Genomic DNA, 288,358 nt, shown 5'->3' with positions numbered 1-288,358 from the left:
TGCCGCAGCCCCAATGCTTTTGCTTCACCGTAACGGTAGGATTTCTACTAGTTGACACTTTTGGCAGGCATGGTGCCAGACAAGTGCAACCCCTTCAAGTGAACAGGACTTCTGTGGGGCCCAGCAAATATATGTACTTGTGTGCTAGTGTGGGGTTTGAGAGGTTAATGTAAGGCAGTACAATGCCTCCTCACTACCTGTTAAATGCAGATTGCTCTTAAGAGGCCAAAACAGGTGTGAATGAGCCCTAAAAACCCTATGAAAAAAATAAACATACATGCACCTTCCAAACAATGGTTTCTATTACTGACATCATATGTAGAACTGTCATTTTTGATAGCGACCAGATGCACCCTTTCATGGCACAGTATAATGAGCTCACTGGTGTACAGCCTGTTCTAGAATATATTTTCTCCTGCAGAGTCTGTGATGGAGAGAGATCGATATATGAGCCCTACAGAAGCTCAGGTGTTTGGCATCCTTGATAAAGTCTTGGTCCACCCCCCACAAGATGGAGAAGATGAACCAGAACTGGTGCAGAAATCCGAAGAGACATCACTGCCGTCTGAGCCTTAGGCAAAGAAAGCTGTGAAAATTAAAAAGACCCATAATGACCTCATAATCATAGAGAAAGCCCAGCCAGATTAAGATTTTTTTTTTTTCTCTCTCTATTAGTTTTATTCCCTGGTTCATAGACTGTATTTTGTTATTTTATGTTGTACTGCCCCCTCCAGGGAGAATATATAATCTTTGGCCAATGTTTATCAGTTCCTGTCTTCATCAGCTATTCTTGCGGCTGACATATGTGTGGCTGTGGGTTCATGCCTGGGGTCCGGTGCGCGTCCGGTCACCGGTTCAGGTCCGAATTTTTGCCTGAATTTGCACCTGACCTGGACCCAGACATGCACAGGACCCTTCTGCAATCTGCCTCCGCCCTGTATGAACTGGCACCATTCAGAGCCAGTCCCATGAATTGGATGCAGGAAACCTGCATCCAAATTGCATATATATATATATATATATATATATATATATATATATATATATATAAACCCAGCCTAAGTCATGTTTTCTAAATTCCCAGGCAAGAATAGCAGATGGGAATTTAAAGGGGCAATTCATCCAAAACTTATACATCCATGTTGGGTTGATGAACAGGATTCTTAAATCTTTTCAGCACTCTGCACAGTCGTATATCTGCACCTGAGTTCCCATCTCCACCCAGCTGCCATGACTGTTACAAGGGTTTACGGCAGTGGTGGTCAACTATAGAGGCCTCTGGTATGGTTCCCAAGGGCGACACATTGACATCTCTATACAAAGATAGCACCTTGGCGCACAGATAAATTAAGTGCCTTTAATAATATGTATCATTTAGAGTTCTGGAAGAACACACTCTCACACACACTCTCACACACACACTTAATCTCAGCGCCATATAAATGGCAAGCCACTGCAGTCTGCTTTTCTTTCCCTTTTGGTGCCCAACATGTCATGTAGCATTAAGCCAAGATGCAGGGTACTTGTGAGCTGTATACAGCTGGGGGTTACTAACTGGGCATTGAGGACCTGCTGGTGGATTCTTAAGTCACTTTCTAAAGAATAAAATAGAAAGAGTAAGATCTCTATACCTGGCTGTGATGGAGGAGGTTGAATGCAATATCCAGGAGAGGATCTTGCTATGGAAGCCTCTTTAGAAATATATAAAAACGGCTGGTCCCTTGGTTCAACGGGCTTTATCCATAACAGAAAAATATCAGAAGCATCTGTAAAGAATTGCCAGGCAGTTCTGGGCGTAGGGGGTGGTTCTTTAGGAAATTAAAGTGGAAGTAGGGAGTGGATGCTTCAAGGATGATGACAGATATTGGATCACATTGTAACAAGTATAACCTGCTCTGTGACCTTTGTATACCACAATTAATTTAAAATGTTTTATTTTTTTGTCATGCAAATCATGTCAGTGAAAGTGCCCAAAACCTATTTTTGACAGGTAGCTGTATATAGCATTCTGGCTGGAGAGATTATCTATAGCAGGGATTTGCAATTAGTAGACCTCTAGCTGTTGCAAAACTACAAGTGCCATCATGCCTCTGGGTGTCATGCTTGTGGCTGTCAGAGTCTTGCTATGCCTCATGGGACTTGTAATTCTGCAACAGCTGGCTGTCCGCTAATTGCATATCCCTGACCTATAGCATTCTGACCAGTGATATTTTTCAGCAAACATCTTCCATTTTTTATATATGCCTTATTATCGCCTCATTATCATGGCTGGGATAGAAAAATGACTAGAAATAAATTATTTTCACATAGAGTTGAGCAAGACATTTTTTTTTTTGGTTTTAAGCAGTAAATTTAAATTCTGTAACTTTAGACTATGAGAAAAGGAGGACTCTGTTCTTTTACTGGTCTAAAGAAAAAGTATAATCTGCAAGGAAATATTAGATCAACCTTTTCAACACAGAGGAACCCTTGAAATAGTTCTCCGGTCTCAGGGAACCCCTGCTAACAATTTGAAAATCTACGACTCATGATACATTAGTGTGATGGTCAGTGGGAAGAATGGTCCTTACACTTGTGGTCATTGGGAAGAATTCCCTCCTTACAGATAGCTAAAAAGATCAATGGTGTCAGTGGGAACTTATCTGAGAGGCAGAAATTGCCCAATGATGAAGGAACCCCTAGCAACCTTTGGAGGAACCCTGGTGGAGAATCACTGGAGTAGAGTTACAATTGCTGACTTTGAAGATGCAAGCTCCTGGGCTGCCATTACTTAAAAAAAAATAAGTTGTCAGGCCAAGGCCAAGTGACCGTGTCTCTGCAAAGGCACCCCCAGCCTACTTTTTTTTTTTTACTCTCCTTACCTATGCTCCTACTCAGTGAGAATAACCAGCACTTCTGGATATGGGGTAGCACATGACCTACTTCCCTGTGACTGCGCCCAAGCATAGTAGTCATTCACCAGTCACATGACCAGGGAAGTATCCAACAATTAATTTCAACGCCAACTGGAAGGAACAAGGAGCTGTAGGTAAGGAGAGTAATTAGGGGTTCCCCTTTGCAGAGAAACTGCCAATTTATCCTATATAGACGCTCCTCTGTTACTAGCCAAGAGGTGTAGTTGTCATCCTTATGTGACAGTGTACAGACATGGCAATTGGCAACTTGGGCTCAGAGATGGTAATTTTACGCTACCCACTCCCAAATACTACAGAGAACTACACAGGCGTTTGTCTTTTTTTTTCTTTTTTTTTTTTATCCGACAAAAGGGTATTTAATGTGCAGAATTGGTATACAATGTCATCATTGCAATACAGTACAGTACAATGCATCTCAACAACAATAAGCAACTTATCTTCTCCAGCAGATCACAATATTCCATACACAGCCATCTGTCTTGATGGCAGACAGGCCTTATATGCATGCACAGATCTCTGTGAATGAATGACGCAACTATGTATGGTATAAGTTTGGTCAGCGCAATTCCAGCTGGTTATCGTACGCTCCTCCTATAATCTTGGGGTAGTGGCACAGGGAATTTTTTTGGCTGGGCAGTGGGGTTGTGTGGCAGAGGGTAAGCGCACTTGCTGCCTGGCTTACCAGTGCCCATCAATGCTGACCGCTGAACTCACCTACTTAAACTCACCTACCTGACCAGGAGACAGACTTCATGTGTCCTGCAGAAGCAGCTCAGCCGCGGTGTATGAGGCAGCCAAAGGAGAGCCGCCCACCTGTGCACCAGTCAATGTGGCGCGGCAGCCACTTTGTAATTCCTGCCTTCTGGAGCCTGCAGCGCCTATGATGGACGTCACACGTTCCGCCATTGGACCAGTGGGGGCTGCAGGCAGGACCTGCTATATGACTCGGCAGAGCTTGGAATCAGATCGGTTCCCGCTCAGAGCTAATAAAACAGTGCCCACCCAAGACCCGGGGCTTTTGGGGACACACGCAGGGCTTCAGCCACTGTCAGCCCCCCACCGATGGTCCTGCATAGTCCACTCCTGAATCTCCCTTGCAGCACAAGCCTCTCAAGGCTGCAGTTATCCCTGTTGCTTGTGCACATTTTTCTACCACTTAACCTTCCATTAATATGCTTGGATATAGCACCCTGAACACCAGCTTCTTTAGCAATGACCATTTGTGACTTACCCTCCTTGTGGAGCGTGTCAATGTCTGTCATCTGGACAACTGTCAAGTCAGTAGTCTTCCCCATGATTGTGTAACCTGCTGAATGACCATTTAAAGGCTCCAGAAACCTTTACAGGCGTTTTGCGTTAATTAGCTGATTAGAGTGTGACACCCTGAGGCTCGGTTCACACAGGGGCAACTTGTCCAGGCGACTTCGCCGCCTGACAAGTCGCGCTCCGTTCTGTACTATGGAACCGTTCTAATAGGAGCGACTCAAGTTGCTCCGACTTAGAAAAAAAGGTTCCTGTACTACTTTGGGGTGACTTTCATTGACTTCTATACAGAAGTTGTTTTGCAAGTCGCCGCTGATCGTGTGCAGGTCGCGGCGCTGCAAGTCGTGCCGCCCCTGTGGGAACCGAGCCTTAGTCTACAATATTCTAATTATCTGAGATACTGCATTTTGGGTTTTTACTAACTGTAAGCTATAATCCTCACAATTAAAGGCATGAAATATATCACTCTGTGTGTAATGTATATATGTTTCACTTTTTGAATTGAATTACTGAAACTAACTTTTTGATGATATTCTAAATTGTTTGAGATGCACCTGTACAGTCCATAGGAAGTTCCTTCTGAGCAGCCCAAAAAAAAAAAAAAATGTATTATACAAAAACACTACTGCCATTGTTATATGCCAGTGTCAGCAGCTTAGCAGTTTCACATGGGGGCTTGCTTTATCCAGGGCCATCTTTAACACAGGGCAAATGAGGCACCTGCCCTGGGCCCAATCTTTGTTTGAGGGCCTAAAGCAGCTGCTATTTGAGCCCACACTTCCCACAAATTGGGGCCCCGCTGAGGGCTTTGCAGAGCACACAGGGGATATGGGAGGCTGTATTCCTGAGGCAGCAGAGAGGGAGCGGGGCCAGAAGCTCCACCGATGCTCTAACCATACACACCATGCAGCCTGTATGCTTGGGAGGGAGCAGCTGTAGTGAGAGCAGAGTGTGGACCTCTCAATGTACATAGTGAGCTCAGCTGGCCAGGTATTTCTTTTATACCCATACAATGCCTGACTGCTATCCTGAAACCTTGAGCTGTGTAATTCAACTGTAAACCTGTGCATTGCTAAAAGTTCTGACCATCTCCTGTAGTAGGGTTGCAGTCTCTGCCTCTCTCCTGTAGTACAGTATCTTGCAAAAATATTCAGGCCCTTGGCTTTTTTTTTTTTCACCTATTTTGTAATATTAAAGCCTCTAGTTAATTTTTTTTAATCTGAATTATATGTGATGGATCAGAACACAATAGTCTAGGTGAAGTAAAATATATACATAAAACTATTTCAGAAATAAAGTGATAATTGGTATGTGCGTATGTATTCACCCCCTTTGTTAGGAAGCCCATAAAAAGCTCTGGTGCAACCAATTACCTTCAGAAGTCACATAATTAGTGAAACGATGTCCACCTGTGTGCAATCTAAGTGTCACATGATCGGTCATTACATATACACCTTTTTGATAGGCCCCAGCGGCTGCAACACCTAACCAAATACTGCCATGAAGACCAAGGAACGCTCCAAAAGGGACAATGTTGTTGAGAAGTACAAGTCAGAGTTAGGTTATTTTATAACCTAATCTTTGATGATCCCTAAGAGCACCATCAAATCAATCATAACCAAATGGAAAGAACATGGCACAGCAGAAAACCTGCCAAGAGACAGCCGCACACCGGGCAAGGAGGGCATTAATCAGAGAGGCAGCACAAAGACCTAAGGTAACCCTGGAGGAGCTGCAGAGTTCCACAGCAGAGACTGGAGTATCTGTACATAGGACGACAATAAGCCGTACGCTCCATAGAGTTGGGCTTTATGGCAGAGTGGCCAGAAGAAAGCCATTACGTTCAGCAAATAAAATGGCCCAGTTTGCGTTTGGGAAAAGGCATGTGGGAGACTCCCAAAATGTATGGAGGAAGGTGCTCTGGTCTAATGAAACTAAAATTGAACTTTTTGGCCATCAAAGAAAATGCTATGTCTGGCGCAAACCCAACATCACCCAAAGAACACCATCCCATTCAGCAGTCGGGACTGGAAAACTGGTCAGCGTTGAGGGAAAGGTGGATGGTGCTAAATACAGGGATATTCTTGAGCAAAACCTGTACCACTCTGATTTGAGGCTAGGACGGACGTTCACCTTCCAGCAGGACAATGACCCCAAACTCGCTGCTAAAGCAACACTTGAGTGGTTTGAAGGGAAAACATGTAAAATGTGTTGGAATGGCCTAATCAAAGCCCAGACCCGAGGAATGGGCAAAAATCCCAGTGGTAATATGCAAGATGTGGCAAGCTCAGAGACTTATCCAAAGCGACTTGGAGCTGTGATAACCACAAAAGGTGGCTCTACAAAGTATTGACTGGTTATGGACATTGACTTTTTCTGTTATTTTATCCTATTTGATTTGTGGTTTGCTTCACAATTGAAAAAAAAAAAAAAAAAAAAAAAAACAATCTAAGTTGTGGGCATGTTTTGTAAATTAAATGATACAGATCCCTAAAACAATCCATGTTAATTCCAGGTTATGAGGCAATAAAATTCCAAGAGGGGTGAATAATTGTGCCGCTTTACTTGCTCAATTATTTGGGATTGTGCCACTGCTCAGCGAGTGGTAATGTGCTGTAATCTCTAGCAACCAGTGAGCAGTAATGTGCCATTAACCTCTAGCAACCAATTGGCAAGCAGAAATTCAGTGTTGTAACCTCTAGCAACCAGTCAGTGAGCGGTAATGATAGGCTGTAACCCCTGGCAACCAATTGTTGCAGTAAACGGTCTACCTGCTATTTTTTTGTAGGTCTCAGAATTGATGGGGGGGGGGGGGTAACCAAGCCCCACTCGGGATTGCATTGCAGAATCCTGGTGCAGTGTACTTGCTGTGTTCCCAGGATCCTGCGATGTCCCCCCGCTGTGTCTGAGGGCTCAATCCTCAGCCCAATGCCTCTGTGTGCCGGGGGCCGTTCCCTATAAGCGTTGAGACGCACGGGGGGGGGCGGAGCCTGGCAGCAAATTCAAAGAGTGCAAAATATAACAGTACTGTAATCTTACAGATTTCATGTAGTACTGTAATCATTTCACCACCCTTTTGTCCCCAGTGCTTTGTCCAGTGCCCTGCATGCCATTATATATACACTGTTCTTTCTGTGTAGAAACTTGATTGTCCATAGCAACCAAAAAGTGTCCCTTTACATCAAAAGTGGTTTGAGACCAGCTAGAAAACAGCGATAGTAAATTAGAACACTTGCAGGATTGAGTGATGCTGAATCATGGGAGAAATTCATTTTAGTCATATTTTATAATTTATAGTTATTATATTATAATTTATTCTTTTGTGTTTCAAACTTTATCATACCTGGGATATCTTCTAGACTCTGGTTTGGACAGATTTAAGTGTGTAATTGCTAAGAATTATAGGCCTACAATATAAAATCGCCAAATTCCTATGCAAAACAATTGTACGGCTTTGAGGCACAAAAATCGGACATAATCATACCGCCAGTCCTAAATGCTTTTTGAGCTTAATTTGTGGATTGCCTAGAACAAGTTTGGAATTTAAGACTCCCAATGTTTTTTTGACCGGAGAAGTACTAAAGCGGCACACAGTCATGCAAATAGTGTTTCCAATAATGGTAACCTGTGCCTCAAAATTACACGTTTAGTTCCGGTCACAAAAAAAAAAACCTAACCTGACAACGCTGAGCTTCCCCACATTCCTTTTGATGCAGCATGTGTATATTGATGTCCGAGGACCTTCAGCGTTCCAATGTATATTACAGCAACCTCATGGGCTAGCAAGTCATCCAAACCATTAGCAACCAAGTAATTTTATTCATACACATAATAATTTACATAATTGTGTGCTCTGACAATCATTCACACAGTGTTAAAGTCAAAAGTGCTCTCATTTAAATACAAAATATCAATCCTTTTCCAGACAGTTCTATTTTACACACTCTGCCAGAAATTACAGAAACTTGAGTCAAAATTCCTCACACCACAGCAAGTGCGTGCATTGTTTTAAGAGTAGGGGGTCAGTGAATTAAGTGAATATTACACAAAAGGCAGAACCAACTATGGAAAACGTAATTACTTTTTATTCTAACTGGTTTAAAATAAGTTAAAATTCAGGTATTAAAGTATATGCATAGCCAAAACATTAGTTAAAAAAAAAAAAAACATACAAGCTAAAACCCTTGTCAACTTATTCCCGTTTCTGTCCCTTTGAGGAGATAAACCTTCCTCTTGTGTCTCCAGACAGGAAGTGAAGATAATCCCTCCAAAAATGGTGGTCAATATATCTTAGACAGTTGGCACTGGGCAAAGTACGCACATTGGTTTACCCCACGCCTCTTGTTCTGGTCTTTGTAAAACCCCATCTTAGTAAATAGATGTCACCAGACCTAGAGATTATGAATCTCAGTGGCTAAGCCATAATAAAAACATGACAGGATCCCTAACCTTACCACATGCAAAAAAAAATAAAAAATGGCTATGCATTCACTTTAATACTTCTTCCTCTTTGTGCCTGGAAGAGGTCACTTAAAAAGAGCAGTCCAAGAACTGTGTCAGCAGGTCAGCACAAAGGTTGGAGGCAGCAACTTGTTCAGAAGCCCAAGGGTCGGTGTTACGGGCAGAGGGGCAAGATTGGCGCAAGTGCAAAGGGGAACGTCCAGGGCCAGAGGTATACAAAGAGTCCCTATGATGCTGAGATGACCTCCTGTGTGCTGATCGGCTGCTACAGGTTCCTGTAACGTACGGGGCACCTCTAGACTGGCCATGTTTGTGTTGGAGAGATTCCAGAGACTTCCTCCTCTTTGTGCTGCTATGATGAGGGACCCTGTTTTGACACTCATCCTCAAAATGAATTACTGGCCTTGGAACGTGGCAGAGGCTGTGTCGACGCTGAATATCTTCCTTTGACCGTATTGGACATTGTTCTCTAGGGTGAATTCTCTCCCTTGATCTGCTTCTGCACCCAGTGCTGGAATGACTACTTTCTGCAGATCTACTTCTACAGGCGTCTCTAGGGTGCAAGGTGTCCCGTGACTGACTTCTATACCGATCTTTGGGTTGAAGGCTCTCCTTGGGATTACCCTTTTGGATACTATTAGAATGAATCCCATTGCTGGATCTCTGTTCACCCAACTCTTCGCACGGCCACACACCTTTGCTGTGGAAATAGGCCAGTTGGCTGTAATAGTCAGGGTCCCTAAAGTGGGGTATTTCTCCTCCTAGGTGGAGGTGGGAGGTCTCCTGAAGGGGTGTCACTCTATATAAAGAATCATTATTGAAAAACTCTGATTCTTCTCTAGGTAGGGAATGCGTTTCACTGGTTGGAGTATCTCCCTGATCCATGGTACATCCCATGTCATCAGAATGCAGAGAGTCTGTCTCATAACCATCTCCAGTCACCTCATGAGGACACCTTGGCACACTCTCATACTTTACAGTCTCATGACAACATGGAGCTTCATTCACCTTGGAAAGGCTGGCTCTGCGGTGAGAGTGGTGTACAACTGACTTCCACAGTGTATCTCCACGCCTCTTCCTCCCTGAATGTGCACTGCAAAAGAAAAATAATATTTATCACATTAAAAACTTGTTAATAGAAGCAAAAGTTGCAGAGCAACCAATATGCGAAACTGCAGGCAATCAGTTCAAAAAGAAGAGCGTTTGCCCTTAGCGTACAGGTTTTATTTTCTTAGAGAATGGAAAAAGGGAACTACTGACTTTGTTGCTATAGGCAGCTAGCTTTTGCTCCACATTTCGTAGAACAGCACTTAAACTCAATAGAAGATCTAAATGCATCCACATAATCCAAGCCAGGAGTCTCCCAACCATGGGCCACATGTGGCCTGCAGCTACAGTCAGTGGCATATGCTCAATATGCACAAATTGAGGATTCAGTTCAGCAGAGGCTGCCTGTGGTCACCACTGCTTTCCTGACCCAGATTTAGAGGGGGAGCTCAATTTATAAAAGTTTTCTGATCCCCAAATCTTTGTGAAAATCTAGGATGTGGCCCTCATGCTGTGGGACCCTTGATCTAAGCCAGTAATATTTCATAAATGAATAAACCTTTTCTGTGTCCTCAGTTGCCAAATACACACTCTGGATTTTAGCGCTTGGATTTGCCACTCTTCAGTGAGGCTGGTTTCACACTTGTGAAAATTGGATGCGGGTTTCTCCACATCCAATTCAAGCGACAGGAGATTGTGACCGGCTCTCAATGGAGCCGGTTCACACATCTCTGGGGGTGGCTGTGAAGCAGATTGCCCAGGGGTCCTGTATGTCTTTGGCTCCATTTCAGGTCCGAATTCAGGCACAATTCATCTCTGAAAACAGAGAACATGGAATGCACTGGACCCTGCTGTCAGCTGCATTCATCTTAAGTGTGAACCTAACCTCAAGCAGATCTGAACAAGGAAAAAAAAAAAAGCCCATTGTGCCCTTAAAAGCAGATCTCGTCAAATGCAAACCCTTCCTAGCCACGAAAGTGATAAACCCAAGGAAAGCCCTAAAAATTACTACCAGTGTTGCAGAAAACCCATGCTCCACAATGCCACAGCAGTCAAGTGTCCAAATGCCTAGGCATTTGATCTTGGCTAAAGTGGGCAGATCGGATCCTTCCCTCCAGAGATCTCATGATCGAAAAATCCTAGACATCTGGTCACATAACCGACAGCCAGAGGACTGCACCACCCTTCCCATTCATGCCCGCTGCACCAGTTGCAGACAGCTCGGCCACAAGATAGTGTAGGAATCCCCATTCATATGGTTGGCCTTGAGAAATGCCAGTGCTTACATCTGCCACAGAATACATCGATTAGTGTGGTTCAATAATCTATAACAAGTCTGTTTCATCAATTGCCTTTTCATTAATTGTTGGTTGTCAGATTAGGGGGTCCTGACTTTTATACCTTTCAGTAGGAGTTAAACGAAGTACCCTGAACAGTTCTGCAGAGCTGGGGGTCCGTGGGTCAACATGGCTCCTGGGCACACTCACTGGAGTAGGTCTGTGACAAAGATATGGAGTCATGCTTTGCTTGAAGGGTGCAACAGAATGAGGAAAGGGATGCAGCTCTGGAGCTGGAAAAAAAAAAAAAAAAAAAGAAGAACAGAAAAATTACAATCACAGCAGTGTCTTTATCGGTCTTTAATTACTACAAGGCAATCCAGTCAGTGATTAAAGTCGAACTTTCATTCTCCTACAGTCATTTTTGCAATGCAATTTTGAACCTTTGCAGCAGACCAATTCAGACAACTCTTATTTGAACTGAATTGAAAAGATCAGTGAACATCAGAATTGTGCTCAAGCAGTACCTTGCAAGAGGTACCTTTTGTCTGAAAATCCTCCTAAAAAAAAAAAAAAAAAAAACTAGCAGCCTACTTTCTAGCATTGGACTGTACCTAGGCACTCCTGAGCATATAGGCCTCATACTTGTACCTATGCAGCATGAGACCCAAGGCACTGCAGCCTCCGACTGTTCATCTCATTTTTTTGGGGGTTAAGATATGGTGAGGTCACCATCGTTCAGCTTACGGCTCTCCTGGCCGGAACGATCTGACATAGGGAATAAAGCTTGCCTCTAGCAACATGGCCGTCTGCGCAGCTTCCAGAGCTCCTCTTTAAAATGTGCCCAGACTATGGACATTATACACAAGAGCTTAAAAAACAAGTCATCCCCGAGTTAAAGCCAATTTTAAAGCAAAGTTATAATTATTTATCAAAGATAACAAAGACTCTCAAGCCAGCTTTAAAGTGGATGTAAACCTTCCTGTCGTTTTCAGCCAAGTAAGTGGCCATCTTGGCCTCGGTTATACTTCAACTGCCATGCTGCTGCACATGTGATCAGTCATGACACCAGCTATTGGATGGTTTGTCAGTTTGAGAGCAAAACCGATGACAGTTAAGGCCCATACACACGATCAGACTTTTTGACAACAAACATGCAAATTAGCCGTTTTGGAGCAACATCCGACTGTGTGTATGCTCCATCGGACAAACTTTTTTTGGTTTTCATCGGACTTTTGTTGGCTGTGCGAACGGACAAACTTTCTGGCAACAAAAGTCCGATGGAGCAAAGTCTGATCGTGTGTACAGAAAACCATAGGACTTTTGTACAAAGTACAAACAGGCATGCTCAGAACCAATGCAAAAGATCAGACAACAATACAGAAGATGACCAAAGGTGGCGGTAAAGAGCAGAGAAACCACGTGATTTGGTGAAAGTTGGCTGAAAAAGTCCTGCTGTGTGTATGCAATACAAGTTCAGGGCCGACGCCCTTTGTACAAAAATCCAAGGGAAAGTTTGTACAAAGTCCTATCGTGTGTATGAGGCTTTACAGTAACTTTTTCGAAACTTAAATCTATGGGTTTACTTCAGCTTCCTGATGACGTCCCTTCTGATTGGCTGAAATGCGTTGAGGCTTGATCACGTCATCGCGACAATACTTCTGGGTAATGCACCAAGCCACGAATCACAGAATCTAATACCCACCAGCCAAAACACCCCAATTCACATTATGCTGCATATACCAGTTGGCATGATATAGGCGCCATAAAATGTGAGCAAATCTAGGTTTGTTTTTATTGCTGAATAAATCATACGGTTTCACACCATGAGGTATCCTGCTATCATTCTTCCCCCCCACTTACATCTGAGGATTAACCTACTGATAGGCTTGCCAGCAGAGACTCCACCTAAGGGAGGTCTCCCCAACAAGCACAAGTAACCACACTAAAGATCAGGTCAATATCCAGGCTGAATGTACATCTATATGGGGCACTTGGACTGAGAACAAGTGAAGCACTCGTCCTTTGAATCTTGGGAGCACGAGCACTTTATGAAATACAGCACTATGGGACTATATTTTTGAGTCATTATAAGGATTGATGTTGTAATGTTAAGCACTTTGCACGCTGAATATTTGTACATAATTAGATTAGAAGGCCGACACTATTCTGCTTCTATAGAAAAACACTGGGGTTGACTTCCCAAGGCTGGGTTCACATTGCCATGTGGAGCAACTCACAGCCAGGGTCTGATGCGTCCTTGTTCACCGTTTCAGGTCCGATTTCGGTCCTAATTTTTGTCTGAATTCAGACTTAGACCAGACATCGCACAGGACTCCTGTGCAATTTGCTCCACAGCCATCCTGGAGATGTGTGAACCGGCTCCTTTGAGAGCTGGTCACACTCTCCTGAAACGCAAATTGGATGCTGTGAATCTGCATCCAATTCGCAATAGTGTGAACCCAGCTTAAAAGAAGAGTGCGCAAAATCTGATGTAGTTCTGCAAGGAGAGCAATCAGCTTCCAGGTTTTTTTAATAAGTTTAATTGAATAAGCTGAAATTAGACCGAGATTGGCTGCCACGCAGAGCTGCACCAGGATTTTCCACTCGTTTTAGTAAATCTTCCCCACGATGCCTTGTGAATTTTGAAAACTGAATTTCTCTAATGCTTATAGATTTTTTTTAAAGTGCTTTACTACTTCTAGAGGATATTTAAATACGTTCATGTGGGATTCACTTTAAAGGGCCAAGTTCACCAAAAAAAAAAAAAAAAAAAAAAGTTTTTGCAGGTAAAAATGAAAATAGGATTCTTATAAACAGCTTACCTGTAAAATCATTTTCTTGGAGTAGATCATGGGACACAGAGCATTAATTACTTAAAGCAGAGTTCCACCAATCACTCTTATTCCCCCCCCCCCCTCCGGTTGCCATAATTGGCACCTTTCAGGAGGGAAGGGGGGTACAGATATACTTGTATTATACAGGTATCTGCACCCACTTCCGGGAATAGATAGTCATGCCCCTTCCCGCACTCCCCCACGCTGTCTCCTGGGAAACACACAGGTCCCAGGAGATAGCGGGGACCACTTACCGTGCGCAGTGTGACTCGCAGGTGCGTAGTAGGGAACCAGGAAGTGAAGACGCAATGCTTCACTTCCCGATTCACTCAATGAGAATGGTGGCGGCAGTAGCAGAGAACAGAGCAATTGCTCGGCTTCCAGCAACGCTGGATCCTGGACAGGTAAGTGTCCATTTATTAAAAAAAGTCAGCAGCTGCAGTATTTGTAGCTGCTGGCTGTTTTTTTTTTTTTTTGGTGGACTCCCTCTTTAGTGGGTTATGGGCCACCTTCAAGTGTTGACATACCAAATACAGGAAGTTGACTCCCCTATATAACCCCTCCTCCCAGGAATACCTCAGTTTTTGTAGCCAAGCAATATACTTAAACCCCATAAAAAAAATCCCATGATCTACTCCAAGAAAATGATTTTACAGGTAAGCCGTTGTAAAAATCCTATTTTCTTTATCGTACATTATGGGACACAGAGCCTTAAAAAGGGATTGTAAAGTTAAAACAAACAAACAAACAAACAAACAAACAAACAAACAAACAAACAAACAAACAAACAAACAAACAAACAAACAAACAAACAAACAAACAAACACGTTATACTTACCTCCACTGTGCCCCTTGTTTTGCACAGAGTGGCCCCGAACCTGCTTTTCTGGGGTCCCTCGGCGGCTGTCTCGGCTTCCTCCCGCAAGTACTTCTCATGTTCATGAGAGCTCCCTTGCATGGTGAGAAGCACTGGTGGGCACGCTCCCGTGATACAGTGAGCGGCTATAGCCACCAGCTATATCACACGGCCCCGGCACGCTGCATCATTGGATGCGATTGACAGCAGCGCGAGACAATGGCTGCGCTGCCTTCACTCCATCCACTCCAGCCAATCAGCGGCCAGGCTGAGTGTGAAGAGGACATCGGGGGAGAGCACGGGACTTTTGAGGGGTCAGGTAAGTGAAAACAGGCGGACTGGGGGGGCGGCACTGAAATTTATTTTTTTCTATGCATCAAGGTGAAAAAACAGTTACCTTTACAACCCCTTTAATTACTTAATGGGACATCCCATAGCCATGTTACTTGAGGGGAGGGAGACAACCCGTAGGGAACCCCCAGACCTGAGGACTTCTACTGCTGCCTGCAGCACACTGCGCCCGAAGGCGATATCCTCATTCCTCCTTAGATCCTATTGATAACATTTTGTGAATGAAGACCAAGTTGCGGCCTTGTGGATCTGAGACAAGAATCTGAGCAGTTCCTTTAAATAGATTTTCACTGCTCACCACATTCTGACAATGTAGTGACTTCTCTTCCCTGGAACATGGTTTTGGAGAGAAAAAAAAAAAAAAAAAAAAAAACACACCACTCTGTCCTCTTGAATAATCAAATACAGCTCCTTACAAGAAAGAGCAGCCAATTCTGAAACCCTCCTTGCTGAGGATATAGCAACCAAAACTACCAGCTTCCTAGTCAAAAGAACTAAGGGAATATGCTGTATCGGTTCAAATGGCTGTTTTTGTAACACTGACAAAACTAAAGTCAAGTCCCAAAGGCTTAAAGGCGATTTAACTGGCAGATTATTCTGCATCACCCCTTGCATAAAACTCCGGACTAAAGAATGCGTAGCAAGCGGTCTTTGAAATAAAATCGATAAGGCTGAGACTTGGCCCTTAATAGTACGCAGGGCCAATTTCATCTATGCCTAATTGCAGAGAGGCAAGAATTCTGCCTATGATACATCTCAGAGGGTGCCAACCCTTGAATTCACACCAGCAAACATAAGTCTTCCAAACTAATCTATAGTTCTGGAAGCCGATTTCCTTGCATTAATAAAAGTAGAGATAACTGACCCAGAAAACCCACATTTCCTCAGAATGTGGGTCTCAATAGCCAGGCTGTTAAATTTAGGATGGAATATCCTCCTGTTAGAGCAGGTCTTGCCTTAGTGGGAGGGACCATGGACCCTCCACTGCCATCTTTACTATTTCTGAGTACCATGACCTGGGCCATGCTGGTTCTACCAGAATTACCAGCTTTTACAGCTTGATCCTGCAAAGAAGTCTTGGCAGCAACTGAAGGGGGGAAATGCATAGATCGGTGAGTACTGATCCCATGGGGTTACCAGCGCATCTGTTCCGCATGCGAGTGGATCCCTTGTCCTGGACAAAGTTGACTAACTTCATGTTAAATCTGGACGCTAGAAGATCTACGTCCAGAGTCCCCCATCTTTGGCAAACAGCCCGAAAAACATTGGGGTGAAGAGATCATTCGGGAATAACTGCTGGCGACTTAAGTAGTCCACCTGCCAATTCTCTACTCCCGGAATGAAGACTGCCGATAGGCACAGAACATTCTTTTCTGCCCAAGTTAGAATATGGTTCACCTCTCTCTGAGCTGGGAGACTCTTGGTGCCTCCTTGGTGATAGATATAGGCCACAGATATGGCATTGTCAGATTGGATCCTGACAGGACAATTCTTTAACATGGAAGTCCAGGTTTTCAGAGCCAGACGCACTGCCTGAATCTCTAGGATGTTGATGGGCAAGGCTTTCGGTTCTTAACCACTGTCCCTGGACACAGTCTTCTCTAGTACTGCTCTCCAGCCTGAAAGGCTGACATCTCATTACTACTTTCCAGATCATTGGTCTGAAGGATTTCCCTTTCAGCAGATTCTGTGTTTGTAACCACCAACTGAGGCTTTGGGAAACTCTTGGGCACAGCCGCATTGGCAAGTCCAAAGCTTGGATTGTATTGTTACAAGCAGACAGGACACTGTTTTGTAACAGTCTCAAATGGAACTGGGCATAGGGAGCTGCTTAGAATAAAGCCACAAACTTTCCTAACAACCTCAAGCAAAGGCGAATTGAGGGATTTCTTTTTGACCTGACCATCCATACCAGCTCTTGTATGAAGGCAAGAACACTTTTCTGGGCTGTGTCTGATCCAGCCCAAATACTCCAGCTTTCTAAGTGGTTTTAAGGAAGACTTCTCTAGGTTGAGAATCCAACCTACATTTTCCAGGTAACTAGTTGTAATGTGAACACTTTGCTCCAAGCGAGCCACTGACTGGTCTATTAACACTAGATCGTCTAGGTACGCCCAGACTGTTATGCCCTGTGCTCTTACCCTGGCTAGAGGTACGGCCAGTACTTTTGTGAAAACCCGGGGTTCTGTAGCCAGGCCGAAGGGCAAGGCTACAAATTGAAAGTAGTGTTCTACTTTGAACCCGCAGAAACCTCTGGTGAGCAGGAAATAAAGACATGCAGATATGCCTCTCTGATGTCGATTGACATTGTAGGAAGGAAACTGACTTAATTGACTCCATGCGAAAGGAGCGGATCTTCAGGAATGGATTTAGATTCCTTAGATCTAGAATATGTTTGACATCCCCATTGGGTTTTATTCAAACCTGTTTACGGTACCAAAACCTCAAACCTTGCTCTTCTGTGGGGGGGATCTGTATAATCACCCTCTGAACCAATATTTGGTCTAATGCTTGAAACAGGGATGGCCTTTTCCCTGGATCTTTGGGAATGTTTTATCTCAGAAAACAAGACAGTGGAAACTACTGAAGTTCTAGTTTGTATCCTAGAGACACCATGGAGAGAACCCATCTGTGCTGAATTTCCCTTTGCCAGACTTCTGAGCATTTCAGAAGTCTTCCTCCCACTCTGGTGAGGGGGGGCACCTCTTCATGTTGAGGCTTTAGTATTCTGCTTTGCAGATTTTTGGCCCCAGGTCTTTGGTGCTTTTCCTCTAGAGTCTGATGGCGAAGACCGGCACCTCTGCCTAGAGACCGATGCCCCTGGTGCAGGAGAAATAAAAAAAAAAAAATATCAGTAATCAGTTTAAATGAAGGACGTTTAGGGCCCTCTTTCACATGGGACGGATTTGATGATCTGCCCCGTGGATATGCACTTGCTCAGGGGGGGATTGCTCCGTTGATCCCTGCTGAGCAGGAAGATGACAGGTCAGTCTCTGCACACTGTGCAGGGACGGACCTGTCAGAGCGCCGCTATCCCCTATGGGGGATCAGATGAGGACGGACCGCAGAGTCCGTCATCACACGATCCGATGACGGATGAAAAAGTAGGTTTTTCCGCCGTCACACTTTCGGTTTGGAGCAGGTCGGATGTCACTGCTGACATCCGACATGCTCATAGAGGTTTATGGAGCATCCGTTCAGGTCCACCTGAAAAACTGACAGGCGGACCTGAACGGATCGTTTGTCTGAAAGAGGCTTAATACTAGCAAAAGTACTCTTTCCACTAGAAATCGTCTGGATGCATTTATCCAAATCATCACCAAATAGTCGGTCCCCATGAAAAGGGAAACTAGTCAGAAGCTTTTTGTAAGGTGCTTCGGCTGACCAATTTTTTAACCAAAGGGTTCTACGCATGTGTATTAGCACAAGTGCAAGGCAGGACACCTGGTGAATAGAATCTTTCATAGCGCCCATAGCAAAACAAAATGCCTTTGGTAATTCAACCAACTCACGGGCCTGTTTTGCAGGGAGCTCATTAAGAGCCTCTGTGAGCTGGTCCTTTAAGGAATGACAGATGCCTATTGCTGCGACTGCAGGCTTAGCAACGGTCCCTGCCAGGGAAAAAGAGGATTTTAAACAGGAATTCCAACGTATCTGTTGGATCTTTAAGCATTTGCGCTTTGTCTACTGGACAAGTTAAACGTTTATTCACACTGGAAATTGCAGCGTCAACTGCTGGAACCTTCCATTTCTTGGTGAATTTTTCCTTCATGGTATAGAGAATGGAGAATCCCTCTTTGGAGGGAGAAAATTATCCGGGTGATCCCATTCAGCATAAATTAGCTTTTCTAGAAATGCATGGACAGTAAAATGCATGCAAAGGCTGTAAAGGTTTCAAAGAACCCAAGGCATAAACTGGACTTACAGCTAACTCTGTTAGGGGTAACATGAGAGTGGAGCAAACCATCTCCGTAAGGATTTGTACCTCAGATTGTGAAGCTGAAACATCAACAGTTTCCTCCACAGAGGAATAGTCTGCTTGTTTTTCCTCTCACTCATCTGAGGGTAAATACCTCATCCGGTGCCCACTGTCCCCTTGGAAAGGGGTTTGAGGTGGGGGGGGAGGGGCTCTAGCATGCTTCCTATACCCTTGGATGGAGAATGTAATTAAAGCTGCTATTCTTCCTTCTAAGCCATGCAGGGCAGAGGAAAATGCATCTTCAGTCACGTATACAGGGGCTGAAGTGTGAGCAGCAGTTACACCAATCAGTTCCAAAGACTCACCCTGGCTTGCCATGTCGGGTATCCCCAGAGAGGATGACAGTGTGGAGGCACGACTGGAGTTCACAGCGCTTAGGGGTGGAATTTTTGGTGCCTTAGTAATAACCTTGGAAGCCATAGTGCCAAGTACAAAAGCAGAGGCACTCTAAGAACCATTCTATTTGCTGAGCAATAGTAAAAAAAAAAAAAAAAAAAAAAAGTAGCATAGATTAAACTGATGCTAAATACGGTCTTCTCCTGTACTGAAAGTTCCTGTGTACACCCCTCACATGCTCCAGCACTCCTGTGTCAGCTCTTCATTCAACTGCTGTAGCAGACACATCTAGCGATAAGGGCGTCAGTCTTCATCTCTCCCTGCAGACCTCTCAGATGCAAGCCTGATTGCCTTGCACTGTGTGCTTCACAAAGATGCAGAGTCTGCACATGGTGGGGGGGTCTTAGTTTGAGGTTATTACAAGTGTGCCGTCATACTGAGAATGTTACACTGCCCACTACTTACAGGATGTAATTGTATCTTCACAGTACATGTACCCTCAGCCACTCAGTTTCCCCAATTGGGGGGGAGTGGACTAAAGAACCCCCTCCAGCTGCTAGGACATGCACGCCGTTGTAGCACAGATTAAAAGAGTACGTGTAGTCTTACTCCCTCTAGAGGAGACTTTAAGGCATTACAAGGTTACATATTGAAAGAAAAGGCATAGGTGGACTTTGCAGTTCATAATCTTTTCTCTTACCTTTTTCCTCGCTGCAGGATACTGTTGAAAACAGACAGATCCAAACTTAACCCATCACGGCGTGCAGTGTAGTTAAACCTTCAAAAAGACTGGGTCCCTTAATAGGGGTTCCACTCCTTTGGACTTGTATACCACCCCTCAGGACAACTTTAGGTAATGTAGAAAGACCAAAAAGAGTCCTGGTTCCTAGGGTCCAGCCCTCAAAGAGAAGAGTTACAGGCAAAACCTCATTCTTCTATGTGAGGCCTGGGTACCATCCTGTAGGCGCAGTGGCATGGATGGATCTGGTTGTGGAGGCTTTTTAAATCCAGCATGGATCCCTCCTGGAGCTCCTCAGAGCACTTCACTCGTGACAAACACCGGCGAAAAAAATGGGGAGGTACTCCTGGAAGGAGGAGGGGTTATATAGGGGAGTCAACATCCTGTATTGGGTATACCAGTGTCAACACCTGAAGGTGGCCCATAACCAATTACTTAAGGCTCTGTGTCCCATGATGTACAATAAAGAAATAAAAAAAAAAAAAAAAAAAAAAAAGGGGCATTTTATTTTTCTCAGGAGCCTGCAAAGCATTGCATCCATGATTGGTGGATTGTGGGTGCAATGTCAGGCTCCTGCACACCCTCTCCAGCTTTCTTACCCATACTTCTGTATGGGCTTGGAAGCTGGGAGGAAGTGTGAATAAACTACATGGGCACATATCACACCCACACAGGTCACTGAAACTACAAGCCATCTGCTGTGGTGGCAGATGAGACTTGTAGTTTCTTCATTCACAGATTCCTGTAAATGAATGACATGGCTGTGGGGAGTGGGGTCGAGTCCCACACAAATATTAAAAAATGTGACAGGGGAGAGGATCCCCACCTGTTGTCGAGGGGAGGATGCTGTATAGAACATGTTACACCCCAGATATGGGTGTAACGTTACGAACGGTAAACTTATCCTTTGTGAATATGACCCGGCCCAAAACAGTAACAATACTAAAGTGCGGAAACGTTGGGTTACTTGTGTTTAACATCACCATTCCATTCAACTGACAAATATCAGAACTTTTGTGGGTGGTGTATGCAAGTAAACTGTGCCAGCCTGGTGAGACAAATAATAATAAATAATAAGTGAAAAATACTAAAGAAAGCTTTCACATCAAAGGACTGAAACTGCTATATTTTAGAAAAAGAAAGAAAAAAAAGCTCACTAGTGCATATGAAATAAGAATCATCTGGGTCATCACCAGAGGCAATGTTGAGTCTAATGAAATGTTCACTTACAGGCACTCCTCGGTGACAGACTGTCACTCCATCCATCACTGCTGCCCTCCTCCGACTCCACGCTCTGCTGGCTACAGCTATGGGACATCACCGGCCTGGACAGCAAACAGCAATTATATTAGTCATAATCCTTCACATGAGTATTGTGGTATGAAAACTGCAAAGTAGTTATTGTTCCCTCTGGCAACTGTTTAAGTGCAGAGGTAGCGATTGTGTTGCTGATCCCAGCACAGATACCTTTGGGGAAAATAAGTGAAGGCTAGGTTAAAGTGGTTGTAAACCCTTACAAACCAAACCACTTTGGCCTACAGGTAAGCCTAGATTTTTTACCAAGATATTTACAAAAAAACAGGCACTGCTGTCTACGGCACGCAGGCGCACTGGGCATGCCGCTGCCAACATAGATATGCTGTTAGTGGCGGCTCCTGTGCACATGCGCGGGAGTGACGTCATCGCTGCGAGTGGCCGGAGCAGCTATACCCGGAAGATGGACGATCGTTGGCTCCTGTGTCAGGTAAGTGACACATAATAGGCTACTATGCGATGCATAGTAGCCTATTATGCTTTACCTTTGCAGGGAGGCAAAAAGGAAGTAAACCCATCAGGGTTGGAGTGAACGCAATCCTGTGCTTTGACGATGCAGGACAAACAAAGCAGTACATTACTCACATTTCCTTTGGCTAAAGTAACAAAAAAAGGGAAGCTCTGAGTCAGATTGCTCAGGACTCAGCTCTAGAACAATTACTAGCACTATAACAATACAGGAAGGGGGATAACTTGTCACTCCCAATGGCTAAACTGAGTGGCGGGAGGTGAGTAGGTGTTGCTAGGGAGGGGCGACATTAAAAGTGAACTTTTGCCTTGCTTGGGCAATGCATGAATTTGCTTTCATGTTGAATATTAGGTTAAGAGTTAGGCCCCTTTCACACAAGCGATCCGATCACGCCAAGTTTTTCAGGCAGATTGGATGGTCCATGTATCCCTATAGATCAGGGGGTGTTAACGGACTTGTGTCCATTTACACCTGCCTACCTTCAATCCAACCCAGGCTGCTACAAAAAAATTAAAAATCATGAAGGGGATCCTAATGCCACGTATACACGATCAGAATTTCGGCCAGCAAAAAACCAATGAGAGCTTTTCATAGGAAAATGCAACAGTGTGTGTGCGTATGCTCCATCAGAATTTAGCTGGCCGAATTCCCGCCAGCAAAAATTTGAGCTCAAATTTTCCGATGGAGAAAGTTTGTATGGGAAATTCTGATGGTCTGAAGCAATTGACACAATTCCTACGCATGCTCAGAAGAATTGAACTTGATATTTTTTCTCGGCTCGTCGTGTTGTACGTCACTGCGTTCTTGACGGAATTTGGTGTGACAGCGTGTAGGCAACACAGCTTGACAGCTTGAGTGAATTCCGTCGGGAAAACCATCAGAGTTGCCCATAGAGCAGAGCAAGCTCTGTCAGTGTCCGCTCTGCAGTAACTGAGCAGACACGGACTGGTCATCTGCCTGCTCTGCTCAGCAAAGGAAGGCACAGAGTGCAGGGTAATAAGTGCAACTTATTTCCACTACCATACAGTGCTCTAAATACTAATTGGTGTTACTATAGTATATAGGATTACATTTTTAAGTGTAATAACCAATTAAAGAGTTACTACCCAATATCTATCTCTTTATGTATAATTCATATAGGCATCTTGAGACTCTCCCCATGGCCTCCTCAGGCACTAGTTCAACAGTCCCTGGCAGCCCACAGTAAACAATGCCAGAGCAAGTGCCCCCTCAGCAATCACCCTGCGCAATAATCCATCCAGATTCCAAAATGGAGCCGCTTGTGCATTGTCTACTGTGGGATCCTGGAAAAACAATCTCTTTGAAAATGGGACAGTCTCCTGAAAATAGGGATATCTGTCATCCTTAGGATGGAAGAAAATTGCACTACCATTTTGCTGGACATAGCTTTTCTGAGGTTTTGTGACAACGTAAAACAGAATCCTATAGCCATAACATGCCTGTAGGTAAAGGACTGGTTCCAATATATGATATAATACATACAATATATTCTAATTATTACCTGTTGGGAGGAGCCAGTCTCAGAACCCTGTAAAGCTCAGCAGTGCTTGGGGTCATGGGGTCAGCAGATGTTAATCCCATCTTCTTACCACAAGACATTCTGGGGGTGAACTGCTTTTTGGAGTTACTGGCAGTCCTTGTTGGTGTGCCTGCACCTAAGAATCCAAAGCAGTTAATATAGTGGACCAGTACACATAACAGCACATTTCTGAATGCCAGAAAAAAAAAAAAAAACCCACACCAAAAACAACAACCCATCAATTGCCGCCACACTGCACCCATCACAGGCTGCCTGCCCGGCACTTACCCACTTTTAGTGGCGGGTCAGACAGCGGGTGACTGGTGAGCTGTGGGACGGCTCCTGTGTCGTCCTCCATGCTTCCCCCTTTGGTCTGCTAGGCGTCCAATCAGTTGACTGGTATTAGACCCCACGCTACCTGATTGGCGGAGAGATGGTTCAGTGTTTAGAAAAGCAAATATTCATTTGCTTTTCTAAACACATCTGGGCGGACTGCGAGTGCAATGCTTTGAGCCTTTTTTTTTAAGCCTATTAGAGCCTACAACTCTAATCAGGCGCTTAAAAAAAATAAAAAATAAACACCCCATTGCTGGAATTCAGGTGCCCAGAAAGGGACCGGATCCCTGAATAGGGGGTGACTACAGAAGCCATGGATAGATTCATGCCATGCATGAATCCATCCATTAGTCATAGAGGGGGTGGCGCCCCGTAATGGACAGGCCGCCCCCTGCTTAGGGGGGGGGGGTCCACAGCAGTGGCATAGGTCATTTGGAGTAGAAAATTTGTAGATGCATGGAGCACTTTTTGAAAGCCATTTATATGGTTAGAAATGGCTACACAGTCACCATTGGGACTTTCATACATGTCTGCTGGACTGATGTACGATGCACTTTAATTTTACCGAGAGCACTTTTTACATTTATATGTATTTTTTGCACATATAAAAGCTGCACTTACTCTTTTCTAACAAATTCCTATGTTGTATATGGAATTTTATACACCAAAGCAACCTAGTTTTTTTTTTTTTTTAAACCTTTGCACAAGTGAATTAACATTCATTTACTGAATTAATGAGAACCTTCATAGACATACACACATTTATAAGGCTACTAGCAGGAAAAGCAGGTTACAGGAGGTCCCCGAGTTACGAACCTCCGACTTACGAACAACTCCTACTTTCAAACGGCAGGTGGCACTGGCAGGCACATTGGAAAACGACATTGGAAAGCAGCGGAAAACACAGTTCTGCGCTTGCACGGCCAAATTACGAACAAATCTAACAGAACAGGCAGTCCCTAACCTGTTTGCAACTTGGGGACTGCCTGTACACTTTAGACTAAAATGTAGTTACAACAGTATTCTCAGAAAATTGAAATACTCACTAAGAGCAGACCAAGGTGGCGTCTTCTTCCAGGGGGGCGTTGCAACACCTGGAGTCATATTTAAAAACTGCTGCTTCATGAAAAGTGCTTGATCTGCCTTAAACTGGAGCCTCTGTATAACAGAGTATGTGATGTAAGCCATGCAAGTTATAAGACTTTATACAGCTACAATCATTGTTTAGTTTACTTATTGCTGAAAGAATATCATTGCAGGTTTGGAAAATGGACCCATTTTATTTGCCAAACATTTACAAAAGGACAGAGGTTTAGGGGTCTATACTTACACATTTCACATAGATATCCCATGCATTCTTATATAGTTTACAGTAGACGTGTGCAATTAGTTTAGTTACAAATTTGTTTTTTCGATGAAATGCGACAAATTTGTTAATTCTGAGATATGCAAATGAAAATCCGTTTAATATTTCCAAAAATGAAAATTAAAAAATTTTTTAAAAAAAAATAACAACTATTAGTTTATAGGTATTGGAATTTCCTTTCAAAATTTGTCTGTTAGTGAAGGTAATAAAATAAGAAATGTATCCATTTATCTGAAATAATGAATGTCGCATCTAAATGAATGGAACGTAAATTAATAAAATATCATTATTTTTGGTCTAAATAAGCATTGTTTGGGTCAGTGGTTGCTAGCTTATGAGCTAAAGGGGGGCCTCAAAATGCAACCCCAACACCAAAGGGCCACACAATGTTTAATATATGTAACGCCTAAGAGGACTGTCAAACTGCAGATCTAATAGAGTAAATGAGGGTCAGAGTGTGGACAGGATACATTTTTGGCTGGGGGTGGCTGCAGAAGACAATACCAAACCAGGAACCTGTTACATGAAGTTAGTAGAGATAAATGCAAATACCTAAAACAATGTTCCCACTACAAACGACTGAGATCCAAGGGCCGCATTTGGCCCTCGGGCCACAGGTTGGATGCCAGGGGTTTGGGTCATTTCAGACTAGCAATCTTGTTGCTGACAACATGCAGTCACTGGCCCTTCATGAGGCAACTTTTTATCCTAAGGAGGGACCCAATTGCTGGCCAGGCCAACATGGTGCTCCCTCGCGAGTAGAATTCTGGGCCCGAAAAGGAGTGACTCCATTAGGATAAGCAGCTTGTCACATCAGTAATCTGTCATTGGGGACATTTTGCCAGTCTGACTTGGCACCTAAACATACAAAAGGCTACCCAAAGCCAAAAAGGAGGTGTTCTTGCCAGCAACCACAAACAATACATTTGTTTCCAGGTGGTGTGCTTAGTCCGGTTTCTGAAAGATTTCTACACAGCTATAGACAGGTCATGTCCTGCACTGCTAAACCTATGGTTACAGTCATCAGTTTACTGGTCAACAGCTCGATCTGAGCAGCTGATTGCACTGTAGACTGGTTCCGATTCCTTGGAAGAGGCACCATGGCACAGAGATGCATCATGACATGTCAAGTATGTTTTTATGGAAGCTAGCCGGCAGTTGGAACACAAATTGTAATTACAGTATACATGGAAATGTCAAAGCATTCATTTTATGTAAAATCAGTTTCTAGGTTTCGGACTTCTATCTTATCCTCACAAAGGTAAGTCGTGTTGAAAGATAGAAATGAAAGTCACCTCTCGGCCCAGACGAATGGCCGCTTCTGTGAACTTCTCCCTCTCATCCTGGAAAGCCAGTCTCTGCTCCTCGAACACAGCCCGATCTTCCTGTAGCCTCAACTGCTCCTCTAAGAAGTAAGCATCCCACAGCGGAGACTGCTGCCCTGTCCCAGGAGGAGGTAACATTTGATCCTGCCACAAAGAGAACCATTTCATCCTTAAATAGGAACCATTTTTTCAATTAGCAAATACCTTGGAGTTTATTGTAACTTTAACATAAGGTGGTGCTCCATTCAAAACATTTTAATTTGGCGCAAGGAAGGTTAGACCTTTGTTAGATGTTGATTGATGGAATTTACGCTGGAGACAGAGCATCTCCTCAATTAGAGGAAATTCCACTCAACATTTGTGGTTGATCCAGTGCCCACATTGGGAGATTTCCTCTAACTTCTGTTACATTTAGCATTTCCTTTGTCCATGAGACAGGAAGCAAGCGCAAGTTTCCGTATAAGGGTCATAGGGAGCAATAAAAACCTGGCAGGGTTTTATGCCTTCACCCTATTCTTCCCGTATAAAAAAAAAAAAAAAAAAAAAAAAAAAAAAAAAAGCGCTAACCCATCCCCAAAATTATTTTTTATCATTTTATCCCGGAGATGGGCTTAAAATAAAATCAAGACTACATTTTACTTCAGCACAGCTTATGCTATACTTTTGGCGTGGAATACAAGTTGTTCAACTCATTCTTATCTATATTATGAGGAGTAGAGTTGAAGTGGTTCTAAAGCCAGAAGGTTTTTTTTACCTTAATGCATTGCCCGCATTAAAAAGTAAAAACCTTCCACTAGTTGTGCCCTCCCTTAGAGTCTCAGGGCGATCCAGCATTGTGCCCATCTGCAGCAGCGCTGATTTTCTGTCTCCCCTTTTAGGCTGGGGGAGCTTTAAAGCAACCTTGTAAGATTTAAAAGTTACTCTTGTATTTTTGTATGTGTGCGCTAGTCTGTGGTTCTAGAAAAACTAAAAATAAAGAATACACACACACACACAGCACCTCAGGGGTTAAATCTAAGGTGGGATCTAGATTTGCATCTACATTAGAAAGCCTCTCGCTTTTATTCCCCCCCCCCCCCACCCCCTCTTTTCTCTTGGGGCATTTTCAGACACCTGGATTGTCATTTTCATCTCTTGCTCTTTTTGTATTATATGGTGTTCTCTTATGTATGTGCAAAAATTTTGTGGCATACACATGGATCACCGAGCATGTATTGCAGCGGATTCTCTTTTTTGTTAATTGTCTGCAGTCAATGGATGGAGCCTATGATCTTTAGAGCTACCATTCCTTTCAAAGTTTTATGTTTAATGTGGTTTTGACCAAGGCCTTATAGGCTGAAACCCATCAAACTGTTTCCACATCTGTGTCACGTCAATAAAAAAGAAGATTTTTTTTTTTTAAAGAGCAACTAACCGGAGTGCAGATCATTTTTCTTATGTTCGATTTATATTTAGGTCTTTATGGCAGCACCAACTTTGTATATTCAAGCTTTGGGTGTGGTGTGGTGCCGACCCCCCCGTGTCCACACACACACACACACACACACTTTAAGCTGTCCAAACACTAGTAAATTTACAAAATGAACGGTCGTCCAAAAATCCCATTACAATACTCGATCACTTGAAAAAAGGGCATTTGAAATTACTCCAAAATTTCTATTAAACATACAATTTTAGAGAGAAAGTAACTTCCTGAACAAAAACCACATTTTACGGTTTGAAATTATTAGAGAAAAAAAATTAAAAAATCCACTCTGCCTTTGAATTTTCTTTTTGACTGGTCAAACACAAATGCCAATTTGACCTCAATAATTATTCAAAAGTTGAACAAATGTTCTTGAAATTAAGATTTTCTAATGCAATCCTTTCAGAGTATGGCCAGGTTAAGTGCAAAGTATGAACATGACAAGCAGTTGCATTTTCTATTGCTATAAACCAGCAGTGTTTTCTTCTTCTTTTATTGGGTATTATGTGTAGGTAGGGGGAGTGCTCTGCTGCCTGAGCACAATACAGTTTACAATGCATCTTTTTTATTTTGTTGGGTTTTTAATTGTGGGAGACTGACTTATTCAATCAGCAGCAACATCAAAGAGCTCATGGCTGCACATAAATCCTCCACGTAAATGATCCGCATGGCCACTTATTGCTCTTGAAATCTTCCATTTCTTAATGACTCCCCAGTGTACAAATATATTGTAGCAAGTTTATGTGTTTGAGCAAAAATTGTTTTAGTCATCCAGAATATAAAGACACCATAAATGCTGGCATGTATAAGCTCCACCTAACAATTATTCCATCAAAAAGCCAATAGAAAATATGTGGCTTACTAGATGCCCAGGAGGTTTAAACATTAAAAGCAGAGAATTAAAAAACAAAAAAAAAAATATGATAAAATACATACACACACTAAAATGGTATATATGATTAAATAATAGATTATCTGCATATTACAGGGGAGGCATATGCTAAAAATTTGAGAGGCATGGCAGGAGAGAGGTGGTGGAGATATAGGCAGGCCATAGATTGCACATTTTTTTCCTGCAACCTTGGACTGCAGGAAAGAAATTTGAACAATTCCTCCATCACAGAGAGAGTGTTGAAAGGGGGGGGGGGGGGTTGGGGGAAAATCGATCTTGCTGAGACATTGTGTTCTCCCGGCAGGGGGAAGCCACCCCCGCCAGAAGACAGTGATTATTGCTAGTGGCTATAGCAGCCATTAGCGATAATCACAAGTAAATCTGACATGCTGGTTGTACCCAAATTGATTGCACGATCAACTTTGTACATTCAGCTTACCCATACACGATTCGAGTCTTGGCCGGTTCCTGACGAACTTGGAGAATCAAACCATCCATGGCCTGGCCTAACAGATGCAAGTCAAGGTCCCATCTCAGGTTTAACCGTTGGGGGACCCTAGTTTCCACCAGGCTTTTCCTTCCCCAAAAGCAGTTCTGCCAAGAAAGTTCCCCACGGCGGATAATGACCCCCCTGTACTGCGCAGGCACAGCGCTTGCGCAGTAGGGACCACAACAGACCCGTGAAAATAGCCAAAGCTGAACACCTGTGAGTCAGCTGTACACTGCGCCTGCGTGCCAACACTATAGAAAAAAAAAAAAAAAAAACACACAAACACTTTGTAACAGGGCCCCTTGTGGACTCGCTTCACTCGCCACGCTTCGGGGCACAGTCTCGCTTCGTTCGGCAGATTAATATTCTGACTATGTCCACTTGGATGGTGGGGCTTGAACCTGGACTTAGGGCACAATGTAGTGCGCAGGCGCCGTGTAGAGCTGATGATCAGCTGTTCATCTTCGGAGACTTGGCGGCTCCGTAGTCATTCGTACCGCGCAAGCGCGGCACAGGGGGGTCCTTATGCACCAGGGGAACTTTCTCTGCAAAACACCATCTCCATCACCTCTCCTGGGCAATGGTGCCAAGCTTCCAATGCCCAAGAACCTGAAAAAGGAAACATTTGTGATGAAAATCCAATTAGAAATGTGTTTTGCATTTTGATAGTTCAAATCACGGTAAGGCGAATCGTGGCAAGGCTCCCAATTCTGGTTCTTAATGACCTGGACTTACATCTGCGTTAATCTCCCCCTTCTCTTCCCTACTGTGCCTTTCGGGTACATTTTCAGCATGTGCCTCCACTGTAATGTGCAGATAATCTATTAAGTCGTTTATACAATTTTAGTATTTTTGGATGTGGTTTTTGAAGTTTAAAGCCTGGTACACACTGATTTTTTTTTTCCCATTCAACCCAGCAGGTTGACCGAAAAAACAAAAAACAGTGTCAGCTCTGGTCGAAGCCATTGTACTAATGATCCAACGTTCATACAGAAATCTCCTTTGCTGAGCCACTGTGTTCTGACAGGTGGACACATTGATTCGAACTATCAAAATGCAAAACACATTTCTAATTAGATTTTCATCAAAGGTTTCCTTTCAGGTTCGTGGGCATTAAAAGCTTGCCGTGTTCTGGCGCCGCCCCCCCCAGGACACTCCAAGCTGTGCTCGCCGCCATTGGCTGAGAGCGCTGATCGGGAGTCAGTCGGCTGCTGTTTTTCAAGCAGGTTTGTCCGACACAAGCCAGTCAAAACAGCCAGCTTTTGTCAGACAGGGTGCCATACACACGGGCCGAATGTGACTTTATGTTTAACCAGCTGATGTCTGACATTCGGCCCGTGTGTACAGAGCTTTGCATGTTTTTTCAAATGATCTGCTTTTAGCTGCATTGTTTTCTATTGACAATTTGCTGGAATAATTGATAAGTGGAGCTTATCCACTTGACCTTCAGAAGATTTACCCCCCTATGGCGGGACTGTGATAGTATGGCGGCTATGTCTGACAGACACTTTGTGGGAACCAGTGACTGGTACAAAAAAAATTACACGGTCACTATAGTAATGACACTGGCTGGGAAGGGGTTAAACATTTAGACCCCTTTCACACTGGGGCGTTTTTCAGGCGTTTTTCAAGCGCTTTAGCGTTAAATAAAGCACCTGTAAAGCGCTTGAAAGAAGCCTCATCTGCAGTCCCAATATGAAATGTCAGCGCCCGAAAAACGCTCGTAAAGCGCCGCTTAAACTAGCAGCGCTTTACCAGCATTTTTTGAGCGTTCATGGGGCGCTTTTAACCCCTGCTAGTGGCCAAATAAGGGGTTAAAAGTGCCCACGAAACGCTGCTGCCAGTAGCGTTTTTCGGGCGTTTTACAAGCGCTTCCCATTGATTTCAATGGGAAGGGGCGTTTTAGGAGTGTTGTATTCACCGCTCCAAAAGCGCTGCAAAGAAGCTGCTTGCAGGACTTTTTTTGACGCTCTGCCAGCGCAGCGCCTCAGTGTGAAAGCACTCGGGCTTTTACATTGGGATTGCAGTTGCAGCTTCTTTCAGGCGCTTTTTTTAACGCTAAAGCGCCTGAAAAACGCCCCAGTGTGAAAGGGGTGTAAGGGCAGGGATCCTCAAACTATGGCCCTCCAGCTGTTACCGAACTCAGGGCCGGCCCTATCATGGGAGCACTCCATGCTTCAGTGGCAACGTCACCTCCTTGCCCCGCTCATATGATAGAGATGGGAGGAATTTTCTCATATGCCAGGTGAGTGTAGGGCATGGAAGGAGGGGTAGGGGAAGTCAGGGAAAAGTGTAGAGAGTCAGCATCACAGAGCTCCCAACCCAGCACCGAGATCCCTCAATCTTACACGGACACCCCATTACTGAGCAGAGTGATCCGGAGGGGTGACAAGGACACCACAGATTGGAGGAGCAGAGGGAGGGACCATACGCAGCACAAGGAAGCTCTGCAGTAGCCTGTCTGCATACTACACTAGCTAGTGGTGCGCCAAAATGTCAGCCACCTAAACCTACGCGGCCAAAAGAAAGGGTGCCAATAATGGCCCCGAAAAGGGGACAGGGTCTGCCCCGGGTGCCATCCATTCTTTCCCTCCTCCCCTTCTCCTCTTGCAGACAGCACACTAATCTAATGCCAGGACACTGAATCAGTGTGACATGTCAGGAGGTGGGGCATCGTTACTGCCGCCAGGAAATTCAAATCCAGCTTTGCGACGCAGCAAGAGATCACTGCTCTGATCCGGGAACTGGTGAGGCTGCATTGATCTCTTGTATCGTGTTTTCAGTCTCTGACCATCTCTTTTATCATGTCTACTAGAGGCACACCAAATGGAAATTTTGCCAATATTATTAAGGGATGTGACGGTTTTTATACCCTGCTCTGCAGAGAAGCAAAAACAGACATCCCCGCCGACAGGACAGAGCTCTGTCCAGTCTTCCTCCTCACCGATCAGTGGGTGCCGGAGGTCATTCATTAGCCAGCATCCGCTGATCGGCTTGTGTTGTAACCACAGTACACTCCCTACCTGGATTATAATATATACACACGTGATTCTGCACAGCCCGCCTGCACTGTAGCAGTAAAGCACAGTGTGTGGTCGGGAAATGGTTATACATACCATTGTGCGGTTTTATGTTCTGTTATTTGGTATGACTAAAGCCACTTAGGCTGAAACGCGTCAGTTTGCTAAATTTGATTTGTACACTGGAGTCCATTAACACATTGAAGATCAAGATAAAATGAGAATTCTATGCCTCCACAGGCAATACATAATTTTCTACAGGAGTTGCAAGAACTCCTACAATCACCTTCTGCATCTATACCTGTAGTAGTTGTTGCTGATGACTGATCAGTTCCTTGCTCTGCGCCAGCTCTTCCTTGAGCTCCTTCAACTCCTCCTTGAGCCGCGTCAGTTCCTTCTCATGGTCGGTCACGCTGATCACGTGACTCACCTCAGGCTGAGATGCTGCAGGATTAAAACCGTGTCATTATAAAATGTTGTAAAGTGATTTCATTGATAAGCATAGAGCCCCAAAACATTTCCAACACACGTTTGTACGCAGGGCAAAAACAGAGGCACCCCCCTTAGGTGCTGTGCTGGGGGTGCATCCGGGATGGTGGGAGCCTCTCCTGCATTCAAATTGCCCTGACCATCTTCAGCACTGTATTTAACTGACAGGTCATTCCTGCATAGTACAATTATAATGCAATTGTACAATTGCCTGGCTATCTATAGATAGGAAGGTAAATTTTATAATTACTTGAACTTAATTTTTTATTTTACCATTTCTTTAAAAATTGCCTTCTGGTGTCTGGCCTAGGCCAAAATGATTTCATGCATCCCAGGAGTCTTTATGGGCATTTCATTTCTCTGGAGGAAGAGGCTTTCCCAGCCAAGCGCTCCCTTCTGCTGGTGTTCTGTCAGATGAGCAAACCCATCAGATCAGCTAACGTAAGGGACGATCAATCAGCTGCGCATGTGTTCCGACACTACCAGGTTTGCTAATCTGACAGAACACCTGCAGTCAGAAGGCCGCAGCAGACATGTTACTACACCCAGCTACGTCTTACGCCTTAAAAGTACATTTTAGCAGTAACGTGAGCAGATATAAATATAGTATATTGACATCTGTGATGTGGTTTTGATGTCACATTTTCAAAGAAGCTGAATGCCAGGCGTCGGAAGGTGGCGGAGGCCATGTTGGTACATCCCGCACTGCTCAGCACTAAACCTTTAGGCCAGTGGTCATGAACCCTGTCCTTAGGGCCCACTAACAGGCCAGATTTGCAAGATAACAGAAATACATCACAGGTGATATAATTTGCTGCTCAGTGATTGCTGTATTCTAGTCTGCATCTCCCCAAGGTAATACATAAAACTTGGCCTGTCAGTGGGCCCTGAGGACAGGGTCGATGACCACTGCTTTAGGCTTTCAAAATTAAACACCACAGATGTCAATATAGTATATTTATATCCGCTCACTTTATTGCTAAAATTACTCAGAAATTTAAAAGATGTAGCTGGGTGTAGCAAGATGTCTGCTGCTACCTTCTGACTGCAGGTGTTCTGTCAGATTAGCAAACCAGGTAGCGATGGAACATATGCACAGCTGACATAATGTCTCTTCCATTAGCTGACCTGATGAGCTTGCTCATTTGACAGGACACCTGCATGTCTGAGCTAAGGGCAAATGGATTACAGAAAGTAAATGCTACACAAATCTTCTGCCCTTACTCAAGATGGCCATAGCTAGAAATATTAGGGGGGAGTTTCAACAAAATAAAGCATGGAGACATGGATGGATGAGTTTGCTTTGAATACTATAGATCAGCGGCCTCCAAACTGTGGCCCAGGGGCCAGATCAGGCCCTTTGCTTGCCTTCATCTGGCCCTTGGGGCACCATCCCTCCCACAGACACCAAAGTTGGGACATTTTCTACTCCCATTGGCAATGGTCTGGCCCCCCTAAAGCCTTAAAGCGGAGGGCCGGTTAAAAAAAAAAAAAAAAAAAAAAAAAAAGTCAGCAGCTGCAAACACTGCAGCTGCTGACTTAACACACTCACCTGTCCAGGGCGCCCGCGATGTCGGCCGCCCGAGGCCGACCCGTCCCTCGGCTCTCGGGTCCCGGCGCCGCCATCCCTTGTAAGGGAAACAGGCAGCGGAGCCTTATGGCTTCACTGCCCGTTTCCTACTGCGCATGCGCGAGTCCCGCAGCTACTGCGCATGCGCGAGTCCCGCAGCGCTTTCTGAATGGGACGCGCTGTGTTCTGGAACACACAGTTCCCAGAACACAGCGCGACTCATTACCCAGAAGACGCCGCGACGAAGAGAGAAGACAGAAGATCTCCGCGGAGGAGGAAGAGGAAGATTAGGAGAAAGTGCCTAGCAACAGGCATTTCTGGTAAGTAAAAAAAAAAATAAAATTCCCTTTTTTTTTTTAGATTTTTTGTAATTTAACATTTTTTTTGTTTTTCAGGGTGGCCCTCCCCTTTAAGGACAGCAAACTGGCCCTTTGTTCAGAAAGTTTGTAGATCTCTGCTATAGATGGATTAAATAGTGTTTTTGGTGCTCAGATAGTTAACTTCACTTTAATCAGGTGCTCTGAGCACTTCAGATAAACAGAGCCAGCCAAACAGAGCCAACCACTGGCACACTGACAGCTTACCTCCACTGGCCAAACATGAAGAGACATGCTCTCCCAGTATAGCGGTGGGAATTATAAGTGACAGCCCAGCACTGCTCTGCATGCACTTATACTGATGTAACCTCAACTTTGGCATCTTTGCTCAAGTACCAGAGGACCTTTAAAGGGGTTGTAAACCTTTGTGTTTTTTCACCTTAATACATCCTTACAGTCACCGGCCCCCCTGAGCCCCCGTTTTACTTACCCGAGTCCCAAATCAACGTGGGCGTGATCCTGCGTCGTTTTCCCCCAGCTCCTGTCGGCTCTTCATTGGATGATTGATGGCAGCGCAGCCATTGGCTCCTGCTGCTGTCAATCACATTCAATGACGTGGCCACCGGGGCCAGAGTCATACAATTGGCGGCTATGGATGCAGATTGTATGGCACGGGAGCGCGCCCGCAAGCTAACCGCCTTGGGATGAAATATGAGCAGAGCATATCCCTCTTTAGTGTGTACGTCTCAATTAAGATCACTAAGGCCCCATGTACACTGCTGCTGCTAAATGGACGTTCAGAGGCAGTTGGACACTTTTTCAACTGCCCCTGAACTCATTCAATGTTATCTTATGTGTACATGTACACATGTTCGTGTGTCTAAACATAGTAAGCCGTGTTTAGTTTATAGGAGTTTTTGGCCAAAAGTTTTTTGTTTTTTTTAGAAAACGCTTCTAAAAAGGCAAACACGGCATGTAAACGTGGGTTACTATCTGTCAAGTTAAATCGTCCAGGAGGGGGGGGTTGTAAAAACGTCCCGTGTACATGAAGCCTAAGTGTCACTTGTCTGCGGCTTTGTTCCTCTGTTATCAGCACAAGTCACTTCTGACAAGTGTTCCTGACACCAAAAGAAAAATGGTGTCAGGGTTTATATATTCTGGGTAGGCAGATACAATGAAAGGACTGGCTGCTCTAACAAGTCACGGTTTACGTTTCCTAAATACAGGCGATTGTGCATACAACTGAAGTTTATTCTGTTTGTACTTTGCCTTCCCTGCCCCCCCCCAAATCAACGTATTTATGAAATTTTAAAGCGGCGCTAAATGTACATTTCCTTCAATAGTCCCCGTCCCTCTTCGGCAACAGCATCTTTTGCTAGGCTTCAACCATCTTCATTAGCCCATGTGCGGTGTTGTCACTCTTGCACATGCGCCGGGGTCACTCATCCCAGCACACAGGGACAGTGCCAGTGATGCAAGTTGAGCTCAGGTTACAAACTGGAGAAGACAGCGAGCAGGTAGGTAGGTAGGTGTATTTTATTGAAAAGGCATTGCATGTTTCCACTGCACTCTTTTATGATAGCGTGGCTTTTAGATTTACCTTTTTTTGACCCAGTGATATCATTACTGAGCCACTATGCTTCTCTATGCAGTGCAGACGGGGTTCTGTACATGGCTTCCTGAAAACATAGCACCGTGCCTCAGTACTCCCCTACAACCCCTTAGCCCTGATGCAAGCAGTGATCTGGCTCTTAGGAGATATATAATATTATTAAAATGTCTTGAGGGGTGGATGTCCATCTGGAGGAGGGGGTGTTCCCAAGCGGATTAGATTTGCACGCAGACTGTCCTAGGCAACACCCACATGCGATACTGAGCCTGCATAATTGAAGGAAATGAAAGCTGATGAATGAAGGGGGTGGGCCAGGAATGGGGTGGCTGAGGAGGAAAGATCTAGATAATGCTGGACATCCTACAGCCAGGAAGTGAGGTGGGCCCTGACTTGCTGCAACCTCTAATGCAGCTCACAGTTTGGGTTTTCTTTAAAGAAAATTTGGAAAACCGAACACTTTAGCAGTGCAGTTTTTTTTTGTTTTTTTATTGTATAAACTATACATACATTTTGCAATTAAATAACATTTCTAATCCTATGAAATGAATCACAAGAGTCCCCCTTTACGTCAGAGTCCAGAGTATCCCTTTTTTCGCTGAGTTTCCTTACACTGTAAAGGGGGACTCTGCAGACTATGATGTAAGGGAGAACTCTGGGGCCTATAACATAAGGGATGCCCTGGTTTAAGGGGGGGGGACACTGAACTCTGATGTATGGAGAGGACTCTGATGTAAGGGAGAACACTGTGGCCTGAAGCTGAAGCGGTTAAACTCTAGCCATTTAAGTTTTGGTTAGTATGAGGAGGGATGTATGCCCTTGTCAGGTTTTCAAAGTAGTCTGTGCCCCTGTTTGTAAGACTTCTCTATTCCACCGTCTCCCAAGGTTGGGTAGAGATGGATAAAAATTTGAATGCTTCAGTAGGGACCAGATGAATTTTTATCTGTGTGTGGCCTTCCAAGTTGGACATGTGCCGAACAGATACGCTGGAAAACTTTCAAAGATCAGTGGACGCAGCCGCTCATCGTGTATTCCGACAGCAGAGTCCCGCTGTCTGAATACAATGCCCCAGCATGGGACATCTCATCACTTGTGTGGATGGAGAACCACACAAAAAAAGTCGTACCAGCCTTAGAAAAGGAAGTTAGAGGGAAAAATCAGCCTTACACAGGTACAGCAATAAATAAGATGACAAAGGATCAATCTCCTCACCATATCATAAAAAATTCAGTATACTGAACATACAATATTTTAGCAGCTACTCCATACACAAAGGAATGCACATTCTCTTGTGATCCACCCAGCTATGTTATGCTACATGGCCGCAGAGCATGAGTGACAATACACCTGTGTTATTAGGCTCTGACCAAAGCAGTAGTTCCCCCAATTCCGAAGCTGCACATCAAGTTTGGGGCAATGACAAAGTGGGGGAGAGTTACTAAAACTGGGGCAATCTGGTGGAGCTGTGTATGGTAGCCAATCAGCTTTTAACCTCAGCTTGTTCAATTAAGCTTTAATAAAACCTGATTGGTTTCCATTTGGAGCTGCAGCAGATTTTACACTCTTCACATTAGGTGTGCGCCCAGGGTGTGTCGGATATGCCTGGGCACACTCTAATCACCCTGTGCATTGCCAATTCCCCCTGCTTCCTGTCTCCATCCTGCAGTGCTGCTAGCTTCCCTCCTCAAGAGCAGGGAAGGGACTGGTAAAGATTTAATTAACCGGACCACAGCGAGTGATCTGTACTGATTGCTCCTGTCTTCATTCTTGACTGAAGAATAGTAAACTTGGCTGCAGAGAAAGGGACTGGGGAATCTGTCTTCAGTTTCTTTGTCTCAAAAGTGACACATCAGGGGTCTGTTTAGACCCTTAATATTTCACCAAATCCCCATAAACGGGGCTCCTAGGAAAAAAAAAAAAAAAAAAAACACCTGACAAATCTTTCATTGCTCTGCACACACACACACACACACACACACACACACACGTATGTTTGTGCTCTGCAGTGCACACCCTTGCGCAATAGGCTGAGCAAACCAATGACCAATCAGTTTTAGTAAGTATCCGTGTATCAGTTCAGCATCAATGCCCCAAAACTAGCACGTGGCACAGGAATTATGAGAATGCAGCTTCCTTCACAGCCCAATCACAAGAATATTTTGTTTTATTTTACAGGACAAAAACTACACCATGGCTCACCGCGGGCTTCTAAAACCTCTACAAGCTGCTTGAGGCTGTTCCATTGCTTCTTCAGGCTGCTTGTAAACCCAGCATCTGCCACCCGGGTAGGTCTTGCACGTCCACCACGCTTGTTCACCCCCGAGGAATCCTGGGTAAAAGCCTAGTTTCAAAAAAGGATGCACACAGGACACGAGAATGCATAGCATAAAAGTAAAGGTCACTTTTGGGATAGAATATATACATACACTAGATCAGTGATGGCGAACCTTGGCACCCCAGATGTTTTGGAACTACATTTCCCATGATGCTCTGGCACAGTGTAGTGGAGCATCATGGGAAATGTAGTTCCAAAACATCTGGGGTGCCGAGGTTCGCCATCACTGCACTAGATACAACTTGTACATTCACCTCCATCTAAGGACATTTTAGGCCTTTTCCCCAGGGGGGGGGGTACCACAGCGTGGGTCCGTGCGAGGGCTGTATTTACCCGCACAGGTGTTCCGTGCATCCCTGTGCAGGCAGTCCTATTAACGTTAACTGGAACACAGCAGCTGTGTCCAGGCGCTGCTCCCAATTTAATATCTATGTGGGGTTGCAGACAGTGAGTTTGGGGACCTGCACCCGTATAGATGTTAAAATTGGAAGCAGTGTGTGTCTTCAGCCGCTGCGTCCCAATTGACATGAATGGGACTGCCTGTACAGGGATGCACAGAATACCAGTGCATCTCTGTGCAGGTAAACACAACCTTCACACGGTGCATGCAACCCAAAAAATAAATCAAAAAAAAAAAAAAAATGGAATTACGTACCGGTAATGTCCTTTTCCAGGAGTCTTTCAGGACAGCCACCTTAGAGAGACACCGGCTCCTCCCCTCTTAGGAAACACCGCCTTCATTTTCAAGATTTAAGCCTCCTCCTCCCTTCATTCCTCAGTTCTTCCAGAGTACCTCCGGCCAACTGGGGAGACACAAGAACACGTCACACAAACTTTTAGTCTTACCTGACGGTCTCATGTGATGAGTTCCCGATGGTCTGCAAAAAACTTGGGTGGGAACCAGTGCTGTCCTGAAAGACTCCTGGAAAAGGACATTACCGGTACGTAATTCCATTTTTCCCCCAATCGTCTTTCAGGACAGCCACCTTAGAGAGGATAAGCGAGTACATTACCTTAGGGTGGGACCACTGCCTGCAGTACTTTACGGCCAAAGGCTTGGTCTTTGGCTGACAGAAGATCCAGTCTATAATGTTTCAAAAACGTAGAAACACTGGACCACGTTGCAGCACTACAGATCTGTTCAGGAGATGCCCCAGCCCACTCTGCCTGAGAAGTTACCACTGCCCCGGCTGAGTGTGCTCTAACCCCAACTGGGGGATCTAACCCCCCTGTCACGTAAGCCTGTCCAATGGCTAACCTTAACCATCTAGCTATCGTACGTTTAGAGGCTTTGGAACCCTTCCTAGCCCCAGAAAACACCACAAAAAGTGAATCAGATTTCCTGAACTGACTTTGTGCAATCCAAATAATGAAGAACACATCTTTTAACATCTAATCTGTGAAACATGTGTTCCTGTTTTCTTACTGGATTCGAACAGAAAGTAGGTAGCACAATCTCCTGTATTCTATGGAAACTAGAGGCTACCTTAGGTAAAAAAAGGCCGGATCCATCTTAAAAACCAAATGATCCGGAAAAAACCTGAAAAAAAAGGTGCCCTAATATAAAGGGCTTCGAGTTCACTTACTCTCCTTGCTGTAGTGATTGCCACCAAAAATACCGTTTTGAGAGTGATCAATTTTAACGAGCAAGGTTCTAACGGCTCAAAAGGTTCCCCTGTGAGAACCTGTAAAACTAAAGCAAGATCCCGACTGGGAAGGGGGCGACCAAAGGCTTGGTCTTCGCCTACTTAAGGCTCTGAAGAACCTTACTATCCCAAGGTCTGACATTAGATGTCTATCCAGAAATACGCTTGAAACGGATACCTGACTCTCCAATGTTTCAGGGCTAACCCCTTATCTGCCCCTGACTGCAGGACCTCTAGAACGGCCCCCGAGCTGCGCTCATTGAAGGAGTTCTCTGAGCCCCAGCTATTGAACCGCCTCTATACCTTCAGGAAAATGGTCTGAGCTTCCATTTACCTGCAATTCAAAAGAGTGGCTACTAAACAGTCTGAGACCCCTTTGTCCTTCGGTAATTCCTCAGTAGCCAAGCTGCAAGGTTCCACCTGGGGACAGCAGATTGGACCCTGGGAAAGGAGACACTCCTAGACCGGGAAAAAACCCAGGGGAGTTCCACCGACAGGCCCTTCAGAATGGAGAACCACGGCCTCCTGGGCCAATGAGGTGCGATTGGAAAGAGATGGTAATCTCCACCTGGAACTTCCTTAACCCTGCAGGAATCAGGACGGGAATCAGGACGGGAAGGGGGAAAGCATAGCACCTAGAGAAACCCTAAGTCTGTGCTTAGTGCGTCTGCTCCCGACATCCCATCTCCCCTGCTCATAGAACGGGAGATGGCTTCTTTCGCGTTTTCCCTTGGGGAAAAAGTCTATCGAAGGAATCCCCCTCCTTTCCACCGGATCACTGGAAGGACAGGAATTTAACATTTGGTCCATCTGAGGGTGGCTTTCGCTAAGGCCCCTAAGGCTCTGCTCCAGAAGCCCCCGTCTTATTGACGTAAGCCACTGCCAAGGGATTGCCTCCATGACTCCTACCTAATGTCCCCAGAGCACTCTGAGGGGTCCTGAGAACCAGATCTACTGCTCTCAACTCCCTCCAATTTTGAGGGTCTCTTTGACTCCTTCCTCCTTGGATATTGGCCAAATCCACTCTAGGCCTTGTGACAAACATGTTCCCCTTTCCCACCAAAGAGACTTTAAAATATGGGCTGTGTAGTATTATCTCAATGCTCTAAGTCGGCCATTCACTGCCACCTTGCCAGCACAGGACTGTCAGCTGTGACCTTTGCCATTCAGTGATCAGTCGTGAGCCACCGTGCTAAAGCTAGCAACGGACACCCTCGTGATTTGGCACAGGGTGGACTAGAACTCAGACATACGCAACCCAACAGCAACCTGCGCCTTTGGGAGACGGCGCGCATTGTCACACGCCACCGCTCCTGGTTTCTTTACCTGAGTTAGAACCGAAACCAAAGAGTCCTAAGACCCCCTACTGTGGTCCCAAACCTTCAAGATGAATAGTTTGCAGAGGACGGTAACGTAACCCCGTACACTGAACAGCTAGGAGCGTGGATGTCAGTAAGCTCAACCTGACCTTCCTCACTGAGTTCTGACAGTTGCTCTGGAGAAACCACAGTGCTTTGTTTACCTTCCGGATTTTCTCCAAGGAGGGAAGCCCCCTTTTTTTTTTTTGTTGAGCCCAGCACCTACCCCAGGAAGGTGACCCCTTGGGAAGGAGTTTAAGTTGAGTTTCCCTAGGTTCAGAGGCCAACCCAAGCTCACTAATAGGTCCTTTGTAAGCTGTGGATCCCCGTTTAACTGCGCCAGAGAAGGGACAAACAGGAGAAGATCATCAAGATACATGATCACAGAGACTACCCTGAGACGCAGGAAGGATAGAACCTCTACCATCGCTTTGGTGAAGATACGAGGGAGAAGGGGATAGCCCAAAGGGGAGTGCTTTGAACTGAAGGTGTAGCACCCCTACAGAGGTTATCACTGCCAGCCTGAGGAAACGCTGGTGGCTCTCTGCGATGGAAATATACAGGTATGCATCCTTACTATCGATGCCCTGAAACAGTTTTGGTGGAAGAGGTGCCCTCACCCCGTGACTAAAACCAACCAAAAACTTCTGTAGGTGACCAAGACACCCAGACGATTCAGGATCAGGATGAGCCTGAACTTTTCCGAAGGCTTGCAAACCACAAATGAGAGAATAGAAGCCTTGCCTGTTTAACCTGCTGGGACCTTTATTACCACTTCCTATTCCTCTAACTCCTGAAGAGGAAAGAAGGGCACATTTTGTCAGCTCAGTGACAAGGAGTCTCAAAGGGGGAAGCTCTGAAAACTCCACACGGTAACCTCTTCTGATGATCCCCAACACAAACTGGTTGGAGGTGATCATCTCCCACTGGGGGAGGAAGGACCCTTTAACTGCTCCCCCTATTTTTTCTTAAGGGGAAAGGCCTCTTTCTTATAAGCCGTGCGATAGCACTGCTTCAAGACCTGGCCCAAACAGCAGGTCTCCTCTAAAGAAGAATTCCACAGAGCTTTGATCTGGACGCCCTGTCCCTCTGCCATGTCTACAGCCTTAAGGCCCTCCAGGCTGAGTTGGTCAGAGCCGAGGACCTTGCATACAATCGAATGGATTGAGCCGAAGCATCCGCAGTGTATGCCAACTCCTTAAGCAGCACGGGAAAAGGAGGATAGAAAAGACTCCTCTGCCGTCATTGCTTCATCTGGATAAGCCAATACTTTGTACTACGAGCCACCACTGTGGCTGCTATGGCAGGCTTAGAGATTTCCTTATGGTAACACCCAGGCATTTTCAAACCATAGGGTCTGAAAGTACCCCCATGTCCCCAAGGACAGGTCAGTATGCCTGGACATCTGAGAAAAGGCCGCATCTAACCTGGGGGATTTTATTCCAGATGAGAGCCTCCTCTTCCGCCCAAGGAAACCTTTGCTTTAAATGCACCAGAAAAACTGGAGTTAGTACTTACCGGTAACTCCTTTTCCGGTGGTCTTCCAGGACAGCCCTTGAGAGATGGAGCTCCTCCCATCGACACAGGAAACACATTGCCACAGTTCAAAAGGCGGTCCCTCAGGTCCCTGGTCAGTCATTCACCAAGAACCGAAGGATGGAACTGAAAAACATATAAACCATAACAGGTAATAACATTAGTACATCACTATAATCAAATAAAGGGTGGGATCGTGCTGTCCTGGAAGACCACCGGAAAAGGAGTTACCGGTAAGTACTAACTCCAGTTTTCCCAAGTGTTCTTCCAGGACAGCCCTTGAGAGGATCCCCAAGTACTTACCAGATTAGGGGGGGGGACCACGGCCTGGAGGACTTTCCTCCCAAAGGCCTGATCCTGACTAGACATTAAGTCCAGTCGGTAATGCCTTGTAAAGGTGGAAAAGCTTGACCATGTGGCTGCTTTACATACCTGCTCCGGGGTGGCACCAGCTCTTTCTGCCCAGGATGCAGACAACGCTCTTGTGGAGTGAGCTTTAACACCCTCAGGAGGATCTCTATTCAAGGCCTTATACCCCTCTGCTATAGCTAGCCTAATCCATCTAGCTATGGTTACTTTTGAAGCTTTCTGTCCCCTACGCTGTCCGGAAAAAAAGGACAAAAAGGGAGTCTGAGATTCTGAATGGATTTGTTATTTTAAGATATTCTAGAATACACCTCCTCACATCCAATAAATGAAAACGTTCCTCTTTCTCATTTGCTGCATTTTGACAAAAAGAAGGGAGGACAATATCTTGGGACCTATGGAAGCTAGATGCTACCTTTGGTAAGAACCCAGGGTCTGTCTTTAGTATGACTCTGTCTTCTAGGATCTGTAGGAATGGTTCCCTGATGGATAGGGCTTGGATTTCACTGACCCTACGGGCTGAAGTGATTGCCACCAGGAGTACTGTCTTAAAATGTAATAAGCCTTAGGGAGGCCTCTGAGATAGGCTCAAAGGGTGACCCCAAGAAAGCTTTTAGTACAACTGCTAAATCCCAGGATGGGACTTTGGTGATTCTGACTGGCTTACGTCTAGCGACTGCCTTACAGAATCTAGCGACAAAAGGATTTTCCTGTAAGCGTTCATCTAGGTACACACTTAAGGCAACTATCTGTACCTTAATAGTACTTAGGGTTAAACCCTTGTTTACACCTTCCTGTAAAAACTGTAGAATATTAGCCGTATTTATGTCACGGCTATTCAGCCAGCTATTACATTTTTTCCAGACTTTTTTGTAAATAGCCCTCGTGACTGGTTTGCGACTCTGTAGTAAGGTCGCAATTACCTCATCTGACAGGCCCTTACTCCTTAAGATTTCCTCTTCAGTAACCACGCTGAAAGCTTCAGTGTGGCGACCTGCGGATGGTAAAGAGGTCCCTGCGACAGGAGGTCCTGTCTGTAGGGAAGTCTTAGAGGCGGACAATCTGTCAATTGTAGCAACGTTGTGAACCACGGTCTCCTGGGCCAAAAAGGTGCTACTAGAATCAAACAGGTTTTCTCCTTGAGGAATCTTGCTAGAACCCTCGGAATGAGATGGAGGGGGGAAATGCATACGCCAGACTGAAAGTCCATGGAGTTTGCAAGGCATCTACCGCCAGGGGCTGATCTCCTGGGTTTAGCGAGAAAAAATTTGGAACCTTTGCATTCTTTTTGCTCGCAAAAAGGTCTACCTCTGGTTCTCCCCAGTGAGTTATGAGATTGAATGCCTCTGGGTGTAAGGACCATTCTTGGTTCGAAATCTTTTGTCGACTCAAGAAGTCCGCCTTGTTGTTCAGCTCCCCTTTCAGGTGAACTGCAGAAATGGATTCCAGATTGGCTTCTGCCCACTGGAGAATGCGTCTGGCTACCAACATCAAACGAGGACTTCTGGTACCTCCTTGTTTGTTTATGTATGCTACAGCCGTCGTATTGTCTGAGCGGACTTGTAGATGGTTACCCTGTATTGTGGGGTGAAAAGCTAGAACAGCTCTCAGGATTGCTGTTAGCTCTTTCCAATTGGAAGAAAAACATTTCTCCTCCGGGGTCCACTTGTCCTGGACCCAGCTTGAGCCGAGGTGGGCTCCCCAGCCCCAACTGCTCGCATCCGTTGTTAGTGTTGAAGTGATAGGAAGGACCCAATGAACCCCTTTGTTTAGGTTCTCCCTGTCCTTCCACCACCAGAGGGAGCGTTTTATCTTTGAGGGGATCGATACCTCCTCCTCCAGATCTCTGCCTTTTAATTGTTCTAACAGAAAACCCTGAAGGTCTCTTTGGTGGAACCTGGCCCATTGTACGGCTGGAATGGCTGCAGTCATAAGACCTAAGACCGACATTACTTCCCTCACCGTACATTTGGGGCTGCATTGAAGAAAAGATATTCTCTGCCACAGATTCAAAATCTTTTCTTCCGGCAGTATAATTTTCTGATCTACAGACTTGATCCAGTAACCCAGATACAGGATCTCCTGTGTTGGAGTTGTCTTGGATTTCTCCTGACTGACAATCCACCCTAATCGACTCAGGCTGAGTTGAGTCAATTCCAGATCCTGAGAAAGACGACTCTGAGTGTGCTGTTAGGAGCAGATCGTCTAGATAGGGGATAATTGAGACTGATTGAAGCCTCAGTGGAACTAAAGCCTCTCCGAGAACCTTGGTAAAGATTCTTGGGGAGGATGATAGACCGAAGGGAAGTGCTCTGCACTGAAAGTGGTAAACCTTTGTGTCTATCTGCACTGCCATCCGAAGGAATTTCTGGCATTCCTCCCTTATTGGAATATGCAGATAAGCGTCCCTTAGATCCAGGGTTGCCATAAATATCTCTTTCTGCAGGAGATTCTTTATGGAATAAATGGACTCCATCCGAAATCTCTTGTAACGGATGGAGCGATTCAGTGGTCGGAGGTTCATAATTAGTCTGAATCTCCCTGACGGTTTTCTTACCACAAAAATGTGCGAGTAAAAACAGTCTCCTTGTTCCTGAATAGGGACTGGTGTCAATACCTCTTGATCCACCATTTCCCCTATCAGTAAAGGTAAGGCCCTGGCCTTTTGAGTGACTTGGAAGCTTTGTCACCAGAAACTTGGAAGGAGGGTTGCTGTGAAATTCCAGCGCATGACCCCTTTTTATTATATTTAAGACAAACTCATTCGAGGTTGTCTTTTCCCATTGTGGAAGAAATTTGCTTAATCTTCCTCCCACAGGAACCCTGACGTCACTGGGGTTTGGGATCCTGATTGGGGCGGCTAAACAGTATGCCCCCTTTTCCTTTCCCTTTATGTCCCGACCAATGTTTTTTGGGGGTTGAACTCTTCTCTGATTTAGAGGGTTCCTTAACCACTTGCCGACCGCCGCACGACGATATACGTCGGCAGAATGGCACGGGCAGGCATATGGGCGTATATATAAGTCATTGCCTGCCCGCGGGTGGGGGGCCCGATCGGGCCCCCCCCCGGTGCCTGCGGCGGTCGGCATTCCTTCGAGAGCGATCCGGGATGAGGGGGCGGCCATTCATTCATGGCCACCCCCTCGCGATCGCTCTCGACGAATGGAAATCCCCCGTGACATCACTTCCTCTCCTGTAATGTAAACACAGGAGAGGAAGTGATGTATTCTCTCCTCCGTGTCGGTATTTTTCGTTCCGACACGGAGGAGAGCGGATCGGTGAGTTGCACCAACACTCTACACACACAGTAGAACATGCCAGGCACACTCACACCCCCCCCTTTACCCCCCGATCACCCCCCCAATTACCCCTGCCCCCCAGTCACAGTGACACCAATGTCATTTTTTTCTTTTTTTTTGCATTGGTGTCATTTGTGACTAATAACTGTTAGGGCAGTTAGTTAGCCCCCTTTAGTTCTAATGTACCCCCCTAACCCCCCCAATAAAGGTTTAACCCCGTGATCACCCCCCGTCGCCAGTGTCACTAAGGCTGGGTTCACATTGCAGCGGTTTATGAGAACGAATGTGATTCGCACCGCACTGCAGTGCAAATCACATCCGATCTCTGTGCGATTCGAGTTCAGCCATTCGCCGCACCCGCCGCAAATTCGCACGGGACCCTTTTTTTGGCCCGCAGCAGAATCGGATCGCATGGGTGTTCACACCATGCGATCCGAGTTTGCAGATCGCACTGCGATATGCGAACTGATCTGGGGGTGTCAGTAACATTTCACTGACACTCCCAGCAGTTCGCATAGGGCAGTGTGAACTGCCGCCGGGAGGCATGCGATGCGGGAACCCGCCGCGCATTCGTGGCGTTCCCACATCGCTCCAGTGTGAACCCAGCCTAATAAGCGATTGTTTTTCTGATCGCTGTATTAGTGTCACAGGTGACGCTAGTTAGGCAGGTAGGTATTTAGGTTTGCCGCAGCTTTTTATAGCGCCAGGGACCCCCATATACTACCGCATAAAGCCCCCTGATTGCCCCCTAGTTAACCCTTTCACCAGTGATCACCATATAACTGTTACAGGTGACGCTGGTTGGTTAGTTATTTTTTTATAGTTTCAGGGCACCCGCCATTTATTACCTAGTCTCACTAGTGTACCCCTAAATTTAGGGGTGTCTACTTTCCAAAATGGGGTCATTTGGGGGGGGGGTTTGTGCCATCTTGGCATTTTATGGCCTTCAAAACTGTAACGCCCTTAGAAAGCCTGAAGGCGGTGCTTGGTTTTCGGGGCCCCGTACGCGGCTAGGCTCCCAAAAAGTCCCACATATGTGGTATCCCCGTACTCAGGAGAAGCAGCAGAATTTATTTTGGGGTGTCATTTCACATACGCCCATAGCATGTGTGAGCAATATATCATTTAGTGACAACTTTGTGTAAAAAAAAAATATATATTTTTTTTTTTGTCATTATTCAATCGCTTGAGGCAAAAAAATAAAATATTCAATGGGCTCAACATGCCTCTTATCAATTTCCTTAGGGGGTCTACTTTCCAAAATGGGGTCATTTGGGGGGGTTTTGTACTGCCCTGCCATTTTAGCACCTCAAGAAATTAGATAGGCAGTCGTAAACTAAAAGCTGCGTAAATTCCAGAAAACGTACCTTAGTTTGTAGATGTGACAACTTTTGCGCAAACCAATAAATATACAATTATTGACTTTTTTTTTACCAAAGACATGTGGCTGAATACATTTTGGCCTAAATGTATGACTAAAATTGAGTTTATTGGATTTTTCTAATAACAAAAAGTAGAAAATATCATTTTTTTTCAAAATTTGCGGTCTTTTTACGTTTATATCGCAAAAAATAAAAATCGCAGAGGCAATCAAATACCATCAAAAGAAAGCTCTATTTGTGGGAAGAAAAGGACGCAAATTTTGTTTGGGTACAACATTGCATGACCGCGCAATTACCAGTTAAAGCAGCGCAGTGCCAAAGTGTAAAAAGACCTCTGGTCATTTACCAGCAAAATGGTCCGGTCTGAAAGTGGTTAAAGGGACGAAAAATTTTTCTTTGAAAATTTTTTTTTGCGGGAAAGGTTTTCTTTTTATCCGCTGTCCTTTCTAAGGCGGAGTCTAATTCAGGCCCGAAGACTAAGTCTCCTGTAAAAGGGACGCTGCACAGGCGGGTTTTAGACGCCGTGTCTCCCCCCCAGGTTTTCATCCATACTGACCTCCTTGCTGCCACTGAAAGTGCTGCAGACTTAGCCGTAAATTTTACGGAGTCCGTGGAGGCGTCAGAGATGAAACTGGTGGCCTTAAAAAGCCTAGGGAAGGATTTCAGAAGCTCCCCCCTAGGAGTGCCTGCCTTTAAATGTTCTTGTAGTTGCGATAACCAGAACTCCAGGTTTCTAGCTACACAAGAAGTGGCTAGAGCTGGTTTTAAGCCTGCCATAGAGGCATCCCAGGCCCTCTTTAAGACAATGTCTGTTCTCCTGTCCATGGGATCTTTCAGGTGGCCCATATCCTCAAAGGCCAGATCAGCCTGCTTTGAGATTTTGGACAGAGGGGCGTCTAGTTTAGGATTTTTATTCCAGACCGCCTCTGGGCTCTCATCAAAAGGGAACCTTCTCTTAAGGGATTTAGGAAAGAAAACCTTTTTATCTGGTTCAGACCACTCCTTAAGGACAAGGTCAGAAAGCACCTTATGTATAGGAAAAATCCTTGCTTTCTTTTTCCCCAGAGCCTCATACATTTGATCATGTCTGGATAACTGAGTTTCTTCCTCCTCAATTTCCAGCGTATCATAGATAGCCCCCATTAGCTCATCTACTTCCTCGAGAGATAATCTATATTTTGAGGCTTTAGATGTTGCTTGATCCTCTTCCTGACCCAAGTCAGTGTCAGAGGATTCGGGGCTAATCAACGTGGGGCTAGGCTCCCTGACCATACGGGGCTCCCCTGAGCTGGGTGTTGTAAGGCATGGTGAGGAGGAGATTATAGTCGTTTTACTCGTGGAGGCAGCTGCAGCTGATCCCACGTCAGTGATTAACTCCCGGAGGGACTTAAAGGTCGACGCTATTTCCTCTTTAAAGGAGCCCAAAAATTTTGCTAAAGGGGAATCTGCCTCAGATTTAAGCAAGCTTGCAATGCATTGCTTGCATAGGGCTTTGTTAGAGCCAGAGGACAACCTATTCCCACAATTAGGGCACTTTTTGCGGCCTGTCTTGTCTTCCCTTGGTATCTCCTTAGCCTGAAAATAAGAAGACAAAGGATTTCTTAGCGTCAGCACCATGTCCCTCTTAGAATCACCACTAACAAACAATCTCACTGTGAGTAAACCGCCACCGTGGGGCACTACAGGGCCCAGCCTACAAACACCACCGCTCCAGAGTAATAGCATGCCCAGCAGCCTACCTGGGATTGGCTGGTGCCTGTCTCCGCCGGAGTATCCTGGGGAATAGCCTCCATGGTCCCCCTCTGACGCTCCGGATCCCGCCGCTAATCCGGTATAGCTGGACGCTGGTCGGGCTTCACAGGCACAGCGCTGGCTCTCCCTCTCCTCCTTGTACCCTTAGAGACCCGGAACCGGAAGTCTCGGCACGCAGTGATGACGCGGTTCCGCCGGAAGCGACGCTCGGCGTCTCCGACCCCACCGCAACAAGGAGCAGAGATGGAAGGTTCCACTCACCGCTCCTGGGGGAAACCGGCGCCATTCTGCCCCTGGCCACCTCGGCACTGGAAGGAGGAGGGTAACGGGTCTGCTCCGAATCAGCTGGACGGTACCCGAGCCACAAAAAAAAAAAATAAATAAATAAATAAAAAAAAAAAAAAAAAAAAAAAAAAAGGTATGGACCCAATACTGCAGCCAAAAAACAGGACCCGGTCCCTTATGGCTAACTGGTTCTCAGGCAGCCCCTGAGAGGGGCCTCCAGGTTCCTGGCAACATGTTCCTCCGACGGAGGAAACACAAATGACTGACCAGGGACCTGAGGGACCGCCTTTTGAACTGTGGCAATGTGTTTCCTGTGTCGATGGGAGGAGCTCCATCTCTCAAGGGCTGTCCTGGAAGAACACTTGGGAAAGAAAGGTTTTCTTTCGGGATCCTGCCATCCCTGATGGCATTGATCAAGACGTCATGACCCGGGAACACCCGCTTCCCCTAGGCCCTAGTACATCTGATCGTGGGGTGACAGTGCCTCCTAAGTGATTGAACAGCTCTCAAGAGCCTATCCACCTCATCCAGGGGAAGTTTATACCGTGAGGTTCTTTTGGGTTCCCCATCCAAGTCCTCACCTCAGTTTCCCCTTGGGAGTCTGAGACGGCTCTGTCAACTTCTTCCTCAACTTCCCTCTGGAACCCTCTGGATTCTCCCTAAACTGTGGGAGGAACAACCATTGGGTTAGGTGGAACACTCTGCTGTGCTGGTGAAAAGAGCGCTCTGGAGCTGAGGCCATTGGAACCTTCACAGAAGCCGCCAGATCTGCACCCTGTTCTGCTGCCTGCTCTCTAATGGCACCCAAACAGAGCTACGGACTGAGCTATCCAGGCCTTTAATACACTCCTTACAAAGTGCCTTGAACCAGGAATTCCCCAAAGAGGCTCTACATGAAGGACACTTCCTCCAAGAACCAAGGGGGACCTGCTTAAGTTTTTCTGAGATACCGAAGTAAAAGAGAGAGCAGCATAAACTTTAAAAGAAAAAGAAAAGAAACACCAGCACTACTTAAGAGGACCACCGGGAGTGCCCCCTCCTAGGATCAATCTCCACCTGGATCCCAGACGCACTGCCCTTCCCCCCCAACCACCTAGGGGGAAAACACACCAGTGGAGCTACTGGTTATAAGGTAAGGGAACCCCTCTCCAGGGCTATTACCTTTGGGTGGCTGGTGCCGTTAATTCCAGGAGCACTTGAAGCCACTGCTTCAGACATTCTCCTGTTGAGGAAGAGTGGTACGAACGTGCCTCCGACAGCTACCTGTGCAACTGTAGAAAGAGGCCGCACCAGCCGAACGCTAGGTTCCCCTCCACGTGCCGCGTCCGGAACCGGAAGACGCGGATCCAACGAAGAGGTCCGCCCCCACCGGAATTGACGTCGCCCGCCCACCGGTCCGGCCTCTAACTCCCAGCCGACTGAATACACAGGGGGACCTTGGACGTCCTCGTTGCAGCGCCCCACTGGGCGAAACGAAGGGATGAACCTCCCCAAAAACTTCCTGCTTTCCCCAAGCGAAGATTGGAGTGCGTATAGAGAAAAAGGTCAGTCAAAAGTTCAGCTTCCCCAGCCGACCGGACTGCCTGTTCCGTTAAAACACCCGCGGGTGAACGAACGGACGACCCTGTAAAACTTCCTGCTTTCCCCAAGCGAAGTTTAGGGTGTATAGACAGTACGAACACTTCAGCTCCCCGCTGATCCGACTGTCAAAGGGCGACCGATAGACGGTCGGATAGCCGAGTGGGGCCGGAGCTCCGCTCGGATAGCTTCAGTCTCACCAACCGAATTCAGCTAAGGTTCCTTAGCGGTGTCTCCCCACCGGAGGAAACACCATAACTGAGGAATGAAGGGAGGAGGAGGCTTAAATCTTGAAAATGAAGGCGGTGTTTCCTAAGAGGGGAGGAGCCAGTGTCTCTCTAAGGTGGCTGTCCTGAAAGACGATTGGGGAAAAAAAAGTTTTGGCAGGATTCTGTAAGGGATAATTTTCTTATGCCACATAAAACAAACACACTGCAGTTCACTTCCTGGGTTACAGTAACATGCAGTAAAAATGTGTTGTGCAGTAAATGTGACCAGTCTGTAAATAAAACACTTTTAGTGAAAATAAAAAAAGATAAAAAAACAGTCCAATAAAGATTTAATATGGCAGCACTATCAACCCAAGATTTATAAAAAATAAAATTTGCAAAGCAGCCTGTAAATGTATTCTGTGCAAATGGGGCAAAATCCATTGTCTTCAGGCTATAGTCTACAGATCGGGAATGTGGAAAGGGGAAAATTCTGCATTATGACCACTAGATGGCACTAAATACCATAAGAAAAGTGTATACCTCTCTGCTCCATCTAGTGGCCATATAGCATTTTCCTCATTCACGCATAACCTACAGAGAAGGTTTGATTTTGCCCCATTTGCACTGAATTTATGCACGGTTTCGTTGGACAGGTTTTTTTTTTCCCCCACATAGTAGCACAGGATACTACAGTGTTGCCATAGTGCAATGCATCTCAGATGATCCAGATACTGAACAATGCAGGCTACATGTACCAGTGCCTGAGGCTGGGGAAGGTTATACTGTGACTCAAATCTAGAATGTGTTTGAGATGCGCACATGTCCCTCCCAAACAGATGGAGGCGTTTATAGCAGCAGATTTATAGAGGCATGGTAAGTAGGTAGGAAAGAAGTGTGAAATATTACCTCCAGGACCCCTCTGCCCAGGGTCCCCTCATGTCTGCTGAGAATGCTCCGTACTTCCTTCTTCATCTGTTCGTGGAATTTCTTCAATTCCGTATTCTCAGACACAACAACATCACGTATATTTCTGTCCAATGTCCCTGATGAGCGAAACATATCGACCCCTAAGGGTAAGAAAAAACACGACATCACAGTGCATGTCTATTTCATCTCAGGACAGGAGCACACATCACAAAACATCCACACCATCTTATTACAGTCACCCGACTTCCGAGTGTTTTATTATCCCTGTAATATCTTATTACAGTCACCCGACTTCCGAGTGTTTTATTATCCCTGTAATATCTTATTACAGTAACCCAGCTCCCGAGTGTCTTATTACTACCCCTGTAATATCTTATTACAGTCATCCAGCTCCCGAGTGTCTTATTACCCCTGTAATCTCTTATTACAGTAACCCGGCTCCCGAGTGTCTTATTACCCCTTTAATATCTTATTACAGTCACCCGACTCCCGAGTGTCTTACTACCCCTGTAATATCTTATTACAGTCACCCGACTTCCGAGTGTCTTATTACTACCCCTGTAATATCTTATTACAGTAACCCAACTCCCGAGTGTCTTATTACCCCTGTAATATCTTATTACAGTAACCCGGCTCCCGAGTGTCTTATTACCCCTTTAATATCTTATTACAGTAACCCGGCTTCCGAGTGTCTTATTACCCCTGTAATATATTACAGTAACCCAGCTCCTGAGTGCCTCATTACCCCTTTAATATCTTATTACAGTCACCCAACTCCTGAGTGTCTTATTACTCCTGTAATATCCTATTACAGTAACCCGGCTCCTTAGTGTCTTATTACCCCTGTAATATATTACAGTAACCCAGCTCCTGAGTGCCTTATTACCCCTGTAATATCTTACTACAGTAAACCAGCTCCTGAGAGTCTTATTACCCCTGTAATATCTTATTACAGTAAACCAGCTCCTAGGCATCCTAGCATACTTGTAAGTGCTACAGTTCTGCGTTCTAATGCAGAAGACTATATAAATTACAGAGTACAATAAAGTATTCAAATAGATTGAGTATATAAGTAATATATAAACAAATAAGTGATCACCACAAGTGTACTTGTAATATAGTAAACACAGACAACGCTTATATTTCCATATGCACACAATTCATACATCCAAACACCAGCAAGGACTCTATCACCACCTAGTGGTCAGTTGGAGTATGTGGCATATACTATTGCATGGTGGATTGAAGGTGTGTTGCATTAGGGGGTATAACAGTGCTCCAGAAGCAAGGTTAGAGCTACATGGGTGATGTATAGTAGATCAACCAGGATACTTAAATCGTGGGAGACCAATCTGTTTGTATCACCTTACTTTGAATGTAAGCTAATACAAAAGACATTTGCAGGCCTGCAATTTTGATCGCCCTCCAAGCCACTATTTAATTGTGTAGCACAGTGGATGATCATCTCTTTATACCAGGGCCACACCTAAGGTCCCCCTGGCATAACCAAAGGGTTATTCAACATGATATTCAACGAGAAACAAAAAAAATAAAAAAATAAAAATAAAGTCACGGGGAGGAAGAAGGAACCTAAACACCATTTTTGCTTGCACGTGATTGGACGATGGAAGCTAGCAAAGCTTCATCCCATTCACTAAACTAAGGAAAATTCCCTTGTAAAGTGTGCACTCGATTTGCCTTTAAGAAATCAACCCCTGGGTTTCAAAAACTCCAGGTAAGCCACATTCCTTTCCATTTATTTACCACAAATATACTTTGCAGGGGTTTCCTGAGACATTAAACCTATTTCAAAGGGTTCCTTGAGGCTAGAAAGGCTGCAACCACCCATCACAGAGAAACTTTTTTTTTTTTTTTTGCCATCCACATCCCTTTGGGGAGATTTCCCTTCTCTTCCTGCCCATAGCCAAAAAAGGAAGCGAGGGGGGGGGGGGGGGGATTACCTCCAGTGGAAAGCCCTAGTTGTCACTGGAGCTAGTGTCCCCACTGGAAGATTTCCCCTCTATTCCTGTTCTGGTGACCCCCCCCACTTTCAACAGTGATGGTAAACAGGACAAGAAAGGAAGGTGAATCTCCTGAACGGGGGCACAGACAGCAATAAAAACCCAACAGCTTTGCTAATCCCTCTCCACTTCATCCAAAATAAAAAAAAGTTTTGCCTTTAGTTATACTTTATTGAGTAACTTTATATTAAAAATGACTTCAGGTTTACTTTAAACATCTCCAATACACATATACTTGCATACTATATAAAGATCATTCTGGGTTGGGCCTTACCGCTTTTGTTGATTGTAAGCTCTTGAGATCACAGTTCTACTGATCACTAGGCACCACTTTGGTGTACCACACATGTGCTATGCCAGCATTAAAACACAACAGACTGACTTGTCTGAAACCACACCCTCTGCAGGTCAGGTGGTATATAACATACACACCTGATTGTCTTGATAGGTCAGGTGATCCTTGTTAATCGATGACATTTCTCATTGGGTAGCCTTTGTAAGGCTGGATTCACACCTATACAGTTTTAGTGCTTTTTGCATTTTGCAGATTTGCACTGCGGTCCATTTAACATGGTTTCCTATGGAACACGTTCTGTAGTACAAATCTGCAAAATGCAAAAAAAGAACTAAAAATGCATAGGTGTGAATCCAGCCTAAGGGAATCCTTGCCATATTCACTAAGTGCAGGGGCAACTTTTCTTGCAAAGTGAACAGCCTATTTGCCTTTAGGCCTGGTTCACACTTTCGTAGGTTGCAGTTTGCATATTCCTGGTGCATTTTGCGTTTTTTAATACATGTTTTTGATCCATTGAAGTCTATGGAACCAAAAACCAGAAAAAAGTCCCTGTCCCTTTCTATAAAATACACAGATGTGAACGTGACTCCAGTGGCTGCTGGTTGTAATTTTTTTGGGGGGAGCAGCAAACAGTTACACCAGCCACCCCCCCCCCCCCACCCCGTCGGGCAGCTCTTCTCCAGACGGCTTCCCCTGCTTTCAGCGATCATCACGGTGGCTTCTTCTTCCCCTGCTCTCCGCAGGCATCATGGCGGCGTCAGCTTCCCCTCCTCTCGGCAGTCATCACAGTGGCTTCCTCTTCCCCTGTTCTCCGCGGTCATCACGGCTGTGGCTTCTTCTTCCCCTGCTCTCCGTGGGCATAATGGTGGCCTCCCCAGCTCTCCATGGTCATTACGGCAGCGGCTTCCCCTGCTCTCCACAGGCATGGCGGCGGCAGCAGCTTCCGCTTCCTCTCTCCTCCTCGGCAGCCAACCGGGACACTTCTCCATTCGACCAATCGGGAAATGGGTCTAAGACGCTTCCTGATTGGACGTGAGGAGGATAACTATTTCAATAATGAATTTTCATTCGCTACTGCAACACACCTGGGTGGGCTTGTAGTGCAAAGCTCTGCACCCCAAGCCCACCCTATTTTAAAGCCTCTGGCTCTAATCAGGTGCTTCAAAAAAACAAAACATGTGTGACCCATAGGAAACCATGTTAAATGGACTGTAGTGTGTTTCTACAAAACTGAACCCACACTAAAAAATTCATTCAGTATCTCACAAAAGTATGTACACCCCTCACATTTTTGTAAATATTTTATTGTTTCTTTTTATGTGACAACACTGAAGAAATTACACTTTGCTACAATGCAAAGTAGTGAGTGTACAGCTTGTATAAAGCCCCATACACACTATCAAATTATCTGCTGAGTTTTTCCTTCAGATTTACCAAAACAATGTAGTAGAAGGGCCTGCCTGATTGCATACACATTGAAACTCCTAAGGTTTGACCTCATATTATATGGTTTTGGTAAATCTGAAGGAAAAAGTCAGCAGATAATCTGATAGTGTGTATGGGGCTTAACAGTGTAAATTTGTTGTCCCCTCAAAATAACTCAACACACAGCCATTAATGTCTAAACCACTGGCAACAAAAGTGAGTACACCCCTAAGTGAAAATGTCCAAAGTATCAATATTTTGTGTGGGCACCATTATTTTCCAGCATGGCCTTAACCCCCTTGGGCATGGAGTTCACCAGAGCTTCACAGGTTGCCACTGGAGTCCTCTTCCACTCCTCCATGACGACATCACGGAGCTGGTGGATGTTAGAGATCTTGCGCTCCTCCACCTTCTGTTTGAGGATGTCCCACAGATGCTCAATAGGGTTTATGTCTAGAGACATGCTTGGCCAGTCCATCACCTATACACTTGGCTTCTTTAGCAAGGCAGTGGTCATCTTGGAGGTGTGTTTGGGGTTGTTATCATGTTGGAATACTGCCCTGTGGCCCGGTCTCCGAAGGGAGGGGATCATGCTCTGCTTCAGTATGTCACAGTACATGTTGGCATTCATGGTTCCCTCAATGAATTGTAGCTCCCCAGTGTCGGCAGCACTCATGCAGCCCCAGACCATGACACTCCACCACCATGCTTGACTGTAGGCAAGACACACTTGTCTTTGTACTCCTCCCCTGGTTACCGATGTTTCGTCACATATGGCGACCCATCACATTTGGCTACCTGCCGGATTGTGCATGCGTAACGCCGCCATATGCGTTCCAACAGAATTTTGTGGCCACACCCCTGGTCCAGGTTCAAGCCCCACCATCCTAAGTGGACATAGAGTTAGATTATAATTATGCAGAGCGATGCGAGGCCGTGCCCGAATGGCAGTGAGGGGCCCTGTGGCAAAGTGGTCTTACAACAGTGTTGTAACGTGTATGGCGGCATTGCGCATGTGCACTCCAGCGGGTAGCAAAATGTGACGGGTCGCCGAAAATGATGAAACACCGCCACACACTCTTTAACACCATCTGAACCAAATAAGTTTATCTTGGTCTCATCAGACCACAGGACATGGTTCCAGTAATCCATGTCCTTAGTCTGCTTGTCTTTAGCAAGGCTTTCTTGTGCATCATCTTTAGAAGAGGCTTCCTTGTGGGGCAACAGCCATTGCAGACCAAATTGATGCAGTGTGTGGCGTATGGTCTGAGCACTGGCAGGCTGACCACCCCCCCCTTCAACCTCTGCAGCAGTGCTGGCACCTCTTATATGTCTATTTTTCAAACACAACCTATGAGTATGACGCTGAGAACGTGCACTCAACTTCTTTAGTCAACCATGGTGAGGCCTGTTCAAAGTGGAACCTGTTCTCTATGGTCTTGGCCACTGTGCTGCAGCTCAGTTTCAGGGTCTTGGCCTAGGCCAGGTTCTTATAGCCTAGGCCATCTTTATGTAGAGCAACAATTCTTTTTTTAGATCCTCAGAGAGTTCTTTGCCATGAGGTGCCATGTTGAACTTCCAGTGACCAGTATGAGAGAGTGAGAGCGATAACACCAAATTTAACACACCTGCTCCCCATTCACACCTGAGACTTTGTAACACTAATGAGTCACATGACATCGGGTAGGGAAAATGGCTAATTGGGCCCAATTTGGACATTTTCACTTAGGGGTGTACTCAGTTTTGTTGCCAGCGGTTTAGACGTTAATAGCTGTGTGTTGTGTTATTTAGAGGGGACGGCAAATTTACACTGTTATACAAGCTGTACACTAACTACTTTACATTGTAGCAAAGCGTCATTCCTTCAGTGTTGTCACATAAAAAGATATAATAAAATATTTACAAAAATGTGAGGGGTGTACTCACTTTTGTGAGAAACTGTAGGTATGAACAAGGCCTTAGTAAATGAACCCCATTGTATCCAGCCTCACTCAGATGAGCGCTGGCACCTGTACTGTGTGCATAAGGTGTTTGACAGGTGTGCAAGAGTGTGTGCGCCCGCTTCCTTCACACCTAATTTTAACATGTGTCCGTGCAGCCCTCTGCGTCTGCATCCACATCTATTGGCTAGCTACATGTGGCTTGGGGCACACCTGTCTGAATGAGGCCTTAGCCGCTGCTGCCTTATGGGTCCTGTGCTGAGCCTTGTAACGACATATTTGACGACCCATCGCAGTTTGCTACGGAAGTGACGTTCTGTCGTCGCCATCTTGCTACACCCCACACTGGTCCACAGTAAGGATACACTAAGAAGGGGGAAAGCGGACATGTTGTTACACCCACCGGAGTTTTGCATTTTACATGTATTTATAACAGTAAAGTCAGTTTATATAGTGAAATACAGGACTTACAACTCCGTCTGACTACTTAGATCTTGAATTTTAAAATTCAAGATCTAAATAGTCAGACGGAGTTGTAAGTCCTGTATTTCACTATATAAACTGACTACTGTTATAAATACGTGTAAAATGCAAAACCTCCGGTGGGTGTAACAACATGTCCGCTTTCCCCCCTTCTTAGTGTATCCTTACTGTGGACCAATGTGGGGTGTAGCAAAATGAAAGCGACGGAACGTCACTTCCGTAGCAAATTTAGATTGGTCGCCGAATATGTTCGGCACTGCGCTACTTTAACTGGCAATCGGGCAGTCATGCAACATTATACACAAATACATTTATATTATTTTTTTATTTTCACACAACTAGAGCTTTATTTTGGTGGTATTTGATTATATTTTTATTTTATTTTTTATTATTATATAAATGAAAAAAAAAATTGTGAAATAAAAAAACAATATTTTCTACTTTCTGTTATAAAACATATTCAATAAAAATCTAATTTCTTTAGAAAATTAGACCAAAATGTTTTCTGCTACATGTAAAAAAAATCCCAATGAGTGTATATTAGTTGGTTTGTGCAAAAGTTATACAAACTATGGGATATATACTGGAATTTTTACGCAGCTATGACGCTATACTGGTAATCAGAAATTTAAAGTGGGACTATGATAGGGTGGTGGGCAATCTGGCACTAACAGATGTTATCTGGGAGGGTCACTGACATTACCAATGACACTGATACAGTAATCAGTGATAATACTATAAACTGTCACTTAGTGCAATTTACTTATTTATCACAGGTGCAGATACAGTAGCACCGACAATTTACACAGCGCTTTACATATATTGCACATTCAAATCAGTTCCTGCCCCCCCAGGAGCTAAAAATTGAAGGTCCCTAGCTCACATTCATACATACACATACAGTGCCTTGAAAAAGTATTCATACCCCTTGACATTTTCCATATTTTGTCATGTTACAACAAAAAACATAAATGTATTTTATTGGGATTTTATGTGATAGACCAACACAAAGTGGCACATAATTGTAAAGTAGAATGAAAATAAATAAATAGAATGAAAATAATAAATGGTTTTCATTTTTTATTTTACAAATAAATATGTAAAAAGTGTGAGAACATTTGTATTCAGCCCCCCTGAGTCAATACTTTGTAGAACCGCCTTTCACTGCAATTACAGCAATTAATCTGGCCCTAGTCCTTTAGTGCACGGTGTTCAGACGCCGGACACAGTCTGACGCCGGACACATTGCACCTATGGGAAGCGTCTATGCAATCACGAGATTGCAGACGTGGCTCTTCATTTGCGAGCGTTTAGCCTGCCTTGCGGCGCTTTGTGAAGCGCCGAGTAGCTTCTGCCCATTCGTAGTATATATTACTACGGCCGGGCGGTTTGAATGACATCTGTGATGATGTCACTTCCAGTTTTCTCTCTCCAATTGCACCCAGGAGAGAGGAACCAGGAAGTATGAGGAGAGACATCGCTGGAGAGGACAACACACTGCAAGGTAAGTAAGGGGGGGTTTGATGTGAGGCTGCTGCAACTTGGTGGGACACATGCTGCTGCAACTTGGTGACACATTCTGCTCTAACTTGGTGACACATGCTGTTGCAACTTGGTGACACATTCTGCTGCAACTTGGTGACACATTCTGCTGCAACTTGGTGACACATTCTGCTGCAACTTGGTGATAAATGCTGCTGCAACTTGGTGGGACACACGCTGCTGCAACTTGGTGACACATGATGCTGCAACTTGGTGACACATGCTGCTGCAACTTGGTGATACATTCTGCTCTAACTTGGTGACACATGCTGTTGCAACTTGGTGACACATGCTGTTGCAACTTGGTGACACATTCTGCTGCAACTTGGTGACACATTCTGCTGCAACTTGGTGATAAATGCTGCTGCAACTTGGTGGGACACATGCTGCTGCAACTTGGTGACACATGATGCTGCAACTTGGTGACACATGCTGCTGCAACTTGGTGGGACACATGCTGCTGCAACTTGGTGGGACACATGCTGCTGCAACTTGGTGACACATGCTGCTGCAACTTGGTGGGACACATGATGCTGCAACCTGGTGACACATTCTGCTGCAACTTGGTGGGACACATGCTGCTGCAACCTGGTGACACATGCTGCTGCAACTTGGTGGGACACATGATGCTGCAACCTGGTGACACATGCTGCTGCAACTTGGTGGGACACATGCTGCTGCAACCTGGTGACACATGCTGCTGCAACTTGGTGGGACACATGCTGCTGCAACTTGGTGGGACACATGCTGCTGTGACTTGGTGGGACACATGCTGCTGCAACTTGGTGACACATTTGATGGTGACACATGCTGCTGCAATTTGGTGGTGACACATGCTGCTGCAATTGATGGTGACACATGCTGCTGCAATTTGATGGTGACATACACTGCTGCAATTTTGTGGTGACACAAGCTGCTGCAATTTGGTGGTGACACATGCTGCTGCAATTTGGTGATGACACATACTGCTGCATTTGATGGTGACACAGGCTCCATTTGGTGGGACACAGGCTGCATGCAAGGAGGGACTCCACTGGGGACACCTGATGGCAAGCGATGTGGCTACTGACACGCTCAGGGCTCCCACTGATTCTGCATTATGGCGAGTTGAATGATTTCATTTTATATTACAATGTTATAATAGAAATAATGTGCTTCAATCATCCTGACACCACAACAACCATGGTGCCAGGATGATTGAAGAGCTAATACCAGGTATTTGAAATATCTTTATCTGCTGATTGTTAAACTTTCTAGAATACACATATTTCTATTGTTGTGTATGATCTGGGCCTGCTGTCCCTCCATCCCTCGTTCATCTCAGACATTAACCACAGCACCAGAGAGCCACGTCCACTATTCAGCTGAAACCACGCCCATTTTCACCAAGTGGGAGGGGTCAAAAAGGAAGGGCGGGGTCTGGCGCCCCTCCATCCTAAAACTTCACCAGCCGCCACTGATGAATATGCTTTGATCTAAACCATCCCATTGTAGCTCTAGCTGTATGTTTAGGGTCGTTGTCCTGCTGGTAGGTGAACCTTCACCCCAGTCTCAAGTATTTTGCAGAATCTAACAGGTTTTCTTCTAAGATTGTCCTGTATTTGGCTCCATCCATCTTCCCATCAACTCTGACCAGCTTCCCTGTCCCTGCTGAAGAAAAGCACCCGCCACAACATGATCCTGCCACCACCATGTTTCACAGTGTGGATGTTTTCAGAGTGATGTGCAGTTTATATAGGGGGGTTAACGTGCTGCTCTCCGCCTATGTTTGATGTATGGGACACATTTCGTGTTTGGTGGGTTTCTGGGGAGGGGGGGAGGAGGGGAGGGGGAGAGGGGAGGGAGTAATATATGAGAAAATGGGGTGGGATGTTTTTGTATGGGAAGGTCACATTAGAAGGCCCCAGAAGGTGCCCAGGGAGGTAATAGGAGAAGTGTGTGAGGTGGGTGATAGGTGTGATTGGAGAGAGGGGGAGGGAGGGGCTATAAGGAGTGATTGGTATATAGGCTGTAGAAAAAGAGGGGAGAAACACATTCTAAATAGAAGAGCACTGTATAAAAAATATTTTACCACAATGGAACGATGGAACGGCCTGTCAGTTTAGGTGGACGGTCATGTATAGGTAGGTTTGCAGTTGTGCCATACTCTTTCCATTTTTGGATGATGCTTGGGATATTTTTATAACATAGCCCTGCTTTAAACTTCTGCACAACTTTATCCCTGACCTGTCTGGTGTGTTCCTTGGCCTTCGTGATGCTGTTTGTTCACTAAGGTTCTCTAACACACCCCTGAGGGCTTCACAGAACAGCTGTATTTATACTGAGATTCAATTACACACAGGTGGGCTCTATTTACTAATTAGATGACTTCTGAAGGCAATTGCTTCCACTCGATTTTAGTTGGGGGTATCAGAGTAAAGGGGGGGGGCTGAATACAAATGTACACCACACTTTTTACATATTTATTTGTAAAAAAATGTGAAAACCATTTATCATTTTCCTTCCACTTTGTGTTGATCTATCACATAAAATCCCAATAAAAATACATTTACGGTTTTGGTTGTAACATGACAAAATGTGGAAAATTTCAAGGGGTATGAATACTTTTTCAAGGCGCTGTAGATTCTTGCCCACCAAGAAGTTGGCACTGCACAGTCCCCATCGCAGGCAGTGAGACTTTTCCTGATCTGCGGCTGCAGAGATCGAGAAATGTCTCACTGCCTGTGATTAGCGCTGTGCAGAGCCGACTTCCTGGCGGGCTCTGCACATGGGGGTTGTGAATCCATACTAATGACTTCATTACCACGCTATACCCAAAAGACGGCTACAGGGCATCTCTCTCGCTCTGGGATAACACACTTGCTGGTTATCGGCAATCATTTCCTCGCCCGCTGTCACAGCGTGAGGAGAGGAGAGCCAATGACCAGCAAGTGTGACAGGAGATGTGTACACAAATAATCAGGGCACTGATCCTCAATGCCATGATTATCAGTGCAGCCTCATCAGTGCCCGTCAATGCCGCATATTATGCTGCCTCATCAGAGCACATCAGTGCTGCCACATTAGTGCAGCCTCACCAGCACACATAATTACAGATTCATGAGTGCAACCTCAGCACACATCAGTGCAGCCTCATCAGGCGCACATCAGTGCAGCCTCAACAACCACACATCAGTGCAGCCTCATCAGCCGCACATCAGTGCAGCCTCATCAGGTGCACATAAATGCTGCCTCATGCCTGCAACCTCAGCGTACATCAGTGCAGCCTCATCAGAGCACATCAGTGCTGCCTCATCTGTGCACATCAGTGCTACCTCATCTGTGCACATCAGTGCAGCCTCAGCACAAATCAGTGCAACCTCAGCGCACATCAGTGCAACCTCAGCGCAGGCTCATCAGGCGCATATCAGCGCAGCCTCAGCACACATCAGTGCAGCCTCATCAGCGCACATCAATGTAGCCTCAAAGCACATCAGTGCAGTCTCATCAGGCGCATATCAGTGCAGCCTCATGAGTGCAGAGTGCACATCAGTGCAGCTTCATCAGCACAGCCTCATGAGTGCAACCTCAGCACACATCAGTGCAGCCTCATCAGTGAAGGGAACAAAAATGTTATTTGTAAAAAAAATTTGCAGAAACTAAGAAAAACTGATTTTTTTTTTAATTTTAGCAAAAAATGAAACCCCAGTGGTGATAAAATACCACCAAAAGAAGCTCTATTTGTGTAAAACCGTAATATGAGTGCAGTGCTGCGATTGTCAAAGTGTGACAGCGCTGAGAGCTGTTCTGAGTAGGACCCCAGAGCTGACACTCTACACCCCGGAAGCGGACGTATAGAATTGATAAGGAAAGGTGAAAAGCCCATTTCGATGCACTTTCCCGTTATGGGGTTTCTCATGACATATCTCTGTATGTATTGAAGTGTCAGTCTATAGGACTGCTGTGTCCAGGGAGGACCTCCATAGAGTATTATAGTAAAGCTCCCGCCCTGCGCAGTGAAGGTGACACACTTCTCTCGGTTGTCCTATTCTCCTCCCACAATGCACGGCGCGGGGACAAGATGGCGGCGCCCATCGGAGCTCTCGGTTGCCTTGGTAACATGCGGTTTTGGCTCCGCTGTGTGTCCAGGCCGCGGGGCCCCAGTTCTCCCCTCGCTCTGCTGATTGGACCGAGCCGCCTCTGCCATGTGGGGGCGATACCGGAGAGTCACGTGCTGCCCTCCTGCCAGGCCGCCCTGTCAAGGGTGAGCCCCGGCCTCCGCCTGCAGACTGACTTCATCACCGGGGAGGAGGAGGAGGAGCTGTGCGGGGAGCTGGAGCCAATTCTGAGGAAGAGGAGATATGAGAGCGGCCACTGGGACGATGTGAGGACATGGGTTGGGGGAGCACTGACTACTACAGGGAGGGGAGGGGCACTACTACTACAGAGAGGGGAGGGGCACCGACTACTACTACAGAGAGAGAGGGGCACTACTACTACAGAGAGAGTGGCACCGACTACTACTGAGAGAGGGAGGGGCACCGACTACTACTACTGAGAGAGGGAGGGGCACCGACAACTACTACAGAGAGGGAGGGGCACACCGACGACTACTACAGAGAGGGGAGGGGCACCGACGACTACTACAGAGAGGGGAGGGGCACCGACTACTACTACAGAGAGGGGAGGGGCATGACTACTACTACAGAGAGGGGAGGGGCACCGACTACTAGTACAGAGAGGGAGGGGCATGACTACTACTACAGAGAGGGGAGGGGCACTGACTACTACAGAGAGGGGGGGCACTGACTACTACAGAGAGGGGAGGGGCACCGACTACTACTACAGAGAGAGAGAGGGGCACGACTACTACTACTGAGAGAGGGAGGGGCACCGACTACTACTACTGAGAGAGGGAGGGGCACCGACTACTACTACAGAGAGGGAGGGGCACCGACTACCACTGCAGATAGAGGAGGGGCGCCGACTACTACTGCGGAGAGGGGAGGAGCACCGACTACTACTGCAGAGAGGGGAGGGGCACTGACTACTACTGCAGAGAGGGGAGGGGCACTGACTACTACTGCAGAGAGGGGAGGGGCACCGACTACTGCTGCAGAGAGAGAGTGGCACCGACTACTACTACAGAGAGAGGGAGAGGCACCGACTACTGCTACTGAGAGAGGAAGGGGCACCGACTACTACTACAGAGAGGGGAGGGGCACCGACTACTACTACAGAGAGGGGAGGGGCACCGACTACTGATGCTGCAGCTGGAAAGGACTCTGTATAGTGCTGCCAGCAGTGAGCACTGACTACTGTTACACTTGGGGAGGACATTGACAAGGGTTGCCAGCAGGGGGCAATAATTCCTAGAATTTCTGCAGAGCAGTAATGATTTCTTCTATGGCTGAAGCTTTGACTTTACTACTTCTAAAGATGGATTTCATAAGCTTCTACTTGGCTCCCTGAGATGAACCTGTGAACACCGCTTGCTGTCTAATGGGTGTACAAAATTAAAGCAGAACTTCACAGTTTATTTATATGTATTTTTTTGGATATAGTGTAGATGTGTTTGAACAAAAAAAACATTGAATTGCTGGTTGGAGAGATCCACGCCCCTGATTTGTCATGGTTGGAGAGATCCACTCCCCTGATTTGTCATGGTTGGAGAGATCCACGCCCCTGATTTGTCATGGTTGGAGAGATCCACGCCCCTGATTTGTCACGGTTGGAGAGATTCACACTCCTGATCTGTCATGGTTGGAGAGATCCACCCTCCTGACCTGTCACTGCTGGAGAGATCCACCCTCCTGATCTGTCATGGTTGGAGAGATCCACCCTCCTGACCTGTCACTGCTGGAGAGATCCACCCTCCTGATCTGTCACGGTTGGAGAGATCCACCCTCCTGACCTGTCACGGTTGGAGAGATCCACACCCCTGATCTGTCACGGTTGGAGAGATCCACCCTCCTGACCTGTCACGGTTGGAAAGATCCACCCTCCTGATCTGTCATGGTTGGAGAGATCCACCCTCCTGACCTGTCACTGCTGGAGAGATCCACCCTCCTGACCTGTCACTGCTGGAGAGATCCACCCTCCTGACCTGTCACTGCTGGAGAGATCCACCCTCCTGACCTGTCACTGCTGGAGAGATCCACCCTCCTGACCTGTCACTGCTGGAGAGATCCACCCTCCTGATCTGTCATGGTTGGAGAGATCCACCCTCCTGACCTGTCACTGCTGGAGAGATCCACCCTCCTGATCTGTCATGGTTGGAGAGATCCACCCTCCTGACCTGTCACTGCTGGAGAGATCCACCCTCCTGATCTGTCACGGTTGGAGAGATCCACCCTCCTGACCTGTCACGGTTGGAGAGATCCACACCCCTGATCTGTCACGGTTGGAGAGATCCACCCTCCTGACCTGTCACAGTTGGAGTGATCCACACCCCTGATCTGTCACGGTTGGAGAGATCCACCCTCCTGACCTGTCACGGTTGGAGAGATCCACACTCCTGATCTGTCATGGTTGGAGAGATCCACACTCCTGATCTGTCACGGTTGGAGAGATCCACACTCCTGATCTGTCACGGTTGGAGAGATCCACACTCCTGACCTGTCACGGTTGGAGAGATCCACACTCCTGACCTGTCACGGTTGGAGAGATCCACACTCCTGACCTGTCACGGTTGGAGAGATCCACACTCCTGACCTGTCATGGTTGGAGAGATCCACCCTCCTGACCTGTCATGGTTGGAGAGATCCACCCTCCTGATCTGTCACGGTTGGAGAGATCCACCCTCCTGACCTGTCACGGTTGGAGAGATCCACACCCCTGATCTGTCACGGTTGGAGAGATCCACCCTCCTGATCTGTCACGGTTGGAGAGATCCACCCTCCTGATCTGTCACGGTTGGAGAGATCCACACTCCTGATCTGTCACGGTTGGAGAGATCCACACTCCTGATCTGTCACGGTTGGAGAGATCCACGCCCCTGATCTGTCATGGTTGGAGAGATCCACGCCCCTGATCTGTCATGGTTGGAGAGATCCACGCCCCTGATCTGTCATGGTTGGAGAGATCCACGCCCCTGATTTGTCATGGTTGGAGAGATCCACGCCCCTGATTTGTCATGGTTGGAGAGATCCACGCCCCTGATCTGTCATGGTTGGAGAGATCCACGCCCCTGATTTGTCATGGTTGGAGAGATCCACGCCCCTGATTTGTCATGGTTGGAGAGATCCACGCCCCTGATTTGTCATGGTTGGAGAGATCCACGCCCCTGATCTGTCATGGTTGGAGAGATCCACGCCCCTGATTTGTCATGGTTGGAGAGATCCACGTCCCTGATTTGTCATGGTTGGAGAGATCCACGCCCCTGATTTGTCATGGTTGGAGAGATCCACGCCCCTGATCTGTCATGGTTGGAGAGATCCACGCCCCTGATTTGTCATGGTTGGAGAGATCCACGCCCCTGATTTGTCATGGTTGGAGAGATCCACGCCCCTGATTTGTCATGGTTGGAGAGATCCACGCCCCTGATTTGTCATGGTTGGAGAGATCCACGCCCCTGATTTGTCATGGTTGGAGAGATCCACACCCCTGATCTGTCATGGTTGGAGAGATCCACTCCCTGATTTGTCATGGTTGGAGAGATCCACGCCCCTGATTTGTCATGGTTGGAGAGATCCACACCCCTGATCTGTCATGGTTGGAGAGATCCACTCCCCGATCTGTCATGGTGGTTGTTGTCACCAGGACATGCAATAGAGGGATATCCAGAATGTTCCCCTTGTCACTGGAAGAGAGGTAGATGGCATATCTTGTGATGGGACATGTGACAATGGTGGTAATCCCTCACTCCTTGGGAAGGTTTCCAGTCGCTCTCTGTCATGTCTGTAGGACAGGAAATGAAGAGAGAAATCTCCCTATCTATAACACAGACAGCAATAAAAACACAGCAGGGGCTCTAACCTTTCCATACTTTATCTAAATAAAAAAAAAAAAAAAAAAAAACACAGCTCTTAGAGACAGAATAATAATTTGTGAAGCACCTAATTACATAACAGCTATTATAGACACAGTACAGGGTGGGTGTAATCAATGACTTTCTATGTAATATATAACCCCAGCCTTCTTAGTAGAGAGCTTTCTGGACTTCCTAACACCCCGAAGCAGCCATTCTCAACTGGAGTTCCTCCTTGAGCTGCGACTGATTGGCCTTCTACATGGCAGTGCCTGGACAGTTCTAGGGTCAGTACCATTTGCTGCAGCCAGCTACAGGAACCCAATGATCTTATTAGCTCTCTAAATGGGTGATATTGTGACCACCACTGGGGGCATTCTTCCTATTGACCTCCAATGTAAAGGGCTATTATACCTATTGTCCCCCGATGAATTGGTTTTAGCAAGGGTTTCCTGCTACCTGTATTTTTGTTTAAGAGTTCCTGTGGGGTGGGAAGGTTGGGAAAGGCTGCTGAAAAGCTGTATATGAGCCACCATTGGCATCGATGTACACTGGAATGTATGCCCCACCCAGTCTGGCCAGGATTTGACTCTATTCAGCACATAGTGTACACTGAGTTATGTCGACAGGCAGACCATGTTCACATTTTCCTCCACCATGGTTCCTGCCAAATGTGCATCAGTGAAAGCTAATAGGGAGTGCTTACCATAAGTTTCATGTGTCCTGGAGTGCCCATATACAGTGCTGCATAGAGACTTTTATTTGTTCTATACAGCGCCTTCAAAAAGTATTCATACCCCTTGAAATTTTTCACATTTTGTCATGTTACAACAAAAAACGTAAATGTATTTTATTAGGATTTTATGTGAAATGGAAGGAAAATGAAAAAAATGTTTTCACATTTTTTTACAAATAAATATGTGAAAAGTGTGGTGTACATTTGTATGGCGCCCCCCTGAGTCAATACTTTTTAGAACCGCCTTTCATTGCAATTACAGCTGCGAGTCTTTTTGGGGATGTCTCTACCAGCTTTGTACATCTAGAGAGTGGACTTTTTTGCCCATTCTTCTTTGCAAAGTAGCTCAAGCTCTGTCAGATTGGATTTAGGCCTGGACTTTGACTGGGCCGTTCCAACACATGAATATGCTTTGATCTAAACCATTCCATAGTCGCTCTGGCTGTATGTTTTGGGTTTTGTCCTGCTGGAAAATGAACTTCTGCCCCAAGTCTTTTACAGACTCTTAACAGGGTTTCTTCTAAGATTGCCCTGTATTTGGCTCCATCCATCTTCCCATCAACTCTGACCAGCTTCCCTGTCCCTGCTGAGGAAAAGCATCCCCACAACATGATGCTGCCACCATCATGTTTCACGGTGGAGATGGTGTGTTTAGAGTGATGTGCAGTGTTAGTTTTCTGCCACACTCACACGCAGTATTTTGGTTAAAATTTTAAAGGTTACATATTGGTCTTATTTGACCAGAGCACCTTCTTCCACATGTTTGCTGTGTCCCCCACATGGCTTCTCACAAACTACAAACAGAACTTTGTATGGCTTTCTTCTTGCCACTCTTCCATAAAGGCCAGATTTGTGGAGTGGACGACTAATAGTTGTCCTGTGGACAGATTCTCCCACCTGATCTGTGGATCTCTGCAGCTCCTCCAGAGTTACCATGGGCCTCTTGGCTGCTTCTCTGATGAATGCTCTCCTGTGCCCGGCCTGTCAGTTTAGGTGGACAGCCATGTCTTCGTAGGTTTGGAGTTGAGCTGTAATAGTGCTCTGCGAGATGTTCAAAGCTTGAGATTTTTTTTTTTAACCTAACCCTGACCTGTCTGGTATGTTCCTTGGCCTTCATGATGCTGTTTGTTCACTAAGGTTTTCTAACCCATCTCTGATGGCTTCACAGAACAGCTGTTTTTATACTGAGATTAAAGTGGTTGTAAACCCTTACAAACCACTTTGACCTACAGGTAAGCCTAGATTAAGGCTTACCTGTAGGTCCAAGAAATATCTCCCAAACCTATACGGTTTAGGAGATATTTGCCCGAAGATGGGCACCACTGTCTACGGCGCATGTGCCATGGACAGCGGCGCACAGGCGCACTGAGCATGGCATCGTCGATGACGAAGATGCTGCGCGTCTTGGCTCACGTGCGCATGAGCGGGAATGACGTCATCGCTGCTCCAGCGAATCACAGTGCCGGAGCAGCGAGACCCACCAAGAAGATGGACGCTCGGAACTACAGGGGACACCGGTGACTTCGCTGGCTCCTGTGTCAGGTAAGTGACACGATGCATAGTAGTCCATTATGCTTTGCCTTTGCAGGGAATGAAAGAGGAAGTAAACTCATCAGGGTTTACTTCCTCTTTAAATTACACACAGGTGGACTCAATTTACTAATTAGGTGATTTCTGAAGGTTCCACTAGATTTTTGTTAGGGGTATCAGAGTAAAGGGGGCTGAATACAAATGCACACCACACTTTTCAGATATTTATTTGTAAAAGCCATTTATCATTTTCCTTCCACTTCACAATTACGTGCCACTTTATGTTGCTCTATCACATAAAATCCCAATAAAATACATTTACGTTTGTGGTTGTAGCATGACAAAATATGGAAAAATTTCAAGGGGTGTGAATACTTTTTCAAGGCACTGTAGGTGTTCATCATTGGCAGCCCAACTTAACAGTCAAAGGTTGGCTTGTACTTTTCTGTTTGTGACACCATGACAGAGTTGTCATATTTTATTTGAAGTAGTAGTAGTGCTTTACTGACTTTCTTTTGTTTGTTTCTCTTTGCAGGCAATCCATGGGTTCCGTGAGATAGAGCGCCTACAGTGGTCCCCGGGCTCCTCAGCAGTGCTGCAGAGGGTAAGAGAGAAAGCTTTTCCCCCTGGAGAGGCACAACTGTCCCTCGTCCATGTCCTGGACCTCCAGAAAGAGGGATACATCAAACCTCATGTGGACAGTGTCAAGGTAATGATGGCTGACGACTTGCAAGATTTCAGGCCTTGCTTTTGCTTAAAGGATAATTTCACCTTTCCTAACATGTTGCGCCGTATCCAAGGTGTAACTTGTTACTCATACAGCAGCCACCCCCCTATAGTGACAGCAGGCTGGCAATCTTTTCCCCCACACCCCCTGACACAATTTAAAAGAATATAGCCATGTGGAGTTCCGCCCACCCGACCATGTCATTCATTTACGAGGGCTCCAGGTAGTTCCATGATGCTTCCTGTCGTTTAGTCACTTGCTGCCTGTACAAGGTATGGGCAGACAGCTACACTGACAGTCTGCAGGAGCCTGAGAATGCAACAAAATAGGGTTGCATCAGTATCAATGCAAAGACCAAGTATTTTCACGAGTACTCATAAAAATGCTCCAATATCTGAAGCTGATACCTTTTGTGATGCAATTTGATCCCTTACAAAATGAATGGGCTCAAATTGCACTGCAAAGAACTGCATGTGATTGGAACAGGAATGCAGTGTGATTCCTGTCCGAATCTCATGCGGATTTCCTGCACCACTTCTGTGTGAACTCAGGCTTGTCGTAGGGACTTTAGCCTGGGTTCACACCATAAGCGGTATCAGTACTCGGTATCGGCGAGTACTTGACCGAAAGTATCAGTAGGATAGGTGAACTTATCCTTTAAAATCTTTGTAATATACATTTGTTCAGTCCAGACTGCCCACTGAACTTTTTTTTTTAGAATTATAGACTGTGCCATGAATTCTTCTTTTTTTTTTTTTTTTTTTTTATTCTTTATTTAGTTCCTTTTTTTTTTCCTTTACAGAATAGAGTATAAAAAAGAAAACGATACATTTGGTCACAAACTCAATCTTTCCCTAATCGTCTTTCAGGACAGCCACTATGAGAGAGATAGACTCCTCCTCTTCCTCTGGAAACACTGCGCCAGCCCATAAATTCTTACTTCCCCTGCCGGACCTCAGTTATTAGTGTTTCCTCCGACGGGGAGACACTGTGCAAGGAACCAGGCCGATCAGTCGGGGAGACTGTGGCCGTTTTTTTCGTTAAAGAACCCGGTTGATAGAAGCAGGGGCTTTGTTTTAAAAAAGCCGGGTTCAAACCGTTCGAGACCAACGTCCGCGTGTCGGAACGGGTCGAACGGTTTACTTACCTCACCAGGTACTGCCACCCCTTCCGAGTTGAGCGCGGCTTCAGGTCGTGGGGGACTCCTATCGCGTCTACAGGGACGCAGCTGGCAAGCCGTTCGGAAGATTTCCCTGTACAGGGGTACAGTCCGCCTCCTTTTTTTCTTTGAACCGAGCGGGCCGAACGACGGGCGACGTCGTATCCGGCGGAAACGAAGGCTTGACCTCGAATACGATCGACTTCCGGTTCCGGGTCGTGGAGCTGATAGGAGGGCCGGGCACCAGCTGGAGATGAGTTCAGAACGCGCACAGGCAGCGTGGAACTCTGTTGTAAGCAGCCACCTGCAGTCATGTCGGAAGCTGAGGCTCAAACGACCGACTCTATCTCCAGCATTCCTAAGGTAAGAGCACCCTGGGGAGGGGTTCTCTCTATCTAAGGATCCCCCCATCCCAATGTATGGTTCTATCATGGGTGGGGGGGCAGACCCCCTGGGTGGCCAGGGGGGAAGGGAGGCTCAGATCCCTTCGTTTCAAAAGAGGGTCTAGTGCACTCCCAGGGTTGTATCCCGAGCTTTTGATTGACTCTGTCTTTTCTGTCTTTTTCTTTTTTTCCTTTCTTTTTAGAAAGCTACGGAAAAAACTAGGTCTACACATAGCTCTAAAAGGAAGTGTGCCTCCTGTAGGGACATTTTAGGGGAATCTTGGACCAAAGTATTGTGCAAGGGCTGTATTGACTCCCTCGTTAGGGAGAGGGATTCTGAACAGGAGTCAGGACTAGCAGCTTCGGTTAAAGAGCTCTCGTCCACCTTCTCTTCTTTTAGGTCCCTTTTTGAGAAATTTCAGCTTCCCACGGGTCCATCTCCCCAGGATACAACCCCACCTCTAGCACAGAGTTCTGCTCCAGTTCAACCTGCTAGTATAGGGGGGACAGAGGGCGCAGGCCCTTCAGGGACAGGTAGGGAACTTCCAGACAGTTCCTCTTCCGATTCCCAGGAGGGTTCCGAGGGGGAGGACCAGGAGGGGTCCAGGAAAGCCTCCAGATATAAGTTATCCCTTGATGAGGTAGAGGACCTCTTAAAGGCAATTTATGCAACCCTCGGTATCCAGACGGATAAAAAACCCCTAACCCTGCATGACCAAATGTATTCAGGTTTGGGAGAGCCAAAAAGAAGGGTGTTTCCAGTGCACGATGTGTTAATGGAAACAGTTAAAAGGGAGTGGCAGGATCCAGAGAGAAAGCCCTTTTTGTCTAGATCCCTCAAAAGAAGGTTCCCATTTTCAGAGGACCCGGCATGCCTTTGGAACAAAAGCCCCAAGTTGGATGCCGCGTTCTCCCAGGTCTCCAGACACACAGATTTAGCGTTTGAAGACATGGGGGCCTTGGCAGATGTCATGGATAAAAGGATTGACTCTCTGCTTAAAAAGACGTGGGACTCGGCTATCGGCAATCTTAAGCCTGAAATGGCAGTTACAGTTGTGGCTCGCAATTTAGAGCACTGGCTCTCACAGATCCAACAACATATTGAGGCAGGCACAGATAAGGAAACCATTCTGTCATCTTTCCCAACTATGCTGCGAGGGATCACTTACATAGCAGATGCCTCTGCTGAGTCCGTCCGCATGTCGGGCAGAACGGCGGCTCTAGCCAATTCGGCCAGAAGGGCCCTCTGGTTAAAAACATGGCCAGGGGATAATGCCTCAAAGATAAAGTTGTGTGGGATACCCCTCACAGGGGACCTCCTTTTTGGCCCTGGGCTAGAGACGGTTCTAGACCGGACAGCGGACAGGAAAAAGTCCTTTCCTCTCAAACGGAAAACCTCCGTACCAACAAAGAAGGGGTTTCGCCCGCAGGGGCGTAGGGAAACCTCCAAACCAGAGGGGAAAAAGAAGACCTGGCCCCAAAAAGGCAGGGGCAGAGGAGGGGCGATTTTTCGCCCTCCTATCCAGCCCCACAAAACCCAGTGACATTCCAACTACAGTGGGAGGAAGACTGGGGGCCTTTCTTCCACAGTGGGAGACAATATCCCCCAATCAATTTATTTTAGGGGTAATAAGAAGGGGGTACCTCTTGGAATTCCTAAGACCACCCCCTCAAAGGCTCATGGTCACGCATCTACCCAGGTGCATGGTAAAGGCCGAGGCCTTGCTAGAAGCTCTGAGGGAGTTGGAGAATCAAGATGTTATTCTCAGGGTCCCAGAAGCAGAGGAGGGGAAGGGGTTTTATTCTCACATCTTTGTAGTAAAAAAACCCTCAGGGAAGTTCAGGTTGATTCTGAACTTAAAACCCCTGAACGCTTCAGTGACATACAAAAGATTCCGCATGGAATCAATCTTTTCAGTAAAAGCGCTTCTCCCCCCCAACTGCTTCATGGTATCTCTGGACTTAAGGGACGCGTATTTGCACATCCCTATAGCGAAGGCCTCGCAGAAGTTTCTACGCCTTGCCATAGATCTGGGCGGAGAAACAGTACATTTTCAGTTTCAGGCCCTGCCATTCGGGCTATCCTCTGCACCCCGCATTTTTACCAAAGTCCTGGCAGAAGCCATGGCCTTTCTTCGGCTCCAGGGGTATGTATAATTGCCTACCTGGACGACCTGCTTCTGTTTGCAGCATCCCCAACACAGTTGGTCAAGGATCTGGATCTAACCAAAAGGGTCCTTACAGACCTGGGGTGGCTTCTGAACTTGGAAAAGTCCAGCCTGATCCCCTCACAACAGATCTCCTATCTAGGTTTCCTGTTGGACTCAACACTGTTGAGAGTTTTTCTGCCAAGAGAAAAGGTACAAAAACTGGACAGTGCGGTGGCCTCTCTTCAGAGCAACCAGCTGGTTTCCATCAGGGTTCTGATGTCAGTACTGGGTCTTCTTACATCCACCCTTCCAGCAGTGCAGTGGGCAGGGTTACACTTTCGTCCCCTACAGTCCTTCATCCTAGGGGTGTGGGACCACAGTCAGGAGGCCCTAGACACCTTAGTACATATTCCCCACCAGGTAAAGAGATCCCTCTGGTGGTGGAGGAAAGTGACAAATCTGTCGCAAGGTCGTCTGTGGCTCATCCCGGTTTCTCGGGTAGTAACCACAGATGCAAGTGGAAAGGGTTGGGGGGCACATTTGGGTTCCCTTCTAGCCCAGGGCACTTGGGAGGACGGCGAGTTGACTCGATCTTCCAATTGGAAAGAACTAAGGGCAGTGGGACTAGCCCTCAGATTCTTCAAAGAAGAGATCCGGGGTCACCACATTCAGGTGCGATCGGACAACTCTTCCGTAGTGGCCTATGTGAACAAACAGGGTGGCACCAGAAGCGGAGCCCTGTTGTCTTTAGCGACAGAGGTTCTGTCCTGGGCCGAAACCTACACCCTTTCGCTCTCAGCCGTTTTCCTGAGGGGAAAGGAAAACGTAGTAGCAGATTTTCTCAGCCGAAAGAGGCTGAGGGAGGGCGATTGGGTTCTCAACCAGGAGGTCTTCAATCTCATAGTAAAGAGATGGGGGTCTCCAGAGGTGGACCTGTTCGCGTCCAAAAACAACGCAAAAACCCCCTGTTTTTTCTCCCTAAAAAAGGGAGAGGGAGCTCTAGGGATGGACGCTTTGAGCCAGAATTGGCATTTCAGAACTTGCTATGCCTTCCCACCTCCAGTGTTGTTGCCAGCAGTTCTGAGGAAGTTTCAGATGGAAAGCACATCTCTAATTCTGGTGGCTCCACATTGGCCAAAGAGAGCATGGTTCTCAGTGCTAAAGCAGTTGGCGGTAGAACCTCCCCTGCTCTTGCCCCCTCGGGAGGATCTCCTCTCTCAGGGGCCAGTCCTATGCCCACAGGTACGCCAGTGGAAGTTAGCGGCCTGGCTACTGAGGAGGGTTTATTAAAATCTAAAGGATTCTCAGAGAGACTAGTCTCTACCCTCCTGGACAGTAGGAAGAAGGAAACTCGCCAGATCTATGAAAGGGTCTGGTTACGTTTCAACAAGTGGTGCGCAGAGAGCTCTTTCCCAGTACGAAGCTCCTCCGCAGTGTTGGAATTTTTACAATGCGGGGCAGATAAGGGCTTATCCATTAGTACCCTCAGGGGTCAAGTATCAGCCCTCAGTGTTTATCTGGAAGATCATTTGGCTACCAACCCATGGGTAGTCAGATTCTTTAGGGCCCTGTCCAGACAGAGACCGGTCCAGGGTCTGTCCTTTCCCAGATGGGATTTATCTTTAGTTTTGCAGAGCTTAACTGGACCCCCCTTTGAGCCTCTAAGGGAGTGTTCTCTGAGAGAGCTTACTCTGAAGACAGTGTTCCTGGTAGCAGTAACAACTGCCAGGAGGGTCAGTGAGATGGAGGCCTTATCAGTCAGGGCTCCCTTTTGTGTTATCTTTCCGGATCGGATAGTTTTAAAGACCGATCCAGCCTTTTTGCCGAAAGTGGCATCCAGCTTTCATAGAAGCCAGGAAATTGTTTTGCCCTCCTTTTGTCCCAATCCCTCCGGTGAGAGGGAACTAAAGTTTCATTATTTAGATGTTAGGAGATGTATCCTACACTATCTGGAACTGACCAAGGCATTCAGAAGGTCAGATTCCTTATTTGTTTTGTTTTCCGGGACCAGAAAAGGTTGTAAAGCGTCCCGGCGCACTATTGCTAGGTGGCTCAGAGTAGCCATCGAGCAGGCTTATTTAGTTGCAGGGAAAGAAATCCCAGTGGGTATTAAAGCACACTCCACTAGAGCTATGGCAGCCTCCCAGGCAGAAAGAGCGGGAGCAACGCCAGAGCAAATTTGCAGAGCAGCGACATGGTCCAGCTATTCCACTTTCGTAAAACACTACAGAATGGATTTGGTGTCGGCAGGTGAGCAAACCTTTGGGCGGAAGGTTTTGCAAGCTATAGTCCCACCCTAACTGGTAAGTGCTCGCTTATCCTCTCATAGTGGCTGTCCTGAAAGACGATTAGGGAAAATTAGAGTTACGCTTACCGGTAACGTCTTTTCCAGTAGTCTTTCAGGACAGCCCTAGTTCCCACCCGAAAATTGGGGGGAGTCTTACATAAGACCAGAGCGCAGCAAGATAATGGTATTTGATAAATATGTTATTAATGTGTTCTTGTGTCTCCCCAGCTGGCCGGAGGTATTCTCGATATAAACTGAGGTCCGGCAGGGGAAGTAAGAATTTATGGGCTGGCGCAGTGTTTCCAGAGGAAGAGGAGGAGTCTATCTCTCTCATAGTGGCTGTCCTGAAAGACTACTGGAAAAGACGTTACCGGTAAGCGTAACTCAAATTTTTCTTAATATCTTTTACAACCAAACATGCTTAACATTTCTTACCCCTCCCTTCCTTGCAGTAGGTTCAGAGTTGTATCCACCATCACCAACCCTGTGTATGTCTTTCCCGGCTTTATTTTATAATTTCCTCTACATACCTCCATGAATTTTTAAATTCTTTCCAAGATACCCATTTGCCCATATACCCCTCTCCATGAATTCTTCTAGTGGTGATGATTACATTTCTTTATCCTTAGTTTTGTGGCAGTACTATCGCTGGGATATGCTTACTCTCCAGCAGTGTCATGAGACTGGTGTGTGTCAACAATCCAGAGGAACGGGTGGACCTGTTACTGCCAAGGCGCTGCTTGTATATAATCAGGTATGTGGAGAATTGGACTTGCCTGCCTAGCTATATATATATATATATATATATATATATATATATATATATATATATATATATATATATATATATATATATATATATATATATATATATAATAATATATATATATATATATATATATATATATATATATATATAAAATAATAACTTAAAAGGATTGTAATCGATCACCTTGTAAAACAACCCATTCAGAAATGAAAGGCAAAACATTTGTGTATAGATATAAGAAACATTATAAATACTTTTTTCCCTTTTTTTATAAGTGATCACATTCCCTCTGTTCTCAGCTGCATGGGAGCTGGGGGAGGAGAAGCAGCAGGACACTGAGCTTCCCAGTGACAGGCTTTGCAGAGGAGTGGGACGGGGGGGAGGGTGTCAGGACAGGTCTAGTCATTGGAGGAGAGCACACGGAGTTCCCAGCATAGCTAGAGAACTGACCATGGTGTGTTCTCCTGCCTAGGTTGATCAGTTAATAATAGGAAAGCAAGGGGGCTTGAAGAAACACCAGGGATTTCACACAAAGGAGGCAATACAACGAGAACAGGATACTTTCTCACACAAGTACATTTTACAGCAGCCACATATCAGGAATATGAAATGTTGGGGGTAACAAACGCGTTAAGATTACACAGATACCATCTAATTTACATATGACAAAAAATGTGTCTATAAATCGGTATATGGAGCTGCATCTTAGGTAAGGGAGGCCTGCTTTAATCAGATTTGTGAAAAAAAGACTATGGGCCACTTTGTGCTTTTATACTTGTATGTGACCTTGAAGTATCCATTGTATCCCTTAAGAAAGTGCTAACTGTTTTCTCCTTCGCATAGCAGGAGAATATGACCGGCTCTCTATGGAGCTGGTTCACATGTCTCCAGGGCGGCTGCAGAGCGCACTGCACAGAAACACTGTGCGTCTTTTCCTCTGTTTCAGGGCTGAATTCAGACAAAGATTGCGCCCTGATTCGTCCCTGAAATGGAGAACAGGGACGGACAGCGTTGCTGTGTGATCCGCGGCCGGTTTAGGTGTGAACCGAGCCTAAAGAGATGGCCCACTCAAGTTCAATCCACCAACTCCAAACATTTTGCTTCTCACAAAAATTAAAGTGATGCTAAAATGTCTCAGTTTTTTTTCTTTAAAAATAACAAACATGTTACACTTGCCTGCGCTGTGCAGTGGCTTTGCTCAGAGCAGCCCAGATCCTCCACTTCTTGGGTCCCTCGCTGGCATTTCTGGCTCCTCCCCCCACAGAGTGCCCCCACAACAAGCAGCTTGCTATAGGTGCACCCGAGCCAAACCTCTGCTCTGTGTCCTTTCACTCTCGGAGCCACGGTTTGGCCCTGCCCCCTCTCTCTCACTGATTTTGAGTGACAGCAGTGGGATCAAATGGCGCCACACTGTTTTCTCAGCCAATGAGGAGGGAGAGTCTTGAGCAGCCGGATCGCTGGATCAAGATGGGCAGCCGGATCGCTGGATCAAGATGGGCAGCCGGATTGCTGCATCAAGATGGGCTCTGGTAAGTATGAGGGGGGCTGCTGCACACAGGTTATGCATTAAGATAAAAAAAAATTCTGCGTTAAAGGGTTAAAGTGAACCTGTAGCAGGAAGCAGAAAGAGTCTACACCAGTTGTAGACACCTCTGAGTGCATGCACGCTGCCATTGACCTCTTGTATAGAACCCCTAAAATCTGATGTGGCCTGCCCTGCACTTAACTGGCCAAGCCTTTCGGTTAGTGACGGTGGCTCCATCCCTTCCCACTGTCTGGGGAAGCAGTGGTGGATAGCAGCAGATTAAAGTGTAATGTGCATACTGCTTTTATTAGATGTATGAGATCACATGTTCAGCTAATGGCTTGACCCACTAAATGGCTTGTGCTTAGAATTTTGTTTTGGTTTTTCTTTAGACCCCTTTCACACTGAGGCATTTTTCAGGCGCTACAGCGATAAAAATAGCACCTGCATAGCTGCAAACCCAGTGTGACAGCCGGAGTGCTTTCACACTGGGGTGCTGCGCTTACAGGGCATCACAAAAAAGTCCTGCCAGCAGCTTCACCACTCCTTCTCACTGTATCTGTATGGTTATACTGTGTTGTGACTTAGACAAAGACTTCTCCAAGCTAAACACTACAGTTTGTGGCAAAATGAGAGGAGGTTTCTTGGGTGCCGCACTCCGCCATGCTGTAGGCAAGTAAAAACAGCCTCGGATCAATGAATCAAAGCCACACCCCCAACACATTTTGCTCCGCCACCAGGGCTTAATTGTCGAGGTCATAATGACCTCCATGATTAAGCCTCAGGGGCATGACGAAATGCATTGATGGTGTGGCTGCGATGGATTGAGAGGAGTCTGCTCAACATGGCCGGGGGAGGGGTGCTGCAGCCGGGAAACCTCCTCTCATTTTGACTGCATGTCTTGGGTCTGGACAAACCTATCCCCAGTCTGCAGCAGCATCCTTCTTACTAAGCACTAACCTTGGGTCACTACAGTATGTGCCCTTAATGCAAAAAAGGAAATACTGGCCAATTTTGCTGAATGTGAATGTTTTTTTAATTATTTTTTGTCTCCTTTACTGTCAGTGGTACTGCCCGCTTTGACTTTACTCATGAAATTCTACGCAATGAGGAATCTTTCTTTAATGGTGAACACGTGGAACGAGACCGGCGTATCTCTGTCATCTGTAGAAATCTGCCCACCAGTTGATGACTCCGCATGGTGAGAGAAGGACTTTATGCCAGACCATAACTGCCTTGTTTTACTTGATACCTCTGCAAGCACACAGCCCTACTGGATCCCATTCCCTGATCACTGTGTGGGAATTTGACAAACACATTTTTTACTTGTGAATTGTGAAAGATTCACTACCTTATGACAAGCAGAAACTATCATTGTGATTCTTCAATTTGCATCTATTGTTGTTCATATTTCATGTTTCCTTAATAAGGTATACGTGTCGTATCATAAACTGATAGAATTTTAAATAAGTTCACCTTTCTCATAAAATTACTAAATGCACTTTTTTTTGCATGTAAAAAAATTTGCATTTATTTTTTTCATTAAGAGCATGCAGAGTATTGCGCCCGAGATCAGCAGATCGCAGGTGCAATGCCAGGCTCCTGCATACTGTCAGCGTAGCTGTCTGCACATACCTTGTACAGGCAGGCAGTTACAGAATGACCAGAAGCATCAATAAACTACTAGAATGCTCACCAGTGCCCTGGTAGTGCATTGAGAACAACAGGCTATCAGCTGCAAGTAAATGAATAACGTGGACGTGTGTGCGGAGCCCTGCAGGACTACGTTCTTTTCAAATTGTGACAGCCGCTGCGGGGAGAAGATCCCTGGTCCACTGTCACAGTTAGAAGAGGGATCGGGAGAGGCTGCAGGAGTGGGAACATGTTACGTGTTACAACCTAAAAACAGGTAGAACATGGAACATGTTCCCAAAGGTGAACTTATCCTTTAAAGCCCAGTTGTCCCTCTCAAGTCTCTCACCTTTTTTTTTTCTCGTTATAGTCCTGTGCTGCCATATATTAAGATTTTTAACAGATTTTTGCTTGGGGATGCATTATGGTGGACCTCATACAACATGCATAGTCTGCTGTTTACCCCCTCTCTATGGTGAAATAAAGGTAAAAACAAGACCTGTAATGAAAGAAAAAAATATACTCACTTTTCCTCTGGCTTCCCTGGAGCAGGGGGTTATGTCATCATCCTTCGGTGAGGTCCAGGAGAATGCAGAGTATTCCAAATCGCCTAACTGTGTAGGATTATCTTCCCACAAGATTTGGAGTACTTTACATTTCCCAGATCTCACCAGTAGAACACGTAGAATGATGGCATCACCCTTGCCTAGGCACGGTTGGCGGAAAGGTGGGGATACTACCTCATTTTTGTTTCCTCTTCCAGTTTTATTTTTATATGTTTTTCAGCATTTATGCAAGAGCGGAGGGATGTACATGGCGGACCTTGGTTTTTTTAGGTGGCTTTAAAAAATGTTTGCACTGTGCTGTGTAATCTACTTTAAGAAACCAGGATATCTATCTTTTTTTTGGGGGGGGGGGGGTTTAACAAACACTTTATTAGATTCCCGCCATGGCATTTCAGGGAGCCAGAGTTGTGGGGTTCTGAGACTCCGGATTGCCCAGGATAAGCAGTACTATGTACATCCACCTTGTGTTGTGTTCCAGCACCTAATAAATAGTAGCTCCCCCAAAGCAAGTAGTTGAAACCTATACAATACATATGCATTTAAAAAAGAAAAACAATCAGCGCACACATGTATAATACGGTAAACAAGTTTGCAAGCTGAACACCAAAAGGAGCAATACAAAAAACACCTTTAATCACAAGTCAATTAATATAAATAGTGCAGCGCAAAAATACAAAAGTCCACGTGTATTGATCTTATATGAAACCACAAAGAACATGTGGAGTGAGAACACCACGTGGAACAGCCGCTGATTACTTGTATGTGACACTCCTTCCCCCAGTGGTAGTGAACGCTTACCAGCTCAGTTGGACCTCTGAGTGTTCAGATGGTCAAATGCGCATGTTCACACTCCCCGTGTGCAGGGTTCGTTATTTCCACATACAGATACAGCAGTACTCCAAATCTTTAGGTTACTTGCAGCCAACTCCGAGGAAGAAAAGTGGATTCACTCCAGATGTCGGTGGGTGCGTTTGCATAAACAAAAATCCAGGAGCAAGAAAAAAAGGAAAAAACATACAAAGAGGCGATCTAAGTGTAGCAATAAATAAATATAGATCGCTTTATTAAAAAATTCATTAAAAATACATTAAAAATAAAATTAAAATATTCATTAAAAAATTAAAAAATCCTTTTTATTTTTAATGAATTTTTTATTAAAGCGATCTATTTATTGCTACACTTAGATCGCCTCTTTGTATGTTTTTTCCTTTTTTTCTTGCTCCTGGATTTTTGTTTATGCAAACGCACCCACCGACATCTGGAGTGAATCCACTTTTCTTCCTCGGAGTTGGCTGCAAGTAACCTAAAGATTTGGAGTACTGCTGTATCTGTATGTGGAAATAACGAACCCTGCACACGGGGAGTGTGAACATGCGCATTTGACCATCTGAACACTCAGAGGTCCAACTGAGCTGGTTAGCGTTCACTACCACTGGGGGAAGGAGTGTCACATACAAGTAATCAGCGGCTGTTCCACGTGGTGTTCTCACTCCACATGTTCTTTGTGGTGTCATATAAGATCAATACATGTGGACTTTTGTATTTTTGCGCTGCACTATTTATATTAATACATATGCATTGTTTGACTTGCCAGAGATGTGTAATATAATGTACATATTTTTGTAATGCATTCTTTTTTGCTATACTGTACAGTTGTGTAGAGCACCAAAAATAACACTTTTTAAAGCCTGCACTTATGCAAGCCCTGTGTCACGGCTTTAAAGAACATCATTACACTGGTGTCACCAACTCTGAGCTTACGTTTACCTCTAAGCCCACCTATACTGTTAGTTAATCTTTATGGGGAAAAAAAAGGAGAACTTACGCTGTACTTCCCTCCGTGGGTGAGGAGCTGTCGGTGCCCATGTAGCTGGTGCTGGAGAACTAACCTGCATCAGCTAGGTGTATAACCTGCACCAGGTCTGTGTCCAGTTATTTGAAATCCTTGCTCTTTTTTTCTCTTCCCTGTGCAGCACTTTGAGATGGACAAGAACGATTCTGATTGGTCAAAGCCACTACAGAAACACTTTGATCCTTTGATCTGTCCCAGAATTGCTGCACAGAGAAGAGCGGGGATTTGAAATACCCGGAACGCTGCACCAGCTACGTGGGCACTGACAACTTAGTACAGTGGGGATCGGGGGGGGGGGGGGTGTTATTTGGTGTAAGGTGTTCACTTTTTTAGTTTTTCTGAAAGGGTGTCTCCCCATTCCAACCAGCAACCTACAGATAAAGGCTTCCATTTACAAGCCAGTTTTCAACTTTCAGCTGCAAAGGAACAGGTTCTGTTAAATATTAATATTAATATTATTGGAGCAATTAGTCACCAGTGTGGTGTATTGGGATTAAATCAAATGAAAAACAGAGAAATCATCTTATTCAAAATCCTCTTTATTAGTCCGATTTTGCAACTTAATTAGAATTATAAACGTATAAATACATGATGATTGTTGTAATTTGTTTTTTCTGCAATAGAATAAATAAAATAAGTTATCTATTTATAAATAAGGTTTTCTTTTTTTTTTTTTTTTTTTTTATTCCTGATTGCTAAACGCGCTAATAGGTAATGAAAAGCCATTCTTCCTGCAGGTTACTGCTCTGTACTGGTAACCAGGCTGCATCAGATGTATGGCATATGTGTGCTACATGAGCAGTTTCCTGCAGGAACTCATTAGCCCCCCAGACTTAGACAGCCTGCTTCTCAGAAGCCTGCGTGGGAGGGAGTACAAGTCATAGGAATGCAGCTGGCAGGGTCACAGAGGCTCGAGAGGCACAGGTTGTGTAAACCCGTATTGTGATTATTATTTAATTGTCCAGTATGTATACAGTTCCAGCTATTTACATAGTGCTGTACAAGTAAAGTCATCCCTGGGGATGGGTAAGCTCACACTCTGCAGCTTAGCACAGACTTGATTGGGTAGTACCCTCCTTCTTGCACAGTTGGGGTAGTCTGGTCAGGAAGGTAGAGTACTGTTACATGGTTTCACACATTACGTTTCTATGCTAAGCTGTTGAAAGATACGCTGGGGTTTTAAGACTTACCCAAAGCTTTGTACCCGCATTTTGTACAGGGGAGAATAGAAGTGGTCATACAAGAACCACATATACAGTGCGCAAGATCTTTACATGTCCTGGGACAAGAGGGATTATTTTAAGACAGTCACTGGATCTCTGCTCTACCCCTTGAAGGGCTCACTGGAGCGCCGGGCTGTAGAGGGGACAGTAGTGACTAGCTCAGTCTTCCAGCAGCTCGCCCAGAGGCTGAGCCAGCTGCCTCTCAGACTTCTAGGTGGATCCCAAAATTATTGTTGGGATCACTACAGAGCCTGGGCCAGCTCTGTGACGTCAGCCAACAGTGGACTTTAGCCCACTTTCAGCTAAATCTGGGTCACGGGAGAGCAGAACTAAGCACACTTCTATGATCCATACAAGTAGGTCCAAAAAAGCTTTGGCCCTACTTCTCCTTTAAAGTGGAAATTGTGTCAAGTGCTGACAGGTAGGCTTTTTAATGACAAAAGAGGCTGTGTGTGTGTGTGTCTCTTCTCTCATAGATGCTTCATCCTACCTGTGAGCACTTTTTTTGTAAGTGTACACTGAGCCGTGCATGCACAGTGCTCAATGTACAATCTTGGCATGATTCTGAGCCAAAGGTACTCCCCAGCCCAACCAATTGAGATGGCTAAAAACGCCAAACCAAAAAGACCGGCTGAAGATGTAACCACTGGCCAGGAATGGGAATGCTACATTGCAGCAATGGAAGGTATCACTTTGCCAGGTAAGTGTGCCATGATGTGCGAATGTGCTATGCATTATATTTATTTCAGGGACTTACACAGCGCTTTATATATATACTGTCCATTCACATCAGTCCCTGCCCTCAAGGTGCTTACAATCTAAGGTCGCTAACTCCCATTCATACATACACATACTAGAGCCAATATAGACAGGATCCAATTGACCCACCCACCAGTATGTCTTTTAAGTGTGGGAGGAAACCTGAGTGCCTGCAGAAAACCCATACAGGCACAGGGAGAACATGCAAACTGCAGGCAGGAAGTGTCATAGTTGGGATTCAAACCAACGACCCTAGTGCTGCCAGGTGGTAGTGCTAACCACTTAGCTACCATGCTGCAGTGACACGTTTTGGCAGGGAGTTCCTGGGGTTTTAGAACTTTGTATTTTCTCTGATGTTTACCTGCATTTTAAAGCTAAACTATACAAGTTCTCTTTATTGTCCCCCTCTCCAACAGCACATTATTGCCTTTTATTTACCCCCCCTGCCGCATTATTCAGAAGCAGGGTATGAAGAAACATGTGACCTATTTCCTTTCCTCTCAGCGCTGGCACTTGGTGGTTGAGGGAAGGGAGACAGTCCAAAGCCCTGTGTAAGCACCAGCTAGCATGGGTGCTCTGTGCCCCTCCAGCTGTTGCAGAACTAAAAGTCCCATCATAACTCTGCTTTTGGGTGTCATGCTTGCAACTGTCAGCAGCTTGCAATGCCTCATGGGACATGTAGTTCTGGACAGCTGGAGGGCCACAGGTTGAGCACCCATGAGCTAGAGCAACTTATACAGGACTTTATTTCTAACAGCTGGTGACTGAATAGTGCTATGGGGAAGGGAAATAACAATATGTACTACTACTGTTCATTTTCCCTGTGTAGTCAAAGCAAAGGTTTACTTTAAATTATGGTTACATTTGGCTGCATAAATGTCTGGATGTATGATTGCCCATTGTAGTGTGGGAGAACGAACATTTTTTTTTTTCCTCAGACAGAAGTCCTCAGCCTTGCCACTGTTGAACTCCTGAAAAACATAGTTGTCTTGCTGCCTCTAAAATCAATGCTTTCTAAGTTCCTGGCCCATAACCAGTATGCATGTCAGAAAGTCAGAACTTCTGATCTTCCTGCTTGCTTCAGATCAGTCACTTAGAATGTGCTGATGTTATTGGATAAGCATGACAGATAACATTTTCAGAAGGTAAGGCTGGCAACGGCAGATTCCATATTTCCTTAGCAAAGGTTTTCTTTTTAAGATATAGGAAAACTTGTCAAGGGTTGAGCCTTTGTCTGATGCATTTGTAAGAGCTCCTGTGTGCTTAGGGCTGAGCAAATGCCAGTATCTAGGGTGCCTTAAAAATATCAAACATGGGGTCCAAATATATATATTTTTTTGGTTTACTACTGTTGGCAGAGGGAGAACGTATGACTTGTGGCTCTTAAGCCCCATACACACTATCAGTTTTTCTTCTGAGTTTTTCCTTCAGGTTTACCAAAACCATGTAGTGCAAGGGCCTGCCTGATTGCATACAGATTAAAACTCCTAAGGTTTGACCTCATATTACATGGTTTTGGTAAACCTGAAGGAAAAACTCCGCAGAAAAACTGATAGTGTGTATGGGGCTTTAGATTTATTAGAATGGCTATTCTATTGGGTTATTCAGTTATGTTCAGGCCTGACTAACCCATATACTGCCTACATACAGTAGGTCTGTTAATGCCTTTAGTCTCACTCCAGCAAAGGTGTTTGACCTTCAAACACGTGGTTGCCCACAGGGCCAGACTACCACTCTTTTTTTTTTTTTTTCCTTCACACCGGTTCTGCCATGTATATTCTGAGAGGCAGCTATATGTTTTACTTTCATTAATATAGTTTCTTTACTGCTGTGCTCTACAGTATCCCTATTATGGTCCGGCACAGTCAACCAACACAGCCACATGCTGCGGCAGAGAGCTTCTCCACGGTATGCCACCGGTGGTTATCGTCCAGGAAGGCCACGTCCTCATAGTGCGTGGGTCGACAGCAGGGTCCCCCAAATATCTTCTCTTCCAGGAGGGAAGGGAGGTCGCTTTTCTGTAACAAGCGGGACAGGATCAGGTCGTGGTTGGTACGAGATCTAGGACACCCTCCACTGCAGTACTTGAATAGGACGGTCTCTTCTGAATCGTACCCAAGTCCCAGGTCCCCCACTCGAAGGAGCAGTGTCTTCTGGCGGCATTCTCGATCCTCTAAACGTAACCGACCTCCAGCTTGAGCCAGCCTCCTCCTGAAACGTAGACGTGGACCACTGCCAGTCAACGGCGAGAAACCACCAGCATCTGTGAGGAGACACAAGTAGTACAGAACTGCCAGAATTACAACTTCTGCAAGTTATCATTCAAAAAGAACTAAACTTTATTCAACAAACTGATTTCAAACTCTGTTTACATAGTAGTGTAGTTTTATTATATTGAACATCATAAAAAGCAATACAGTAACATACAATAATGGACATTGCATCTCTGCTGAAAATGTTCCGTTTACGAAATTGAGAAAATATCATGTCTGTCTTCAACCCGGCCATGCATCTCCCTTCTGGCTGCATCTCAGTGTCTGTTGCAAATTTCAGACATTTCAATGTGCCAAGGCACTTCTACTCTTTGAAGATTGTCAACTTTAAGGCCTTGTTGACCAAGATTCGTAGCTCCCAACTGTGCCTGATTTTGAGGGACTGTCCCTGATTTGGAGCAATATCCCTCTGTCCCTCTTTCCCTCTCATTTGTGCCTCATTTTGGTCTAATCTATATAGTTGTATATAAAATGCACTACTTATCTATGAAAAAGTGTTTCCCAGTGCTAAACCTTTCATCCCATTTCTAAATTGCTGCATTTGTAAATTTCAAAAGCCAGTATAAAGGAATAGTAGTAAAAAAAAAAAAAAAAAAAAAAAGCATTTGTGAGTTTAATCATTTTTTTTAGTTATAAGTCTCCTTTAAGGGGCCGTGACAGGGCATGTGCCCTATGCCTACATACTTTTGCTAATAGGTGTCTCCTTATTCCAGTCTCAACAGTTGGGTGGTATGCAGATTTTATGTTGTAAACACTACATCTTCAAGCAGCTTTCTTAAATTGTAAAGCTTTTTTTTTGTTTTTTTTTGCTTTTTTTAAATAATAATAATAATGTCATACATAACTTCACTGTGCAGGCTCGACTTCTGGGGTCCCTGGCAGCGCTGGTAGCTCCTCCCTGCATCGTATAAATCCCCTAGGAGAAGCGTTTTCCTGGGGGGGGGGGGGGGGGTTACCTTGCGGGCGAGCTCCCGATTCCAGCATTTTCCTTCATAGACGCAGAGTGCCGGACTCCGCCCTGCCCGTGTCATTGTATTTGATTGACAGCAGCAGGAGGCAATGGCTGCGCTATCCATGCAATCGAGAGCCGAGACAACGGGCAGAGGGTACGAGTGCATCTCCAGAGTGAGAATTATGGGGCTCAGCTGAGTAAAACGGGGGGCGGGGGGCTGGGGGACCTGGACAAGTAAGTGTCCCTATATTAAAAGTCAGCAGCTACAATAATTTTTTCTGAGAAGACTTGAGCTCCTCTTTAAGCCTAGTACACACTACTAGTGTTTTTTTGTTTTTTTTGTTCAACCTAGTGGGCTGAACAAGAAAAAAAATCCCGACAGCTCAGAAGGAGCCACTGTACTAGATATGTAATGTTGATAAATAGTGTTGGGTGAACGGTTTGGATCAAGCAAAGGTTTGGCCTGAACATCAGGTGTTCACCCATTTTAGCATGGTAATCGGTGTGATGTTCCCCCGCCGACTGCCCCACAGTGCACTGCGCGATGCATAGTGCATTCCAAGCCCTGACTGGGCAAAGCTTTGCCCAATCATGGCACAGTAAATAGCTGGTTGTTAATTAACAGGGCCAGGGATGCCGGCCGCTGCATCCTTAACACAATTGATGAGTCATCCGGTCTCAATGGGCTTCCCCGCTGACCACTGAATAAAAAAAAAAAACATTGCTGGCAATATAAAAAAGTGAAAAAATAAATGGCATGGGGGTCCCCCCACCAATACATACCAGGCCCTTTGGGTTTTAAGGGGAACCCCATGCAATTTTTTTTTTAAATGCAGCCTGGCGGGCAAGGAAAGGGGGGAGGGCAAGCGAGCAGCCCCCCCCTCCTGAGTCTTCAACATGGGGGGGTGCTTTGGGGCAGGGGGGGCTCTGCATGTTGATGGGGACAAGGGCCTCTTCCCCACAACCCTGGCCGGTGGTTGTGAGAGTCTGCGGGCAGGAAGGCTGGAAGGCCTCCAGATTCCACCCCCCCCCCCCCATGTAACTATGGGGTACCTTGTACACCTACTCATTCACCGTAAAAAGTGTCAATAAGAAAAAAAACACAAAAAGAGTTTTTGAGAATTCCTTTAGTAAAAAAATAAAAAAAACAATGTCCCCTAATGTAGATCCATCGTCAATCACGACACCCACTGCCACCACCGGATCTGAAAAAAAAGAAAAAAAATGCTCTGCCCGTGAGGAAGGCTGACCGCCAAATACCTGCTCTGCCGTTTGACATTTCTTAACCACTTCAATACAGGGCACTTTCACCCCCTTCCTTCCCAGCCCAATTTTCAGCTTTCAGCGCTCTAGCGCTTTCAGTGACAATTGCGCGGTCATGCTACACTGTACCCAAATGAAATTGTTATCATTTTGTTCGCACAAATAGAACTTTATTTTGGTGTTATTTATTCACGACTCCGTTTTTTTTTTTTTTTGCGATATAAGCGCAAAAAAAGCGGAAATTTGGGAAAAAAACAATATTTTCTTTTTTCTATTTGAAAAGAAATCCAATAAAATCAAATTTTGTCATAAATTTAAGCCAAAATGTATTCTGCTACATGTTTTTGGTAAAAAAAATTCCGTTAAGTGTATAATAATTGGTTTGTGTGATGACGGACATATGTACGCAAATGATCATGTACATATGTGTGCAGGTGATCACGTACATATGTGTGCAGATAATCATTGGGACATGTGATTTTAGTGGGACATATGTGGGGGACAAGTTTTTATTATTAGGGACATGTGTTTTTATTATTTGGGGACATGTATGTTTTGGGGACATGTGTGTTTTGGGGACATATGTGGGGACTGTGTTTTCACTGTGTGGTGTGTTGTGTGTTTACACTACACTGATGATCAGTGAGTAAAAAGCTGTGAAAAGCAGCCCATACTCACTGATCATCAGCCGGCTGCAGCGATCTGCTCTCCTCTCCTCAGCGGTGACTTCCGTGTGAGGAGAGGAGAGCCGATTGCCTAGCAACCGGCTGTTTGTTTACATCACATGACGGCCGTGATTGGACACGGCCGTCATGTGATCAGGAGGGCCAATCACAGAGCCCTCCTGCCGATCTGAGATGTGCCGTGTCCGGGTGACACGAGCACATCGGGATCGCGCCGCTGCGCGGGCGCGCGCGCGATCCCGCTACTCCTGAAGGACGTTCCTGAACGTCCTATCAGGAGCAGGCGGCTCCCACCCGGCCGTATATATACATTGGCCGGGTGGGAAGTGGTTAAACAGGTAAGGGGTGGGGCCCCTGGTGACATCACTTATTGGCCATGCCCCCTTGTGACGTTATTGACTGGTGCATCATTCGGTGGTCAGTCTTCATCTCAGGCAAATCTTTTTTTCTTTTTTTGGGTCCAGCGGTGGCGGCGAGTGTCATGATTGTAGATAGATCTACATCGGAGAACATTGTTTTATTTTTATTTTATTATTGACACTTTTTTTGTTGAATGAGTACAATGTACCCCTACTCATTCACATGGGAGGGGGGACCCCATCCTGTATTTTTTTTTTTTTTTATATAAAAATGTTTTCATTTTTCATACGATCAATGCAAAAAAAAAATCTCGTTTTGAGATTTGGTGTTTACAGATTTTTTTGCTAGAAAATTACTTAGAACCTCCAAACATTATATATATTTTTTCTAACACCCTAGAGAATAAAATGGCGGTTGTTGCAATACTTTCTGTCACACCATATTTGCGCAGCAGTCTTACAACACACTTTTTTTGGAAGAAATACAGTTTTTTGAATTAAAACAAAAAGACAACAGTAAAGTTAGCCCAATTTCTTTTATATTGTGAAAGATGATGTTACACCAAGTAAATTGATACCCAACATGTCACGCTTCAAAAGTGTGCCTGCTTGTGGAATGGCGACAAACTTTTAACCTTAAAAATCTCCAAAGGCGATATTTAAAAAAATTCTACAGGTTGCATGTTTTGAGTTACAGAGGAGGTCTGGTACTAGAATTTTTGCTCTCGCTCTAATGATACCTCACTTGTGTTTTTTTTTATTCTTTATTTTTACACTATTCTTTTAAAAAATGCATCTCTTGTAATAGAAAAAAAGCATGACAGGACCACTTAAATGTGAGATCTGGGGTCAAAAAGACCTCAGATCTCAAATTTACACTAAAATGCAATAAAAAAAAAATGTTGTTTGAAAAAATAATAAAAAAAGTCCCTTTTAAGATGTCGCTTCTGTCCTGCAATGATATGGAGCCACAGAGAGGAGAGGATACGATTGCCTCTGCCGGCGGCATCAGAGCGCGGGGGGGGGGGGGCCTCTCCTGCCACCGATAAGTGATCTCGTGGCAAATCCGCCCCAGAGACCACTTTTATCTGAAAGCCGACTGCCCACTGAAGAAGTGGATACCGGATTTATGGCAGCTAGCTGCTGCTGCAATAACAACGATATTCCACTTCAAACAGCCGATGTATAATGGCGACGGGCGGTCGGGAAGTGGTTAAAATATAGTTTTTTTTCAAAAGCAGTGATTTTAATGATGCTTAAAGTGAAATAATAAAAATCCCTTAGTCTCCCTATAAAATGGCGCATCTCTGCCATGTATAGAACCTGCTGCTGCAAAACTGAAATTTCTAAACAAAAAAAATACATTTAAATTTCCAGCAATACAATACCATTGCAGACAATACAAATTTTTTTTTAAAAAAACAGTGTGGGGGACTCCCCCCAATATTAAAAGTCAGCAGCTGCAGTATTTGTAGCTGCTGACTTTAAATTTTTTGGTGGGGGGGGCTGGACCTCCTCTTTAAATATACCACTGAAAGAATTTTGTTACATGTGTTTGAGCAAAGAAAACATTTTTTGAATCTTTTAAGACATTCTGAGCTGTCATGTGTTCTGCATACTTGCTGTGTTAGCTCAATGAGTCTATTTGGGTCTGGTATGGATTTTAAGGGGAACCCACGCCAAAATCCATACTAGTGTAGCCCTACTAATTCAACAAAAAATGCATCAATAAGAAGAAAACACAAACCGTTTTTGACAATTCCATTTATAAAAAAACAATGTCCTCCAATGTAGATCCATCCTTAACCACTACAATACAGGGCACTTTCACCCCCTTCCTTCCCAGCCCAATTTTCAGCTTTCAGCGCTCTAGCGCTTTCAGTGACAATTGCGCGGTCATGCTACACTGTACCCAAATGAAATTGTTATCATTTTGTTCGCACAAATAGAGCTTTATTTTGGTGTTATTTATTCACGACTCCGTTTTTTTTTTTTTGCGATATAAGCGCAAAAATAGCGGAAATTTGGAAAAAAAACAATATTTTCTTTTTTCTATTTGAAAAGAAATCCAATAAAATCAAATTTTGTCATAAATTTAAGCCAAAATGTATTCTGCTACATGTTTTTGGTAAAAAAAATTCCGTTAAGTGTATAATAATTGGTTTGTGTGATCACGGACATATGTACGCAAATGATCATGTACATATGTGTGCAGGTGATCACGTACATATGTGTGCAGATAATCATTGGGACATGTGATTTTAGTGGGACATATGTGGGGGACATGTTTTTATTATTAGGGACATGTGTTTTTATTATTTGGGGACATGTATGTTTTGGGGACATGTGTGTTATGGGGACATATGTGGGGACTGTGTTTGTACTGTGTGGTGTGTTGTGTGCTTACACTACACTGATGATCAGTGAGTAAAAAGCTGTAAAAAGCAGCCCATACTCACTGATCATCAGCCGGCTGCAGCGTTCTGCTCTCCTCAGCGGTGACTTCCGAGTGAGGAGAGGAGAGCCGATTGCCTAGCAACCGGCTGTTTGTTTACATCACATGACGGCCGTGATTGGACACGGCCGTCATGTGATCAGGAGGGCCAATCACAGAGCCCTCCTGCCGATCTGAGATGTGCCGTGTCCGGGGGACACGAGCACATCGGGATCGCGCCGCTGCGCGGGCGCGCGCGCGCGCGATCCCGCTACTCCTGAAGGACGTTCCTGAACGTCCTATCAGGAGTAGATGGCTCGGGTGGGAAGTGGTTAATCATGACCCACCATCGCCACCTGACCCCTAAAAAAAGAAAGAAAAAAACGCTCTGCCCACGAGGAAGGCTGACTACCAAATGCCTGCTATGCTGGATGACATTTCTTAAACAGGTAAAGGGTGGGGGCCACCTGGTGATGTCACCTGGTGGTTGTGCCCCCTTGTGACTTTACCGACCCAGCTCGCTCGACCACCCCCCCCCTTTTCCTGGCCTGCCGGGCTGCATACTCAGATAAGGGTCTGGTATGAATTTTGGGGGGGACCCCACGGCATGTTTTTAAAAGGTTTTGACGTGGGGTTCACCTTAAAACCATACCAGACCATTACATTTTTGTATTGCCAGCCATGGTATTGTATTGCCGGAAATTTAAGACCCCTTTCAAACTGTAGCGCCGTGCTGTTGGCACTAAAGTGCTGCTCAGCAGTGATTAAATGCCACCAAAAGAAAGCTCTATTTGTGTGAAAAAAAATGATAAACATTTCATATGGGTACACCATGATCGCGCAACTGTCATTCGAAGTTTGAGAGTGCTGAAAGCTGAAATTTGGCCTGCTCCGGTAAAAAATATCTTTAAAAAAAAAATTTTGCATTGATACATGTCCCCAGGACAGTATCCGGGCCCCCATACCCTTTTTTAGCCAATACCTTGCATATAAGCTTTCATAATGGGGACTTTGATTTTTAAAGTTTGGGTCCTATATGTCAGGAACCATGAATCAGACTGAGACAGAAGTGCAGTAAAAAAAATCACACTTTTTAATAAAATGGTATAAACAGAGCAAACGTAGTCAAAACGTAGCCAGGGTTCGGTAAACAAAGCGGATAGTCGAAACAAGCCAGTGAAACCGGAATCCAGAGATCAGCGTAGTAGAGACAGTAAACAGGATCAGGAAGGCAAAAGTCTTTAAAAGGAAAACACAGCAGAGAGTATCCGGATATGTTGAACAGATGCAGGCACAGGAGATCTGATCCAGGCAGTTTTATATTGCCAGCAGGGCTAGCTGACGAGCAGGAAATGAAGACCAGGTAATTCACTATGGAATGAAGAGTACTGGCAATTAACCGACAGCTGAGAGCAGCTCTGAGAAGGAAGGGCTGAGCCCAGCCCTGACAGTACCCCCTCCCCCTCGGAGGACCACCAGGTTTGAGGGCAAAACGTCTATGGAAAGTACGGAGGAGGACAGGCGCATGTACCTCCCGAGGATGAGACCCAAGAGCGTTCCTCCGGACGTACCCTTTCCAATGACCCAGGTACTGTATGCGCCCATGGAACCTACGGGAATCAGTGATAGATTGTATTTCATACTCCTTATGGTTCTCAATCTGAACTGGGCAAGGACGTGGTACCTAGGTGGTGAAGCGGTTGCACACCAAAGGTTTTAATAAGGAAACATGAATTGCATTTGAAATACGTATATTAGAAAGAAGGTCTAAAGCGTAAGCCACTGGGTTGATCCTACGAAGAATATGGAAAGGCCCAATAAACCATGGTGCCAGTTTCAGTGAGAAAACACGGAGTCGGAAGTTGCAAGATGACAACCAGACCCTGTCCCCAAATTGGTGGGAAGGCGCAGGTAGGCGCCCGTGGTCAGTATGGAGTCTGTACCGATTATTGGCAAGTCACAAGGACTCTTGGACCTGTATCCAAGTGGAACGAAGACCACCGAGATGCTCCTCCAATGCAAGAATGCTCTGAGGAACAAATTAATCAGGCAACATGGATGGTTGGAAACCATAATTCGCCATGAATGGAGACAATTGGGAAGCAGTATTGACGGCACTATTGTGAGCAAACTCCGCCCAAGGTAAGAGATCTGACCAGTTATGGTGGTCAGAAATGTGGCAGGGTAAAAACTGCTCCAAGGACTGGTTTGCTCGTTATGCAGCCCCATTGTACTGCGGGTGATACGCAGGGCAGAAGGAAAGCTGAATTCCCAACTATGCACAAAAGGCACACCAAAATCTGGACACAAACTGGCTATCCCTATCTGAGATGATAACCTTGGGTAGCCCATGTAAGCGAAAGATCTCCCAAGCAAAAGTGGAAGCCAGTTCTTTGGATGTGGGAAACTTAAGTGGAATACAATGAGGCATTTTTGAGAACCGGTCAACCACCACAAGGATAACTGTTGCCCTGAGAGTTGGGTAACTCCACAATAAAATCTATTGACAGGTGGGTCCAAGGCCTCTCTCCATCAGGTATGGGTTGTAGGAGGCCCACTGGAAGGTGTCGTTACTCTGTGCACACACAGAACAAGCAGCTACAAAGGTGGCTACATTGGCGTGTAGACTAGGCCACCAGAATTGTTGTGAAATAGCCCAAATGAGTTGATTCTTCCCTGGGTGGCCAGCAGTCTTTGGAGAATGGTAAGTCTGGAGCACGGCAGTGCAGAGACTCTTGGGACAAAGCAGCCGTTACAAGGTTTCTCAGGAGGAGAATGGATCTGAGCAGCAAGAATTCTGTCACCAAAGGTGAAGTGAGACTGGTACAAACCGTAGCCAGAATACAATCGGGAGGTATCACAGGAGCCGACTCCATCTTGGAAGTGAAGGAAAACTGTTGAGACAATGCATCAGCCCTTACATTCTTAGTACCGGGTAAGAATGAGACTATGTAATTGAAGCTTGACAAGAAAAGAGCCCATTGCGCCCTTCTGGGAGAGGGGCGTTTAACCTCAGATAAGAATTTGAGATTCTTATGGTCAGTCAGAATAAGAACCGGCACAGTGGTCGCTTTGAGGAGATGCCGCCATTCTTTAAGGGCTAAAATGATTGCTAACAACTCGCTGTCCCCAATCTCATATCTCATAATTGTATTCTGCAGGAGACAATTTCTTGGAAAAGTAGCCACAAGGATGCATAGCGCTCTCAGAGGTAGGACGATGAGATAGTAGGGCACTAACTCCAGTCTCAGATGCATCAACCTCAAGGATGAAAGGTACCGTAGGATCAGAATGTACCAACATAGGAGCAGAAACAAAGGCTGCCTTGAGACTCTCAAAGGCATTAATGGAATCCCGAGACCAATTCTGTGGGCTACCGTCCATTCTGGTTATATCAATCAGGGGATTCAATTCATAATGGGGACTTTGATTTTTAAAGTTTGGGTCCTATATGTCAGGAACCATGAATCAGACTGAGACAGAAGTGCAGTAAAAAAAATCACACTTTTTAATAAAATGGTATAAACAGAGCAAACGTAGTCAAAACGTAGCCAGGGTTCGGTAAACAAAGCGGATAGTCGAAACAAGCCAGTGAAACCGGAATCCAGAGATCAGCGTAGTAGAGACAGTAAACAGGATCAGGAAGGCAAAAGTCTTTAAAAGGAAAACACAGCAGAGAGTATCCGGATATGTTGAACAGATGCAGGCACAGGAGATCTGATCCAGGCAGTTTTATATTGCCAGCAGGGCTAGCTGACGAGCAGGAAATGAAGACCAGGTAATTCACTATGGAATGAAGAGTACTGGCAATTAACCGACAGCTGAGAGCAGCTCTGAGAAGGAAGGGCTGAGCCCAGCCCTGACAGTACCCCCTCCCCCTCGGAGGACCACCAGGTTTGAGGGCAAAACGTCTATGGAAAGTACGGAGGAGGACAGGCGCATGTACCTCCCGAGGATGAGACCCAAGAGCGTTCCTCCGGACGTACCCTTTCCAATGACCCAGGTACTGTATGCGCCCATGGAACCTACGGGAATCAGTGATAGATTGTATTTCATACTCCTTATGGTTCTCAATCTGAACTGGGCAAGGACGTGGTACCTAGGTGGTGAAGCGGTTGCACACCAAAGGTTTTAATAAGGAAACATGAATTGCATTTGAAATACGTATATTAGAAAGAAGGTCTAAAGCGTAAGCCACTGGGTTGATCCTACGAAGAATATGGAAAGGCCCAATAAACCATGGTGCCAGTTTCAGTGAGAAAACACGGAGTCGGAAGTTGCAAGATGACAACCAGACCCTGTCCCCAAATTGGTGGGAAGGCGCAGGTAGGCGCCCGTGGTCAGTATGGAGTCTGTACCGATTATTGGCAAGTCACAAGGACTCTTGGACCTGTATCCAAGTGGAACGAAGACCACCGAGATGCTCCTCCAATGCAAGAATGCTCTGAGGAACAAATTAATCAGGCAACATGGATGGTTGGAAACCATAATTCGCCATGAATGGAGACAATTGGGAAGCAGTATTGACGGCACTATTGTGAGCAAACTCCGCCCAAGGTAAGAGATCTGACCAGTTATGGTGGTCAGAAATGTGGCAGGGTAAAAACTGCTCCAAGGACTGGTTTGCTCGTTATGCAGCCCCATTGTACTGCGGGTGATACGCAGGGCAGAAGGAAAGCTGAATTCCCAACTATGCACAAAAGGCACACCAAAATCTGGACACAAACTGGCTATCCCTATCTGAGATGATAACCTTGGGTAGCCCATGTAAGCGAAAGATCTCCCAAGCAAAAGTGGAAGCCAGTTCTTTGGATGTGGGAAACTTAAGTGGAATACAATGAGGCATTTTTGAGAACCGGTCAACCACCACAAGGATAACTGTTGCCCTGAGAGTTGGGTAACTCCACAATAAAATCTATTGACAGGTGGGTCCAAGGCCTCTCTCCATCAGGTATGGGTTGTAGGAGGCCCACTGGAAGGTGTCGTTACTCTGTGCACACACAGAACAAGCAGCTACAAAGGTGGCTACATTGGCGTGTAGACTAGGCCACCAGAATTGTTGTGAAATAGCCCAAATGAGTTGATTCTTCCCTGGGTGGCCAGCAGTCTTTGGAGAATGGTAAGTCTGGAGCACGGCAGTGCAGAGACTCTTGGGACAAAGCAGCCGTTACAAGGTTTCTCAGGAGGAGAATGGATCTGAGCAGCAAGAATTCTGTCACCAAAGGTGAAGTGAGACTGGTACAAACCGTAGCCAGAATACAATCGGGAGGTATCACAGGAGCCGACTCCATCTTGGAAGTGAAGGAAAACTGTTGAGACAATGCATCAGCCCTTACATTCTTAGTACCGGGTAAGAATGAGACTATGTAATTGAAGCTTGACAAGAAAAGAGCCCATTGCGCCCTTCTGGGAGAGGGGCGTTTAACCTCAGATAAGAATTTGAGATTCTTATGGTCAGTCAGAATAAGAACCGGCACAGTGGTCGCTTTGAGGAGATGCCGCCATTCTTTAAGGGCTAAAATGATTGCTAACAACTCGCTGTCCCCAATCTCATATCTCATAATTGTATTCTGCAGGAGACAATTTCTTGGAAAAGTAGCCACAAGGATGCATAGCGCTCTCAGAGGTAGGACGATGAGATAGTAGGGCACTAACTCCAGTCTCAGATGCATCAACCTCAAGGATGAAAGGTACCGTAGGATCAGAATGTACCAACATAGGAGCAGAAACAAAGGCTGCCTTGAGACTCTCAAAGGCATTAATGGAATCCCGAGACCAATTCTGTGGGCTACCGTCCATTCTGGTTATATCAATCAGGGGTTTGACCAGAGATGAGAAGTTACGAATAAACTTCAGATAATAATTGGCAAAGCCAAGAAACCGTGGAAATGGATGTAAACCCACTCGTCTGGGCCACTGTAGAACTGCCAAAAGTTTCTCTGGGTCCATCAAAAAATCAGCAGTGGAAATGTCATAGCCCAGGAATTTAACCTGTTCATGATGAAACTCACACTTCTCCAATCTACAATACAGGTTATTATCTCTCAGCCTCTGAAGTACACGTAAACATCTGTGTGGTGGCTCTCTAGGGACTTAGAAAATATGAGGATATCGTTGAGATAATCCACCACACATAGCTGCATCAAATCTCAGAGGACATCGTTAATAAATTCCTGGAAAACTGCCGGGGAGTTGCAGAGACCAAAAGGCATTACAAGGTATTCGTAATGGTCTGTTCTGGTATTAAACGCAGTTTTCCATTCGTTTCCCTCCTTGATCCTCATGAAATTGTAATCCCCTTTTAAATCAAGTTTTGTGAAAACCTTTGCTCCCATGAGGCACTCAAATAACTCCATAATCAATGGAATCGGATAAGCATTCTTAATCGTGAAGCATTTGAGACCCCTATAATCAATACAAGGTCTCAGTTCACCGCTATTCTTTTTCACAAAGAAGAAGCCTGCACCACCAGGAGATGAGGATTTACGGGTGAATCCTCAAAAAAGTGCATCGGCAGCATACTCCTTCATGGCTTTGTCCTTCGCGACAAAGGGTAAATCCAGCCATGAGGTGGTATGGCACCAGGTTGAAGGTCAATTGCGCAATCATACGACCAGTGTGCAGGCAAACTATCAGCTTGACCTTTGTCATAGATATCACTAAATTTGCGGTACTCCTCTGGCAGGGAGGATAGTGAAGAGGTGCACAAGACCTTAGCCACTTTCTGAAAACATGTCTTCCTGCATTGTGACGACCAGGAAAGAACGTCAGCACAAAGCCAATAAAAAGAGGTAACCAAGGATAACCAATAACCACCAGGAAATGAGGTGAGAAAATGATTTGGAATTGGATTATCTCTTGGTGAAGAGCCCCTATGGACATTGTCAAAGGAGCAGTCTCATGAGTCACATGGGCAGACTGTAGAGGTCTCCCATCAATAGCCTCATTGGCAAGTGGAGTGGTCACGAATCTGCAGTGGAATCAAGTGCTTAGACACAAAGGCACCATCTATGAACAGGCCTGCAGCCTGAGAGTCAATTAGAGCCTGTATCTCGATGGACGACTCAGACCAAGAAAGGATAACGGGAACCAGGGGCTTATCCTTCTGGATAACTGGGGACATAACAACGCTACCTAAGGTCTGTCCCCTACAGGACCTTAGGTGCAAGTGTTTCCCAGATAGGTAGGACAAGACTTCAGGAAGTGACTTGCCTGGCCACAATAAAGGCACAATCTCTCCTTCCTCCTAAAGGCCCTCTCCTCCGCAGAGAGAAGTGTGAAGCCCAACTGCATGGGTTCTACTTCACTGGCAGACTCGGTACCAGGCGGCATGGGAGGTGAGTGGGACTGCAAAGCTCGGAGCCAAATGTACAGGAGGCTTCCGCAAGCCCTCCTTAAAGGAAGGTCTCTCTCGGAGTCTAGAGTCAATGAGAATGGCAAACGTGATCAACTTCTCCAGCTCAATGGGTATCACATGTTTGATGGTATCCAAGAGACCATGAGAAAAAGCAGCCATGGGGGCCTCATTGTTCCAAGCAACCTCTGCTGCCAGAGTATGGAATTCAATGGCGTAATCGGCAACAGTTCTCAAACTCTATTTGGACATAAGGTTCTTGGCAGGAGAAGTGGAGCGTGCGGGAACGTCAAATACCCTCTTTAGGGAAGCCACAAACTCTGAATAGCACAGGACAACAGGGTTTTGCGTCTCCTATAGAAGGTTTGCCCAGGCCAAGGCTCTCTCAGAAAGCAAAGAAATGACAAAGCCTACTTTGCTTCTACCTGTGGGAAAGACCTGGGGCAGCAGTTTAACGTATATCCCAATCTGGTTGAGAAACCCTCTGAATTGAACAGGATTGCCCCCAAATCGCTGGGGAAGCGGAGCCGAACCAGACATTCCTCTTACAGAGAGAATATTTGAGTGAGTGAGTGACTTGTATAGCGCTACCTATGCAAAATGAATCGCCTCAGTGCTCTTTCTTGCCACCAGAGTACATCTGCGGCTTTGTGTGGTCCTTTACCCTGTAAGGTCCTGACACGCTTACAAACACATACAACATTGACATACACATATTAAGGCCAATTTTTTATAGACAAGGTCTAATTAACCTACCAGCATGTCTTTGGAGTGTGGGAGGAAACCAGAGTACCCAGAGGAAACCCACGCAGGCACAGGGAGAACATGTAAACTCCAGGCAGATGGTGTTGTGGTCAGGATTTGAACCAGCGACCCTATTGCTGCTAGATGAAAGTGCTAACCACTACACCACTGTGCTGCCCTTAAGAATATTCGAATATTCGAGGCGGGTGCCTGCACAGAGACTGGAGCAGCAGCAGGGACGGCCAAGCAACACAGGTTGTACCGGAACAGCCTCAGTGGGAGGATCCAGGTGAGAAGTGCGAATCGGGAGCATCCGTAACGCTATGGCAAACTGATCCATGTGGTGATGCTGCTCATTCAATCTGAAAAAAATATTACCAGTAAGTGGATTGCCTGCATCTTCTGAAATCATGGCCTTCACCTACTGTCATGAACCATAAATCATACTGAGACAGAAGTGCAGGAAAAATCACACTTTTTAATAAAATGGTATAAACAGAGCAAACATAGTCAAAACCTAGCCAGGGTTCTGTAAACAGAACGGGTAGTTGAAACAAGCCAGTGAAACAGGAATCCAGAGATCAGCTTAGTAGAGTCAGTAAACAGGATCAGGAACCAGAAGGGAAGTCAGCCAGGCAAAAGTTTTCAACAGGAAACCTCAGCAGAGAGTATCCGTGTATGTTGACCAGGCGAAGGCACAGGAGATCTGATTCAGGCAGTATAAATAGCCAGCAGGACTAGCTGGTGAGCAGGAAATAGCTGAGCACAGAGCTCTGAGAAGGAAGGGCTGAGCCCAGCCCTGACACTATAGTCTTCAATGGGGTTTGAGGCCAAACTTTTGTGATGTTCAAGGGTTCTGGTGCAAACCGGGGGGGTGTTGATGCCAGCTTCTGTTGGGAGCAGGGGTGTTGAATATATTTGCAGCATCGCAATTCGGATGTTCGTGATGCTGCGAGCCGATTGTTGATGACATCATCTGTTGCTCCGCTCCGTGCAGTGCTCTGCCTCTTGGAGAAACACAGTAGCAGAGCCTACATTATGGTTAAAGCCCCCTCCCCTTCACTGAAGAAGAAAGTCAGCTGATGAGCTGACAGCCAGTACAGTGCGGGGGGGAGGGGCTTGAGAAGACCCGACATGAAGCTTCACTGGAGGCTGCACCAGAAGGGGGAAAACACATTGAGCATCATGGAGGAGGGGGAATCGACTGACACTGAGAGCAGGTAAGTGCCAGTGTCACTGATCCCATCCTTCTACTACCATCACCCCTCTTCCTGATCCCACCATCCGTCTGCCTGATCCCATCTATCCCTCTGCCACTGATTCCAGCCATCCCCCTGCCTCTGATCCCAGCCATCCCCCTGCCTCTGATCCCAGCCATCCCCCTGCCTCTGATCCCAGCCAACCCCCTGCCTCTGATCCCAGCCAACCCCCTGCCTCTGATCCCAGCCAACCCCCTGCCTCTGATCCCAGCCATCCCTCTGCCTCTGATCCCATCCATCCCTCTGCCTCTGATCCTACCCATGCCTTCGATACCAGCCGTCCCTCTGCCACTGGAGAAAATTTAGTTTTTCTGACTGCTTGAATTTTTGGATAAAACGTTTTTACCCATACGCACTTGCGCAGTAATTGTGCTGCATCGTCAAATCGAATCATGGACAGGATAATTGTAATCTAATTGAATCTTGAGACCAGTGAAGATGCGCACCCTTAGTCGAGAGTGGCTGCAGTACACATAGGACAAATGTCAGCCTATTTCTTTTAAACCGACTGATTCCTCCTGACATTCGGCCCTTGTGTACTAGGCTTTAGTCAGATATATTGCTCTGCAATAAACAAAGCTTATTCTGCCCACTGATTGGAGAGCTCTAGCTCTGACTCAACAGGGTAGTGTTGCCACCTGTCCGGTTTTGACCCAGACAGTCTGGGTTTTGAATGATTTGCCTGAGTTTCCCTCTGCCTTAGACCCGGACACCAGTGCCACTGACAGGGGGTACCATGAGGCCTCCTGTAGGGGCTTCAGCACACAGGGGGACCCGGAGAGCAGATGAATCAGAACGGCAGGTGGGGGGTGGGGCAATTACAGAGGAGACAAATGAGAAGGGAGAAAGAGGCGCCAGGTAACTGCTGGTGCAGTAGTTTTTAATAAAGTAAATGTTGAAAAACAATCCACTTACACATGTCAGAGAGGTAGGCATGTCAGTCTGTGAAGTCCTTTGTCAGCATTCTCCCGATCCACACTGCTGTAATCAATGAATCACTGCAGGAAGCCGGTATAAGGCTTCCTCCAGCCACGGGGAAACTCCAGTGACCTGTCAGATAACCTGGGACGCTGTGACCAATCAGAGCATTTTGAGGGCCTAACCATGCCTCCATCTTCATAGGCTAACAGTTCACTGGAGTTTCCTCATGGCGCTCTGTATCCTTATATCGGCTTCCTCCAGCGACTCAGTGATTACAGCAGTGTCTATCAGGAGAATGCTGACAGTGGGCTTCACATGTTTTTTGCAGGAGAGGGAGTGGGGTTTTTGATGAAAGGGTAATGGACATGGGGCAAAGTATTGCTCACGGGGGGGAATTTTGCACTCTTCTTATCCCTGCACTGCATTACACACCCCTGACTCCTGCGCTCTTTTTGTTTTGTACTTATGACTCCTAATATGCATTACACACTCCTGTCCCCTGCATTCTGTGCATAAGACAGGCTCTATTCACATGTACGCATTCCGGATTGCAGACGGAAAAGCTGCGATTATGCCCATGAGACCCGAATCGGCACAAATCGCAAGACATGCTCACGATCCCTTTACTTTCAATGGCACCCCAATCACAAAGCGAAACTTCTTTTGGGTGACAGGCATCCCACGATTCTGTTTGTGTGATTTTGCAACATTTGCAGCAAAATCGTGCCACTAAAGTGTTCGGGATTGGCTTGAAGAAAAGGTGGCAACCCTGTAACAGGGGAACATGTTAGACCTCTGCAAAGGGATCACTACTTATGCACCCTTTAAAGGAGAAGTATGGGTTTGGGGTTTTTCCCTTAATCATACTTACTTAGGTGGATGCAGCGACCGATACTGCATCTGTACCATGGCGTCTCTGCACTGAGAATGGAGCCATCGAACACCGCCGATGGCTTGGTTCTCTTGACTCCCCGAGAGGAGAGCTGTTGACTGTCATTCAACAGTTCTCCTGCTCTGCTCCTCCACGCTCACTGGAGCACTGGGCTGTGGAGGGGCAGGGAGTGACCGTCACAATGGCTCTCTGCGAGGCTGAGACTGCCATCAGACCAGGAACCTGGCAGATTCAGACTTCCAAAGTCGGGATAACGCGGTGCCTGGACTGAACTTGGTGATGAGTTCAGTCCAGAAACAAGTTGCACTCCCATAACCCTTAAGAGAAGCCCAGCCAAATGAGCCCAGGCTGGACTTCTCCTTTAAGTCCTAGCAGGGAGCATGAAATGCAGATCTTAAAGGCATTGTAAAGGTTTTTTTTTTAAATAACAAACATGTTATACTTACCTCCTTTGTGCAAGAGTTTTGATCCTCCTTTTCTGCCCCCCCCCCCCCCCGCAGCGCTCCTGGCTCTTCCTCTTCTCGAGTCCTGCTGCTGTGACCATTGACACAGACAGCAGGACTTGGCCCCGCTCTTGACTCCAGTGTCACTGGATTTGATTGACAGCCGTGGGAGCCAATGGCTGCGCTGCTATCAATCTATCCAGTGAGGACCCGAGACAGCGATTGTCTCCGTCACTGGAATGATCGGGCTCATGTAAGAAAAAAGGGGGGGGGGGGTCTGGGGGGGAGCTGCAGCACAAAAGCTTTTTGACCTTAATGCATAGAATGTTGGCTGTAATTTTTATCAGACTTTCAACTAGCTTAAAGTAGAACTATGGGCAAAACTTTTTTTTCATTTTGGATAGAGTAAGAGAGGGTTATAACCCCTACCAGTTTTTTTTTTCACCATCTGTGTTCCAGTGGGGAGATTTCCTTTTACTGCCTGTCCCATAGCCAAACCGGAACCCTGAAAATTAAGGGAATTCCCTGGTCCCCCAGTGTCCCCATTGGAAGATTTCCCCTCTATTATTTTAAAGCCCCTGTACACACGGTAGGAAATTCCAACGGAAAATGTCCGATCGGAACCGTGTTGTCGGATAATCCGACCGCGTGTGGGCTCCATCTGACTTTTTCAGTTGGAATGTCCGACCAACAATGTTTGAGAGCTGGATATAAAATTTTCCGACAACATGATCCGATCGGACCTTGTCCGATCGTTTGTAGAGAATTCCGATCAGACAAAGTGCCACGCATGCTCAGATCAAATTACGAGACCAAAGCTATTGGCTACTAGCCGCAACGTAGTGCCGTCGTAACGAAGGAACGTTGTCACGTTCTGAACGATCAGATTTTCCGATAACTTTGTCCTACCGTGTGTATGCAACACAAGTTTCGGACAAAATCCGTCAGAAAAAATCCGACAGATTTTGTTGTCGGATTGTCCGACCGTGTGTACAAGGGCAAAGGGGATAACCCAAAATTTGAGATTTTCTTTTACTTTCACTTTCAATGATAATGGCAAACAGGACAAATAGAGAGGGTGAACCTTCCTAAAAGGGGCACAGACAGCAATAAAAACTGAAAGGGGTTCTCAGGGGGTTGGCTGGAAGCCATAGGCCTGAGGGGCAAGTCCAGCCACTGGCCCATTGAACCAACCATTGAAGCAACTAGAAAGGGCTACAAGTCCCAGCATGAACTCCTGAGATCTAAGGATCTGACCCCTTTAGATCATTAGATCTCACGCGTTCATGCTGTGACCTGTAGTTCTTCACTAGTTGGGTGGGGGTCCAGGGTGTGTGACACATCCTGAGTTGTGAGGGGTTCATGCTGGGACCTTTAGTCTTTCACTTTTGGGGGGTCACATTCACTACAAGTCCCAGCATGAACCCCTGAGATCTAAGGATGGGACCCCCTTAGATCTCATGGGTTAATGCTGTGACCTGTATGGGGGGAGGGGGGGAGGGGGGTTTGATGCATCCTAAGCTCTGAGGGGTTCATGCTGGGACCTGTAGTCACCTGTAGTCCTTCACTTTTGGAGGGTCACATCCCCTCCAAAAGTAGTATATGGATACAGACAGACTAGGGTAGTATACGGACAGGTTAGTGTATTATATAGACAGACTATTGTAGTATACAGACAGATGTGCGCTTTCTAGGCCGGTGCCAACCTTGCATATAGGTACCGCCGGCCCTGACTGTGATAGCGTAGCTGCTGCTGTGTTGGCCTTTTTTGGGGAAAATCAGATCGGTCTGGGGGGAACTGCCACCCTGGCCCAGTCCGCCCCTGGGGGTTCTAATCTCTCTGTACTCTATCCAAAAAAAGATTTTTCCTTTTAGTAAAGAAAAAAGAAAATCGCTCTATTCCTCCATCAACACATTCAGTGTTAATGGGGGAATCCCTCCTACTGTGCTAATGTAGCCGGGGGGGACAGTAATTGCAAGAAAAAAAAATCAATAGATCGACTTCAGTACCAGCAGGGTATTCTTTACAAAATGAAGCTTCACCACATTCACTAAGCTCTGGGCAAAATGAGTGCAACTGCATTTGCAAAGTGCACAGTCTATTTACCTTTAGGTAAATCAACCCCATTGTCTGCCACAAGCATGCCATGCAATCTACTACTGCTTGCAGAACAAAAATATTACAACGTACACATGCAAAGCTGACATTTACCTCCAGCAAGGCTTTTTTAAAACACTTAGACATTTTCAAAAAACATTATCAAAAAATATGGGGATTTGGTCACACCTTATTGCTATATGGTGCTTATCGATTTTGTGCCCATTAACTGGCCGGAAAACGAACAAACTGTCTAAATGACTGAATTTCATCCGATTTTTTTTTTTGTTTTTTGTTTAGTGTATGGCCAGCATTACACTCATGTACATAAAGTTTCAAATATTTCTGGCATTTATTCATTAGTCCCACTTAGCTAACTACATAACACAATTAAACAGAACACGGACAAACTCTGTGATGAACAAGTTTAATTTTAAAAGTCAACTCCACCTTAAACTGGTATTGCAGCTTTGTGTTGTTGCTAGCTATTAGATTAAATTGCTGGCTTTCTACATATTCTGGGTACACCCGTTATGAGATCCCCCCCCCCACCAGAATTTTCCAAATTGCAGCAGATCATCCAAAGCTTTGTACAGCACAATATAATTAACTGAAGATTCTAGGAAAAATAATCTTGGCCTTTAGAAACAACACATTTGAAATCTGCTAGAAAATATAATAGTAATATAAAATAATGTAAAAATTATATAATATACTGACTAAAATTGGCCCAATATGCATAAAAGTATAAAATAAATGTAGCATTTCTATCATTTTTAAGCACTGCAATATAATTTAGCGTCACTTGTTAGAGTGTCTACATACCTTGCTGTGACTCCGGTCCTGTTCCTTCCACCCCGCTTGTGCCAATTCTGCCCACAGCCACAGGGGTCACACCTCCCAGTAGGGTCAAAGTAAAGGTGACCCAGAGTGACTCGCACCTCATCCTAGGAAACGTGTCTCACCCAATCTGTGTGGATAATCTGCAGACCCCAAATTTATACCCATTGCCTGGGATGTATTAACCTGTCACATACCGGACCTTTCCACATCCAGAACGTGGTGCATAGACGGGGGGGAGTGTTTGGAAAAATCAAAGTAGGATTTCCTTAATTCCTTACCCCTGCATCACCCACCCCCAAGAATGTGCCATGTGTATCATCACATATACTCTATATATTTACAGCTATTCCTATTGTTATACTATCTATCTATCTATCCCGTGTCTCGCCTTCTTTATCATGATCATATTTCACACAGGAATCTTAGGTAGCTAGCAAAAGGAAAGTAACAGCAAGCTTTGCAAACAAATGACATAGAACACTACTAACAGATCCTTCATCATATACTTACGTATCGTTGTTACATACTTTTGGCTCGATTTAAAAAGCTAATATTCCAGGTTAGGGCTGAATTCCAGGTATGGTTTCATACACAGTTACATTGGTCCAGCTGGGACTAATGTAAGTATTCATATTCCATACTGATCAACCCCTGTAGAAGCAGAAAATCGCTGTAGTAGCCACCACTACTATCAGGGCTGTCTTTAATATTGATTGGACCCTGGGCAAACATTTTCTTGGGCCCCCTCCCCCCTTCATTGCAATCTTGTGCTCCACCTGCTCTGAGACATACAACAAATAGCAGCTAGACTCAAAATCAGTTTCCTGAATCAGATCAGGCAGTGATTGTGATTGGTTGCCAGAGGTTGCAGTGTATCATCACAGCTCACTGATTGGCTGCTAGAGGTTACAGCACACATTATGGCTCACTGATTATTTGCTAGCGGTTACAGCACATGACTTATGCTTGTTGATTGGTTGCTAGAGATTTTTTTACATCAATATTGCTCACTGATTGGTTGCTAGAGTTTACTGGACATCCATACCACTCACTAATTGGTTGCTGTACATTATTACTGCTCACTGATTGGTTGCTTGAGGCTACTGCATTTCCTTACTGCTCAATGATTGGTTGCAAGAGGTTAGTGCACATCATTACTGCTCACTGATTGGTTGCTAAAGGTTACAACACATCAGCTCCTCACTGCCAGCACACCATGGACTGGGGAGGTGAGGGGACCCATCAATAAACAGAAAACTCCTAGGGATCCTAGGTCTTCTAGGATCAGTGGCAATTGCTGGGGGGGGGATAGATCAGTGGGAATTCTGGGTTCTAGGCGGTTGATTGGTTCATTGTCCATGTTGGGGGGATGAGTTTAGTTAACTAAAGTTCCCATCAGTATGTGCTCATCAGTACCACCCTATCAGTGGATCCTCATCAGCGCCCATCAGTGCCATAAACAATGCGTAGAAAAATGGGTTTTCATTTTCTTTGATCATATTCCAAAAACTTGTGGGAAAAAATTACATGTTCAAAATACTCCTAATGCCTCATTGAATATACCTTGGGGTGTTTACTTTGCAAAATTGGATTATTTTGTAGGCGTTCCCATTGTCCTGGTGCTCCAAGGACTTCAAAAGTGTGATAGGTCGTGTAATTAATGCCCCTAGAACACCTGACGGTGCTCCCTGCATGTTGCACCTCTGTATGTGGCTAGTCTGTGTAAAAGTCTCACACGTGTGGTATTGCCATACTTAGAAGGAGTAGCAGAATGTGTTTTGGGGTGTAATTGTAAGTATGCATATGCCATGTGAGAGAGATAACCTGCTAATATGACAATTTTGTGAAAAAATTTAAAATAAAATCTTAATTTTGCAAAGAAAAAATGTCAACTTCAAAAAACACACTATGTCTCTTACTAAATACCTTGGAATGTCTACTTTCCAAACAGGGGTCATTTGGGGGGTATTTGTACTTTCCTGGCTTGTTAGTGTCTCAAGTAATTAGATAGGCCATCAGTACATCAGGTGTGATCAATTTTCAATGATTGGCACCATAGCTTGGAGACTCTATAACTTTCACAAAAACCAAATAATATACACTGATTTGGGTTATTTATATCAAAGATATGTAGCAGTATAAATTTTGGCAAAAATTTATGGAAAAAAATCATTTTTTTTTTTTTTTTGGATTATAGCACAAAAAAAAAAAACCCCAGTGGTGATTAAATACCAACAAAAGAAAGCTCTATTGGTGTGAAAAAAAGGACAACAATTTCATATGGGTACAGTGTTGCATGAATGACTTATTTTCATTCAAATTGTGAGGGCATGGAAAGCTGAAAATTGGCCTTGTTAGGAAGGGGGTTTAAGTGCCCAGTGGGCAAGTGGTTAAAGTGGATATAAAGCTTTGTTTTTTGTATAAAAATGACAAACATGCCTAATCTTAACTGCTCTGTGCAATGGTTTTGCACGTTGCAAACTGTATTTTTATTTCACCCCTTATTAATCCCTAAATAACCCTAATAAACTTCTTCATCTTAGCTAATTTTTTTTCAGCTGATGTTTTTTTTTCTTCTATTTTTTATTAATATGCCCATGACCCTCCTGTTAATAATTTTAATCCTCAAAAAATATCTTTGTGGGATATAAATGTAGAACCATTTAAACTTCTATAGATACATTCAGCATCTTACCCACTGTGTACTAAAAGTAAACGTTTATTTGAATTGTTTTTAACATAAATACACTCTCTCAATGCATCAGTTATTGGTCTCTCTGTGTGTATTTTATTTTCATGTATTTTTTTTTTTTTTGCACATCTTTCCATGCAATGGAGATTTACTAAAACTGGAACACTCAGGATGTGGTACAGCTGTGCATGATAGCTAATCGGCTTCAAACTTCAGCTTTTCCATTTAAAGTGGTTTAAAAGTCTCAAGGTTTTTTAAAAAAAATAATCTGGGTGCAGCGACACCCCTGCCCCCCCCCTAATATTACCTGAGCTCCCTCTCAATCTAGTGATGTGCACAAGAGCTGAGCTTTTCCCTGGTCTCTTATTCCTCTTTGGCTAAGACAGTAGCAGGAGCCATTGGCTCCTGCTAATCTCAATCACAGCCAGTGAGCCAATGAGCAGAGAGCGGGCAGCAGGGCCGAGTCGTAGCTCTGTCTTATTGACGTGTAGAGCGGGGCTCAGAAGTAAGCACGCAAAGAGGAGGATCGGGGCTGCTCTGTGCAAAACCATTAGCCCTTGTACACACGGTCGGACATTCCGGCAACAAAATCCGTCGTATTTTGTCCAACGGATTTTGTCCAAAACTGATGTTGCATACACACGGTCGGACAAAGTTGTTGGAAAATCTGATCTTTCAGAACGTGATGACGTAATTTAGTTACGATGGGACTACGTTCAGGCTAATAGCCAATAGCTTTGGTCTCGTAATTTGATCTGAGCATGCGTGGCACTTTGTCCGATCGGAATTCTCTACAAATGATCGGATCATGTTGTCGGAAAATTTTATAGCCCAGCTCTAAAACATTGTCGGTCGGATATTCCGACGGAAACAGTCCGATGGAGCCCACACACATTCGGATAATCCGACAACGCGGTCCGATCGGACATTTTTAGTCGGAATGTCTGACCGTGTGTACAAGGGCTTACACACAGCAAGTACGTATAACACTTGTTTTTAATGAACCTTTAATGTCACGTTAAGCTCTGACAATAAATCCCCCCATGTGTTACTCATAATGGGAACTAATGTAGTCTAAATGGTTCTGCTGTGCCAGCAATGCCACAATAATATCCCATCCTTAAAATTATAGTTTTCATTCCTTTCCTCTTAATATATTTTTATGTCTTGTTCCTAGTTTTTCATTTCCTCTCCAGATTTTTCCCTCCTCAGTTCCTTTTCTCTGCTTTTTATCTCTCTCTCTCTCGTTACATTACAGCCTTTAGTTGAATGTTTTTTTGATCTGAATTATATGTGATGGATCAGAACACAATAGTCTAAGCTGGTGAAGTAAAATGATAAAAATATATACATAAAACTATTTTTCAGAAATAAAAAAATGATAATCGACATGTATTCATCCCCTTTGTTTTGAAGTCCATAAAAAGCTCTGGTGCAACCAATTACATCAGAAGTCACATAATTAGTGAAATGATGTCCACCTGTGTGCAATCTAAGTGTCACATGATCTGTCATTACATATACACTACTTTGTGAAAGGCCCCAGAGGCTGCAACACCTAAGCAAGAGGCACCACTAACCAAACACTGCCATGAAGACCAAGGAACTCTCCAAACAAGTAAGGGACAATGTTGTTGAGAAGTACAAATCAGGGTTAGGTTATAAAAATATATTCAAATCTTTGTTGATCCCTAGGAGCTCCATCAAATTTATTATAACCAAATGGAAAGAACATGGCACAACAGCAAACCTGTCAAGAGACGGCCGCACTTCAAAACTCACGCCCCGGGCAAGGAGGGCATTAATCAGAGAGGGAGCACAGAGACCTAAGGTAACCCTGGAGGAGCTGCAGAGCTCCACAGCAGAGACTGGAGTATCTGTACATAGGACGACAATAAGCCGTACGCTCCCTAGAGTTGGGCTTTATGGTAGAGTGGTCAGAAGAAAGACATTACTTCTAGCAAAAAACAAACATTTTGAGTTTGTGAGAAGGCATGTGGGAGACTCCCAAAATGTATGGAGGAAGGTGCTCTGGTCTGATGAGACAAAAATTTAACTTTTTGGCCATCAAAGAAAACGCTATGTCTGGCGACAACCCAACACATCACATCACCCAAAGAACACCATCCCCACAGTGAAAGGGGGTGTTTTTCAGCAGTCGGGACTGGGAAACTGGTCAGAGTTGAGAGAAAGATGGATTGTGCTACATACAGGGATATTCCTGAGTAAAACCTGTACCACTCTGTGTGTGATTTGAGGCTAGGACGGAGGTTCACCTTCCAGCAGGACAATGACCCCAAACACACTGCTAAAGCAACACTTGAGTGGTTTAAGGGGAAACATGTGAATGTGTTGGAATGGCCTAGTCAAAGCCCAGACCTCAATCCAATAGAAAATCTGTGGTCAAACTTAAAGATTGCTGTTGGCAAGCGCAAACCATCCAACTTGAAGGAGCTGGAACAGTTTTGCAAGGAGGATTGGGCAAAAATCCCAGTGGTAAGATATGGCAAGCTCATAGAGACTTATCCAAAGCTACTTTGGGCTGTGATAGCCGCAAAAGGCGATGCTACAAAGTATTGACTTTAGGGGGGCGAATAGTTATGCGAATTGACCTTTTCTGTTATTTTGTCCTATTTGTTGTTTGCTTCACAATAAAAAATAAAAAAAAACATCTTCAAAGTAGCATGTTCTGTAAATTAAAATTAATTCACATTCAGAATTTTTGGTACTGAGCTTCCCAATGTCACCACACTGTGTGAGCAAACGTGGTCCCACTTCCAGTCAGATGTACACTCACCATTTAATATTAAAAAAGCAGTCAGCACACCCAGTGTCAGCGTTTTTCCAATAGATGAAGGTCCAAAGGTTATCGTGATATGTGGAGGAAATAAGCTCCAAATAGTGTGATACCGTTTTAAAAAGTTTATTAACCACTTCACGTAAATTGCTGTACCCATACGTCGGTACGGTGGCTCTTAAAGGAGAATTTTTTTTTTTTATAAAATCTTTTTGACCCCAGATCTCATATTTAAGAAGTCCTGTCATTTTTTCTATCACAAGGATGTTTACATTCCTTGTAATACGAATAAAAGTGACCAATTTTTTTTTTTTAAAACTGTGTCAAAAAAAAAATTAAAAGTAAAATAAATAATAAAAAAAATGTAAAGCGCCCCTGTCTGACCGCTGGGCAAATGGGGTGTAGGGTGTGACAGAAAGTATTGCAACAACCGCCATCTCTAGGGTGTTAGGAAAAATATATATATAATGTTTGGGGGTTCTAAGTAATTTTCTAGCAAAAAAAAAAAATGACATTAACTTGTAAAAAACAAGTGTAAAAAAGAGGCTTGGCCCCTAAGTGGTTAAACAATCCTTACATCACCAACCTAATGTTCGTGCACTTACCAGAAGGCAATGCAATAATCACATTGGTATCGTGTATGTTGCCAGAGATATAAAATAGCGGTGAGCATAAGAAATTTCGCTCGTTCTCCTCATCCAAACACTCGGAGCGTCACTTGCGGTGGTACATGATCGTCACTTTTGGTTGCCATACAGTGACTGACGCGTTTCGTCATACCGACTTCATCCTGGGATGAGCGAAAGTTGAAACTGCTTATGCTCGCTGCTATTTGATATCTCTGACATCATACATGGTACTAATGTGATTATTGCATCGCCTTCTGGTAAGTGCACGACCATTAGGCTGGTGATGTAAGGATTGTTTAATAAACTTTTTAAAATGGTATCACACTATTTGGAGCTTATTTTCTTCCACATATCACGATAACCTTTGGACCTTTATATATTGGGATATCGCTGCAATTGGGTGTGCTGACTGTTTTTTTTTTTTTTTTGACAAAACACGAGAGTGTGAGGCATTATTAAATGGTGAGTGTACATCTCACTGCGGAAGTGGGACCACGTTTTCTCATACGGTGTGGTGACATTGGGAAACTCAGTACCAAAAAGTCTGAATGTGAAACTGCTTATGGACTATTAATGGACTAGCAACTTTTCTATGTATTTCTTTGCACCATTTCACTGAGGGGACTGAGTTTGAGTGATTTCATCATTTTCAAGCGCTACTTTTTACCCCTATCATATATGTATTTATAGGTAATATTGTTTTATATTTTTCACTTTTTATAGTTGCTGCTCTGCAATATTGTTTTTTGGACATGTGATAGATTGTCTTACAAGCGCTGCTTTGTTTTGCAGTCAACATGGCCAATCTTGTTTTTTAGGGATATATAGTACTTTGTAATACCATACTTTAAATAATATACTCTTAGAAATGAGGGGGGAAAAAATTGTGAAAATTATAAAAAAAAATTAAATTTTCTGTTGATTACAACCACATACAAATGCAAAAGATGAGGCACAGTTTTTTGGGGGTTTTTTCTGAACGTATTTTTAATTTGTCTGAAAATCAAACAATACCAAATTTGCAGAAGCAATGGTGTGTATATTTTAGATGTTGTTTATGAATATTTTTTCCCACACTTCTGACTTGACAACAAAGACCTTATCTTTAAAAATATACTGTATTGAAAGACCCCAAAAGTTGCACCATTTTGAGTAGAACATAACAAAAGATTGAGAGCAGGTTCTCAATTTTTGAGACGGAAAGAGTTTCTATCGGAAATTCCGATCGTGTGTATGCAATTCCAACGTGCAAAAACTCACGCATGCTCAGATTCAACTACGAGACGGCAGCTGTTGGCTACTGGGTATTGAACTTCTTCCTTTTTCTAGCCCCGTCGTACGTGTTGTTCGTCACCGTGTTCTTGATGGTCGGAATTTGGTGTGACCGTGTGCATGCAAGACAGCTTGAGCGAAATCCCATTGGAATTCCGTCGGGAAAACCTGAGCTTTTTCCAACCAAAATTCTGATCGTGTGTATGTGGCATTAGACTGTGAATGTTTTGAACATTTGCAATGAATAGTTTTTTTTTATGTTTACTTGATATTAAAGCAAAAAAAAATGAAAATAAATTAAAAATTGTTTCTTTTTTTTTAGTTTTTTATGATAATGTTAAAAAATACATTAACCTACTACTCTTATACATGAGAACAGCACATAACTATGTCTTAGGCACTTGGTGGGAATATGGCAGGGCCCGGAAATAAGAGAGGCATTCCAGCTGACATTACAGTTTTGTGGCACCAAAATTTATTAACAGTGGCTCAGTGGTGCCAGGACCCCAGAAACTACCCCAAAAATGACTAGCAAGGTTTTTGGCAAGGGGTATATCTTGGACCTTGAAAATGTCTTGTTCAAAAGGCACTTGCCAGCAAAGTTAGGAATAAAATATAAATACAAAGTTGCAACAAAAGTGTCAATTCAATGTCAGGTTTTGAAAACACAGTGATGGCATGCTAAAAACGGCATCTAACTGCCCTGTTTCCCCGATAATAAGACCTAGCGTGATTGTCGATGATGGCTGCAATATAAGCCCTACCCCCCAAATAAGCCATAGTTAAAGTCTTTGTAAAGCCGCGTACACACGGGCGGACTGTCTGGCCAACTTAGTCCGTCGAAACACATTTCAGCGGACAGTCCGCTCGTGTGTGGGCTTCAGCGGACTTTTTCAGCGTGCAGTCTGGCGGACTAAGTATTTCGGAATTTCCGTAATATTGTCCGTCGGTACTTTGGTTTCAGCGGACAATCCGCTCGTGAGTAGGCTAGTTCGACGGACTAAGTATGGCGCATGCTCAGAAAGGATTTACACAGCGAAAGGTTGCATTGCTGTGTATTGGACTTCCTATTTCTAGTCCCGTTGTACGTGCTGTACACGTCATCGCGCAAGCTTTCGACAGACTGTTTGTGCATCCGTGTGTGGTCAAGTCCGTTCATTCGAAAGTAGGACGGACTGTCCGTCGGATTGTCTGACGGACTAAGTTGGCCATACAGTCCGCCTGTGTGTACGCGGCTTAAGTCTTATTTTCAGGGTAGAGCTAATTTTTGGGGAAACAGGGTAGGGCTCATTTGGAGGGTAGGGCTTATATTGCAGGCATCAATGACAATCACACTAGGTCTTCTTTTCGGGGGAAACAGGGTATGTGTTCAGCTATCTCTCCTGTACGCAAGGATACCATATATAAGTGTGGCCTTAGTCACTCAATGGGAACAAGGAAGGGCCTGGAAACAAGGAGGCACATATTGCCTATCAATAGCTGAAAACAACTGGGTCAGTTTTTTTCCATGTATTGCATTTAGTGGTAGGAATGAAAATTCTGAATGAACCATTTGCACACTGCAATACACCCTTTCCCAACTAGTTTGCTAAGAAGAGTGTATAGCAGTGTGCAAAGGGTTAATTTAGAATGTTTTGTGTTAACATGCAGTCATAACCCTTTAGCACCTGATGGATTATATATATATATATATATATATATATATATATATATATATATATATATATATATATATACACAATATCTTATTTCATATATATCCTGGAGAGTGCTGGGTGGCTGAGCAGCTGCGGGTGAGCCATCCCTGGAGTCACAGTGGAGGCTGGTGGGTCAGTCGTTCCGGCTTCCCGTGTGCCCCCTCTGGCCGTGCATCTCCTCCCTCCTCCTCCTAGGCCAATAGGATCACTTCTTTCGGCCATTTAGGAAACGGGTCTCATGACTCGCTAACCTAATTGGCAGGGAGGAGAATCAGTGTGACAATAGCGAATGTTCATTCGCTATTATCACACAACTGGCTGGGCTCAGGGCGCAGTGCTCAGCGCCCCGAGCAGACCCTTTTTTGAAGCCTATTAGGTTGCTTTCACACTGGGGCGGGAGCAGCGTCGGCGGTAAAGCGCCGCTATTTTTAGCGGCGCTTTACCGTCGTTTTAGGGGCGGTGTGCGGGCGCTAGCTGGGTGGTTTTAACCCCCGCTAGCGGCCGAAAAGGGGTTAAACCCGCCCGCAAAGCGCCGCTGCAGCGGCGCTTTGCCGGCGGTATTGCCGCGGTGTCCCATTGATTTCAATGGGTAGGAGCGGTTTAGGAGCGGTGAATACACTGCTCCTTCACCGCTGCAAAGATGCGGCTGGCAGGACTTTTTTCACCGTCCTGCCAGCGCATCGCTCCAGTGTGAAAGCCCTCCGGCTTTCACACTGGAGTTAAAGGGGCCGGTTTTTTTCAGGCGTTACACAGGCGCTATTTTTAGCGCTGTAACGCCTGAATACCGCCCCAGTGTGAAAGCAGCCTTAGAGTCTCCAACTCTAATCGTGCACTTCAAAAAAAAAATCCCCCACTGGAATCCGTGCATGTAGATCAGGGCACCAGACGCATGGATTGGGGGGGGGGGTTGTTGCGCCCGTGCACCCCTAATGGACGGGCCTCCACTGGCCATTAGTGTGACTTTTATCATGTAATGTAGCAGAATGGTAAATCTCAAAGTGAATGTACGTGTTTTAGGAGACCTTTATTCCCCTTGCTACATTGCAATGCAGTTGGGGGGGGGGGATGGGGGCAGTATGCATAAATTGTTAGTGTAAGATAACATTAAGTTGGGTTGATGAGGGAACAGATTTACGATAGTGACCTTTTGTTCACATACATGAGCATTCAGTACTTGCACTGTTAACACAAATGTCATCCAGGTCTCATCCGACGTCATTGTTACAACTTAGGAATTATGCTGGGGAGGGAATATTTTTTTGGCCTTATGCGTATGGTCGCTTATGTTCTTACAAAGTAAAATTTTGGTGTTTTTTTGCACCCAAAAAGCACAGGTGCTACAGCAGCACACATAAATGAATGGCTGTGCGCAGTTGTATGCTGGTATATACTGATACTAGAGTAAATGTGCGGGTGTATTCCTCTTCTCTCCCCCTCTCTCTCCCTGCCTGACTGAGTTAAAATGATTGTAAAATCCTATAATCCACTCTATGACAGTAGAATATAATGTACAATGTGTGTGTTTCTGTAATATAATTGTGCCAAATACCTTCATTATAGCGCCGCTCTGCACTTCTGTGACCCGCTGGAGCTCTCTTCCCCACAATTATATTACAGAAACACACATTGTACATTATATTCTACTGTAATAGAGCGGATTGTAGGATTGTACAAGCATTTTAAACTAGGGTTTATTTTTGGGGTAGGGCTTATATTCCAGCCCTGCTGAAAAATAACGCTAGGTCTTATTTTCGGGGTCAAAAAAGTTAAAGGAACACTTTGAAAAAACAACAATCAGATCTCATTGGGCAGTGGTCATCAACCCTGTCCTCAGGGCCCACTAACAGGCCAGGTTTTATGTATTGCCTTGGGGAGAAATCAGACTAGAACACTGCAATCACTAAGCAGCAAATGATATCACCTGTGATGTATTTCAGTTATCTTGCAAACCTGGCCTGTTAGTGGGCCCTGAGGACAGGGTTGATGACCACTGTTATTGAGTAAAAATATCATGCTGGATATCCATACTCATATGGACTGGTGTTGGGAACAAAAGGATGCCACATCGTTTCATGGAAATGAAAATTATCAACCTACAAGGGGGCTGAATTTAAACACCCCCAAAAATCCAACCCAAAGTGAAAAAATCATGCAGCAGGCTAGTCCTGAAATTTCATGGCAGCCACTCAAAATGGTACTCAGTAGTATGTATGGCCCCCACCTGCTTGTATTCATGCCTGACAACGTCGGGGCATGCTCCTAATGAGATGACGGATGGTGTCCTGGGGTATTTCCTCCCAGATCTGGACCAGGGCACCACTGAGCTCCTGAACAGACTGAGGTGCAACCTGACGGTGTCGGATGGACCGAAACGTAATGTCCCAAAGGTGTTCTATTGGATTTAGTTCAGGCAAGCTTGGGGGCCATTCAATGGTATCAATTCCTTCATCCTCCAGGAACTGGCTGCATACTCTCTCCACATGAGGCGGGGCATTGTCGTGCACCAGGAGTAACCCAGGACCCACTGCACCAGCGTAGGGTCTGGCAATGGGTCCAAGGATTTCATTCCGATACCTAATGGCAGTCAGGGTGCCATTGTCTAGCCTGTAAAGGTCTGTGCGTCCCTCCATGGATTTGCCTCCCCAGACAATTACTAACCCACCACCAAAACGGTCATGCTGAACGATGTAACAGGCAGCATAACGTTCTCCACAGCTTCTCTAGACCCTTTCACGTCTGTCACATGTGCTCAGGGTGAACCTGCTCTCATTTGTGAAAAGCACAGGGCGCCAGTGGCGGACCTGCCAATTCTGGTGTTCATTGGCAAATGCCAATCGAGCTCCATGGTGCTGCGCAGTGAGCACAGGGCCCACTAGAGGACGTCGGCCCTCAGGTCACCCTCATAAAGTCTGTTTCTGATTGTTTGGTCAGAGACATTCACACCAGTGGCCTGCTGGAGGTCATTGTGTAGGGCTCTGGCAGTGTTCATCCTGTTCCTCCTTGCACAAAGGAACAAATACCTGCTGATGGGTTAAGGACCTTCTACAGCCCTGTCCAGCTCTCCTAGAGTAACTGCCTCCTGGAATCTCCTCCATGCTCTCGAGATTGTGCTGGGAGACACAGCAAACCTTCTAGCAATGGCACATGTGCCATCCTGGAGGAGTTGGACTGCCAGTAGGGACACTGACCCTAGCCAAATGCAAAACTAGTGAAAAACAGTCAGAAACGATGAGTAGGGGAAAAATATGTCAGTGGCCTCCACCTGTAAAACCATTCCTGTTTTGGAGGTTGTCTCATTGTTGACCATCTAGTGCACCTGTTGTTAATTTCATTAACACCAAAGCAGCTAAAACTGATTAACAATCCCCCTTTGCTACTTAACTGACCAGATCAATATCCCAGAAGTGTAACTGACTCAATGCAATAAATGATTAAAAAGTATTCCTTTCGTTTTTTGAGCAGTGTATATATATATATATATATTTATTTAGTTATGCATTATTTATATTTTTATACTTATTTATTATATATTTTTTTACTTTATTCTTTGTTTTGATTGTTTTTTAATTAAATTAACTTTTCTTCTCGGGTGTCTGCATCTGAACTGTATGCAGCTTTGCAGCAGTACGGATCACTGCTATTAGCCATCCATTGCTAGCTGCAATCAGCCAGCAACAGATCACTATAGTAATGATCTGCTGCAGTGTGGAGAGCTATCACAGGTCTGCCTGACCTTTGTAGTGTAAGGCGGTGCGATGACGTTGGCTTTCACATACAAACGCTTACTGCACCCACAGAAACAATTAATCGTCACTGCCATTTTAAAACTGCACTGGAACTAACACCCACTATCCCAGTGATGTTTTAAAAAGGCACTGGGGACTCAAATAGCTTTTATATGCGTGCAGAAAAAAATGTCAGCAAAGGGTAAAAGTGGATATAAACCTGATTCATGAAATTTGAGCTGGGCACATATATCTGCAGTGTTTTCTTATCTTTCTTCAAAGCACTATGTCCCATAGCTTTCTCCTGCTCCGTTCTTTTGTGATCTGCCTGATAACTTCTGACAAATTCTCTGTCAACTGAGATAAAAGCAGCCAGAGTTTTCTGTTGGGGAGGGTGCTATAAATAGATTAGCAGAGAGCTGACACCAACAGATCTGAAAGTCTACCTATGAGGAGAGGGGGTGTGTGCCTTTCCTCCAATCAGCTGTCTTGGCTGTATGCCCAGGCTTCACTGCACTGCTGGAACAGGAAGAGGAAATCTACTAACATGATCTGAACTTTCTAAAGAATATATAAAGTAGAAGACAGCAGATATGCATGTAAAACTTATGTAGGGAGATTTGTTTCATCTCTGTGTATCATCTGAGGCTGTTCACTTCACTGGGTATATGTGTAGGTTTACATCCATTTTAAGAGCAAATATCTTACCAGTGGAGTGCTTGAGACTCAGACCCCTTTCACACTGGGGCGGTGCGGGCGTCGGCGGTAAAGCGGGGCTATTTTTAGTGGCGCTTTACCTTAGTTTTAGCGGCGGTATGCGGCCGTTGCAGGGCAGTATTAACCCCCGCTAGCGGCCCGAAAAAGGGTTAAAACCACCCACAAAGCGCTGCTGCAGCGGCGCTTTGCCGGCGGTATAGCCGCGCTGCTCCACTGATATTCACCGCTCCAAAGATGCGGCTAGCAGGAATTTTTTCACCATCCTGCTAGCGCACCGGCTTTCAAACTGGAGTTAAAGGGGCCGTTTTTTTCAGGCGCTACACAAACGCTATTTTTAGCGCTGTGGCGCCTGAAAACCACCCCAGTGTGAAAGGGGCCTTAAAGAGAACCATCTACTAATCTGGTGCCCAACCTGCGGCCTCTGGGCCACATGCAGCTTTTTAATACTTGTGCAGCCCTCAGACCCCAGCAATCTGTAGGGAAAATAAACATGTTGACTTTTAAAGTGGTAACAGCTAAGGGTTCTACTAACGCCATATAATATGTTCTGCAGCACGTCCCTAGTCTCCAACTAGACCTATAGCTTGTTCCCAGTCTCTCACTCACTTCTGCAGCATGTCCCCAGTCTCCAACCAAACTTGTTGCTCATCCATTGTCTTTGACCATCATGTCTGCAATTTCTGTTTCAATAATTTTTTATTAGATTTTTCTTTCAAAGATATAAAAGAAATACAAAATATAGCAACAACAGTAATTTGCTAATGTAAGATACATAGCAGCATTGTTACACATAAGGCAACAAGAAACACGGTTGTACATAAAAACAGAATGATGATTGTGGGACTTTGAATGAGGTGGGTCAAAAAATAAAATAAATGAAAAATAATTTACTGTATGGTTACTAAAATATATTACAACAATACATATAGCCATCTTCAAAATGAAATGATCATAAACAAGTCCATATATGGTAAAACATTGCATGTATAATAATATTCGTAAAGGGGGCGTGGCCTGGACATGGCAGAGTGAAGCAGGTTTTTTGTAGAGCTCCTGGTCCCGGCCTCCCTCACCCGGCATCTCCGTGACTGTAAACCGGTATGCTACCTGCTAAGAAGCACGGGACGAGAGCAGCAACCCGGGGGACCACTGTCGCTAGAAAATCGGGCGATATCCACCGCTTTTTCCAGCAATTACAGAGCCCCTCTGCAGGCGCTTCGCCTGCGGCGTCCAGAGGCCCTGCACGTGTCGCTCGTCTGACGCCAGGATCACAGAGTAGCAGCGCGGCCCCTCCTGACTCTCCAACCCTCAGCGATCTCCCTCTGAGTACCCAGGGAAGCACACAGGGGGAAACGATGGCCGTCAGCCCTCCACCCGACCTCCGTTCTGCGGACCATGACATTAGAACTCTCCTTCAGGCCCTCCCTACCAGGTCTGATATTGATATCTGATATTCTTACAAGAAACCCACTTTAAGGATGATAAACTTCCCCGTCTCCAGACCAGACTCTACCCCCAGGCTTATCATTCCACCAACCCCTCCTCTAAGACGAAGGGAGTGTCCATTCTGATCTCTAGCAGATTGCCGTGGCGCTTCCAAGACGTACTGGCTGACTCTGAGGGTCGATACATCTTCCTTAAGGGTCAGATTGGAGATGTCCAGTTTACGCTGGCGACGCTGTATGCCCCCAATACCCACCAGGACAAATTTCTTAGGGTGACCCTGGACTCCCTGATGGGATTTAAGGAAGGTCAACTAATACTGGGGGGAGACTTTAACGTGCCTTTGACCCCCTCCACTGACTCCTCCACGGGTAGCTCTTCGGTCCCTGTGGCGACCAGGAAACGCATAACACAATCTTTATTTAGGGCTCAATTACTTGACATTTGGCGTTTACAACATACTGGGGAACGGGATTACACATGTTATTCACCCCCACACAAGCTGTATTCCAGAATAGATCTTTTTATGATACCGCATGACCAACTCCACTTAGTGACCTCTTCCTCCATTGGACTGATTACGTGGTCTGACCACGCACCCATCTCTCTTGTCTACACTCTATCCGCTAGCCCTTCACCCAGGTCTCTGTTTTGGCGGTTAAATGAAAGCCTCCTCCAAACGTCTGATGTTCTGACAGAGGTGACTAGAGAGCTTGACAATTATTTCCGAGAAAACGACGTGCAAGGTGTTGACCCTGGGATGTTATGGGAGGCTCACAAGTGTGTTATCCGGGGAATTTTTGTTAAACATGGTGCGCGGATTAAAAAGGCAAGAAATGCACAACTCACGCCCCTACTTTCGCACCTAGCGGCTCTTGAAGCTCGACACAAACACGCCCCTTCACGCTCCCTAGACACGGAAATACAGACTCTGCGCACACAGATTACGGATCTGCTACATTACAAAGCGAAAGCGGCCCTGCAATTTTCCCGTAGATTAATTTATGAGTCGGGGGATAAATGCGGGAGGAACCTAGCCAACTCAGTTAAAGACGTAAAATCTAGATCATATATACCTCAGATTGTGGACCGGAATGGGCTCAGGGCCTCGACCCCTACTCAGATAGCGGAGGGTTTCGGGGCATTTTATTCCAACCTCTACAACCTCCCTAACACAGAGGCCAGACAGGGAGACATAGATACCTATATCACAAACTCCCACATGCCATCTTTGCCCCCAGAGGTTAAAGAACTTCTTGATGAGCCGATTGCCCTGGAGGAAGTGCAGAGGGCGATAGGTTCTTTGAAACTGGGAAAGGCTCCGGGCCCTGATGGCTTTACGGCCCAATATTACAAGGTCCTCCTTCCTATTCTTGGACCACGCCTGGTGACGTTGTTTAATGCATTGGGCTCGGAGAGCAGGTTTCCCAGAGACACCCTTAGGGCCCATATTTCTTTGATCCATAAGGAGGGGAAAGACCCAGCCCTATGTGGGAGCTACAGACCCATATCCCTTCTCAATTTAGATCTGAAACTATTCTCTAAGATTTTGGCGACGAGACTTGCACGGCACCTTCAATCTCTAATCCATCTTGATCAAGTAGGCTTTATACCCACAAGGGAAGCGAGAGACAACACTGTTAAAGTGCTTAATCTCTTGCATGTAGCGCAGTCCACCCGAACTCCCTGTGTTTTTGTGAGCACGGACGCGGAAAAGGCCTTTGACCGGGTTAACTGGAACTTTATGTTCTCGGTTCTTCGCCACGTTGGCCTAGGCGACAGGATGATGGGATGGGTGAGTAGTATCTACTCGCATCCATCGGCTCAAGTGAAAGCTAATGGGGTGCTTTCATCCCCCTTTGTTATTGGGAATGGAACCAGGCAGGGCTGCCCCTTATCCCCCCTGCTTTTTGCCCTCTCACTGGAACCGTTTCTTTCTACGGTAAGACGGAACCCTGATATCATAGGCCTCCAAGTGGGTGACATCTCCTGCAAAATTTCGGCTTATGCGGATGACATGATGTTCACTTTGTCGAATCCTAGACTCTCCCTCCCGAACCTTCTGGCGGAGTTTAAGACCTATGGCATTCTCTCCAACTTAAAGATAAATTTTGCCAAATCTGAGGCCATGGGGGTGGCATTGCCCCCTCAAACATTGTTGGATATGAAATCTAATTTCCACCTTAAATGGACGACTTCGGCCCTGAAATACCTCGGCACGTACATCCCTGCGGACATCTCGCGCACATTTGAGCTGAACTTCCCCCCTTTACTGATCACTATACGCAGTTTACTGGAGAAGTGGCATAATCATCTCCACTCTTGGTTTGGGAAGTGTAATCTCGTTAAGATGAGCATTCTCCCTAAATTCACTTATCTCATTCAGGCCCTCCCAGTGCATATCCCATCTTCCTTCTTTAAGCGAGTGCAGGCCCTGATTACCCGCTTTATCTGGGCCCATAAAAAACCCAGAATTAGACGTTCACAGTTGACCCTTTCCAAGCAGCACGGAGGACTCGCGTTGCCAGATTTTCGACGCTATTTCTTGGCCTCCCACTTGGGTCGCATTCTCGATTGGAACCGCAATATACCTTCGAAGCTTTGGGTTCGGATTGAACAATCTCAGACTCGCATACCGCTGCATAGCGCCTTGTGGTGCTTTAAAGACTTACCCCGGACCATGAAATCTCACCCGATCATTGGGGTTACTTTGCGGCATGGTCACCGGGCGGCTATTCAAGCAGCCCTCACTTCCTCCTCCTCCCCTTTACTCCCCGTGCTCGGCCACCCGAAATTTGAACCGGGCTTACTACGCTCGGAATATGCCTTTCTCAGGAGTTCCGGGCCTATCTACGCGGCGCGTTTTGTCACCGAAGGGAAGTGGCCATCCATCTCAGCCTTGTCTGACTTATCGGGCACCTTCAGGGTGCCTTTCTGGAGGGCGGTACAATTGCACCATTTTCTACACTCCATCCCCGATCCCCATGCCTTCACACGACCACTGACGACGTTCGAGGACCTTTGCACGGTCACGGACCCGTTGCCACATACCCTCTCTCAAACCTATTACCTACTGAACACACCATCGGACCAGACGCCACTACCTTGCTTATCCAAGTGGGAGAAAGACCTGAATTGCACATTTCCCCTACTCAACGCCAGCGTATCATTACACTGGCACTTAAATCCTCACTATGCACTAAAATCCAAGAAACAAACTTCAAGCTCCTCTCCCGCTGGTATCTGACACCTACTAGACTGCATAGGTGCTTCCCCTCTGCCTCTGACCGGTGCTGGCGCTGTGGGGAGGGGGAGGGCACTTTGTTACATATTTTCTTGTCTTGTCCAAGGGTGAGAGACTTCTGGAGAGAAGTCCGCTGCATCACGCAAAGATTTACGGAGCTCTCTATACATGACGAGCCCGAGTTCTTTCTCCTGCACCTCTCCGAGATACCCATTAAAACATATAAAAAATCGATCCTGAGACACCTTTTGAATGCAGCTAAGTCTTGTATACCTCTTCTATGGAAACAATGCTCTCCCCCATCTATCGCATTATGGATTAGAAAAGTTGAGGAGATGAAGAAGATGGAGGATTTGATCCTCACATCACAAAATAAGCAAGAAGTGTTTAAACGAACTTGGGACAATTGGAACCTCTTCATCTTCTCACACGAGGGTAGACGTCTCTTACAGACTTAGTGTTTTTTACCAGCCCATTTCAGCCTCTGCGTTCTGGCTGCCATCGCGTCTCCTACCCACCCCCCCTTTTTTCTCCTTTTTTTTTTTTTTCTTTCTCTTTCTCTTTTCCTCCCTCTCGCTATCCCCTTCTCCTCGCTTTCTAACTGTCCTTTCCCCCTTGACCCCCCTGTAAAACGGAAAAGGATGGGAGTGAGGGCCCTTGCTCCCCCCAGCGGAGGTGTATTGATACCGCCCGGGGGGTCTCTTGGCTTTTTGGGCCTCTCGTTGTTGTCATGATGTATACTGATGGGGTTACCTTGCTGTTTATTGTGTTCTCATGAAAGTTGTGATCCCATACCGGAATGTGCTGTAACCCTGACGTGTAATGTGGGGACCCTTCCTCCCTTCTGTTGGTACTGAATAAAAACTATATTTGAAAAAAAAAAATAATATTCGTAAAAGGTCATAACAGAGTATATGATGATATATAATGAAACCCATTGTGTAGTATCCATGGAACTCGACGCATTTCGTGGCTCGTATTAATGTCCACTCATCAAGAGTTTGATGCGATAAAATATTTATGCATAATAGAAATATAATTCTTTTTTTTTTCAGAAATTTTTTATTGAATTCTTGCAAAAATACCGACATCAAATGAAATAACAGTGTTGATAAAAAGACATCGTCAACTAACATATAGTTGGTTACAGAACAGAACTATAGGAGTTCGAATTCAAGATGGTTAGCATATAAAGGTAACTTGTATATAACATGGCCATAAATCTTATCAGAGTGCCAACAGCTACTGTTTCTAAGAAGACGCATAGAATTAGGGGGGGGGGGGACTGTCTATTAGACACCATTCCTTTTATATCTCGTCCCTGAGAAATGGTGAATGATGTAAAGGGTTGCTAGAGAGGCCAGAGGGTTTCCCAGTGCTGGATGGCCCCCTGTCCACTCATCCCAAAACGGGACCTTAACTGTGAGTGGGTGAGGGCCAGCAAATTATTACTGCTGGATTGCCATAGATATGGCTTTCGCTGCAGCACTGATAAACCCCTGTAGGAAGTTGACGCTTTCAGCGGTCTAGGGAAAGGTTAGGTGAAGTTACCGGTCCTGCCGGCCTATTTCATTAGGTATAGGACTTATTGGGATGAGTCCTGTGTGAGTCAGTTTTAGTCTGACCTGAAACAGGGTGGTGACCAAGCAGGTCATGAAGGGAGGGTATAGGAAAGGTAGGGTGGACGCGACTGCCATCTAATACATCTTGGCGGACAATAACTTTTTTGCCCCTTTCCTAGGGGGCAGTTAAATATAATTCTTATGTAGGTCTGTGCAAATAAAATAAAAAATAAAAATAAATGAAAATGAAAGAATATTAAAATATGTAATTCTCTACAAATGAATGGGAATGTATCATGATGATTGACTATACTACTCACATGCCACCTCAAAGAAAGGACTCAGCATTAGGAAGGAGAAGTGGAGGCGCCAAGACAGACTCCTGTCACAGGAATGAGGTGGGGAAGAACCGCCCCAAATGACAAGCCGTGGGGGAATAACAAGGACCTCAGGTGTGGTACATGAAGTGGATGGACAAAATGTGAACCAATCAATTCTGAAATAAATGTATATAGTAAATGGCATGGCAAAATATTATATTGCTAAAATGATGTGTTCAGTGATTCAAAAAAAAAAAGGAAACAAGGTTGGACTGCTCATTATTGATTCTAGATAGTTATTGTGGGCCAATTCACATTAAAATAGGGGGGTTGCTGTGAATAGATCTGGCGCTATACCTATATGTTATCAAGGAGTATATCACCAGGGGCTCTTTAGTGAGTGGTATTAGGAATGGGGTTAGTGGTGTTGGTGTGCTAATAAATAAATTGAGAATATTAAACCTGCCCAATTATTTAAAAAGTGACAGAGTATAATGTGCTGCCCTAGTGAAAAAAATGAAAGAATAAAAGTATTTTCCACAACAATAAATATTTGCCAGCGTGCTGGCTGTAAGGGCCGGTTCACACTGCGGCGCGAGGCGAGGCGACACGGCTCGCCTCGCCTCGCTCCCGCAAGTCGTCCCCATTGAGTACAATGGAACCGTTCTGAGAGGAGCGACTCGAGTCGCTCCGACTCAGAAAAAAGGTTCCTGTACTACTTCGGGGCGACTTCGGGGGCGACTTGCATTGACTTCTATGCAGAAGTCCTCTGCAAGTCGCCCCTGACCCCCCCTGCAAGTCGCGGCGAGGAAGTCGGAGACGCCTCGCCGCGGCTCGCAGTGTGAACCGGCCCTTAAGTGTGAATCAAAAATGTATGTAAACAAAGACTTGTAATACTCAAAAATTGTGACCGGTTACTAGTGCATTAAATACATAAAGTGCTAGTGCTTATTATATAGCTAATATATTAATGACAATAAAGTATAAAACCAGAACTGACTGTGCTGTTTTTTTGAAAAGTGCACTAATGTGACGGTGAAATAAATACATGCAACAAGTAAAAAATACAATAAATGAGTGATAAATATCAATGCATCAAGTGAGACATGCCAAAAATTAAAAATGGAAAAATAGAAAAAAAGGAAAAAAAGAAAAAGAAAAATTTAAAAAATGAATATAAAAATCAAAATAAAACAAAAGTCTCTGGTGAAATGCAATTGATGGGGTTATCCCGTGAAATGGGGAGAAGGGATGTGATAAATTCAAATCTTATTCTTCATGCATTGTGGACACTTCTAGGTTGTACTCTCACCGGAAAAAAGACCCCATCCGGGGTGGATCAGCCTTCACAATATAAGCTATTGTGTCGCTCTCTGGCTTGCTTCTGGTAAATTGTTGAGGATCCCTCGTTATTTCCAGGTGGAGTGTGCCACAGTATATATGTTAAAAAAGAGGACCATCCATAGTGTGATACCGTATGAGAAACAGTTTATTTGACAAAGATTAAAACTACTTACAATTTGTGAGTAGGAATGATAGTGGTATGGTTTGTTTGTCTTTAATGTGGAAAAGCTGCTACGAGCGTTCCGTTCGGCTTCCCCGCCGTCTATAATATGGAAAAGCTGCTACGAGCGTTCCGTTCGGCTTCCCGGTGTATGTCGATAGGCCACGCCCTACGCGTTTCGTCACTAGGACGTCATCTGGATCTTTTAAATTTTTATTTTTATTTTTATTTTTTTCCTTTTTTTATTTTTTTCCATTTTTAATTTTTGGCATGTCTCACTTGATGCATTGATATTTATCACTCATTTATTGTATTTTTTACTTGTTGCATGTATTTATTTCACCGTCACATTAGTGCACTTTTCAAAAAAACAGCACAGTCAGTTCTGGTTTTATACTTTATTGTCATTAATATATTAGCTATATAATAAGCACTAGCACTTTATGTATTTAATGCACTAGTAACCGGTCACAATTTTTGAGTATTACAAGTCTTTGTTTACATACATTTTTGATTCACACTTTTACAGCCAGCACGCTGGCAAATATTTATTGTTGTGGAAAATACTTTTATTCTTTCATTTTTTTCACTAGGGCAGCACATTATACACTGTCACTTTTTAAATAATTGGGCAGGTTTAATATTCTCAATTTATTTATTAGCACACCAACACCACTAACCCCATTCCTAATACCACTCACTAAAGAGCCCCTGGTGATATACTCCTTGATAACATATAGGTATAGCGCCAGATCTATTCACAGCAACCCCCCTATTTTAATGTTTTCCACCCCACCAGGTGGATACTAATAGAGGCTGCTCTTACCTATTCACTTGCATATAAGTTCCATAGCGCAACCTACCACCCCTTTTCAATTCACATTAGTTCTATGATGTGGAGGACCCTGATTGGAAGGAAAAGAGTGCCTTTCCAAGTAGGAAACATAAAAGCCCCTAAAACCTAGGGCATCAGAAACACTGAACATCAATGAAAACTCTATATAACAATACTTCCATCTTATAACCAACACCCTCCCAGGGCCAGGTCCAAACATCTGTTTGACCATGTATTTGGGTCCCCTCTACCAATGCCAGGAGAGACATACACATATAAAAAGAAATTGAGAAATCAAAGAGAGGCAAGGTACTGGGGGAAGATAGAGAAGAGAATAGTAGGTCTAAAAAAAGAAGAGAAAGAAAAGGAAGAAAGTGGTTCCGCCCTTGGTCAGACTCTCTCGAGCCTGGGGGTCAATTCTGCATGTGAGTTTGTGTTTCATTAAGGCAAGATCAATAATCAAACTTTTCCATGCCGATGTGATAGAGCTTTTAGCTGCTAAAAACATAAGATAAATGAATGTCTTTGTGCGTCTAGGGAGATTCTCAACCGGCTTATTTAACAGGGCTATGCTCACATCCTTGGTAATATTTACCACAGTTACCGAGTAATAAAAGTGTAGCCTCATCCAAAAGCAGCAAACGTTAGGACAAGTCCACCATGTGTAAAGTAGTGCCCATCTGGCCACAGCCCCTGAAGCAGGAAGCTGACAAACCTGGGTACATCTTTAAAAGGCACTCTGGCACCAGATACCACCTGACCTGAACTTTGTATCTTGCTTCTATCAGAGCAATGTTCAGTACACCTTTGTGAATACAGGTACTCCAGGAACGCCAGTCCTCTGCCTCAAAGGTCATACCAAAATCTCTCTCCCATGCCACCTGGTAAGAACATTTATTAGATGGAGTGATAAAGAGCTTCCATAGGTATGAAACACATCCCTGCAATAGGGTCTCCTGCAGACATTTATTTACGAACATAGTTCGTACTGTTAAGTCAAGGCTGTGATTCTGCAATGCGTTAAAAAAATTATAAATTTGCTGCAAACGAAAAAAAAATTCAGAGGGGGGCATCTCCAAGCTTTGCTTAAAGTACGATGGGGGGAGTTTCCCTTTGGGGTCTAAGAAGTTCCCTATGTGGTAAAGGCCCTTGCTCATTCATCAGTGAAATCTATCAGACTGCATGCCCATTAGGAAGAGGGGGCTTTAAAACAGGGGGGCTGCAGGTATGTGGGGGGGGGGAGTGCCATCTCCTACAGGTCGTGTCCCATAAGTTTATAGAATTGGAGAGCAAAGGGCACAAGTAAGCTTTGCGATTGTTTTGGGGGTATCCAAAGCATTGAATCTATTACAGTTGGAGAACAACGTCTGCAGTTTCTGGCAGTGTTTAGTAGTAATACATATGTGACTTGGTGACTTGTAGGTTGACTACCACTGGTCTACTAGGAACTAAAATATTAGCTTTGGGTGGAATGATACTTTAAGCTATATATATTAAAATCGAGTTAGCTGGTTAGAACTAGATCATGGCTAGACGTACCTGTCTTTCTATGCCAGTTTTTGGCTGTTCTTTCTAGAAGATAAGTGCAAGAAATATCAGTAATTAATTAGTGATGGTGGTGTGCCAGCAGGGGTTAAATATGGAAGGGTATTCAGGGAAGGAATTCCTGCACTGATTACAGACAGATTTGGACCAGAATAGCTTTTACGTAGAAGATATAGGATTAAGTGTTCATCACGAAGGGAAGATTCTGCACACTCCTCCTAACCCTGTATGTCTGGTAAAAAGATCAGACGCAGACTTCCCTTCTTTATACTTATCATATATCTGTAAGATGGGATCACCGTGGCTCTGAATATGTCTTCCCCATTGCACCTTTTATATTTAGAGACAGCTGATAAAATGAAAAGGGTATTCGTTATTTTTATTCTGTAATTTTCTACAACACCTAGGTCACTACATAATTATGCAAGTATGCCACTATTATTATTACTAGTATTATTGACAAGTGTCAGTGTATCTTTGTCCTTGAACCACAAGTTGTCAATGTGCCATTGTTCTGGGACCACAAGTGTCAGTGTGCCATTGTTCTTGAACCACAAGTGTCAGTGTTCCATTGTTCTGGGACCACAAGTGTCAGCGTTCCATTGTTCGGGCGTTATAAGTGTCACAGTGCCATTGTTCTGGGACCACAAGTGTCAGTATGCCACTGCTCTGGGAGCAAAAGTGATAGTGTGTCAAGATTCGGAGACCACAAGTGTCAGCGTGTCAAAGTTCTGAGACCACAAGTGTCAGAGTGTCATTGTTCTAAGACCACGAGTGTCAGTGTGTCATTGTTCTGACACCACAAGTGCCAGTGTGTCACTGTTCCGGGAGTACAAGTGTTAGTGTGTCACTGTTCCGGGAGCACAAGTGTTAGTGTGTCACTGTTCTGAGGCCACAAGTGTCAGTGTGTCACTGTTCTGGGAACACAAGTATTAGTGTGTCATTGTTCTGGGACCACAAGTGTCACTGTTTTATTGTTTTGGAACTGCAAGTATCAGTGTTCCAATGTTTGAGTTCCATTGTGCTTGGATTCCATGTAGAAGCGTGTTGCATGAAGTTTCAGTACATCATTATTATGAAACCCGAAAGTGTCAGTGTGCAATTGTTCTTAGACCTCAAGTGTTGGTGTGTCATTATTCTGGGATCCCATATGTCACTTTAGCATATTGTAATACTGCACTCATGCAAGAAGATATTTTGTCAGACGAAAATCTACTAGTATGCTGTTGGATGAAACCCAAAAAACATGGAGAGAATACAAAACCTTTATGCAAATAATGTCCCTAAAAAAGAATTTTAGTCAATACACTGCCCACTTAGCCATTGCCTATAGTAAACACTAGCAAGAGTAGAGCTAAGTCTTTACTAAAACCAGTTTTGTGGCAAGAGTCCACTGACATTGTTAGCTGTAGAAGAGAATAGAATGTACTGTAGATTACCTATGAAGGAGTTTTTGGTAGGGTGGTTGGTCAACAAGCATGCAGAACAACATGTTTATAGCAAAAATACTGCCTAAACTTATAAACTTATATGATATTTTAGTGATTGAGTTTACATCTACTTTGGTATTTCATTTAGTTGTTAAAGGTCTGTTGACATAAAAGCCAAATAGAAAAATGTAGCCCCCATCCAATATGTATCTTCTTGGATCCATTTGAACCTACGCCTCCTCAGATAGGTCCTTTCATATCAAGTCCTTGAAGCAATGGAGCACATTATACTTGATCTTACTTAATTCTTTATTACTAACCAGCCACATTTAAAGGCTTACTATGAGTCATGAGCATACACGCAATATTGAAGAATGGCGGACCGCTGTGAAGACAGATGTTGTAATAGGTTGGTCTTCAAAGACCGCTAGGTAGTTTATGATGTGGCTGTTGCTACGCCAGTGCGTCAGTCGGCATCCGGCCGGGGTGACACCCTCTCCATTCTGCCTTTATTTTTAGCAGCATCTGGATAGTTGGATGGAAGCATCCATCTCTCCCAACGCATTCCAGTCTAACCAGCGAAACCTGCTGATAACTTGCCAGTCACGCGCGGAATGTGAGAGGAATTCCCGTAAATCAGGAAGCAGATTCCCCTGCATGTCTGAGTCTGAGAGGATGAAGGCAAGAGGTAGACATAAAGCCTAAAGCCATCATGGAGGCTGATTCTCCATCACTGTAATTGCCGAAGCAGGCATATCCGGTTTGCCAACTGTCAGAAAAGTAACGCTCTGTAAAAAATGCACAGTAGTGGGTTGCTATTTGAAGAGGAACTCCAGGTACAAAAACATTAAAATATACACCTCAATAGCCACAAAGAATTAAAAATCCACCTTGTAAACACATATTGCCTTTGCAAGTCCAGTTATTACCTTGAAAAATTAGCAGTGACATCATCACTGTGCTGTCATCATTGCGTTTGCGCAGAGCTGTGGGCGGGACCAAGAAGTTCCTGCCACTAAAGACTGCCTGCAGAAAATTCCCAAACACACCTCTGTAGGCTGCTTGCCACATACAGAAAGCCTATTGCTCTCCATACATGCTGCTATCTGACCAGGACCCTCCTACAGAAGTCTGCTGTGCTTTTTAAAAACAAGAAGGAAAAAATTCAGTTACCAATAGTGTATCTTACTTGTGTACCCTGAAGATGTGTGTTGGCACGAAACACTTTGGGGCCCGAGCTATACCTTAACATCACACCGCCACTTCTGGTTCCTGAGCTGGTAAGTAAGTGCACTGCTGTATATGGTTTTATTATTTGGCATCTGGATGTTTTTATTATTTAGTTTTTATGTGATTCTTCCATTTTAGTAATAAATGACTGCACTATATCTGGCCCAATTTGGTATTTGGCTCCTTGCACAAGCATCTTTTTTTCATCTAGTGGCGCTGTGGCTTTTTCTAAATCTCCCCCAGTGGTGAGCTGCTGCTGCTACAGTCAGAGGACCTTTGGTGGATTGATGGAGCTGGATAGAGTGGAAGCTGAGAAAAATAGTTCCCAATTCGTGACTTGGTGCATTGGCAGCTGGTGAGGTGCAGGCTTACCCTCATTTGCATGTGGTATCCCCCTTTTTTGGATGGTGGAAGCAATACATGGACATTTCTGCATTTTCTTGTGTGTGATTTTCACATTTTTATGCATATGATTTATAGTGGATGTTTCAATTCATTATTTACTTAATTATTTGAGTTGCTGTTTCTATATAAGGGCACTGCAACTTTATTATTCTAAAAACATTAAGAAAAAATCAGTTACCAATAGGCAAGTGCGTCCTCGCCTGGTGCGTGTCAGGATCATATAACTGACAATAAAAGGGTAATTTGTCCTCGGTGTCTTTCAGTAGTCTCCTGGTGGATGGGATAATGAAAAGGCCATTTTTGTAATGAAGAAACAGTACATAGTTTTTTTTTTGTGTTCAGGTAAGTATACTTACGGTAGGTTTGCACCTATACCTCACACAATCAAAATAGTGGGATTTTTGTACTTACTGTAAATTTAATTTCTTGGAGTCCATTGAGGGAAACTAAAATTAAAAGACTGCTGGGATGTATGGCCACCTACAGGAGAATTGGACACTAGCAAATAAAAAATTGTGGTCCAGCCCAGGATAACCCCCTCCTACTCCAAGCATGCCTCTAGTTATGTGGTTAAGCAGTACCAAGGGCATGATCATAAACTCGGAGGGGTCTTAAGAGTCCCATCAGTGATCAGGTGATGTAGATAATATATGCCCCTTGAAGCCCATAGCTCTGAATTCTGTATACAGTAAAATTCCTGTAGGCTATTGTTATGCCAGATTGGCATGTAGTCATTGTGTGGTGGTATTCCTAGTTTGGCAGATGCGAGGTCCCATATGCGTCTATAATGATAGAGTAAGGACTGTCTGTGTTCCCTTGACTCCATGTTCCCTGTGCCCACTGATATGGCACTTATAGGGTCTCCAGTGTGTTGTGCCCAACGAGGGCATGAGAGGGCAAGGAAGCGCTCTTTGTCTTGTCATGTGAAAAAGTTGGGACAGTTGTGATGCGATATAGAAGTGGTTAAATTCCGGGAGGGCTGTTCCACCCATGTCAGTCAGACTTTTAAGTGTTTGCCATGAAAGCTTATGTCTGTTATTCCCCCACACGAATGGTTTGAGGAGAGCTTCCAAGGATTTAAAATACTTTAGGGGTAAATAGACTGGAGTGTGCCAGAGAACATAAAGTACTTTGGGGAGTAATACCATCTTTATTAAGTTAATATGGCCCCATACCCCAAGGGGCAAACGGGTCCATGTGTTTATTTTAGACTTAATTAGAGAGAATAGCAGATATTCATGGCAATGTAATCTACCGGGGTTCTGGATATATGTATACCAAGGTATTTAATTATATTGACCCTCTGGAGTGGCAAATTGGTCTGGGATTCTGAGGGTGGGAAACTATCAACTGGTAATATCTGAGATTTTCCCCAGTTAATCTTCAGGCCAGAGAAAGTCCCAAATTATTTGATCGATTGGAGAGCGTTGTGCAAGGAAGGGCCAGAGGGGTTCCGCAGCCAGTGCATATAGGAGTGGGGAAAGTGGGCAGCCCTGTCTCGTGCCTCTGCTGAGGTCAAACACTTGAGATGGCCATCCATTCACCACTACCTTAGCTGTTGGGTACTGATACAGTAGTTGAACCCATCTAATGTACTTGGGCCCAAAGCCATATCCCTCCAGGCACCTCCACTCTAACGCTTTGGCTGTGTCTAGTGTTACCACTACCCTTTTTCCAACTTTGTCATGCACGGCCTGTAGATTAATAAATAGTTTCCTAAGATTGAACCCCGCCTGGTCTGTGTGTATTAGGGAAAGTATTACTTGATTTAAATGTATGGATAGTATTTTGGCCAATATTTTAACATATACTTGGCACTGGAAATGGGGCGGTATGACTCTGGGTATCCTGGGTCTTTGCCTGGTTTGGGTATAAGGACTATTGTGGCCTCTCTCATAGAAGGTGGTAGTGTTAGGGTTTCAAACAGATCATTGTAAAGGGCAAGTAGTTTAGGTGTAAATAGCTCAGTGAAGTGGGAATAAAATTCTATGGGTAAGCCATCCAAGCCTGGGGATTTGGATTTGGCAAATTTTGCAATGGCAGTGGCTATTTCCTCAATAGTAAGGGGGGCCTCGAGGAGTTCTATCTGATCCTCCGAAAGTTGGGGAAATTAAACATTTTCAAGGAATTGATCCATGGGTGCTGTATCCTCCGAGACTGTTGATGTAAATAACTCTTTAAAAAAGTCTCGGAACCTGGAGGTTACAGTAGGTGGGTCAGTGACTTGTTGTCCTCCTTGGCTATGTAGGGTAATAACAATTGGAGGCCTGTCTTCACTGTGAACTAGGTATGCAAGGAGTTTACTAGCCTTTTCCCTGCTTCTGTTTTGTAAAAAATAATTTCTGTCTGACTTTTTCATATTGCAGTTGGGATACTACTCTTGTCTGCATTTTAAGCATATTGGCGTTAGAAAGGGAGGGGTCAATCGCATATGCTCGTTCTGAGGAGGAGAGTTCCTCTACCGCCTTGGTATAATTTATTCTTAGTATAATACAGCTTTTCTGTAAAGCCCTCAGAGGTTTGTTAGAGAACCTTGGTGAATAAACAGCATCAAAGGCCAAGGAACACACCAGACAGGTCAGGGATAAAGTTGTGGAGAAGTTTAAAGCAGGGTTAGGCATAAAGTACCACTCCATGGCGCGTACAGCTTATTGTCGTCCTATGTACAGTTACTTCAGTCTCTGCTGTGAAACTCTGCAGCTCCTCCAGGGTTACCTTAGGTCTCTGTGCTGCCTCTCTGATTAATGTCCTCCTTGCCCGGTCTGTGAGTTTTGGTGTGTCTCCTGGTTGGTTTGCTGTTGTGCCATATGCTTTCCATTTGGTTATGATAGATTTGATGGTGCTCCTAGAGGTCATCAAAGATTTGGATATTTTTTTATAACCCAACCCTGACTTGTACTTCTCAACAACATTGTCCCTTACTTGTTTGGAGAGTTCCTTGGTCTTCATGGCAGTGTTTGGTTAGTGGTGCCTCTTGCTTGGGTGTTGCAGCTTCTGGGGCCTTTCAAAAAGGTGTGTATATGTAATGACAGATCATGTGACACTTACATTGCACACAGGTGGACATCATTTCACTAATTATGTGACTTCTGATGTAATTGGTTGCACCAGAGCTTTTTATGGGCTTCATAACAAAAGGGTTGAATACATACACACATGCCCAGTATCAGTTTTTTATTTCTGAAAAATAGTCTTATGTATATATTTTTCTAATTTTACTTCACCAACTTAGACTATTGTGTTCTGATCCATCACATATAATTCAGATTAAAAAAACATTGAACTAAAGGCTGTAATGTAACAAAATAGGCAAAAAGCCAAGGGGGAGTGAATACTTTTGCAAGGCACTGTATGTGCATGGATGATTTTCACTATCACTGCTCATGATGATGCTCATAACACAATGGGGGTTATTTACTAAAGGCAAATCCACTTTGCACTGCAAGTGCACGTTAAAGTGCACTTGGAAGTAAAGTCGCTGTAGATCCAAGGGGGACATGCAAAAAAAAATAAAAAACTGAATTTTAGCTTGCACATGATTGGATGATAAAATCAGCAGATCTTCCCCTCAGATGTACAGCGATTGCACTTCCAAGTGCGCTTGTGGTGCAAAGTGGATTTCCCTTTCGTAAATAACCCCCAATGACTGTACCATTAATCTAGTGTAGCGGGAATCATTTGTCAATGGGTGAATAAGAATGCGTTGCAGACCCTGACTCCACCATAGTCAGCACCATCTGGAGAACACTAGACATTTCTGCTGGATGAATTCCCCTTTTATGGAAACATGAATGAGCGGTGGAACCACGAGCAGAAAACAGTTAAAATATGGGAAGTTTTGGCAGAAGACAATGATGGAGATGTTTACAGTAAGGCCAGCCATAAAAAAGAAAATATCAGAGATGCCACGATCTTGCAATTCCTCCTGTCAAAATAAATCAGAGGAGAGGGAGACAAAAGGAATTATATCTGCCGGGCCAGAGGCGCACCTGGGACAGGAAGATGAATTGATGGAGGAAAGACGAGAACAATACTATGCAATGAAATACAGCAAAAGGGAGACGTGACCTGAGCAACATGGGAAAACAGCCTAAGACTGGAAAGAGTAGTAGTAGACCAGTGCACAGCAGAGCAGGAGGCCACATACAGCCCATAGACAGCATAAGGACCTGTGCCAATGGGCTTTTGAAGGGAGAGGTCATTTTACAACAGGACCAACATATCAAGAATAAAAAAAAGAGATGGTCAAGTTCAAGATTTACTGGCTGGAAGGGGGTGTAATAATAGGAGAAAACAATATCGTCAATCAAAAATATAATTTGAACAATGAATTTTCAATACGAAATTATCATAAATGACCACGAAAAAACCCAAAATGTATAAAGGGAAAGTTGGAAAAATGAGAGAGCAAAAGTATAGGTAAAGACGAAAAAGACAAAGCAAACAAGGTAATGTGTCTTACTGGGCATGCTACTTACAAAAGGTGATCAAGATGGGGATTACTACCAACTATTGCTATCAGGGCCAATTATAGACAAGAAAGGAAAAAGATGTGACTGCACACCACCATAGATCCAATATTGTTTAATTTATGTCAACACAATTGAAAAAACATATACCTCTTTAGGGAGAGGACTTTATGTCAACATGACTACCACCAAGACAAGGGACACAGAAGAGGTGAGGTGTTTCTTTTTACCTCTTCTGTGTCCCTTGTCTTGGTGGCAGTCATGTTGACATAAATAAATCAATATTGGATCTATAGTGGTGTGCAGCCACATTTTTTTTCCTTTCCTATACTGCGGTGGCGAGCCGGGGCTAGCACCCAGTCCATGTGATCCATTGGATTACAATCACCTGGAGCAGCTTTACCTTTCTTTGGATTTATTCCCAATTATAGCTAGGGTTTGAATTGATCAAATATATAGAAACCAGGGACCCCAGGTGAGAAAGTGAGTCTCGTGTCTATCATGCATGTGTGGCGGTCCAATTTTCTGTTTGCATGGTATGGCACAGTTCCCTATTCCATACAACAATTGATGGGCACAGAGTGCCATAAATTTCCAGTGATACAGGACCTCTGTATTAGTAAACAGAAAATAAAATAATGTGGTTGCATATGTGTGCACACCCTCTTATAACTGTGGACGTAGCTGTGTTCAGAATTAAGCAATCACATTCAAACTCATGTTAAATAGGAGTCAGTACACACCTACCATCATTTAAAGTGCCTCTGATTAACCCCAAATAAAGTTCAGCTGTTCTAGTAGGTCTTTCCTGACATTTTCTTAGGCGCATCCTACAGCAAAAGCTATGGTCCGTAGAGAGCTTCCAAAGCATCAGAGGGATCTCATTGTTAAAAGGTATCAGTCAGGAGAAGGGTACAAAGGAATGTCCAAGGCATTAGATATACCCATGGAACACAGTGATCATCAAATGGAAAATATGGCACAACAGTGACATTACCAAGAACTGGACGCCCCCCCCCCCCCCCCCCAAAACTGATGAAAAGACGAGAAGAAAACTGGTCAGGGAGGCTTCCAAGAGGCCTACAGCAACATTAAAGGAGCTGCAGGAATATATGGCAAGTAGTGGCTGTGTGTTTCATGTGACGACAATCTCCCATATTCTTCATGTGTCTAGGCCAGTGATGGCGAACCTTGGCACCCCAGATGTTTTGGAACTACATTTCCCATGATGCTCAGCTACACTGCAGAGTGCATGAGCATCATGGGAAATGTAGTTCCAAAACATCTGGGGTGCCAAGGTTCGCCATCACTGGTCTAGGCTATGGGGTAGAGTGGCAAGATGGAAGCCTTTTCTTACTAATAAAAATATCCAAGCCTGGCTAAATTTTGCAAAAATACATCTGAAGTCTCTCAAAAGCATGTGGGAAAATGTGTTCTGGTCTGATGAAACCAAGGTTGAACTTTTTGGCCATAATTCCAAAAGATATGTTTGGTGCAAAAAAAAACACTGCACATCACCAAAAAAACACCATACCCACTGTGAAGCATGGTGATGGCAGCATCATGCTTCTTCAGCTGGAACAGGGGCCTTAGTCAATGTGGAGAGAATTATGAACAGTTCCAAATACTAGTCAATATTGGCACAAAACCGTCAGGCTTCTGCCAAAAAGCTGAACATGAAGAGGAACTTCATCTTTCAGCCTGACAACGACCCAAAGCATACATTCAAATCAACAAAGGAATGGCTTCACCAGAAGAAGATTAAAGTTTTGGAGTGACCCAGCCAGAGCCCAGACCTGAATCCGATTGAAAATCTGTGGGGCGATCTGAAGAGGGCTGTGCACAGGAGATGTCCTCGCAATCTGACAGATTTGAAATGTTTTTGAAAAGAAGAGCAGGCAAATATTGCCAAGTCAAGATGTGCCATGCTGATATACTAATACTTTGTTGAAGAACCTTTTAATTTTATTACAGCAGTCTTTTTGGGTATGAGTCTAAGGGTGTGCGCACTTATGCAACCATATTATTTTATTTTTTATTTTTACTTCCCTCCACCTAAAAGATTTCAGTTTGTTGTTCAACTGAGTTATACAGTTTATGGGTCACATTAAAGGTGGAAAACGTTCTGAAATGATTTATTTTTGACTTTTTTTACATCACAGAAACCTGACCTTTCAACAGGGGTATGTAGACTTTTTATATCCACTGTATTTTTTAATCAGCACCAGGGACAGTACTTCCGTTGAATGAAAAATGTCCCTTGTGTTAATACGAGCCCTGTTGACCTGTCACAAGCACTCATGAAAAGTGCCAACTATTCGTAGGATCCCTGTACCTGGAAAGAAACTTGTCCAGGTTGTTGTTGTTCCTGGAAGTCAGGATGCACAAATCTAGCATTACCCGCCTGTGACAAAGATCCTGGAACACGTCTGGGAGTAGTGACCACCTCCTGGGTCCAGATGATGTCAGCTGAGGAAGTCTGCCTGGAAATTGTCCACACCTGGGATGAAAATAGCAAACACGGCTGAAATGTAGAGTTCTCCTTGGGAAAGGATCCACTTTCTTGCAGCGACGTTTGGTCCAACCAGATGAGTCAGCCTTGCAGGGACAACCAAAGCGCCCAATGTTCCAGAATGTTGATTATTTCCAAGTCTCCGCACCACCAGGATACTCAGGACTCCTCCCAAACCTGATGACAGAAATGAATCCCTCCCTGGACAGATCAGAGGAGGTGGGGGACTTCAGTTTGTTCAATTAAAGCGGAGCTCCACCCTAAAGTGGAACTTCCACTCATTGGAACCCTCCCCCCCTCCAGCGCCACAATCGCCACCTTTCAGGGGGGAGGGGGGGTGCAGATACCTGTACAGTACAGGTATCTACACCCACTTCCGGCATAGATATCCGCAGAATTTGCGGATATTTACGCCACTTCCTGCGGGTCCCCCGCTGTCTGCTGGGAAACACACGTATCCCAGAGACAGCGGGGACCATCCTTATTGCGCAGCGCGACTCGTGCATGCGCAGTAGGGAACCGGGAAATGAAGCCGCAAGGCTCAACTTCCTGATTCCCATAGCCAAGAGAGACGATTGAGAGATCGGCTTCGAGTGCCGACATCGCGGGCGCGCTGGGCGGGTAAGTGTCCTTATTTTAAAAGTCAGCAGCTGCAGTATTTGTAGCTGCTGACTTTTAAAAAAAAAATAAAAAACGGCGGAACTCACGCTTTAAGCTTTGGCAATAAAACCTAGAAGCTAATTAACTACCATGCACAGCTGCACCAGATTTTACACTCTCCAGTTTTAGGAAATCTACCACTAAGCATTCGTCCCATCTGTGGTTGAGCTACAAGCAGCACAAGAGCTGAATTATGGGAAGAAAGCATCTGATACAATGGGACTGGTCCCCATCTATCTAGAATCAGACATATTGCACCACAAGGCAGACAGGCAAGGTAGCTCAATATACGAGCCAAAGCCTTCGATACACCTATTCCCAAGCAGCTGGTTTTGTGAGTAACGTCAGGTAGCCAAAGATGACCATGTCACTGCAGACAGGCAGTAGGAATGTACAGAGGATCAGAGTTCCTAATTGCTCTTGCAAGCAGGAAAGTGCTTCCTCAACCCATAATAGCGATAAATAGAGCACAGAATGGGGGAGATTTACTAAAAACTGGATCACTCAGAATCTGGTGCAGCTGTGCATGGTAGCTAATCAGCTTCTAACTTTAGTTTGTTCAATTCAACTTTGACAATAAAAACTGGAAACTGATTGGTTACCATGCACAGCTGCTCCAGGTTTTGCACTCTCCAGTTTTAGGCCTCATGCACACGGACGTTTTTACAGCCGCTTTTTTGAGCGTTTTTTGCAGCTTAAAAACGCCTGTCCATGTTAGTCTATGGCTTCATGCCCACCTAGGCGTTTTTGAGCTGCAAATGGCATAGGCGTTTTTAAGCTGTAAAAAAAACCCAGGACCAGTGCGTTCCGTGGCGCGGAGCTAGAGCTGTAAAAACGCGAATCGCGGGAAAACGCGCAAAAACGCGCAAAAACGCGCACAAACGCGCAACATATTTTCTTTGTTTTCTGAGTGCTATAGCCAAGAGATGTGTTTCTTTAAAAATGCTACTTAACGCTAACGCTAAGAAACGCGCAAAAACGCGCAAAAACGCCAATGCAAAACGCGGTAAAAATCGCGTTTTTAACGCCGATTTTTCCAGGCGTCGGAGCTAGCTTTGCAGCCAGTTTTTTAAAACGTCCGTGTGCATGAGCACTTAGTGCTCATGCACACGGACGTTTTAAAAAACTGGCTGCAAAGCTAGCTCCGACGCCTGGAAAAATCGTCGTTAAAAACGTGATTTTTACCGCGTTTTGCATTGGCGTTTTTGCGCGTTTTTTAGCGTTAGCGTTAAGTAGCTTTTTTTAAGAAACACATCTCTTGGCTATAGGACTCAGAAAACAAAGAAAATATGTTGCGCGTTTATGCGCGTTTATGCGCGTTTTTGCGCGTTTTCCCGCGATTCGCGTTTTTACAGCTCTAGCTCCATGCCACGGAACGCACTGGTCCTGGGTTTTTTTTACAGCTTAAAAACGCCTATGCCATTTGCAGCTCAAAAACGTCTAGGTGGGCATGAAGCCATAGACTAACATGGACAGCCGTTTTTAAGCTGCAAAAAAAGCTCAAAAAAGCGGCTGTAAAAACGTCTGTGTGCATGAGGCCTTAGTAAATAAACGCAAAATGTGTGAACAACACTCCCAGGAGATGCTCAATCCCTCAGTGTTAACCCCTTCAACAGAGAAAGTGACAGAACAGGACATTTAAAGGGACTCAGTGGTTCACATAATGAGGTAGCCTTCGGTGCTCAGCCTGAACACCCTAGTCAATTTGTAAATCTTCAGAAACAGGCAATTGCCAAGGCAATGATATGGCTCTGGACCTAGAAAGTGATCTGTGGCTATCTTTTTACCAGTACGCAATGTCTGTACAGGAGCCATCTTTTTTTTTTGTGCATTAACAATCTTAACTTAGGAAAAGCAAATACCTGACTGATATATTTTATGTATATTCACTTGGCGGTAAACTGGGGTATAATTTCACTGAACAATTACTGTGACAGCAACCTTCACATTTTTACTTTTAATTACGGTACTTTTCTGCATATTTCAGCATACATAGTCTTCTTATATTGGTTAGCTGGAGGTCGGATGGGTTAGTAAGCACCTCTTGCTGAACTGTTGCTGCAGTAAAATCCCAATTCTTTAGCTTGTGAGTGTACAGCCCTGGTGCTCCTCAACCTGCAACCCTTTGGTACTTGCTGTGTGACCATTGAACCCCAGCACTTGGTAGTGGAAGCACGGATTTGTAAAGGGGTAATGGCAGTAATCTCTACTAGCCTCATGTAACATGTCCAGAGTCTGTCTTTTGCGGTATGTCTCTAGTCTTCAACCAAACCTGCAGCAACTCCACCTACCATCATTTCCTCTAGTACAGCCTTTGTTAAAGAGGAAGTAAACCCTGATGGGTTTACTTCTTCTTTGTCTCCCTGCAAAGGTAAAGCATAATGGACTACTATGCATTGCATAGTAGCCCATTATGTGTCACTTACCTGACACAGGAGTCAGCGATGTCACCGCTGTGCCCTGTAGTCCGGAGCATCCATCTTCCTTCTGGGTATCACTGCTCTGGCCACTCACAGCGCCGGAGCAGCGATGATGTCACTCCCGCGCATGCGCACGGGAGCCGCCACTAACGGCATATCGCCATTAGCAGCGGCATGTCGCTAACGCCGATAGTGCGCCTGCACCGTAGACAGCTGTGACTGTCTTTTAGTAAATATCTCCTAAACCGTGTAGGTTTAGGAGATATTTCTTGGACCTACAGGTAAGCCTTAATCTAGGCTTACCTGTAGGTCAAAGTGGTTTGTAAGGGTTTACAACCCCTTTAACCAGGGTTCCATGGAACACCAGCGTTCTTCCATAGGTTGTTAGGAATTCCTTGAGAAATTAGCAATTTCTGCCTCTCAGATAAGTAATCACAGACAACAATGATCTTTTTAGCTATTTTTAAGCCCACGTTCACATTGGACAGATTTGGCATGCAATTTGACACTTCAAATCGCATGCCAATTCGGTGACTGTTGCTGGCAATAGCACTGTCCGAATCGGTGCAGCGCCGCACCGATTCCCAAAAGCAGTTCCTGTACTACTTTTCGGGGGGCGATTTGTATAGACATATGTGCAGGAACCCGCACAGATGTCTGTCAAATCGCCCCCGAAGTCGGACTGCATTGACGGTTTCAAACCCACCCTCAGTGTGAACCTGGGTTAATGGCGGGATTGTCCCCAGTGGCCACAGATGTTAGAAGTGCTCTTGCCAGTGACCATTACTCTGTGTGTGTGTATATATATATATATATATATATATATATATAGTATAATATCTAGGGTTCCCTGGGACCAGAAAATTATTTCAAGGGTTCCTCCGTGTTAAAAAGGTTAAGAAAGGCTGCTCTAGTATGTCTGCAGTCTGACAATCCTCTGTACATATACTCAACATTATGTGCAGCACTTTGATGATGTCTGGGGCCACAGTTGAGCCCTCCTATACCTTATAACTCCTCTCTCTCAAACTTTTCAACACAGAGAAACCCTTGAAATAACTTTCCAGTCTCAGGGAACCCCTGCTAAAAATGACTATATCTACAATTCATTATACATTAGTGTGATGGTCAGGGGAAAAATACTCCTTACACTTGTGGTCATTGGGAAGAATTACCCCTCAACAGATGAAGATTCATAGTCAAAAAAAAAAATGGAACACAATTTTTTTCATGTTCAAGTCAATGGCTGCAGCTTTTTTTTTTTGTCAGCAAGGATGAAACCATTGAAGCCTTTAAAAACATGATGTCATTGCTGGCATCTCCTATACAGTTTTTCCATTCTAGCTAGCTTTTCTTTACAGATGAGGAATCCTAAGGTTCAACAAAGAGTGCGTACTGGACAGCTGCAGTATCTGAAATCCTTTCCCTGCCCCATTAAAAGGGCCAATTTACTACAAGACATAAAGTTACTTTAGTTCTACATCAGTGGTCTCATCCGCTGCAAAGAGTCACCACCCAAGTTCTGAGCTCTGCTCCTCCTTCAGTATTTGAAATACCATAATGTGAACTATTGCTACGGTGGTATGAAGTTCTCAATACAAATCACACACAAACACCAAAATACTCAGGTTATGGGCACAACAGACTACCTAAAAGTGGTACTTAACGCACAATGTTTCATTTACATTGTCCCTTCTATTTCTCTATATGGATGATGGCACTGTAAATATGTATATATAAAAAAATAAAAAAAATAAAAGGTACTTTTTCCTAATTAATGTGTGTCATATGAATGCTCAATGGAATAAATGACAAATGGCATAACTGCAAGATTGTAACAAAGAAAATTGTGCTGGACAAAAAAATAACAACTTATATAGCAGCAACACCACTTGAGATACACACCAATAACAATAGAAATCCAAAAAAGGTTGCACTAAAAAAATAATAATAAATTAAATAACCTAAAAATAAATAAATCAATTCATGATGTGAACAATGAATAAATAAATAATAAATCCTGTGAACAAAAATGACCAATTTCGATGAAAATTGATTCAAATACCAATAAAAATAAAAATGAATTCAAATATTAATGAACAGTGAATAAATACTATGAATCAAAAATAGCGAAAATTAATTCATAAATGTGTTCATAGGAAAAAATTCCATATAAATATGTGTCCACATAAAAATTGAAAAATAAAAAATAAACATAAAAAATATGTATAAATCAGTCCACAGTCCATGAAGAAATCAAGTGACAGCAGAAAAGTTTTCCACAATAAAGTGACTTGCGCTGAAAGGATCCCACCACCAAGTGAAGTGCGCGCTTACCAGCTGTGAAAGCTTCAAACACATATGGCCATAACCTGGCTGGGGCCTTTTTCCTCAGAAGGTTCTCACCACACGATCCAATCGCCAAAACTATCCAATTGACAAATCCTCTGTAAAGGTCTCCCAGCCCTATTTATTCGGCTCTCCACTGGTACCAAATGATATGGCGCAGGGTAGATAATTGTATGCTCAAAAGAAGGAAAAATTGAGTAATTATAGGTAAAACCCATAGGGTATTTTTATTTAAAAGTAAAAAAACACTGCAGCGTATAAACAACAGCACTTAAAATTTGCATAAAATTGTGGCCGGCCAGCTACAGAACACACGCCCATGCTAAAAAACAGACGGGCGTAGCGCATGGCGACATCAGCACGTCGCTCCTCCCGGCGCATTTCGTCGCAGATTTGACATCGTCATGGGGCACAGGGGGAACTTTGTTTGATGCCCGCGTTTGTTAGGTGATATTTATATGATTGGAATTTTGCGAGCTTTCCACACTGCTATAAGTTGGTCGTGTATTGCTCGCAGTGCGTTCACTCGCGATAGAGGCTGCAAAGTGAATATCTAGCTTTTTAAATAGCAGTAGGTTAGGCTCTCTCTGAGGAGTTTTGTGGGATTTTTTTATAAGGGTATATACTTTTTGATGTAGAGATACCTTATTTATATAATACCATGAGGGAGGATGTGCCTTTGAGTAAGGGCATCTTGTTTCCCAGATTTAAAATGGCACTTCAAGGTCTGTAGCCATTTGCCACTCAGATTGAGGCTTGGTTTCTGTATATAAAGCAGTGCGTCAGCACGCCGCCTGTGCCCCATGACGATGTCAAATCTGTGACAAAACGCGTAGGGCGGAGTGACGTACTGACATCACTGCACGCTACGTCCGTCTGTTTGTTTGTTAGCACAGGCGTGTGTTCAGTAGCCGGACGGCCATAATTTTATGCAAATTTTAAGTTCTTTTGTTTATACGCTGCAGCGTTTTTTTACTTTTAAATAAAATTACCCTACGGGTTTTACCTATGATTGCTCCATTTTCCTTCTACAATTCTTTACCATTCGTCATATCATTTGGTACCAGTGGAGAGCCCATTAAATAGGGCTGGGAGACCTTTACAGAGGATTTGGTGATTGGATCGTGTGGTGAGAACCTTCTGAGGAAAAATGCCCCGGCCGGGTTATGGCCATATGTGTTTGAAGCTTTCACAGCTGGTAAGCGCGCACTTCACTTGGTGGTGGGATCCTTTCAGCACAAGTCACTTTATTGTGGAAAACTTTTCAGCTGTCACTTGATTTCTTCAGGGACTGTGGACTGATTTATACATATTTTTTATGTTTATTTATTTTTCCATTTTTATGTGGACACATATTTATATGGAATTTTTTCCTATGAACACATTTATGAATTAATTTTCACTATTTTTGATTCATAGTATTTATTCACTGTTCATTAATATTTGAATTATTTTTATTGGTATTTGAATAAATTTTCATCGGAATTGGTAATTTTTGTTCACGGGATTTATTATTTATTTATTGTTCACATCATGAATTGATTTATTTATTTTTAGGTTATTTCATTTATTATTTTTTTGAGCGCAACCTTTTTTGGATTTTTAGAACTACAAGATTAAATACACCAGCTCCTGGACTTCCTTAAGGCATACAGAGCATCCAGAAAGTATTCACAGTGCTTCACGCTTTCCACACTTTGTTATGTTACAGCCTTATTATAAAATGGATTAAATTCATTATTTTACTCAAAATTCTACAAAACAATACCCCATAATGACAACGTGAAAGAAGTTTGTTTGAAGTCTTCACAAATCTATTAAAAATAAAAAAAAATCCCATGTACATAAGTATTCACAGCCTTTGCTCCATACTTTTGCGAAGCACCTTTGGCACCAATTACAGCCTCAAGTCTTTTTGAGTAGGATGTTCCAAGCTTGGCACACCTATTTTTGGGCAGTTTCTCCCATTCTTCTTTGCAGGACCTTGCAAGCTCTATCAGGTTGGATGGCTGTGCACAGCCATTTTCAGATCTCTCCAGAGATTTTCAATCAGGTTCAAGTCTGGGCTCTGGCTGAGCCAATCAGGGACATTTACAGAGTTGTCCCATAGCCACTGCTTTGTCATCTTGGCTGTGTACTTAGGGTTGTTGTCCTGTTGGAAGATTCGCCCCAGTCTGAGGTCCAGAGCGCTCTGGAGCAGGTTTTCATCAAGGATGTCTCTGTACATTGCTGCGTTCATTTTTCCCTCCATCCCGACTAGTCTCCCAGTTCCTGCTGCTGAAAAACATCCCCACAGCATGATGCTGCCACCACCATGCTTCACTGTAGGGATGGTACTGGCCAGGTGATGAGCGGTGCCTGGTTTCCTCCAAACATGGAGCTTGCCCATTCAGGCAAAAGAGTTTAATCTTTGTTTCCTCAGACTAGAGAATTTGGTTTCTCATGGTCTGAGAGTCCTTCAGGTGCCTTTAGGCAAACTCCAGACGGGTGGTCATGTGCCTTTTACTGAGGAATGGCTTCCGTCTGGCCACTCTACCATACAGGCCTGATTGGTGGAGTGCTGCAGAGATGGATGTTCATCTGGAAGGTTTTCCTTTCTCCACAGAGAAACCATTGGGTTCCTGGTCACCTCCCTGACTAAGGTCCTTCTCCTCCGATCTCTCAGTTTAGCCAGGCTGCCCACTCTACGAAGAGTTCTGGTGGTTCCAAACTTTTTCCATTTACAGATGATGGAGGCCACTGTGCTCAGTGGGACCTTCAATGCTGCAGAAATATTTCTGTACCCTTCCCCAGATCTGTGCCTTGATACAATCCTGTCTTGAAGGTCTACAGACAATTCCTTGGACTTCATGGCTTGGTTTATGCTCTGACACGCACTGTTAACTGTGGGATCTTATATAGATAGGTGTGCGCCTTTCCAAATAATGTCCAATCAAATGAATTTACCACAGGTGGACTCCAATCAAGTTATAGAAACATCTCAAGGATAATCAGTGAACACAGGAGGCACCTGAGCTAAATTTTGGCATATTGTTATTTTTTTCGTTTTAAATAAATTTACAATTATTTTTAACTTCTTTCATGTTGTCATTATGGGGTACTGTTTGTAGAATTTTGAGGAAAATAATGAACTGAATCCATTTTGGAATAAGGCTGTAACATAAAATGTGGAATAAGTGAAGCATGAATACTTTACTGATGCACTGTATGTATGTCAAAAATCACTCGGAACCACACAAATTTGTGTGAGTATTAGAAAGATTAGTAATCTCCTCAATGCTTGCGTTAAGGACAGCCTGAAATCACATAGCATCCTATGTATAGGTTTATATATATGTTGGGATCAGAGTTAAAGCGGGAGTCCGCCGGGAGTTCCGCCGTTTTTTTTTTTTTTAAAAGCCAGCAGCTACAAATACTGCAGCTGCTGACTTTTAAAATAGTGACACTTACCCGCGATGTCGGCACCCGAAGCCGATCTCTTGATCGTCTCTCGGGTGCTGCCGCCGCCATCATGCGCGAGTCGCGCTGCGCAATGAGGATGGTCCCCGCTGTCTCTGGGATCCGTCTGTTTCCCAGCAGGCAGCGGGGGACTTTCGGAAAGAGGCGTAGATTCTGCGGAAAGGGGCGTACCTTCTGCAGAATCTACGCCGGAAGTGGGTGCAAATACCTGTATTGTACAGGTACCTGCACCCCCTCCCCCCTGAAAGGTGCCAATTGTGGCGCCGGAGGGGGAGAGGATTCCAATGAGCGGAAGGTCCACTTTAGGGTGGACCTCCACTTTAATAATAATATCCAGTCTCTGTCCGCATACAAATCCTTGCATTCTCAAGGTAACACATACTTTTGGTAATATAGTGTATAGTACAGCCAGAACTACAACAGAATGGTTTAGATTCATGTGTTAGAAAGGTCCAGACCAAAGTCCAATTGAGAATCTGTGGCAAGACATGAAAATTGCTGTTCACAAATGCTCTCCATCCAATCTGACAGAGCTTGAGCTATTTTGCAGAGAAGAATGGGCAAAAATGTCTCTCTCTAGATGTGCAAAGCTGGTAGAGACATCCCCAAAAAGACTTTCAGCTGTAAAAAGTATTGACTCAGGGGGGCTGACTACAAATGCACACCACAATTTTCACTTATTTATTGGTAAAAGATTTTGAAAACCATTTATCATTTTCCTTCCACTTCACAATTATGTGCCACTTTGTGTTGGTCTATCACATAAAATCCCAAGAAAATACATTTAGGTTTTTGGTTGTAACATGACAAAATGTGGAACGTTTCAAGGGGTGTGAATACTTTTTCAAAGCACTGTAAAAGACTTAAAAAGTGTCTCCGATAAATGTTAAACACCATGGCGGTGACCCAGAGTCAAAAATGTCTGTTGTCACAAACACGCATGGGTTATATACTATGCATGTCTCCCACAGTGAGGCCAGTGAATACTTAAATCGGATTTGAGGTTCTTCGTTTTTGTTTATAACATTTTGTAAATAAGTAAATAAATATGGTTTTCAGCTGCACTGATGAGGCTGCACTGACATGCAGCACTGATGGGCACCGATTGGCATCTGTGATAAGCAGCAATGACAGGCATTACTGATGGGCACTGATTGGCATGTGTGATGGGCACCTCTGATGGGGGTTGCACTGATCATCAGTGTAGCCCCCCCACCCCCGTCAGGAGAGTACGGCTGAACGTCTCTCCCCTACTCGTGACTTATCAGCACAAGCTGAGGAAAGCCAATTGATTACCTGCATGTCTTGGTTACCGCTATTATCAGCTGTGATTGGTCACAGCTGATCACATGGTAAAGAGCCTACATCAGTATAACTGATCCCCCGCTAGGCTGTCATTCTACTATAGGCCGGGCGGGATGTGGTTAATGTGACATGAGCAGTAAAAATGCTACCTGCTTGTGTTTTTTCCCCAGGTTGTAAAACCCGAGGATAAAGAAGGTGTAGATCAGGGATATGCAATTAGCGGACCTCCAGCTGTTGCAGAACTACAAATCCCATGAGGCATAGCAAGACTCTGACAGCCACAAGCATGACACCCAGAGGCAGAGGCATGATGGGACTTGTAGTTTTGCAACAGCTGGAGGTCCGCTAATTGCAGATCCCTGGTGTAGATTATAGGCAAGGAGCAAGATTAGCCAGGCTGATTAAACACTTGGGGGTTAATTAACTAAAACTGGAGTGCGCAAAATCGGATGCAGCTGTGCATAGAAACCAATCAGCTTAATTGAACAAGCTAAAGTTAGAAGCCGATTGGCTACCATGCACAGCTACACCAAATTTTGCACTCTCCAGTTTTAGTAAAACCCCGCAGGTTGTTAAAGGTCATCACATTTCACACTTGAGTCTGATCACAAGTCCGGCCACTCTCCCTACATAGGAAAGAGAATGGCTCTGGGCTATTGTTCAGATATGTGAAATATTCAGACAGGACTGCAGCCAATCACAGCAGGCCCTGCCCCCGCTACATACATCTGTCAGGAATGAATCTCCAGTGCCAGACAACTGGATCAGACCGAAAGACAAACACCACAAGAGGAAGTATAAAAATTCATTCCTTTTTAATTATTATCACTCCTCAAAGAACAACATAGTCCAGGTACTGAACATTCATCGCTCACGCATCGCTGTCACACACAATAAATCAAAACATTTTCTCCAAACACGTCATCCCCGACTCTCTTCACACCTGAAGTTTGGTCTACGGAGATGAAGAGGCTTTCTAAACCAATCCAATGCTTGCGTTCAACTCTAACTGAAAAATAACGTTTGGAATCTAAATGGCTACTGGCTACTTGAAGCATTTTAAATAAACTCAAATATGGAGGGTGTCGCTGCTGGCTGGCTTCTGAAAATGCACGTTTGCTTGGCCGTTTTTAGCTGCAATACTTACAGCAAACATGCAGAACTCCATTTAACCTATTTAGGAACCTATGTAGGTCAGTCTTGGAAAATAAAGGTCAACTTGCACATACTCATTATCTTTTTGCTCCTTCATTGATCCGCTTAGTTGCTGAGACCAAAGACAGCAAGCCTTGTGTAAGCTCCAAGTCGTGACCCGGAACTTACACAGAGCTCAAGACTTTCTACCCAAGCTAGATAAAACTGGCCACCTGAGCAACCAGCCCTAATGCTTTTGATTGAAAATTACAAATGCCACATGCCATATACAGTACAGTGTCACCCTCAAGTCACCAGATTCCAACGAGTATAAAAAGGAAGTACGAGCTCTTGCTGGAAGGACGGGATCATTCCTTCAGGTAAAAGTGCATTTTCTCATGTATGGTTTTACGGTCGGGGTTCAGTCTCTTCAGAATCTGGGCCAACACGTTCACGGTCTGCTCGCTGCTCAGTCCTGTCTTCTTGGTCTGGAACTTTTTCAGCAAGTCTTTCGTGGTCATTGGCTTGCGGGTCAGGTACCTCCGAACGGCCTCTTCCGTAAGCTGGATGTCCCTGGAAATAGAAACATTTTTTAAAGCAGGACTCCAACCTTCGCTGTTTCTGTCCAATCTTTTTCTTGGTGGAAAATGGCTTCTCTAACGTTCTCCCACCTCCTCTCCCAACCAACTGTGTGCTTCAGATTTTTATTGAAGAGAATTGCAACAGGGACGCTTCCCTGTCAGTCTGACAACAAGCCTCCCACAAGACCCACTGCTCATCATAGACAGGCCCACCTATGCTTTATGGAGTATCAACCACAGCTGCCGTGTTCTATGTGGTGCACACAACTTCCAAAGAGCCAGTTTTATCTGCATAAGAAAAGGGTTAGCTGCAGAGCCTCTCTGTGCCCAATGAATCATGGGACCATGGGAGTTCATCCTTGGCAGCTAGTATGTTGGCAAGTATCTTATGGTGTGCAAAGTGATCTGGATCACAAACCCTGCAACACACAGCATCTGGTCTAGTGTCTTATATGGTTCCATTGATGTCTGCCAATTGTTAATTACTATGCACACCATCAGATTTTCTGATGATTTTTTCCTTCAGATTTACCAAAACCATATAATATCAGGTCAAACCTTAGGAGTTTCAATTTGTATGCAATCAGGCAGGCCCTTGCACTACATGGTTTTGGTAAATCTGAAGCCAAAAATCAGCAGAAAATCGGATAGTGTGTATGGGGCTTTACAGTGATGTGCTGGCTCCACTTGACTCTTCCCACTAGCACATGCACTGTAGGATGGAAAGGCAGATTGATGGTCATATAGGCCCCCTTTCTCTACAATCTGGAGGCAGAAAACCTCAGATAAGTGGTAAAATAATGGCATAAAGCAGCAGGGTAAGGAGAGGAGGTAGATAACATACCTCTGTATCCATGACCCTGCGCACTCTGCGGTTTCCCGTATCCTCCATGATGTCATTTACACGCATGCTATATTTTACTTCCCAATATGCATTTTCCCAATGGGTGGGTAATTCAATGTCTTTTAGGAAGGCTTTCTGGTTGCATGCTGGTATTTGACATGCTTTACAAGGTCGACCAAACATGTAAGTACAACATCCTTTAGTTCTACCAACCATAAAGTACAAGGTCCTGCCTGATTAACGACAAACTTAATAGATTGTTTAGGGAGTCTTTTACATGAGATCTAAAAAGGAGACTGTACAGAACTTGCACAAACATGTATGCCAGCTCAAGATCATAGCTTATGCAGAGACATGAAGGTACTTCTTCTAGTGGCTAATGGTCACAATTAGCATCACCGCCATAAGAAAATCCTATAAGAAAATCCTATTATATTCCAGATTGTGAAACCTAAATGAACAGAGCTTTCTCAATGAATGTCTACTGTCTGCTCTCAACAATGACTGATGAAGTGGGAATTTATTGCTCTTATGTCAGTATATACAATTTCACATGGTCTGTACATTTTATTTTTTTAAATTCACCGTTATGGAGAACAATGATTCTTAATGCCTGTTGAGAAAAAGTCTTCTGACAAAAGTAGCTTTGCACTGAAATAAGAACAGCAAAGCAGAACTGCTGTGCTGCACTAGTAAACAGGAAGCACAACATGGAACAAACAAGTATGGGTTGCCTACATGTACAATTAGTATTACAAACTATCCATGAGGACAAGGTGCTTAAAGCGGTTGTAACCAAAAAAATAAATAAAAGGAGGCTCCTGTACCTTTAAGGCATGAGCTATAACATTGCTTTTGCCATGCCAATTGTCCCTTTCTATGTTGTACAATACCTGGTTTATCCTGCCTGCTCCTGTCTCCCCCTCTGTAAACTGACCACGCTTATGGCTGCCGATCCCCGAGAGCGTGGTCAGTTTACATCCCTCTGTCATCCTGCTATGTATTTAGCATCTCTGCATCTCCCCCACTCCCCTCCCTCTCTCTGTATTTCTATACTCTGTGTGGGAGCCAATCTCCTCCCCTCTCCTCCTGCCTTGATTAAGTATTCTGCTGCAGCTGCTCCTCCCATTTGGTAAAGTAACATCTATTTAATACTTTTACCTTATGTTTCAGGAACATAGCAAGTACAGTGTGTGTGTGTGTGTGCGCGCAAGTTTTTTTTTTTTTTAATTATAAAGCTAAATACCTTCTTTACACAGGGCTGCTGTGTGGTCACATGTCCTCCCTCTGCCGGCTTACATACGTCAGGGGGTAATCTCAGCCCCTCCTACTGTACTCCTTTAGATCAGGAAGGAGAGCAGAGGAAGGACATGTGACCACACAGCAGAGCTGGGCAAAAATGGATTTAGCGTTATAATTTTTTTTTAAACAAAACACACACACACTGTATTTAAAGCGGTTGTATAGTCAAATTTTTGACTTTAACCTACAGGTAAGCCTATAATAAGGCTTACCTGTAGGTAAAAAGAATATCTCCTAAACCTGTATGGTTTAGGAGATATTCCCCTCGCAATGAGCCACCGACTTCCTTAGTTTTGAGTGGGACTTCCTGTCCCACTTCCTGCCTCCGACTACTGGCCACCATGGCGACTTCTCCTCTTCCCCTAGGTGGCCCCTCCCGCTCAGCAATCTTCTGGGACACATCACAGATACCAGAAGATTGCCTGTCCACTGGGAGATGTGTACATGCATAGTGCGCGACCAGCCGTGAAGCCGCAAGTTGTCACGGCTGGGTGCCCACAGTTTCAATGGAGGCGCGGCGGAGAGGAGCGAGGCTCCGTGCGGCCACATCGCTGGATCGTGGGACGGGTGAGTGTCTGTTTATCAAAGTCAGCAGCTACACTTTTTGTAGCTGCTGAATTTTAATTAACAAAATAAAAGCCTGGAACTCCGCTTTAACTGCTTCCATGCCGGGCCAATTCGGGCATCCCTCTCCTACATGTAAACAACATATTTTTTTGCTCAGAACCCCCAAACATTATATATATATTTTAGCAGAGACTCTGGGGAATATAATGGCGGTCATTGCAGTTTTTTTATGTCAAATGGTATTTGCACAGCAATTTTTCAAACGTGATCTTTTTTGGAAAAAAATTTAATAAAAAAACACTTTCATGAATAAAAAAAAAGCCCAATTTTTTTTGTGTAATGTGAAAGATGATGTTACACCGAGTAAATAAATACCCAACATGTCACGCTTTGAAATTGCGCACACTCGTGGAATGGTGCCAAACTTCAGTACTTAAAAATTTCCATAGGCTACACTTTAAAATTTTGTTCAGGTTACCAGTTTAGAGATACAGAAGAGGTTATACCTAAAAATCAAAAGGCTAATGACCCCCTAATTAAAAGGAATAGAATGGGGCCCTTGAAGATATGTCAAAACCTCACACAAAACATATGAGTGTTTTTCGTGCGACAGCGGAGATATGTATGGCGTTATCACTCACCCACTGCATGGCGTGGACTTTCCTGACTGTGGCTGTGGGGTCGATTTTCCAGATGTGCTCTGAGGCCCAGACTCCATTTTTAGGCGCTTTGCGGCTGGCGTATGAGGGAGTGCACCACGTTTACCTGGTGGGCAGAAATAAGAAAAGGTGTTAGAAATGGGCAGTGGGCACAACTCAAGACTCGGATTGAGGATCACAGCTTGCTGGACACACCTTGTTCCAGTTTGCTGGCTGCAGCCTTGAGAGTGTTGGAAGTGTTGGCGGAATCAGGAGACGGTGTACCAGGCCGACTGTTACCACGGGAGCTGTTGTTGGAGCCTCCCTTTTTATCTTTTTTCGGGGGAGTTTTCTTTTTCTAGGAAAGACGAGAAAACATGTCACAGCTTGAAGACGCGAATCAGAAGAGCATCTATTAATACAGCTTTTCCTAAAGAGGAGCCATCACAAACAGAATTACAGAAACCAAGTAGGACAGGTAAGTGAGCCATCACCGATGACTTGTCTTTACCCCAACCATGCAATTTCAGGTTGTTTCAGCCACTTTCAAAAACAAAACTATCTAGGTGACCCAGTGAAGTAGGATGCGATGCACTAGGTATTTACCTGCTTGCCAACCTCCCCATAGCAGATTTACTGATACAGGGCGTCCGCACTGTGCAGAATCACACACATACATGAGCATTTCTATATTTCACACACAATTCTGAAACTTCCAGGTTTTGGGTTCTCCCTGCCAGCGGCTCACTCCTGCTGTGATTTTACACAACAGGAGCTGATGTAAACAAAGCAGATTGTCATTCTGTCAGTACAGAAGGCATGGATCCTGTGTTTCTGTACAGCAGAAACACCAATTCATGTCTTCCACTAGTAAGTATCCCACTAGTGGGATATTTTTTTATTTTATTTTTTTAACAAAAACTTGATGAAGATAAAAGGCAGAGTGGTATCTTCGTGATAGACAATTCAGTTGATAGACTGATCCTAGGATGAAGTTGCTATTGTTGTATGACGAAGCGCGCCGGGATGTGGCTGTACAGCATCCGGAAGTGATGTTTACCGGAAATAACGCTCTGTCTGTTTTGAAACACTGGTCGGGTGAGATTCAGTGATCAACCTATGTCCGCCGTGACAAGGTATCTCTGGCATCTGCACACCATACCAATGTGATGTTTATTTTGCCGCCTTTTAAGTGCATTATTACCATTAGGCCGTGTGATTTTAATAAATCTAATGTTTGACATTATTATACTATTTTATATCTCATTTTCTTCCACATATTGCAGATACCTTTGGGTCTCTGGATACTAGGAACGTTTCTGATGGGACATATTTGACCCTGAGGGGTTTACTGCTCTATATGCCAAAAACAAGAGTGTGAGGACATTAATGCTGGTGAGTTTACATCCAACTCGGGAGTGGTGACACGGTACTGATCACGTGGTGTGGTGTCGGATCAGTCCAACTGAATTGTCTATCACGAAGATACCACTCTGCCTTTTATTATCATAGTATTTAGACTATTTCTTCCTAAGTTTCCACAGTACCACTCGTTGGGTGTGTAATACTTATGTATGTGTTGTTAGATGAATTAGCTCCATTATCTACCTTTTTACCTTATGTTTGGTAGATCTGTTTTATTATACTGTTCTCTTTGAAGTGGCTGCTCCATTCATATTGGTTTTCTTTGTGGCGCAGTGTTAAGATCTTAGGTAGCGGCTCATTGAGAGATCTGATTGTGTATTCAATTAATGATGAAATTAGATTTTTTACATTTTTTTCACTGGATGTATTTTAGAGCAGAAAGTAAAAAATATATATATTTTTTTGTTTTTCAAAATGGTCGGTCATTCTTTCTTTCTAGCGCAAAAAATAAAAAATGCAGAGGTGATCGCACACCAAAAGAAAGCTCTATTGGGAAAAAAAAAAAGGACATAAATTTTATTTGGGTACAACGTCACACGACCGCCCAATTGTCAGGTAAAGTAACGCAGTGCCGTATTGCAAAAAATGGCCTGGTCATGAAGGTGGGTAAATCTTCAGGAGGTCAAGTGATTAAGCACAAGGATGACAGTGTAGCTTAATCACTTGTTTACCGGGCACTTTCACCCCCTTCCTGCTCGGGCCAAATCTTTAGCTTTCAGCACTGTCACGCTTTGAATGGACAATTGCGTGGTCATGCAACACTGTACCCATATGAAATTTTTATCTTTTTTTTCACACAAATAAAACTTTCATTTGGTGGTATTTAATCACCACTGGGTTTATTTTTTGCTAAAAAAAAAAAAAAAAAATGACTGAAAATTTGGGAAAAAAATAAATAAATATTTTTTTAATTGTTTATTATAACATTTTGCAAACAGGTAATCTTTCTCCATTGATGTGCGCTGATGAGGCTGCACTTATAGGTGGCACAGATAGGCTGCACTGGTAGGCAGAAATCATGAGGCACCAATTGGCTGCACTAATAGCTGGCACTGGTGGGCACTGCATGGTCTGGAATGTGCGGAACCGATGTCCCATTTACTCCAGACAGTAAATCAGCTTTTTTGTTTTAAAAAGCTGATTACCGGCTCCGTTTACATCATGTGATCAGCTGTTAGTGGCTAAAAGCTGATCACATGGTAAGGGGCCGGAATCAGCCCCTTACTCCGATCAGCCGAGTCTCCTTCACTTGGGAAACACAGAGCGAGCGCCCCACAGGGCAGGCAGCTCATGCACGGGAGGACGTACAAGGATGCCCTCTCGGCAATTTGTAGCAGTCTTTCGAGTATAGCGTGGAAGAGGAGACAGATATATATTATTATATATATTCTCAATAAAAACTACCTTCAACGTCTGCCTCTAATTTAATAAGTGCTACCTGCATGAAAAGAGCGGAGGAAGCCTCTTTGTCAATATCACTGTCATCCGATGTGTCCGATTCCTCACTGCTATCTGTGGTAGAAAAACACAGTGTCATTAGAGAGAGACTTACCCACCCACCCACCCCCAAAGTGTTCCGGGGAGACTTATCCCCAGCCTCACCTCTCTTCCTCTTCCGCTCCTGAGGCGTGGAGGCTTTCTTCTCTTCATCCTCTTCCTCCTCCACCTTCTCTTCTTCGCTCTCCTCGCTACTCTCGCTTGCCTCATCAATCCCTATCGACATTTAAGCAGAATTCCAGCCAAACAGCACAAACAAAATATATAAGCTTGTCTTACTATTACATTTATACCTAATTCAAGAGGGGGACACTGCTTTTGATTAGTGAAGCTTTCTGTGTCACTTCTCTAGGAGTAAACTCACTGCATAGGAAATGGTCATTGTCACTCTGGTAGCTGCTCCCTGAATCCTCTCCCCATCCTATGAGAAAACCTCCCTCAGACACAAGTAATCTGTTAGGTGCTGGGTTCACAGCACTTTACCATACAGGACGCCACCTGCTCCCTGTACAGTCCAATTGGTTCACAGCTCATACAACGGAGCCTTTGTAGCTCACAGGGGAGATTTCTAATTTCTTTACCTGTTTTTTTTTTATTTTATTTTTGTCTAAACCCCCCTCGTAAAATGACAGACCACCCATTCAGGACAGAATCTTTTTAACCAATTCAAATCCAGTGACGTACCTGTATGGCGCTGGAGTTTGCGTAGTTATACCAGGATGATGCCTGCAACTACAATGCCAGACATCGCATTGCTGTGCAGATCACATGCAAAGTCTGTGCAATGCGGATTCGGCTATACAAACTTTATGGCTGAATTTGCATTGCATTTGGACCAAACGCATGCAGGACCCTTTTTTTGTCAACACTGGAATCGTATCGCATGGGTGTTCACATCCATGCCGTCCAATTCTCTAAATCGTGTTGCATTTTGCAAACTGATTGTGGGGTGTCGTTAACATACACTCCGCATGAACAGGTTGCAATTTTGATGTGGTGCAGCTTTGCAGCAAATTTGCACCGCATCTAGTGTGACGGTCGGCTCTCGTGTAAAAACAATCCTTGCGGCTAATTGATACTGGATTGCTTTTACAAGCAGCGTCCCTCCCCAGTGGCTTTACCAGGATCTCCCATCACACCCGAAGTCCTGAACGACCAGCCAACACTTCCGCCCGCTGATCATTGAGCCCGGCTTTGTTGGGCTCTATGATATAGTAAAATGGAAGCTATGACATCACATCATCAATGGAAAGAATTTGGATCACACTGATCTTGGTGAGATCAAATGCTTACAGAGGAAGAGGGAGGGATCTGGTAGTCTTATAGACCCCAGATCTCTCCTTAAAGAAAACCTGTCACATGCCTAGTGCTGTCACAAGGAAGGTTTACCTTCCTTGTGACAGCAAAAAAAAAAAAAAAAAAACAGGAGTTACAGATCGGTAACGTGTTTTTCCAGGAGTCTTTCAGGACAGCCACCTTTGAGAGACCTCGGCTCCTCCCTTCACAGGAAACACTGCCTTAGCTTCAAGATGTAAGCCCCTTCTGCCCCACCAGACCCTCAGTCTTCTAAGAGTACCTCCGGCCAGCTGGGGAGACACAAGAACATGTCATACACATAACTTTAAATCCTCCTGACTGTTCCCCTGTCAGGTTAGCATGTTGGGCAATTGAACCAGAAACCCCAGTGCTGCTAGACAGAATTGCTACCCACTTAGCCAGTGGGCAGCCTCCTTATTGCAAACACATTTTTCGGGTGGGTATCGGTGCTGTGCTGAAAGACTCCTGGAAAAAGATGTTACCGGTACGTAACTCTGATTTTCCCTAAACGTCTTTCAGGAAAGCCACCTTTGAGAGGATAAATGAGCACCTAACCCTAGGGTGGGAACACTGCTTGTAGGACCCCTTTTTCCCTGAAGGTTCAATCCTTAGCGATCCACAGGTCTACCCTGTAGTGTTTGGCAAAGGTGCTACAACCTTTTAACATCCAACTTATGTTCACCCACAGGATTCTAACAGAAAGTTGGCAAAATAATTTCTTGGCCTCTGTGAAACTTCAAGGCCACCCACTTAAAAAAAAAACATCTGGTATGGCTATATTTGTAGAAAAGGGGGCCCCGATTGGAAATCCCCTCTGCGTTCCAGCTGTTGAAAATGTCTCCGGAAGATGGATCGGGTTTCCCTTTTCTTGCTACTTAGCAGGGCCACCACCCCCATCCGAGAAGCTCTTTCTTTTTTCAATTCTTCCTCCGAAGCCATGCAGGGAGAATCCACCGCTCCACCTGGGGACAGCAGAATGGACCCAGAGATGAAGGTCCTCCCAGATTGGCAGCATCCAGGAGAGTTCCACGCAGGGCTTGAGTCCTGCAGGAATGCATGGGAACGGCATCCCTGCACTTTTTTCACAGCAGGAACGCTGTTCCCTTTGCAGGGCTAGAGCTGCCCGAGCCGATCCTTCACTAAGCGGCAATGCCAGCAAATTCAAGCCGGTGACCCCACCTTACAATCCCCAAAAGAAATAATTGGAGGCGACCACTACCCGATATGGGAGGAAGGTCCCCAATCTTCCTTCGGATCGTTAGGGAGGACGAACCTCCTATTTTGCCCCACCTTTCTGACCCCAAGATCTTATTGGAACATCGGCCTTTAGGACCCAAAATTCTCTCTGAGGGCGAGACTTATTGCTTGCTTCCCTGTACTACACCAGACGGGAAAAGAACCTCACTCATCACCCGTCCCCGTCCCATCTGAATGGTTTCCAAACCAGGACCTAACCAAAATAAGTCTTCCGTGAGAATCCCGCAGATCTTAGCCTTGGACACACTGTCCTACTGCCAAGCTTTAACTGAGATCACTAGGGCTGAGGATCTGGCAGACATATGCAGTGAATTAGTCAAGGCACCCGCACTATATGCCACCCCCCACAAGAGCATGAGAAAGGACGACAAGATTGTCTCTGTCCCTGCCCTTATGTGCGCCCCAAGGTAGAGTCCCAGGTGTCCTTCAAGAGCAGATCCGTCCTCTTGTCCATGGGCTCTCTCCCGGGTAAGGTCTGTATGTCTGGAAACCTGATAGAAGGCTGAGTCCAGTCTTGGTACCCTACCAACTGATGGACCGTCCTCCATGAAAAAGGGCCCTTGAAAGGAAGGGTTTCCTCCCAAGATCTTGCCAATCTTTTATGGCTTCCACCAGACCTTCCTGGGCCAGGAACAACTTCTGTTCCCCCAGGCCCTGATACATCTGGTCATGGAGCGATAGCGGCTTCTTCTTCTGGATTCCCAGGGTGGTACGGATGTCTCCCAAGAGATTCTCCAAACCTTTGAGGGAAAGCTTGTAGCGAAAGGGTTCTAGAGGGCTTACCACCCAACCCCTCTCCCTATGACTCCACCCGGGAGCCTGAAGAAGCGCCAACTGGCTCTTCCTCAGCTTGTCAATAGTGCCCCCCCCCCCATGCCCCTCCATTAGCGGAGTATAAAACTGGCAGGCAGGCGCAATACTCTGATGAGCTGGCGGGGCAGCCTGGGGCTGTACCCGACTGAAAAAGGGACATGCTGGGGATTGCAGTTCCTCAGGCTCACTGCACAGAGGTCATGCTGGGCATTGCAGTTCCTCAGGCTTGCCACACAAAGGACATGCTGGGCATAGCAGTTCCTCAGGCTTACTGCACAAAGGGCATGATGGGCATTGCAGTTCCTCATGCTTACTGCACAAAGGGCATGCTGGGCATTGCAGCTCCTCAGGCTTACTGCACAAAGGGCATGTTGGGCATTGCAGCTCCTCAGGCTTACTGCATAAAGTCCTGCAGCTCACTTTTAAAACTAAAGGCCATACCTCCTAAGCAGAGTGTCACCCGGAGTGTACCTAGGACCAAACACCACCAAGGTCCCAGTACCACCTCTCAACCCCTCGACCAACGGAGGGGCCTACACTCGTGGAGCTATGCGGTAAAGGGGAAAGGGAATACCCACCCCAGTGTTCCTCTCACCTTACTGGCCAGTGCTGGCATAACAGGAGTAGTCTGGGCTGCCTCTGCCTTGGACATCTCCCGCTGAGGATCGCGGCAGCCCCACCTTCCTGAGCTGCTCACTGACATCTAAAGTGTTTACAGGCTCGCACTGGCCAGAGCCTGGCCCTCTCTCATAAATCAAGGCTGGAACCAAACGCCGCGGCCCCGGGAGAAGTGCACGACCCCACCGGACGTGATATCACTACACCCTCCGGTCCAGCCTCGTGCTTCCTAACTGGTCACACAGAACGTGGAGAGGAACTGCCCCTCCGACGACAGAATGAGAGCGGGGGCCCCTGAAGCTTCTTCCCCACCCTCAGGATAAGCTGGTGTGGCTAAGCTGGGGACTCAACGGTACCTTCCCCAAGGCTCCGCAAACCCCAAAAAAATAGATAGGGAGAGCTTCTCCCCACAGTAAAACCCGGCTTCAACCTCCCCAGTTAATCAGCCCTGGTTTCCAGCGATATCTCCCCGCCAGAGGAAACACTGAAACTGAGGGTCCAGTGGGGCAGAAAGGGCCTAAATCTTGAAGCTAAGGAGGTGTTTCCTGTTAAGGGAGGAGCTAAGGTCTCTCAAAAGGTGGCTGTCCTGAAAGATATTTAGGGAAAAGTGACAGTGTAAAAATACTTATCCTTACATGACACTTTTGGATCCCTCAGGCACGCAAACAGCGATCATCCCTACACACGCGAGGTATTACTGTGAACGTCAGATCATGAGCAGTAATTCTAGCATCAAACTTCCTCTGTAAATCGAATGCGGTAACCTATAAAGGCTTTTAAAGCATCGCCTATGGATAGTAAAATTTACGTCATTTGTCGCCGTTGCATGGGTGTGTGCAATTTTAAAAGTGTGACATGTTTTGTATCCATTTACTTGGCATAACACCATCTTTTATATATTTTACCAAAAAAAACTGGGTTACGTATAGTGTGTTTTTTTTTTTTTTTTTTGCATTAAGATAAAAAATAAAAGAGAGTTTATTTCTTCCTCTAAAAAATTGTGTTTGGAAAACTGCTGCGCAAATACTGTGCGACGTAAAAAAACAAAAAATAGCAAAACCCACCAGTTTATTCTCTAGGGCCCTCTAGTGTTTGGTAGTTCCAAGAAATTTTCTAGCAAAAAATACTGATTGATACAGGTAAAAATTTGCCAGAAAAGGCCTTTTGGTCTTCAAGTGGTTAAAGTCCCACCCCCCTGACCCTAAAATACCTTACCAGCACTTTCCTGGCACTCCTTCCTATGTCGCAAGCCACTGCAAAATACCTGGTTATGTGATTATGTCCCTAGATGCAGTGCTGGGGGTTCAGCAGCTAATCCCTAGATCCAAACACGGTCATATTATAGGAGTTGATATCATGAACCCTATGTAATCTCTGTCATTGAACGTACATAGAGATAAGAGTGCACAGCAAAGATGCCAAGTACAAGTAGGATGGGGAAGGGCTGTATAGATCCGCTCAATGGGCAGAGTGACAGTCTCCTTAAAAAGAGGGTTCCCAGGTTAGAATACACCTAGTACATTTCAGTTTTACCTTTAGGAACATTCTGATCCTCCTTGGCGACTTTGGGTTTGCCAGGAAGTTCCTCATCCGAGCTACTGCAGAAAGATAAAGTGAAGTTCAGTTGTCTGTACTCGCCGTATGCTCTGCTGAGGATGTAAATCAGTGGAAACGCGAGTCTCTATTACCTGCTCCCATCAGACATGTAGTCTACTTCATGCCCTTCAAAGTCGCCATCATCACTGTCCTCTATGGCTTCATCGTCAACCTTCTTCTTCTTTTTCTTCGTTTTTGCATTTTTCTTCTGTGCCTTTGGCTTATGCTCACCTTAAATGAAGGAAAAATGACTGAATGATGGGTACGGCACATCTATAAACCCTTGTACCCATCAAAGGATCTATTAGTAATGTAATGCAATAGTTGCAACATCCCAGACCCACAGCACTGCTCCAGACCCTTTCATTTCACCTATCCACAGATAAACAGGGTGCCGGTTTAAAGAAACCGATCCTGGCTCACTGTTATAATTAATAGATGAATGGGAGCTGCACTCCGCTCTTCACTCTTCCAATTACCTTTATTCAAACATCAACAGTATGGCTGCAAAAATAGTGTCTCTACCCAAAGAAACCATTGTCTCCTTCACGCGTTTCACTACAAATTGCTTGATCACAAGGCTATACTGTTGATGCTTTAATAAAAGTGGAGGAGTGGAGAGCGGAGTGCAGAGTTCATTTGTCTGTTAAAATGTAATGCATCTATTCTCTGTATTCATTTATCTTACCCTTCAGGTTTATTTTTTTTAAAGGAGTAGTAAACCGCTGGGTGTTTTTTTTTTTTCTAAGCTGCAAGGTAATGCCAGAATGTGCTAGTATGAATCAAATATTAGCACATTATGTTAACCACTTGCCGACCAGCCGCCACCGTTTTACTGAAGCAGAATGGCACGGCTGGGCCAATCGACGTTATGTTACGTCGCTTCGCCCTGTGGCCACTAGCCCAATGCGAGTACCCGGCGGTCACTGCCGAGACACAGAGAACTGGGATCTGTGTGTGTAAACACAGTTTCCCGTTCTCTGAGGGGAGAAGTGACAGATCGTCTGTTCATACAGAGTATGAACAGCGATCTATCTCTTCCCCTGCACACAGTCCCCTCCCCCCCTTCAGTTAGAAACACAAACAAGGAACACAATAACCCCTTGATCGCAATCCTAGTGTTAACCCCTTCACTGCCAGTGATATTTGTACAGTAAATCAATGCATTTTTATAGCACTGATCGCTGTATAAATGACAATGGTCCCAAAAATGTGTCAAAATTGTCCGATGCGTCTGCCATAATGTCGCAGTCCCAATAAAAATAGCAGATCGCCAAAATTACTAGAAAAAAATAAAAATAATAAGATAATAGATGTATTTTTATCTATCCTGCTTTAACTTTTGCATAAACCAATCAATACACACTTATTGTGATTTTTTTTTAACCAAAGATATGTAGAAGAAAATACATATTTGCCTAAACTGAGGCAAAAATTATTATTTATTTTTTTTATATATTTTTGGGGGATATTATAGCTAAAAGTAAAAAATAGGTTTGTTTTTTTTCCAAAACGTTCGCTCTTTTTTTGTTTATAGCGCAAAAAATAAAACCACAGAGGTGATCAAATACCACCAAAAGAAAGCTCTGTTTTTGGGAAAAAAAAAACGTAAATTTTGCTTGGGTGCAACGTCGCTCAACCACGCAATTGTTAAAGTGCCGAATCGCAAAAACTGGTCTGGTCAGGAAGGGGGTAACATCTTCTGGGGCTGAAGTGGTAAAAAAATTTACCTGAAAACGAAGCATTCCAGCACCGCGCTGTCACCACTGCAGGCGCGCTCATCTTCACCCAGTCTTCCTTCTGAGTTTGCATCCTCTGGCTGTGTGACTGGCCGGAGTTGTGATGATGTCACAACCACGCATGCGCACAGGAGCTGCAGTTTACGGCACAGAGCTCTGAAGGAACGACACGGTTGGCTGTTCCTTCAGAGTGCATGCATCAGTGATGTCACTGGCTGCATGTACAGTAAATATCTCCTAAACAGTGCATGCTCAGGAGATATTTAGAGTACCTATAGGTAAGCCATATTATAAGCTTACTTATAAAGTCAGAGATGGGCGTTTACTGCCACTTCAAGTACCACCTTCATCACACAAGCCAAGAGGAAAACTCGTAGCTGCTTTAGCTCTTTCACTGGTCTACGTGATCAGTGAAGGTAGGAGAGCTCCAAGCCAGTGCAATAGCTAGGGCCCATTCACACGTGTATGGATTATGAAGAATAAAGCAACCCACACCTATAGCATTTTTTATGCGATGAAATAGCCCCAAGAAAGTCTGTCGAACGCCCATGAAAATAATAAAAAAAAATATATAGTTTTTCTAGGGGGAAGTGCTTAAAGGGGAAGTTATGTAGAAGAAGTGATCTGTCTCTCCACAGCACCCAGCTAACAGTTTATAAATGCTTCACTGACATGCCATAAACAATATAGGCACGGTTAAGGTGCACTACCTTTGAAATTATTGGAGGCGGCTGACAAGCAGCAATGCCTCCTGAAAGGGACATGCTGCTTAATTTTTAACACCTTTTCATACCTATGCGAACTGTACTGTGTGGCGCCCATTGTAATTCTCATGGCACGCATTGAAGGGCGGTTAAAGTGGTTTTAAACTCTGGTTACACCACTTGTACCTACAGGCAAGCCTATAATAAGACTTACCGGCAGGTACTATGAATATCTCCTAAACTTGCACAGTTTAGGAGATATTCAAAGTGCATAGAGCCAATGACATCATAGGCACATGCACTCTGAAGGTTCGGTGTATCGTGCCGGAACTTCAGAGCTGTGTGTGTGAGTGACATCATTGCGGCTCTGGGTACACTCAGTGCCGGAGCCCGCGAACCTGGGAGAAACACCAGGAAGAGATGTCAGCAATCTCAGTGGTGAACGGGCACTGCTGGAAGGGTTTTGTTCTAAGGCAAGCATTTCGTAATGTGCTAGTATGTGCTTTATTTATGAAGGCCAGAAGAAGATTAAAGCTGCTGGGTACTGCAGCCCACCAGAGGGCACCCACGTCTTAAGTATCTCCTTTGGATAACTGGATCCTTTAAAGAGGTAGAAAAAAAACAAAAAAGACAACACACACACACACACACACACACATGCATACTAGCACATTATGAAATAGTTACCTTAGAACAAAGCCTTTCCAGCGGCGCCTGGTCACCACTGAGAGGGATGACATCTTCCCTTGGCCTTTTCTCCGGGTTCGTGGGCTCCGGCCCTGTGAGTGGCCAGAGCCAGGATGATGTCACTGTTGCACACACTTTAGGGAGCCCTCGGTTCTGGCAAGAAGCTCCAGCAGGGTATGCCAGGCCTTCAGACGCATGCGCCAGGGATATTATCGGCTGCATACAGGGTGAATATCTCTTAAATGGTGCATGTTTAGGAGATGTTCATTTTACCTACAGTTAAGCCTTAAAGCGGACTTTACTACCGCTTTAACTTTTACTGAGGACAGCAGGTTGACACTAGACTCCACCCCCCAATTCCTTCTTACAGACGACCCCATAGCTGGATCTCCTCTGGTCCCTCACCATCATCTCCGCTGCCATCGCTCTCGCTGGAGCTCATCTCTAGTTCATCTTCCAGATCGTGGATTTTTAGGTCGCTCTTCTTCTTTTTCTTACTCTTCCCACCCTTGTCTTGTTTTCCGCCACCTTCCTCATCCTCATCATTCTCTCCGCCCTGGTCCTTCAAGCGGCGCTGCTGCATGATGGTGAAGTGGTTCAGGATTTTGTTTCGCCTAAACAAAAACATTGAAGGGAGATTTAAGGCGTTTTGTATTGCCACCATGTTTTTTTTTTTTTTTTCAGATGTTGCCATTATTCTGCTTTGGAGGAAAGAAGCAGCCAGGTGCTTCTTGGAAAATGATAAATAATGCTCAATAACGCAAAAAAAAAAAAAAGAAAAATAGCACCACTTTGTGGTCACTTTAGTTCCTGCATCTCTCAGTCAAGGCCAATTTGTAGGCATGCATTTCAAGTGCTGCACGTTTTCCTTACTTAGGGAAAATGTAAACACTCACCAATTGCTTGTCAGGTCATAGGACCAATTTACTTTTTTGCATTGCATGACTGAGAGGTAACACACATCACACAACTCTGACCTTCCATTTGACTGGTACCCCAACATGCATGTACCCCAGTGCATTGCAGAAAGAATTCTGTGATGCATACAACATCTGTGGCAGCCCATTATCTTCACCAGGCCACCTTACTACTACAACATGTATTAACACAAATACCCCCTTGTAAAGAGTGTGTGTGTATAATTATATATATATATATATATATATATATATATATATATATATATATATATCACACACACAGTTTTTTTTTTTGGGGGGGGGGGGGGGACACCTTAAACCTGAATATCTAAAGTTGGTGCATACACAAATGCAAAAAGGAGTAACTTTTAAATCTTACAACGCTTCTTAAAAAGCACCTAATTGTAATGAGCAAATATGGGAATTTAGTAACAATGGTTAAACCATGCTTAAGCCCACCACTGCACCAAAGTACCCCATTTTCAGTGGGTTCTACACTTCATCAAAAAGCAACCCCCATATTTACTCATTAAGATTAGGTGCTTTTACCAATGGCCTACCGGGCCAATTCTGACATTTTTCTCCTACATGTAAAAATCATCATCTTTTTTTGTTGTTGAAAATTTATATTATATAACATTATGGGGTTTTTTCTAGCAGAGACTCTAGGGAATAAAATGGTGGTCATTTCAACTTTTTATATCACACGGTATTTGCACAGCAATTTTTTCAAATGCGTTTATTTTGGGAAAAAAGCAAGTTTCATGAATTTAAAAAACACAGTCAAGTTAGCCCAATTTTTACATAATGTGAAAGATGATGTTACGCCGAATAAATAGATACCCAACGTCATGCTTTAAAATTGTGCACGCTCATGGAATGGTGCCAAACTTTGGTATTTCAAAATCCCCAGAGGCAACGCTTTAATTTTTTTTTACAGGTTACCCGTTTAGAGTGACAGAGGAGGTCTTGCACTAGAATTATTGCTCTCGCTTTAATGTTCGTAGCAAAGATATTCAGATATCTCCACTCAAAGTCTGCGACGTTATAGGACATTGGGTGGGCGGGAAGTGGTTAAGCAGCCTTGTAAGATTTAAAAGGTACTCCTTTTGCATGTGTGCACTATTCTCTGAGATTATATTATATATATATATATATATATATATATATATACACACACACACACACACACACACAACTAGACTTTCGCTTTATCTTTTAATGGCCTATTTAAATTGTTTATTGAATATTTTATCAATAAACAAGGCCCTTACCTTTCCCATTCCTGTTCAGCCTCTTCTGCGGTCAGCGTCCGATGCTTGGCCACTGGAGTAAAATTGTACCAGTTGGAGACCGGGAACGCTTCAAACGCTCCATCTGGACATTGGGTGAAGATGAAGTAGGAGGCATTCTCTGTCACTCCACCTTTTTTTATTCCTTTAAACCTGGGGAGACAAGACACACACTGACTGCTGTTCTTAAACAAAAGGCCATGGGTTCACCCTGTCAGACACAGAACATCTCCCAGCATTCGACTTACTTGCGTCCAGCCTTGCCGTTAACTCTCAGCATCCAGGGCTGGTCCTCCACCTTGAACTCTTTGAGAATGATGCCGTATTTCTTGCGTCTGGCCTCCTCCCTCAGCTTGCGATTAAACTCGCTCCCAGCCCCAGAGTCAGGCATTTCCTCATCCTGGTACATTTTCTTAGCACTCAGGTCACGCTCCATGCGAGCCTGGATTGTAGAGAAAAACATCCTCCTTTAGGTGGAAGTGTATGTCATAGAACAGTCCTAATAATATCTACAACATCCCATGAAACAGTACCCAACAGCTTTCCTTCCTTCCATTTCCACCTTAATTACTTAACAGGAGAATGTGGGCGTTTTCTGAAGACATTTATGACAATGTTTCTCAACTCCAGTCCTCAAGGCACCCCAGGAGGTCATGTTTTCAGCCTTTTACCATTATCTTGCACAGGTGATTTGATCAGTTTCACTGCCTTAGTAATAACCACAGCCGTTTCATCGGAGGGAAATCCTGAAAACATGAACCGTTGGGGCGCCTTGAGGACTGGAGTTGAGAAACACTGATCTATGCTACATGGAGGACTTTTTAAGTGACCCTGTTGCCTCTTTAAAAAAAGAAAGCCCTTGCAAAAGGAGACCTGTTATATCTACTTGTTCCATTGCCCTTGCCTGAAATCTTTGTTGAAGATGTGGCTGTTCAAGAGCTACAAACACATTAGAGATGCAGGGACTGGTGGATGGAACTCCAATGTACAAGGGGTGTGCAGGCATTCAAAACAATTTGGAAGCTTGGATGAGAAGATTTTTCAGGGAACTGTAGCGCTTATACAGAATCCTAAAAAGGGATGGCAGTACTGATAAGTATTAGAGATCTTTAAAATGCCTTGACCGTTGGGCGTCAGTCTGGAGGAGTCGGTGCATGCAGACTACCCCCCTACACATGTGATCAAGGCTCGATGTTTAAAAGATCTGAAATCCAATGAATGAAAAGGGTGGTCGATCTCCAATCTACGGCCCTCCAGGTGTTGCAGAATTACACATCATTGTGTAGCAGCATTGTAAAACTGCCATTCACGGACATGACTAGGCATGATGGGAATTGTAGCTCCTGAACAACTGTAGGGCCATAGTTTGGAATGCCCTAAGCTAGAGGATACTCGACATATTCTAGCCAGAAAATAAACTTGCTCCGACTTACTGCCGCTTCTAATGCACATTGCGAGAAGCTCACAAACATTTCCTGTCCCCGGGTGACAACACTCTCAATGTACGGTATCTGTGGAGGCTACATAACATCCAATCCTCCTTTTCTCCATAGTATAGGGAGTGAGGAAGGGAGGTCGGGAGTGAGTGAGGGAGGGGTTAGTCAACAGTGATAGCTGAGAACAATGTAACTGATCTATCCATAGAGATAGAAAGCACAGAAGTTTATCAGCTCACAAGATTTCTGGCAGGAGTAACATTTTTGTGTTTTAATTGAATATCTGTAACAAAATGCTTTAAAAAAAAAAAAAAAAAAAAAAATTGTATATTTAACAGACCTAAATGAAGGAAATAAGAACAGTTCATAGTTTACATAAACCTCAAAAAGGTCCATGTGCTACATTAACAAAGCACTAAAAGAAGCAGAGATGACTGTGGTCACACACCGGGAAGACATCAGAGTCTGGTGTATACAGCAAATGTGTACCTGGTTCCATGTAGAGAAGTCCACTTTATCTGCAGCATTGAAGGCCATGACATTGTACCTCTTACTGGGGTTCCTGTATAAGAGAGGGACATAGGAAATTACACCCGTATACATTATGAAATGATCCTTACAAGGTGAACCTGTTAGCTAATTGCTTAAAGAGGAAGTAAACTCCCATCTCTGTTTGTACCTATAGGTAAGCCTAAAATAAGGCTTACCTATAGGTAGTGTAAATATCTCCTAAACTTTCCTTCTGACCCCTGTGCCATAAACAGTGGCTTCCATGTACATGCGCTGGAGAGGCGTCATTGCGGCTCCCACCAGTCACTAGCACATTATAACTTTACTTTGCAGGGGGGGAAAAAAAATGCCAGTGGTATACAACTGCTTTAAAGTGATTGTAAAGGTTTACATTTAAAAAGTATTCATACCCCTTGAAATTTCCCACATTTTGTCATGTTACAACCAAAAACGTAAATGTATTTTATTGGGATTTTGTGTGATAGACCAACACAAAGTGGCGCATAATTGTGAAGTAGAAGGAAAATTATAAATGGTTTTCAAATTTATTTTTTACAAATAAATATGTGAAAAGTGTGGTGTGTATTTGTATTCAGCCCCCTTTACTCCGATGCCCCTAACTAAAATCTAGTGCAACCAATTGCCTTCAGAAGTCACCTAATTAGTAAATAGAGTCCACCTGTGTGTAATTGAATCTTAGTATAAATACAGCTGTTCTGCCACCTGGTTAAAAAAGGTGGCTGATATAAGTGTGATGGAAGACCTGGTAGCTACTGAAAAAGGCCTGTACGAGAAACATACTAAGAAATGGTTCTACTGGCACAAATTAATGTACTCTGGGGAGTATGCAGGACTAGCTCCAAATCCCCCATGAAGAGTGAACACATCAGCTGAACTCGTTTGCATGGGTGGTGAGTTAGATGGCCAGTTTGCAGTTTGTGAGAAGCCATGTGGGGGACACAGCAAACATGTGGAAGAAGGTGCTCTGGTCAGATGAGACCAAAATTTTACTTTTTGGCCTAAAAGCAAAACGTTATGTGTGGTGGGAAACACTGCACATCACCCTGAACGCACCATCCCCACCATTAAACATGGTGGTGGCAGCATCATGTTGTGGGGATGCTTTTCTTCAGCAGGGACAGGGAAGCTGGTCAGAGTTGATGGGAAGATGGATGGAGCCAAATACAGGACAATCTTAGACGAAAACCTGTTAGCCCCTGTACACACGGTCGGAGATTTCGACATACCAAATCCGTCGGATTTTGTCCGTCGGATCTTGTCTGAAACTGTTGCATACACACGGTTGGACTAAGTTGTTGAAAAATCCGATCTTTCAAAACGTGATGACATAATTTCGTTACGATGGGACTACATTCAGGCTAGTAGCCAATAGCTTTGATGTAGGAATTTGATCTGAGCATGCGTGGCACTTGGTCCGATCAAAATGCTCTACACATGATCGGAGTATGTCCGATCGAACCAGTTGGTCGGGAAATATTTCCAACAAGTTGGAAAATTGGGTCCGACGGAATCAGTCCGATGCATACCACACACAGTCGGATTATCCGACAACACGGTATGATAGGACACATTCCGACGGATTCTCCGACCGTGTGTACAAGGCTTTAGAGTCTTCAAAAGACTTGAGATTGGGGCGGAGGTTCATCTTCTAGCAGGACAACAACCCTAAACATAAGGCCAGAGCTACAATGGAATGGTTTAGATCAAAGCATATTTATGTGTTAGAATGGCCCAGTCCAGTCCAGTCAAAGTCCAGACCTAAATCCAATCTGCAGCAAGACTTTAACCACTTCCCGACCAGCGCACGACGATGTACGTCGACAGAATGGCACGGGCAGGCATATTGGCGTACAGGTACGTCCAATATTCAATGCCGCCCTGTCATCGGGAGCGCGCTGGTCGGGACCCCCGTGAGTCCGGTCGCGGGACCCGCGGACTCGATCGCCGCGGGCATCTCCGCGATCGTCTCACGGAGCGGCCGAATGGAGGAAATGCAGAGTAAACAGCATTTCTCCATTCTGCCTAGCAACTAGTGACGCTGATCTCTGCTCCATGTGATTGGAGCAGAGATCAGTGTTCACTAAATGAAAGCTCAACCCCCCCACAGTTAGGAACACACCTCTAGGAACACTTAACCCCTACACTGCCACCCACTGGTTAACCCCTTCACTGCCAGTGTCATTTACACAGGAATTACTGCATTTATATAGCAGTGACTACTGTATAAATGACAATGGTCCCAAAAATGTGTCAAAAATGTCCGATGGGTCCCCCACAATGTCGCAGTCACAATAAAAATCGCTGATCGCCGCCATTACTAGTAAAAAATAAAATAATAAAAAATTATTAATAAAAATGCTATAAAACTATCCCTATTTTGTAAACGCTATAACTTTTGCGCAAACCAATCAATAATCGCTTATTGCGATTTTTTTTTTACCAAAAATATGTAGAATACGTATCGGCCTAAACTGAGGGAAAAAAATGTTTTTTTTATAGATTTTTGGGGGATATTTATTATAACAAAAAGTAAAAAATAATGCGTTTTTTTCAAAATTGTCGCTCTATTTTTGTTTATAGCGCAAAAAATAAAAACCGCAGGGGTGATTAAATACCACCAAAAGAAAGCTCTATTTGTGGGAAAAAAAGGACGTCAATTTTGTTTGGGAGCCACGTCGCACGACCGCGCAATTATCAGTTAAAGCGACGCAGTGCCGAATCGCAAAAAGTGGTCTGGTCTTTGACCAGCAAATTGGTCCGGTCTGAAAGTGGTTAAAATCGCTGTTCACAGATGCTCTCCATCCAATCTGATAGAGACTCACTCTCTAGATGGACAAAGCTGGCAGAGACATCCCCAAAAAGACTTGCAGCTGTAATTGCAGTGAAAGACGGTTCTGCAAAGTATTGACTCCGGGGGGCTGAATACAAATGCACATCACACTTTTCACATTTGCAAAAAAAAAAAAAAAAAAACAATGTAAAACCATTTATTATTTTCCATCCACTTCACAATTATGTGGCACTTTGTGTTGGTCTATCAGATAAATATATTTATGTTTTTGGTTGTAACATGGCAAAATTTGGAAAATTTCAAGGGGTGTGAATACTTTTTCAAGGCACTGTATATGTCTGGGCAAAAAAACAAAACAAAAAAAAACCCAATTTAGTAAATCTCTGCAGTACATCCCATTTGTGGTCTCTTTAAAATTCTCTCCTACTGGACCACATATCACCATCATAAACTACTCATGTGTGAAATGTCTGACTTCAGCAGCTGCTTCTTGGCTTTGGACTAGTTATGAGAAAACACCATGGTCGTTTCCTGGGGATTGTAAAAAAATAAAGCCAGACCTCCATGTATATAGTCCATGGATCACTGTATTGGTTCTCACCTGGGAACGCGAACGACATACTCCGTCACAGACTGACCGCTTCCCCCCTGCAAGACAAAGACCAAGTGAGAACAGGAACAAACATGGCAATGTGTCATGGGTGTATATCATCACATTATTATTTATAAAATCATGTACAATAAAATTTAGGACAATTTGGTTGCTTTTAAAGTCTAATAGGAGGTTTTCAGTAGGAATGCATAAATTTAAAAACTTTGCAGATTTTGTTGAGCAGATATTCGGTCAACCATGTCAAAGATCTCACCACACATCACCAATTTACTAACAGACATTTCAGTCTGGAGGTCACACCACTTCCTCAAACTCAATCTATTGAAAAAAACCGAGCTCATATTGCCACCCCCACGTGCCCAGTCCCGATAAGATCGATGGCACAAATATCAATCCGTCCCCGCATGCCAGGATGTTAAGTGTAATCTTGGACTCTGAATTCTCCTTTCGGCGCCACATCCAATCACTATCCGAAGCTTCTGCCTCAAACTCTGCAATATCTCCAAAACCACGCCTCTTCCTAACCAGTGACACTGCAAAGCTTCTATTCCACTCCCTGGTTATCTCTCGCTTTGACTACTGCAACTGCCTCCTCATTGGATTACCTTTACATAGGCTTTACCCCCTTCAGTTCCATAATGAATGCTGCTGCCAGACTTATCTACATTACCAACTGTTCAGTGCCAGCTACTCCACTCTGTGTAGTGGGGTAGATGTCCGTGTAGCCACATATCGAAGCAGACCCACTAGTTACGGTGTATGGCAACCTCAGCCTGAGCTCCAACCTTGATCATGAAAGACATCCCCACGATTAAGCTCCGACAGAGCGAAACGTATTGGGGGTGTGGCCTAGTTGGAGCCCATGCTGATGTTGCCCACCACCATAACTAGTGGGTCTGCTTTGATGTGCGGCTTCCCCACTACACATTGACGTCTGGGGCTGGGGCAAGCTCCTTCCCCAATCGGCACTCACAGCAGTGGACTAAGGACTAGTACCCCTTCAAAGCCTGAGCGGCTCACATACTATTTACCTATTCACCCCACTCTGCCAATCCCTTCATTGGATGGCACTCATTCAATGAATTCAATTCAAAATACTAACAGCTTACAAAGACCTCCTGTTCTACAGCTCCTTCGTCGCCTCCTCCCAAGGCCTCCTGTTCTCCGGCTCCCCCGTCTCCTCCTCCTCCCAGGGCCTCCTGTTCTCCGGCTCCCCCGTCTCCTCCTCCTCCCAGGGCCTCCTGTTCTTCCGGCTCCCCCTCCTCCCAGGGCCTCCTGTTCTTCCGGCTCCCCCGTCGCCTCCTCCTCCCAGGGCCTCCTGTTCTTCCGGCTCCCCCGTCGCCTCCTCCTCCCAGGGCCTCCTGTTCTTCCGGCTCCCCCGTCGCCTCCTCCTCCCAGGGCCTCCTGTTCTCCGGCTCCCCCGTCGCCTCCTCCTCCCAGGGCCTCCTGTTCTCCGGCTCCCCCGTCGCCTCCTCCTCCCAGGGCCTCCTGTTCTCCGGCTCCCCCGTCGCCTCCTCCTCCCAGGGCCTCCTGTTCTCCGGCTCCCCCATCGCCTCCTCCTCCCAGGGCCTCCTGTTCTCCGGCTCCCCCGTCGCCTCCTCCCAGGGCCTCCTGTTCTCCGGCTCCCCCGTCGCCTCCTCCCAGAGCCTCCTGTTCTTTGGCTCCAGCGTCACCTCCTCCCAAGACCACCTGTTCTCCGGCTCCCTCGTCACCCCCTCCCAAGACCTTTTGTTCTCCAGCTAATGCGTCACCCCCCTCCCAAGACCTCCTGTTCTCCGGCTCCCTCATCACCTCCTTCCAGGGCCTCCTGTTCTTTGGCTCCCTCGTCACCTCCTCCCAAGACATCCTGTTCTTTGGCTCCAGCATCACCTCCTCCCAACACCACCTATTCTCTGGCTTCCTCATCACTTCCTCCCAAGACCTCCTGTTCTCTGGCTCCCCTATCACCTCCTCCCAAAACCTCCTGTTCTCCAGCTCCCTCATCCCCTCCTTCCAAGACCTCCTGTTCTCCAGCTCCCTCATCACCTCCTTCCAAGACCTCCTGTTCTCCAGCTCCCTCATCACCTTCTTCCAAGACCTCCTGTTCTCCATCTCCCGTGTTACCTCCTCCCAAGACCTCCTGTTCTGCAGCTCCCTCGTCACTTCCTCCCAAGACCTCCTGTTCTCCGGCTCCCGCGTCATCTCCTCCCAAGACCTCCTTTTTTCCAGCTCCCTCGTCACCTCCTCCCAAGGCCTCCTGTTCTTTGGCTCCCTCATCACCTCCTCCCAAGGCCTCCTGTTCTTTGGCTCCCTCATCACCTCCTCCCAAGACCTATTGTTCCCTTTTCACCCCCTCCCATGCTCTCCTCCAGGACTTCTCCTGAGCCTCTCCCATCCTGTGGAACTCTCTACCCCAATCTGTCTATCTCCTACTCTGTCCACTTTTAGGCAATCCCTGAAAACCCTTCTCTGCAGAGAAGCCTATCCTGCCCCTATCAAACAACTGTACTTTTATTTTCTCCATCAGCTCATCCCTCACAGTCATACAGCCTTTTGTATCACTTGACCTTCCCTTTTAGATTGTAAGCTCTAACAAGCAGGGCCCTCTGATTCCTCCTGTATTGCATTATAAAAGTGTACTGTCTGCCCTCACGTTGTAAAGCATTGCGTAAACTGTTGGCACTATATAAATCCTGTATAATAATAATAATAGCCATCTAAAACACAAGTCATGGGACTGAACCCACTTATGAAGTTCCTCTGTACGGTCTGTTTGATAGTAACAATGACAGGACACTTACCAGGGACGTCATAGTTGGAAACCAATTATCACCTGTGCTCCACACCTGGAATACAGAGGATACAATTCATGGAATTAAAACTGACGAATAGGAGAAGGATACAGGCAAGAGAAGCAGAGCAAAGATGATACAGGAGGTGAGGATTATACAAGGATGGAGGTCAGGGGGGGGATACAAGAGGGTGTCAGAACCTAGGGAGAAGTAGAACTTTGCAGGCGTGGCATACTTTGCAGGCTGCAGACGCAGCAACAGTATAAGCCAGCCTTATATGTAAAGAGAGCTCCAAACATTTTCCCATCAAGGCTAAACAGACAGATCAATCTCCATTAGCAGCTATTGTAATCCAACAGCCGGAACCTGGGGCTGCAGTCGCTGCAGGGCTAGGGCAGGGGCTGCAGTCGACCCCCATTCAAAGGTTGCAGTCGCTCCCCGATCAAAGGCTGCAGGGCTGGAGCAAGGGCTGCAGCCAACCCCCATTCAAAGGTTGCAGTCGCCCCCCGATCAAAGGCTGCAGGGCTGGAGCGAGGGCTGTAGTCCTCCAACCCCCCCCCCCTCCCCCGGGAAAGGGCTGCAGTCGCCCCCCCCCCCCCCCCAGTCATTGGATGTAATCTGCATCTGGCTGACTTTCTTCCATATGGCTCCTTTGGTCCCTCACTTCCACACTAATTTGTGTAGCTTGGTGATATCTCTACGGCTTAACACCGAACAAAGAAAATAGGAGCTGTGAAGAGTCTTCTGACTCCTCTCTACATCTCCAGATCAACGATGGGGGGCTGCACAACATAGAAAGCAGGTAATTTCCTCACTTCACAAGAATTACTAGAGACACGGATACTGGTCTATGGAATGACCTGAGCTGATAGGATGGGGAGAATGAAGAACAACGGCTGCATACAGATGATCAGTGAGGACAGGCAGTGATGAAGATGTCAGTGAAGGGTAAGGATGGACATTACCAGTAAATTCGGGGCTCTTGTCTCCCCCTCACTCGGTACAGTCACAGAATTATCCGGTTACAACACAGAAAATCTTCTTCCCCGCACGTTTCCGGCTTTGCACACACGACTTCCGGTACTACCAGGAAGCCCCACGATCGGCCATGTTCATTGTTGGCATATACAGAGCGCCGGCCGCCATATTTGTTGTTGGCACGAAGACATACCATTGAATAGTGAAGGTGTAATGCTGATCAGTGGATATGGAGATGTGTGCTCTCCTCACACCCTGGCTGGGTTTTCAGCAAACTACATTAAAAAAATAATAATCACTTGTCTTCAGCTCTTCTTATGATCTGAGCATAATGATTGAGAGAAATATGGAGACCATATCTCCCTGATTTGGAGCAATGTCCCTCTGTCCCTCATCCCTCCTCATCTGTCCCTCATTTTGGTCTGATCTGTATAATTGTATATAAAATGCACTTTTTATCTATGAAAATGTGTTTTCCAGTGCTAAACCTTTCATCTGATTTCTAAATTGCTGCATTTGTAAATTCCAATAATAAAGGAATAGTAGTGGTAAAACTAGTGGGTTTAACCAATCTTGTTTTTTGTGTACAATTCTCCTTTAAGGGGGTGTGGCAAGGGGTGTGTCCTATGCCTCCATACTTTTGCTGATAGGTGTCCCTCATTCCCATCTCAAAAAGTTGGGAGACTCCTCTGACAACCTATTATAGATTTAGGTTGGGTTCACACCATCACCGCATCCTGCTCACAGCCGGGGTCCGGTGCGTTCTGGTCCACCATTTCAGGTCCGATTTCAGCCCAAATTTTGCACTGAATTCGCACCTGAAATGGACCAAAAGACGCACATGCGTTTTTGTGCAACATGCATGGGAGCCGCAAAGGAGATATGTGAACCAGCTCCATATAGAGGTGGTCAAAATCTCCCACTATTGCAAACTGAATGCGGGGAAACTGACACCAATTCGCAATGGTGTGAGCTCAGCCTGGGTTCACACTATTGGATGAGGGTTTCCCCGCATCCAATTTGCATGACAGGAGATTGTAGCCAGTTCTCTATGGAGCCAGTTCACATATCCCTGGGCCGGCAGCGGAGTGAATTCTGGTCCAAATTCAGCCCAAAAGATCGGACCTGAAATGGAGAACAGGGACGCACCGGATCGTGGCTGTGAGCCGCTCCGTGCGGTGGTGTGAACCCAGCCTCAGATCCCGCTGAGGTACTGACACCAATATATGGCAATCAGGGGGTCTGGACTTCAATTGCTGCCTGCTGATTATGGATCCTGGGAAAGCACAGAATAGGGCCAGGTGATCAGCATTTCTAGGAGGTTGGCAGTGGCTGGCAGCCTATTAAATTCTTCGTGCCAGGTTCACTGTCAGTACTACCCCATCATGTCCTGGGTTGTTTTATTTGCCTCTCTGCATGACCAAATCCTCCACCTCCATTGAGAACAGGATTGCTTAGTCAGGGGCACGCCCCCACCCTGCTGATTGGACAATAAATGAACAGTAACGCACTGGTGAGATCTTTACTTTGATCTCTCCTTCTGCAGGACAGTAAAGCCTGATTAACAACTGTGCTGGTTTTATAGAAAAATACAATTAAAGTGGAACATTACCCATAACAACTTGATAAAAAAATAAAATAATGTTCTTTAGCAAGGAACATACATTCCACATTATTAATTATTCCGCCAAAATGAGTGTGTGCTGTAAATTGCTTCCAGCGTTGCTTCTGTCTCTTCTTGCTGGAAGCTGCTGTTTTGCTGAAGTCCAGAGCCCCTGAACAGCAGTAAATCATAAAGCAGAACTGAATTCATCGATTATATGGTTTCAAAAAACAGTTACTTTGCTGGAATGCTGGAAATACAAACTGTCACATCTGATTGTGTCCTCTGCCAAACTGTCAAATCATCATATGCAGGGGCAGCCTCCACCATCACAGGAGTGAGCTCTTCCTCTAATTCAAACCCCCCCTCACATGCACTATCTCTCCCCTGATGCAGTAGATCTGAGCTCAGCCTTTGAGAGCTCACTCCTGTGAATGGTGGAGGTGAGCAGTGATGACTAGGCCTCACTTCGCAACGTCCTGGGAGTATTCCAGTCAGGCTTCTTGGGGTACGTAAATGGCATAGGGCATCATTCAACTTTAGCCAGAGCTGTACAGTTTATTTTTTTATCTACAGACGACCCCCTACCTGATATGCCATTTATTGGTAAAGGTGAACTAACCCTTTAAAAAAGTATGGACCCCATGAGTGTAATCATACATGCCCTCGCCCCATTCTCTAATATAAGGCTTCTAAAGTCCTATACACACTATCAGATTTTCTGCTGCTTTTTCCTTCAGATTTACCAAAACCATATACTATGAGCCAAACCTTAGTAGTTGCAATTTGAAGACAAAATCAGCAGAAAATCTGATAGTGTGTATGTGGCTTATGGGTTTACTTCCTCTTTGTTTCCATGCAAAGGCAAAGCATAATGGGCTACTATTACCTGACACAGAAGCCTGCAATGTCCCTGATTTCCTCGCTGGCTGTAAGCGTCCATCTTCCTTCCGGGGTTGCAGACTCTAGCTCTGTGACTGACAATAGTCGCGTGATGTCACTCCAGCGCATGCGCCGCCAGTCACGGCATGTCCTTTAATGAAAACGGCATGCCGTGACCCTTCTAAAGTGCACATGCGCCGAATACGTCGGCACATGCGCAGAAGGAATCCTCGTACAGGGAATTGTAAATATCTCCTAAACCATGTAGGTTTAGGAGATATTTACAGCACCTACAGGTAAGCCTTAATCTAGACTTACCTGTAGGTGAAAGTGTGTTGTAAGGCCGCGTACACACGCGGGGACTGTTCGCCCAACTTTGTCCGCTGAACAGTGTTTCGGCAAACAGTCCGCTCGTGTGTGGGCTTTCAGCGGACAGTTTCAGCGAACAGTCCGCTGAACAAGGTTTTTCGGAAATTCCGAAAAACTGTCCGCTGAAACCTTGTTTCAGCGAACAGTCCCCTCGTGTGTAGGCTTGTTCGTCAAACTAAGTTCCGCGCATGCTCAGAAAGGATTTACACGCCGAAAGTTATAATGCAGTGTATAGGACGTCGTATTTTTCGTCCCGTCGTACGTGCCGTTCACGTCATCGCGCACGGTTTCAGCAAACTGTTCGTCCGTCGTGTGTGGCCATGTCCGTCCATGCTAATTTTGAGCGGACTGTTTGCCGAAACTGTTTGACGGACAAAGTTGGGCGAACAGTCCCCGCGTGTGTACGCGGCCTAAGGGTTTACATCCACTTTAAGTCAGCCCCAGTACCATTCATATGCAGGTAGATCCTTCCTGACCAGGATAATTGCATACCCTCCAACTTTGTGAGATGGGAACGAGGGACACATATTAGCAAAAGTATGTAGGCATAGGACACACCCCCTGTCACGCTCCCTTTAAAGAATTGTACAAAAAAAAATGATTGGTTAAAGTGGTTGTAAACCCTTACAAACTACTTTGACCTACAGGTAAGCCTAGATTAAGGCTTACCTGTAGGTCCAAGAAATATCTCCTAAACCTATACGGTTTAGGAGATATTTACAAAAAGACAGCCACCGCTATCTATGGCGCATGCGCCGTAGACAGCGGCGCGCAGGCGCACTGGGCAGGCCGCAGATCGCGGCAATATGCAGCTCGTGACGGCTCCCGCGCGCATGAGCGGGAGTGACATCATCGCGGCCCCGGCGAATCACAGCGCTGGAGCAGCGAGACCCGGAAGTCCCTCAGATACATGGCAGCGGCGAACATGAAGACGGAGGACCGCTTCGGGGGCTTCGTTCTCAGGTAAGTTATTCATAATGAGCTAGTATGCTATGCATACTAGCTCATTATGCCTTTGCCTTGCAGGTTGCATTTTTTTTTTTTTTGAACTGCCTTTACTTCCTCTTTAAACCCACAATTTCTTTTTACCACTACTATTTCTTTATATTGGCTTTTGGAATTTACAAATGCAGCAATTTAGAAACTGGATGAAAGGTTTAGCACTAGGAAACACTTTTTGATAGATAAGTAGTCCATTTTATATACAACTATATAGATCAGACCAAAATGAGGGACAGATGAGGAGGAAGGAGGGACAGAGGGACTTTGTTCCAAATCAGGGACAGTTGGGAGCTATGTGATTGCCCTATGTTTGGGAACAACAAGACCAAATTACCCACCATGGACACTTTCAAATGCCCCCTCCCCTTACCCCGCTACCTCCTTCCTTTTCTTCCCCTTTTCACTCACCTTATTTTTTCATCTTCTTACCTACTAATCCCCTTCAGGAACCCAAACACCTTCCTCCTCTACTGCTCCTACCATGTACTCACCATGACAAGGAAAGAATACAGACCCTTGTTGTTACTGATGTGAATGTTTGGGCATGCTTGCATCCTGACTTTTCACTCCTTTGACCACTGGGCACTTAAACACCCTTAATAACCAGACCAATTTTCAGCTTTCGGTGCTCTCACATTTTGAATTACAATTACTCAGTCATGCAACACTGGACCTATATGACATTTTTGTCCTTTTTTTTCACACAAATGGAGCTTTCTTTTGGTGGTATTTAATCACCGCTGGGTTTTTTATTTTTTGTGCTATAAAAGAAAAAATACACAAAATTCTGTAAAAAAATGAATTTTTCTTTGTTTCTGTTATAAAATTTAGCAGATTAGTAATTTTTTCTTCATAAATTTTGGCCAAAATTTATACTACTACATATCTTTGGTAAAAATAAGTACAAATTGGTGGATATTATTTGGTCTTTGTGAAAGTTATAGAGTCCACAAGCTATGGTGCCAATATCTGAAAATTGATCACACCTGAAGTACTGACGGCCTATTTCAATTCTTGAGACCCTAACATGCCAGAAAAGTACAAATATCCCCCAAATGACCCCTTTTTGGAAAGAAGACATTCCAATGTATTTAGTAAGAGGCATGATGAGTTTTTTAAAGTTGTCATTTTTTCCCACAATTCTTTGCAAAATCAAGATTTTTTTTACTTTTTTTTTTTTCACAAAATTGTCATATTATCAGGTTATTTCTCACACAGCACATGCATACCACAAATTACACCCCAAAACACATTCTGCTATTACTCCCGAGTACGGCGATACCACATGTGTGAGACTTTTACACAGTGTGGCCACATACAGAGGCCCAACATGCAGGGAGCGCCATCAGGCGTTCTGGAGCACCCAGGACAATTCTGACATTTCTCTGCTACATGTAAAAATCATCATTTATTTGCTAGAAAATTACATAGAATCCCAAAACATTATATATGTTTTTTTAGCAAACACCCTGGAGAATACAATGGTGGTCGTTGCAACTTTTTATCTCGCGCGGTATTTGCGCAGCAATTTTTCGAATGCTTTTTTTTGGAAAAAAAACAGTTTTGTGCTTAAAAAAAACACAGTAAATTTAGCCCAATTTTTGCATAATGTGAAAGATGAAGTTACACCGAGTAAATAGATAACTAACATGTCACTCTTCAAAATTGCACACGCTCGTGGAATGGCGCCAAACGTCGCTACTTAAAAATCCCCAAAGGCGACGATTTAAATTTTTTTTACTGGTTATATGTTTTGGGTTACAGAGGAGGTCTAGGGCTAGAATTATTGCTCTCGCTCTAACGTTCGCAGCGATACCTCACATGTGTGGTTTGAACACCGTTTTCATATGTGGGCGGGACTTACGTATGCGTTCGCTTCTGCATGCGAGCACATGGGGAAAGGGGTGCTTTAAAAAAAAAAAAAAATTTATTGTTCATTTTACTTTATTTATTTTAGTTTGACATTTTTTCCCCAAAAATAAATTTTTTGATCACTTTTATTCCTATTACAAGGAATGTAAACATCCCTTGTAATAGGAATATGGCATGACAGGTCCTCTTTACAGTGAGATATGGGGTCAATAAGACCCCACATCTCACCTCTAAGCTGAGAAGCCTGAAAAAAAAAAAAAAAGATTCTGGCTTTGATCGTATTGGCGAGTCGGTAAAAGCACTGGAGGGTGGCGGGAGGGGGGGGGGGGGGTTGTCTATGGCTGGGTATTGCAGGGTATCATCGACTATGGCTGGGTATCTCAGAGTATGGCGTTGCAGAGTATTGTGTTGCAGAGCATTGCAGGGTATTGGCGGGTGTTGCAGAGCATTGCAGAGTGTTGCAGGGTATTGGCGGATGTGGCAGAGCATTGCAGAGTGTTGCAGGGTATTGGCGGGTGTTGCAGAGTGTTGCAGGGTATTGGCGGGTGTTGCAGAGCATTGCAGAGTGTTGCAGGGTATTGGCGGGTGTTGCAGAGTGTTGCAGGGTATTGGCGGGTGTTGCAGGGCATTGCAGAGTGTTGCAGGGCATTGCAGAGTGTTGCAGGGTATTGGCGGGTGTTGCAGAGCATTGCAGTGTTGCAGGGTATTGGCGGGTGTTGCAGAGTGTTGCAGGGTATTGCAGAGTGTTGCAGGATATTGCAGAGTGTTGCAGAGTATTGCAGAGTAATAGCAGGGTATTGCAGAGTATTGCAGAGTAATGGCAGGGTATTGCAGGGTATTGCAGAGTATTGCAGAGTAATAGCAGGGTATTGCAGAGTATTGCAGAGTAATGGCAGGGTATTGCAGAGTAATGGCAGGGTATTGCAGAGTGTTGCAGGGTATTGCAGAGTGTTGCAGGGTATTGCAGAGTATTGGCAGGGAATTGAGGGGTTAATTTTCGGTTAGCAGCGACGTGGGCACTGCAGATGCAGCTCACAGCGCTGCTGACACCGATCTTTCCCCCCTCCGCTGTACCGATCGGTACAGAGAGGGGGAGGGAGGAACCGGCGTCATAACATGACGTCGGTTTGTTTACAAGTGATCACTCCGTCATTTGACTAAGCGATCACGTGGTAAACGGCCGCGATGAGCGGCCGTTTACCGTGATCCGTGATGCGCCGGGTCCTGTGGACCCAGCGGTCACGGATGCTCTCGAGTGCACGCCCCAGGGGGTGCGCGAGAGCGGAATTCTGGGAGGACGTCATGTGACGTCCTCCTAGAGTTAAACAACCGCCCTGTAGCCGTCATTCGGCTATGGGCCGGTTGTTAAGTGGTTAAGTTACCAAATTCACTTACTGCAGCTCAGGGATTCTCAACCCTATTGAGACCAGGGCTCTATCAATTCTTTCAAAACATTCCATGCCTCAATATAAAAAAAAAAAAAAAAAAAGTTTATACTCATACAATAAAAGTATGGGTATGCAAAATATGTACTGGATGGGGCTGGGTGTCAATTTGGGAGGATGGGAAGTTCTGGAGAGGGTTAGGGAGCAAATCTGGTGGCCCTGTAAGGGATCTAGTTTCTGGAGGAGATGGTCTCTGGAGGGGACTGAAGGATGCTGTTGGAGGTTGGTGGCACTGTGGTGGGCTTTAGGTTCTCCAGGAAGCTAGGGGGCCAGAGGCAGCTGTATGAGGTCGAGGGGTAGTGTGGGCCACTATGCGAGGTTAGGGAATCTGTAGCTGGTTGGAGGCCCAGAAGGAAGGAGGCCCATGGCCCAGCAACGGCCACAGCCCAGGTGTTGAGAGCCACTGTTGTAGCTGATGTTTGCATGTACAGCCTCGCTCTCACACGCTGTACCAGATAATGTATCCGTATGGTCATGTATATGCAATGTACCCTGTTCTGCTTAGAAAACCAAGAAGACCTCTTGCACACTAGATGTTTAGCCTGTGTGCATCCAATCCCTGTGTTTTAGTGCACCTGGGAGGCACAGGGACAGCGTCCAGCCCCACTGTCTGAAACCTGGCAAAGTCTTTGGTAGGCTGAAATATGCTGGACAGGGCTGAGCACTTTACAGAGGGTCACTTGCACTCAGGGAATATGCCCAGAATACTGGTATTCTTTGGCTCCTGAGCATAATAGGCTAGATATTGTGAGGATGAACTCCAGTCTAAGGTAAAAATTCACCCCCACAACACTTAAAAAAAAATAATTGAATTTTTCCAAGGGTCTTCTGGCCTATCTGATGGAATCATGGTTCACTCTTCTCCTCCCGTGGCATTGGGTGGCAGAGTTGCGAACCACCTGTAAATTTAAAGTTTGATTACGGGCAGTGGCTGCCCATAAAAAAATTTGGCTGTGGGCCAGCTCCAGAACTGTGCATGAGTGGGCCAGGTTTAGACTGGCGCATAGTGATGTCATGGAACTGCTTGGCACCATGTATGAATTACAGGACTGGAGGGGGAGCAGGGACTTGGGAGTGCCACCAGGCCTGCCACTGAAGGACTGGTGGTCTGGAGGAAAAGAGCTGGTGATGAGGATCAAACCAGAAGAGCCTCTCGGAAGACCGGGTCTGACTGCCCTGCACCCGAGCGACAAATAGAAGAGGTCAGTGACAGCTTCAGCCAGGACACACAAAGTCTGTTGGGGGAGTCACTGATCTAAAAATCTGGCTCCGTCAGTAAATTATTTGTGTCTTGTCAGAAAAAAAAATGTCTCTCAGTAAATTTCACTTTGGAAGGTTGCTGGTGGGCGATTCTTATTATTTGGCCGAATGGTGCCCACAGAATGACATGGGAGCATTGCTTACACTACAGCGGTTCCACTCAAACAACTTCCTCTGAGTGCAGGCTGTTCTAATCAAATCGAAGCCTATTGCCGGCAATAGGAGCGTCCCAATCGGTGCAATGCCGACTTTGCGGTGCCACACAGATTTCCAAAAGTAGTTCCTGCACTACTTATGGTGACTCTTGGGGTGATTTCAATAGACATCTGTGCATGAACCCACACAGATGTCTTTCAAGTCACCCCCGAAGTCAGACCGAAATGCGGCTTTGAAATCGTGCAGGTTCAGATGAACTGTTTTGAAATAGCGCCTGCAATCCGCCCTCAAACTGCTGCACCATTCATTCCAGTGTGAAAACCCCAAGGGCTTTCACACCGGAGCGGTGCGCTGGCAGGACGTCAGGAAAAGTCCTGCCAGCAGCTTCTTTGGAGCGGTGAAGGAGCGGTGTGTTTACCGCTCCTCCACCGCTGCTCCCCATTGAAATCAATGGGGCAGTGCTGCAATACCGCCGGCAAAACGCCGCTATTGCGGGCGGTTTTAACCCTTTCTCGGCCGCTTGCAGGGGGTAAAAACGTCCCGCTAGCGGCTGAAATGTGCTGCAAATCCGACGGTAGAACGCCGCTAGAAAATAGCGGCGTTTTACCGCTAACGCTATGGGCTTGGCCGTGTGAAAGGGGTCTGAATGAGGGCTAAGCCTGGGGTCACACTAGATGCGGGGCAAATTCACAGCGAATTTGCTGCAGATTCGGCACTGCATCTAAAACTGCAACCTACCCATGCAAACCAATTGCAGAGTGTAGGTCAAGTTAACAACACCCCACAATCGGTTTGCAAAACGCAGCGCAATTTTCAGAATTGGATCGCATGGGTGTAAACAACCACATGATCCATTTCCGGTGTGGACAAAAAAAAAAGGGTCCTGGATCAGTTTGGTGCGAATGCAGTGCGATTTGAGCCATAAAATCATGGCTCAAATCAAACCCCAGAGACACCGCATGTAATTCGCACAGGAATGCCGTGATTCCTGTGCGAAATAAATGCAGTGTCTCGTACAGCAGCAGTGTGAGTCCGGGCTGTAAGACAATTTCCATTGTTCAACTCAGAAGACTGAGGACATCCAGTGATGGAAAAGAAGTACTGCATGATGGAAGGAGCAATGCAAGAATTGCAGCAAAAGATAAAATATTTTTTGTCTTGAAATTTCATACACTATTCATTTTTTTTAAAACATTAATGTGGAATTCTGCCTTAAAGTGGTTGTAAACCCTTACAAACCACTTTGACCTACAGGTAAGCCTAGATTAAGGCTTACCTGTAGATCCAAGAAATATCTCCTAAACCTAAGACAAGTATTTGGCGCAAATCAAAGATATTAGGTTCCCACTTGAAAAAAAGGAGTCTATAAGGTTACATATGGTGAGTGCAGGGAATGCACTACTTTGTCCAGACCAAAAAAAGGAGGGAATAAATGTTCTTTAGTTCATGGAGAGGGGGAGGGGAAAAGGGATGTGGAGGGGGGGATGGATCCGCATGCAGGGCTGCCACCTTAAAAGAGCTGAAACTTGAGCTCCTGGATTGCTGTAGATAAAGGAGAAAAAGGAGAGAAAGGGGCGCCTCTGGGTGCAGATTTTTTTAAAAGGTTTTATTTTTCAGTGTAAAAAACATAAAATTTTGCACTCACATTTAGTAGGCAAAAAGTAAGCATTAAACACCAGGGGTCATCTGGTATATCTGATTTTTGGGACGTCAGCCAGTGGTCCGGTCCACATCTGTCATCTCATCGCGTTGTTCCTGTTCCTCTCACATGCTGTCCACTGCAGGTGTTTTGTATGAAGCAGCCGGCTTGTGGTGGACACGAGATGTGCGGTCTTCAAAACGAGGCTTGGGAGGCAGAGACGACCAGGGCGCGGGGCTGTGACGTCAGCGGGTATGCGACGCGTTTCTTGAGCGTGCGGGTCGAGATTGTCAGACGACCGCGCTCTTTCATCAGGCAGAATCAGAAAAAAATGCAGGGGACTCAGGATATAAATAGGGGCAGGCTAAGGGCAGTGGGCGGGGCTACAATCGAGTATGAGAAGGAAAACAATGAGTAATGAGGGGAGAGGGAAGTGGGATGAGTAATGAGGGGAGAGGGAAGTGGGAGAGAGAGGGAGCTGGAGCGGCTTAGTATAAGGAGGAAGTCAACGTCTATGGTGAAATCTTATGTACATATCGGTAAAGATATCTATGGGATAAAATCCTATTTGGAAAAAATCAAAGAATGGATGGAAGAATGAGTAAACAAAAGGGGGATGGAAGGAAGATAAAAAAAATTTTATATTAAAAATGGGTAAAAAGGCTTAAAAAACTTAGAAAGGAAGGTAAAAAGAGAGGAGCATACATGGAGTGTGTAGATATAATTATATTGGAGATTGGACGTGCAGGACATATGTGTTATAAGGGAATAAAAATAAAAAATAGTGTATGTGTATAGACACATACACACATACACGTGTAGATCCGTACGCTTATCAGTGTTTTAATGTAATTAATAATGTTATTCTAAGAGTATTGTATACAATAAAATGAGAATTAAAAAACAGAAGTATAATCAGGAAAGCACACATATATGCCTACATGGACACATGTGTGTATGTGTGTGAGCACATACATGAGTGTGGGGCGCGGAGATAGGAAAAAAAGGGGTACGAGGGAGTGGATTACGGGGGGGGGGGGAGGGGAGGAAATAAAAATGGGGGGGAGGGGGAAAGGGAAAAAAGGGGGGGGGGGGAAAGGGGGGAAAAAAGGGGGGGAAAAAAAGGGAAAGGGAGAGGGAGGGGGGGCCTGGGGAGAGGGGGGGGGCAGCAAAAAGAGGGGGGGTGGACGGGGGGGGGGGAGTATTACACAAATACAAAATCATAACAATAATTTTCTAAAAGAAATGCATGGGTACATATACAAGCCAATATCAGTGCATGATTCTTTGCAAGGAGAAGACAGAGTATAATCGCTTGAGAGATGCAGTAACGTTGGAAACAATATGTATACTAATATATTTTCCATAAATATCGGTAGCTAGAGCAAGCGGATAGATTGAGAGGATATCTATATAGATAGAAGGATATTTTTTTGTGGAATCATGTTGTATGATAGAGACCGCACTATGGACAAGGGGTGTCTGGTATGGGGCAGTTTGAGCTCTACAACAGATGATAACGGGTTGGTTATATCAGAGGATGGTGGCAATTTCGATACACTCGTTGATTCCCCCTGGGGAGAGTGCGTCGAGAGTGTAGATCCAGAAGGTTTCGCGGGAGCATAATTTTTTAAACCTTTCCGCTGGAGGGAGATGGTTGGGGATCTGCTCGATAACCCAGACCTTGAGACCTGATGTGGGTATAGGAGATATTTACTAAAAGACAGTCACAGCTATCTACAGCGCATGCGCCGTAGACAGCGGCGCGCAGGCGCACTATCGCCGTTAGCGGCGATATGCTGTTAGTGGCGGCTCCCGTGCTGTTAGTGGCAGCTCCCGGAAGGAAGATAGATGCTCCGGACTACAGGGGACAGCTGTGACATCGCTGGCTCCTGTGTCAGGGAAGTGACACATAATGGACTACTATGCGATGCATAGTAGCCCATTATGCTTTACCTTTGCAGGGAGACAAAGACCCATCAGGGTTTACATCCTCTTTAAACTAAGCAACTATTCCATCTCTGTCTGGTATAAAGGGAATGTATCCAGTTGCAGCTGGTGGGTTTTTGTTTGGGGGGGGGGCGGAAAACAACCGAACCCCCCCTCGGCACCTTAAATCCCCCCATGCCACTGTCTGTCGGTTGGTCTGCTGGCACTTACTCCAACTAGATGTCCAAGGAGCGGCAGGGATCGGGCATCCGAGGCACAGTGGCGGGGACTGGGCATCCATGCATCGGTTCTTCTCCTCCTCACTTCCGCCATCTCCTTCCCTCCTCCTAGGCATCCAATAGGAGCGCCTGTCCTTTCATCCAGTCGGATGATGAGTATCAGACCCGCTACCCAATTGGTTGGGAGGAGGATCAGTGTTGCAACAGCAAATATTAATTTGCTGTTGTAACACACATGTGATCGGTGACCTGAAAGGGGCCAAGAGGCATGAATAGGGGAGTGGTCGCTGCGGCAATGGATAGATTAATGCTATGCATGAATCTATCCATTGCATATAGGGGGTGGAGTGAAGAGAGGGGGCGGCGCCCAAGCGCCCCTAATGGACGGGCCATCACTGAATATATCATAACAGCTGTTAGAGTGCAGAGGCTACAGTTCAGCACAGGAGGGTGCAACTGCATTTCTAGAAGTAGTGCCACTTCTGCAGTAAAGTCCCACCCTAAAGTGGGGTACACACTCTAAGAAAATTGGGGCGAACATTTGTCCAATTTTTCTCGATGTTTCACAGCAAATCGGAACCGATAAAAGAAAATTTGTACAAAAATTCTTATGAATATTCTCGTATGTCAAAGGCTTTTTTTGTTGTTTATTGTTGCTGATCATGCACAGTCTCTTTTCTGATTTTTCTTGGACGAAAACGGTACACATTAAACGAAAATCGTTCGTTCCGTTCCCGTACGGGAAACATTTTGGAGTTTGTCCCTTCGGGAATTTTCGTACGAAAATTTGGAATCGGCTGTCGAAAGTTGTGTACACAATATACAAAAATCATATGAAAATTCTTTGGACAAAAATGTTCGCCCAATTTTCTTATAGTGTGTATGAGCCTTAAGCCCACGTTCAGGGTGGGTTTGAAATCTGTACTCGCACGATTTAAACTGGCATTTCACTCTGACATGGGGGGGGGGCGATTTGACAGACATCTGTGCGGGTTCATGCACAGATTTCTATTGAAATTGCCTCCAAAGTCGCAGAAACTACTTTTGGGAATCGCTGTGGTGCCGCAAAGGTTGGCATTGCACCGATTCAGACAGTGCCATTACCGGCAATAGGATCTGATTTGGCATGCCATTTGACATGTCAAATCAGCCTAATGTGAACGGGGGCTTATACACACAGTCATGTGCCTGTCCTGGAACTACCGTTGTATCTATGAATCAGGCAAGAACACTAGATAGCAGCTTTACTTGTGCCAAGTAACAACCGCTGTGACAGGTCCGCTTTGTAGCAGGACGTACAGTGCCTTGCAAAAGTATTCACCCCCCTTGGCTTTTTACCTATTTTGTTACATTACAGCCTTTAGTTCAATATTTTTTTAATCTGAATTATATGTGATGGATCAGAACACAATAGTCTAATGCTGGCCATACACTATACAAAAAAATCGGCTGAACCCATTTTCGATAAACGAACATTCGGCTGTGAGTGCAAACGATAGTGCCATCATGTACTAACCGATAAATCGTTTAGCGGGCATAATGATTGCATTTTATTTTTTTATTTTTTAGATATACTCACAGTTTGGACAGGAAACACATTAACCTTTCAATTTATCATTCCTTCAGCAGAAACTTTCCAAACTTGTCCTTTGTTTTTTCGGCTCAAAAACATCCCAACGATTATCGATTTTGTGCTCATTAACTGGCCGAAAAATGAACAAACTGTCTAAATGACTGAATTTCGGAAAATTTTTCATATAGTGTATGGCCAGCATTAGTTGGTGAAGTAAAATTAGAAAAATATATACATAAAACAATTTTTCAGAAATAAAAAAAATTATAATTGACATGTGTGTATTTATTCACCCCCTTTTTGGTATGAAGTCCATAAAAAGCTCTGGTGTAACCAATTACCTTCAGAAGTCACATAATTAGTGAAATGATGTCCACCTGTGTGCAATCTAAGTGTCACATGATCTGTCATTACATATACACACCTTTTTGAAAGGCCCCAGAGGCTGCAACACCTAAGCAAGAAGCACCACTAACCAAACACTGCCATGAAGACCAAGGAACTCTCCAAACAAGTAAGAGACAATGTTGTTAAGAAATATGAGAAGTACAAGTCAGGGTTGGGTTCTAAAAAAAAATATCCAAATCTTTGTTGATCCCTAGGAGCACCATCAAATCTATCATAAGCAAATGGAAAGAACATGGCATAACAACAAACCTGCCAAAAGACGGCCGCACACTCACAGACCGGGCAAGGAGGACATTGATCAGAGAGGCAGCACAGAGACCTAAGGTGACCCTGGAGGAGCTGCAGAGTTCCACAGCAGAGACTGGAGTATCTGTACATAGGACTACAATAAGCCGTACGCTCCATAGAGTTGGGCAGAGTGGCCAGAAGAAAGTCATTACTTTCAGCAAAAAACAAAATGTCAGGTTTTGAGTTTGCGAAAAGGCATGTGGGAGACTCCAAAAATGTATGGAGGAAGGTGCTCTGGTCTGATGAGACTAAAATTTTACTTTTTGACCATAGAAAACGCTATGTCTGGCGCAAACCCAACACATCACCCAAAGAACACCATCCATGTTTTTCAGCAGCCGGGAAACTGGTCAGAGTCGAGGGAAAGATGGATGGTGCCAATTACAGGGATCTTCTTGAGAAAAACCTGTACCACTCTGTGTGTGATTTGAGGCTAGGATGGAGGTTCACCTTCCAGCAGAGCAATGACCCCAAACACACTGCTAAAGCAACACTTGAGTGGTTTAAGGGGAAACATGTAAATGTGTTGGAATGGCCTAGTCAAAGCCCAGACCTCAAGCCAATAGAAAATCTGTGGTCGGACTTGAAGATGGCTGTTTACAAGTGCAACCCATCCAACTTGAAGGAGCTGGAGCAGTTTTGTAAGGAGGAATGGCCAAAAATCCCAGTGGTAAGATGTGGCAAGCTCATAGAGACTTATCCAAACCGAGCTGTGATAGCCGCAAAAGGTGGCTCTACGAAGTATTGACTTTTGGGGGTGAATAGTTATGTACATTGACCTTTTTCTGTTATTTTGTCCTATTTGTTGTTTACTTCACAATAAAAAAAAAAAACATCAAAGTTGTGAGCATGTTCTGTAAATTAAATGATGCAAATCCTCAAACAATCCATGTTAATTCCAAGTTGTGAGGCAACAAAACATGCCAAGGGGGGTGAATACTTTTGCAAGGCATTGTAGATGCCCAGTGTTGTAGAGAATTATCATATACCTACCAGCTAGTACATAACTGTCTGCAAAGTATACAATTCCTGGCGGACTCATAGGCTGCATATCGGAATCTAAATGGAACTTGTCACAAAATAACAGGCGTGTGAGAAGCCTCAGATGGAAGCTCCCACAATCCTATGTTTTTTGTGGTGATGTGACTTGTAGGTAGACTGAAAGGTTTTCAATGCTCCGAAACCGCTGCCACAGAACCACTATACAAATCAAGCAGTCAGATTCCATCTGAAACTGGTGTTTTGCCTCATTGTAATTGTACTGTCTGCTCTCATGTTGTAAAGCGCTGCGTAAACTGTTGGCGCTATATAAATCCTGTATAATAATAATTACAGATTCTTACAATGGTGCTCTAAGGGTGTAGGTGTGGACATTTGTAAACATTTAAATACACATGCGTTGTTTTCTGAGTTACATTTTTTACATTTATGAACCTATATACAGTATCTCACAAAAGTGAGTACACCCCTCACGTTTTTGTAAATATTTTATTATATCTTTTCATGTGATAACACTGAAGAAATAAAATAGATTACAGCGCACACACACAAAAATGACATTTAAATCCTGTAAGGCTCTTTAAAAACACCTAAACATATTCAAAAATATGGGGATTTGGTCACACTATATGGTCATATAGTGCTAAGCCCACTTACTGCGTCAAAGTACCCCATTATCAGTGGGTCCTACCCTATTCATAGAATGAACCATAGGAGACAAACTCCTCTTTATAGGAGAACTGAAAGGACTCCTCCTATAACACTGGTAGACCCTTCTAAGAGGTAATAAAGGGGAGATGGGGTGCTCCGGAACAAGGAACCTAGTCAGGATAAATACAATATACAGACAACAGACTATGGGGGTACAGCCTAAAAATGAGTGTAGATTTAAGATGGTGCTGCTATAAGACCACAAACACATTTTTAGGGTGTGCCCCCTGGGTCTGTTGTTTGAACCCTGAAGAAATTACACTTTGCTACAATGTAAATTTGTTGTCCCCTCAAAATAACTCACGCAGCCATTAATGTCTAAACTTCTGACAACAAAAGTGAGAATATCAAAATTGGGCCCTATTAGCCATTTTCCCTCCCTGGTGTCATGTGATTCGTTAGTGTTACAAGGTCTCAGGTGTGAATGGGGAGCAGGTGTGTTAAATTGGGTGTTATCGCTCTCACTCTCATACTGGTCACTGGAAGTTCAACATGGCACCTCATGGCAAAGAACTCTTTGAGGTTCTGAAAAAAAGAATTGTTGCTTTACATAAAGTTGGCCTAGGCTATAAGAAGATTGCCAAGATCCTGAAACTGAGCTGCAGCACAGTGGCCAAGACCATACAGCGGTTTAACAGGACAGGTTCCACACAGAACAAGCCTCGCCATGGTCGACCAAAGAAGTTGAGTGCACGTGCTCAGTGTCATATCCAGAGGTTGTATTTGGGAAATAGACATATGAGTGCTGCCAGCATTGCTTCAGAGGTTGAAGGGGTGGGTGGGGGGGGGGTCAGTGCTCAGACCATACGCTGCACACTGCATCAAATTGGTCTGAATGGCTGTCATCCCAGAAGGAAGCATCTTCTAAAGATGATGCACAAGAAAGCTTGCAAACAGTTTGCTGAAGACAAGCAGACTAAGGACATGGATTACTGGAACTATGTCCTGTGGTCTGATGAGACCAAGATAAACGCATTTGGTTCAGATGGTGTCAAGCGTGTGTGGCGGCAACCAGGTGAGGAGTATAAAGACAAGTGTGTCTTGCCTACAGTCAAGCATGGTGGTGAGAGTGTCATGGTCTGGGGCTGCATGAGTGCTGCCGACACTGGGGAGCTACAATTCATTGAGGGAACCATGAGTGCCAACATGTACTGTGACATACTGAAGCTGTGCATGACCCCCTCCCTTCAGAGACTGGGCCGCAGGGCAGTATTCCAACATAACCACCCCAAACACACCTCCAAGACGACCACTGCCTTGCTAAAGAAGCTGAGGGTAAAGGTAATGGACTGGCCAAGCATGTCTCCAGACCTAAACCTTATTGAGCATCTGTGGGGCATCTTCAAATGAAAGGTGGAGGAGCACAAGATCTCTAACATTCACCAGCATTTAGGGGTGTACTTACTTTTATTGCCAGCGATTTAGACATTAATTGCTGTGTGTTGAGTTATGTTGAGGGGGCGGTGAATTTACACTGTTAAACAAGCTGTACACTTACTACTTTACATTGTAGCAAAGTGTCATTTCTTCAGTGTTGTCACATGAAAACATATAAAAAAAAAAATTATTTACAAAAATGTGAGGTGTGTACCCACTTTTGTGAGATATTGTATATACACAAAAAGGGAACAGATTGTACCTAAAATGTTTCTCTGCAAAAAAAAGTGGAAGATTGCAGAAAGCCAAGATCAAACCTGCGTCTGTAAAGTCGCTGCATTCCCATAGAGTAACATGCACTCTAGCTGCGTGAACAAACCACTCATTCACACTGTATGGGCCAGAGAGCGCATGTGAATGAGCCCCTATTTTTAATTTTTTTTTTATTTCTTTGATTCTTGTTGCAATTTAATTTTTTAGCACAGAAGGATCAGAGCTGTGAGGAGGAGGGTGATTGGTGTGGCAGGGGGACATCACAGGAACCAATCCCCTTGTGGCTCTTCCTGCAGCAGCTGAAAGCTGGCAGGGATGAAAGGATGAAAAGTTGGCTGCGCTGCGGGGGGAGCCACAGAGGGATCGGTTTCAGAGACTCATAAGGTAAGGAAATGTGACTGACCCAGAGTTTTGGATGCAACTGGACTAGTGCGAGATTCAGTTAGGTCTCATTCACATGGGGTGTACAAAAGTGTACAGTAAGAATCTTGTAATGTTGCTAGTATTAAAGTGTTACTAAACCCAGCAATATGAAAATAGTTAATCTGCCCACCCACAGCTTATAAATCTTCCTTTTATATTAAAATATTGCCACTATATACCTTTTTGGCTGATCTGTATACCACGGTCACATGATAAACTGCAGAGTTTGTCCAGAGTTGTGTGTTCAGGTAGAAAATTTCCACTATAGCCTGTATACACACCCACATATGTGACTCAATATCAGTACAAGGAAATGTTCTCTCCAGCATAAAAGACACAACTGAGCATGTGCAGGTCGGCCACACTGCCTGTGTGTTAGCTGGCCTTCCACAAATAGACAGTGCAGGAGGGAAGGCTCTATCCATACAGGATAAAACAGACTTTTTACATAATGTAGAAGATTAACCCCTTAAGTTCCACAGTGAGTATTACAAGCATGCTATTCTGCCTATACAGACGGATTTTACTGTTGTGGGTTTAGTAACACTTTAAGCTGTAGGTCAGGGATATACAATTAGTGGACCTCCAGCTGTTGCAGAACTACATTTCCCATGGGGCATTGCAAGACTGACAGCCACAAGCGTGACACCCAGGGGCAGAGGCATGATCGTTTTGCAACAGCTGGAGGTCCGCTAATTGCAAATCCCTGCCGAAGGATGGTATAATATAGGATACATTAAGCAGATCAGTTAGTAAATGGTTAAATAAGAGTTGAGCAATTATATAGGGATTTTCAGAGGGAACAGGTGATGACAGAGTAAGGGAGAAGAAGAAGCAAAATTGAAAAAGGAAGAATAAGCGATTTATAGCAAGGAGTGTAAACTCGAGGGCAATCCGATTCAATCTGAATCAGACTGAAGGAGCTCAGCTAACATTCAGAGTACTGAGCCGGACAGGAGGCTGTGGAACGAACTGTAAATGTAGCAGAAAGGCAGAACAGAGGGGAGAGACGCTTGTCAGTTGCCCAGGGCCATGAAGCGGTAATAGGGCCTGGGCCCCCTACAGGAGGACCGGTGTTACCCCCTTATCAGCAGCCCTGTGAGCGGGGGGATGTAAATTAGAAACCCCCCTTTTTTTTCTCCACTGAAATCTCTGTGAAGCTGCACGCCTCCCCCCCCCCGGCTGGGCCCGGTACAACTGAGCTGGTTGTACTGGCTTATTAGCGGCCCTGCCAATGAGTGTCAGGATTACATCGAGCATTTATATGAAGAAGTGGCTCGGAGAAGCTACAAAACATTTTTTAACATTACAGAACAAGTCAAGTTGAATATGACAAACTATTACTAGTTATACCATGGCTTGGATCAATGAGAACCTTCAGAGACATATTTCCTCATTGCAGCTTCAAGAAAATGGCAGATGTTCAATACATACCTTTGTCCTTTAAACAATGAAGTTTAATCTGTATATATTTGCCTTCCCTGGTTCTCCCCCCCCCCCCCACCAACATGCTAGTGAAAATATTTAAAGCAGAGTTACGCCCCAAAAGTGGAACTTCCACTGATTTGTCTCCTCCCCCCCTCCGGGGCCACATTTGGCACCTTCCGGGAGCATGCGGTCCATGACATCCCCGCTTGGCTTCCTCCTCCTCCCCTGCCACCAGGCCAGTAGGAAAGAGGAGCAGAGGCTCACGCATGCACAGTAGTGTTCCCGGCGTGAAGCTGTAAGGCTACACTGCCAGGCTCCCTTATGCACAATCGCGCCAGCAGCACCCAACAGCTGATGGAAACATCAGATGCGGTGCCGACATCACTAGACTCCAGGAGAGTTAAGTGTCCTATTATTAAAAGCCAGCAGCTGTAGTATGTGTAGCTGCTGGCTTTACATTTTTGCAGCAGTGGGTTGAACACCACTTTAAGCGATATTAAAGAGGAGCACCAGCCCCCCACCAAAAAACTGAACGTCAACAGCTACAAATACTGGAGCTGCTGACTTTTAATATTAGGACACTTACCTGTCCAGGGATCCTGTGATGTCGGCTCCTGGGTGCTGCCCCCGCCCTTCCTTGTATGGGAAACCCTCAGTAAAGCCTTGCGGCTTCACAGCCATTTCCCTACTGCACGAAGCGTGCTGATCTTTGTGAATGGCCTTGCGGCGGGAGAGAGAAAGGGGGCCGTCCTTCTGGGGCACCTCGCCTCGGCAAGGTTTCCCGGAAGTGGGGATGGGTACCTGTCGCCTTCCTCCTGCCAAGTGCCCCCAGACCAAGCAGCTTGCTCCTGAACCTCTGCTCAGTGTGTCCATTCACACACGGAGCATGGTTTGGCCTCGTCCGCTTTCTCATCATTGGCTCAATGGCTGTGATTGACAGTAGCCAATGGCTTGTACTACTGTCTCAGCCAATGAGAAGGAAGAGACACAGGAGAGCTGCTGGATCAAGATTGGGCTCAGGTAAGTATTTGGGGGGCTGCTGCACACAGAGTTTTTTTTAACATCCTCCAAATAATGCATGATGGTAAAGAGCCTTGAGCTTTTACAACCACTTTAAAGTATATCATGGAAACAAGTTATATTTATTTTAGATCCAGTGACATCATAACTGGATTTTTATGCTTCTGTATGCAATGCGGGCATACCAGTGCTGGTGATGGGAACCAGCAGGGCGATGTACCAATTTTTCTGAAAACAGAAAGCAGTAGTAATGCCCACAAGTGATGCTGAGCCTTCATGATTAGAAGAACTAAATTCCAATGAATGAAAGGAGTGGGCCAGGGACAATCAGGCTTGAGAGAAGAGAGCTAGACGATGCTGGACTTCCCCCAGTCAGGAAATACAAGACAATAAAGCCAGATCTAGGTATTGTGAAATGCAGTTTATGACTCAGACTCAGAGCTGGAATCAGAGTAGTCAGGTACAAGGCAGGAGGGAGTTGCTGGCTGTTTGGAAGGTCTGTCCTTGGGTGGTGTCTCAGGTGGAGAGGCGTCTGTATTACGGACAGTCTGTAGGGCAGCAGTCTCATTCGCTATCAGTTCATTGCTCTCCCGCCGCTTCCTATCAATCTCCTCTGTTGTTTCTTGTTCACATTCAGCCGGAGAAACAATCTTTTCCTTATCATTCCCCTCCTTTGATTCCCTCCGTACCACTCCGAGCGACAATGCTGATGCTACGGGGCTGGATGGAAGTTTAGGTCGGATCTTGAGATTCTTCAAGGAGTTATTTGTTGTCTGGATCTTCACATCACTTCCCTGAGAAAACCAAGAGCGGCTGGAGATCTCTGAGCGTTTCTTCTGCTGCCGTTTGTCATATGCTGTAAGGTGAAGGAATAGTACAATCTCAGTAAACTAATCATCTCTCCATTATAGCTGGTCACACAACCTAATCACAGCAAAAAAAGGATAGTTTAGACTTAGGCCGGGCATAGACAGTTCGAATCTCAGCCGGTTCAGCAGGAATCAGTCGAGATTCGAACCGTATATGGGCAAGCTGAATGTACCAAGTTGATCGATTAACCTGGGTACAACCAGCCTTCTGGATTTTACTTGCGATTATTTGCTCGCAATAGTCACTGTCTTCTCCCGGCAGGATGGCTTCCCACACCTTCCGCCGGGAAAATGGAAAATTGGGCACTTACCGTTCCTGGTATTGTATTTTCCTGGTGCCTTCATGGCAGCACACGCATGGTTGGTTGCTCCACCCCCCGCATGTGGATTCTACCATGAAGGCACCAGGAAAATGGAAATTTGAATACTCACCTTTCCTGGTGCCTATCCATGGCAGCATACGCATGCCGGGGGTGGAGCAACCAACCATGCATATGCTGCCATGAAGGCACTAGGAAAATACAATGTCTCAGCAGGAGGGATTCCCCTTGCATTGTCTGTGTTGATGGGTGAATCATGCTAATTTCTTTTCTGCAACCTGTGGCTGCAGGAAAGAGATTTGCACCACCTATGGCCTTCCTTAGAGGTCATTGAGCCTCCACCTAATTCACTAATATCTTTTCACATTCAAGATCCAAAGCAGAATATGTATAACCACATGTTTAGCTCATTAAATATTCTTTTTATAGTGCGTTAATGTGTAATTATAGTTATAATTGCAATTTTGCCGCAAAAACAACTGTGGAAATCATTTTGGTATGTAAAGCGAATAAAAAGATAATGTTGAGTAAACTGAAGCATACCAAAAATGTCATCATTTGGTCTAGCCATGAAGGTTTTGATTACCCTTGACATGACAGGGTATTCTTTTTTATAAAAAAAATGTTTTTATGCTTTTAAAATATTAAAGCGGAACATCACTTATAAAGTAAAGTCCCGCAGGTTCTATTTTTTCCCCCCCAGCCTGTCATGGAGTTACAGTTTATTTTATTGGGGGGGAGGGGGCAGTGGGGCAAGTATCGATTTTGATCAGTACCTGCTCCCACTTCCACAACCCTCACCCCACCCTCTCCCCGGACACATTCATATGTTCCAGGAGACTGCAGGACCATTCTCAAAGTGCCGCAGAAGCTTGCACATGCGCGGTGGGGAATTGGCTGTGGTTCCTCAGGAAACCACAGTTGGCTCCCGTATCCTAGATGGTAGGATCAGGGACCCGCAGCGGTACAAAGGAGGACAGTAATGGACCCCGCATATGCTTGTGAAGAAATAAAAGTGAAGGAGCGCCCAGTGTCCAATAGATGAAGAACGTTTTATTTTGCGTCACAACAATGAAAAGAGGCCAGTATGTTTCGGGCGACCCTTGTGCATGCAGCATGAGACATCACGGCTGCTGAGAGAAGCAAAAACAAACTGGTTTGCCTGTAGGCTCATGTCATAATGTGCTAGAATGCACCGCATTAAAACGGATCCCTCCAGCATCACGTTGTCATCACTGACTAGGCCTCCATCTTCCCCCGGTCTTCCTTCCGGGTTTGCGGGCTGGAGCTGTTTGAATGGCTGAGCCGCAATGATGTCACTCCTGCGCATGCGTGTGGAAGTCACTGTCTTGGCACAGCTCTCTTAAAAGACGATATGTGGTCCATTGAGAGCGCAGCATGAATATGCTTGTGATGTCACTGACTGCTACACATGTAAATATCTGCTAAACATTGCAGGTTTAGGAGATATTCAATTTAGCTACAACAGGTAAGCCTTAAGGCTGACCTGTAGGTACAAGATAAAAAGTTGGGTTTACTTCCTCTTTACAACCCCTTGATTGCCCCCTAGTGTAAACCCCTTCCCTGCCAGTGTTATTTTTACATTGAGCAGTGCATTTTTATAGCACTGATCAATGTAATAATGGCACTGGTCCCCAAAAAGTGTAATCTGGGGGCAGGTCTGTTCCTCATCAATTTTATTTGGGTACAGCGTTGCACGACCGCGCAATTTTCAGTTAAAGCGACGCAGTGCCGTATCGCAAAAAAATGGCCTGGTTATTAAGGGGGCAAATCCTTCCGGTCCTTAAAGTGGTTGTAAACCCACTTTAAAGAAAAAAAAAAAAAACACCTGCAAGACAAAGGCATAATGAGCTAGTATGCATAGCGTACTAGCTAAATATGTAATACTCACCTGAGATCGAAACCCTCACTGCGGTGCCCGTACACAGCACCGGCCAGCGACATCTATCCCAGGAGTCGCGATGATGTCACTCCCACGCAGCTCCCACGCATGCGCACGGGAGCCGCCGATAACGGCACACTCACTGAAGCAAACGCCACATAAGTGCCATTGCTTCAGTTTGCTCAGTGCGCATGTGCCGATGACAGGGGATATCTCCTAAACCGTGCAGGTTTAGGAGATATCCTGGGTAGCTACAGGTAAGCCTTATTATAGGCTTGCCTGTAGCAAAAAGTAGTCGGTAAGGGTTTACAACCACTTGAAGTGGTTAAACAAGAGCTTGCTTAGTGTAAGATGGCTCTTATGCCTCAGTGTTGGTAAAGTCTAGCCAAGGACCCACAATTTTGGCAAATTTAGCTGGGCATGCTCTTCATATACAGAAAGAGCTTCATGCACCAACATCTGAAACACATTATACTCTGAAGGTGTGAGATTACTTGCATAAAAACACCGCAATCTGAACATGTTTTTATCTGAGGAACTGTGCATAAAAGAGCCAAGAAGGAGAAGGAAGCCCAGTTTTTGCGGTAGAGTGGCCTGTACATTGGTCCAGTAGCTATATATTAGTGGACAATACCAACAAATAAGAAGCTGGGTCAGCTGTATCACTGTAGGTGGGCAAAGAGCCTGATCACAAAGTCTCTGGATTAATCTGTCTGCGGTACTAATACTATCAACATGAAATGGGGTATTTAGTAACGACAGCGCCTTTAGTGGAAACACAGGTTTTTTCCACTATATTGCCCATTTGTATATACTAGCGATGTACCGAAATTTTGCGCTGTCAAAAATTTTTGACTGAAAATAGGGTTTTCAGCAGTGTGCCAAATAAAAAAAATTAAAAATAAATAAACTGCTGATAATGGCTGCCAAAAACGCCCGTAATTTTGCCTTGCTTATGGTGTTTTTCATAGGTCATGTGACTCAAAATGCATCAAAACTGCAACATGGGTGCATTTTTGATGCATTCTTGCTGTGTTTTCAATGCATTTCAATGGAGGTGTGTTTTTTTTTTGTTTGTTTGTGTACTGATCCAATAAGCACCAAAAAATGCAGGAAGCGGGATTTTTAAAGCGATTGTATACCCGCTAATTTTTTTATTTTTTTTGCCACCTGCAAAGGAAAAGGCATAATGAGCTAGTATGCACCGCATACTAGCTCATAATGAAATACTTACCTTAGAACGAGGCCCCGACATCTGGCCCGATCCACACCGAGGGAGCTGACATGCTCCCTCTGCGTTTCTTCTGGGTATCATCACTCCAGCGTATGCGCGTGGGAGATTTCATCCCGGCCGGGTCCGGCCACTGCTGGGCTTTCAGCCGAGAATCCCCTTGTGCGCATGCGCCGCTGCAGTTAGCGGCGCATACCGAGGAGAATATCTCCTAAACCGTACAGGTTTAGGAGATTTTTTACCTACAGGTAAGCCTTATTATAGGCTTTCCTGTAGGTAAAAATAAATAATATTATGTATGTATGTATGTATGTATGTATATATATATATATATATATATATATATATATATATTTATTTATTTTTTATTTTTTAAACCACCAGTTTCAGTTAAATGTTTCCTGAATTTTCGGTACCGAAAACTGTCATTTAGGTGCCCCACTAGCATATACTGTAGGTCTTTTCTGGCTTGACTAAATCTTCTAAAGAAGAAAACAGGTTTATCAAAACTCCCACTGAACAATCTGGTGGTATCTGGGTGAATCCTCCAATGCTTACACTCCAGGCTGCGGTACTTTAGTAGAGATGCTAGCTTCTTATCTTCCTCTGTCTCTGGAAGGAGCTTCAGATCTAAGGAGGCTTTCTTCAAGAATGCCTGGTCCTTCTGTTCCTCCTCAAGAATCTGCTTTTTCTCTTCCTATGTTGGGAAAACAGAATAAATTCAAAGGAAAGAAGGGAGTGTAACTAAAATTCTAGGATGGGGACTGGGTTCAATTTCACAAAACAATATAAAGTCTCTATCATTAACCAAACTGCTACCACCCCTGGTTCCTGCAATCAGCTCCATCAAAGACTATGGGACTTACGGATTACCAAAAGTATAGTGCAAGGACAGCAAAAAAAAGAAAGAATAAAACTGCCAGCATACACTTATCTCACAAACCTCTGCACACTGATGCTGATGTTTTCTAGCATTACCATTTAAACAAAGAGTGGATTTCTATCTGCTGGACATCACAATATTACTCCACATTGTGGCCTGCATTTTTTACCCTATTCATAAAATGCAGGTCACCCAGTACAAAGCCTGTGAAGTCCCTGCAGGGAGAACTCCGATTGGAAGAGGGGCTGGTCACATGACTTTGACCTGGCCTTCCTCCTATGAGAATTTTGTTTTGTTTTTTTCTTTGATTTTTATTGTGATTCAATTGCTCTGTAGTCTCAAAGTAAGCAGTGCATAATGTACATTTTTAAAAGGACACTGTTGTTCTTTAAAGAGACCCTGTGTCACCATTTAAGACAAAATACAGGTAAAAGCACAAAAAATTAAGTATTTGAAATGCTTTTGCATTTTTTCCCCTCTTCATAAATTATTTTTGTTCAATTGCAATGTAACTTGCTAGAGACTTTGACCACTCCAGTGGCCAATTCCCTAGCACAGCCACAGCTATCTCTTTGACCTCTCACGTCATAGCCCTCTCCTCCTTTGCCAGTGTCAAATTATTGTCAATGCTGCCCCAGCTCCTCTACCTCTCCCTACAAAACACTTTATGTAGCTCCCGGGGGAGTGAAGGGGAATACAATAGAGTGTCACTTGAGTGACAGCTCTAGGTATCCGGGGTTCTGCTGACATTACATCCAAGATGGTGTCACCCAGCAGCAGACTCAGAGCTTGTGGCTGTCTACACGTACAAAAAATGTTAAATGCATATATAATTTTAGAAGTACAGTCAAAGTTCGTTTGGTTGTACTTCGCCTGTGGATCACAAGAGTGCAGTTCGCGCTGCACTCCTGTGACCCGTTTTCAGCAGACAACAGGCTAAAGCTTGCTGTCAGCTGACGTCACAGAACTGGTCCAGGTTCAGGCAAGATCGGGACAATGAAGTTGAGATCTGCCCATATGCCTGGACCGGCGCCCGGCTTAGCCTCTCAGCCTAAGCCAGCCGCTTCTGCCCCCTCCAGTAAGCGAGGAGGGGCAGAGCAGAGAGCAGTGACTGACAGTCTACAACTCTCTGCTCACGGAGACCTAAGAACCAATCGATCAACAGTGTCTGATCGCTCAGTCTTAGAGCCGGCAGGGGACAGATGCAGCATCGGACCAAAAAAATAAATAAAATGTCTCTAAAAATTTGTTTTTTTCTTTAAGATGTCTGGGTTATTTTATATATGGCAGGCCTACAAGTCTAAAGAAGAAATGAGCATCAGATCATAATTGCAGTAACTGGAATTCCTTTCTCCTATCAGGCTTATTTGCTCGACAAACAAGGAGCATTACCAAAAGTCACCCGATTTCTACTTCCAACAAGATGTGAGGCTTAACATAGTTACAGAGTTAGGTTGAAAAAAAAAAAAAAAAGAAGAAGACACAAGTTACAATAAATAGTAAATAAAATAAAGGGAGAATAAAAGATATCTTCCATTAACAGGACCATATACCCACAGCTGATCAAGAGGAAGGCATAAACTTCTGCAGCATGATCCAATTAGCTGCGACAGGAAAACATTTTTTATTTCCTGATCATCTAAGGAGGTGGTCTCCAAACTGCAGCCTGCAGGACAGATTCAGAGCTTTGCTGGCCTTTATCTGGCCCTTGGGACACTATTCCACTGATACAAGGCACTATTCCTTCCGCAGAAAACAAAGCACCACTCCTTTAACCGACACCCAACAGTGAGGCATGATTCCTCCTACAGACACCAATGATGGGGCACGACAACAAAAACGGGGCAACATTTCTTTTGCCGACACCAATGATAGGCACTATTCCTTCAATTGACACCAACGATGGGGCACTATTCCTCCTACTAATACCAATAATGGGGCACTGTTTTTTTTTTTTTTTTATCCCAATTGACCACCAAGCATGAGGCTTTGCTTAATCCCACTGACACTGGGGCTTTTTCTTACCCCACTCTCCACAATCTGGTGCCTCTAAAGTCTAAAGGACAGTAAACCGGCCCTTTGTTTGCAAAGTTTGGAGACCCCTGATCTAAGGCAAATCGGTTATTCTCTCGATCAACAATCTCTGCTGTTATGAAATTTAAATAATAGAAAGTAAAATTTAGGAATACATCCAGCATTAAAAAAAACACACACAATCAAACGAGCTATGCAGAACTAATTTCTCTTCCACATTTTCACAGCTATTAGTATCTATATGTGGAGGTTAAAGCTTCTTTATTCCAGATGCACACGGAGTGCCCCCAAGTACCTGGCAATGATGAGCTTTCACAAGGCAGACTATTTATGTATTTATTCTTGGTGACTATGCCCCCCTTAGACCCCATTCACACTGGGACGGTTTTCAGACGCTGGAAATAGCCTCTGCTAAGTGCCTGAAAACTGCCTCCAATTCATTCAATTGTGACTTTTTACACAGGGGTGGTGCACTTGCGGGACGTTCTGAAAAGTCCTGCAAGCAGCATCTTTGGGGCTATTTGGGAGCGCTGTATTTAGTGCTCCCAAAACGCCCTTCCCACTGGAATGAATGTGTAGCGCTTCCGAAGCGCTTGAAAAGTGTTTAGGAAGCGCTGCAACAAAGGAGTTTCTAACTCCTTCTTTGGGGTTAAAAGCGCCCCCGCTAGCAGCCAAAAAGCGACGCTAACGCAGTGTGGAAGGGGGTCTAAAGTGCATAAAAGTTTATTTTAATTTTTTGCCCACAAAGGTGCCCCTGTTAAAGCCAGGAGGTATGGCGGTAAAGAAATCCCTCTAACTGGCAAACAACAATACACAAGGCAGCTCACTCTAAACTTGGTGCGCAAAAGACTGTTGAGAGCAAAGTCATCCTTCCAGGCCCCCTGTGCTTCCTGCAGCTCAAACAGTGTGGGTATGGCCTTCTTCAGCTTCTCTTTATCTGCAGCACCGTGTTCCAGCCGGTACATGGAATCTGTCTCAAGTTTTTGCTTCTGTTCATGTTCTGTAAAGGACAAGAAAATAATATGGTGAATATGGTGTAGGAAAACAAAGCCAGTTGAGCACCAAGCAGTGTCAGCCTTTGGGAGGGAAGCGCAGCACTCCTGCTCCACAGCTCCGCCCACCACACTGACCTGTTGTTAGGATTTGCTCATTCTCGCTCATGTCCCATCGCTCCTCCTTCCTCTGCGCTCCACTCACAATGACATAATCACAAGAAGCTGGATCAGTCTGCATCTCAATGTAATTCACACACAAATGACACTTCATCTTAAACCTAATGAATGAATATAGGGAATACACCACCGTTAATCCACATGAGAGACTGCACTAAACACCTATAATAAAAGCAAAAAAAATTTAAAAAAAATATTTAGGCCTTAGCAACCAAAATTTCACATGTCATTTCTCTAGCACAGAATAGAACAGTTACTAAAGGCTTTTTTTTTTTTAATTAACAAACATATTATACTTACATGCTCTGTGCAAGGGTTCTGCTCAGAGCGGCCCCGATCTATTATTATCGGATCCCTCACTGTCACTCCATAAAGACACAATTTTTTAGCTAAATAATTGTATTATATTCGACTTTCCAATTAAAGCGGTCCTCCACCCTGAAGTGGAAGTTCCGCTCATCTGATCCCTCCCCCCCTCCGGTGCCACAATTGACACCTTTCAGGGGGAGGGGGGTGCAGTTACCTGGATAATCCAGGTATCTGCACCCACTTCCGGGACAAGACCATCGCAGATCCCCCCCCCCCCCCCGTTGTGTTCTGGGAAACACACAGTTCTCAGGACACAGCAGGGACCAGCAGAGACGCACAGCGCAACTCGCGCATGCGCAGTAGGGAACCGGGCAGTGAAGCCGCAATGCTTCACTTCCCAATTCCCTGACAGAGGATGGCGACGGGGGCAGCAGAGAGACGAGCGATTGCTCGTCATCTGCCGCCAACATCGCTGGACCCTGGGAAAGGTAAGTGTCAATTTATTAAAAGTCAGCAGCTGCAATATTTGTAGCTGCTGGCTTTTAATATTTTTTTTAAAGGTGCAGCTCCTCTTTAATGTCATTGATTTAAATGAATATGACTTTATTGTTTGCCATTAACAGCACCTTTTGAAGGGGGTGTTAAAAATCCTGCTTGCTGCATTTTTGGTGCATATTTGGTCAGTTAAAAAATCTGCACCAAAAATGCACCTCCCCATTCAAAACGCAGCAAGAACGCATCAAAAATGCGCCCATGATGCAATTTTTTTATGCACTTTTTGAGTCACTATATTGCAGGTGTTTTTAGCACCCATTAGCGACACCTTTTTTTTTTTCTTTCGGCACAATGCTGAAAACCCCTATTCTCGGCAGCCAAAATTTTGGTGCATCCCTACACAGAACGGGGCCAGTGGCTGTGACTGACAGCAGCAGGAGCCAATGACTTCCACTGCTGTCTCTGAGCCAAATGAGGAGGTAGAGAGCAGGGACAACAGCTGCTCTCTTGCACATCGCTGGATCTAGATCGTGTCCGGGTAAGTATTAAGGGGTGCTGCAGAGGGGAGCTGCACACTAAAGGTTTTTTTTACCTTCATGCATAGAATGAATGAAGGCAAAAAACTTTCAAACTTTACAACTACTTACATTTTTTAGTTTTGTTTCTAGATGAGATATAAAGCCTAAAACACAAGACCACCTTACCTGTATATTGGAGTTGTGTAGTAATTGCCCACTTTCGTCTTCTCTGCATTATATCGCACACCTGAGGGACACACAGAGCACAGATTAGTCAGTAAGAAATAATGACAGAGCCATATGACAAGGAGGTAAAAAAAAAAAAAAAAATGCGCACATACCCATTCCAATGTGATTCTTGCAGCCATCACACCATATGTTATAAGGCATTTCAAACCTGTCAAGATGAGAGGTAAACAAGAATCAGACAAATCAAAAACACCTTACCAGGGCCCTAGGACTTGGTTCACACCTATGTGTGTGGCTGCAGGTGTAGGAATCGCAGCGATTCCTGCACCTGCAACCACCCACAGTGAAAACGTGCTGCTGTAAGAAAACGCACAGGGCGGTCATTCATTCTGAATGACACCACCTCGCATGTAAAAACACATTGCGTTTGCGGGTGCAGGAACAGCAGGGAAATCGCCAGGTCAAAATGCACCTTTTTCATTTGAGAAAAACACAGGCACAGCAGCCCATGCAAATTAATATTCTGCTGTGTTTGTGCAAACACGGACCACAAAAACGCAGCAATGTAAACCTAGGGTCAGAGTTAGGAGTGAGAGTGTCCCCTAAAGTCTGACAATTGCCGCTTTGACAACTGCCTAATAATCTCATGCTGACAATGTATGATGTCATCTCAGTGTGACGAGTGTCTATCAAACACATCAAAATCTGATTGTGCAATGTTCCTTCCATTCACCAACTCTGTAGTGTAAAGCTGGCCTGATCTGATACAGATTGTATTGTGTAGGTTGAGGCTCTCACATTACTATAATTTTTGTGGAGATTGTACCATCAGAATACAACCTGGTTAACCGTAACAAATAGCAGTAGAGTTGCCACCTCATTCCTTTAAACCGGAACACATATGGATTGTAATGTCTGCCCTACTGTTGTAAAGTGCTGCGCAAACTGTCGGCGCTATAGAAATCTTGTGTAATAATAAAAATAATAATTACACAGGTTCGGAGGTTAATTTAATGCAGGTAAGGCACAGAGTGAGTTTAATTACCACCTTAATCAGCCACAGAACTTGTGTAATTTTTTTGGTTAGGCTTTAAAGGGATGAGGTTGCAACCCTACATAGCAGAGCCCCTGTAGTTGAGTGAAGGTTGAAGCTGTTAGATACTTACCTTGGACGAACTGCCACAACCTCCTGTTTATGCAGGTACAGCCAGGACAAGTCTCAATGTCCTGGCTACACCTGCGCATTACAGCTTCATAGAGAATGAAGTCTATGGAAAAGGCTATAGGGATGTAATGCACAGGCGCAGCCAGGGTGTGAACAAACACTGGAGGCAGCGCCCATCAGATCTAGGTAAGAATGCATCTGTGGAGGGGGGGAGGGTGGATTAGGTGAGGTCAGGGCCAAAAAGGGTATGTACACTTTGGGGGTTATTTACAAAGGCAAATCCACTTTGAACTGCAAGTACACTTGGAAGTGCAGTCACTCTAAATCTAAGGGGTAGATCTGAAATGAGTGGAAGCTCTACTGATTTTATCATCCAATCATGTGCAAGCTAAAATGCTGTTTATTATTTTCCTTGCATGTCCCCCTCAGATCTACAGCAACATTACTTCCAAGTGCACTTGCAGTGCAAAGTGGATTTGCCTTTCGTAAATAACCCCCTTTTATATTAAAAGGCAACTTCTCCTTTACACCAGTGGTTCTCAACCCTGTCCTCAAGTACCTCAAACAGGCCACAGTTTGGGAATTTTCTAGATAAAATAGCTGTCCAAAATACCAAGCCATTGACTCCGATTTAAAGCACCTGTGCAAGATAAAGGAAAACATGCAAACATGGCCTGTTGGGGGTACTTGAGGACAGGGTTGTAAAACACTGCTTTACACCACCCTAACAGTTGTGCAGCCTCTTACCTGATGATAAGGATGCCCTGAGACAGCTTTCGGGCCCGTTCCCGCAGCGGGTGACTGTTCCGGTAGCGATTGAGAGAGCCATGCTGACAGCAAAAGAAAAAAGAAAGATGAGGCTTGTAAGAACTTTTATTTTATCTGAGTGTTATACAAAAAAAATTAAAAAAGGTGACTTATCAAAATGTGTTCTACATTACTGTACACACAATGGGGGAGATTTACTAAAACTGAATAGTGCAAAATCTGGTGCAGCTGTGCATGGTAGCCAAACAGCTTACAGGTTTTATCATTAAAGCTTAAAGTGGTTGTAAACCCACTTTGGGAAAAAAAAACACCTGCAAGACAAAGGCATAATGAGCTAGTATGCATAGCATACTAGCTCATTATGTAATACTCACCTGAGATCTAAGCCCTGACTGCAGTGCCCGTACACAGCACCGGCTGGCGACATTACTTCCGGGTATTGCGGCTCTGGCACTGTGATTGGCTGGAGCCGCGGTGACGTCACTTCCATATAAGGGCAGGTAAAACACGTGGAGAGAAAATGAATATGCAAAAACGTGGAAAAAAAAAAATACAGGGGCATTGGTGCAGCATTGCAGCCTGCCACTAAAAATTGCTCCAGTCCATGAGGTGGTGTTGTGCAGAAAAAAAAAAAAAAACACTTGACACCATGGGCCCTCCGCCATCCCATATAACACTGCTGTAGGGGGGAGGGGCGATGCTGTCTTTTTATTGGGAGCTTGATAGATTTGTTTTTCAAAGGGCTCCATGTAGTAGACCCCCCCCCCCCTTCCCCTCGGGGATCTTTGCCTTCTTCCATGTTGTCCAGGTAGATCTCATCCTCTGAAAGGTTGCCTACCCCTGCTTTAAGTCATAATAATTTTAAGGGTAACACTTTAAAGCAGAACTAAACCCTCCTATGCTTTTCAGCCACGGAAGCTGCCGCCTTGGCCTCTGTTTGACCTATAACTGCCACGATGACGCACATGTGATCAGTTATGACTCCAGCTATTTTATGGCTTGACAATTTTGTTGAGACAACAGGCAAATGTGACAGGCAGCATTTGTTTTTTTGTACCGATGGGTTTCGTCCCTCTTTAAGATCGCACTTCCCCTGGGAAGTCAAAACCTGCTATTCGGTTTACAATAACCTCCTGACCCCACTGTCAGCCAGATCAGATGCCGATCACCTCTAAGGGCATTCTGGTAGTAAATGAAGTGAGACGTTGTGAAGGAATTTATATTGTGAAGTGCTCTGCCAACTGTTGGCGCTATATAAAACCTGTATAGGTATAAGGAACAGACCATTATGGGGTTTACAGACACATAAACAAAAGTCTGCTGCTACTTCAAAACACAAATCATACTTTCTGTAGTCACACTTACTTTGGCGGGATCAAAATCCGGAGGGTAATACTTGTTGGTTCCTTTTCTCTCCCCCTAAAAGACAAAACAAAGACGATGAGAGTTTATCATTTGTGATCATCCAGCCGCTCCACCCCTGTAGAGGGAGGGAATCCATGTCCCGGCGGGCTGAGGCTCTCTGGCAGACGTGTGAGTGATGTGTGACTTATAAGTAGGGACGAGCTCAGGCGTGTTCGCATGGTCCACATGCAGAGCCCGCCAGGAAGTCGGCGCAGCACTGCGCTAATCACAGAGCCGACTTCCTGGCTGGCTCTGCATGTGGACCATGTGAACAAGCCTGAGCTCATCCCTACTTATATAAATAACACAGGGTCCCTCTATTTAGTATTTGCAGACTGCAGGGGCTCAGGGCTCCCCATGTCATGCTGCAATACTCAGACACTCCATTATATCTGCCCTGACACTATTGTGCTGCCTCCTTCCTTCATTGCATGAGGACAGGTTCTCTTTGTGTTCCAGCGCCCTATGACTCTAGTATTAGAAGACGATGCACTCACCATGTTGCCTCTGTGGTCTCTTCACCCAGCTCTCTCCTCCTGCACACCTCTGTTATTGCCTCCACGTCACAAAGACGCGACCCAGCTTGTGAAATGTACAAGTTTACTTCCGGGTGTTGTGTCTCCGCTTCTGTAACGCAGCCTGCCTGTATAAGTCAATGGAGAGTGGTCTTTAGAAACATGGCCGCCAACCTGAATCCAGGGCGGGTGCTGGAGACGATTATCTTGTTACTAGAGTGATAAACGGTGGCCTCAAAAGGGACAACCATCCTTTATATGCCGCAATGTTATGCAATATTGTTGAATACATAGCTCCCAACTGTCCCTGATTTCTGGGGACTATGATTTGGAACAAAGTCCCTCTGTCCCTCCTCATTTGTCCCTCGTTTTGCGTGATCTATATAGTTGTATATAAAATGCACATTTTATCTTTCAAAAAGCGTCTCCCAGTGCTAAACCTTTCATCCAAACTCTAAATTGCTACATTTATACATTTCAAAAGCCAGTATAAAGTGATGGTAGTGATTTAAAAAAACACTTGAGGGCTTAACTAATTATTTTATTTGTATATTTGTCCTTTAACCACTTCAGCCCCGGAAGATTTTACCCCCTTCCTGACCAGAGCACTTTTTGCGATACGGCACTGCGTCACTTTAGCTGAAAATTGCGCGGTCGTGTGATGCTGCACCCAAACAAAATTGACATACGTTTTGTTTCCCCACAAATAGAGCTTTCTTTTGGTGGTATTTGATCACCTCTGCGTTTTTTTTGCGCTATAAACAAAAAAACAGTGACAATTTTGAAAAAAAAAAGCAATTATTATTGCTATAATAAATATCCCCAAAAAAATATAAAGAAAACTAATTTCTTTCTCAGTTTAGGCCGATATGTATTCTTCTACATATTTTTTTTTAAAAACAATCGCAATAAGCGTATATTGATTGGTTTGCGCAAGAGTTATAGCGTCTACAAAATAGAGGATAGATTTATATATTTATTTTTATTCTTTTTTTATATATTAGTAATGGCGGCGATCTGTGTTTTTTATCGTGACTGCGACATTATGGCGGACACATCGGGCCCTTTTGACACTATTTTGGGATCATTGTCATTTATACAGCGATCAGTGCTATAAAAAAATCACTGATTACTGTGTAAATTACACTGGGAGGGAAGGGGTTAAACACTAAGGGATGATCAAGGGGTTAAGTGTGTCCTAGGGAGTGATTCTAACTATGGGGGGGTGGGTTCACTACAACATGACAGAGATCACTGCTCCCGATGACAGGGAGCAGTAGATCCCTGTCATGTTGCTAGGCAGAACAGGGTATTGCCTTGTTTACATCTCTCTGTTCTGCCGCTCCGTGACACGATCGCGGGCCCCCGGGTGGACATCGAGCCCACGGGACCTGGTCACGGAGTACGCGGCGGGCGCTCGACTACAATGCCGCGATTTAAAGGGGACGTACCTGTACGCCCATTTGCCAGCCGTGCCACTGTGCCGACGTACATTGCCGTGCGCTGGTCGGCATGTGGTTAAGCTGGGTTTGCTTTGTCGTCTAGTCAGTCATGTTGGAGAATGTTATAGAAGGCTGTCTGCTCACACGTTCAAGGACAAAGTTGAAGGTCAGACACGTTCATATCTCCATCTGAATAACAGACGGGGTGACAGCTGAGTTTGGAAGTTGGTAGAAGCCTATAATACAAGCTGATAAACAATTTGTGAGCCTAAAGCTTTTCCTGGACTTGTGCAAGTATAGGTATGTGAAAGCATTCTTTTTAAACATATCTGCAGCTATACTCTAGCACTGTATAGTTTTTCACTTTCATAGTAAATTTTGAGATCTTGTACTTAAGAGAAGTATGGGTGTCTTTTTTTTTTTTTTTAGATTCATACTTGCCTAGGTGGATGCAGCATCAGACCGATGTTGCAGCTGTCCCCCGCCGTCTCTGCACTGAGAGCCGAGCCACCGAACACCACAGATGGCTCGGTTCTCCCCCCTCCCCGAGTGATGCTGCCTGTCAGACAGCATCCCTCTTGCTCTGTTCCTCCACGCTCATTGGAGCGCTGAGCTGTGGAGGGGCTTGCTGAGAGGCTGAGACTGCCATCAGTCAAGGCAGCTGGCGGATCCAGATTTAAGAAGTTGAGATGACGTGCTGCCTCGACTGATGGCAGTCTCAGCCTCTCAGTGGCTCATTGACGTGCTGTGATCACCGAGTCAATGAGACTCGGGTGATCACAGATCGGATCTCGGCCCCTTACACGTAATCAGCTGTCAGCCAATGACAGCTGATCACGTGATGTAAACATTAGATCGGTAATCGTTTTTTTTTCTCCTCCTTTCTCCATCGGTCCCGAAGAGGAAGAGGCGGAGCCGTCTCATCTGTGCCCACCAATACTACCTTCCAGTGCCACCTCCCAGTGCCCACAGTGCCACCTGCCAGTGCCCACACAGTGCCACGAATCAGTGCATAAGTGCCAGCAATCAGTGCCACCTATCAATGCCCAATGAGTGCCACCTTTCAATGCCCACCGGTGGTGCCAATCAGTGCCTCATCAGTGCCAACTAGCAGTGCTGCCTATCAGTGTCACCTACCAGTGCCCATCACTGCCACTTATCGGTGCCATCTATTAGTGCCCTTCAGTGCAACCTATCAATTCCCCTCAGTGCTGCCCATTAGTGCCACCTATCAGTGCCACCTCATCAGTGCCCATCAATGCAGCCTATCAGTGCCCATCAGTGCAGCCTCATCAGCGTACATCAATAAAGGAGAGAAATTACCTGTTTGCAAAATTTATTAACAAAATATAAAACGATTTTGGAAATCGTTTAATTTCTTTAACAAAAAATAAAAAACCCAGAAGTGATCAAATACCACCAAAAGAAAGCTCTATTTGTGGGGGGAAAAAAATAATAAAAATGTAATTTACAGTGTTGTATGACCGTGCAATTGTCGCTCAAAGAGTGTCAGCGCTAAAAGCTGAAAATTGGTCTGGACAGGAGGGGGGTTTAGGTGCCCAGTAAGCAAGTGGTTAAAGAGAATATATATTCTTTGCAGTGGTTAAATGTCAATGGGTGTTAGATTACTAACCTGGATATAATTTGTCTCACCTGTGAGGATTTTATTGTTTTATGTATTTGTTGTCCAGTTTTTCTAGATGGTTTGTAGTTTAGACAAGTATCAGATTGTGGCTTAGTTTTGTTATAGTTTTTAGACTTGTTGGCTTCTTTTGTTTTACTGAAAAGCCGCCATATTTTGCAGGTACAGCCGAGGCATCCTCCATCCTGGAAGAACGTATTCTGGGTGCAGACATCAGCTCTGAAATGGAAGAGACTGGCCGTGTGTTTTCCATTCGTGATAGTATCGCCAGTGTCTATGGTCTCAGAAATGTCCGGGCTGAAGAGATGGTGGAATTCTCCTCGGGGTTGAAGGTACATTTTATATTTCTTTTTTTTGTGTGTGGTGGCTATGCCCAAAGCCTGTGTAAATGGTGCCCTTTTGAGGACCATAAGGTAGGGTGACCAGATGTCCCCGGTTTCAGGGGACAGTCCCTGGATTGAGGACACTGTCCCCGGACCAAGTCTGTCCCTGGTTTTGTCCCCGGATTTGACTTCAACAGGAGCTGAGGCACTTTTTAAAGACAGTCAATGCAGAATAAAAAAAAAAAAAATCTGAATTACACCCCCCCCCCCCCCCCGCTCCTACTAGCTTAGGGGGTGTATTTTTCCATTATCTTTGTCCCTTTCTGATAATGATGTGTTCAGAGCGGATGGACTATTTCTTCAGTTTCTGGCACATGCCCATTCAGCTCCGCTCACATGTTCTGCCTTGGCGAAAATCCCGGCCAGCCGCCTGCCTGCTTATCTCCTTGCCTTCCCCGGCAGAGTCCTTTTCCTCCGCTCCCCACCCAGTAGTAGCTGGGGCCCGAAGAGTGAGATCTGAGAGGCTGTGAGGCAGGTGGCGGCAGCAGCGACGGGCAGAGAGAGGCAGCTGACGATGTCCAGCAGCAGGAATAGAAGGGAAGCGGATCCAATTATGGGGCTGCCAGTGCCTACAAGGCTTCAACACAGGCCTGCTTTGGGGGTGTCTGTGAATAGACTACATTGCACTGTGTCTGTCTCTCTGGCATAATGGATGGTATCAGAATTCACAGGCAGCAGGCACTTATTGGTCAGAAGTTCACAAAATCAGCACCCAGCAGCCATGTTATGTGACACACTGTGACAGAGCCAGCCAGAGCCATGATAGAGCGCCCCCTGCCTCTGAGTTATCATAATGCTGATGATCTTAACCCGTTTCCGATCGCCTGATAGGAGATTTATTGCTGCAGGGTGGTTGCACTGTGCAGGATCGCGTATATACATGATCCTGCATTTCTGGGTGTCAGAGCCAATCAGCGGATCTGGCGGACTCGCCTAGTTGTCTGCCTATGTAAACAGGGCAGTTCGCCATTCTGTCAGTGTGGAAGACATTGATCCTGTGTTCCTGCAAAGCAGGTACAGGGATCTATGTCTTCCCTTAGTAAAAGCATCTCCCCCACAGTGAGAAAACACTTGTAAGGCACACATTTAACCCATTGATTGTCCTAGATGTTATCCACTTCCCAGCCAGTGTCATTAGTACAGTGACAGTACATATTTTTAGCACTGATCACTGTATTAGTGTCACTGGTTCCCACAAAGTGTCAAAAGTGTCACTAATGCCGCGTACACACGAGCGGAATGTCCGACAGAAAAAGTATTTTCATCGGATATTCTGATCGTGTGTGGGTCTCATCAGACTTTTTTTTCGAAAATGCTGATGGACCTAGAAATAGAACATGTTCTAAATATTTCAGACGGAACCAATTCCTATCGGGAAAACTGCTCGTCTGTATGCTGTTCCGACGGACCAAAAACAACGCATGCTCTGAAGCAAGTAAGAGATGGCAGCTATTGGCTACTGGCTATTGAACTTCCTTTTTCTAGTCCCGTCATACGTGCTGTACATCACCGCGTTCTTGACGGTCGGACTTTGGTGTGATCATGTGTACATAAGGCAGTTTCAGCGGAACTCCGTCGGAACTCCGTCTGAAAAACCTTCGGGTTTTATTCCGATGGGAAAACCGGTCGTGTGTACGCGACATTAGTGTCCGATTTGTCCACCGCAATATCGCAGTCCAGCTATGAGTCGCTGATTGCTGCCATTACTAGTAAAAAAAAAAAAAAAAAATGTCCCCGGATTTCATTTTAAAAATCTGGTCACCTTACCATAAGGGAGAGCTTGGGCAGTACTTTTCACTCCAGATAATTAGTGGGTAACCTCTGGAAGTTCAACCTGTACCAGTGCTGGGACAAACTGGGATGAATAGCTGCTAACCCAGTGACATTTTAAAACTGCACTGAATCAAGAAGTGGTTGAAGTGGAAGGAAAGTCAAAACCTAACTAGGCCTAACCCCCCCCCCCCCCCCATTCTAAGCCTAATCTATCTAGCCCTGTAAAGGGGGGGAAATGCTATTGCTAATTTTGTAGCCGCTCAGGTCTGGTTCCAGGCGGCATTATCAGTTTTCTCCTCTGCACACAGAGGGTGCTGCAGGAGACCAGACTGGAGCGACTTCAGAATAGGTTTAGAATGTGTGTGGGAGTATGTTTTGCCTTTACTACCACTTGGAAGACTTATCTGACTGGGTATTTTCTAACTTCAGTGATTAAAAAGGGTTTTTTATTTTTAAAAAGGTCATACCTGCTCTTTGCAGTGGTATTGCACAGAGCGTCCCCAACTCTCCCCTGTCTGGTGTTCCCCACCAGGGCTCCTGGCTTCTGCTGCCTTCCAATTGCCACCATAGCAAGCTGCTTGCTATGGGGGGCACTCATGGGCTTGTTTCCCAATTCACACTGTGCGTCTATTGACGTGGTGTGGCTCAGCCCTGCTCTGTGCTTAAAGGATTTAATTGATGAGCCAATGGCTCCTGCTGCTGCTGAGCCTCCAATGAGACTGGAGAAAAGAGCAGAGCGTCTGCAGACAGGCACAGCACTGGATGGAGATCCGGCTCGGGTAAGTAACGGGGAGCTGACATGGAAAGGTTTTTTACTTTAATGTAAAGCATGCATTAAGGTACAAACCTTTTATCTGTACAACCACTTCATCCTATATATTATCCTCCATATTGAAAATAAAGAGGGATCCTGAGAACCCATTTACAGTTATCTGTTGCATTAAGCCAACCCATTGAAATGTTTCATTGGTTTAGTTCACGAGCCATTCAAAATGGCTCCAGGTTGTGTCTGCATGCCTTTTCGAGAGGCTTCCTGTGAATCTGTATTCTATTTTTCCACTAGGGTATGTCCTTGAACTTGGAGCCATCCAATGTTGGTGTTGTGGTGTTCAGTAATGACAAGCTCATCAAGGAGGGAGACCTTATGAAGAGAACTGGTGCCATTGTGAATGTACCTGTTGGCGAGGAGCTGCTGGGATGTGTTGTAGATGCCCTTGGTAACGCCATTGATGGCAAGGTAATCCTATCACATCTGTCTGTGTGGTAGTGTCTTTAATTCATGTTTACCAGTAATCTAAGGATGTGGCCACAGTGGCCTTCTCTTTTATTTCAGTACTTGGGCATTCCACATGGAAATGCAATTTGAGTAAAGTGTGACCTTCAGAGTGATGGGTTCAGCATACCAAATTATCATTGAGTGCCCAAAGTCGCATTTTTATGAATCTGTGGTAGTGTTTATCCAATTTATTGATACATTTTCTGATAAAAAAAAAATAATAATCTTAATCCTATTCTTGATTCTTTACCCTTGAAAACCTAGATACTAGTTTCTTATGTTAGCCTTGTCCTCTTGGGAATTCAGCCCATCCATCACCTGACGGCAGGTTCTTTTGTTTTTCTTATATGAAAAGCAAAAGGCAAGGTAAAGCCAGCAACCATAGAAGTTGATGGCCCGCTTCCTTAGCGGCCTCTCAGGTTTTTGGTGTTCAGGTACTCATCAGAGCAACTAAGCTTGGAGTACCAGAGCCTGAAGATGCCTGCTCTGGGGCAAGTGCCTGTTTCAAAAGATGCAGGCCTGGGAGTATGTAATGTCTTAACTGTCTTTACTGTGTAAACAAGGCAAATCTCCGTTATGACAGGGGAGATCGCACAGATCCTGTCTTTCAGATCTGTATTTCCCCAGGCAGCCCATCCCCCCCCCCCCCCCCCATAGTTGGAACACACCCGCAGGAACACATTTAACCCCTTGATCGCCTCTGATAACCCCTTACCTGCCCGTGTCATTAGTACAATAACAGTGCATATTGTTAGCACTGTTTACTATAATAATGTCACTGGTTCCCAGAAAAGTGTCAAATGTCAGTTAGGTGTCCGATCTTTCCACCGCAATGTTGCAATCCTGCTAAAAATTGCAGCTCACTGCCATTACTAGTAAAAGATAAATGCCGTAAATCTATTCCCTATTTTGTAGATGCTAACTGTTCCGCAAAACCGATCAATATACGCTTATTGCGGGGTGTTTTTGAAAAGAAGGAAAAACAATTGAGAATATATATCGGCCTAAACTGAGGAAGACTTTTTTTTTCTCTCATGTGTCAGCTTTTTTGTTTATAGCACAAAAAATTAAAACCGCAGAGGTGATCAAATACCACAAAAAGAAAGCTATTTGTGGGTAAAATATGTCAATTTTGTTTGGGTACAACGTCGCACAATTGTCAGTTAAAGTGACGCAGTGCCGTATGGCAAAAAATGACCTAGTCATTAAGGGGGAAAATCTTCCGGTCGTTAAGTGGTTAATAAAACAAATTTATACATAAAAGAAAAAGCTACATGTGAGTGTTTTTTTTATTTTTTTTTATTTCACTAGTGCATATTTTGAAGGGTGAATCTTGACTTTTTTTTTCTTTCCTTCTTAAAGGATGAACTTGGCTCAAAGATCCGGAGAAAAGTGTATTTCTGCGAGGGAGCCCATGCAGACAGGTATTACGGCTGTGGACAGTTTAGTGCCTATTGGCTCAGAGAGGACCGGAGCGGGACGGACCGCAGGGATGGATAGAGGAGGGCCGGGCATGACCGTGTGTCTAGTGACACACGAAGGGGTGGGATTTAGAAGGGAGAGGCGGGGCCGAAGGAAGGGGAGCGGCCAGTTAAAGGAAGGGGGCGGAGCCGGGAACGGGCAGTGCGGAAGGAGGAAGACACGAGGAGGCAGTTTTTCCCACCCACCCTCCCTTTATAGGTTGTTGTTACTGTAGGCTGTGTTAATGTTTGTTTGTCATTGCAGGTTCGGGAGCAGGGGTCGTCATGACAGCTGGGGTTGGCGGTAGTTATTTATTGGTCAGTGACGGTAGCAGTTATAGAGGTGGAAAAAGTGGGTGGGGGGCTCGTCGGTAGATGGCCCCTCCGGTGTGTACATCAAAAGTTTTGATGAATACTGGTGTTGTTGCACTGCGGGAACGGTGGTTGTCTCCGAGCGGTACAGCTGGAGGCCTATGAGGTTATGGAGAAAGTCCCGCAGTGCCCCCCTGGGTGTATATATAGATATATACGAATATATATATTTATAGGTATATGGGAAGAAGGAGTTTAGCTCCGTCACTGACCAATCAATCTGGTGAAACATGTTGTTTCTTGGTTATATGTGTTTATATGTTATTTAAGGGTATTTATTATTAAAGTAATTTGGAGTTTTATTTTGGTTGTTTTCAATAAAGGCTGTTGTGGCCAGTTTACTCCACGAGAACTGTGTGGTCTATTATTAAGGGAAAAGGGGTAGGAGTAAAGGGGCTATTTCAGCTGAGTGTATATCTGGGCTACACGGGTCATGGCCGGCATGAGCTGATCATTGGAGACAGACAGACTGGGTAAGCAAAAGTCCATACCTATGTCAAAATGGTGTTTCTGTAAATTCTTTACTGACTTGTCCCCCATCATTTTCTGGCCCTGTACATAAATTACCAAAATGTTTGGTAAAGAAGATTGCATTTTTAGGAATGAAGTAGAACAATGGCCTCCCATTAATTTAATTTAAAATTGCTGCAGCAGTCCCACAAATACGTGTTGGTCCTGCCAGTAAAGGGCACATAATGCAGTTTCCATTGATGGGGAATTACATGGGATGCAGTTACTTAGTAACTGGATTTGGGGCTTGTTAGTCAGTCCATCATACTGGAGCCTTTAAATCAGGGGTAGGCAACCTGGGACCCTCCAGCTGTTGTGGAACTACATTTCCCATGAGGCATTGCAAGGCTGGCAGTTACAATTACTCCCAGAGGCATGATGGGACTTGTAGTCTTGTAAACCCCCCACCCCAGTCACATGGTGCGACTTTTCACACGATTTGACAGTTTCAAATTGGATGACAAGTCACACACTATTGTCTGCATTGAAAGTGGTCACAAATCGGTGTGTCTGATGAAAATCCAACGATTTCTAAAGTAGTTCCTGCACTTCTTTTTACAAGTTCAGGTTTGGCTTGCATAGACTTCCGTGCATGAAGTCACACTGATGTCTTCCAAGTTGCACATGAAGTAGCACTGAAATGCTTCTCTAAAATCCTACTACTTCAAGTGAAGTAGAACTATTTCAATGTCGTAATCGTGTGAATGGTGTAAAACTGATCGTCTTGTAAAGTATTAACTAAAAAGGAATATAAAGCTTGCTTATGGGAGGATTTTGGTGAGCTGATTTGACTTTGATTTGCTACAGCAGAGTTTTATGGTCTGGAGTGTGGTATACTTGCCTACCTCCAGAACTGAAGCAATTGGTGAATTATGGCTGTGCTGTTCTCTATATAGAGACAAAGTGGCTTGTTGGGCACATTGGGTAACAATACCTGCAATTGCTATTATTCTGGCTTTGTAACATATCCTGTTTCTGCAGGCTGTGGCCTATCGTCAGATGTCTCTGCTGCTGCGTCGTCCTACCGATCGTGAGGCATACCCTGGTGATGTGTTCTACCTCCATTGCCGTTTGCTGGAGAGAGCTGCCAAGATGAACGACCAGCTCGGAGGGGGCTCTTTGACTGCTCTCCCCATCAATGAGACACAGGCCGGTGACATGTCTGGTTACATCCCAACAAATGTCATCTCTATCACTGATGGACAGGTAAGTGGCTGCTTACACTGGTTTCAGGTCATTCGTTCTCTGTTTATTTATGCTCCAACATTCCAATTATGTCAGATTTTTTTTTTTAGCCATCTGTGTCCCATAGCCAAACAGGAAGTGAGAGCAAATCCCTGCAAATTAGGGGAATTCCTTGGGGACCCCCAGGTCACCAGAACTAGTGTCTCTATTGGAAGATTTCCCCTCTATTACTTTTCTGGGGACAACCCAAAATGTTGAATTTTCTTTTACTTTCACTTTCAATGATAATGGTAAACAGGACAAATAGAGATTGAGATTCTCCACAACGGGGGGCACAGATAGCAATAAAATCTGACAGGGGTTCTAATCACTCTGCATTCTATCCAAAACGAAAAAAAAGTTTTGCTTTTATTTATACATTAAGGTACAGCACCTTTTTCTGTCTGTGTTAGTGATTTTAAAGGCTCATTTCTTTTTTTTTATTTAAAAAAAATGTCATACTTATCTGCTCTGTGCAAGGGTTTTGCACAGAGCAGCCTCAATCCTCCTTTTCTGGGGTGCCCCTGCAACGGTCCTTGCTCCTCCTCTTCGTCGGTGTCTCCGCCGAGAGCCGCTTTCCATGGGGGCATCCATGTGGGCGCACTCACGAGTCCTTCTGCTGCGTTCATTGACACAGGCAGCAGGACTCAACCCCACACCCAGCTCCTGAGTCACTGGATTTGATTGATAGCAGCGGGAGCCACTGGGTCCCGCTGCTATTAATCTATACAATGAGAATCCGAGACAGTGGCTGGAGCCGCTGGGTTCGTGCTCGTTGCTGGAACAATTGGGTTCAGGTAAGAAGGGGGGGGGGGGTCTGGGGGGCAGCTGAAGTACACAAGGTTTTTCACCTTAATGCATAGAATGTATTAAGGTGAAAAACCTATGAGACTTTACAACCCCTTTAATACATGAACAGGGTTAGGGGACACACTCATGTTGGGTAGGGGTATAAAAAAGGAACTGGTGTTGGACAGTTGCATTATTAGCCTGTTGGTGGAGCGCTTCTGCAGTCTTTCCCTTAACCACTTAATAACCGCCCTATAGCCGAATGACGGCTTTAGGGCGGTTTCTTAACTGTGGGAGGCGGTCATATGACGTCCTCCCAGAATTCAAATGACGGAGTGATCACTTGCAAACAAACCGGCGTCATGTTATGACGCCGGTTCCTCCCTCCCCCTCTCTGTACCGATCGGAACAGCGGAGGGGGAGGAGATCGGTGTCAGCAGCGATGTGGGCTGCATCTGCAGTGCCCACATCGCTGCTCACCGAAAATTAACCCCTCAATTCCCTGCAAATACTCTGCAATACCCTGCCATTACTCTGCATTATTCTGCAATACCCTGCAATACCCTGCAATACCCTGCAATACCCTGCAATACCCTGCAATACTCTGCAATACTCTGCAATACTCTGCAATACTCTGCAATACTCTGCAATACTCTGCATTACACTGCAATACTCTGCAATACCCTGCCATTACCCTGCAATACCCTGCAATACCCTGCAATACCCTGCAATACCCTGCAATACTCTGCAATACCCTGCAATACTCTGCATTACCCTGCAATACTCTGCAATACCCTGCAATACTCTGCAATACCCTGCAATACCCTGCAATACCCTGCAATACTCTGCATTACCCTGCAACGCTCTGCAACACCCGCCAATACCCTGCAACACTCTGCAATGCTCTGCAACACCCGCCAATACCGTGCAACACTCTGCAATGCTCTGCAACACCCTCCAATATCCTGCAATGCTCTGCAACGCAATACTCTGCAACGCCATACTCTGAGATACCCAGCCATACTCTGATATACCCAGCCATACCCAGCCATAGTCGGTGATACCCTGCAATACCCAGCCATAGACACCCCCCCCCTCCCGCCGCCCTCCGGTGCTTCTACCGACTCGCCAATACTAGCAAATCCAGAATCTTTTTTTTTTTTTTTTTTTTCAGGCTTCCCAGCTTAGAGGTGAGATGCGGGGTCTTATTGACCCTACATCTCACTGTAAAGAGGACCTGTCATGCCATATTCCTATTACAAGGGATGTTTACATTCCTTGTAATAGGAATAAAAGTGATCAAAAAATTTATTTTTGGGGAAAAAAATGTCAAACTAAAATAAATAAAGTAAAATGAACAATAATTATTATTTTTTTTTTTTTAAAGCGCCCCTGTCCCCATGTGCTCGCATGCAGAAGCGAACGCATACGTAAGTCCCGCCCACATATGAAAACAGTGTTCAAACCACACATGTGAGGTATCGCTGCGTACCTCCTCTGTAACTCAAAACATATAACCAGTAAAAAAAAAATTAAATTGTCGCCTATGGGGATTTTTAAGTAGCGACGTTTGGCGCCATTCCACGAGCCTGTGCAATTTTGAAGAGTGACATGTTAGGTATCGATTTACTCGGTGTAACTTCATCTTTCACATTATGCAAAAATTGGGCTAACTTTACTGTGTTTTTTTTTTTTTTTAAGCACAAAACAGTTTTTTTTCCAAAAAAAAGCATTCGAAAAATTTCTGCGCAAATACCGTGCGAGATAAAAAGTTGCAACGACCATCATTGTATTCTCCAGGGTGTTTGCTAAAAAAACATATATAATGTTTTGGGATTCGATGTAATTTTCTAGCAAATAAATGATGATTTTTACATGTAGGAGAGAAATGTCAGAATTGTCCTGGGTGCTCCAGAACGCCTGATGGCGCTCCCTGTATGTTGGGCCTCTGTATGTGGCCGCACTGTGTAAAAGTCTCACACATGTGGTATCGCCGTACACGGGAGTAATAGCAGAATGTGTTTTGGGATGTAATTTGTGGTATGCATATGCTGTGTGAGAAATAAACTGATAATATGACAATTTTGTGAAAAAAAAAAATAAAAAAGGAAAAAAAATCTTGATTTTGCAAAGAATTGTGGGAAAAAATGACAACTTCAAAAAACTCATCATGCCTCTTACTAAATACCTTGGAATGTCTTATTTCCAAAAAGGGGTCATTTGGGGGGTATTTGTACTTTTCTGGCATGTTAGGGTCTCAAGAATTGAAATAGGCCGTCAGTACTTCAGGTGTGATCAATTTTCAGATATTGGCACCATAGCTTGTGGACTCTATAACTTTCACAAAGACCAAATAATATCCACCAATTTGTACTTATTTTTACCAAAGATATGTAGTGGTATAAATTTTGGCCAAAATTTATGAAGAAAAAATTACTAATCTGCTAAATTTTATAACAGAAATGAAGAAAAATTCTTTTTTTTACAGAATTTTCTGTATTTTTTCTTTTATAGCACAAAAAATAAAAAACACAGCGGTGATTAAATACCACCAAAAGAAAGCTCCATTTGTGTGAAAAAAAGGACAAAAATTTCATATAGGTCCAGTGTTGCATGACTGAGTAATTGTCATTCAAAATGTGAGAGCACCGAAAGCTGAAAATTGGTCTGGTTATTAAGGGTGTTTAAGTGCCCAGTGGTCAAGTGGTTAAACTACACTTGTATCTCAAACACAAAAAAATTGTTTGCAAAATGTGATATTTATTAGTAAATATTGCAAGTATTCTTTGGGTCACAAAAGTATTCCGGTTTAAGATGTCTTCCTTCTAAACCAAAGTTCTCTTTTGCCCCTCTGCCCCTGCTCTGCTACCATGAAGCGAAATCCCATACATGTGCAGATGTGCCACTGGTCTCTGCCAGGCTCCACAGACTGAGACCTATGGCATTCTGTATACGCACAGAGGATCTCACACTTGCCATGGGTCTGCGTATGTGCAAAACCTTACACTCAAACACTAAAATACTATATCCCGAGCATGACATAAATGTCCCAGGAGGCAGTGGGTGGCTGGACACATAGTCCTTACTTAGATGAGGAATCAGGAAATGTATCAGTACAAAGGCACAAGGAACTGCTATTCTTGGAAAGTGGTCTGCTGTAATATGCATTTCATTGTTTAAAACCTAATCAAAGCATTGAAAAGAAAAGTATACCTGTAGTCAAAGCAGACACACATATTAAAACGCTGATCTGATTGCAGGAAAGGGACCTAGAGACACTTTAAGCCTTTTGCACACTGCGATTTGAAAACGCTTGGTACAGTTTTTGTTTTTTAACCGATTTATAGAATGCAGCCCATTGTTTACATTGTGCCTGTAGACACACAGGCACGTATGCAAGCAATATGTATTCTTCAGTAAAAGAAAAATCTGTGTTCCCGGTCAGTATACACTGGTGTTGATTTGGGGGGCAAGATAGTTAATGCCCCCACCCATTCTGTGTTTCAGGCAAAAGAAACCTCCAGGGAGGACAAATCGGGGCAGGAGAAATGCTCTAATTGTGATACTAAGCTCTCTTCCAGTTACAATAGAGCCTTATGCAAACAATGCATCGCTAATCTGATAGGGTCTGAGGCATACTTCCCCCTGGCTACGTTTCTCAGCTCCTTTAAAGCGGTTTGGTACCTAAAAATGAAAATTCATGTTATTAAATTCACCAGATAGCATACTTACCTAAATGAACCCTGAAAAAAAAAATATTCTTTACTTACCTTTTATTTCTGATGTTTCTGCTGACTTCCGGGTTGTCCTCCCGTGGGAGTAGGCGTGGTTATTGTCCTCGCAATGGTCCCTGGGAAATTTCTAAGCTATTTCCCAAGAATCCATGGGGGACAATGAAATTGCGAAATCTCACGAGATTTCGTTAGGACGCCGGTCACGTGGCGAGGGCTCTGTCCTGTGTTGTTTTCGTTGCCTTGACAACGGGGCGGGAACTTCCGGGACGCCGCCCGTTGTGATGGTAACCACAAACTTTTTCATTGCTGGTCACTGCTATCACTGAGCATGTGCAAGATGGAGCGGAGCATGCTGGGAGCCGAGCGTCATCAATATACAGGAAGTAAATGCCTGTGGGCTTCAGACGCCCACACTTAAAATGGAAAACGCCAGAGCAGTTTTTTATAAGTCATCCCGAGGAAAAGAATCGTCGCGCCGGGGGTCAAAAAAACGCCGGACGTGGATGCTAATCGAAGGTAGCACTCGCCCACCTGTGACACAGGTAAGAAAAAAAAAAAAGAGCGGAATCCCGCTTTAAGGATGAAGTAGCCTCTACATTTAAATACTTTAGGAAGCTAATCTCCGATACAAGCACATCAGCAGCTTCAACCAGTAGCGCACCTGTAGTAGTACCCTCTTCTCCAGGCCTTGCAACCACAAGTCCAGGGGAGCCCCGAGTGGTTAGGGAGCAAAGCCAGACAGTAGGCAGGCTCGTTTCCTCAGACTCAGATTCAGAGCAGGATGAAGAGCAGGCCGTAGCTAGTAAGACTGCAAAGTACAAATTGTCCCTTGAAGAGGTGAACGATCTACTAGGAGCAGTTTATGATACTCTGGAAATTCATGAGGAAGAGACGCAGTTATCTAGACATGTTATGATGTATCAGGGTCAGGCAAAAAGAAAGCAAAAATCTTTCCAGTCCATGAGGTCCTCTCAGATCTAATTAGTAAAAAATGGGCTGAGCCTGATAAAAAAGCATTTCTTTCCAATTCCTTAAAAAGAAGATTGCCCTTTGACGAGAGTCCAGAAGCCGTGTAGAATAAGAATCCCATATTGGATGCACCTTTGTCTAAGGTCTCAAAACTGGAAGACTTAGCATTAAAAGACCCAATGGATAGAAGAACCGATATACTCCTAAAAAGGGCCTTATTATCTAATACCAGCATTAGCCACAACTTTTGTCCCTAGAAACCTTGAATTCTGGCTGGCGCAGCTACAAGTTAATTTAGTTGCTGGTACCCCAAGAGGGGAACTACTTACGTTTTTTCCTATGCTGCTTAAAGCGGTGGGGTTTATAACGGATGTGTCAACAGAATCCGCCAAGTTTGCAGCTAAATCCGCTGCGCTCTCCGTAGCAGCCAGAAGATCAGTCTGGATGAGGACTTGTACAGGAGACACAGCATCCAAGATGCATCTGTGCAGTGTTCCTTTTACTGGGGACTTATTTTTTGGCCCAGAGTTGGATGCTGCCCTGGAGAAAACAGCTGATAGAAAGAAGGCTTTTCCCATAAAAAAAAGTTTTCCAAATACATTTTTTGCCCCCAAAGGAAAGCCACAAAGGCAATGAGAGTTGAGACCGAAGAAGCATTGGTCCGGACAGAGCGGTAAAGGGAAAGGAAGTATTCTCTTTAACCGTCCCAGTCAAAACCCAAAACCACAGTGACGCCAGACTTCCAGTGGGAGGAAGAATAAAGGGATTTCTCCCACAGTGGGAAGCTGTAACTACAAACAACTTTGTGCGAAACATCATAAAGAAGGGCTATGCCCTGGAGTGTCACAGAGACTCGCTCTCAAAGTTTCTTGTGCCAAGAGACCCAGAGAATGTCAGGGCCTTACTTTTATTGATCAGGAAAATAGTAGATCAAGAAGTATTGGTACCAGTCCCAATTCAGGAACAAGGGAGTGGTTTTTATTCATTGTGATATTATTATTATTATTATACAGGATTTATATAGCTCTGACAGTTTACGCACTGCTTTACAACATTAGGGCAGACAGTACAATTACAATACAATTCAATACAGGGGGGAATCAGGGGGCCCTGCTCGTTAGAGCTTACAATCTAGGAGGGGGGGGGGGGGTCAAGTTATACAAAAGGATAATCGCTGTTGGGGATGAGCTAATGGAGAAAATAGTGCAGTTGTTAGATGGAGGCAGGATATGCTTCTCTGAAGAGGAATGTTTTCAGGGATCACCTAAAAGTGGATAAATTTGGAGACAGTCTGACAGATTGGGGTAGAGAATTTCAGAGGATGGGCGAGGCTCGGGAGAAGTCCTGGAGGCGGATATAGGAGGAGGTGATGAGGGAGCTAGAGAGCAGGAGGTCTTTGGAGGAATGAAGCGGGCGATTAGGTTGGTATTTTGAGACTAGGCTAGTGATGTAGCTGGGGGCAGAGTTGTGGCTTTGTAACTTATTGTTAGTATTTTTAATTTAATTCGTTGGGTGAGTGGCAGCCACTGGAGGGATTGGCAGAGAGGGGTAGCAGACACTGAGCGGTTTGTAAGGTGGATGAGTCTGGCAGCAGCATTCATGATGAACTGAAGGAGGGATAATCTATTTAAAAGGTAAGCCAGCGAGAAGGGAGTTGCAGTAGTCAAGGCGTGAGATAACCAGGGAGTGAATCAGGAGCTTTGTGGTTTCATTGATTAGAAAGGGACGTAGTTTAGAGATGTTGCAGAGGTTGAGGCAGCAAGTTTTGGAAAGTGATTGGATGTGGGACCAAAAGGAGAGTTCAGAGTCCAGGATAACACCTAGCACGCTGACATGTGGGCATGGGTGGATGGTTGTGCCATTGCTCTTAACAGATAAGTCGGGGGAAGAGGCACGTGGGGGAGGAAATATTATAAGCTTGGTTTTGGACAAGTTGAGTTTGAGGAAATGGTGTGACATCCATACAGATATGTCTGTTAGTAAGTTAGTGATGTGTGAGGAGACTGATGGAGTGAGTTTAGGGGTGGAGAGATAGATTTGTGTGTCGTCAGCGTAGAAATTATATTGAAAGCTATGACCCAGGGAAGAGGTGTATATTGAAAATAATAATGATATGAAAACCATCCGGGAAATTCAATAATTCTAATTATGAATCTCCGTTCCTTGAACTTATCCATCTGATACAAGAGGTTTCAATAAGAAACCTTCTACAGAAAAAAGTCTTCATGGCAACTTTGGATCTAAAAGATGCCTATTTACAAATCCTTATAAGGGAAGAATGTAAAAAATGTCTCTGCCTAGCAATTCAGATTGAAGACAAGATTTAGCATTTCCAGCCTAAACAATTGTCCTTTTTGGGTTATACCATGCAATCCAGAGAACAGAAGATAGTACTTCCAGAAGAAAAGATACCCCACTTGAATCAGAAAATGTCTTGCCTCCAATTCAGTCACAGTTGCGCAGTAAGGGAAGTGATGTCAACCCTGGGCTTAATGACGGAAACAATATCTGCCATAGAATGGGCCCGCTTCCACCAAAGGAGTCTACAAGGCTTCCTTCTGGGAAATTTGAGAGACAAAGACCTAGAAGAGGAAATAACAATTCCCTCCAGGGTGAAACGATCCCTATGGTGGTGGAAGATCAGGGAGAACCTTCATAAAGGGGTACACTGGATGCTTGCATACTAACCACAGATGCCAGCAGTTGGGGCTGGGGAGCTCATCTCAATAACCGTTGGGTGCAGGGCAGGTGGACCCCAGAAGAGAGAAGATACTCCTCCAATTGGAGAGAACTGATAGCTATCTCCAAGGAATTGCTAGCCTTTCAGGAACAGATCAGGGGTCACCACCTCCAGATCCACTCCAACAATACGACAGCCGTAGCATTTATCAACAAACAAGGGGGTACCAAAAGTCTCCGAAGTTAGTGGCCAAAACAATTTTTCAGTGGACAGAACAGAATCTGAAGTCTATTTCTGTGGTTCATCCGAAGAGAGAGCAGAATGATATGTGTTTTGAGTCAACAAGTCTCAAATCAGGAATGGTCTCTGCACCCAGAGATATTCGACAACATAGCGTTATACTGGGGAAACCCAGAAGAGGATTTATTTGACACCAAGAAGAACATGAAAGTCCCAAGATTCTTTTCATTAAACCCCGGGGGATTAGCCCCTGATGGTGGATGCTCTACAGAACCCCTGGGCTTTCAATCTCTGTTACGTGTTTCCACTCCTCCACCTCATCCCAAGGGTTCTAGCCAAATTGCTCTTGGAAGAGACACAGTGGGTCCCTTCTTGCTCAAGAGACTGTGGTTTTTAACACTTCTCAAATGAGCAGACCAGCCCCCTCCTGAGGTTACCCCTCAGGCAGGACCTTCTCTCCCAAGCACCTCTGGTGCATCCGCAAACCGCCACACTAAAACTAACAGCGTAGCTAATGAAGAAGAGATCCTCAACAACAAGGGACTATCAGGGAGCGTTATCCAAACTTTGCTCCAGAGCCACAAACCAGCCACTAGAGCTATCTATGGCAAGATCTAGAAAAAGTTTAATGGACGACTAAGTAGTAGGACAGATGCAAGCAGGAACTCAGCAAACATCTTGGAGTTCCTTTCTAAAGTGATTGTAAACCCTCGTATTTATTTTTATTTTTTTAAAAGAACAAACATGTCATACTTGTCTCCACTGTGCATTTCGTTTTGCACAGAGTGGCCCCGATCCACTTGTTCTAGGGTCCCCTGGTAGCAGCTATCAGTTCCTCCCCGCATTGGTAAACCCCCTAGGAGAAGCGCTCTTCCCTGGGGGTTACCGTGCAGGCGCGTTCCTGAGTCCAGCATTTGCATCCATAGACACAGAATGCCGGACTTGGCCCTGCATAATTGGATTTGATTGACAGCAGTGGGAGTCAATGGCTGCGATGCAATCAATCTACCCAATCAAGAGCCAAGACAACAAGATTACTCACTCTTAAGACTGTGCTATTAGTCGCAATCACTTCAGCTTGTAGAGTCTGTGAAATGCAAGCGCTCTCCACTAGAAATCCTTTCCTCCAAATCCTTGACGATAGAGTTATCTTAAAGCGGGAGTCCGCCGGGACTCCGCGTTTTTTTGTTTTTTTTTAAAAGCCAGCAGCTACAAATACTGCAGCTGCTGACTTTTAAAATAGTGACACTTACCTGTCCAGCGCGCCCGCGATGTCGGCACCCGAAGCCGATCTTTAGATCGTCACTCGGGTGCTGCCGCCGCCATCTTGGGTATGGGAATCAGGAAATGGAGCCTTTCGGCTTCATTTCCCGGTTCCCTACTGCGCATGCGCGAGCCGGGCTGCGCAATAAGGACGGTCCCCGCTGCCTCTGGGATCTGTGTGTTTCCCAGCAGGCAGCAGGGCACTTGCGGAAGGGGGCGGGCACTTGCGGAAAGGGGCGTAATCTACGCCCCTTTCCGCAGAGAGCTATCCCGGAAGTGGGTGCAGTTACCTGGATTATCCAGGTAACTGCACCCCCCTCCCCCCTGAAAGGTGCCAATTGTGGCGCCGGAGGGGGGGAGGATTCCGATGAGCGGAAGGTCCATTTTAGGGTGGACCTCCGCTTTAAAAACAGATCCTGGGTTTGTGCCTAAGGTAGCATCCAAGTTCTATAAATCTCAGAACATTATTCTACCTACCTTTTCTCAAAACGCTTCAAATGACAAATTAAAGGAATTTCATATGTTGCATGCTCTGGATATGGGCCTGTCTCTTTTCTGGTTATGGGCCTGTCTCTTTTCTGGTTATGGGCCTGCGGCGGTGCTATGAGGGGTGGAGTCACAGGGAGGTTCTAGGGGTGGGTAGGGGGACGGAGACAGGTGATGTCCTCTTGGCCTGGCCAATCAAAATGGCCAAAGATCATGAACCTGGAAGAAGACCAACATAAGATGTCAGCAGCTGGTAAGAGAGTTCCAGGACATAGCATCTCTGGAGTGGAGGGGAGTATAGTTCCGCTGTAAAAAAAAAAAAAAAAAAAAGAAAGAAAAAAAAGGGGCCTGAAATAAGTCTTATCTTAACTGGTGCCCATTGTGCAGAGTAACCAACAAATTTTATTTTTATCACGCAGCTTAGTAAATGAACATTTAAAAGTTCATTGGCTGTGCTTAAGTTGAGACAGTTTTCTCAGACACTTTTTTTGAATGTCTCTTTTGGCAATAAAAGTTTCTTACCTTTCTTCCCCCATGGAAAACTTCCTTGGGATGTATACTGAGCCATGGATGTGCAGATTGGTGTACAATTTCTTCCTGGGTGCCAGGTGTAATGGTCATGCATACTGGGCTCATGAATAGCTGTGTGTGTGTGGCAACCATTACATTCTATTTGTCATTAGCTTCTCGGTTTTAAAACCTCTTCTCCGGCATTGTCCTTTGCATAAATTTGCATCTTGCAGCACAACATCACTTCTAAGTTGAATGAAAGGGCTACACTAAACTGCATATAAATAGTTTGCATAGAACACATTGCTGCTTCTGTGTTCTATTCATGCAGGTCGCATGGCAGATTTAACATTGATGGCTCATCTCTGAGCAGAGCAAAAATTTTCCACTAACCTCTGACTGGATCATCTATATCAGTGGTTCTCAACCTGGGGGTCAAATGATGATTTTCCATGGGATCACTGAATCCTGGGCTGTGCTTGAAGCCCGCACTGTTCTCCCAGCCTTTTTGCGGCTGCCCAGATGGGCTGTCCCTGGAGCCCACAGCCACCTCTTCGCAGTTCACAGCATGGCTGGAGGACAGAGACTAGAGGTCAGTTGACTTGTGAGGAATCTGAAGTTGGAGGGGCTGGAAAAGGCCCAATCTCCTGATTTTGGCATAGGTGTCACTGTTACGAGACACCAGAAAAGTCGGAGACGCAGTGAGTAACACTACCTGTGATTATAGTTGCCATTACAAATCCCCACTACAGTTCTCAGATCAGCAGATGACCTTGAGCCCAAGTTGGCTGATCAGAACCCCCACCAGCACTGCTGCTGCTTATCCCATTACCCTCACTCCCCACACCAAGGAGTAATGCTCTGTACACACGGTTGGATTTTCCGACGGAAAATGTGCGATCGGATCATGTTGTTGGAAAATCCGACCGTGTGTGGGCTCCATCTGACTTTTTCCATCAGATTTTCCGACGCACAAAGTTTGAGAGCAGGATTTAAAATTATCCGACAACAAAATCCCATCGCATAAATTCCGATCGTGTGTAGACAATTCCAAAGGGACAAAGTGCCACGCATGCTCAGAATAAACTAAGAGATCAAAGCTATTGGCTACTGGCCCATTTAGAATCCCGCTGTACGTGTTTGACGTCACCTGGTTCAGAACGATCGGAAATTCTGACAACTTTGTGCGACCATGTGTATGCAACACAAGTTTCGGCCAAAATCCGTCAGAAAAAATCCAACAGATTTTGTGGTTGTAATGTCCGACCGTGTGTACAGGGCATAAGAGAAGAAATAAAAATACAGAATACATGGAAGGGAGAGGAAAATAGGGGGAGGAACAAAGAAAAAAAAAAAAAAAAGGAGAGAAAGAACAAGAAACACGGCTAGAGAGAGAGATGGGGGGGGGGGGGGGGGAGTTAGGATAGAGAAAGAAAGGAGAACAAAGAGAAGCAGTGGTACATCCTAAAATGTACCATTTCAATACTGTCCAAGTGGAAGGGACTCAGGGACTGCTAAATGTCCATTAGGGGCACACATTACTTGTCTTGCCTTGGGTGCTGAAAACCCACGCTACAAATATAATTGTATCGTTAGGGGTCCCCACAACTTGGGAAATTTTATCAAGGGGTCACGGCCCTAGCAAGGTTGAGAACCATTGATCTATATGCAGAGAAGAATTACTGGCACCAAACAGCCAATTCTCCATTTACTCTAACGTGTAGTAAAATGCAACAGAAAAAAAAAAAAAAAGAGGGGCGCCAAGCTGGCCATAGTGTAGTAAGTGAGTTTATTGTAGAGATCAAAAAAATATTAAAATATTAAAAAAAAAAAAAGTAAAAGTTGTGCTCAATCACACTGCCAGGTCCTGGCAACGTGAGATCATCTGGTAGTGTCTTCTGTGTCCCACAGCGGCGATTCTTCCCCCGTCTGTAGTGCCTGGCTGCAGCAGCGCTGGTATAGCAGATACGGTGGGAGCTGCGCTCTGGTCTTCCATTTTGATTTAAGAAACATACTTTTAATAAATGTTTGCTTGGGAGTGCAACTTTTACCTTTTTATGATCTCCTCAAACTCACTACGCTATGGTCAGCTTGGCACCCCTCTCTTTTCTGTTCACAACTTTGGGATTACCAGCCTAACAGAGTATGCAGAGTATGCAGCCTAGCTCAGCCCATAATCAGCTTAACCGCTAATTAGAAATTGCTCACAGCCTCCAGATTGCCTACATTTACAGTGGCAGCGGGAAAACACCAAAACATGGAAAAATCACTCCGTCATTTCTATCCTAAACACGATTCTTCCGCATTCAGAAGAGGGAGGTTGAAGCTCTCCTAACCGCAACAGCTCCTAAAAGCTTATGGGGTTGGTTTATCAAAGGCAAATAGACTGTTCTATTTGCAAAGTGCAGTTGCACGCTGCAAGAGCAGTTGCTCCAGAGCTTTGAGGTAAAGCTCCACTTTGTAAAGAACACCCAATCACATGCAAATAAAAGAAAAAAAAAAAGAAAAAAGAAAAAAAAAAATGCGTTTTTGCTTGCACATGATTGAATGATGGAAGTCAGTAGAGCTTTTCCTCATTTACCAAGCTCTGGAGCAACTGCACTTTGCAAAGTGCACAGTCAATTTACAGGCAAATAGACTGTGCAGTTGCACTCTGGAAGGTAAAGCTTCACTTTGCAAAGAGTACTCAATCATGTGCAAGGAAAAAAAGAAACTGCATTTTTTGATTGCATGATGGAAGTAAGCAGAGCCTCTGCTCATTTACTAAGCTCTGGAGCAGCTGCACTTGCAGAGTGCAAAGTGCACAGTCTATTTGCCTTTAGTAAATCAACCATACAGGCTTTTATGGAGTTGAGTTTAGAGGTTTTTTGTGGCCAAAGCTCCTGAATTCAAGAGTACATGAAGCCTAATCCTTTTACAAGCTCATTTGTATATGTAGCTTGTATTTTGTTTCTTTATTTGCATTATGTATATAGGAACAGATTTGTTACCAGCAAGCTGCTACACAGCAACTCAGGAGCAATTTTTATGCTCTGATTATTTTATTTAAATTTGTCGTCTTTTTTTTTTTTTTCCCTTGTGTGATGAGCACCAGACATTCATTTTTTTTTTTTGTAGTAAAATGCAATACAGTGATGTGGTGCCATTCCTTTTCGACAGGGTCATGTTTAATATTGATTGCACCCATGGCAAACATTTTCTCAATGAGACTTGGTTGATCACAAATCGGAGCCCGACCCCTTACCACGTGATCAGCTGTCAGCCAATGACAGCTGATCACATGATGTAAACAGAGGATCTGTAATAGTTTGCTTTTCTTCTCACGCTGGCAGCGCGAGGAAAAAAAAAAAAAAAAAAGCAGATCACTGGCTTCTGTTAAAGGGACATCGGTCCTGAGCAGGGAGAGGCAAAGCTGCCTCATGTGTCCACAGTGCCCATGAGTGCAACCTATCAATGCCCACCAGTGGTGCCAATCAGTGCAACCACAGTGCTGCCTATCAGTGTCGCCCATCACTGCCAGCTGTCAGTGCCACCTATTAGTGCCCACCAGTGTCGCCTCGTCAGTGTACATCAATGAAGGAGAAAAATTACCTGTTTGCAAAATTTATAAACAATATATAAAACGGTTTTGTATTTGTTTTAATTCTGTCTTTTTTTAATAAAAAAAAAAAACCCAGAGGTGATCAGATACCACCAAAAGAAAGCCATTTGTGGGGGGGGGAAAAATATATATATAAAAATTTATTTTAATCAAATTAAAAATTAATTTGGGTACAGTGTTGTATGACCGCGCAATTGTCAAAGAGTGACAGTGCTAAAAGCTGAAAATTGGTCTGGGCAGAAGGGGGGGGGGGGGGGTAGGTGCCCAGTAAGCAAGTGGTTAAAAAAAATAAAAAATCATGAGCCTTTACATCCCCTTTAGGGGGAATGTCAGTGTGACGGGACAGACTTGTCAATGGTGATCTGTTTTGATTGTTAGGGTGTTTTATCTAGATGTCCGAGTTACTGGTTATGTGAAACGTTGTTTTGTTGCTGGTTATGGTTTGGATTTGAACCCTAATGGCAAAGTCTTTTTATCGCGGTTTCTTTAATTAATAGTCATTTGTTATGGTTACTAAAGTGTTGTATCCTAACAGAGTTGCAGCAGCTACAAAGCTACAATAAAGCCATTGAATTGTAACTATTCTTCTGTGTCTCTTTCTTTGTTATATACAACAATGTCCATTGGGTGGACCCGGGTACTTCTATGACACCCAATCTAACCGCTTTGTTAGGCCCCTTTCACACTGGGGCGTTATTCAGGCACTACAGCGCTAAAAATAGCGCCTGTATAGTCCCTGAAAAAATCCAGCCCCTTTCACTCCATTGTGAAAGCCGAAGGGCTTTCACACTGGAGCGGTGCGTTAGCAGGACAGTGAAAAAAAGTCCTGCTAGCCGCATCTTTGAAGCGGTGTATTCACCACTCCTACCCATTGAAATCAATGGGGCAGCGCGGCTGTAGCGGCGCTTTGCGGGTGGTTTTAACCCTTTTTCGGCCTCTAGCGGGGATTAAAACCGCCTCGCTAGCGGCCGAATACCGCCGCTAAAAACGACGGTAAAGCGGTGGCGCTTTACCGCCAACACCGCTCCCACACCAGTGTGAAAGGGGCCTAAGTCCAGGCTGTCATGGACACACCCCCAGGACCAATCACACATTGTAACACTTTTTTTTCCCTTTGTTTTTTTAAAGAAGGTGCTCACACATCACATTAAAGCGCTGATTGAGAGCCAATCAGCAGACCTTTTTCGGTTATGCCCTGGCTGCCGTACACACAGGCGAAATGTGGGCGGTTTCCATTGAACTGGCCCATGCCACCTGACATTCGGCCCGTGTGTACTAGGCTTTAGTGCGGTCCTATGTGTCACTGAAGAATGCTCACTGCTGGATATAGGGAAGAAGGAGGACACCATTTATGGGATTGGCCTCAACGTTCCTGAAATAAGGTATGTTGACCGAGTGGGGTACAGATGTGGTTAGGTTGGTTTCTGCCCAGCCTCAGTATTCAAAATGTTGCAAATGTAAAATGCTAGAAATTTATCTCCAGTTCCGTTCTGAATGATTGGAGTAATTTTTGTGTCCACAGCTCCTAGATCCATGCAGATGTCTGCTACATGCCTCATCTAAAGCTCTGTGACTATAATAAAAGCAAATAAAGCCACTGTTTAAAATGGAAGGAGACTCTGAACGTTGGCAAAAAAGCTGTGAAGTCACAAAAGTGTCTGAAAAGGGAAGGTTCTTGTTGCCCATCACAACCAAATTCATCTTTGCTTTCTGAAGCCTACACTCCAGTGCACCCAAGTCCTTTTCATGGACAGAAGGCCATACAGCAGTAGTTGTCAACTTAAGCTGTATAGCAGGGATATGCAATTAGCGGACCTCCAGCTGTTGCAAAACTACAAGTCCCATCATGCCTTTGCTTCTGGGCGTCATGCTCATGGCTGTCAGAGTCTTGCTACATCTCATGGGACTTGTAGTTCTGCAACATCTGGGGGTCCGCTAATTGCATAGCCTTGCTGTATAGGGTACCAGGTTGGGTTTCAGGGTCATACAGTAACAGAAGTGGCCACACATTACGACAAAAGACTGCATTGTTGATCTGAAAATAGTAAATTTATTTAAAAAAGTTTTTACAAATATCCATTAAACCATAAAAATGTTTCTTCTCTTAATTGCTCCAGCACTTCACACTAAGCCCGACTCATACTCCTGGCGACCACGTTGAAGCATATTTTCCAGGGACACTGAGGAACTTGAAACAAGTTGGCGTGAAATGACTGGTTGTGACTATTCATGCAGGTAGTGTTTATAAGTGGGAGGTAGGGGGCGCCATCCCAGTAGTGGAAGATAATAATGCTCCGCTACAAAGTATGATTGGAATGGCAGGATACGGGAGGAGGGGCAAGACATCCATCTCAATGTCACTATGCACACATCTGTGTCCATCAGAGGCGTAACTGTACATTGCTGAAAGACAAGCTGGGTTGGTGCTACCTTCCCTCTATGCCGCCATCCTAACAGTAATGTAAAATCCATTTGAATGGAACGTTCCACGGTCAGAGCTACTTCAGAAAAGCTGCCCACCCCCACAAAATGGAACATTCCAGTCAGGTGCGCATTGCGCAGACCGGAGAAAAGCGACTGACTGTAGCGTAATGGGCTGTTAGATAAGGCGTGGCCCTGCCTGGGGAGGGCAGATCACCACTTCTTCTTGTGCTCATCCATGGACACTCCACCAGGCCCCAGCGCCACGACCAGCAGCAGCCCACCGGTTACGGAGAGGGTCTGGAAGAAGTCGTACTTCAGGAAGTCGTGGAGTGGGCGGTAAGATGGTACCGTCCAGAAAGCATTCTGGAGGACGTTGATGACCATGAGCCAGAGGACCAGAGTTAAGGCTGCCAGCTTGGTCTTATAGCCAATCGCAACCAAGATGATAAGGGTCAGGCCGAAGAAATTTTGGAAGATCTGGAAGCAACAAATAAAAAACAAGGAGATTAGTAAAACCTACACCTACAATCTGTAGATTATCACCTCAGTGCACAATTCCCCATACTTTGGATTGGTTCCTCCACTGCATCCATTTTACAGCTACCAGCGACATTGTGCATGGCTTCTAGCTGGCAAATAAGGCTGGCACTGACCGTTCCGGGTCCAGCCAAGGTTGGGAACCAATCTGACTCCTGATCTTGTGATCACTGTGTCAGCAATGTCAAGTGCCGGTAGCATTATATTATAGTTTTATTTATTATTACATTAGATTTTAGTATACAATGGGGTTGATTTATTAAAGGCAAATCCACTTTGTACTGCAAGTGCATTGCAAGTGAACTTGGAAGTGCAGTTGCTTTGGATCTGAGGGGTAGATCTGAAATGAGGGGAAGCTCTGCTGATTTTATCATCCAGTCATGTACAAGCATAAATGCTGTTTTTTAATTTTCCTTGCATGTCCCGCTCAGATCTACAGCGACTGCACTTCCAAGAGCAATTGCAGTGCAAAGTGGATTTGCCATTAGTAAATAAACCCCAATGTCTAAGAATGGTTACTTTACAAATAAACCAATTTTCACATTTGTAAGATAGTTAAAGTCTTTCTTCATATTTTGAGAAGGACCCCCTCAAAGCAATAATAATGTAAAGTATATGTAAAACACTTGCCTTGTACATTAACCAATTCAGTTTAAAATAGTAATGAAAGGCAAAACATTTGTGCAGAATTTAAAAAACATTACCAGTACCCTTTTCTCCCTTTTTTTCCCATATGCAATCAAATTCCCTCTATTAGCTGTATAAGAGCTGGGGGGAGGAGAAACAGCAGTAGACTGATCTTACCAGTGAGAGGCTGTGGGGGGGGGGGGGGGGGGGAGCAAGTCTGATCATTGGAGGCTGAGCTCTCAGCACAGCTAGCGTACCGATCAAGCTGTGCTCTCTCCTGCTTAGCGTGGTCAGTTTATTAGGAAAGCAGGGGGCCTGGCAGGAACACCAGGGATTTAACACAAAGGAAGCAATAGGAAGAGAAGTAGATACTTTTTCTTACATGTACATGGTACAGCAGGCAGATATCAGGAAAATTAAATGTTGGGTTTACATATTCTTTAACAGATGCACTACTGTATCCATAACTGAAACAAGTGGAATTTTGATGTAATTGTAAATTCCACATCATTGATTACAGTACAGGAATAAATTCGTAGACCATGGGTTGTATGCCGTTACCTTCAAGTGATTGGACATTAGAAAGTCTTTGCTGGGTCTTCCTCCTAGTATACCCATATAATGCCACCTGCTACAGTTTTGTTAGCAAGCAGCTGGGAGGTCACAGAGAAAAGAGGGGAGGGACCCGCATCCTGTAATGTACTCAAAACAGGAGTGTAATTTTGGCATACCAGTACATTCTGTATCATGGAGTACAGGACATAGAAATCGACTCATGGGCTGTGGGAGGTCCCCAAGCAATAACCAAGGGGTGGGCAACAAATAGCGAAGCAGCAACAGGCCTACAGGAAAAAAACAAAAAAAAAAGGACCAACTAACGCTACAACCTGCCAACAATAGAAGCACCTCACAGCTGAAGCAAATGACAGGAGGCTGAACAACTGGTGTTGGTAAAACCTGAACTGAATACAGATGGCGACTCTGCATAAGAGAGAAGGCAATGCTAGGTGCTGCATAGGCCCAAGAACCCAATCACAACAGAATAATGGGTTTATGCAGGGAAGGAAAGATTCAATCCCTGAGGGCAGAAGCCTCCATAAGAGGCAAAATAAGCACCCAGCTGAGTGGAAGCAGAGAAAGGAATTTCTCAGAAGAACAAGAAAATAGGGGTAGGCCTGGGGAGGGTATGTAAAGTGGCCACAGATAAGATGGCTGAACCCGATCCCCTAAGGGAAACAAAAATGGAGTTGCGCGGGCCGGCAGTACTGGATAGGCAATTGAATTCTCAGGAAATTATGACGACAACAACCTCATAAAAAAATTCCTCAGCTTTCATGGGGGGCATCCCACTGAAAAAGGTTAAGGTATGCTTGTCTGGGAAGCAGGGAAATCCAAGCATCCCACAGAAAGACTGTAAGTAAGATCGGCAAGTGCCAAAGCTTTCAACGAACACAGGTGGGGAGGATGTCCACCACCTAAGGAGGCCTCGGGCACATGGGTATATAGAGGAGCTCCGTGCTCTCCCCAAAAATTTTAAGTCAACATCTACAAAATTCTGTAGCTGCTGACTTTTAATATAAGGACACTTACCTGTTCAGGGATCCAGCGATGTCTTCACCCAAGCATATTCTTCAATTGGCTTCGGATGCAGGCGCCGGCATCTCAAGTAAGGGAAACAGGAAGTGAAGCCTTGCGGCTTCACAGCCAGTTTCCTACTGCTCATGAGCGAGCTGCGCTGCACCTTGTGAATGGTCCTGTAGTCTTCTGGGACCTGTGAAGACTGTAGGGGAAAAAGGGAGGGCCAAACTTCTGGCTTAGATCTCCACGGCAATCTGAGTCGGAAGTGGGAGCTGGTATCTTTCAAAACCAGATACCTGCTCCCCCCCTCCCCATGAAAAAAAAAAAAATTGGGATGGGGTGCAAACAAGTGGAGCTTCTGCTTTTGGGTGAAGTTCCGCTTTAACCTTTCCCAATAAGAGTGATAAATCTGTCCTCATGTAGTAAGATCAAGGCTTTAGGAGGGGGTAAGGCAGGATAATCAGATGTTGGTAGTAGATAGTGCTGGAAGTTCTAAGCCAGGAAGAGGGTAGGCATCTGTGCAGTGAAGATTTCTCCAGGATCCAGCTGTCTGGACAATGTAGGACATACTTCATTACATGAAAGTAATGTAACTAAAGCTGAAGAGCGTGAGCTAAAATTTTCAGCTTTAAGCCACAAGGTTACATGCATATGCAGAGAAACTAAAGACCATTCTATGGGTTTGATGGATAACATTCTCCCAATGTCTACACAGAGTTGAAATCTTGCAGAAAGTTCAGGATTATCTATGGCAGCAGAAGGCTCACTATTCATTTCTCCAGACCATTTTACTATTGTATGGAGTGACCGACAAGATGGCAACTGCTTTCTGTAGAGCAGGGCCTGCTAAGGCAAAGGAATATTTAAAGAGTCCCCAAACGCGATAGCCTCTGGAATAGATCAGACATGGTGGCAATAAAATCTGCCTAGGTTAGACAGGCCACATGTTGCATGCCTGTATGGGAGCCTGAGTAAGGGGGCTGGAGAGATGTGGGTGGAAGATGCTGCTCCGAAATGTGGAAACTTATCGACTTGCGAGGAACTTAGGCGTTTCCTTAGAGCCTGTGGAAGACATGTCACTGTGTGTTCACACTCTGGGGGGGCCTGCAGTCCTCCAGTGCCAAATTTGCAGCTTTGCCCTGTGACCGCTTGTGGGTATGGCACTGCAGAATCTTTGTAAATTGAGGATGTAATCTATTTTACAGCCATTAAAGACACAAAAGCTAAGAAATGGTGTGTATATAAGATTACAGGGAAAACCTTTTACCTTGCTGCATCACTGGTCCTACTCGGGGCCAAGGCTTCATCTGTCATAATGGATATCCCCCTTAAGGGGTCTTCAGAGTCTGGTTACTAAAAGAATGGACCATGGACCTGGACCTTTATAGCACCCTGTGGCTAACTCATTTGCACAATGCACCAAGGTAAGCACCATATGCAGGATCCAGAGCTTAAAGCAAAGACAGGCCGAGTACGGTTCCCAAGATGTACATGAGGGTTACCGATCTGGAAAACTGCTAGCAAGCTACAAAGGCCATAGGCATTACTAACCTAGAAATGTCAGTCAAAAGATGCAAGAAATGTATGGTGAAAATATGAATGGATGATAGTGTCCATCATCTAAGAGACACTAGCAAAAAATACAAAGAAAAAAAAAACTGGAGCCTAACTGAATGGGTGGAGCTACATGGGTGTAAGAGGGGGTGGACCCAGCAAAGGCATTTGCCAGTGTCCAGGCACCTGAACATAACCCACAGTCTATAATTGGATTCCTGTGTCCTGTAACAATAACGATAAAAGTATAGCTATAGCCAAAACATTTTAAGTCATAATTTAACCACTTGCAGACCAGCCGCTATCATTCTACTGTGGCAGATTGGCACGTTCCTGCGAACCGTCGCAACTATACATCGGTCCCTTTAAGTGGGATGACAGGCAGAGGCACGTGCCCACTGCACAGCAGGGTGCCGCTGCTCGTGACTGGCGGATGGCCACGAGGGGCAGAACAGGGAGGTGTGTGTGTACACACATCCCAATTCTGAGGAGAATTCCTACAAGCTGGGAACTACGATCTCTTATCTCCTATAGTCACTCCCATCCCCCAGTTAGAACACACATAGGGAACACAGTTAACCCTTTGATCACCCCCTAGCATTAACCCCTTCCCTGCCATTTTTATAGCACTGAATCGACCCAAAAATGTGTCAAAAGTGTCCGGTGTGTCCACCATAATGGTTGCAGCCTCAATAAAAAAAAATAATAATAATCGCCGCCATTACTAGTAAAAAATAAAAAAATATATAATAATAATAATAATAATGCCATAAATCTATCCCCTATTTTGTAGACGCTATAACTTTTGCGCAAAACCAATCAATATACGCTTTTTGCAATCTTCATTACCAAAAAATATGTAGAAGAATACATATCGGCCTAAACTGAGGAAAAAATTCAGTTTAAAAAAAAAAATAAAAAATAATTGGGGCTATTACAGCAAAAAAAGTACAAAATATTGTGTTTTTTTCAAAATCTGCGATTTTTTTTTGTTTATAGCGCAAAAAATAAAAACCACAGGGATGACCAAAATAAAGCTCTATTTGTGGGAAAAAAATTTGTGTGACGTCAATTTTGTTTGGGTACAGAGTCGCACAACCGCGCAATTGTCAGTTAAAGCGACACAGTGCCGAATCGCCAAAAATGGCCTGATCATTGAGCAGCCAAATTCTTCCGGGGCTGAAGTGGTTAATACATTACATCTCCCCCCCACCTTCCTCCGTGGTAGCCACGTCGCCAAATACGAACCTCAGCCCTGCACCTCTTTCAACTACAGAATGACACACAACACATTGAGAAGCCCTTCGATAAGCTCTGTGATAATGCGAATCCTTTCTGGGTGTCCCTTTTTCACTATTACTCACTTCAAATGCGCTGGCATTGTATCGGAGCAAGGTCATGAACATTAGGATGAGCAGCACGCGACCTCCTAGCTGCATGTACTGGCGCGGCGACCTCTCCCCTGCGCTGGGTACCCCGGCAAACATGGACTTTCCTTCAGAACGAGACTCAGCCAATAACAGAAGGAGACCGCCACCCAATGCCATGTTTCTAGAAAAAGAAGAAAACATGTTAAAGTAATTTTAAAAAGTTTTTAATTTTTTTATTTTATTCATTTATTTTTAGTTTTTTAAATAACAGACATGTCATACTTACAGCAAGAGGGAAAAAAATTAAAATAAAAAGGGGGACGGCGCCACCTAATTAAATAATAAATATGTATGTGCCACTGTTGCTCCTAAAATTAGTTGATGGCCAATGAAAAGTGAAAAAGATCCCAGCTCTGTGCAGTGGTTTTGCACAGAGCAGCCCCGATCCTCCTCTTCTCTGGTAACTGCCAGCGCTCCTGGCCCCTCCCCTCGGCGGAGTACCCACCATAGCAAGCTGCTTACTATGGGGGCACTGGTGCATGCTCACTCCTGTGTGTCGATAAGACAATGTCCCCCGCTGCCATCTCTAAGCCAAGGAGAAGCGAGGGAGCCTCTGCTCTCGTGCACATCACTGGATCGAGACTGAGGTGCACTCAGGATTCTACCTTTATACACAAATGTATGAAGGTAAAAAATAAATTAAAAAAAACGTTCAGCCTTTACAACCACTTTGGTGAACCAGCTAAAACGAGGAGCTGAAAGTTGGAAACGCCAACATGAAACAAGGTATTTATATCGCACCATACTGAGCAAACATCCAAGCAGTCTTTTTCCTCCATAGTGACCAATTGAAAAGTCTTCCATTTACATTTTGATACTAGGAACAGGAAAGGAAAAATCTGATTGGATGCCAATAATTTTCCTCCCTCACATACTTTAATGAACTGGGCCCCCTTTGTGTTGGAATGGATTAGTTGCATCTAATGCCCCGTTACACACGAGCGAAATTTCAGTCGGAAAAATCTTGGATGGTTTTTCTGACGGAATTCTCAGACGGTTTTTCCGATGGAAGCTTGTCTTGCATACACACGGTCACACAAAAGTTCTCGCAACTTTTGACCGTCAAGAATGCGGTGACGTACAACACAACGACGAGCCGAGAAAATTAAGTTCAATGCTACAGTCGGAATTGCTATAGACGATCGGAATTTCCGATCGGAACTTTTTCCGTCTGAAAAAAATAGACAACCTGCTCTCAATTTTTTGCTGGCAGAAATTCCGCCAGCAAAATTCCGATGGAGCATACACATGGTCGGAATTTCTGGCCAAAAGCTCACATCGGACTTTTGCTGGCGGAATTTCCGATTATGTGTACGGGGCATTAGTCAAATCTTCAAGTGGCATTAAAAGGTTCTGCTTTAAAAAATAAAATAAATATTGTCATACTTTCCTGCTCTGTGCAGTGGTTTTGCAGCCCAGATCCTCCTCCTCGGGTCCCCCGTTGGCGCTCCTGGCTCCTCCCCCTGTGCCCCCAATGGTAAGCCGCTTGCTATGGGGGCACTGGTGTGTGCTCACTCCCGAGCCCTGCTGTATGCGTCCATAAGACACAAAGCCGTGGCTCTGCCCCCCTCATTGGCTCACTGTCTGTCAATGACAGCAGCAGGAGCCAACGGTTCCCAAAGCTGTCTCAGCCAATGAGGAGAGGAAGTCCCATGACAGTTGACAGCTCTTGTGCACATCACTGGATCGAGAGGGGGCTCAGGTGATTATAGGGAGGGGGGGGGATGGGGGAGCAGCACACAAGGTTTTTTGAAAAACCTTCAGCCTTTACAACCACTTTCAGATCTGATTTTAGGATTGTCAAATTATTCTTGAAAAGGTCTGTAAGAATGTCTGGAGAAACAGTTATCAGCTAAAAGATTGGCAAACTTTGAACTCCTTGCCTCAGAAATCAAAGAATGGATAGATAAAAAAAATCGATCCGATGTAACGTGACTCATGCGGCATCAGTCATGTTTGTTTTGCAAAAATGGGAATATTCCACCTTAACGTCTAAACCCAAGAAATTCAAATCTAATATAGTGCAGTTTATTCTCTGTAGTTGGTCATTTCCTAAAAAGTGTTACTAAACCCACAACAGTAAGATTGGTCTGTATATGAAGTAAAGCATGCTTGTTATACTCACTGTGGAACCTTAGGGGTTAATCCTGAGCCTGTCTTCTCTAATCCTCCCCTCCTTCCACTGTCCCCAATTTCCCGATAAAGAGTCTATGGAGTCAATCTGCACATGCTCAGTTTGGTGTGTATTGCTAGAGAGTTTTCTTTTTCTTGGGAGAGTGCATGTGATCAGCACAAGGCCAATCAGCACTGTCCAGACAGAGGGTCAGGGGTCCTGCAGCCTCATAGGGACAGTCAGGGGAGAATGAAAACTCCTACAAGCTTTAACCAGACACTGATAGAAGTCACAAGACTGCTATATACCACCGATGAGAAAAGGTATTTAGCAGTTTATATTTACTAAAAGGATTGCATTTCCATATTCTGTGTGCTGTGGGAGACCAAATATAGTGAATGCAGGGTCCTGGGTTTAGAACCACCAAGTCAAACACTGATAACCTGTACTGGAACAGTAATAAGTCCAATGATCTTATTTTGTAAACTCCCCCAATTAAATAACAGCTGGAATTTGGTTTTAACGAACAGGACAGGCATCTTCCCTTCTGAACCCCAGCAAAGCAGTTAGTGGAAGACAGAAACAGTAAGACAGATGGAAAATAATCAGCGATTAAATGAATGACAAAAAAAAAAAACTAACCTCATGAGAAACTTCAGATCCCACAGGATATTGTACACGATTGTCTGAAAGCAGCAAACGAAATTTCATTTCAGCAATGAATGTAAAATTGCATCATAAACAATTACACAGCCTCAAGGCTTGCTTTTATTTCATTTGCAGAAAATCTTGCAATGGCCATAAATGAGAACTCCATTATCTTATTTAGATACAAGCAGCACTTAATAAAGAACTTTAAAGGGTCAGTGCCCTCTGGCATGAAATCTGAAGGTAGATGCTGACAGGCGTTTACCAAAAACTGGCATATCAATTTTGGGTGCAGAGACACTAACCATTTCCACCCTAGGCCAAATCGAACTTTTCACATTCATATTAAAAAAAAAAAAAAAATCTGCTAGAAAATTACATACAACCCCCCAATGTTACATATTTTTAAGCAGAGGCTCTGGAGAATAAAATGGTTGTTGCACGATATTTGCACAGTGGTTTATCAAATGCAAAAAATATATTTTAATGAGTTTTAGTGAACACAAACACAATATAAATGCCCAATTTTTTTGTAAAGATGTTACATTGATTATAGATACCCTACATTTCACACTTTAAAATTGCATATGCTTATAGCACAGCGCCAAACTACAGTACCTAAAAATCTCCATAGGCGACACTTTAAAAGGTCCTGTCCACACCAGAAGGCGGGAAACCCGTGTTACGTGCGCTGACATGAACAGACTTTTCTCCGTGTGTGGGCAAGTCCGTTCATTCCAAAAGTCCGGCGGACTAGCACAGACGGCCGGATTGTCCGGCGGACAATTTTGTGTCAAAACTTCTAAGTTCGCCGAACTTTTGGGAACAAAAAGTCCGCCGGAGCCCACACATGGGCGGATTGTCTGGCGGACCGTCTGATCGTGTGTACATGGCATTAAAGTTTTATTTAAAAGAATTGTTCTTTGCTAAATGGTATTTATTTTTTTTTAAATCTCATACCCTTTGACAATTTTTTTTCTATTAACCTTGAAAATGGAGAGAATTAATTTTCAGGAATGTTACGGGGTTTGTAATAAAGTTCAAAATCTGTATATTTTTGCATGTGAACCAAAATCAAACCCAAGCAGATTCACTCATCATTAATAAAAGTACAGCTAAGAATAGCGCAATTTTTTACATCTGGTAAATGGCACATGGGCATCCTACAGCCAGGAGATAAAATCTGTTACATATAGGAGTAGAGATTCATCTTAAAGTAGGATTCCAGTTCATACTCATGCAGGATACGTGATCCTGCACTTCCAGGTCTGAGGCGTACACCGCGAAGGGACCCGCTCCCCTTCTGATTATACACAGCGGGAGCGGATCTGCGAGTACCGCGGATTCAATGTCCTCCCGCACCCACCGATCATTAGGCAGAGAGCCAAAACGCCAATCTGCCAATGTAAATAAACAAGACAGGTTGCCATTCTGTCAGTAGGGAAGGATCAAGGATCCATGCCTTCCCCTAGTAAAAGCACCTCCCACATAGTACACAATCACTGGCCAGGCACACAGTTAACCCTTTGACCGCCCGTTAACCCCTTCCCAGCCAGTGTCATTAGTACAGTGGCAGTGCATATTCTAGAGATAGATATTCTATTTTAAGATAGGCCTAAGTATGTAACAAGCCAGTAAGAAAATATTGTGTACTGGAGATGCAACGCATCTGGAACTTGCATACCTACCTACTCTACTAATACCTGGGGGCAGCCACGAGTTGTATACAAAATGACAAATTATTGTAGTGGTCAGACTGGCCAGTACATATACACACACATAATATCTCTCTATATATCGCTATCTCTATCGCTATCTCTATCGCTATCTCATATATTTTGTGTGTATATAATATATAAATATATATTTTTTTTCCCTAGGCATTCTTTGGCAATTTTGGTTTTCTTTAAACTGTACCCCTCTCTATTTTAAAAAACACATTTTGGGAAAAATATATCCGATTGAAGAGGTAGTAAACTGTTACACCACTTGTACCTACAGGTAAGCCTATAATAAGGCTTCCCTGTAGGTACTGCGAATGTCTTGTAAACGTCATCACTGGCGCATGCACGCCAACGGTCCAACTTATAGTGCCGGATCTCCAGAACCTGTGCTGTGTCCGGCGGCTCTCCGGCCACTCATGTAGTTGGAGGCTGCGAACTCGGAAAGGAAGATGTCAGACCTCTCAGCAGTGACATTGCAGCGCTGGAGGCTTTCATTCTAAAAGTCTCTCATAATATGCTAGTATGCAATGCCACATTGCCCCGCGTGGATTTTTGATTTTTTTAAAACCACATGTGGTTTACTACCGCATTAAGAAAAAAAAAATAGCGAAGCACAAAAAATGCCTAGTAAAATGAAGAGTAAGTTTGTAAATGCTCCATTTTCACTTGCTCCTTACAAACTTGCTATAACTCAAAGTAAACACTAGATGGCAATATTGCTGCTTGAATAGTTTTTGCACATACTGCATACTAGAAGGGAACACAATACCAGATCCTTCTTACAGAAGAACTGGAGATTCAGCCACAATCCCAGTGTACACCGACATAGCCCTGTTTATGTGCAGATGTATCGTGGAAAATACATTCCTGACATTTCTAAGATCTGCCCTCAAGCACAAGATCTCCCCCCGCCGGTCTGACCACTACAATAATTTGTCATTTGGATACAAATCATGGCTGCCCCCAGGTATTAGTAGTAGTATAGAGTGGTAGTAGAGTAGGTAGTAAGGAGGCTATGTAAGTTCCAGATGCGTTGCATATCCAGTACACAACTGGTTTGTAGATTACATACTTAGGCCTATCTTAGAATAGAGATTCTGCCATTCGCCAGCAACAGGATTGCTGAGAACACAGAATCATCGCTCATCACCAGGGAAGCTGCAAAAGTGTGACATCATACTGCTCAGCCAGCGAGGGAGCAACACCGGTAAAGCAGGTGAAAGGTCTTCCTCTTACAGCCAGCCACACATCATTAGTGTGACATGGGCCTGACTGCACCCACCGTGCCTTCTAGTGACTGAAGTTCATGTTGATATGGAACCAAGGGATGCCAAATGTCATCCTTTTCTGTACTCTGACCTGCCCGCAATGATATACAGAGGAGAATACTACACAGGTTTGGATGTTTCAACTTCTACGTCCTGCCTGTGAGCTGCTTTAAATGTAAACCCAACATTTCATATTCCTGATATGTGTCTGCTCTATCATGTACTTGTATGAAAATCTGTCCTATTCTCTTCGTATTGCTTCCTTTGTGAAATCCCTGGTGTTCCTGCCAGTCCCTCATCTTTCCAATCAAAAACTGACCCCCACTAGGCATGAGAGCACAGAGTGGTCAGCAGTTCCAGCCTACTTGGAAGATCAGTGTGCTGCTTTTTCTCCTCCCCCTAGCTCTTATGCAGCTGAGAATAGGGGGTATGTGATCACTTCTATATAAAAAAAAAAATAATAAAAAATAAATAAAAGGGGGGGGGGGGGGGTGTCTAATACGGTTTATATCTATACACAAATGTTTTGCCTTTTAGTTTTATTTTAACTGAATGGGCTGTTTAACAAGGTGAGGGTTTTCACGTGCTTTAGGCTGGGTTCACACTGATGCCGCCATGGGTCCCAGCAGGGTGTCCGGTGCACCCCTGTATATTGATTCAGGTGCAAATGTTACACCCTGCGCCCCTGTATATTGATTCAGGTGCAAATTTTACACCGTGTCCCTGTATATTGATTCAGGTTAAAATTTTTGCACCTGAAACCAGAGCCAAAGACGAACAGGACCCTTTTCCAAATGCGGACTGCAGTCGCCCCCAAGATGTGTGAACAGGCTCCTTTGAGAACCAGGCACACCCTCTCGTCATGCAAATTGGATACGGGGAAAACTGCATCTAATGCGCATCAGTGTGAACCCAGCCTTAAGGTCAGATTACATGCAGCCTGTTCATTCTGCGTTTATCTCCTCTTCTACGTGTTTTTGCAAAATAATAATTTTTACAGCACTTTACAAAATCAAATTAGTCAGCGAGAATGAACCAAGATATTATGTTAAAATTGTAAAATATGGAACTGGACTACGTCCACTTACCTGGAGGACGATGATCACGAAGAGGCCAAGGCAAGCATATGGTACAAATTTCCTAGTAAGGACAAGGACACATCCAGCTGTGCAGAGACAAAGCATAATATTAACAAAGGAATCCAACGATTAATCATGTAATTTCTCATATAGCAGAGACGGAATGGGGACCTAAGAGAGTCAACATTATTACCTCCTCCCCCGCAATCCCCTTGATTGATATGGATAAGGACTGCAATAGGCACAGAAAAGTCACTCCATTTGCAGTGCAATGTCTGTACTGGCCTCAGACTCCAACTGCCCACAAGAGTGTGTGCGTGTGCGTGCATGTGTATAGATAGATCTAGATCATATTTATTTATTTTTCCCAATTTTGCTGCTGTGTCGTTTAAAAAAAATAAATAAATACATTATATACCAGAAATGTTATTTCCACTGTCTTATCCTAGACAGCATAAGGAAAACTAATCTTACTTCCCCTTAGAGCCTCCTGAGATTACACATATACACAATCAATAAGGCCGAGAATGAAAGAAGAAAGATATCGGACATCACTGGACTGGCCTTAGCAGATCAGTATAGACCTTTCTGCAGACCGCAGTATGCAATAGATGAGGCTCTTCCCTCTAGAAGAAAACTAGGGTCATATTTTCATGGTTTAGTAGGCTATACTATTAGCATGTTCTTTTTACAAGCAGGGCTTGTTTCAAAAGAGATCAAGCAAAAATGACCTGCCTCAAAAACCTCTGATGGAAGCGGTTATTTCCAACTCGCAGAGTAATATGCAGAGATAGAAGCCTCTAAAACCAGGCACTTGGCCCAGATTCCCTATAAAGGTTAATTGGACTTCAAGACAACTTAAGATATGCATTTATCAGTTTTGTACCCCCAACCAACCCAACCCCCCCCCACAGCCGCATATTTACCTAAATTCAGCACGTTAGGTTTTACATCGATTTCTTACCTCCACTATTGCAAGCCGTGCTGTATTGTAAACACAAGGAGGGCCACGGGGGAGGTAGCACCTCCCCTCCGGTACGGGGGCCCGGGACCTACAAGTTTAAACAGGGGGACCCAGAGAAACAGGAGTGGCTACCATTACTGGAACTAATCCCCCCGTGGCCCTGTGTTTACAATAGTTTATGAATGAACAGAGATCCTCTGTATAGAGTGCTTCCTGTTCATTCATTGTGCAGCTAGTGCTGCAGAGAAAGGATTGAGGAATCTGTGTCCTCAATCTCTTTCTCAAAAAAGTGAGATGTTGGGTGTCAGACTGGATAGATATCTCACCAACCCCCACAGGGTTGTTGGGGAAAAAAAAAAAAAAAAAAAAAAGAAGAGATATGATAAATATATATATCATATTATTATTTTTTTCCTTAAATGATGTTTATGATGTATGAACTAAAATTGTAAAAAATATGAAAATAAAAATAAAACAAACATAACTAAGGGCTCATTCTCACAGGTATTCTGGTTGCATGAATGAGCTGTCCGTTTATGCAGCTGGAGCTGCATGTTAGGCTTGGCTCAGTGTTCCCATCAGCTAGGCTGTACAGGGCCCCATGATGTCCAACAGCAGCCCTGGCTGCGCCAATGCATTACAGCCCCACTGACTTCTGTGGGCCAATGTCACTAGGCCATGGATAAAGAACGACAGTCCCATAGGTCGCCGGGCTGGAATTCATAGGCACAAACAAGACAGTGGTACGGGATGTACAGCTGCCGGTCAAGGCAAGTATGCATCTGCAGGTTTGGCTCGGTCAGGGTAAAGGGGGAATAATAAAAATAAATAATGGACTTGTGTTTTAAGGAGAACCTGTAATAATACACAGAGGGGATTTATTCAATAGTGAGAAGCTGAACATCTAAGAACAGTGCCCCCTCTACATGGCATTCAGCACTCACTCAGCTGTCCAAACATATTGATAAGGACGAAGATGGTAGCCAGGAACATCCCGCAGCCCCACGACATGCTGATGTAATCTCGCTGCTCGTTCCATTGTAGCCACATACGGAGACCGTCTTCCAGGAAGGTGCTGATCAGACACAGGTGGGCTAGATGAGGCAAATACCGCTTGGTAACTCGGAGGAACTGCAAAACAGATTACATAGGCGTTGTAAACTTCTCAGTACTGGAAAAACACAGCTTGCCCATAGAAACCATCTGGGTATCTCTCTTCAAAAACACCATACGTTCCTTTTAATGCCAAGTTTTAATTAGAATATAGACAAGCACCACTGGGGTAAACTCTCTCACTATCAAGAAAACATGGAACTGCGAGCTGAGCACACAGCAGTGTTGTCAACGCGCTTGCCTTGCAGCACTGGAGACAGGAGATCAATTCCCTCTGCATGAAGCTTCATGCAGAGACATACAGGGAATGATGTGAGTGACAGCATGTGAAACACAGCAGAATATGTTAGTGCTATATTTGAAAAGAGAAGAATTAAAAAAAAAAAAAATTAAAAAAAAAATAAAATAAAAAAACACCCAATCTCGCTGTAAAATCCTTTTCTCCGAGTTCATTGACAGACACAGCTTCTGTTCATTCTTGATAGCACCACCTACAGGAGTAGCACAATAGGCCAAAAAATAACAGCACCGCCTATGGGCAGTCCTAACTGGTATAAACCCCCCTCTCTGCTATAGGTGAGCCAGTAAATAAAAGCAGTATAAGAAAAAAAAAAATATTAAAAATAATAAAAGAGGATTGGGTGCTGTGTTAGTCAATGAACTCAGAGACAGGGAGTTAACAGCAACAATAAAAATCCAGTTTCTTAGGTTCAGTCATTGACTGACACAGTTTGTTCATTCTTGACCATAGGGATGTCCCAAAGCAGTGCGTCATTGAGGGGGTGGAAAAAACAAATAACAAACACAAAACAAAACTAAAAAAAATAAAAATAAAAAAAAAATAATTTTATATATTATATATATACACCACACACACACACACACCCCAAATGGGCAATACAGGCGACCAAAGAGAAAGAAAGAAAAAAAAAAAAAAAACAAGATAACTTAAACTGCCTGTGAGCATCGGTTCACACTGAGGCAGCACCACTTGCAGCGCGACTGCCTCAGGCGACCTAGACACGACCGCTGCGGCAACTTGCAAAACGAGTGTGTGTAGTCAATGAAAGTCGCCTCAAGTCGCCCCCATAGTCGTACAGGAACCTTTTTCTAAGTCGGGGCGACTTGTGTCACTCCGATTAGAACGGTTCCATTGTACAGAATGGGATGCCAAGTTGCCTGACAAGTCGTCCCAGTGTGAACCGACCCTGAAACTTGGCATTTGAAGATTGGGAAAAATAAATAAACACTGACCACGTAAAAAAAAAATTTGTAAAACGGTATACACAGACAACCAGGTGGCCGCCTTACAAACTTGATACAGATGCCAGATGTCAAAATGCCCAAGCACTAATCACCCTGGTTGAGTGTCCACTGATCGGGAAGGGAGAAGCCCAACCATTAAAAACGGCATAAGTCTGAACCACCGTTTGCCAGATCCATCGAGAAATGGTGGCAGAGGAGGCCGCTACACTTTTTATGGCACGTGCGTCCAACCTCTGGAAGGAAGCCGTGGCATACAGCTACACAAAACCCGCCCATTCCCGGACAGATCAGCAGTAGAGCCTCCTCCAGCACCCAGCGGCCTTAAGTCAACCTCTGCACCAGGCAGGCTGGCATCCGTCATGATCATAGTCCGGTGCCATCGAATAGATGACTCCCCAGCCAGAGGCTACAGAGGCCAGAGAACTGTTGACCACCTGCACCAGCCTAATGTGACTGTCCAAGGGCAGGGGAGACTTGTCCCACTTGAACAGGATTACCAACTGCAGACCCTTCGTGTGAGACTGCATACAGAACCGGCACAAAGATGGAGACCATGAGAGCCAGAACTCGCATGCAGGATTGCATGTAAACTCATTTGCGAACAGCAGCAGCTGAATCACAGACCGGAGCTTTTGGCGCTTATTCAGAGGAAGGAACACTTTGGCCTTGGGTCTGAATCAAACATCAGACCCAAATACTCCATCCAACCAGTTGCAGAGTGTGCATTGTGAGCACCACGTCGTCCATGACCACAGAATAAGTCTCAGCTCAGAGGAGAAGATTGCCCAGATAACCAATCATGGCATCACCCGTCCCCCCACCCCCCAAATGTCTCAGCAACGACAGGACCTTACTAAATATCTGAGTAAAGGCCAGACCAAGAGGGAGCTTTACAAACTGGTAATACGCATACTCGACCGCAGATCGTAAAGAAGCGTTGGTGCCTGGCATAGAGGGGAGCATGCAGGTACACATCCTTCATATCTATGGAGGCCATGAAATCCCTTGAGGAGAGGAGACCAGCTTTGAACGGATTAATCCATTTTGTTCTGCCCCCTAATGAAACAATTCAGGGCCTTGAGGTCCAGCATGTGATGACTCCAACCTGAGGAACAAAAAAAAGCTGTCTCTCCTTGGAAGGGAAGTCAGCCAAGACCTGCCCAGACGTCCGGTCAACAGATCAACACTGAAGCCAGAGAACCTAGCGAAGTACTACCACCAAGAAGGGGAGTAAGGAATGCAAGAGAGCTGCATCCAAGGACACATCACACCGTACCCGAGACCATGGATTACGTGGTCCACCAGTTTCCCATAAGACTGGGGATAAGTTTCTTACCCAGTCTTTGGTGTAGGAGCCTAGCCCACCCAGTCAGCATCTGCTACACCAGAGCCACACCAACACCAGACGGAGTGAGAAGTTTGTTACCATAAGGCTAGAGCGGGCAACTAACTCTGCCTCCCTGTCCACAGGATCCTTAAAGGTCTACCACACAGAAGATAATGTGTGCAGTTACCAGCACCTTATGCATAGCAGAGGAATCCACAGGGACACAAATGGCCAAAATTGCCCCCATCACCAGCTGAGCAGGATCAGCTGGGTGTAATGCCCCAGTGTCCACCCACCCTACAGTGGCCCATGAATTAACATCAGTAGCGAGAAAGGGTATGTAGTTACCAGGTGAGGCGCGGGCCTCATCAGCACTTGAATAGTCCCTCAGACTGGAGGAAGCCACAGTCCACTTCCTGTGCTATCAGGAGCTGAAGACCACCATAATTACTGCAGCTGTCAAATTGGCTACACACCTGGTAATACCCACAACAGGCATATGCAGGGTCACCAACATCACCTGCAGCTACACAGCCATGGATCGCTATACATGTCTTTTTTGCAACTGTAAATTCTAGGTACAGAGCACAGCATTGGAGGCCAGGGAAGAAAGGGTAGAAAGTCAAAATGATGGCCTCAAGAGGAAGCCCCAGGGTTCACCCCGAAAGCACCACCCATCACAAGGCATGGCACCAGGCAGAGTGGCAGAATGACAGCATGCAAGGGCCACTGCCCAAAACTAAGATGGTGGATGCCACAGCCCAATCCAGTAGGCCTGAATTTCCCTTTTTTTTTTCCTGGGCATTCCCCAGGCTTTGTTGTTGCCTGACTTTCCAAGCAGCCCATCCACATGGTCTGCAAAGGGTCCATAACAGCATCCCCTGCCAGGAGTAGCATCCCCAGGCCACCACAACAGATGAAACACACACACTCAGTAGCCAGGAGGAGATACTCATATAATCCACACAGCCTCAAGGTCTCAACCTGGGAAAAATGGGGGTGGGGGCTGTAGAGAGTGCACAGGCAATAGTGCTACCCCTACCTTTCTGGGTGTACAGGCACACACAGCGCATTATCTCCACAGTAGAAGCATGGGGGAGGGAGGGACAAGATACCCAACCCTGCATCAATTCCTCCAAAGGGGCATAGATGGAGAAAGAGGATTGGCAAAGGGACCCAGGTCTATGGGGGAGGAGGGGACCCCGCAGGACCAACCACTCCAGGAAGTACACGTGCCAAAAGAAGAGGAGGGGCATCTACTTACCAGTCCAGCAGAGCTTATGTAGGTAAGGCTTCAATGACAAATCCTCCTCTCCACCAAAACAGGGGTGCTGTCGGCTAGGGTAACACTGTCACGGACATCAGGTGCCCGCTCATGTGTCCCTGCGAGGCATTTAATTAATGGGCTGCCCCTTTTCAGGATGGGGTTATCAAAGCTGACCAAGTGTGTAGATAAAAGTCTGCATGCACTCGTTGGTCAGACCGGTGTGACCACTAGATCTAGATTATCCAGTCTGTCGCCCCGGCCTGGCTGTTGATTGCCAGCAGGGAACTAGGTCCTCACTCCTGAAACAGGCAGAAATAACTGGTTTGTCTATAGCATAGAGAGGGGGTTTATACCCGCTAGGCCATGCAGTGTTCTTTTTTCGGCCTAGTGTCCTACTCCTGTAGGTAGCGCTATAAACCCTATGGTCAAGAATAAACAGAAGCTGTGTCCGTCAATAAATGCAAGAGAAAATAAAGTTAACTTATCCAACTTGCTATAATCAATCTGCAAATGTGTGCAACAGAAAAAAAAAAATCAAAGGTTATCACAAAGTATGTAAACAGTAGATGGTGCCAGCCAGTGTATCAGTTGTACCTGTGCCAGCTTGGGGATTTTCTATTTGCAGGTCACATCAGAACAGCAGCTCTGTAAACAGACTTGATTTAACTCCAGAATAACTTTTTCCCCAGTCGTTATAATGGCCGGGCCCTGGCTATAGAATCTTGCTTCTTCTCAGCTACCAAGTGCTTAGTTCCATCAGTGCCCTCTAAGCTACCTTAACCTGCAGAGTGAGACTCCATTTTCTGGGTCTGCATTTTTGCCTCTCTTGCCAGCTTCCTGGCATGCAAAGCTCCGAGTGCTGTTTTAACAGCAGCCCACAACCTTCACCAGCCCCCTGAAAAATGAAACTGCCAGCACTTAAAGACATGAAATATACACTGGAAGGTGATGGGCAGAGACTGAAGGAGCAGTTTACTACCGCTCTATACTTTCTCTTTAAAAACAGCCCTCAGACGCCACATGCTGGAGCCAATATTAACTAGCAGTCAGGGTACAATGGAACTTTAATACAAAAATAAACTAGGAATTACATACAGAAAACTAGCAACTCTTCAAGCAAAAAAAAATAAAAATAAAAAAAATAAAAAAAAATATTATTATTTTTTATTTTTATTATTAATAATTAAAAAAAATAAGAAAAAGACTCAGTTAGACTTACCGGTGACGGTATTTCTAAGAGCCTTTCAGGACAACCCCGGAGAGAGTAGCTCCACCTTGCAATCAGGAAACACATGCCCACTTTAAAAACACCTCCTCCTCCTCCATGGCTTCAGTTATTGTGGCCTTCCGACGCTGGAAAACAAAGCACAGAAAGCACAACACCATGGTAGAACTTAATACATTTACTAAGCATAACCTAGGGAGGGAAGTAACGGTTGTCCTGAAAGGCTCTTAGAAATACCGTCACCGGTAAGTCTAACTGAGTCTTTCTCAAATCGCCTTTCAGGACAACCCCGGAGAGGATAACCGAGAAACTTACCCTAGGGCGGGACTACTGCCTGCAGTACCTTCCTGCCGAAGGCCTGATCTGCTGCAGACAGTAGATCTAACCGGTAATGCCGGAGAAATGTCGAATAACTGGACCAAGTGGCAGCCTTGCAGATTTGTTCAGGCGTGGCACCGGCCCTTTCAGCCCAGGAAACTGCCGTGGATCTAGTAGAGTGGGCAGCAATACCTGAGGGAGGTATTTCTCCTTTTGCTTTATAGGCTTCTGTTATAGCCAACTTAAGCCACCTACCCAGCGTACTTTTAGAAGCTTTCTCCCCCTTGCGTGATCCAGAAAATATCACAAAGAGGGCGTTTGATTTTCTAAATTCTTTAGTAACTTTCAGAAACTGTAAAAGACATCTTCTCACATCCAATGTGTGAAAAACTTCCTCTCCTGCATTTGCTGGGCTTGCAGAGAATGTAGGTAACACTATTTCCTGTGATCGATGGAAAGTTGAGGATACTTTCGGTAGGAATGCTGGATCCGTCCTCAGTACCACCCTGTCCTGATAAATTCTAAGGAAGGGTTCTGTAATAGCTAGAGCTTGGAGCTCGCTGACTCTCCTGGCCGATGTGATGGCCACCAAAAAGATTGTTTTTAAAACCACCTTCTGTAAAGAAGCTTCTTGTAAGGGTTCAAACGGTGCTCCCGAGAGACCCTGTAAAACTGTAGACAAATCCCAACTGGGAAAGTCTTTAAGGGCTACTGGTCTATTTCGAGCAAGAGCCCTAAAAAATCTAGAAATTAAAGTTTCTTTAGATAAAGTCTTTTCAAAGAAAACTGATAAGGCAGCCACCTGAGTCTTCAGGGTACTGGCTGCGAGACCCTTCTCCATTCCTTCATGGAGAAACTCCAAGACGGACACCGTGCTCTTGACCTTGAGTTCTCTAGAACTGCACCAGGAGTTGAACTTTTTCCAGACCTTCATGTAAATTGCCTGTGTAACTGCCTTCCTACTGGACAGCAGGGTCTTTACTACTTTATCTGAGAGACCTTTAGCCTTTAACAGGTCCTCCTCAGAAACCAGGCGGTTAGCTGCAGGAGTTCCACTTCTGGATGACTTACTGTCCCCTGGGATAACAGATCTTTTCTGAGTGGTAACCTCCATGGGGGCTTCGAGGCTAGGTTTCGAAGACCCGCGAACCAGGGTCTTTTTGGCCAAAAAGGAGTGACTAGTATTAAGTCTGTCCTTTCTTCCCTGAATTTCCTCAGTACTAGTGGAATTAGAGGAAAGGGGGGAAAGGCATAGCACAGCTGGTAATGCCAGGGGTGAGCGAATGCATCCAACCCTATTGCTGCATCTCCTCGGTGAAGAGAAAAGAATCTGTCCACCTTTGAGTTCTGCTGGCTGGCAAAAAGGTCTACCTGAGGAACCCCCCAGGCCTCGGAGATCATCAGGAACACTTCCTGATTCAGACTCCATTCTGCCTCTAGCAATTTGCGCCTGCTTAGGAGGTCCGCAAACAAATTCTGAGAGCCCTTCAGATGCACTGCCGATAGATAGTGAGGCTGTGTTCTGTTCTGCCCAGGCTAACAACAGATTGGCCAGCTCCATCAAGCTCCTGCTTCTGGTTCCCCCTTGCTTCATAATGTAGGTAACCGCTGTTGTGTTGTCTGACAACACCTGAACATGGTGGCCTCTCAAACTCTGCTGAAATGCCACTAAACCCAGAAAGATCGCCTTCAACTCCCTCCAGTTGGATGATCTTTGAGCTTCCTGTTTGGACCAGACCCCCTGAGATGTCTGACCATCCAGATGGGCTCCCCAGCCCCAGGCACTTGCGTCTGTAGTAAGGCGCTTGTCCACAGGAAAGGTCCACACCAGGCCCCTTGAGAGGTTTGCCTGGTCTCTCCACCACCAAAGAGCCCTTTTCGTCTTTGACGAAATTTTTAGCTGTTTTTCCAAAGGATCCTGATGGGACCAGCTTGACAGAACCTCCCTCTGAAGGGGTCTGGAATGGAACCTGGCCCACTGAACAGCCGGGATTGCTGCCGTAAGCAGGCCCAGAACTGCCATAGCCATCCTGACTGAGACTGTCTGGTTGCTCTGTATCCGCTGTACAGCTAGCTGTAACTTTTCCTGTTTTTCCAACGGCAGGAAAACTTTCTGGAGAATCGAATTTAATGTATACCCCAGAAATTTCATTTCCTGTGAGGGGGTCAGGATTGACTTCTCTAGGTTTAGAAGCCATCCCAGGCCCTCGAGGTGAGACTGGGCCCTCTGGAGATTGACTAGGACCTGCTCCCTGGAGTCTGCAAAAAACAAAAGGTCGTCCAGATAAGGAACAACTGGAATCCCCTTCAATTTCAGGGGTTCCAAAGCCTCTGCCATAATCTTCGTAAAGACCCTGGGAGAGGACGAGAGTCCGAACGGCAGAGCCCTGAATTGGAGGTGCCATACCGAACTCCCTACCTTCAATGCCAGGCGCAGGAACTGCTGCGATGCCTGATGAATTGGTATATGAAGGTAGGCATCCCTTAGGTCCAGGGATGCCATGAAGCATTCTGGGGTCAACAGCTTTGTGATGGAGAAAATTGTATCCATCCTGAAATGTTTGTACCGAATGAACCTGTTCAGGAATTTCAGATTCAGGATTAGACGGTACTTCCCTGAGGGTTTTTTCACCAGAAAAATATGTGAATAAAAACCCCCGCCCTGCTGGCTTACTGGGACTTGAATCAGAACCTCTTGCTGTATCAGCTCCTGTAACAACAGCTTCATTGCAGAGGCCTTCTCCTGATCCCTTGGCAATGTTGTCACATAAAACCTGCTCGGGGGTGGTTCTGAAAACTCCAACCTGTACCCCTGATCGACAACGCTCTTCACGAACAGATTTGGAGACAGCCTGTCCCATTGTTCGCGAAAAGCTGACAGTCTCCCCCCCACTGGGGAGATATTGTCACTTGTTCTTAGGGGACTGCTCTGGGGGAGATCTAAAGAGGACTCCACCCCTGCCTTTGCCCTTCTGTGAACCCCATCTGCTCTTGTGCTCCTGGTCTTTTTTATGGGACTGCTGAAAAGCACGAAAATTCTTTTTAGCCATCTGCTTTTTCTTAACTGGAAAAGCCTTCTTTTTATCGGCTGTTCTATCCAGCACAGACTCTAAATCAGGACCAAAGAGCAAGTCACCCGAGAAGGGAAGACCACACAGCTTGACCTTAGAGGCAGTGTCCCCAGACCATGTTTTCAGCCAAACTGCTCTCCTGGCTGAATTTACAAGAGCCGAAGACCTAGCGGCCAGTTTAACTGATTCTGCTGATGCATCCGCCATGTATTTGACTGCATTCAGGATCAGTGGAAAGGACTCTAAGAGATCCTTGCGGGGTGTCCCCGCCTCAATATGGCTCTTCAGCTTCTCTACCCAACATTCCAGATTCCTGGCCACCACCGTAGCTGCCATTGCTGGTTTTAGACTGACTGACGCAGCATCCCAAGCTTTTTTAAGGATGGAGTCAGCTTTTTTGTCCATTGGGTCTTTAAGGATCCCCATATCTTCAAAGGCTAGATCCGTTCGTCTGGATACCTGCGAGAAAGCTGCATCGACTCTGGGTTTCTTATTCACAACCTCTGAGTCCTTATCTTCGAAGGGAAACCTTCTTTTGAGAGCTTTAGAGAAGAAAGGGGCTTTTTCTGGGTCCTTCCACTCCTTTCTCACTGAGTCTGAGAGGACCCTGTGGACAGGAAAAACTCGCCGTTTTGTTTCGTCCAACCCCTGGTACATTTTGTCATGAACTGACAGTTGTACTCTTTCTTCCTGAATTTCTAGAGTAGTGTAGATTGCTTTTAAAATATCATCTACTTCCTCTAGTGATAGCTTGAATTTGGAGCCCCTGCTATCTTCTTCCTCTTCCTCCTCCTCAGAATCCCTGAAGGAGATGAGAGTACTACCCCCTTCGTCTCCAGACTCTTCAGATTCCACCTGTCTGGATGACGACGCCCTGGGGCTGGGCGGTAAGTTCTGAGGCTCGGTCTGTGCGGGAGGGTTTTGTATCAGGATGGACTTGACTGAACTCAAAGAGTTTGTCAGCTCTTTAACCGAAGAAAACAAATCCTTATATTGTTGAGATGTTTCCTCTTCCACCAATTCTCTGATACAATTTCTGCACATTGCCTTCTGCCATGAATCTCTGAGGGGGGTTTTGCAGGAAGGACATTTTCTCTGACCTGGTCTAGCTTTTCCTAGTGATTTTTCCTGAAACGACATACAGGTTTAATTCACTAAAAGCTCTCAACAACCAGTTGCTTAACACCAAGCCAGTGCAGAGACCAACCACCAAACAGACCTACTAGTGAGACCCCAGAACTAGGCTGCAAAAGGTCAGAGCGAAGTCCACCTCTGACCTGCAGCGACAGGCCCCCAAGAGGGGGGAACAAACAAAGACATACCCACAGTAAAGCAGAGGGTGCCAGTGCACCTTACGTACCTGGGCTGGACCGGTGCTGGGGGCGCCTGTCTCCGCCATAGCTGGCTTGCACTCTTCCATTGTTTGAGTGAGGCAGCTATTTTACAAACAGCTCTCATTTTAAATTTTCCCGGCCGCCGCGTCATCAAGGCCGGCCGGAAGCGGAAGCACACGGTCACCTGACCCGCCCCATGACCCCTGCGTTCCAGGCGCTGAACCACGGCGCCACGCCCCCTCAGAGCGCCCGCGCGTCACCGTGAACGACGCCGTCGCCGCCCGGGACCCGGCGCCGAAAACGGAGCCATGCCGCTGATCTGCAGCGGCCTCCGCCAGCAACAGAGCCCTCCCTGTGCTAACAAGCGGACACCGGGCACCCGACGCCGGCACTCCGAGGGTCCTTACTCCCGTGAGATGGCGGGACCAGGAGCTCCAGGAGTCCTCTCCCCGTGGAGATGCTGCTGGGGGTCAAAGAGAAACAACCTGCAACAAAAGGTAAGCCTTACTCCCCTGCAGAGAGTGTAGCTCTCCCTGGTTCAGGCACATGCTTCCTCCAAGGAGGAAACACAATAACTGAAGCCATGGAGGAGGAGGAGGTGTTTTTAAAGTGGGCATGTGTTTCCTGATTGCAAGGTGGAGCTACTCTCTCCGGGGTTGTCCTGAAAGGCGATTTGAGAAAATATATTATTAATAATAACACACAAACATAACACACTGAGGGGAATTCAGGCCCCTATGGCCCCTTTCACACTTGTGACTGTAAAGTTGCATGACAAGTCGTTCCTCACGATTTCCAATGACCATCCATATCTGTGCGACTTCAAAGTAGTCCCTGTACTACTTTGGTCTGACTTTCATGTCGAGTTGAGGTCCATAAACCAAGTTTACACAGGCATTCCCTGAAGTTGCATCAAAATCGTGTCCGCAAAAATCACGCAACTTAAGTCGCAGCAGTGTGAAAGGGGCCTTATTAAAGCTGAAGCAACTGTGCATGGCAACCAATTCGATTCTAGGTTTTAGCCCACGTTCACATTGTGTCAATCTGACAGGTCAAATCGGAGCCTATTGCTGGCAACGGCACCGTCCGAATTGGTGCTGCGCCGCACGGATTCCCAAAAGTAGTTTCTGCACTATTTATGGCAACTTCGGGGGACGATTTCAATAGATATCTGTGCATGAACCCGCACAGATGTCTGTTAAATCGCCCCCCAAAGTCGGACTGAAATGCCGGTTTCAAACCCCCCTCAGTGTGAACGAGGGCTTAGGCTCCATTCACACTTGTACAACTGCAAAGTTGCTCCGACTTTGGAGTGCAACTTTTATACGACTTTGGCTTTGTCCGGTGATAATATACAACTGTTGCATTGTTGAACATTCAGGTGCGACTTTCATGCAACTTTAGAGGATTAACATTGAAGTCTATGGCCCTCATGTTGCATGAAAGTCAGACCAAAGTACTGCATGAACTAATTTGAAGTTGCACATATATGAATGGTTATCATTAGAAAACATGGGGAACAACTTGTCATGCAACTTTGATGCCCACAGTTCCACAACAAGTTGCACAAGTGTGAATGGAGTCTAATGCCGCGCACACACGACCGGACTTTGACAGCAAAGGTCTGACAGAACGAATCCGTCAGACAATTCAATCGTGTGTGGGCTCCATCAGACCTTTGCTGTCCAAAAATCTGACGGACTTTAGAAATAGAACGTTTAAATTTTTTTTTGCAGGAACTCCGCCGGACCCAGTTCCTATTGAGAAATCCGTTCGTCTGTATGCTACTCTGATGAACACAAAACGACGCTAGGGCAGCTATTGGCTACTGGCTATGAACTTTTGTATTCTAGTCCGGTCGTACGTCATCATCGTCATACGTCGTGTGGCCAAGTCCGTTCATTCGGAAAGTCCATCGGAACTCTGTCAAAAGTCCATTGAAATGTCCAGTCGTGCGTATGCGGCATAAGGCTCCATTCACACTTGTGAGACGACAAAGTTGTGCGACTTGCATTGTGACTTTGATGCTACTTTTGGTGCAACTTTGGTCTGGACTTTACATTCTCTGGACCAAAGCCACATCAAAAGCTAGAACCTTTTCTGAAGTCGCAGTGACTACAGTAGTACAAGTAGGAACGACTCTCAGACATACATTGACTTTTACATGTCCTGCGACTTGGTGTCTCACAAGTCGGATCCCATGTCTCACTCAGAGGTGGAAAAAGGAGCCTAAGCCCTCGTTCACACTGAGCGCGGGTTTGAAATTGTGCGAGTTCAGCTGAACTTGCACTATTTTAAACCCACATTTCAGTATGTTTTTTGGGGCAGGGAGCGATTTGAAAGATAGCTGTGCGGGTTCGTGCCCCCGAAGTCTCCAAAAGTAGTGCAAGGACTACTTTTGAAAATCGGTGTAGGGCCGCAAAGTCGGCGTTGCACCGATTTAGACAGTGCGTTGCCGAAAATAGGCTGCTATTTGACGTGTCAAATTGCGCCGATGTGAACGGGAGCTAATTGTCAAAGCTTAATTGAACAAGGCGATTGGTTACTGTGCACAGCCGTACCGGATTTTGTCTGCCCCAGTCTCAGGGAGCAGACCAATGCCAAGTCATATGACCAATTTCGAGGCAATGATCACATGGAGTCTATGGGCATCTTAGGGGTGAATACTTCTTTGAATGGCAAAGCATTATGGCCCACTTTGACATGTAGTGTGCCAGAGTTTGCTGCTAGTGGTCTGTATAATGAAACGCTGTACAGTGGCGTGCTCTAACAATAAAAAAAAATAAAAAATAAAAACAATGCCGCACGTGGATTTGTCTACAGATTTACACGGCTCATTTGACAATGCAAACACTTATTGTGCTTTAGTTTAGTTTTATTTCTTTATGACTTTTTTTTTTTCACAGCCGTCAGCACAAAGGACTTAATACAGGCAGCGCTGTGAACTCATCCCATTAATTACACAGGTTCTATTATGGCTGATTGAATCTATAATTAACTATGGAAGCTGCATGACTTGATACGCCACTAATGACAGAGAGGACATGGGTGGGTTCCACAGGACCGCCAGTGTGTCCTGTTACATGAAGAGGTGCAAAGCTGAAAATTATATACCCAACACCTTGTATTCACTTCACTAAACACCCTGTCATTTACACTCCAGATGATGTGATTGATAAGCATGTAGCGGTCCTAAAGCCCGAGTCACAGGCCTTTAAAGCGGAACTTTACCCATAGCAGCTTGATTAAAAAAAAAAAATGAATGTTCTTTAGCAAGGAACATAAATTCCACATTAATAATTACGCTTCCAAAATGAGTGTGTACTATAAATTGCCTTCAGCATTTCTTCAGTTTCTTCTTGCCAGAGGCTGCCATTTTGCTGAAGCCTGGAGCCCCTGAGCAGCAGGAAATCTTTAGGCTGTCAGCAGATTGGCCTCTACATTTTTAGCACAGTGGGAGAGAAAAAAAAAAGGAGCAACTGAGCAGGGTAGAGACAGAGTATTACTGGATTTTAAACAGTATAGGCCAGTGATGGCAAACCATTGATGGGAAATACATTTCCCATGATGCTCACCTACACTGCAGAGTGCATGAGCATCATGGGAAATGTAGTTCCAAAACATCTGGGGTGCCAAGGTTTGCCATCACTGGTATAGACACTTATTTTTAAGGTTTTACATAGATATACCTGCAAGAGGCCAGCCTGATCTAGCGGGGCTTAACCAATTGCCGCCCGCCCACCACCAAATGACGGAGAGACAGTGCGGCACTCGTCCTGGGTGGGCGTCATATGACAGCGCACCCGGACGAGCACACAGCGCTCACGCCGTGTTGCTAGGACCTCGGCGCAACCCCAATCTCTGTAAAGAGCCGCTGACGTGGCTCTTTAACCATGTGATGGGCTGTGTCCAATCACAGCCAACCACATTTAAATACACACAGTGTTTGTGTGTGTGTGGTGAGGAGAGCCAATCAGCAGCATCTCCCTCATGGGGGACAACAAGACATGTAATCCATAGGGGATGTTTACCCATAGGGGATGAACGGGCAGACAGATATACGGACAGTGTGCAGGAGACCTGCATGGCAGCAGTGATCTGTCGATTGCTGGTGCAATGCTTTTCTGGCTCCTGGAACAAATAATAAATGTACATTTTTTTTTACCTGCAAAAAACAAAAAAAAAAAAAAAAACAGGAGCATTTTTTTTTGTTTTTTAAAAGTGAACCTATCCTTTAATTTTCTGACTAAAGTTCCACTTTAAAAGGGGTGGTAAAGCCTCGCGTTTTTTCACCTCAATGCATTGAGGTGAAAAAACATTTGTAGTGCACCAGCCCCCCCCCCCTTTTATTTACCTGAACCCGGTCATTCCTGTGCCGGCGATGAGCTTAACCAGCTCCAGCCGGTGTCTTGGGTCCCGATTGGATAGACTGATAGTAATGCAGCTATTGGCTTCCCTCTGCTGTCGATCAAATCCAATGACACGGGGGGCGGAGCCGAGTCCTGCTGTCTGTGTCAATGGTCGCAGCAGCAGGACTTGGGAGAGGGCTTCTCCGATGGGGCACTCGAGAAGAGGAGGAGCCAGGATCACCACTGAGGGACCCCAAAAGAGGAGGATTAGGGGCCACTCTGTGTAAAACTAACTGCACAGAGGAGGGAGGTATGACAGGCGCACTGGGCAGGCCGCAGATCACGGCGATATGCCGCTCATGTCGGCTCCCGTGCGCATGTGCAGGAGTGATGTCATCGCAGCTCCGGCGCTGGGAGCAGCGAGACCGGGAAGTTACTCCGGGATACATGGCAGCAGTGAAGATGAAGACGGAGGACCGCTTTGGGGGCTTCGCTCTCAGGTAAGTTATTCATAATGAGCTAGTATGCTATGCATACTAGCTCATTATGCCTTTGCCTTGTAGGTTGCATTTTTTTTTTTTTTTTATTGCCTTTACTTCCTCTTTAAGGCTGCTTTCACACTGGAGCGGGCAGGCGCTGACGGTAAAACGCTGCTAGATTTAGCGGCACTTTACCGTCATTTTAGCGGTGCTATTCGGCTGCTAGCGGGGTGCTTATTGCCCAGCTAGCGGGCGATGAAGGGGTTAAAGGTGCCACATGTAGCGCTGCTGCCGAATCAGCAGCGGTGCCCATTCATTTCAATGGGCAGGAGTGGTGGGGGAGCGGTATACACTCCTCCAAAGATGCTGCTTGCAGGACTTATTTATTTTAACATCCTGCCTGTGCATCGCCTCAGTGTGACAGCACTCGGGCTTTCACATTGAGGCCGGGTTCACACTATAGCGATGTGGGAACGCCGCGAATCCGCGGCGTTTACCCGCATTGCACACCTCCCGCCGGCAGTTCACACTGCCCTATGCGGACGGCTGGGAGTGTCAATGTTATGTTAATGACACCCCCAGATCCGTCGGCATATCGCAGTGCGATCTGCCGACTCGCACAGGAATCGGATCGCATGGTGTGAACCCCCATGCGATCCGATTCTGTTGCGGACCCAAAAAAGGGTCCCGTGCGAGTTTGCTGCGGGAGCGCTGCGAATTCAGCCATACTATCTGTATGGCTGAACTTGCAACGCTACGGAGATCGGATGTGATTTGCTGTGCGAATCACATCCGGATCTCCCCCCGCAGCGGTGTGAACCGGGCCTTAGACTGCAGGGGAACCGTTTTGCAGGCACTTTTTTAGGTGCTATTTTTAGCCCAAAACCGCCTGAAAAATGCCTCAGTGTGAAAGGGGTCTAACTGTTCAAGAAACCCTTGATATAGTTCTCTGGTCACCCCCGCTAAAAATTAGAAGTCTACAACTCATGATACATTAGTGTGATGGTCGGTGGGAAGAATGGTCCTTACACTTGTGGTCATTGGGAAGAATTACATCCTTACAGATAGCTAAAAAGATCAATGGTGTCAGTGGGAACTTATCTGAGAGGTAGAAATGGCCCAATGCTGAAGGAACCCCTAGCAACCTCTGGAGGAACCCTAGGGTTCCACAGAACCATGGTTGAGAATCACGGTTCTAGGGTGTTATATATATATTTATTAGAGCTTCACAATTAATCATCAAGAATGGCAATCTTGACTAAAGTGTTTCACAATTCTTTCTATGCAAATTGGGCAGTCTGCCAAGAATCAAAACATTCTTCATCAGTTGAGCTTAAAGCGGTAGTAAACCCGCACTTTTTTTTTTTTTAACCTGCAAAGCAAAAGGCATAATGAGCTAGTATGCACCGCATACTAGCTCATTATGAAATACTTACCTTAGAACGAGGCCCCGACATCTGGCCCGATCCACGCCGAGGGAGCTGACATGTTCCCTCGGCGTTTCTTCCGTGTATCGCGGCTCCGGCGCTGTGAGTGGCCGGAGCCGCGATATCGTCACTCCCGCGCATGCGCGCGGGAGATTTCAGTCCGGCCGCTGCCGGATTTTGATGGTGAGAAACCCCTTGTGCGCATGCGCCGCTGCAGTCAGCGGCGCATACCGAGGGGAATATCTCCTAAACCGTACAGGTTTAGGAGATATTTTTTTTACCTACAGGTAAGCCTTATTATAGGCTTTCCTGTAGGTAAAAGTTAAAAATGTGGGTATACAACCACTTTAAGTATAAACATTGTAACAATTTGTTAACGGAATAGACTTTGTGTGTAAGGCCCCTTTCACACGGGGCGGATCAGTAATGATCCGCTCGCTCAGCGGGGATCGCTCCGTTGTCCCCGCTGAGCCGACTGCGAACAGGGCGGTCTCCGCACACTGTGCCAGCTCTCCGCTCTCCTCTATGGGGATCGGATGAGCACGGCCCGTCTGTCCGTGTTCATCTGATCCGCTCTGCAGACGGATAGAAAAATAGGATTTTCCTCCGTCTGCAGAATCGGACAGTAGCGGGTGTCTGCGGATGTTCATCCGCAGACACCCGCTATCCCATAGGGATGCATGTATGTCCGTATTTCATCTGCAAACGGATGGATTAAATACGGACATACTGTCCGCATGTGTGAGAGGGGCCTTAGTGAAAAAAGTTTAACCACTTAAACACTTTTTTTTTGCTAGAAATCTACATATATACATATATATACATACATATATATATATATTAAATATGGATTTAAAGCTATTGTTTAATTAACAGATGAGATTAACTAGAGGATTATATTTATTCACTGAGCCGAGGGATCACTAACGCCCAAATACATGCTGTGATCATTAAGCCGGGATCACACTTCTCAGTGTAATCACCAGGGGCGGACTGACAACTCATGGGGCCCCCGGGCAGTAGGAGATTATGGGGCCCCCGGGCAATCAGACATTATGGGGCCACACAGTATACACAGACATGTTTCTATTGGCTGAGAAGGTAGTGGAGAGGTGGGGCAGCTATAATCTCTGAATATTTAGACCAAAAGGATGTCGGTAAGGGACACTTCAGAGAGAGATGTAAAAAAAAAACAGATTTTGACATACTTTCCATGGTTTTACTGAGGCTGGCAACTTTGATGGGACCCCCTAGTGGCACAGGGCCCTCGGGCAGTGCCCGAGTGGCCCAATGTTCAGTCCACCCCTGGTTATCACCAATGTGACCAGGCTTCACATTATGCCCAGAAATATAGACGCCACGTTGTTTATTACAGGTACTATATAGTGCTGACAATTTACACACACAAAAAAATAAAAATATAAATATATATCTCATTCAAATCAGTCCCTGCACTTAAGAGCTTACAATCTAAGATCCCTGACTCACATTCACACACACACTAGGGCAGACTTAGACAGGAGCCAATTAACCTACCAGTATGTCTTTGGAATGTAGGAGGAAATCCACGCAGGCGCATTGAGATCCTGCAAGCTCCAGGCAGGTAGTGCCGTGGTTGGGATTTGAACCGACAACCCTGGTGCTGCCAAGTACAATGCTGCCCTATTGGTTCAAAAGGTAGACTATTCCTTTAACAAAACAATCCTTATTTGCAGCGACTGCGTTTGTCCCCCCCCCCTCCTTTATTTTCACCTGGTGGTCCTGCCAGTAACACACTTCTTATTCTTGGGGTGACAACACTCACCATGCTGTATCTATAGTAAGGCAGCGTTGTCACCCCAAGAATAAGAAGTGGGTTACTGGCAGGATGAAAATAAAGGGGGAGGGGAGACAAATGCAGTCACTGCAAATAAGGGATTGTTAAATGAATAGTCTACCTTTTGAACCAATAGGGCAGCACTGTGCTTAGCACTTACCTTGGCAGCACCAGGATTGTCAGTTCAAATCCCAACCATGGCACTACCTGCCTGGAGCTTGCATGTTCTCCCTGCACATGCGTGGGTTTCCACTTGGCAGCACCAGGATTGTCAGTTCAAATCCCAACCATGGCACTACCTGCCTGGAGCTTGCATGTTCTCCTTGCACATGCGTGGGTTTCCACTTGGCAGCACCAGGATTGTCAGTTCAAATGCCAACCATGGCACTACCTGCTTGGAGCTTGCATGTTCTCCTTGCACATGCGTGGGTTTCCACTTGGCAGCACCAGGATTGTCAGTTCAAATCCCAACCATGGCACTACCTGCCTGGAGCTTGCATGTTCTCCCTGCACATGCGTGGGTTTCCACTTGGCAGCACCAGGATTGTCAGTTCAAATCCCAACCATGGCACTACCTGCCTGGAGCTTGCATGTTCTCCCTGCACATGCGTGGGTTTCCACTTGGCAGCACCAGGATTGTCAGTTCAAATCCCAACCATGGCACTACCTGCCTGGAGCTTGCATGTTCTCCCTGCACATGCGTGGGTTTCCACTTGGCAGCACCAGGATTGTCAGTTCAAATCTCAACCATGGCACTACCTGCCTGGAGCTTGCATGTTCTCCCTGCATATGCGTGGGTTTCCACTTGGCAGCACCAGGATTGTCAGTTCAAATCCCAACCATGATAAAAACCCCTAGACAGGGAATTGTGCTTGGAATACAGAACCTGCTCCTCTTCTCTATAATATGGGGGGGGGGGGGTGTTCTGTAGTCCAAACACAATTCCCAGTCTAGGGTGACAACACTGCCGTTCTATAGATACGGCATGGTGGATGTTGTCACCCTAGAATAGGATGTGTATTTGCACAGCTCACTGAATTTCTGGCAGGATCAAGAGGTCTTTATTTGCACTTATCAGATATAATAAAATGCATTGAATGGTAGATCTAGCAGACTAAGCAGGAGGAATTCATTTCTGGAGTCTACTTGCACTTTCAGGGATATACCATCCTCTGGCCAGCTGTGTACTCTCCAGCAGCTGCTGCCTGTCCTGGAGGAGGAATGATGGGACTTGCAGTTGCTCAGCAGCTGGAAAGCCACAGGTTGCCTAATACTGCACAGCCAGGAAGCGTGCATTGTACAGTATTAGAGAACACACGCCGGTTATATTAACACTTATACTGGGCAATGCAAATACCAAGAAGTAAGCGACGGTAGCACAAATCAACAGCTGACATTGTAAGACGTGCCCAGATATCACTTCATTCCCCCTCGTATCAAATGGTTTCTCCCCTTCTCCACTACCAAACATTCATGATGGAACATACCAACAGCTGCTGGAAGGAGGAATAGGGGGGCCACGGACTGTACCATTATGGTAAAAAGAGTGACACAGTGACAAGGCTGTATTAGAAGGAGGAAACTGAAAGGGTGATCGGGCAGCGGCTTTATAGAGCTGTTACCTGGTCTGCCAGTTCCTCAGCAGCTTTCATAGCATCCCCAGGCGCCATCTCCTCCTGTGCTACTCTTCAGTGAGCCCGTCCGCCTAGCAATCAGACTACAGCAATGAGTGTCGGGGGCGTGGCTTCCCGTTCTCACGTCAGGCTCCTAGGCTCGCCGCCGTTGGACGAAATCGCCAGGCTGAGGAAACAAGCATCTTCCGTTCCGCCAATGGCTGCGCCCCAGCTCACGCTTCAATGAAGTGATTGCTATGAAAGTGGACTGCGGCAGGCGCGGAGCGGACATTTTGGGTAAGGGCGATTTGCCCACACTGTCAACGTGGATTCGGGAGGAATTCGTGTCATGATGAATGAGTCAGTGAACAGAATAGAGGGAGAGAGCAGGGGGGGTGAGGGGGGAAGGAGAGCATAGCAGGGACATCCCCCCCCCCCACCATATGTGACTGTTGTCTATATACATCCTTCACAGATCCCTCGGAAGAAGAGAAGGTTGCTACAAAACACATCGGAATTAAAGTGAACCTGTCACAGCCCAAGAATGGCAAGCCTTTTACTATGACTCAGTGTCATACCCATAACTCCCAACTGTCCCGGACTCCAAAGGAACTGTCCCGGATTCCAAGGGACTGTCCCTGATTTCCTGGAACTGTCCCTGATTGCAAGGAACTGTCCCTGATTCCGGGGAACTGCCTCTGATTGCAAGAAACTGTCCCTGATTTCCAGGAACTGTCCCTGATTACAAGGAACTGTCCCTGATTTCCTGGAACTGTCCTGGATTCCGGGGAACTGTCCCTGATTCCGGGGAACTGTCCCTGATTGCAAGAAGCTGTCCCTGATTTCCTGGAACTGTCCTTGATTCCAAGGAACTGTCCCTGATTTCCTGGAACTGTCCTGGATTCCGGGGAACTGTCCCTGATTGCCAGAAACTGTCCCTAATTCCAAGGAACTGTCCCTGATTCCCTGGAACTGTCCCTAATTCCAAGGGACTGTCTCTGATTTCCTGGAACTGTCCCTAATTCCAAGGGACTGTCCCGGATTTTCTTGGAACTGTCCCTAATTCCAAGGGACTGTCCCGGATTTCCTGTAACTGTCCCTGATTCCAAGGAACTGTCCCTGATTGCCAGGAACTGTCCCTGATTCCAAGGGACTGTCCCTGATTTCCTGCAACTGTCCCTAATTCCAAGGGACTGTCCCTGATTTCCTGGAACTGTCCCTAATTCCAAGGGACTGTCCCTGATTTCCTGGAACTGTTCCTAATTCCAAGGGACTGTCCCTGATTGCCAGGAACTGTCCCTAATTCCAAGGGACTGTCCCTGATTTCCTGGAACTGTCCCTGATTGCAAGAAGCTGTCCCTGATTTCCTGGAACTGTCCTGGATTCCGGGGAACTGCCCCTGATTGCCAGAAACTGTCCCTAATTCCAAGGAACTGTCCCTGATTCCCTGGAACTGTCCCTAATTCCAAGGGACTGTCTCTGATTTCCTGGAACTGTCCCTAATTCCAAGGGACTGTCCCGGATTTTCTTGGAACTGTCCCTAATTCCAAGGGACTGTCCCGGATTTCCTGTAACTGTCCCTGATTCCAAGGAACTGTCCCTGATTGCCAGGAACTGTCCCTGATTCCAAGGGACTGTCCCTGATTTCCTGCAACTGTCCCTAATTCCAAGGGACTGTCCCTGATTTCCTGGAACTGTCCCTAATTCCAAGGGACAGTCCCTGATTTCCTGGAACTGTTCCTAATTCCAAGGGACTGTCCCTGATTGCCAGGAACTGTCCCTAATTCCAAGGGACTGTCCCTGATTTCCTGGAACTGTCCCTGATTCCAAGGGACTGTCCCTGATTTCGAGGAACTGTCCCTAATTCCAAGGGACTGTCCTGGATTTCCTGGAACTGTCCCTGATTTCCTGGAACTGTCCCTGATTCCAAGGAACTGTCCCTGTTTGCCAGGAACTGTCCCTAATTCCAAGGAACTGTCCCTGATTTCCTGGTACTGTCCCTAATTTCAAGGGACTGTCCCTGATTTCGAGGAACTGTCCCTAATTCCAAGGGACTGTCCTGGATTTCCTGGAACTGTCCCTGATTTCAAGGGACTGTCCTGGATTTCCTAGAACTGTCCCAGATTCCAATGAACTGTCCCTAATTTCCAGGAACTGTCCCTGATTCTGAGGAACTGTCCTTGATTCTGAGGAACTGTCCCTAATTTCCAGGAACTGTCCCTGATTTTTTTGCGCTATAAACAAAAAAAAGAGCGACAATTTAAAAAAAAAAAAAACAATATTTTTTACTTTCTGCTATAAAACATATCCAGTAAAAATCAAAATTTCTTCATAAATGTAGGCCAATATGTATTCTGCTACATATTTTTGCTAAAAAAAAAAATCAGAGTAAGCGTATATTGATTGGTTTGCGCAAAAGTTATAGCGTCTACAAACTATGCAATATATTTTTTTTGTTATTTATTTTACTAGTAATGGTAGCGGTCAGTGACTTATAGCAGGACTGCCATATTGCGGCGAACAAATTAGACACCTAACTGATACTTTTTGTGGACCAGTGACAGTGATCAGTGCTAAAAATATGCACTGTCACTGTACTAATGACACTGGCTGGGATGGGGTTAACATCAGGGGCGATCAAAGGGTTAAATGTGTTCCTAACCAGTTTTTCAGTGTAGTGGGGGAGGTGCTTTTACAAAAGTTAATGAAACCCCCAGATCAGTTCGCAGATTGCAGTGTGAGCTGAGAATTTGGACAGGAACCGGATTGCATAATTATGAAGACTCATGTGATCCGATTCCAGTGCGAGGGGAAAAAAAGTGCACCTTTCTCCGGCGAATCCAATATAACTGTATGGCTGAACTCGCATTGCATGGACATCGCATGTGATCGGCGCAGCAGTGCGGTGCGAATCACATGCGGTGTCTGAGATCGCTATAGTGTGAACCTGGGCTAAAGGCATGGATTGGTGTTCCCACTTCACAGAATCTTCTGTACTGACAGAATGGCAATCTGCCTTGTCAACGAACGATCGGTGGGGCCTGGCAGAGATCGGGTCTGTGGGACCCGCTGATCGTGCCTCCCCCGCCCTCTGTGTAAAATCACAGCAGGAGCGATCCAACGGCGGCACACGCTTGCAAACAAAACCTAGAGGTCAGTGGCGGCCGAAAAAAAATAAAAAAAATGTAAATTTCCTTTAAGTGCTCTGTGTTCGGGCACCGGAAGGGGCATGGGAAGCGCCACGTCACGTCTTTTTTTTTTGTATACTTCTCCTTTAAGGGGGTGTGACAGGGGGGTGTGTCCTATGCCTACATACTTTTGCTAATAGGTGTCCCTCGTTCCTACCACAAAAAGTTGGAAGGTGTGCATACCCTCCACTACCACATAGAGAAAAGCTACACATTGCTCACCCCACCCCTTACACGTTAAGACCCATTTATATTTGGGCAGGGCATTACGTCACGCGTGTCACTGTGCATTATGTGACCTGTGTTTCCGATTAGCTGCGGCTGTTCAACCTGTTCAAATCAATGACAGGCTCCAAGGAGAGATGACACGCGGCTAAAGACAGATGAGGGGCCCTGGAGGTAAACTGTATACAGAGCCGCTCATCGAGGGCCACATCTAGGCCATTTTATATGGGGGTGCAGTATGAAAAGTCTGGGGGGATACTGTCTACTGTGTGTGTAAGTCACTGTGAATGAGTCCCCCTCACATCAGGAGTCATCAGAGTCCCCCCTCACATCAAGAGTCATCAGAGTCCCCCCTCACACCAGGAGTCATCATAGTCCCCCCTCACACTAGGAGTCATCAGCGTCCCCCGTCACATCAGGAGTCATCAGAGACCCCCTTACGTTAGGAGTCTTTGTCAGAGTCTCTCTTTACATCAGAAGCCCTCATCCATGTCCCCCTTACGTCAAGAGTCCCCATCAGAGCCCCACTTTACATTAAGAGTCCTCATCAGAGTTCCCCATACAGGGAGGAACTGTCCCTGATTCTGAGGAACTGTCCCTGATTCCAAGGAACTGTGCCTGACTCTGAGGAACTGTCCCCGATTCCAAGGAACTGTCCCTGACTCTGAGGAACTGTCCCCGATTCCAAGGAACTGTCCCTGACTCTGAGGAACTGTCCCTGATTACAAGGAACTGTCCCTGACTCTGAGGAACTGTCCCCGATTCCAAGGAACTGTCCCTGACTCTGAGGAACTGTCCCCGATTCCAAGGAACTGTCCCTGACTCTGAGGAACTGTCCCCGATTCCAAGGAACTGTCCCTGACTCTGAGGAACTGTCCCTGATTACAAGGAACTGACTCTGAGGAACTGTCCCCGATTCCAATGAACTGTCCCTGACTCTAAGGAACTGTCCCTGATTCCGAGGATCTGTCCCTGATTCTGAGGAACTGTCCCTCATCCATGTCCCCCTTACATCAAGAGTCCCCATCAGAGCCCCCCTTTACATTAGGAGTCCTCATCAGAGTTCCCCATACAGGGAGAAACTGTCCCTGATTCTGAGGAACTGTCCCTGATTCCAAGGAACTGTCCCTGACTCTGAGGAACTGTCCCTGATTCCGAGGATCTGTCCCTGATTCTGAGGAACTGTCCCTCATCCATATCCCTCTTACATTAGGAGTCCTCATCAGAGTTCCCCACACATCGAGAGACCTCATAGGAATCTCCGTTACATCAAGAGTTCTCATCAGAGTCCCTCCTTCCATCAGCATCCTCCTTTATATCAAGGGTCATCAGAGTCCTCCATTACATCAAGAGGGATCAGAGTCCCCCCTTACCCCAAGAGTGATCAGAGTCCCCCCTCAACTTACATCAGGAGTTCTCATTGGAGTCCCCCCTTCCATCAGCATCCTCCTTTATATCAAGGGTCATCAGAGTCCTCCCTTACATCAAGAGTGATCAGAGTCCCCCCTTACATCAAGAGTGATCAGAGTCCCCCCTTACATCAAGAGTGATCAGAGTCACCTTACATCAGGAGTTCTCATAGGAGTCCCCACTTCCATCAGAATCTTCCCTTATATTAAGGGTCATCAGAGTCCTCCCTTACATCAAGAGTGATCAGAGCCCCCCCCCCCCCCCCCCCCCACACACACACACCTTACATTAGGTGTCTTCATCAAAGTCCTACTATACATTAGGAGTTTTCATTAGAATCCCCTTTACATCAAAGGTCCTCCTCAGAGTTCCCCCTTACATCAATTGTCCCCAATCATATGCCTCCTTACATCAGAGTATATTCAAATAACCAAACACATTGTCAAGCCTGTCACTGAGTATGTGACACACAGACAGCAGAATCAAGGAGTATGTAATGCACAGAATGCAGGGGGCTGGAGTACAAAACAAAAGGGACTTAAAGTGGTTGTAAACCCCATTCATGAAATCTGATCTAAGCACATTTATTTGTAGTGTTTACTTATCTCTCTAAAGCTTGAAGTGTGGTTTCTCTCTGGCGCTTCATTCCTCTGTTACAGTGCCTTGAAAAGGTATTCATACCCCTTGAAATGTTGCACATTTTGACAACCAAAAACATAAATTTATTTTATTGGGATTTTATGTGATAGACCAACACAAAGTGGCACATAATTGTGAAGTGGAAGCAAAATGATAAATGGTTTTTAATTTTTTTTTACACATAAATATGTTAAAAGTGTGATGTACATTTGTATTCAGCCCCCTTTACTCTGATACCCCTAACTAAAATCTAGTGGAACCAATTACCTTCAGAAGTCACGTAATTAGTAAATAGAGTCCACCTGTGTGTAATTTAATCTCACTATAAATACAGCTGTTCCATGAAGCCCTTAAAGGTTTGTTAGAGAACCTTAGCGAACAAACAGCGTCATGAAGGCCAAGGAATACACCAGACAGGTCAGGGATAAAGTTGTGAAGAAGTTTAAAGCAGGGTTGGGTTATAATGAAATATCCCAAGCTTTGAACATCTCACGGAGCACTGTTCAATCCATCATCCGAAAATGGAAAGTGTATGGCACAACTGCAAACCTACCAAGAACATGGCCGTCCACCTAAATTGACAGGCCGGGCAAGGAGAACATTAATCAGAGAAGCAGCCAAGAGGCCCATGGCAACTCTGGAGGAGCTGCAGAGATCCACAGCTCAGATGGGAGAATCTGCCCACAGGACAATTATTAGTTGTACACTCCACAAATCTGGCTTTTATGGAAGAGTGGCAAGAAGAAAGTCATTGTTGAAAGAAAGCCATAAGAGGTCTCATTTGCAGTTTGCGAGAAGCCATGTGGGGGACACACAAACATGTGGAAGAAGGTGCTCTGGTCAGATGTGGCCAAAATTTAACTTTTTGGCAAAAAAGCAAAAAGTTATATGTGGCGGAAAACTAACACAGCACATCACCCTAAACACACCATCCCCACCGTGAAACATGGTGGTGGTAGCATCATGTTGTGGGGATGCTTTTGTTGGGCAGGGACAGGAAAGCTGGTCAGAGTTGATGGAAAGATGGATGGAGCCAAATACAGGGCAATTGATGGGGCACACTGGCAGCAATTGATGGGGCACACTGGCGTCAATTGATGGGGCACACTGACGAAAAGAAAACCTGTTAGAGTCTGTAAAAGACTTGAGCCTTGGGCAGAGGTTCACCTTCCAGCAGGACAACGACCCTAAACATACAGCCAGAGCCAGGGCTGGTGCAAGGATTTTTGACACCCCAGGTGAAACCACATTTTGCCGTGTGCCCCCCTTGGCTCCTCCCCTGAATCCACCCCCTTTGCCCGAGTATCAGTGTGACAGGAGCTGGCGCTAGAGGAAGCATGCGGTTGCAGTAGAGGGCACTGATTATAGATGCATGCAAGGGATGTTTGCTTCCGTTGCATCAGGACAGGTCCCCTAGTGCTGCGCCTCTATAGCTCTATGGCACTACAGAGCGGCTGCCTGACTTTTTGTTGGTCAATCACATAAAATCCCAATAAAATACATTTAAGTTTTTGGTTGTAACATGACAAAATGGGGAAAATTTCAAGGGGTATCAGTGGCGGCTGGTGCTCAAAATATTTGGGGGGATGCAAACTGAAAAAAAAAACATTCAGTGCAGCCACTGTGCCTATCAAGCGCAGCCACTGTGCCCATCAAACACAGCCACTGTACCCATAAATTGCCGCCACTGTGCCATCAAACACAGCTACTGTACCCATCAATTGCCACCACTATGCCCAATCAATTGCTGCCAGTGTGCCCATCAATTGCTGCCAGTGTGCCCAATAAAATGCTGCCAGTGTGCCCCATCAATTGCTGTCAGTGTGCCCCATCAATTGCTGCCAGTGTGCCCAATCAATTGCCACCACTATGCCCAATCAATTGCTGCCAGTGTGCCCCATCAATTGCCGTCAGTGTGCCCCATCAATTGCTGCCAGTGTGCCCAATCAATTGCCACCACTATGCCCAATCAATTGCTGCCAGTGTGCCCATCAGTTGCTGCCAGTGTGCCCCATCAGTTGCCGTCAGTGTGCCCCATCAATTGCTGCCAGTGTGCCCAATCAATTGCCACCACTATGCCCAATCAATTGCTGCCAGTGTGCCCATCAATTGCTGCCAGTGTGCCCCATCAATTGCCATCAGTGTGCCCCATCAATTGCTGCCAGTGTGCCCAATCAATTGCTGCCAGTGTGCCCATCAGTTGCTGCCAGTGTGCCCCATCAATTGCCGTCAGTGTGCCCCAGCAATTGCTGCCAGTGTGCCCAATCAATTGCCACCACTATGCCCAATCAATTGCTGCCAGTTTGCCCATCAATTGCTGCCAGTGTGCCCCATCAATTGCCGTCAGTGTGCCCCATCAATTGCTGCCAGTGTGCCCATCAATTGCCGCAGGTGTGCCCCATCAATTGCTGCCAGTGTGCCCCATCAATTGCCGTCAGTGTGCCCCATCAATTGACGCCAGTGTGCCCCATCAATTGCTGCCAGTGTGCCCCATCAATTGCTGCCAGTGTGCCCAATCAATTGCCACCACTATGCCCAATCAATTGCTGCCAGTGTGCCCATCAATTGCTGTCAGTGTGCCCCATCAATTGCCATCAGTGTGCCCCATCAATTGCTGCCAGTGTGCCCAATCAATTGCCACCACTATGCCCAATCAATTGCTGCCAGTGTGCCCATCAGTTGCTGCCAGTGTGCCCCATCAGTTGCCGTCAGTGTGCCCCATCAATTGCTGCCAGTGTGCCCAATCAATTGCCACCACTATGCCCAATCAATTGCTGCCAGTGTGCCCATCAATTGCTGCCAGTGTGCCCTATCAATTGCCGCCAGTGTGCCCAATCAATTGCCACCACTATGCCCAATCAATTGCTGCCAGTGTGCCCATCAGTTGCTGCCAGTGTGCCCCATCAATTGCCGTCAGTGTGCCCCAGCAATTGCTGCCAGTGTGCCCAATCAATTGCCACCACTATGCCCAATCAATTGCTGCCAGTTTGCCCATCAATTGCTGCCAGTGTGCCCCATCAATTGCCGTCAGTGTGCCCCATCAATTGCTGCCAGTGTGCCCATCAATTGCCGCAGGTGTGCCCCATCAATTGCTGCCAGTGTGCCCCATCAATTGCCGTCAGTGTGCCCCATCAATTGACGCCAGTGTGCCCCATCAATTGCTGCTACTGTTCCCTATCAAATGCTGGCAGTGTGCCCTCCCCCCCCCCCCCCCCGCCCGTCACTTACCTGTCTCGGCACTGTCCTCCATGTATTCTCCTGTCCTCTTTCTGTCATCTCTGTTATGATTGGATGCCTGATAGGCGTCCAATCACAGCGCCTGTAGCTTCAGCCAATCAGGTGACAGGATAACCAGACCCGAGCTCCTGATTGTCTGAGAGGCGGGTCAGTGTTAGCGAAGCGATGTATTCGCTTCTCTAACACAACACTGTGTAAACAGCGAACTCACAGCAGTGCGCCTGCTGTTTACCAATTTGGAAGCCTATTAGAGACCTCGGCTCTAATCAGGTCGCCTATTAGAGCCCACAGCTCTAATCAAGCACTTCCGAAAAACACACCCGCCACTGTAATTCAGATGCCCAGCACCCGACAAGGGGCCAGGCACCTGAATAGGGGGCGGCAGCAACGACAATAGATAGATTCATGCAATGCATGAATCTATCTGTTTGTGATAGAGCTGTGCAGGAGAGGGGGGGTGGCGCTCTATGAACGCATCGCCACTGAGGGGTATGAACGATTTCTCAAGGCACTGTATCAGCATGAGTTCCTTCTGACAAGGTCTCAGGCACATGAGATAACAGTAGATGAAAATTTGTGTCGGGGGGGAGGGAGCTTAGAGGGGGATGAGCAGAGAGCTTGTCTGTTCAGAATACAGCTCTGCATGTTCCTTCGTTCCTCTTCCTATGAGGAGGGGGGGGGGGGGTGTCCCTTTCCTCCACAGTGTAAAAGGAGACTCCCCATCCACTGCTGAAAGAGTAATAAAGATTTCTAACACGATCTGCACTTTTCAAAGAGTGTAGAAAGGGGAAGATTGCATATATACAAGTATAAGTTAAATAGGAGGATTTGTTTTATCCCAGTGTATAATCTGAGGCTATTCACTTCACTGGGTATAAGTGAGGGTTTACAAGCACTTTAAGTCAAGACCTGTATAGCAAAGTCAATTGCTGTAAGGAGAACAGTCTTCAGAGTTAGGTGTGACCGTGTGAGATGGAACAATCCGTATCCGGAGAGAAAGAGGATCCATTAATTTCATCAAAACAGGAGGCAAGTCCCAGCTAAGAATGGTAGCGCCCATTGGATGTCTCAACTTCAAAGCTTGTTTTCAGGAATAAGTCCACTGTAACTCAAGCCGCTTTCCAGTCCTGCTTGAAGGAAATGGAGAATAAGTGCTGTGGAATAGGGATGAGCTTCGAGTTCGAGTCGAACTCATGTTCTACTCGAACATTGCCTGTTCGCCTGTTCAGCGAACAGTGAACAATTTGGGCTGTTCGCAGCAAATTCGAAAAGCCGGAACACCCTATACAAGTCTATGGGAGAAATCTAAAGTGCTAATTTTAAAGGGTAATATGCAGGTTACTGTCCTAAAAAGTGTTTGGGGACCCGGGTCCTGCCCCAGGGGACATGGATCAATGCAAAAAAAAGTTTTAAAAACGGCCGTTTTTTCAGGAGCAGTGATTTTAATAATGATTAAAGTGAAACAATAAAAGTGTAATATTCCTTTAAAAATCGTAGCTGGGGGGTATCTATAGTATGCCTGTGAAGGGGCGCATGTTTCTGGTGCTTAGAACTGTCCCTGCACAAAGTGTCATTTGTGCAGGAAAAAAAGTCTTTTAAAATCACTTGCGGCTAAATTGTCGGCTCCCCGTAATACAGAGAACACTCAATGAGTGTTCTCTGTATTAGCCAACCATTCATTCATTCATTGATAAAAAAATAAAAAGTGTGGGGGTTCCCCTAAATTCAATTACCAGGACCTTCAGGTCTGACATGGATATTAAGGGGAACGGAATTTTTCAAAAGTGTGTTTGTCTTATTTAACCATTTTGACACTTTCTTTGTGAAATGGTAGGGGTACTTTTGTACCCCCTTACCATTTCAAACAGGGGGGGGCCGGGATCTGGGGCTCCCCTTGTTAAAGGGGGCTTCCAGATTCTGATAAGCCCCCTGCCCGCAGACCCTCACAACCACCGGCCAGGGTTGTGAGGATGAGGCCCTTGTCCTCATCAACATGGCGACAAGGTGCTTTGAGGGGTCACAGACCCCCAAAGCATCCTCCCAATGTTGAGGGTATGTGGCCTGGTACGGTTCAGGAGGGAGGGGGGCCGCTCTCTCGTCCCCCCCTCTTTTCCTGTGGCCTGCCAGGTTGCGTGCTCGGATGAAGGGTCTGGTATGGATATTTAGGGGGACCCCACGTCAATTTTTTTTTTAATTTGACACGGGGTTCCCCTTAATATCCATGTCAGACCTGAAGGGCCTGGTAATTGAATTTAGGGGAACCCCCACGCTTTTTTTTAATTTTTTTTTTATCAATGAATGAATGAATTGTCGGCCAATACAGAGAACACTCATTGAGTGTTCTCTGTATTACGGGGAGCCGACAATTTAGCCGCAAGTGATTTTAAAAGACTTTTTTTCCTGCACAAATGACACTTTGTGCAGGGACAGTTCTAAGCACCAGAAACATGCGCCCCTTCACAGGCATACTATAGATACCCCCCAGCTATGAAATTTAAAGGAATATTACACTTTTATTGTTTCACTTTAATCATTATTAAAATCACTGCTCCTGAAAAAATGGCCGTTTTTAAAACTTTTTTTTGCATTGATCCATGTCCCCTGGGGCAGGACCCGGGTCCCCAAACACTTTTTAGGACAGTAACTTGCATATTACCCTTTAAAATGAGCACTTTAGATTGTGAACGTTCGAGTCCCATAGACTTTATTAGGGTTCTAAAGTTCAAACGAAGTTTAGGTCTGTTCGCAGGTTCTGGTGCGAACCGAACAGGGGGGTGTTCGGCTCATCCCTACTGTGGAATGCAACTGGAAGTGAACGTGGTTAGATGATGCAAAAAGCTTAAACTTCTGCCAAACATAACGATAAGTGGAATTCATAGATGATTTCCTGGAGGACAGAAATGTCAACACTTTGAGGAGCCTGATATTCACAAATTCCCACAGTTATGGCCAGTCAACTCACATTTGGATGGAATGGACCTTCCCAAATACATGAAAGAATCGAAGGAGGACACACTGACACCATTTAGATCAGCCATTCTCAACCAGGGTTCCGTTGAACCCTGGAGCTCCTCCAGAGTTTTCAAGGGGTTCCTTGAGCTGTGGCTGATGAACGACCATTTGATGGTGCCTATAGAGTTCAAGGTTCAGCATCACTTAGCAAAGCCAGCAGCAAGCATGACATACAATATATGTTTAGCTGTCTTTAAGGGTGGCATTCTGAGCACCATTTTAAGGGAAACATTCTTCCTATTGACCACCAGTATAAGGGGCATTGTTCTATTGACCCCTGATGTATTGGTTTTAGTAAGGGTTCCTTGAGATTTGAAAATTATTTTTGGGGTTCCTCTAGGGTTAAAAAGGTTGAGAAAACCTGATTTAGATATTTGTACATCAGCCCTC

At 45.0% G+C, this 288,358-nt stretch overlaps 6 protein-coding genes and 1 pseudogene across 8 annotated transcripts in view; 3 read left to right on the top strand and 4 right to left on the bottom strand.

Moving 5' to 3' along the window:
• The window catches only part of LOC143961208 (ATP-dependent Clp protease proteolytic subunit, mitochondrial-like), a 17,332-nt gene extending 15,021 nt beyond the window's left edge, over positions 1-2,311 (top strand). The window contains exon 7 of the mRNA XM_077470434.1: positions 422-2,311. Coding sequence (XP_077326560.1) covers positions 422-576 — 155 coding nt within the window. The 3' untranslated portion in view covers positions 577-2,311. The remainder of the gene's footprint in view (positions 1-421) is intronic.
• A 5,666-nt stretch (positions 2,312-7,977) lies between these two features.
• Positions 7,978-55,686, bottom strand: LOC143961207 (uncharacterized). The gene is made up of 10 exons (XM_077470433.1): positions 55,235-55,686; positions 52,919-53,079; positions 38,463-38,604; positions 32,580-32,722; positions 26,382-26,555; positions 24,767-24,878; positions 23,367-23,520; positions 21,292-21,386; positions 11,088-11,256; positions 7,978-9,732 (listed from the first exon to the last, which is right to left on the bottom strand). The coding sequence occupies exons 2-10, from the start codon at positions 53,069-53,071 to the stop codon at positions 8,709-8,711; spliced, it is 2,166 nt and encodes a 721-aa protein (XP_077326559.1). The 5' UTR covers positions 53,072-53,079; positions 55,235-55,686; the 3' UTR covers positions 7,978-8,708.
• Positions 55,687-64,664: 8,978 nt separating this feature from the next.
• Positions 64,665-88,720, top strand: ALKBH7 (alkB homolog 7). Of its 2 annotated transcripts, none has more exons than XM_077470432.1 (5): positions 64,665-65,008; positions 71,395-71,568; positions 78,195-78,319; positions 80,925-81,060; positions 87,733-88,720. In XM_077470432.1, the coding sequence occupies exons 1-4, from the start codon at positions 64,706-64,708 to the stop codon at positions 81,046-81,048; spliced, it is 726 nt and encodes a 241-aa protein (XP_077326558.1). In that variant the 5' UTR covers positions 64,665-64,705; the 3' UTR covers positions 81,049-81,060; positions 87,733-88,720. The 2 variants fall into 2 exon arrangements, with proteins under 2 accessions (XP_077326558.1, XP_077326557.1); XM_077470431.1 differs by lacking the exon at positions 87,733-88,720 and adding an exon at positions 84,031-84,565.
• Positions 88,721-153,426: 64,706 nt separating this feature from the next.
• On the bottom strand, positions 153,427-190,954 carry GTF2F1 (general transcription factor IIF subunit 1). 2 transcript variants are annotated; one of them, XM_077470429.1, is made up of 14 exons: positions 190,916-190,954; positions 179,713-179,757; positions 176,921-176,967; positions 173,487-173,559; positions 171,810-172,003; positions 171,544-171,714; positions 169,755-169,963; positions 166,312-166,450; positions 166,157-166,221; positions 160,724-160,834; positions 160,560-160,633; positions 157,913-158,054; positions 157,700-157,823; positions 153,427-154,337 (listed from the first exon to the last, which is right to left on the bottom strand). In XM_077470429.1, exons 1-14 carry the CDS (start codon positions 190,937-190,939, stop codon positions 154,133-154,135), a joined length of 1,623 nt encoding a protein of 540 aa, XP_077326555.1. In that variant the 5' UTR covers positions 190,940-190,954; the 3' UTR covers positions 153,427-154,132. The 2 variants fall into 2 exon arrangements, with proteins under 2 accessions (XP_077326555.1, XP_077326556.1); XM_077470430.1 differs by lacking the exon at positions 190,916-190,954 and adding an exon at positions 180,669-180,799.
• A 9,422-nt stretch (positions 190,955-200,376) lies between these two features.
• On the bottom strand, positions 200,377-215,472 carry YJU2B (YJU2 splicing factor homolog B). The gene is made up of 9 exons (XM_077470428.1): positions 215,335-215,472; positions 214,799-214,852; positions 213,413-213,495; positions 211,653-211,708; positions 211,498-211,558; positions 209,948-210,090; positions 209,645-209,817; positions 206,459-206,597; positions 200,377-202,433 (listed from the first exon to the last, which is right to left on the bottom strand). The coding sequence occupies exons 1-9, from the start codon at positions 215,335-215,337 to the stop codon at positions 202,000-202,002; spliced, it is 1,146 nt and encodes a 381-aa protein (XP_077326554.1). The 5' UTR covers positions 215,338-215,472; the 3' UTR covers positions 200,377-201,999.
• A 1,431-nt stretch (positions 215,473-216,903) lies between these two features.
• LOC143962279 (ATP synthase F(1) complex subunit alpha, mitochondrial-like) lies at positions 216,904-233,585 on the top strand (annotated as a pseudogene).
• An 8,148-nt stretch (positions 233,586-241,733) lies between these two features.
• LOC143961202 (surfeit locus protein 4-like) lies at positions 241,734-276,421 on the bottom strand. The gene is made up of 6 exons (XM_077470427.1): positions 276,267-276,421; positions 256,597-256,783; positions 254,698-254,774; positions 250,612-250,655; positions 247,791-247,977; positions 241,734-242,607 (listed from the first exon to the last, which is right to left on the bottom strand). Exons 1-6 carry the CDS (start codon positions 276,312-276,314, stop codon positions 242,341-242,343), a joined length of 810 nt encoding a protein of 269 aa, XP_077326553.1. The 5' UTR covers positions 276,315-276,421; the 3' UTR covers positions 241,734-242,340.
• Between the last annotated feature and the right edge of the window lie 11,937 nt (positions 276,422-288,358).

Source organism: Lithobates pipiens, unplaced genomic scaffold, assembly GCF_037356315.1.
Source record: "Lithobates pipiens isolate NorthernLeopardFrog02 unplaced genomic scaffold, aLitPip1_a1.2 Scaffold_8, whole genome shotgun sequence".
Lineage (NCBI taxonomy): Eukaryota > Metazoa > Chordata > Amphibia > Anura > Ranidae > Lithobates > Lithobates pipiens.
Note: the sequence above shows the minus strand (reverse complement) of the source record. Positions and strands in the feature narration are given on the sequence as shown.

What these genes read in the sequence shown, in the direction of transcription:
- ALKBH7 (XM_077470432.1), top strand. Translation starts at nt 64,706, where the DNA reads ATGGCGGCGCCCATCGGAGCTCTCGGTTGCCTTGGTAACATGCGGTTT. An exon ending in CTCATGTGGACAGTGTCAAG is followed by an intron (nt 71,569 to 78,194) that starts GTAATGATGGCT and finishes CTTTATCCTTAG; the next exon opens with TTTTGTGGCAGTACTATCGC. An exon ending in CGCTGCTTGTATATAATCAG is followed by an intron (nt 78,320 to 80,924) that starts GTATGTGGAGAA and finishes CTTTACTGTCAG; the next exon opens with TGGTACTGCCCGCTTTGACT.
- GTF2F1 (XM_077470429.1), bottom strand. Translation starts at nt 190,939, where the DNA reads ATGCTTACTTTTTGCCTACTAAAT. An exon ending in TATGTCGTTCGCGTTCCCAG is followed by an intron (nt 173,560 to 176,920) that starts GTGAGAACCAAT and finishes TCTCTTATACAG; the next exon opens with GAACCCCAGTAAGAGGTACA. An exon ending in CGATGGCAGCGGAGATGATG is followed by an intron (nt 166,451 to 169,754) that starts GTGAGGGACCAG and finishes CCTTCATTTAAG; the next exon opens with GTGAGCATAAGCCAAAGGCA.
- YJU2B (XM_077470428.1), bottom strand. An exon ending in CAAGAATCACATTGGAATGG is followed by an intron (nt 211,559 to 211,652) that starts GTATGTGCGCAT and finishes TGTGTCCCTCAG; the next exon opens with GTGTGCGATATAATGCAGAG. An exon ending in TACACAACTCCAATATACAG is followed by an intron (nt 210,091 to 211,497) that starts GTAAGGTGGTCT and finishes TTCATTCATTAG; the next exon opens with GTTTAAGATGAAGTGTCATT.
- LOC143961202 (XM_077470427.1), bottom strand. Translation starts at nt 276,314, where the DNA reads ATGGCGCCTGGGGATGCTATGAAAGCTGCTGAGGAACTGGCAGACCAG. An exon ending in CTGAGGAACTGGCAGACCAG is followed by an intron (nt 256,784 to 276,266) that starts GTAACAGCTCTA and finishes TCTGTTTTGCAG; the next exon opens with TTCCTCCGAGTTACCAAGCG. An exon ending in GATCTGAAGTTTCTCATGAG is followed by an intron (nt 247,978 to 250,611) that starts GTTAGTTTTTTT and finishes TTCTTTTTCTAG; the next exon opens with AAACATGGCATTGGGTGGCG.
- LOC143961207 (XM_077470433.1), bottom strand. Translation starts at nt 53,071, where the DNA reads ATGTTTCGCTCATCAGGGACATTGGACAGAAATATACGTGATGTTGTT. An exon ending in CCATTCGTCTGGGCCGAGAG is followed by an intron (nt 24,879 to 26,381) that starts GTGACTTTCATT and finishes TCTGTTATACAG; the next exon opens with AGGCTCCAGTTTAAGGCAGA. An exon ending in CGTTTAACTCCTACTGAAAG is followed by an intron (nt 9,733 to 11,087) that starts GTATAAAAGTCA and finishes TTTCTTTTGCAG; the next exon opens with TGCACATTCAGGGAGGAAGA.